Source organism: Anser cygnoides, chromosome 13 (genome assembly GCF_040182565.1).
Source record: "Anser cygnoides isolate HZ-2024a breed goose chromosome 13, Taihu_goose_T2T_genome, whole genome shotgun sequence".
NCBI lineage: Eukaryota > Metazoa > Chordata > Aves > Anseriformes > Anatidae > Anser > Anser cygnoides.
The window spans coordinates 19,840,105-20,107,881 of NC_089885.1; the positions used below are offsets into that span (position 1 = coordinate 19,840,105).

At 47.2% G+C, this 267,777-nt stretch overlaps 7 protein-coding genes and 7 long non-coding RNA genes across 28 annotated transcripts; 8 read left to right on the forward strand and 6 right to left on the reverse strand.

The window, feature by feature from the left end:
* Positions 1 to 4,643: 4,643 nt before the first annotated feature.
* LOC106042945 (TLR adapter interacting with SLC15A4 on the lysosome-like) lies at positions 4,644 to 9,001 on the reverse strand. The gene is made up of 2 exons (XM_013192175.3): positions 8,238 to 9,001; positions 4,644 to 6,674 (listed from the first exon to the last, which is right to left on the reverse strand). Exon 2 carries the CDS (start codon positions 6,625 to 6,627, stop codon positions 5,707 to 5,709), a length of 921 nt encoding a protein of 306 aa, XP_013047629.2. The 5' UTR covers positions 6,628 to 6,674; positions 8,238 to 9,001; the 3' UTR covers positions 4,644 to 5,706.
* A 1,100-nt stretch (positions 9,002 to 10,101) lies between these two features.
* LOC125184312 (uncharacterized) lies at positions 10,102 to 10,542 on the forward strand. The gene is made up of 2 exons (XR_007168130.2): positions 10,102 to 10,295; positions 10,387 to 10,542. It is a non-coding gene; the product is annotated as an uncharacterized lncRNA (long non-coding RNA).
* Positions 10,543 to 11,811: 1,269 nt separating this feature from the next.
* SH3BGRL (SH3 domain binding glutamate rich protein like) lies at positions 11,812 to 235,223 on the reverse strand. Of its 5 annotated transcripts, XM_067004768.1 has the most exons (5): positions 235,219 to 235,223; positions 38,633 to 38,681; positions 21,378 to 21,563; positions 18,333 to 18,413; positions 11,812 to 14,652 (listed from the first exon to the last, which is right to left on the reverse strand). In XM_067004768.1, the coding sequence occupies exons 2-5, from the start codon at positions 38,675 to 38,677 to the stop codon at positions 14,620 to 14,622; spliced, it is 345 nt and encodes a 114-aa protein (XP_066860869.1). In that variant the 5' UTR covers positions 38,678 to 38,681; positions 235,219 to 235,223; the 3' UTR covers positions 11,812 to 14,619. The 5 variants fall into 5 exon arrangements, with proteins under 5 accessions (XP_066860869.1, XP_047932138.1, XP_013047675.1 ...); XM_048076181.2 differs by lacking the exon at positions 235,219 to 235,223 and having other exon boundaries at positions 38,633 to 38,819; XM_013192221.3 differs by lacking the exons at positions 38,633 to 38,681; positions 235,219 to 235,223 and adding an exon at positions 38,042 to 38,092.
* LOC125184315 (uncharacterized) lies at positions 38,961 to 50,710 on the forward strand. Of its 3 annotated transcripts, none has more exons than XR_010834678.1 (3): positions 38,961 to 39,559; positions 43,360 to 43,672; positions 48,157 to 50,710. It is a non-coding gene; the product is annotated as an uncharacterized lncRNA (long non-coding RNA). The 3 variants fall into 3 exon arrangements; XR_010834679.1 differs by lacking the exon at positions 38,961 to 39,559 and adding an exon at positions 41,464 to 42,838; XR_007168144.2 differs by lacking the exon at positions 38,961 to 39,559 and adding an exon at positions 43,053 to 43,254.
* Positions 51,458 to 59,895, forward strand: HMGN5 (high mobility group nucleosome binding domain 5). Its single transcript, XM_067005384.1, has 6 exons — positions 51,458 to 51,801; positions 52,808 to 52,837; positions 53,585 to 53,614; positions 54,570 to 54,620; positions 57,796 to 57,939; positions 59,199 to 59,895. The coding sequence occupies exons 1-6, from the start codon at positions 51,787 to 51,789 to the stop codon at positions 59,244 to 59,246; spliced, it is 318 nt and encodes a 105-aa protein (XP_066861485.1). The 5' UTR covers positions 51,458 to 51,786; the 3' UTR covers positions 59,247 to 59,895.
* On the reverse strand, positions 59,746 to 80,053 carry LOC106042988 (uncharacterized). Of its 3 annotated transcripts, none has more exons than XR_010834900.1 (3): positions 79,859 to 80,053; positions 73,511 to 73,641; positions 59,746 to 62,970 (listed from the first exon to the last, which is right to left on the reverse strand). It is a non-coding gene; the product is annotated as an uncharacterized lncRNA (long non-coding RNA). The 3 variants fall into 3 exon arrangements; XR_010834901.1 differs by lacking the exon at positions 79,859 to 80,053 and adding an exon at positions 77,654 to 79,358; XR_001211412.3 differs by lacking the exon at positions 79,859 to 80,053 and adding an exon at positions 74,065 to 74,245.
* On the forward strand, positions 79,509 to 134,685 carry BRWD3 (bromodomain and WD repeat domain containing 3). Of its 2 annotated transcripts, none has more exons than XM_067005382.1 (40): positions 79,509 to 79,754; positions 79,848 to 79,906; positions 80,060 to 80,089; positions 80,350 to 80,409; positions 88,130 to 88,280; positions 90,755 to 90,853; positions 97,094 to 97,254; positions 97,533 to 97,754; positions 99,069 to 99,169; positions 99,835 to 99,905; positions 101,241 to 101,341; positions 103,188 to 103,228; positions 105,376 to 105,480; positions 106,761 to 106,914; positions 107,421 to 107,555; positions 108,366 to 108,494; positions 108,909 to 109,134; positions 109,809 to 109,979; positions 111,800 to 111,983; positions 112,453 to 112,546; positions 113,200 to 113,349; positions 114,042 to 114,118; positions 115,125 to 115,302; positions 115,657 to 115,773; positions 115,987 to 116,094; positions 116,932 to 117,056; positions 117,285 to 117,367; positions 117,898 to 118,009; positions 118,389 to 118,450; positions 118,541 to 118,696; positions 119,378 to 119,498; positions 120,278 to 120,403; positions 120,494 to 120,575; positions 122,439 to 122,495; positions 123,035 to 123,175; positions 123,460 to 123,612; positions 125,519 to 125,682; positions 126,280 to 126,377; positions 126,880 to 127,038; positions 127,646 to 134,685. In XM_067005382.1, exons 1-40 carry the CDS (start codon positions 79,718 to 79,720, stop codon positions 128,428 to 128,430), a joined length of 5,385 nt encoding a protein of 1,794 aa, XP_066861483.1. In that variant the 5' UTR covers positions 79,509 to 79,717; the 3' UTR covers positions 128,431 to 134,685. The 2 variants fall into 2 exon arrangements, with proteins under 2 accessions (XP_066861483.1, XP_066861484.1); XM_067005383.1 differs by having other exon boundaries at positions 126,886 to 127,038.
* Positions 147,131 to 157,983, forward strand: LOC136791861 (uncharacterized). The gene is made up of 3 exons (XR_010834758.1): positions 147,131 to 147,364; positions 155,579 to 155,739; positions 157,646 to 157,983. It is a non-coding gene; the product is annotated as an uncharacterized lncRNA (long non-coding RNA).
* On the reverse strand, positions 161,324 to 176,194 carry TENT5D (terminal nucleotidyltransferase 5D). Of its 5 annotated transcripts, none has more exons than XM_048075611.2 (3): positions 175,862 to 176,194; positions 168,840 to 168,961; positions 161,324 to 162,607 (listed from the first exon to the last, which is right to left on the reverse strand). In XM_048075611.2, exon 3 carries the CDS (start codon positions 162,586 to 162,588, stop codon positions 161,413 to 161,415), a length of 1,176 nt encoding a protein of 391 aa, XP_047931568.1. In that variant the 5' UTR covers positions 162,589 to 162,607; positions 168,840 to 168,961; positions 175,862 to 176,194; the 3' UTR covers positions 161,324 to 161,412. The 5 variants fall into 5 exon arrangements, with proteins under 5 accessions (XP_047931568.1, XP_047931534.1, XP_047931552.1 ...); XM_048075577.2 differs by lacking the exon at positions 175,862 to 176,194 and adding an exon at positions 175,385 to 175,533; XM_048075595.2 differs by lacking the exon at positions 175,862 to 176,194 and adding an exon at positions 175,124 to 175,270.
* LOC136791853 (uncharacterized) lies at positions 189,654 to 191,307 on the forward strand. Its single transcript, XR_010834735.1, has 3 exons — positions 189,654 to 190,238; positions 190,636 to 190,844; positions 191,099 to 191,307. It is a non-coding gene; the product is annotated as an uncharacterized lncRNA (long non-coding RNA).
* On the forward strand, positions 196,066 to 206,434 carry CHMP1B (charged multivesicular body protein 1B). Its single transcript, XM_048075617.2, has 8 exons — positions 196,066 to 196,225; positions 198,130 to 198,227; positions 198,890 to 199,036; positions 199,690 to 199,758; positions 200,173 to 200,280; positions 201,282 to 201,325; positions 202,057 to 202,129; positions 202,802 to 206,434. The coding sequence occupies exons 1-8, from the start codon at positions 196,219 to 196,221 to the stop codon at positions 202,844 to 202,846; spliced, it is 591 nt and encodes a 196-aa protein (XP_047931574.1). The 5' UTR covers positions 196,066 to 196,218; the 3' UTR covers positions 202,847 to 206,434.
* On the reverse strand, positions 222,613 to 228,584 carry TBX22 (T-box transcription factor 22). 2 transcript variants are annotated; one of them, XM_067005092.1, is made up of 8 exons: positions 228,248 to 228,584; positions 228,006 to 228,135; positions 227,626 to 227,727; positions 227,356 to 227,530; positions 227,115 to 227,225; positions 226,941 to 227,005; positions 226,761 to 226,846; positions 222,613 to 224,313 (listed from the first exon to the last, which is right to left on the reverse strand). In XM_067005092.1, the coding sequence occupies exons 1-8, from the start codon at positions 228,381 to 228,383 to the stop codon at positions 223,703 to 223,705; spliced, it is 1,416 nt and encodes a 471-aa protein (XP_066861193.1). In that variant the 5' UTR covers positions 228,384 to 228,584; the 3' UTR covers positions 222,613 to 223,702. The 2 variants fall into 2 exon arrangements, with proteins under 2 accessions (XP_066861193.1, XP_066861192.1); XM_067005091.1 differs by having other exon boundaries at positions 227,115 to 227,279; positions 228,248 to 228,583.
* A 3,715-nt stretch (positions 235,224 to 238,938) lies between the features above and the next one.
* On the forward strand, positions 238,939 to 247,748 carry LOC125184943 (uncharacterized). The gene is made up of 3 exons (XR_007169634.2): positions 238,939 to 239,904; positions 242,969 to 243,072; positions 244,205 to 247,748. It is a non-coding gene; the product is annotated as an uncharacterized lncRNA (long non-coding RNA).
* Positions 243,062 to 244,191, reverse strand: LOC136791833 (uncharacterized). Its single transcript, XR_010834680.1, has 2 exons — positions 243,952 to 244,191; positions 243,062 to 243,295 (listed from the first exon to the last, which is right to left on the reverse strand). It is a non-coding gene; the product is annotated as an uncharacterized lncRNA (long non-coding RNA).
* Positions 247,749 to 267,777: the final 20,029 nt, after the last annotated feature.

The following is a 267,777-nucleotide window of genomic DNA, read 5'->3' on the forward strand; positions in this document are numbered from 1 at the left end:
CACAGCAGATTAAGAAATTACATTATTGCACAAAACAAGAAATTTTTTGAGGACCACCAGGGGCCCCTAAAAAGAAGTCAGAGCTTACGCACCAGCAAGATTGCATGGGTGTATTTCCAAAGCATAGAGACACTTATCCTCTGACACCAAATATATTTGCATATATAACATCATCAATATAACCAACACAACCAGTTTTCTATTAAAAAAAGTAAAGTAAAAAACTTCAGCTTCAGCAAATAAAACCTCACATTCACAGCAAAGCTAGTGTTTCCAGGCCCATGCAAACACCAGAGGGAAATTAAAACCAGCAGCCCTCTCTGTGTGTAGTTCAACTGCACAAAAAAAAGAAGCACATCAGCCAGCTTTGGTACCTCGCCAGCACCGCTGACTGCTGGAGCACACGGAGCTCCGCAGAGCTCAGAGCGGCACATCAAAAAATCCACCCTTGCCTTGCCCCAGCAGCATCAGGTATTCCCCCAGTCTCATTGCTGGGGTTTTTGCACGAGGCTTATGTTGTGAGAGATCCCCTTCCTTGCAAAGAAAACCTCAGCAGCACCTGCCCCAGGAAGGAAAACAGCTGGTGAAGGGCAGAGACCCTCGCTTTTTTATCACAGGGGTAATATCTGCCATCCTTATAGGACACTGTGATGCTGGAAGAGTATCAAGGAGAATGGTCTTCAACCCTTTAGGATTCATAGGTCAATACCAAACACTTTTTTTTTTGCCACTTCAAAGCCTGCTGGCAGCCAGGACCCCATACGTGGCAGAGGCAGAGTGCATCAGCAGCTGGGCACTCATTTATCAAGCAGCTGCTGAGCTACACAGTTGATTTATATACCCAGTAGATTGATGGGGTTATCACAGATAAATTAACTCAAAGGAGACAGGCAGGAATTAGGTGACGAGGTTCTTTTGGTAAAGAAAAAGCAAATGAGATCAATTATAATCAAATATCTAAATTTTGGAAACCTATATCTAAAATGAGAGCACTGTGCAAAATAGACCAGAATTGCAATTTAATGTATAAGCTCGTGGTGAGAAAGCTGGATTACCATCTTTCCAGAAGTTAATCTGCAGAATATGAGAACATCAACTGATGCAAACCGTTACCTGCTCACCTGGGCATCCTCTCTGGGAAACAATCTTCCTTCTGTAGGGGCTCATTTCCCACCATGGGCAGCAGAGAACGGGCTGGGGAATAACACGCTAGCTGTGTGTCTCAGGTAATCGGGTGGGATTAACTCAAGGAACACAGCTTTCTTTGGGGTCCTGGTCCCAGGACTTGATGACTGTTTCCCTGGGGGAATGCAGAATGAGAACTGGAAATAAGAGCAGAAAATTCCCTGCCAGTATTTCGCCTTCGATTTCAGGTTTTCTGGCGTCTGCAGAAACAGAGCTGCCAGCCAGAATTTGGCCCCATATGTGTGACCTCTAAAGCATGGCACTGCTTTCATTTGTAATAAAATGCATCTGCTGTCCTGCACCAATCTGGGAAAGCACACCTTTTAAGTGATTTTCCTATGTAATTTGAGTTCACTGAGTCATTTTTCCTGCTAGAGAAAACAGGCACAGCTCCAGTGCAGCTGATGGAGTTTTCCTCAATTAAATCCAGAATGAGATTCGATATCTTTCAAACATTAAAAAAATAAAAAATAAATCAAAGCATGTCATGAATTGAAACGTATCAATGAAAATAAAATGGAACTAAATATGGTACCTAAGTGAATAAATCTGTATTTGTCTCATTCTTCTAGAAATTACCAGACTTTGCTCCTAAATGTATTCTGCAGCAACACCACAGATATCTTTCTTCCTATAATGAGAAGTGAATTTTAAGAAGTTATTTAAATTTCTAAATCCAAGTGACAAAAACTACACAGAGAATACTTTTTCATGGGCAAAATTGCATAACATCAATAACAAAATACAGTCCCTGGTACTATACATTAACAATGTGCATTTATCTACGACTTTACTTGTAATGCTAAAATGCGTTATTGTGCTAACAAAAATTAGCTGAAAATGCATTTTCCCTTTCCCTCCTCTAAACTGTGCATTTATTTGAGTCTTAAAAAACAAGCCATCTTATATTTTTCTATTAGAAAAACAAAACCCCAAAGCATATATGTTATAAAGTCATGTATGCTACACATGCCCTTGATTCCTCCGCATCCACAGTGGGGCCAGCTTCAGCGTAGCTGCTGCCATGAATTATATAACAGGCTCCTCGCCCCCATCAGGTTATAATAAAGGCTATAACTGTAGTAAAGGCTACAGATAACAAGCTTTTCTCATAACATTGCTTATTGTGTTGTGTTTTCATTGTAACATTTACAATATAGCTGAAATTGAAAAACAACTCAAGAAAGGGTTCTGAAAACAGTCCTGAAAAGGTCCGGGGCTGGCACAGCTTCATGGTAACCTTGGATTCTGCCAAATACAGAATATTCACTTCCATGTTCTCTTCCATCTCTTTGCGGTGATGGGAGAAGCGGGTCCATCGCGGTGTCTCCCACCGTAGCATTCCCAACACTCGGCAGCTCCTGCTGCTTCCATTAACCTCGGCGATCGGTCTGCAGCCGACCTGACTTTAGGATCTGGGGTTATGATTCTGGGGCTGGCAGGAGAGAAGTACACGTTTCCTCTAACTTGTCTCTCTAAGGCTAGGAAGAAGGACAGAAAAAAAAAAAAAACCTACCAGAATCTGGACCTTGGCTTTAAACTCTTGACTTCCAAATTTCCTGAGTAAAAACCTTGTGCAATTAACTTCTTTCAAGACGTTGGTTTGAACTATAAATGTGTCCCAGAGGAAGTAAAAGGCTAGGCCAAGGCAGCACAAATGCCACAGAGCACTTTTTTTCTATGGTTAATTGCAAACCCTTTGGTTACTGATGCCCTTGTGAATATTTTTCCTCTCACCTTCAGATAACTTATTCCCTGCACCTCTCCTGAGGAACAAGTTAGGGTGCTGCCCGTTCTGGACTCCTTCAGAATTTAATGAAGACATTTGGCCTCTTCCAAAGGACTTGACTCGATCCTGAGTGCTGAGAAGGTGATTAATGAGACACACAGAATTAGTGTGGTGCACAATAAAAGCAGAGCATCCTTTCCTATCGTCGTACAAGAAAACACGAACTAGTTTCAGCATTAGTTATACTTCTTGCATTGACTAAGGTCAATGAGAATTTTTGATCAGGCAAGGAATGGTCACTTACGTCTTCACAACAACACTGTTGTGGAAAAGTCTACCTCACATCGAAGACTACCTGCAAAAATGACATAAAAGACTGAAAGTTAGGCATTCGAGATGAGAAACAAGGAGAAGGAATGGGATTTTCAAATGAAATGAACGTCCAGCTTTGCAGGCAATTCAAGAGAAGAAAAATGCCAATTTTCTGTAATTCCAAGCTCGAAACACCTTAAAACCAGGGGTACTCGTGCCACTCAGGTCCTGGGCGGGCTTGATGCCTAGTCTTATTCAGACACAGACTGAGGAGCCGTGACTGCTGACGGTCACAGGTTTCATTTTGGAGCTTTGAGGTTTGGTCTTAAATTTGAATGCACAAGCCATATTAAATCCACGTGTTTCCATTTGAATGTGTATTAGATATTACATACATAAATTCACCAAGGCATACACGTCAGTTAAGTTCCACCAATCCCGAAAGAGACTGAAAGGCATCAGAAAGGGTTAAAATCTCGAGACACATGAAAGTTTTGCAGTTCCCTTTCCATAACACAGCCCGCTATATTTAGCAGACTGTTTGACATCATACACAATGACTGCACAGAGTGGCATTTGCATCTTCCTCCTACAAAAGAAGCCCCGTGCCATGAAAGTGCAGTCTTTATTTAGGTAGAGCTTATTAAGAGTCCAGTACATTATTATTTTTTTCCCTGCAAATGTCCTTCTTTGTATAGGCCAAAACAGGTACAATTTTAACTCTAAGCCCCGTCACACAGTTTCTATTACAGTAAATGCAACTGATCGAGCTAAATTACTTGAATTAAGAGCTTCAGGGTGAATCCCTTGTGAATTCAGATCTTCTCACTGTTCTGAGGCGTTCTTTCAAGCCTACTGATACTTCTGTTATAAATTCCAGCACTTGATGATGATTTTAAAGAAGCCCAACAACTGAAGATGCTGGATTAAAAAACAACTTTTATGTCTTCAAAGGGCTGATCGGATGTCAAGGGCCTTGATTTACAAGCATAAATACGTTTGCATTTGATGTATTATTACCTAGAGATCATAGATCCTTCGCGTTCTCTCAGAGGGTTGACAAAGATTTAAAAAAGGCATATTACGCATCAGAGTTTAAGAGGTGTGCCTCAAAGACAGAGAAGGTTTTGGTTTACATCCACGGTTTGATAGCAAGCCTCACTGAGAAGCTCTGCTTTATAACTCATCCCATAGCTGTCCACTGAGTGGCATCAGGATCTGGGTAAAGTGACTTAACTAGCACGTCAGCGTGCATTGTCGAAGCTTACAATTGTATAAGTGTAGTTTGTTGGTGTATTTTGGAATTGGACTTCAGGATTGCAAACCCAGAACTGCAGACGTGTGAAATCATACTTAGTCATTGTGCACATAAAGAGGTTCCCTTATTAAAAGAAAATTTCCGCAGACAAGTTAATAGCCTAATTCATTTATCATTTTATAACGGCGACACAGTGATTAATTTCCAGTTGATATACTTAGTGACGAGAAGTAATAAAAAAGGAAGAAAATAGGTTTGAAAGTTAAGTAGTGAAATTTCTGTATCAAAATCTGCATTTAAATTTCCAAATGAAGACAAAGAAAGCTTGCACTATCATTTCAGGAATGCTGCAATAGTCTTAGCTTGCTGAGGCTGCAGGAGCTTCATTTTCAAGGAAATAAAGCCAGAGTCTGCCTACTGAAAATGCAAATTGAACATATAATACAGTGGTGGAAAGCTAAGTGGATTTCATCATAGAGGTAAGGCTATATTTAAAAGGAAAACATTTTTATAGAAAATATTTTTACATTTGTGATCAACTATTTCACTTAGATTTTCATTGTAACATACTCTACCTACACAGTATAAACATATACATGCAATAAAAATGTGTCTTGATTGATGTTTCATGTTGATACACTTCCTGTGCTTGATACTATATACAAAATAATTCAGAGTCCTGAAATTCTCCATCAGCTAATGAGATTTTTCAAACCAAATAAATATTTTCTTAGCCACTGTGATCAAGCTTTGCAGAAGCAAAATTTGAACTTGAATGTCCAAAATGTAGGCTTCAACTATATAGCCTAATCCGAAGTCCAACAAAGACCATTTGATTTACTGGGTGGGTGGATCCGTCTCTTAGATCAAAGTTTTACCAGAAATTCTGCCTTGATTGATTATTCTTGCAGGAGTAGATTCAATGAAACACGAGTACAATTGCTCATACAGCCAGAGCCTTAGAAGGAGAATGTATAAATTTTAAAAACAGGGTCACGTAGCATTTTAGAGATTAATTCATTTCAAATTCTGCATTGGAAAAAAGAAAACAGTGACATTTACTTCCTGTGCTAATGAGTGCCATAGACAAAGTACGATTTAATCATTAAAACATTTATTTGAAAAAGTCTGTGGTGTCTAAATGTTTTCCTTTCCCAATTTAATCCTCAGAGTGAAATATTCATATCTGAACTGTATTCACCTCTTCAGCTGAGCACTTCAGTCATGATGTAAACTGCGTCCTGCAGCTCTTTTTCACACACGCTGGGTTTGAGATTTGTAAGTTTGGAGTACTGAACTCAGAGCTACTTCTGTTGGTAGTATTGCGCAAACTAAACAAAGCTAAAGACTGTAAGAGCACTTCTCTGGCTTTCGATGCTTCTATATTCTGCTCCTGGGATATCTGAACGCTGATCTGATTCAGGTTGTTCCTTATCAAACTGCAGGTGAGGAGGTTTCTTACAGAGCCACACCTGGTCAAGTTTTCTTCAAAAAACAGTTTATAGAACTCCGCCGCTTTTGTTTCCATGTAGTCGTTGAGCATGGAGTTTGACAGAGGCTCCTCGCAGAGCATCATGCTCCTTTCTCCAGCTTCGTCTCCAGGCAGGGACTTACTGCCTGGCTTGTCAGGGTGCTCACACGGAGGAGACTCACCGAGAGGAATGTCTATGGACAGTATAACAGGGCCATCAGGAGGTTCATCACACACGTGGTCCAAAACACATCCTGAATCACATGTATGGTCCCCCACGTGGTTTCCCCCAATATGTAAGTCAGGATAGTTTTGATATATGCTGTTGCATGACCAGGATCTATACAAATCCATCTGTTCATTATATTGTTCTCTTCTGGGGATGTGTAAAGCTGGTGATACGGTTCCTTCAACAAGTGTTTTCTGATCTCTTGCAGGAAACCCTAGTATGGGTCTCTGCTGAGGAACTCTCTTGCGCTCCATGTCGCTTTTAGCAGAGATCCTATCCTGCTTCTCACATCCATCAGCAAGTCCTGTAATTTTGGGGTCGTCTACAAGTTTCTCTCTCCAGTTTCCCTCTTCATCCTTTTTTGCTGCATGAGACTTGTGAGGCTTATCTTGATGACAGCTTTCTTTATATACGAGACTAGTTAAGATGCCTTCTGCCAGCATGATGACAAGTGCGAGTTGCAGTCTAATCACCACAGTTCCATGGAGTCCTGTGAGGGAAAAAAAGATGAGCAAAAGACCTCAAGCTTGCTTGGAAAAAGAGGTATAACAATAAAAAATGAACAGTGCATATTTCATAGAGACAGTCTGTGATTTTGCTTTGTCTCCAGAACATTTGTTTTTAGTAAAAAGCAAACTGTGTGCTTTTCTATGAGTTTAATCTCTATACTCAGGTCAACAAAATCATTCTGAAGATACGAAGGGGGCACTGACAGGATTCTTCATCTCTAATATCACATTTCCGTACCTAGGTATCTCTTCTGCATTGTGGCTAGTTGAGGTGGTGCATACTCGTGAGCTGCTACTGGGTAAGGATTAAAAAAAAAAAAAAAAAGCAAAGTGATTTCACTTGATTTCCATTTAGAGCCGAGACTGACCTAAATTCACCGAGGGAAAGATCATAACCATTCCTGTTGTGGAAAAATGGGAAAGACGAACACAAGAAAATCCCTCTGTGCTTCAAATATCTTTTTAATTTCTGCATATTTCAAGCACCTTCACACGTCTCTGGCACTCTCATGTTTTGAAATAGTGAAGGCAGGCAAGGGATGAGGCAGTTTTACTGGAGAGCACACACTAAAACTCCTGAAGAACAAGACTTTCTGGCATGCCCTTTCCTACGCTTTCAAGAAATACACCAAAACCTCGACTGATATTAAGGCAATTAAGGCTCACTACTTCTCACAGTGCTGCCACTTTACACCAGTAGTGATGCCACACAAGTCACCAGATAGCTCTCCACCCAAATGAAACCTCTGCAAATTTAACATGATATTTGATATATAACCGGAAAGATCCTCCGCAACTCCGCTCATTTGCTGCTAACTATCAGCAGCCAAACCATACTCTAACTCACTTGTTCTGCAGTGGAACTTGATAGGTTAGGTCTTTTTTTGTTTGTTTTTAATCCCAGTACTCCTTCCAGAGAGCTATTCTAAAACTCCAGTTACTTGATAGATGGAAGTTTTCTACTCCCTCTGTAAATTTATGCATTGTGACAGTACAAGCACTTGTTTTTTCCTTTCTCAGGGCTGTTTTTTAGCTTAAATTGCACTGCTCCTTCCCAGAAGTTGAATGTAACACTGGAATTTGGAAATGCTTGCAAGTCAGACCAAAGCAGGCAAGAAAGGCAGTACACCCTGCCTTCTCCTGGTTACATTAGCATAACTGTTTACTTTATCTACCGAATCATTTACATATGCAAAAAGCAGGGCAACATTTTCTTCAGCACTTCTGGGACTTAGGAAACTAAGTGCTGTTTTCAAAAGAAATAAGGGTATTTTGCAGTCTAAATCTTGCTGAATGTCAACAGTATTTGGAATACTGCATGCCTCATTCACTTCTGAAAAACAGGCTGCAGGTACCCAGATCCTTACATGCTCGAAAATTTTGCTATATTGCTTTGAAAATGCTCACAGTGCTAATATAAAAGCTAAAATATGGTAATTGCAGCAGAATTGCATTCTCTTTTAAATAAAGTAAATGGTGCCACCGTTCTGGCACAAAAAGGGGGTGGGGTATAACAAAAGAAAAGGACAAAAAGCCGGACTTACCAATTCTTAAGTAGGGTAAGAAAGGTAGATAATCACATAGCCCCGAAGTCTCCTACTTCGGCTGCTGTAAGAGACCAGACTCTCACATACTCTTTCTTCACTGCCGACTGTGTGGGCAATAACTGAAGCACACATGATTCAGTTCCCCATTTTGTTGTCCTTTTAAAACAGAAGTGATCCCACTGGAAAAAGTGTGCAGTTTTTGAGTACAGAGTGACAGCAAATCTAAAGGAGTATGTTAAAAAATGAATTGAGATGTTTCTGACTGGGGTGCAATGCCGATGAGCTGGTAGCTGCCAAAACACATCGTTTAAAAACAACAAAGATTATTAAACAATCAGGGTGTCTGTGCTTCATCAGGCTGTTCAAAAACTGAAACTGGATTCCAAGAAACAATTCCATCTATGCAAGTTTAGTTATTTAGACAAAAGCTCTTAAATAAGTACTGCTAGTGTAGTGATAGGAGTGAGACCCAAATGTAAAATAAAACTAGAGTGCAAAGATAACGTTATAGCAACATATTGATTGCAACCCATCATTCAACAAGTTTTGGCAGAAAAATAAGGATGTGCCTTAGAAATGAATTAATGTGCAGTTTGTAGTAACTATAACCCTCTATGTCCAGCGGAGTCTCTTTAAAATTATTCCTCTTCCCTCATTTTCACCTCCATTTCAGAAGTCTTTTGTTTTTATGGGAGGAGAATGCAAACCATTTTTATTCCCAGCGAATTTATATAAAACTGGTTTCATATTTAAAGGCTGTTTAAAATGACTTTTTTTTTTTTTTAAATCATCCTACGTGACTAATTTTTGCATGGTAGACCTGGCTGTGACTTCAACAGAGCGTTCCTGCCCCCCGCCTTGGAGGGGATCAGGCCTCACAGGAAACTGGCTGCCTCAAATTCCGCGCAGTTTAAACCTCGCCTCCTTCACCGAGCTCGTAATTAGTGCCAGCTGCACTCACGTTTTTTCGCTGAAGCAGCTTCAACAAAACAGCAAAGTAACGGAGAGATGGAGAGAAAGAAATCAAGTTAGGCAAGTTAGTTGTGAGTTACTAAAAACAAGTCACCTTTCATCTCAGTTCCACTCGGGTGTCAGATGCACCGATATCTGAGAAAATGAATATCTTTACTGCTAAGATCTTCTTAGAAAAAAAAAAAAATCCTTGTATTTACAGACATGAAATCAGCACGAGACGGAATTAAATTTATTTCAGAAGTTGAATACAGGTTGCAGTTAGAAGAAGCAGCGTCAATAAGGGAACAGTGTCTGAACCCCGAAGTTAAATTTAAATGTATAAAGGACAAAGAAATTTAACTACATCATTCACATATAGAAAAATAAATACTACAGCATTATGCATTATCATACACAATCATATTACATTATCATATTACACGAACAATAAGAATCACAACATGTAAACAAAGTCCTTTATTTCAGCTCCAACTATGCCTTTTATGTACACACAAATATGAAGCAGAAGCTAATTTTTCCTAAGTGCAGGTGGTTCAAGTCTTTTGTTTTCCATTGAAATGCATTTTGTTTTAACAACCGAGACTTCTTCAAGTTTTCAAGAGGGAAGAAGGGAAGGGAAGGGAAGGGAAGGGAAGGGAAGGGAAGGGAAGGAAGGAGGGCTGCCGCCATTTTCCTCAGCCCCGGTCCCCCCACGCCGCCATGCGGAGGGGGCGGGCCTCAGAGCTGATCGCCAAGAGGCGCGTCCAATGGGAAGGGCGGGGCGGGCTCGCCTCGCCCGCTGATTGGCGGTTGGTTGGCCGCGGCGACGGCAGGGGGCGGCGGCGGCGGGGCCATGGGCTCCATCCGGGTCTGCTACAGCAGCGTCACCGCCTCCAGGCAGGTACGGGCGGGGCGCGGCCCCGTCACGGCCCCGTCACGGCCCCGGTGCCCCCGCGCTGTCGCCCCGCCGGTGAGGCAGCGGCAGGCGGCCGTGAGGCGGATCCTGGCCGTGAGCGAGGGCCCGCTGCGGGAGGTGCGGGAGAAGGCGGCGACCCGCGGGCGCTGCGGCCGCAGATGCTGACCGGCGAGCGGTGCCGCGGGGTGAGCGCCGGCCGGCGGCGCTCCGCCAGCAGGGATCGCCGCGCAGGTCGCAGCGCGAGCATAACGATGCCCCTTTTCTCTTCTTTTTAAGGATTTCGAGCGCCAAGCGACTGAAAACGCAGTCTCCAAGCTCCTGAAGATGTCCTCGACAGACGAACCGGCGAGGGAAGGAATTACCGCATAAAGGGCTGGGCCCGGCACTTGATATTTCACGAACGCAGCTTACTAAATAAATGTGTTTTGTATACTTGGAATACCGAGGGTGCTCAGTACTCACCGGGACCCAGTGCTCACCCCCCCGTAGCTAATTCCTCCCCTTAAGGTGGCCTAAATGTTTAATGAGAAATGAAGAAAATCCCACGTTAGGTGGCAGAAAAGTTTATTATTATTACAGTGCAATAATTTCTGTAACCAGAAGCAGCAAGTTAGGTAAACGTAATGTGCACACGCAGTTAGTTTTCTAAACAGAATTTTGAAACTGATTTTTATCGAGCTTTACATTGATGAATAATTGTGTTTGATTTTAAGACTTTTTATAAACAGACGAGAAAATTAGATTTATCTTGGTTATGCAAGTGAAGTGTATATACAGGGAAAGTAAATGGGAATCATAATAATGAGAAATGCCATCAGAAGCCCTTTTCTCTACCTTTCATTATGCACCATTTTTTAAAATAAGGGCAAGTGTGACAGACAAGCAGCATACACTGTTCAAAGCCGTCAATGTAACTGTTAGCTCTCGGTTGTATTTTAGTTGCTCAGACAGAAGAAAAATGATCCTATAAATGGCAAGCAAGCAGCTTGCTCACAAGCCACCCTAGAAAGAATTAAGCCACTGGTTTCCTTCAGAGCGTGTGAATTGAAACCTGGGATTTGAGCAAATCCTAATACAGTTTAGGGGTTGAGAGTGCATCTCCTATAGTTTGACGGAAGGTCTTTATCTTCCGGTACAACACTTCAGTACACAAAGCTTAAAAGAATGCAATTGCTAGATCTGTGGGCACCACAGAAAAGGTAAAAATGAGTAATTTTAGTTTAAAAAATACATCCTGTATGTTGCCTCTGTGGCAACACAAACGAAAACTAACAGTACCTCTGTTGTGACCAGCATAAAGCTAATCAATTACACATTTGGGGAAAAAAAAACTGAAGCTGTTTGGCAAGCTTTACAGGCATGGGGTGCAGCTGATTTCCCCTGTCCGCTTTCAGTTTGTAACTGCCTTAGGGAAAGAAGAGGAAATCAGCAGCTTAATTAAAGTGTATTCAGTGCTCTCCTAAAACCCCCCAAACCTCCAAAGCCTTTGTTTTGTGTAGGTGTGTCCCAAGTAATTAAAACCCATTAGCTGCAAGAGGTGAGAGATCCAACAGCTTTAACGTGCGGCAGTGGATGCTTAACTTCCATTTTGTTGTACAGATCCCGTACTTTAAAACCAAATATTTTCATTTGAGGACTGCACTTCTTGAAACTCACAGGACCGCTTCAAACCATAAACAAAACGAGCAAGAAAGTCAATAGTGTGAGAAAGCATTTAAAACAATTTTATTGGAATGATACAGGAATGGTTAATATTACAAGTTAAATCCTCATTGCTGGCCATCTACATAGGAAAAAAAATAGAAACGAACAAATTCAGTTCTTGCGCCCATCATTAACCTAAGACAGGTATATGAACTAGAAAAATAGCAGATAGGCAACACATTCCTAGCACTCCTAAATTCAAGCAAGGTATCCGCATCGAAGTTAATGCGCATTTTACACACAGCCCCACAACAAAGAAATATTTCAGGTATTTTTCAGTTTGTGTTGGTGCCTTGTTCCCCAGACAAAGAAATAATTCAGTCTTTCTCAACAGAGCTTTCTTAGGAATGCTGATACAGTTTGAACGCTACCATATGGCAAGGATGGGGGACCCGACGAGGGAAGTGACTTTGCTTTCTTAACTTGGCAGTTTTCTTGACCATCAGAAACAGAGGCTGACCTTGTTTCAGCATGTTTGGGGTCGCTGAGCTGACACAATTTGGCAGCGACTTTCAGTTACAGCTTCTTGAAAATAATGCCTGTAGTTCACAAAACTCACTTTCTTTACACAGGAAACATAGCAAATCAGCATGGCTGTATAAGTGACTCGTGTCAAATTCCACTTTCTTCACAAGATTTCACGGAGTATTTATTCTTAAATACTTTCTCAAAAACTTGACCACTGATTTAGATAGAAAAAGATTACACCAGCGTTAAGAAAGAAAAATCACCTCAGTTTAAAAAGGCGAAATCACAGTGAACAACAAAAATCAGACACCGGGCTTAAAAAGCAACCCAACTTCCACAAGATCTTAGAAATAAGTTTCACAAAAATTCGGTAATCACCGATAAAGCCTGTTAATGAAAAAGCACAAGTGTGTGTGTAAATCTTGAAGGTAAGGCAACATTAATCTATCCATGTATATTTTGATGGTGTGCTTGCTTTTTTAAGCACAAGCTCCAAACCAACTCCCTGGCTCCCAAATCAGAACAGATAAAATGTGAAATAAATACGATTTTAACTAGCTTGGCTCTGCGCTTGATCCCGATCGCTCTGACATCTGTGGGAGTTTCCTCACGAACGCTCTAGAAGCCGAGCTGCGCTCCAACCAAAGCAAGAAGCTGCAGCTCTCTTTTAACAGATGTTGACAAAACGAGCGGTTTCCCTGCATGAACAAAAGCCCCAAAGAAATGCGAAGGAAGTATTTAATTACTGCACTTTAGACCGTCTTTGTAAACCCGAGTTTTTACTTTTACCCTGCTCCTAATTTCAGACTTTAAAGCTCTGAACTGTGAACCAGGCTATACCGTCTTCAAGAAGCACTGCGTACATCGTACAGCATAAGCGTAGATTAACCGCGTTGTCATGATACACTGCAGCCTTCTGCTGAACTGTGCCACCTGTTTCTCTTCCTTCATAAAGCCAAGAAAACCAAAATGTGTGTGTGCAGAGCAATTAGAAGGAGCCTCCAATTACAGCAAGGACTAATTACCTTTCTAACCGTTTTTTGATGCTTTTGGGGGATAAGTACATTATGTGGTGCATAATGCATTTTAAATTACCCACACATTTTTAAAACCTGTTTCTTATCCTTGAGGGCGCTTGTAATTATTTGTGTTTTCGCAGAACACGGCCAAGAAATCCAGGCTACCTCGCGAGCACTGGGAGGACAGACAGGTTGATATTGCACGTGGTAAATTCACCAATACAAGACACTTGAATAGGTTCGCGGCTCCTGTAATAGCCTCATGATATGGCAATAGCAATGGAAATAAGTTGTTAGACCTTAAAAAAAAATCTTGGATAATTACAATAGCTCTTGCTGTTCAACCATTTAACTTTACTAATTTGAAAAAATACTATTTTAATCTACTGACTACTTGAGCATGCATTACGATGCCTAGTACTATAAGCAGTGTGAATTGGTATTTTTGTAGAGAAATACATTAAAGGCGCTCACCCTTACACAGGTAAGGAAATGCCATTTCTGGCCATTTTGGCTTATTTGCAACATTGCCTGGGAATTAGGACATACTTCTTCGATGTGCACTGCCTCTTGCACGCAGACGTACTGAAGGCATGCTCAGGCAGCTAGCTGTCCTGATCAGCTTGCCAGTGGAAAGGCCGTCCAGTGCCCAAATCCCTTTTTCTTTGTCAAAAGAGCCCACATGGATCACTTAAATGAGAAATACATGGCATTTTTTTTGTTATCATCTGTACAGCGTGTTACAATACAAATCTTAAATACCCATCCTACAAAAGAACAAACGTAACTTCCAAAAGTGACTGCAATGGTTACACTACACAACACCACCTACAATTTCATCCGAAACCAGAATCTAAAGAGGCCGAAAATCACGGTGTATTTCCGTAACATTTTTGAGGCAACTCAGGCACTAGGTTAGTATCTGACCAGGTGTGAGCTACTGGTGCTTTTTTTCCCATATTTTAAATAGCTGGATCCCTAGGTATAACCACATCTGCATTATTAGTACAACGATAGTTTTTTGGAGTTTACACAAAAATAGACGAATTGCCAAGACAATTTAAACTACGTGAAAGTCATTCGTGTCCGATTGCTTCAGTTTCCTACGCGTACAACTCAGTAATAATACACCCTGTGCTTTCTACCTTTATGTTCACATTTTCGTATCGTGTTCAAATTTGCATTATATACGGTGAATGCTGCAAGCACCAATCAAATGTTAGAAATCACATCTATATTTCTTGAAGCAGAGACAATTTTACTATTTTATAAAAAGCTGTGGAAATTCCCTTTACAGAACATTTAAGGCAGTTGAAATTCATGCTTGCTGCTTCGCCAGCGCTTCAGCTTCCTGAAAGAGCAGAACAGAAATACATAAATTAGTACTTTGTGAACGATGGCAACTTACACACACCTGTGTTAGGCACCAACACATGACAAAAAAACTGCAGTAGTACACGATTAAGAAAAGAACAGCAGGGAACCCAACTCAGAGTCCCCACTGGCTACAATTACATTATAAACCAAGTCCCATATGGTACTGGATTAACCTCCAATTCTGACCTAGCTCGAGTAGGACTTGCAGGAGTGTGCTGGTTATTCGCCTTCCCCCTGCTTCCTGGCACGCACGCCCAGGGCCGGTTTTGACCACGAAAGTTTATAACAGAAGAACAGATAAAATGAGTTACGCCTCATTTCGTGTTACGACACGAGAACTATTTAGAGGTCAAAGACCTTCTGAAGAACTAGGGATAGATAAGAATATTACATATATAAGAAAAGAGTCTCCACATTGGGGAAAGAAAAAAAAAAAAAGGTATTGGGAGAGATATTTTTTATTTATTTTTAACTAAACACAACCAGACTACCAGCAGCAACCACTGAGCTTTTTGCCTTCCAGAGGGCTGATAAGCAGGGATGCCTTCCTTGGGAAGGGCTGCTGCTTGCCCCCTGCTCCTCGTGCCCAGGGCTCCCAGCCCGCAGCTCTTTGAGGGACCTGGTATGGAGCTGGTGCCCTTCAGCTATGTGAGAACGCTCCTATGAAGCCGCCGAGAGCAAGGGGGGCAGCTGAAGCAGGTTAGCAGACACACCAGAAGCCCCTAACATCTCTCAGTACATTTCAGAAGGATCATTAAAAAACAACGGCCTGCATTTTTGAGTGTTTGGTTTCCGTAAGGCGGTCACACAAATGGGAAAATAACATTACAGACGAGATGTAAAAGGAATTTCTTTTCCTGAAAACGGTTTCTACAAGCATCCTTCTGACTGAAGATCAATTTAATTACCTGTTAGCAGCAACGTGGCCTACAGAAGGATGAACAGAGTCACTGCGCTCTCACTGTGGCCCTTCAGGGTGGAGAGTGTGGTTTATTTTAAAGGAAATCTGCTAAACTTAGCTTTTACGTAATGAGGTTGTTTGCTTTGGTGACTGCACAGAAATACTGAAGATAACGGATTGACAACATCACTGTTAATGTGAGCCGGTATGGAAAACAAAAACATTTTAAGAAAAAGGGGGAGGACTAAGAAGGAGAGAGGACGCAGGCAGTGACCCCAGCCTGCGGGGCAGGAAGCCCCACGCATATCTCTGGTGTCTGTTCCTGGCTGCCTGCCCACGCGCGTCCCATCGCGCTGCCTCTCAGCGCAGGGGCGTGGGAAGGGCCTCGCTCGCTCGCTGGCACCGCTGGCCCAGGTCTGCCGAGCTCCCCGACCCCGCTCCGTGCCGCCGGCCGCACCGCGCGGGCCAGGAGCGCGGCCGGGACGTCGCCGCGTGCCCCCGCTGCTCGTGCCGGGGCACCCTGTCAGCTCCCAGCAGAAAAGGCAGGCGAAAAGGGAGAGAAGACGAGAGAAGACAACAAAGCCTGGGGAAAAAATAAAATAAAGAAGTGCTTCTTGAAACGGTAACAAAGAGGAGATGGTTCTCCTGGCTTCGTAGCAACTCCGTTAGCATAAGCAGTACGGAAGTGACACCTAGCCTCTTTCTTTTGTTTTCTTTTTTGCTTAGAAAATGCAGGATCAAATAAATATCTTCAAAACAGGCGCCGCTAAGCTGAAGAGGATTCCTGGCATTTCTCTCACTCCCAGGAACAAACCACCCGGGCTCAAAAACAGTTATTTGCATTTCCATGCTCGCTTTCGAGCCCTTCTCTTAATTTTCTTTAGCATTAATGCTGGAACTCTGCATTCGCAATCACCTTTCCAAATCAATGGAAATTGATGGAAATGGACCTTTAATGGAAGTTTGCTGCCAAGGCAATCCTCTCGTGCAGTCGCACACAGGTTGGTCCCCCGCTCCTCTCCCTTCCCCTAGCAACATGCACGATGGTGTTAACTACACCATTAGAGCCAGGCGGCAGGCGGCTCTGCTCGAAATGCCAATTTCAGCATCTACAAATCAGTTTCTCCTCCTTGGCAGCAGGCAATCAGCTTGATTTGCCTTTTACATCATGTAATTGTGGGGTGGATCCCGCAAGCCAGAGCAACTGCAGAACGCGCTGGGCGCAAGGGCACTCATGCAAAGGTTATCTTCACCGGCTCCAACGCGCCTCCCCGAGCTGCAGCAGGCAGTGAAAACACAGCAGAGAACAACTGCGTTCATGTTCCTCCTCCTTAGAACTCCTCTTTTTCCCTTAGGACAAATCAGGGCAACTAATAACCAAGCAGACCGTTTCTGCCAGAGCACCCATGTAGCGGGTTAGGAAAGGGGTGATGTTTATAGATGTTACAGAGACAGATGACCCGATTCGGTACGGCACCAGCTGCTCTCCGGTACCACTGCACTTCCCAAACCTCACACGTGAGGGTAAATGCGAGGGTTTTCCTGCCCCCCGTGGTCTCAGGGCCGCCTTCTCTCTCCTTGGCTCCATCCTGCTCTCTCTTTCGTGCAACACTGTGCAGATGTTCCGGGAGATTCAAACAGGATTGAAACAACTATCGCGCTGTGTGCAGCTGGGGCACACATCCCAGGGTTTGCTCTCTGCAACCCCGGACGAGGCAGAGTGTTTCCTCACTGCACCACTCACTAGTGGAGTTACCGCTAGAATTAGCTTGGCTCCCAAACTGTCTGTTTCAGTCTGACCTGCAGCTTCTAATGCTTAATACTAGCTGATCATCACCCACCTTTAAAATTAGGTCTCTGAGTGATGTGCACACTGTGACCTTCAGCTCTTACATGACTAAAGCTGAAAGGAAACAGCGTGTTTATCCATTGGAACAAGAAAACCGAAGTGACCTGGAGGATCCTGCTGCCCTCAAGTGAAATGTATAAAGCAGGCTTGTCCTATCCGATCAAAATCAAAAGGAGAATTCCAGCCCATTGCATCCGCAGAGCAGCAGCCCAGTTTGTAATTGGCAAGGAAAACAAGGCTTCAGATAACAAGCTGGAGGAAAAAATTACTCTGAAGTAAGACCATATTATTTCAAAACCAGTGACTCTGGTTTCAAGGTATTTTCTAGTACAAAAATCTCAACAGAGCTTCACATTAATCAAGTTTTTTTTCACTGTATTGAAATAATTTGTTTTTTTCATGGCAATATCTTTTCATCCAAATTTCTTGTGCATTCGTCAGTACAAATATTAACTGCTCTTTCTCTTGTTCCAGGAGTGTGCAATTGAAAAAAAAGAATAAAATCTAATGGTAAAACAGGTAATTAATACTAGTGAAGAACTCGAACCAGCTCTTTTTTTCCAAAGCGATGAAAGCTTTTCTGTTAACTTGGAAAACTGCAGGGTGGCTCCACAGTGAGGATACCAAAAGAACATCAGTACTGAACACGGAGTTTTTCTGGTAGAAGGAGGGGGAGGAAGATACCTCCAGGGAACGGCGCATCCTCCAAATAAACCAGCACATAACAACAGCGTGTTGCTGTGATGTGGAAGCCTAAAAGCTGGTCTCTGGAGACTGAGTATCAGGCCAGCAGGGAGATTCACTGGGACAACCACAGAAACCTGTGAAATATCCTGCCAGGAGCAGAAAAGAACAAAGTATAAAATGTAGGTTGTGGTTTACTGTGATGAACGTACACACCTACCTTTGAACCAGGCGGCGCAGTCAAGCCTAAAAACGCATACACCGCGTTATTCTCTCGAGCTTCGAAGAAGGCTTCGTAATCCTTCATGACGGGGTTGAGGGACAGGGGGAAGGAAACAAAAGACAGAAGTGTTAATTTTGAGAAATAATCGGAGCACAATTTGTTGTGTTACCCAACCCGCACCGAGCAAACTGCTTCCTGAGGCCTGATGCAAAATCGCTGAAACCGCAGGGTTTTACTGTCCGAAAAGCGGCGAGCTGGGAATTTCAGGATCTGCAGCAACAAGGTGCTGCTGTGAGGTGCTTCAGCCTCTCCCGAGGCGACAGCCTCTAGAGCAATCCCTGGGCTGCCCTCCTCCAGGACCAGGCTGAGCCCACACCTTGCCATCAGAAACTGATGCCAGGCACCGATGTCCGCAGCTGCCGTCACTCATTGGTAACAGCGACTGTGCAACCGTGGACAGTGACTCTTGGAAGTTAAATTCAAACTCGCAAACTAGGATTATACCTGTTCTCATCACGCTTTGCCCTTAATGATTAGCCTACACAAACGAATGAAATCAGGGCAGCCTGCTTGTTGTAAAACCGTCCTACTCACGTGCTGCAGACGTACAGCGGTTGCTGCAGCGTCAGCCCAGTCAGAGCATCAGCCTCGCGAAAAGGTGCACGGCTCTGCCTCTCGCTGTCTGGCACCGTGTTAACACAGGCATTGTGGCTGCTCTACATATGCACACGGCCACCTCCCAAGAAAATTAAGCTGAAAGCAATGAAAGAATAAGAAGTACCCTTCTCTGACTTTTTTGTATGTGAGAGAGAATGCAGTTGGGTATGGTTTACAAACAGCACAGCTTGGCTGTCTGCTAAGTGAGGAAACAGCAAGCAAAAAAAACCCCAGCGTGGCTCAGCAAGAGCAGTTGCCAAATACTGACCAAATGAGCCCAAAATGTTTGTGCAAGTCCACTTGCTGCCTGAGTTACCACATACTTCCCAAGCTCCAGTTTCCAAACTCAGCACATATTTGCCCTGTCTTCCCTTTTCTGCCCTTCTGACTGGAGCAGCAGCACGGGCTTTCCGCAGCTCTGCTGGGGAATGTTTTGCTGCAGGAGTCCTGGCAGAGAGATCCCCGGGGGAGGCAGCAGCTCGGAGCAGGCTCAGTCAGGGGCTGAAGTCGGGGAGGGAGCTGCCACTGAGGGCAGGGCGCTCTGCATGCCTGCTGCAAGCCTGAGCAACAGCAAGGGCTGCAGGAGCTGCGGCGTGTGCGGGGCTGGGGCGCCCCTCAGAAGGGGCCGGTGCGGCCGGAACAGAGGAAAGTAGAGAGAACCGAGCGCTGGAGCCCAGAGATCAGGGATGTCAAAGTCCTGCTCCGTTTGCACACCGAGCATTCGGGTGCCGGTTTGATACAAACGCGTACGACTGTGTTAAATCCTCCCGAAGCCCCTCTGGTGACAGCCCTTGCTATGCGCTGGGGCTGCTTGATAACAAAGGGGGTGTTTATCTCGCCGGCGCACAGTTCAGCAGGCCGCTTTGTAGCATCCAGCAGGAAAGGAATGCCTGTGACTACGGGGCAGGGTTTGTGCCAGCTCGCTGACACACGGCGCCTGCACTCACAGCCCTGCCGTGCGGCCACGCACAGCCCGGTGACGCTCAGCTCGCCCCCACCACTGCCAGTTCCACCGCATCCGATGAGACAAACAAGGAAGTCCATGCTTGAGGAGAAGCAAGCGAAGATGTAAAGAGGTTCAGAACAACTTCTGCCTTTCGGAAAGCTGAACCGTAGGAACTTGGACCCAGCTACGTCAATTCACCAAACTTCAAAAGGTCAAAGTGGCACCTGCCAAAACTGGGGGGATGAAATAAACACACGGCAGGAACCAGCCTGAAACATCTATACCCTTCTCCCTGAAATTACGGCATAAAGAACTCGCACGGGTTGCAGCCGGGGATCCGTTAGGAGCATCTCTGAAAAGCAAGCATCCAAACTTAGCAGCGTAAGGTTTTTCTCTCCCTGTCCCACACGGCTGCGCGGCAGCGCCCGGCTCTGCTGCACACCTGCAGCAATGCAGCAGAAATTTCGGCAACAGGAACAACTGCACAGTGATCGCTTGCATACCTACAGCTCTGGAGTACCAAGGGAGGAAGGTGATACCGTTGACAACTGGACTTCCTACCTGTACAGAAATTTCTGCCTTTTTAATTTTTTTTTCTTTTTCGATAGAGATAATTGAACAGAGCTTTTCAGCTCCTCATGACTCGCCCCTTCTCTGTTTTCGGTTGCAGACAGCCATTAATCGCTACATTTGTCACTCCACGCCAAGCTCTGTCCACGTCCAAGCCATCAGTACCAGTTTGCAAGCCAAGCGGTACATTAGCTCACTGTGGGCACTATTTCAAGTTCTGCTTTTCTTACAGACACACAGGAAACGGCAGTGCGTTACGAATCACTCCTGTCACTGGCCATGGAATCACCTCACAAAGGTTCAGAGCTGGCAGACTCCGAATTTCAGGCTCTGAGCTCAGGACCAGACTTAGAAACGACTTAGAAACAAAGCCACAGCACCAGAACAACGCACACTGTGAGCTCTCTCCAGAAGATATCAAGTTTTAAAAATAAAATTAACGGTTAATCTAATAACCATTCGAGCATGGCCTGCTGAGTACAAGTGCTGCAGGGCAGCATGCTTTCGATCAAGCATTAAAATAATTACAGGCAGGAACTGCATTCGCGACATGATTTTTAATCTTTTCAAAGCACTGCAGTAAGTGGACCGCAACGGGCTTCACTTTGCAAGCAGTACCCAAAGACTCATCCCAAGGATCAGAAAACTCATCTATTGCCGTGGGAGGCATCGCTTCATAGGAGCACATCTTTTGGGAGAGGAACAAGGGACCGGAGCGATCCGAAATCCCCGCGCGAAGCCCCGTGCAGGCAGAGCGGCTCTCTGAGCTTGCTGCAGGTTGCTGCAACGCTGCCAGATCTCTATAAAGTGCTGCAAAACGGCAGCACGAGGACAGGGGGAGGTGACAATCAGCCCGAGCCGAACCTTACCCCGAGGTACCGGCTGTCGTTGAAGAGCCGCGGCGGCAGCGGGTTGCCGCTGGCGGGCCGGCTGTCCTCCGGGACGTTCTCCCGCATCCATTTCCGATTCTCCTCGTTGGCGGCGATGTCCTTTTCCTCAAATTCAATTTTGTTGGCCTCCAAGAACCCTAAAACATCTTGTTGCTGCTTTTTAATCTGTCAGAAAGAAGAGAGGGAGAGAAACGAACAAAATCAGTCAAACCCTGCTGCCGGTTTTGCAATTCTGGGGTTCAGTGCAGAAACAGGGGGGTACAAAACCGGCTGAAAATGAAAACTCAAGAAAATTCTCAGAAAAAAAATAAGTATCTTCTAAAGAGCCCCACGCGAGGGGCTGCGGGTGATGTACACACACAGCACGGGCCTGAAGGAGGTGGCGAAGGCACAGCCCTACCAGCCGGGTGGGCTGGGGGCTCGGGGGAGGCAGAAGCCCTTTTCTTTGTATATCTCAAGAAGTCTGCAACCCCATGCAGGTGCTGAATGCAGAGTGATTTAACAACCCCTTCCCTAAATGAAGGGCCGGTCTCCAGCAAGGCTCACAGGGTGGGTTTCTTCACAGGAAACCCCCTGACCTGTCTCCAAAAGGATCGAACGGGCTGGGGTAGGGGCGCTGCCCCTGTACAGACGGCAGTGCTGTGAGCTTTAAGGGTCTGCACGGCCAAACCCGGGGCTTCCCGACACAGACCGCACCGAGTCTCGCCAGCAATCAGGTCCCAAAGCAATTTTGGGTCCTGTCTCTCTGGACAAGAACCCGCCGAGCTCTGCCCCCACGGCCTCACCTGCCTGCAGGAGAGCTCTCGGGCGAGATCCCACGCCGACACAGCTCGTCCCCCGCGTGCTCACGCGGCACCCGGGCGAGAAGCGGGACCTGTGAAACAAAGCCTGTGCTGGCCGTGGACAGGAAAGGTGGTTTTTATTACTGTCATACGTGAATTATTAACTTCCTGGTGCAGAGACGTTCTGCTTGTGCTCTGGTCTTCCTCTGCATGACTTTAGCGCCATAAGGGAAATTATAACCGTGCGCATGCAGGGAAACAAGGCAAACATGGGACTCCGTGGGAAACTTGTTCCCTTCAGAGAGGTCTGTGAGGAACCAGGGCAGGCAGATCCCTGTGAATCTATCGCAGTGCAGCACCAAGCGACCTCCCTCCAGCTCCCTTCGTGCAGGGTGCGGGAGCCGCGGCAATGAATCCCTGCTGGTGTGCTTGTCTCGGGTGCCCACCCTTCAGCAGAAGGATCCAACGGAGTGACGTTGCTGTACATTAGCAAATTTTTTTTTTTTTAATCATGGCCAAAAATAAATAAATCGGCCAGGTTAATCTCGCCCCGAGGAGGCCATTCGTGTTACAGGCTGTGCGCAAGAGCGTTTCTCAGCACGCTCGCATCCACCGGTAAGAGACTTCCTCGTTTGCCTTTAATAACACGGGTCATAGCAGGAGGGGAAAGTTTTCCTCCGTCGTGTTATAAAGGTCAAAGAGAAAGGAGGCAGCACTTCCTTCAGCAGCTATTCCGTAGGGCTGGCATACGGGAAAGGTTCCTGCAATTGTAAACTGCTCCGCCGGCAGCCGGCATTCAAGGCCACGGGCCCACCTGGGAATAAACGGAGGCTTCTTCCTCCCCACCTAATTACCCTTTAATTAACCGTTTCCCACCAGCTGCAAATTACAGATGAAGCCAGATCCCATTAGTCTCAGTTCTTTAACTTGCAAAAAAAAACCTCCCGGCTTGCCGGAGCTGTTTGTTCAGCGGCAGGTAGCGCGATGGGGTCCGCGCTTCGTGGCTGTGGCCGACAGCCCTCTTGGCTTGCCCGGCAGCAGCTGCTGGAGAGGGCCTTGTGCTTATCCTGCCAGAAAAGGCACCGTGCGGGAGGCAAATGCGGCATTTTGGTTCCTGCCTATGGTCAAGGGAGGTAATCCTCCCTCCGTGGTGGTGGGAATGCCCTGGAAGGAAAAGGAATGGGTGCCGGTACACGGGGAGCGTTGCTCTGAAACCGCAGGCTTTTGGCCAAAGAAAGAAATGAGTCGGAGGTTTCAGAGGCACCGCCTTCCTCCCGGTTCTTCGCACAGAGCATTAAAAGCTCCAGAAACATGGCCCCCGATGCTGGGTGGGACAGTCCACGGGGCTGCCAGACGGCCCTGCTCTACGCGATTTTGTTTAGAAAACCCGCGTTAATCTCAGGCGCTGGGAGGGAAGCGCCCGAAACAGAGCCGCAGACGCTGCTGCCGCCCCGGGGTGCTTTGTCTCGCCGGACAGGGCAGGCGCTGCCCCGAGGACAGGAGCCTGGGAGCTGGTTCCTGCCGCCTGAGGTTGGGAAGGAGCGAGGAGGGAGGACGGGCCCGACCTTCAGGGGGTGCTCACCGACAGGCAGCTCCCTCCGGCCTCCCAAAAAAGCCCTGGGAGCTCCTAACCGGGCACGGGCACCGCTCAGCGCGCTTCCAGACACTGCTCCTGGTGTTGCTCGAACAACTGCCGCATCTGCAGCCGTTCTGGCCCAACGCTGAAAGGAAACGTTCAGCCAAATTAATCTGTGTTCGCTCGGGTTTGGCTTCAGCGTCTGCTCCACGAAGAGAAACGGCTTTACGGAAAGCGACCGGAGGTTAAGCAAACTTGTACCCCAGACCTGCAATCTTCTGCATACAAAACCTTCACAAGCAAGATCGGAAGCTCGTGGTTCCAGCAGGTTTGTTTTTAAGAGAAATTCTCACGTTTCAAGGTTCTCTTCCTTTCCAGTTAGAAGGCAGCCATGAAACATCAGCCTTTCAACAGAGAACGTGCAGAAAATAACACCACGAGAGCAAGCAGCTAGGATCGTGAACGAGTATTGTCCCTCCTTCGAATCCACACCAGAAGTTAATTTTCTGTTCCAGGATGCAGCTGCACCCCTGGACGACAGCAGTAACATAGGAGAAACCACGTCAAAGCTGTCAGGAGCAGGGGTGGGTGATGCTGGGCAACAAATCGTATCCATCAAAAATGGAGCTTCAGCCCCACAATGGGCAGAGCACTTCCCACACAACGCTATGGCACTTCTGACTCAAAATGGTTTTTCTCCTTCAAATCTTTTCTAATAATAATAATATAAAAAAAAAAAAAAGAGCGCCAATATCTAGTGTTCTCTCACCAAGGCTAACCTACACGCGTATCGATTTGCAATCCAAGGCTCTCCGTTTGTTTTAGCAAACACTTCCAACTATAGTAAAAACCCGTCCCCGTTATTTGAGCTCACTTCCAAGGAAGCGATTCCACTCGAAGCAACTTGCCCCGAGCAGCAGGCATCTGACAGCGCTGGGTAAGGCGCCGATGCGCTGCCGGGACGAGCCCTTCGACCAGAGCAATCCCAGCACCTGCGGCAGTGCAAGAAAACGACGTCAAGCTGCCGGGATTGCCGAAACCTTCCCCGGAGCAGGTCCCGTAGGAGCAGGGCAGCTCGGTGGTTCAGGACCAGCTGGAGGGCAGGGGGTGCTGCTCGGGGTCCTGCGAGCTGCCCGTGCCCCAGCCCGCCTCCCTGCGCTGCCCCGCTGCAAGGAAACCCTTGTTTAAATGTGTTCCTGTAAAGGGCTTCAAAGACATTTCTTGTTTGGCGTACGTAGGCACAGGCGTAGAAAAGAATAGCCCAGTCTGCGCTGCTGGCCAAGAAGGGTTTTGTTTTTAGGCCTCGTTATTTCTTCAGTTTATAAATAAATTCCCCGTTGGACAAGAGATGTGTTTTGGAAGTCTATTTCTGGCCCCTGGAAGCCTCAGAGCCCGCAGCCTGAGCTCTGCAGCTGCACTCACCCGGCGGGCGGCTCTGGCACACGGCGTGGGGCATTCCCGGGGGCCCCGCATCCTCACTTTCATGCAGGGGAAAAACACGGATTTTGTTTTGCAAAGGTACAACTCGTCCCTCACACCGAACGTGTGCCTGATGTGCCCTCCTCCCAGCCCACAGGCGAGAGCTTCCCCGTTGTTTCATTTCGCTTTTCAAAGCAGCACCGGGAGAAGGGAGAACGGGGACAGCAGAGCGAACCCCGAGTTTAGCTTAAAGACAAAAACTGCTTTAAAAGCCTTCTGAAGGTGGCTCAGCTCCGATCTGAGCCCCGAACGGGGCGAGCCCAGCGCCAGACGATGCCGGCAAGCAGCGGCCAGCAGCGCATCCTTTCGCTCCCCGCAGCCCGGGCGGCGACCCCCCGAAGCGCCGTGCTTTTGGGGCGCGGGGCGGCCCCGGGAAGGCCGTGCCGGTGCCAAGGCACAGCAGCGAGCCGCAGGGAGCCCCGCCGGGCTGCCAGGGGCCGAGCTGCCCTGCCCCGGCCTCGCATTCCCAGCCCGCGGCGCAGACGGCAGGCTAAATATGTCCAGCGGCAGCGGCGGCTTCTCCCTCCTCGCGTGCCTGCGGTAACACAACTGCTATTCGCGGCCGCTTCTTGGGATTTTAAAAAAAAACACGTGTTCTTTGTTTTTTGCATGCTGTTTTTTTCACGTTTCTGACGATAACGCCCTCCTCATCCAGGCCGCTGGCGCAGAAGCTGATGCTTGGAAATCAGCTGCAGGCAGAGCGGGGATTTCAGCTCCCGGTACCTTGCAGGCAGCTCCCCGCAGCATTTTGAGGCCAGGGGCTCCTGCCGGCCCCACGAAGCTCGCACCCCACAGCCAGGGCACCACAGCACGACAGCACGCCTCTGAGCGGGCTCCTTCCTGGGCTCCATCAGAGCTTTCCGTGGTTCTGCTGTAACATTCAAGGACCCAGGTGTTTGTATACAAGCTGCGTGGTTTCCGTTCACACAAACAAGCCGGATTTTTTTCCCCTTACCACCTTAAACTTCAGAGGCGCCAGCTCTGGCGGTGCTGGCGGTCACCATCGCTGTAAGCTGAGGCCAAAGGGTAGAAGGCAGCTGCAGCACCGAAGGGCCTGTTCAGAGCTCTGCAGGACGTCCGTGGGTGCCTCTCTCACTTCCCTCTGCCTGGTAGGACATCCGCCTATTTTTAGGCCTGGGCAATTATCATCGCGAAGCTCCGACCACTTCTTTGTCTGACTATTTTAAGGCACGCGCGACACGCGGCAAGGCCATCGTTGGCTTTCGCAGCGCCGGGCTTCTGGTCTGCGAGGAACGACGAGGACAAACACCCTAAAACCACCACGAACTTACGTGACCCAAACCGAACACAAGGGGCTGGAAAAGCTCATACTGTACTCGTGCTTCTTTTTGTTTTGTTTGTTTTTTTCCCCTCCAGAAATGAGGCTGTGTCCAGACGGGCTCTCTCTGTACTCACTCTCTCCCTCCGGGACCGCACGTGGCACATCAGCACCCGTCCTGCACAGCTCCCCAGCGGCTTCGCCTTGCGCTGGGATGCCCCCAGCGGCTTTAAAAGCTGCTGGCGTGGGCACAGCTCTCACCCCCGGGTGTCCCCTGCCCCACAGGGCTCGGGCAGCAGCCAGGCTCCTGCTCCACGCCTGTGGACACTCAGGAAAAAGCCCAGGGCTGAAAGGACGCAAAGCCGCCGCTCAGGGTGGCGTTAGGGGAAGGATCCAGGCTGGCGAAAGCTTTTTGCAGCCCAGCCTGAAGGCTGCATCGCTTCGGGAAGCACACGGTCTGCTCGCGGCGCGGCGTGCCCCGGAGCCGCCCACCTGAGCGGAGGGCAAGGCCTGCGCCGCCCAAAAGCGGACCGCAACGTGCTCCAGAAGCTGTGGGAAGTTACATAAAGGGAAAAGCTGACTCACGAGAACAAAAATAAGAGCTGCTTTTAGGGATTACAATGCCATTTTGAGCGCACTCGTTCAATAACCCGAGGCCTGAAACTCTGCTCCATCCCACATCAAGGAACTCCGAGTGAAGAGGCCGCGGCGCTCTGACGCACAACAGCCCGTTGCACCGAGCTCTGCTGCGGTCAGGCTGGAAAAGTTACCGAAACGCCCTAAAGGCGTCACAACCCACCGGCTGCCCCACATCAGAGATCTGCTCGGCCGCTTTCCTCCCGCGGCGGCCAAAAGCAGATCCCTCTGCCCATCAGTCAAGCGCGAGGCCGAGCAACATTTCCTTATTTATATCCCCGCGGCTCCTGGCGAGCAGCTGCAGCCGCGCTGCCTAATGAAGGCCTGATTACTTTTTAATGTGTTTTAAGCTTACTTTCTGTGAAGGCACCTGAAGGATTAATGCTGCGTTACGTCCCAAGCCGAATTCGGCTCTTAACAAATAACATCCAGGCACCTGGGAGGGCAGGGCGAGAGTCCGTTCATCCCTTTACACCTGCTTCTCAAGGGGCTGTTGGGGTGCTCCTGCATTTCCAACACGCAGAACATCTCACCACCGCCAAGACCTGAAGATAATCTATAAAAGTCCCATTTAATCAACGTCAGATTCCGCTCCGGGGCATGGAAATGAGCTTCGTCAGGTGAAAACCAGACTCGGCTCCTGCTGAAGCCACCAAAATCAGAAGCAAATCTTTCTTCTCTTTCTTGGCCCCAGTGAAAAGCAGGGCGACATCGTGCACGCTCCTTCAACTCTCCCCCATACCTGCTGCCCCCCTGGTGGTTTTGGCTGCTTTTCTCACGTTCCCCAGACCACCAAAGCCCACGCACCACAGCAGCAGCTCCCGGTTGGTCTTGCCCAAGGGTCCAGCTCGCCACGAGCCCACCGGCCCGAGGCACAACCCGCACAGAAGCAGACAGTCTGGGTGGCCGAGCAGATGAGATGCAACCTCCTGGCTCCAACCCCCTCTCTTTAGTCAGGATCAGGATATCTGTTTCCTCACCAAAAAAAGGAAAAGCATCCCTCCGGCGTTTGCTTTAGAGGCCCCTGTTAATTCTGCTAAGTGCCAAATGGAAGCGGTGTGGAAGTCAGGATGCCAAACACCCCGCTCTGGGGCAGCCGCAGCCCGCTGGAGCACTCCGAGAAGAGAAGTAATGCAAAACGTTACTGCAAGGATTCACCACAAATACGAATTGGCTTACGGTGCTACAATTCGCACGCATTTCTCTCACGTGTTTCGCTTTTTTGAAGACGTTTTCCCTAGTTCAAGGCCGTGGAGCCCCAGGTAGGCTGTGCGGGGATCACCCTGGGGACAGGAGCTGCGGGGTTTGGAGAGGAGGGAGGATCACCTTACCCGTACCCTGCAGGCCTGAGCTTTGCTTCGGATGAGAGCCTGAAGAAGCGGGGACGAGCTGCAGAGGCACGGCCCTGCGCTGGCACCGTCCTCACACCACGAGGTGCCGTCCTCACGCTCACTCCAAGCTGCTATTGCAGCACGACATCAACTGACCTCTGGCAATTTTCTCAGCCGGTTTTGTGGCATTTGACTCTCCCGAGCCTGAAAGCTGCTCGCCTGCTCCAAAACCAACAGAGAGCGAGCCTCCTACCGCGGCAATACAGGCCCCATTATGCCGGCTGGCCATTAACGAGGCGGGAGCCGCGGCACGACCTCAGCCCCGCGGTTACGTGGACCCGTGAGGACTCGTGGCACGTCCTCAGCCAGGAGGAGGTTTGGCAGGGCGGAGGAGCTATAAAGCTCTTCAGGGTAGGCCACCCCTGCCACAGACTCCTCGGGTAACTGTGGGGGCACCTTTTGCACCTCGCAGCGTCCGCCCCTAAGCTGTTCGCAGTAATTTCACTTTTCCAAATCACTTGTTTGCTTCGGTATTTGCGTGAGGGATCATTTCTGGCTGTTCCTACCACCAGGACCAAACAAAGCCCAGCCCAGCCTCGCAGACAGGCTTTAAACGTTGACCACAAGGCAGCTTAACACACACACGACCGATCAGCCAGCCAGTCAGGCTGAGCACCACGCGAACAGCTGAAAACTCCCCAGAACACAACAAATACCGAGGTGCTTGAAAGTTCTCCCCGTGGCCAAGACAGAAGGGGGAAAAGGCATTGCGGGTGCCTTCGCAAACCCGACTGTCTGCTCCAGGAACTGTACAAAGAGCTCGAGCCCTGCAAAGCCGGATCTCCCCACCGCTGTCCGCCTCTGAGCCTGCTTCTTTCAGCCCACCTCGCTCCAGGCCAAGACGATTCCTCCTTTGTCTTCCTTGCCGTACAGGGGCTCCAGGACAGGCCGTAGGCGAGCATGAAGGGCAGCAATTAGAGCCGAAGAAAACCAGCGGTGGTCACACGTCATCCTGCCCCGAAGGCCGGGTCTCTTCTGCCTGCCAGCACCTGGCTGGTGGCTGCTGGGGAGGCAGCTGGGGGCAGCCCCAGGTCGCCCCGCACCACAGCGGCACGAGGCTGCAGGCTGGGGGTTGCTTTAGCACACGGAGAGACTAAATTAACTGACCAGGCCGAAGGTTTACAGCATTAATTGCCGTTTCGCTGCCTTTGTACTGCCAGGTATTCATTACCTTTAAATAAAACTTGCTTTGAGAAGAAATACGGTACGACCCGGGGATCCTGCTCGACACCCAGGTGCTCCTGCTCCGTATCACCTTCCGCCCTCGAAGAACTCACACACCAGAGGCGCCATTTAGCAGAAGTCTTTCGGATGACTGCGAGGCTAACACCAAACCAAATAAATTATCCGAAGAGAAGGAAGCTTTTTTTTTCCTAATCAAGAATACCCACCTACCATAACAGAAAGCTCCCAAGAGCTGCCCTCTGCCCGCCAGGAGCAGCAGCACTGCCCAGCCCCTGCTGCCTCGGCCCTGAAGGCTGGCGTGGGGCTTTGCTCTGCGGGGCACCCCTCGGGTGACATCCTGGAGTCGGGAATTCCAGGAACAGCACGTTTTTCCATTACAGTGAGGTCCTTCCCCACAGCTCTTCCCACCCACAGCCACCGGGAGCTGCCACCACCCACCCCACCCCACGGGCAGGGCATGGCGCTGCTCACACCACCACCGGGGCCACCCCACAGCCTCCCGCGACGTCCGGCGTCGTGTTGGGTTCACTCTCATCACCCTGCTGTCGTCTTCTCTTGCTTTTCAAAAACCACGGGCTTCCTCCTGCCTCCGTGCAAGCTAGCGTTCGCATACCACGACCGAGCCCTAAGACAAACACAAACTGCGTTTTATTTTCTGAAAGGCCGAGTCCCCCAGCTGCTGCATGCCGGAGGACGGAGCTCTCCACGCCCGGGCGAGCAGCCAAGCGAGCTGCATTCCCCTCGTGTTCAGCCTCATGCTGGGCTGCCGGCAGGACGACGGCTGTCCTAGCACCCTCCACGCTGCTAATCCTGGTCCCACAAAAGACCCAGCCGTGGATCCAGCTGCTCCTCGGTTCGTACAGGTGTCAATTCCTGCAGCGAGCATCCCCCAGCAGAGCTTTCAGGACCTCCTCTGAGCTTTTCACAGCGCGTGCAACTCAAACCTCGGTCCCCTGCAGGAGAAGCGGAGTCCTTCGGCCGCCTCCCGACACACTTTAACGCGGTGAAAGGAAACAGAAATTTAGAGGAAGGCTGCTCGAGTCCAGAGGTCTCACGGAGTTAGCCAGCAGAACCATGAGGTGCTTATCTGCGCTGCGGGGTGGGAAAGAATTGCAGTTCCTAATCGGAATTATCAGGTCGCTAACAAGCGAGTTTGCAAACCTGCCCCTTTTTATTTTGTGCCTCCTTTTTTACTTATAAATATTGTATTTCCTGCCTAGGGAAAAAAAACAAACCCTACACCTATTATCCATAAATCAGCTTCAGTGCAACTTCACTTCCATCCACGTCCCCCGAGAAAGCTTTGGGATGTATTTTGAGTTACCGAGAGTTACCTGTTCCTGGCCCTCTCCGCCAGCTGCTCTGGCCGAGCAGCCTCGCACCACGCACGCAGGAGCGATCTTAAACAAGCGGCATTAAGGATTTCCTCAGTAAAACCTTGCCCTGCTGCAGTCCGTGGCAAAGCTCCCAGCGACGTTCCCGCTGCCAAAGGTTCATCCCGCGAGGTGAACACAAGATGCGCTGTTTAAACCTGCCTGGAAACCACGAGTCTCATAAAACCGGGGCTTTATGTGAAAACCATTAGTGTTTTCCCTGGGGGCTGCCTGCTTGCTGTTTACACTGGGCTTCGCCAATTCCTTTCGACCTACGGCAGCAGGGGTTCTGATAAATCTGCCTTACTGTCCGGGCCTAAACGTGATGTGTATCAGCGTCTGCTGCTCGTGCTGCAAAGCCACGATGTTCAGGAGTCACCTGTCTGTGGCATCAATCCCTTCTGTTTCCTGCGTACCAAACACCCCAGCCCCGACCTGGAGCCCTCGGAGGACTTCATTACGATGTTAAATAGGAGACCTAACGACAAAGCTTCCCTGTGCAAAGTCTTTCAGTGCCCAAATGTTGACATTTCGGTGTCTGCCCGCTGCTACCGCGTAGCCAACAGCTTCCTGTGACACGTCTGACAGCCCTGCGCTGAACTGCAGCTGCTCAGAAGGAAAGCAAGAGGAGAATTATTATTAAACCTCTGCTATTTTCTTCCTGGTTTCTAAGATACAGGGGACAAATACAGTTAAAAGTTCCTCCCATGTCTGCAGCCTCTCAAAGCATCTGAGTCTGCGAAGCAGAGGTAAGATCCTAATCGCGTCGGTATGCCTGAATGCAAAACAGATCCGCAACCCGTTTACATTTCGAAGGAAACTTCTGGTTACAAAGCCTGCTAACGCTGCTAGAGCTGCAGGTATTTGTAGTAAACACCAAATTAAAAACAAACCAAAAAAATCCCCAACACACACACACGCTTTTCTTCTCCATCAAACATTTTTTCCCCCGGACAACACGGTCTCACATATTTTCAGTGCAAACTGCTAACATAATTTTGGGAGCAGAGCCAGGCTCGTCCAAGCGCAGAACAGCTCTGCTGGGTCAGATCCAGCGCTCGTCCTCCCCAGCGTCCTGCCTCCACCAGCCACAGGCTCCAGGGGGGAGCACGCCGAAGGAGTGAGCACGCAGCACTACCCCACGTTGCCCTCTCCCAGGCTCACCAACACGCAGCTCTGAGTCAGAGGTGCAGTCATGATCTTTAACCGCCCTAACAGCCCTTCACAGATTTGTTTTCCCCCTCCATTTGTCTCGCTGCTTCCTGAACCTGTGCGCTTTTCGCCACACGCAACGCCCTCTGGCACGGCGTTTCTCTGCCGAGCTGCACGCTGCCAAAGGAGGCACCCAGCTTCTCCCCGCTCTCCCCCCGTTGTTGTGCTGCGAGGAGTCACCGGCAACCGCTTCCTCTTCGTTCTCTCCACGCCGGACGTGGTTTTTCTCTCTTTCTGTGCTTTTTCAGCCCCCTCTCTCTGCCACGGAACTCCACCTTATTTGGCTGTCCTCGTGCAGCGCTCACTTCACGCTCCCCAGCATCTCTTCTGGCGTTGGCACACTGCTCGTGGCGATCGTCCCGGCCTAACAAAGACACAGACCCGCCACAGATCCGTACAGCGCTACTGTTTTAACTTTGCTCTCCCCGGTCCCAAGAATTCCCGACATTTCGCCTGCTGTTTATACCAGGATTTTGTAACCAGCTTCGAGCCCCGCACAGGTTGTTCCTTCCCACCGGTGCCTCCTTCGGTGGGCTGCTCACACCTCCGTCACCTTTCTCGTGTCTCTCCGGGTCGCCTGGGACTATGCCGACCCGCACAGACCTCCGTGAGATCCTCCTCGTAACTCCTGTGTGCTGCACGAGCTGCCTGCAAGTCACAAACTCTCAATCATTATCCGCTTTATATCACTGAAGTGTAATCGATCATGCAAGCCAAGAAAAGTCCTTCCCTCTTATCCCCCAGCAGCTGAGTTTCTCTCTGGAAATCCGGCTGCCTTTGGCTCCTCTCTTTGCCCTGGCTCCACCGCACCTCAAACAGCAAATCCCTTGACAGGTAATACTTACAATTTCACGCTTGAGCGCCTTCAGAATTTAAGGCATGGCAGTACTCACGCGTGCGAAAGGAGCCCAAATAAAATTATCCTTCAGATATCTAATTAAAGAAATCACCACATCCACTCCTCACGGGGAAATCCGAGCCCAACAACAAGCTGTAAGCGGGAACCAAAGACGGCCTCAGCTGCACTCAGACAGCATCAGCTCTGCCTCGGGCTGCAGCTTGACGCTGACCCTTCCTTTACGTTCTCTTCTGGTAGCTTGAACGTCCCCTTCCCACCTTCTGAAGCTGAGGCGTGACAGCCTCCTGCCGTGCTGCCCTGACGAGGATGTGCTCCTGGACCGAGGCTTCCTCCGGAGCAAACAAGAGCAGCATTACAATTAAAACTCTCTCAGGCTTGAGGAAGCATCTGATGAGCAAAGGTGCTTGACATTGAATCGCAGACTGAATGTGGCCGGGGCTACAGAAACGTAGCTGTGCTTTGCTGTGTGGGTAGGAGCGGCGTGGGGCACACGGAGCCCCTTCAGCTGCTCCAAACCGCAGAGCTCCCGTCCCTCTTGCCGAGATGGGAAGCCCCTCATCCTCAGCCCTTCTCTTTATCACAAAGGCACTATTTTAGTTCTGCCTTGAGCCTGAACAGCTGATACCTATCGATGTGCGCCTGGTTCCGTTTGTCTCCTCTTTCCCCGCTCCCTCTTTCCCTGGGAGGAACGAGCGTTAATAATAGCCTTGCAGAGGCTCTTGGTTTTGGCATCCTCCCCTCGTTACACGCGTGCCAGTTCTACAGGAATCTTCTGCACGTAACTTTAATGCCTCGAGACAGGAGGACTTCCTTGCTCGGCTCTGCAGACGCTGCAGAGGTGCTGAGCACGGACCTGGCGCTGCACGGATGCGCCTGGGGGGAGCCGGGCGCTGGGGCAAACGGTGCAAGGTGAGGGTGCTCAGCCTCCGTCCCGGGCCGGCCCTTCCTGCTCCAGCAGCACGGGGGGGACAAATCCTGACCCCCTGCCTGGGGATAAGCACCGGGGTGGCTGCAGACACAGCCGGCAGGCAGTCCTAACAAAACCCCTGCCAGGTGCAGCTGTGGGGCGTCATCCCAGGAACCGCCTGCATTTAAGCACGGTAGAACGTTTTTTTATTCCGATCCATTCAAACTTTGGCAACAACTGCAACCGATTTAATCTTTGGCTCTGCTAAGGGCTTGAAAGCTGTATTTTAAGAAAAAACATTCGACTTATCTAGAGTTGGGAACAATGATACAAAAAACGGGACAGCCACGAGACAGATGGAAGGCACCCCGGCCGTCTCGCTGGATTCATGTTACGTATCGTGTCTTCCACCCCGAGAGCTCGAGCTCAGAACAAGTCTCGTTCTGGAGAGAGAGCGGGAGAGAGGAAGTTTGGTTATCACTGGATATCCCCGAGGCTGCTTGCACGGAGCCAGCTCCGTTTGTCACTTTTGGGGGATTGCCGCAGAAGCAGGGAGCAGCCTCGCCAGCCCTTGCAAAGCCCCGAGCTGCTGCAGACAAGGAGGGAGAGAGCAGGTGGGCACAGACAGCCCCGCTCATTCCGCCTCCGAGCCGCTCTGCCTCAGTCCCAGCCCAAAGCGCTCTCGAAGGCGCTCGCTGCCAGCTGCACATCCATGGCACCACCAGAAGGTGCTTCTGGGGAGGGGAGAAGAAGAGTAGGCGTCACGGCTAGCAAGTGTCTGCACGGCAGAGCGCAGGCTGCCTTCCTCTGCGCTTCCTGGCGGGCGGGGAGGGGACCCAGACCCCTTCCCGAACAAGAAAACGGCACAAAAGAAACACCAAGCCCCAAACCCTCCCATCCCTGACTCTGCAAACGAAAAAATAAACTCAGACTTCCTCTCCTCTGTAAGCCACCCCCGACCAGCGGGAGCCTGAGATGTGCCAGGGGCCGGATCCGGAGCCGCACACCATCCAAACACGCGGGGGCTTCCCGCACGCCGCCGCGGCTCACACCGGGGCACCGGTGCTCTCAAATCCTCTGGTGGCAACTGGTGCAGTTGCTGGCAACAAATGAGGGCTCGCGGGCCCGAGAAGAATTTAAACAGCTGCCTCCTTCCCGCAGGGCATCGACAGAAGCGGCAGTCCGGCTGCCTTCGGCAAGGCGCGCGCAAGTTCTCCTGGTGCTGCAGGGAAGCCGGAGCAACGTCCTCCCCAAACAGAACGAAGTACCTAAATGCCAACGGAGTAAATCACAGACCAGAGCAATTCAGCCTCTTCACTCCCCGCATCCTTCTTCCCGGAGCAGGAGTGGCAATTACTCCCCGGCCTCTCCTCCTTTCGCCTCTTAGAGGATTTGAACAGAAGCCCGTAGCCAAATTCAGCCTCCCAGCCTGCGCAGTCCCCGCTCGAGTCAACGCTTGGGCGCCCCTGAATGTGGCATTTGCGGCTGCCATTTCGCGTTCGTGGCCTCCAACACCGCCTCGCACTGAGGAGCGCTGCTCACTTGGGCTGTGTGTCCCTCGGCGAGGCTCCCGGATGGCCCTGGACCCCCGCGGCCGGTGCCTGCAGCTCCTCGCCACAATTCCAGCCAGCCGTGCTGCTTCGCCCCGGCCTGGGGCTCACCGGCACAGAGTCCACACGGAGGAAGAGCGAAGGAAAAGGGCATCTGCTGCTTCGGGACTTCCAAATTCAGCCTTCAACTGAGCTGTAACCACGACGCTCTGATTTCCTGGGCGAAATCCAAACAGCAGGCCGGAGCAGGACTGCAGTTATAACATCTTGCCTGAGCCCTTAATGATAAACTTTCGGTACATTCGGTTATCTTTACCTCTGAGAAGCACAGCGACAAACCACACCACACACAGTCACCTTTACCTTCACCACCCGGGCTATAAAGCAAAACCCACGAGCAAACACAAACCCCGGGCTTTGCAGCCGGCGAAGCACAGCAGAGATAAGGCCGTGTACTTACTAACTCCTGGCGCTGGAAACCGGGCAGCTCAGTCACACTTCGCACAGCACCACCCGTGATGAGACGCCGCACAACACAGGCACAGAGGAATTAACGGCCAGGCGTGCTTCACCAGAAATCCCTTGAAATCTACTCTGAGGCGCCTTTGCTTAGACACGAACATCCTATAGCAAATTCCCCTCACAGATACATGCTATTGAATATAAACATTATGGAGAAGGGCGCCTCGGGGAAACATTTTATGCAATGTGATATGGAAAATTATCCTGCAGAACAAAGTATTCCTTTGCCAATAAAAGACCACAAAATTTGGGCACCCTCCAAGACTCACAGCCTGAGGCTGCAAGGTGCGAAGCAGCCGCAACGCCCTTCCCCTCCGGTGGGAGATAACGCTTCCCAGAGCCCCACGAAAGCTCCACCAACGTACAGAAACCACGCAGTCATTTTCTAGGAAGGAGGCGCTTTCATACTTATTGCCGGTTTGCTTTTACTCCAGCAATTTTACCTTTCCAAAAACCGAAGTAACCCCACGTCGGGTGCTGCTGGCGGTGCAGAGCCATCGTAGCAGGAGTGAGGGCCGCCTGGCAGGGCTGACGTTACCCAGTTCAGTCGCTGCGCTGGAAACGACTTTGACTCAGTTCCACCCCTCTGCAGCAAACTGATGAGGATTTTCCATTCCCCAAGTGGATTATTTCACGTTCAGCACCCGGTAAGGCTCCTCTGGCCTCCGGGCACAGCCCCTCTCACCAGCGGCTTGTTTTAAGGGGCAGGAAAACGACTGATTCCCATCGGGCACCTTTCAGGCGAACGCTCAAACTTTCCCTTCAGCGAGGTGCCTCTCTGTTCTGCTTTAAGTTGAAGCATCAATTAAAATTCTTATACCAGAAAGAAAACAGCCACCCGGTGAGGTACGCTCGAGCCCTGCCAACAGAAACACCCTTGGTGTGCTGAGTAAACCGAGAACGTGCAAGTCCTGCTCATTACCGCGACACCACTTCAGCTGTACTCGCCTTGGACCTGGCCTTGGGCACACATATGTAATAAAACACAATTACGCGTATGTTTTGCTTACATTTCATACAAACAGACCACGCCAATGCTAATATCCAAATTCCACCGGCAAGGATGCACGAGGGACCCTAAAAGGCAGGGAGGGGGATGTTAGCACTGAGTCTCGTGACACGCACAATCCACGCAGACAAAACACCATGGCAGATACCACTTAGCAAATAATTAAAGGCCTCATTTAAAACCAGGTAAATGTAGTCAAGATCAGTGGCTGTATCCCTGGAGCTTAGTGTCGCTACGCAAACCCAAAATCAATAACTGCCATTAAGAGGTCACCGATAAGAATCTACAGCAACAGAGTTCGTCAACTGGAAACCTATTAACAGCTGTATTAGAAAGGACGAATTACATTTCCAGTTTGCTAATGACTGCTTCTTTCCTTCTCGCTGATAATTTTGCGAGAAGCCAGCAGAAATTCCTTTCGATCCCCCCCTCATAAATGAGCCACTCAGGATTTCAAGGCACTTTCAAGACCGGCGTCGGACAATCATCAGCTTTCCGTCACCGGCGTCAGCGTGTCGATGTCAGGAGCAGCACCGAGGCCCCCAAAAATGACGGGGGGAGAGGGGCAGCGCGGGGACGCCCGAGGGACGCGTGTCTGCTCCTCTCCCCCAGCAGCGGAGCCCAACGCGGGCTCGCCCCCGTCACAGCCTCCAGCCGCACAGCTCACCGCCGGCTGCTTTTGCTGCTGAGGACTGGAGATCTGCAGCTGTGCTGACGGGGGAAGGAGAATTCAGTGCAAGGGGCAGGGTTTTTTCTTCCTCCTGGCTGTCACCGGCCTCTGGCAGCTGGGGACCCCGCACCTCCAGCAGGCTGACACGGAAGGGCACCACGAAGCCGGCGGCTTAGCCCCTACCTACGTGCAGCAGAAGTCTCCGACCACTACCTGTATTCTTTGGCATCCTGCACGTCTCTTCGACATTCACACTAAACGCGACAACCCCCCCCCCCCCCCCGGGATTTTAGGCTCGAAGCATCTTCCTCACAGAAATCTGGCAATCTTCAGGGCGCTGCCGCTGAGCCGGGTCCGGCCCCAGGCGCAGACTCGCACTTTTTTTGTTCGCCTTGCTCTGGGAGGGGACACACAGACACAGACACAGACACACAGACACACACAGACACACACACAGCCTTCTGGCCGAGCCCTGCCGGCAGCACAACCCGGTGCCGGCCCACCGGTGCCCGGCCCGGCTCCCGGCCGCGGTTCATCACCCGACACACGGCGGAGCGGCCACCGGAACCGAGCCGGGCGCCACAACTCGGCCATCAACTTCGGCAACACGGCAGGAGCGGCGGCGTGCTGCCCTCCCGCACCCGCTGAGGGGGGCAGGAGCCCCGGCGGACACGCGGGGCCGGCGGCTGCAAGCACGGCTCCCCCCCCGCCCCGGGGCTGGGCGCTCCGGGTCCCGCACCGCGCCCCCCTCCCCAGCCCCGCAGGGCCCCGGCCGCCTCACAAGTTCCCCGGCTCGCCCCTTACCGCCGTGGAGCCGGAGGAGGAGGCGATGTAGACCTTGATAACCATGCTGGGGGGGGGGGGGCGAGGCGGCGCCGGGCGGGTGGGTGTGTGAGGCGAGGTGAGGAGCCGAGCCGAGCCGAGCCGAGCCGAGCCGGAGGCAGGCAGGGAGGGAGGCAGGGAGGGGAAGGGAGGGAGGAGGCTGCGCCTCGCCCCGCCTCGCCCCGCCGCTCTCACTGGGCTGCCGCCGAGGCAGTCACCGCCAGCCGGCCCGGAAGAGGGGAAAACGGTTTCAAAAATAAAATAAATAAATAAATAAATAAAAAAGGAGGGGGGGGGAGAAAGAAAGGGGCGAGGCGAGTTCCCGACGAACCACGCGAGACGTGCGGGGACGGAGGGCGGGCAGGGGAAGGGGCTGCGCTGAGGCGGGAGGGCTCGGCCGGGGGGCGGCGGGCGAGGGCTGCCCGCGGTGGCTCCGTGTATGTGGGCAGCGGCCGAGGGGCTACCAGCCTCGAAGAGCACCGAGCCCCCGCTGAAACGGGCGGTTTCCAAGGAAGAATTGCGTCAGGGATCCCTTCCCTCAGGGGAGGCGAAATCCAAGTGTGCGCGGTGCGGGGCACCTCGGTACGCCGGGTGCTGCGCGGCTCCTCAGCCCTTCCGCAAAAGGGCGAGCAAACCTTCACAAACCGTGACGGGGTCTCAGACAAAGCTCCTGCCCCTGCCCCGTGAGGCCCATTTTCGGTTGAGTCAGATGCAAAATTCAGCCAGTTCTACAAAGATTGGGCTCCACAGCACCCTGCAGCACAAGGAGCAGGGAAGGCCTTCAGCAGCAGGTGACAGAGTTGTGCACCCGTACGCTCTAAAAGCAAAGGCAGACACTTAGATCTGATGAGATCTAACACTGGAAGGAATCAAAGGAGCTAAAGATAAGGCTGTGGAAAAGAAGAGGAGGTAGGAAGCTGCTGGTGTCAGAGACTTTATCTCTGGGGAGAGAAGCGAGGGCAGGACAGGGGCAGCTCAGGCATGGAGGAGTGGGTTAAGGTGCAGCTTTAGGTGATGGCCCCTAAGGAGCCTCCACCTAAATGTTAGAAACACTCCTTTGCCGTCGTTCTTGCAGGAGATGCTCTTCATTCTGCCTTTCTTTTCTGTCACTCGGTGTAAGTGCATTAGGCAGCTCCTCGGTGCCCAGGCAGGGCCGGAGCAGCCATTTCGCTTCCTGCTGATGGGCTCCATAAATGCTGTCTCGGTTGGATCCTCACTTGGAGAGGTGAGAAGAGACGGGTGGGATGGGCAGGTGTTAGTGCGCAGTAACAGTTAATTGACTTTTAAATGCGTTTCATTGTGAAAGTCACTCTCCGAGTGAAATGTTGGCCCATGCCAAAATACAGACCGCTTGGGCATTCGGCGCAATTCAAAGGCTCTGTCCTGTGGCCTCCCAGAACTCCTGCGGTGCATCTTCCACACAATAAGGCCTCAAAGAAACACATACCAGGACAGCTATCGCAGGTCCCGTTTGGATCTGCCCTCTTCTGTACTGGCCCCTCTGCTTCCCATCTCTCGCCCGCTCTTTGAGTTGTCTGTGCCGTGGATAAAGGAATTACTGCTTGGGTAATGCAGGGTACCGGGGCTGTGCAAAAGGCCCACTGGGAAGCCGGGAGCCATAACGTACTGCAATTTCACTGCATGCTATTTTATCATTTTTATTAATCGCGACTGCTTGATGAGACCTCAAAGAGTTGTTAATTATTACAGCCATAGTGGCACTTTATTTAGGGAAATTTATATTCAGCACCTGTCTCCGGCTTACCACTGCAGAAACGTACTCCAACTACTCCCTTACACGTTTTATTATACGTTCTGATAACAACATCACAGAAAATGGAAAATACTTAAAATAGACACAGCAAGCTGAAATGTTACTAGCTAAGATGAAAGAAAAGTGTTTTTTCTGCTCTTGGCAAAAAGGAGGAAGGTATTTCTGAAGTGATTTTTCCAAACAAAGTAACAAAACATGATTTTCTAAAAAAGACCGTTGAATTAAAAAGTCTATTAAATTAAATCGCCCGTATTTCTTTTATTAATTTCTCAGTAGTAAGAGAGCTATTTTGAAGATGACATCCCTAATTCTGGTATTGCTTATGATGCTTATCTGAGTCTTTGACAGTCTCATGAGGTTTATGCATGTTCTGAAAATGTAATGAGCCGAAATATTTATTTAGGATGATGGTACACCATAAAAGTTCCCCGGTTCAGGAAATTTCAAAATTTAATAGAAATAACTGGCGTGCTTTTAAAAACAAATAGATCTAAGTCCAGGAGATTAAAATTCTTCCAGGAATGTTTCTTCAGATGTGTTTGTACAGCTCCCTTCACGGCCGTTTGAGAAGTACACTGGTAATTCCCATCTCCTCTGAAGCACGATTCTCTCTGTCAGGATGTAATCTGATAAATAGCAAGGAGCAGCAGAGGCAGAAACCGAAGCTTATCAGACAGAATGAAATAAGCACAGGTGGAGAACTGGATAGACGCGTTCATTGGAACACGGTGTTTACCTGTCACTGTGCAGGCTGACCGCCTGCTTGCTGGCCAGCTCTCCTCCTCGCAACACCCCTTCAGCTTCTCAGAGCTGAAATTCTTCAGGAGTGAGCTGCTCCCTGTCTGGTCTCCCTACGAAAAGCGTGCCATAACCATTGCTCTCAATAGTGCACTTTAAAAGGCATTTTATCTTCATGAAAGAAGATTTATTACATTAAGAGCAATACATGAATTGGGTATTATTGAAACGACTACGTTTTCTTGACTCATAATAGTAAATTTCCTACTCTATTGGCAGAAAAGTGCCGTGTTTTCTATTCCCAGGCTGCTCACGGAAAATCCATGGTATTATTTTTGTTTTCACTAACAGCTATGAAGTGTTTAATTATCCTTCTCAAGGTAGACTAAAACCTCAAACAAAATGGATAAATTTGATATTATGCCTCTAAGAGGAAAATCTATGGTTCTTGTGCAGCCAACAAAATAGTACGTATATAATAGCGGTAATTGTTGTCTCCCCCATTCTTTTGTTCATCTGCTGTAGCGTGTGTTTGTACAAGGCCATTTTGTCAGGTTACATCTTTTATTCCCGTCTCTTTTGCTTAAAGGGAAATTTAACAGCTGAGTTTTGTTGTGGGTTACTTGACATATTATGAAGCGGCAGTACTGAGTGAGCGGCAGCCCTCCTGCTGTATGGGGGGAAGCAGGAGCGCGAGGAAGTGCTGCCCGATGCCTCGGCTGTGAGGCAGGATGCCCAGCGGATGGGCCATGAGGAGACATTTGGGCATTTAGGATAAAGATGTTGCAGGTAACGGCAAAGATCTCACTCTTTTCTTAAACTGCAGACAGGGATGGGAGCTTTTGAGTGTTGGCAAGTAAGCTACCTTTAGAGACAAATGTAGTAGAATCTGGCAATGAAAGATATTACAGTGATCAGCTGCAAAATCCCTTTTGTGCAAAAGGTCAGGAAGCACATGTGCTCCAAACGCTCCACAGCTTCTTTGCAACAACAGAGAGAAATAAATCCAGAATTCAGTTGCGAATACTTGGCAAGTAACATGAGAACGTGCCAGGTTTCCTTCTCTTATTTTGCTTTTAATATTGCTGGAGAAGATGCTCTCGATTTGTCTGAACTCCTGAAATGGAGGAACGTGTGGTCAGCCAGAAACGTCAGCTCAGCGCTCTCACTAGGAAATAAGGAATCTGTTCCTCGTTTCCCATCCCAGACTCCCCGGCCTGCCAATAACTCGAGCCAGAAGGCAAGCTGTGACTCAGAGTACGTCCTCTGACTTCGCCCCTGTCCCGCTATGGCATCCGCCAGCGTGCAGCTGATTTATTGCGGGTGGAAACTCCCCGCTCCAGCACGCCGGTGGAAGGGGGTGGGGTAGCCCCGGAGGCCTGCTGCTGCTCCTGCTTCTCTTTTGGAAGGCGAGGGGGGCTGCGGGTCCGTGTTTTCGTGTGCCGTTGCACGGGACGGCTTGCGGTCAGGCGCACGGGCAGTAAAACACCGCGTAGATCGCCTTGTGTGTGGTTCGTCTGCTTGTTGCAAAAACGGCAGAGCTGATGGAGTTCCGTTAAAACCCCTCGTAAGGAGCAGGAACGCGTCTTCGTGACACGCACCAGAAGGAAGGCACACGAAGGCCCGCTCAGGGAGCAGCGCTTGCACTGCTGCTCGGCTCCGGCGGGCTGTCCGCCGTACGGAACCCATCACTGGAAACGGGTTCCCAGCTGCTGGGACCCCCCCCCCCCCCCCGGAGCAGCTGCGGACCGCTCGCAGCAGCCTCGGGCCCTCCCCGCAGCGGGCCGGGGCCGGGCCCACCGGGGCCAGGCCGCGGGGAGGCCCGGGGAGGCCCGGGGAGGCGGCTCGCTGCCGCAGCGCGCCCCCTGCTGTCCCGGCCGGGCCGAGCGGGGCCCGCGGGGCGGCTCCCGGGGGGAAGCGGCCCGGGAAGGGCCGGGGAAGGGCCGCGGGGACCGCCCGGGGCCGTGCGGGCCCTGCCGGCCTTGGAGGCCCGTGGCAGGCCTCGGCCGGGCCGAGCGGGGCCCCGGGGAAGGGCGCAGGACTCGGGCTGGAGCCGGCCGCGGGGTTCTCGGCGTGCCGAGGGAGGGGAAGGGTCATTTTTTGAGCCGTGTTGCGTTGTTCAGGCGGTTCAGCATTTCTAGAGGCAAAGTCCTTTTTTTTTTTTTTTTTTTTAAGTAACGTTGTGTTGTTCTGATAGCTCAGCACCTCCAGGGCCACTCTCCGAGAGCACCTCTCCTCCATTTTGAGGAGCTGTGGAGCACCTGCGCCGGGGCCAGTTTGGATCGGCAGCGCACTTTGGGAGCGGGATCTGCCAACGTTACGTGCCGTGCTTTGGCGTGCTGGCGGCATGGAGCAGCCTCGCTCGCGGTTGGTGATGTTTGGATGACACCAAGCTGGCCCCAGGCATGCACACGTCGCCCTCCGGAGCTGTGAAATGCCGTGGGGCCCTCTGCAGCAGCTCTTCCACCGTCCTACAGGTGTGTTCCCCTCGCACCACGCTGCCTGCCAAGGTAGGCATAACCAGAATCGCTGCGGGCAGGTGTGCCAAGCCTTAGCCATGACAAATGCTGAGCAGCCCTGTCAAATATTTTTGGCAGACTACATCTCGTACATGAAAAAAAAAAAAAAAAGCAGCCTGTGCTGCGGCGTGCACAGGCTGTGACACGACTGTGTGCAGCAGCAGGGCCAGGGCTTGGCAGCAGCAGCCTGATGGGGATTCCCACTGCTTCTGCCCCTGAAACCTCCTGTCCCTCAGCTGACCTCCGTCCAGGGAGGGGCTGGCCGGTCGCAACGCCCTGTTTAGCGTTTTGTCTCTCATTTTCCTCGTACTCAGGACTGGCTGTCCATCCCACCAGCTCCAAATGACCACGCCAGTCCTAACTCCGGCCAGCTCTGTCTGTTTTATTCAAGTGCACTTAGTTATTCTGAAGTACTTCAGGGGAATACATGGAAGGACATACCACAGCTACCCAGACTTCAGCCAGAGTAACAGGAATATGCACTCTTTGAATGGTGTTTTAGGCCAGTTTATCCAAATGGACATTCACAGGACGTAGCTTGCCCTGAAAGGCAAAAGAAACAATCCCGAAGTCTGTCAACAGCCTCGCCAGGTGGCTGTCCCTGACTCAGGAATGGACTGCACAGAACATGTTTTTGTACTCTGAACACTAAATCCTCCCTTCACTGCGCCTGTCCAGTGAGAAACCTGCAGTTCCTGCTTGCTGTGAGTTCAGAGCAAGCTGAAAGAAGAGGAAGTGGAGCTTCAAATCACTGCACGATGCCTGCCATGCTAGTGGCTTACGTTGTTACAGACTTGGAGATAGCCCGTACATTCACAGCTGCAGAGGGCTTGCGGTTTCCTAGGATCAAGTCTCTTTTGGCTAAAGGGTCCATTCACACCCTCCCCCTTCCCTCCTGAATGCCCTCCGTGTGTTCAGGGCATGTAAAAACGGCTGCTGGAAAGGCTTGTTAAAAACAAGCGCTAAAGGTGGTGTGGCTCCGAAAACCTTCGCCATGCTCACCTGGTCACAGCCCGCCTAGTTGCTGGGTCTCCCCAGGAGCTGTTTATAAACACTTGCGCTGCATCGCTGTCTCCTCAGGCTGTGTGTGGAAGCAGTTTTAAAGGAGGGCTTGCACACTTCTGCGTGTGCAGCGGGGACCATCTGGCAACGGTTAGTTTGTTATTATTCACTTTGTCGATTTATTCTAACCCTTACCGATGCTTCAGCGCGAGACAGATCCTCAGACAAGCTTGTGAGTTCCTGTCTGGGAACTTCCCCAGCCTCCTCCACAGTAAACACAGATGCAAAAAGCTCGTTTGGGGTTTCTGCTCCAATTTTGTCTCTTCTACATATTCCTTGTGTACCTTGATAGCCGACTGGTTCTAGACAATGTTTCTCAGACTCTCTGCTCCTGATGAGACTGTAAAGCTTTTGAAGTCTTTTTGCAGGTTGTGTGTTAAACTCGGGTTTTTACATAGCTGTTTTTACATTTCCCTCACGATCTTTTCTATTTTCCTCCTTAGAACAGAAATCCGACTTTCTGAGGGATGCCTTTTTGCTCCCAATGACCCCTCAGGTCCCGCCTTTTAGCCATGCTTCATTTTTTACCCATTTTTTCAGCCATGTTTGATCCTTCTGTGTGCTTTGTTGGCAAACGATATGCATTTGGTCAGAGCTTCCAATGCGAAGTCTTTCAGTGGTCCCCACGCTGCATGAAAATCTTTTACTCTTTTAGCTACCTCTTCTAGCTTTTTTTCCAGGAAGCCTTCTCACTTTTACCATGCCCTCCTTTCTGAAATGAAGAGCAGTGACTTCTTCGGCTTCTGTTACTCTGATCAGAGCGGTGACTGGAGTGTGCAATGGTCACTGTTTCAGAGAATAATTACTTAGGTCCTGTATGTATTCCGTCCTTGTCCAGATCCAGAGTTGCTTCTCCTTTTGTGGTTTTCCTGAGCAGATGCTCTAGAAGAAGTCACTAACAGTGTCTGACCATTCACACTTAGACATAACAGCAACGCGGTCTACATACAGCCATGGGAAATTTCCCATTGCAGTTGTGTTTCCCACCCTTGCTGCCTCCCTGGTCCTTATCACAGCTGCTAAGTTTGGTGATGGAGTTGGTCCCGTGCTGTAATGGTAGCAGACATTTCCACTTATTTATTCTGTTGAGAAGTCACCAAACTTGTTAATAATTTTTCTTGTATTAGCTGAGGAAATAGATTTTGAGGTTTATAATTCCACGTGACTCTTGCCGCTCTTCAAAGCTGCCTTTGTCTTCTCGCGTGCACCCTCATATTTTTGGAGAGAATTGTTACTGTAACGGCAGTCAAGTGTCACATGCCTCAGGCCTGTCCAGCAGTGTACACCAGTGGGAATTGCAGAGAAAAAGGCAAATAAAAGACAGCGTTGGCAACCGATCAGCTGATGACGCTACTCATTTTTGCTTTGTGCTTTTTCTGGCTTCCTTGTAGTAGTAGTCTTAGTTTTGACTGCTTTTTTTTTTTTTTTTTTTTTTTGCGAATTACATCTCCTTTTAAAGAACCAAAATTGGAAGAAAGAACTAAGAGACAAACTTGCTGCTGACAGTCAGCTTACCTGACTGCAGTGCGTTGTGATTCCTTCCTGTCTGTAGTTTATGTTTAATAAAAGTCTGTGTTTGCTTTGGTGCTTGTGGTGGAGAACTAGGTAGGAAGCTGTAGCTAAGCCAAAAGGTTTCCCTGAAGTAAAGGTGAACAAATAGACCCAATGGGAATTCCAACCAGCCAGCAGAGGTACACCCTCATGCTCCCAGTTTAACAAGCACTAAATGTTTCATTGAAATCAATATCAAATTTGACACACAAGTCAATTTTTACCCAGGACAAACCATAAAATTACCCAGGACAAACAATAAAATTAACCAAGCACAAACATCTTCTGTAGATCAATAATCCACTCATCCCAAAAGTTACGTACGGTAAGGCCGACAGACACTTTAAATGCCAGGTACGCAACATGACAATGTGTTCTGTGACATTTTGCCACAAAAGAGCACGGAATAACATGGACTCCTTCCCGTATGTGCCGTAACTGTGAGCACAGAGAGAATCCTCACTTCCCCTGCCTCTGACTTCATGATGATGGGGTTGTTTCACAGTTAAATGAAGGAGGCTGAGAGTTTTGTGTCCAGAGCCTGTGTCACGCTCGCTTCTGGTGTGACAGAATCTGTCACGGCAGACTCCAGCCGGGCCGTGAGGGCAGCCTTGCCATGCCATCAGCACGCAGATGTATCTCATCCACCTTTCTGATTCCAGAGCTGGTGGTGCTGCAGAACGGCATAGTCACTGTACCTTCGGTAAAAGCAAGTCTTTGTGCAAAGGAATCGGAATAAAATGCCTCAGGTCTGAACAGCATGACCCAAGAGAGCTGCAAGACCACTGAGATCCCGTGGTGGGAATGAATCTCCTGACATTCAAAACTCACATGACTTTGAGCTCAAAGGAACGACAAAACAACATATATCTTACCGCCTATTGGGGGAAGGCTGGAAATCTATCAACCAGGAGCAATGCTGGGTCTATTTTGCCTTTGTTCAGAAATATCTTAATCTGCATCAGTGCAAGAACACGATCTAGGAAAACATTCGTCAAGTATTAGAGATCTCTCTGGTATCAGGAACAGGCTCTCCTCCTCTCTGCAGGAAATTCCTGCCTTGGGCAACAGCTGGGAAATCTACATGAACCAGCAAACATTCTGAAAACTTTCACGACTTGGGCAACAGCACCTTGGAGGATGTTGGAGAGACGTAGGTCCCCGAGGTGACTGATTAATAAACACAACAAACAGCAGTCGCACCACGGTGGCATCAAAGTTGGGCTGACCGAGTCTTGCCTGATTTGGCAAAGATCAAGGGGCAAAAACTGGGCCGAGCTGTGATAGTTTCAGTCTGAAACTATTTTCTTGCACTTCGGTTGTCTGTAATTTCCCCAAATTACAAACTCTAAAAATTAGTCAGCATTCGAGTACTGCTCTATAAGTTTAGTGTGGGCAGCTGACTGCTTGTTCAGGGCGCTGGCAGTGTTGGTTAGTTTTGTTTTGACATAGGCACGGTATGTTTCTGTTTGCAGATGGAATGTTTTTACCTCTGTGAGTCAACAGCCTGGTTCAAATAGCTCTGCAGAACTCAAATTGTAGCATGAAGTTTTCTCATGGAAGCAGCAGCAGATTAATTTCTGGCTTGTTGCTTTGATTTACTCTTGACATAGACCAGTGATACAACATAAATTCAGGCTTAGGCCTTTTTGTACCGAACCAAAACTACCAGTTTTAGCAAAAATGCCAGAAAGGGGTCACATGGCACAAATCAATGATCCAGAGTAAATTACCCTCCTGGATCTAATTTGTCAAAAGGGTTTAACTGGCTGATTCTGTACTGGCGACCCGTATGCCAGGTTAGCTGTATCACTGCACGGCTTTCTGACGTGTCTTATCAAATCCTTTTCGTCTTCCCACAGCCGACGTAAAGCTACTATACAGTCTTAAAGCCAATGTAAGCTCCGTGCTGTGTGCTGGGATTAATGCCAGGGAGCCTGTTCCCTGGCTGGTTCAGAGCTGTGCTGCTGCATTAACGCCCGTGGAACCACGGCCTGCTGTAAGGACGGTGATCAGCAAAGACTAAAGGTCCTCTGTGCGTGCCCGTGCACGCGAACGCCTCTCTTGCCCGCTGCTCGGTGATGATCACAGCGAAACGTACAGCTACTGCTGCGACTTAGAAGAGAATTCAGCCAGCCATGGCCCATTTATTTGACAGGTGACTTCCTATTCTTCCCAATTACATAAAGGAACATTTAATTACTCCTTCCACTTGGCCTGAAGGAAGGGTGTTTACAGTATCCGTAGGTATAGCCAGGTCTGTAATTTTCTATAGGTCTGCACAATAACAGCCATCTACACCCTCAGTGTCACAACATCTTGCCACAGTTAATCCTATCTGTTGAGAGGGAAGTGACCTTCTAACTGCTGATTTGTAGTTTACTGTTTGTAAAAATACAAAGGTGGAAAAGAAGGCAAAGCACTTGTAATGCAAAATTCCTAGCGAATTTTATATCCGTGCTTACTTCCCAGTGCCCATTTTGACCCGAGCTTTCAACCAAACTGCTGTCGCCCAAGTCGTTCTCCTCGGGAGAAAAGGCTGACAGACTCTTCAAAGAATTCCTGCTCCTCTTCCACAATCGTACAAAGACTTTTCACAGAATATGGAAAGAACGAAATAATAACTACAGGGAGCCAGGTGAAACTTTTCAAGGCAACTGACAAAAAGCAACTGAAGCATAAATCTTGTTGGCGATGGAGAACTTCTATTATTGGACACGGATTCTAGAAAGAAGACAAGGGCTCGTGAGATGTGTCTTAGACAATTTTTAGCTCAGAGGATGGAGAAAACTAGTGGAAACTATTTAAAATCTTGATTAATAAAAGAGAATGGCTGAAAATATAAAGCTGACATGGTTGGAAAGGAGAGAGTGAGCTGTTACTGAAAGAAACACGTCAACAGAACAGCAAAGCATCCTCACATGGAAGGCAGATAGGAGGTGTATTAAAAACCAACATAAAGATGAACAAGAGTATAATGGAGCCCTAACGGCAGCTTTAGAGATAAACACGCAGTCTTTCTAAATTGTGCAAGAAGTAGAAAAAAGCACACAATTCAGAACTGCTGTCACGGAATAGCACAGGCATGGAGGAACAAAAAGAGAGGCAAAGGTCCAAAATTAGTTACAGTGACGAAGGAACAGAGAAGGATATAGGAACTTGCTCTATATATACACACTGAAAGTAGGAGCAAAACAAAGGAAAACCTCGTTTATTGCTGACAGAAGAGGAAGGCACCAAAAAAAAAAAAAGACCCAAAACCCCACAGAACCGAAAAACTGTCTTAGTCGCTTCAGCCTTCAAGCGAACTGTAACCTGGTACTGAAACCAACCTTTTTAGGAAGGTGACAGCAACACACAGCAGCAGGAAAGAGTGTGCTAAATTGGATTTGGTTTTGTGGTTACACTGAGGTTGGCAGTGTCTGGAAAATGCACTCCAGAGCGTTTAGGAGGCCAGTCTTTGAATAATTGGTGAATAAAAATAAGTTTTTGAATAATTGGTGTGTATCTACAAAAAAAAAAAGTAGTGGAGTTTGAGGGCTCTCCGTTGACTGGAGGGAGAGGAAAGGTGAACTTGAATGGAAAACTGTTCGGCGTAACTCCAAGGTCCATGGAGAAAAACTATCGACAGGTATGCACCTTGAGAATGAGGTAATTTAAAAAGTGACAAGTCAGAAAGTCACTATGAATTTGTAAAGAATAGGGGGATCAGCTTTTCAGACAGCAGCATCGCTGGGAGGGATCTGGGGATTACAGGGCATCAGAAAAAGAATCTGAACCAACATTGTGATGCTATCGCAAAGTTGGCAAACGCCATAGAGATAGCTTACCTAATTAACCTGATTATTGGATATAAACGTAAGGAAAACCCAAGGTTGAAAAGAGTCTGGAGCAGACAAAGAATGATAAAAGGTTTAGAAAGTGCGAATTATGAGATTGTGAGACCTAGGAGAATCTGCTTAGTGTAGAAAAATTAAGTTTAAACAAAGGACGATAATTTTACGTGAAATGATAAAGTATCTAAAACGTTAACGTAAATTGATGCAGATTGTCTGTTTTGTACATGTGCTAGGCGCTGGGCAAAGAAACTTTATCTAATTCACCACCAGTTTAGGTGCTGGGGAAAACTTTGTAGTGGTAAGGACAGCTAAGCGCGGAAACAGGCTATCTTGGAGGATTGCAGAATCTGTTTTTTCCAAAGAGGTTCAACAGGTTTTCAGAAAGAAGTTCAGCTGGCTATTGCCAGGAATAAGGCCATGCCTCAGAGAGCAGCTCCCGCTTTAAGTCTTTGATGCGAAGTGTTCAGTCCTAAAGGTGCTTTAAGTACACGCCTTGTGTTTTCACTGAAGAAACCGGTGATACAGCCGTCAGAAACCCTGATGGGAATTGTTAGGACGGAACCAAGGGCAAATGTTGCTCCAGCGGCACAGAAACGTGGGACTTCACCACAGGGCCTACCCGAACTCGGAGGCCCAGCTCCAAAACCCCCTCACGCTTCAGGCCGAGCACACGGCAGCCGCCCGGCAGCGCCGCGACCCCCGGGGCCGGCCCGGGGAGCGCTGCCGGCGCCTTCCCCTTTCCCTGAGGCGCCCCCCGGCTCGGGCAGCGCCCCGCGGGCCGCAGGAGGCCGGGGCTGCGCGGACAAAGGCGGCGGCGGCGGCGGCTCCCTGGGCTGGCCCCTCAGGCGGCGGCGGGCCCGAGGCGGGCGGGCGGGCGGGGTGTGTGTGTGTGGGGGGGGGGGGGGGGGGGGCGGCCGCCATGTTGTCCTCCTGCGGCCTGCGCCAACTTTCGGGGAAGTTTCTTCCCCAGCCCGCGGGGGGACGCGGGGCGGGCGGAGGGCAGCGGGGGAGGCCGAGGGCGCCGAGCAGCCGGGGCCGGAGCCGGGGCCGCCCCCGCACAAACGACGCCCTCAGCGCGCCCCGCTCCCCTCAGGCCCGGCCCGCCGGCGCCGCCGCCCGCCTTCCCCCGCGCGCCCGAGGGCGGCCGGGCCGCGCGCACTGCGTAGCGCCGCCGGCCCCCGGCTGCCAGCGCCTCTCGCGCTACGGCCGCGGCGCCGCCCCCCGCCCCCGGCCCGCCCCCCGGGCCGCGTCCCGCGCGCCCATTGGCCGGCGCGGCCGTCACTCTGCGGCTGGGCCCATCTGGCGCTCCCCATTCATGCAGTTTGGTTGCGTGTTGGTGTATTTTACTGTTTGCAATAAAGAGGGGGGGATTTTTTTTTGTTCAGTTTCTGCTGCAATTAACTCTTGGGCCCTCGCGCGCCTTGCTTTTTTTTTTTTTTTTCCCTTCCCCCCCCCCCTTTTTTTTTTTTTTCCTCCCCCGGAGGGGGGCCAATTCCGCAGCGGGCTCCCGACAGTTTTTATTTTTTTTTTTAATTATTATTGTTATTATTTTTTTTTTAATTTTTTTTTATTTTTGTTATTTTCCGCCGGGCGCGTTGCTTGCCCAGAGCCGCCTCCGTCCGCCCGCTCCCCGCCAACTATTAAGGCGCAACTATGCCCAAAAGAAAGGTGAGTGCCGGGGGGAGCCGCGCCGGGGCACGGCCGGGGGGAGCGCTGCCGGGGAGCCCCGCCGCCGCCTCCCGGCGCCTCCCCGCCGCCGGCCTCGTCCCGGTTCGGGGCCGGGTTGCGGGGGGGGGGGGGGAGCCCCGCAGCCGGCCGCGGGCCGCCGGGGGAGGGCAGCGCGGCGGCTCCATGCCGGATCGCGGCCGGCCGCGGCGCCGCCGCTGCCGTGTGGCGGAGGCGGGCGGGCGGCGGCGGGGCCGGGCGGGCGGCGGGGGGGAGCGGAGCGGAGCGGGGCCGGGCCCCCGGCGGGCGGCCGCGGGGGTGCGAGCGGTGCCCGCGGGCGCTGCGTTTGCCTTTGTTCTCCTTCTTCTTCTTTTTTTTTTTTTTTTTTTTTTCCTCTCTCTCTCCCCTCTCTCTCTCTCTCTCCTCCTCTCCCACTTCTTGTCATACCAGATGGTTGTGCAATGGTAATTTGGGGCCATTAGGCGGCGCAGAATTTGAAACTGGCCTTGAAGGGAAGCGCCGAGCGCGGCCGCCACCATACCCGGCCGACACAACCGCCCGCCCCGCTCCCCCCGCCGCTCCCCCCCCCCGGCCCCCCGGCTCCCCTCACGGCCCCCCGGGGGGGGGGCTCCCGCTGCCCCCGGCCCGGCCCGGCCCGGCCCCGCGGGGCCCCGTGAGGCGTTGGCGAGGCGCGGCCGTGCCGGGGGCCGGGCGGGCGCGGGGAGGCGGGGGGGGGGGACGCTGAGGGGAGGGGGGGGGGGGGGGGGCATTGTCCTTGCGCGCCGCCGGCCCCGACCTTGCTGTGGCAGGTAATTTGGCGGGAACTTTTCAAACGCGGCACGCCGCGGCGCCGTGACGTCGCCTCGGCGGCCCCCCCGAGGCATGCCGGGAGTTGTAGGCAGGCGCTGCCCGCCGCCCCCTCCCCCTCGCCGTGGGGGGCCCCCGGCTCCCACCCGACCCTCACCCACCCCCCCCCTTTCTCTCTCTCTCTCTCTCGCTTCCCTTGCAGGCTCCAGCTGAAGGCGAGGCAAAGGAGGAGGTAGGACCTGCTGCTGCAGCCCCGCTGCCCTCAGGGCGTCCCACGGAATTCGCGGAGCCCCCAGCCTCGCACGTGGCCGCGGCCGCTCGGGGCTGCGGGGTCGGGTCCCTGGGCTGAGCCCGGTGCTGCCCGGCCGGAGCCTGGCCCTGCCCGGCGGCCTCTCACCGGAGGAACCCGTTAGGAAGTTGCTTGGGCCTCGCGGCTGCTGAGCCCTCCATCCCCAGGGCCTCCATCCCCTGGGCCTCCATCCCCTGGGCCTCCATCCCCAGGGCCTCCACCCCCATCCCCAGGGCCTCCACCCCCTGGGCCTCCACCCCCTGGGCCTCCACCCCCAGGGCCTCCACCCCCAGGGCCCACCAGGCGCCTTCCCGCGGCGCCTCGCTGAGCGGGGCTGCTCCAGAAGCCAGATCCCGGCGGCAGCGGCTGTGCCGCAGCCCCTCGGTATCGGAGGGAACGCGCCCTCCCTGGTCCCGCACCCTCGCCGTGGCCGGTCCGTCACGGCACCGTGCGGGGAAGGAGGGAGGCTTCGCCACTTAGCGCCTCAGCGGGTAAAGGGGCGGCTGCACAGAGTGAGAGCTGTTGGACAAAGCCACGCTTTTAGGAAGTCCCTCACCACCCTGGCTGTAATTTCGTAAATCCTACAGCTCGCAGGGGGCTTCGTGGCGGGGTCTGTGCACCGGGTTGTTCTGGGATACCGTTCTGGTGTTATATGCGCTGAACTTTACTGACACATCTTTCTTTACGCAGCCAAAGAGAAGGTCAGCTAGACTATCCGCTGTAAGTATCTTTATTTATTTACTCTTTTAACATTACACTTCACGGTATGTTAAGTTCTGGGGGACAGCTACGGAGGAACTACTTTTTTTTCCACTGGTCCTGTGAGAGGCCTGGTTAGAGTATTGCAATACGTAAGAGGGAAATTTCTACTTTATGTTTCCAAGCCTTGAGCGCCAACACGTTACAGGCTCGCTTTCAGACACCTCGTATGAGTTACGCAAGGCATCTCGTTCCTCCGTGTTAGGGAACGCACAAGCTGGACGCGTGAGTTAGGTACCTGGAGTCGAGGAGTATTGATTTCATGAAACATTTGTTCTCTGCAGGCCTTCTCCTTACAGCTGCCTGCTCGTAGCTGTATAAACTACCTGCGCTTTCCTTACACTTGTAATTTTCCCATTGATTTTGGTGGCCCAACTGTTGGGTAAACCGAGAGCTAGAGGGTGTAAATCTGTGTCACATGGTAGGATTCAGCCCGGAGTCACTCGCAGACTTACAGAGGCTCTTGGCACCCTTTTCTACTGCCTGTTGGTGCACCCAGCCCCTTTTTAAGCTGTCTTGGAAATGCCAAGGAGATAATGGTTGCTGTTTAAAAAAGAAAGTACGTAATTTAGTGAAATCTAAGATGTGTGTTCATTTATTATACAGTTACGGCCAAACGTTAATACATTTCATTTTTGGCAGATGCTTGCCCTCACAGCAGACAGTAACATCAGACCGAGCAGTGATCCAGTTACTCCTGCTAGCCAGCATCTGTGCATAGCCCCTGTAACACACATGAGGAAATGTGGGTTTGGACAACAAAACAGACTGATCTGTCCCTGGCGGTGCCCTTACTACTACTGACTGAGGCTGTCAGCTCAATATATTTTGAAGAGTTTTCCAAAGTTACCGATGTCGTGGTAAAACGTTTATGGGGTTCATCTGACTCTGTGTTTCTTGCATGTGTTTTGTACAGAAACCTGCTCCGCCTAAACCGGAGCCAAAGCCCAAAAAGGCAGCACCTAAGGTAAGTGTTCCAGAAAACTTGAAGTTACACTTCTCTTTTTCAGGGTGTTTACAGGGGAGGAAAGTCCACAGCTAATCATCTGGGGTTTTCATAGTTTTCTTTAAAGATTCCAGGTTGGCGTATGTGAGTTAAAACAATGTGAAAGATGTAAAGATGATGGTATCCAACTCCTGCTGACACCGACCAGCTCCTAAATCAGTTGTGGGGAGGCTTCACTGCTGCCTTGCAAGGCCCTTCTGTACTTTCATACAATGTATTGTCGGGAGAACGATGCTTTGAATAGAGATCAGAGATTCAATTAGAGAAGGCATTGAAAATTGTGCTTTTAATTTCAGTTTCATAGCATGTTTTCTTTCAAAGGCACTTCTTTCAGGTATCAGTTTATCGAGTTTTAGTCGCTGGAGGTAAAGTTCTGCACGCTCGTTCCCTGAAGCTGGATATTTTGGGAAATGCCAAAGATATTGGCATGTCTGACAGGAGAGTTAAACAGAAAACTATTTAAAGTTCCCTCTGCGCTTAGGAGCAACAGCTTGAGACATGAAAGGGGGCAGCTCTGCACTCCGTGAGGTGTTGCCCTGTACCCCCTTCCCGACACAAACGTTCCCAGTGGTCACAGTTTGCGGTGGGTTTTGGTGGTTTTTTTTTTGATCTATCTCTAAATGCTCAGTTTGCTACTGGGAAAGGAAACAAATCTTCCTCTCAACCTGTTCCCGTTGTACGTTTTCCCTCGTGGTTTTGGATGGTTGTGTGGGCAAAGCAGAGGTGCGGGAGTTGTTTTAGCTGCAGGAGGGGACGAGGGGCTGCGAACCCGGAGCCCGTTGGCGTGCGTGCACGTACACGGCCTCGTGGCGCCAGGGGCTTCCAGAGGATGGGAACTGCCTCCAAGCTGAGCTGCGTGCAGGGAGAGCCAAGGCGGCGCGAGACACGGACGAGAAAGAACCCCACGTGTCGTTCTGGGACCCCGCATCTCAGCTACCTCGTCCCAGCGGCGGCGTCCACAGCAAGTCTGTCACATCTGGCCGCGCAGCCCCGTCTCCAGATCCCATTCCAGAGCGGCGGGGAAGCGAGGAGCCCCGCAGCTCGGCATTCCTGTGGCGGGAGCTGCTGGCGCACTGGGAGCGGGTCTCCCTCTAGCGGCTGGTCCCCTGGAGGAGAGCCTCTGCTGGGCCTCGCTCCTGCAGCCCCAGGGGCGCAGAGCCGGCCCCCGGCTCTCCGAGCCCTGCCTTCGGCCTCTGCCGGTGACCCGCGCGGGGCTCGGCGCACAGCTGCCTGTGGTGCAGGCTGTTGGTTTGCTTTTCAGGTTTGCCTTTTTGTATTTTAATGGCAGCCTCTAAAGGTTTACGCGCGCGAAAGCTGCGTTAACGGAGTTTTAAAGTTGCAAAAATAAGCTTTCGAACTTTTAAGGACAGCGACTGTAAAAGCTCCTGGGCTGCCGGGGGCTGCCGGGAGTCGTCCTGCCCGCAGTGGGAAGGAGTTTGAAGCTGGGGTAGTCGAGGTGCATTTTTGGCTCTCTGAAGTTAGGTGACCTGGGATCGATACTATACAAAAGCGGGTGTAACAGGAGCTGCAGGATCCCAGGGTCCTCGGTCTCAGCTGCGTTCTGTGGGACGCCGTATCTCGGTGTGGAGCCCTGCCCTGGAAGCCAGTTTCTGAGGATTCTTCTCAAGCCTTTTCTTAAGAGAGAGGCTTTACCAACAAAGGGGTGAAAAAGCGGTGTTTGATTAATGGGGTGAGGGAAAAGATTTCCCTCTTCAAACAACCCCAAGCCCTTAAAGGTCCTTCATGGCTTATGTCGGGAGGGCAAGCGGCTTACACACCTGCGCTCGTGGGTCTGGAGATCGTGGTGCCGCTGGAGGAGCCCTTCACAGCGGGCTGCTTCTGCGCGCTTCGAAGGAAGCTCTGCCGAGAAAGAGAGCGGAGGCAGGCGGCTCCTTCCCCCCCTGTTTGGTGACGCTCTCACAAAGAGGCACCGCGTCTCTCTCAGAAGTCAGTCCCCAGGAAGGAGGAGAGGCTGGGGGAGAGCGGGTACAGCGCAGGGACGGGGACTGCCGACACTGCCACCGTGGTGTCCCAGGCTGGCCGAGTGCCTCGGGGAGGTCAGAGCGGGGAGTGGGAGGCTGGAGAGGAGAGAGAGCCAGCCCCACGTGGGGCTGCGAGCCTCCTGGCTGAGCCTTCTGCGTTACTGCACGACTCCGTGTTAATTTTGGTGAGTTTTTAATCAGCGTTATTGAATAACCAGGTGACTGCCCCGTGCCGTGTCCGTATTTGCCCTTAGCAAACTCATTTTTAATGCGAATTAATTTTGTGCACCGATAAGGTAGGGGCTGAAATAAGCACGCGTACGTTTAAGAACTTAGAGCCGCTAAGACAACCCCGTCTGCCGAGTAGATAAACAGACACATTAAATAATTATCTGTTGCTCTTCACTTCAGGTAGTCATTCTGCAGATAGTTACTGTTCGTCGCTGTAGCCGCGTTAACCAAGGAGCTAAGCTGCTTTGCTGGGCGCGGTTCCTGGCAGCGAGAGGCAGGTCCTCGGAAGCCAAACTCGTAAGGGTTTTGCTTGTCACCGGTCTGGGGTCAGGCTCGGACCTTGCTGTGTAGGAAACGGTTACTGCAGGAGCCGCGGCACCAATTTTTGTTTTGATTTAGCCTGATCGTCCTGACAAGAAGCTGCGGGTACTCAGTAACTGCGAAGTGCCCGTTGTTCCCGGGGTGATGCTGTTGGGCCCCCAACTTGTGCGTCGCGCAAACGGTTTGTTACAGAAAGGGTATTTCGGGCAGGCGAGGGGGAAAGTCCTTTGACTGCAGCTTTGTTACAGTTTTCTAAATAGGCCTCAGTGGCATATCTGAAGTATTCTGGCGTTCCCACTAGTTGCACATGTTCTTTTTGTTCTTTGGTATGCCTTTCAGCAGCGCAGCAGAAATACAGGCCGGTTCAACTCCAACATTTTTTAGCTAATTTAATTGAATGCCTATTTAAAATAGGAATTCTTTTAACCCCAGCCACGACTGCTTTTATATTATGCGTTTCCCAGTAGCACACTCAGGGCAGAGCAGAAGGGAAACGCTTCTCCCTAGAAACTTTCGTCTCCTCTTTGGAGCTGAGAATGTGCGAATGCAGACGTACGGGGTGGAATCAGCATTTACCGTATCGCGGTCTGTTTTCTTAACAGAAAGAAAAGGCAGCAAATGATAAAAAGGAGGACAAAAAGGCAGCAACAAAAGGGAAGAAAGGAGCCAAAGGCAAAGACGAAACTAAACAAGAGGATGCTAAAGAAGAAAACCACTCTGAAAATGGAGATACCAAAACTAACGAGGTACCTTAGCTACAGTAAACATGGGAATAAACACAGATGTATTGCTAATGCGTCTGCAGGATCTAATGATTGGGGCCTCCCTGTCGGAAGGTGGTGTGTGTCACTGCCGTCCTGTTAAGACAGACCAGCTGCCTCTCCCAGGGAGAGCCTGAAAGAATAGCGTTCTCCTTCCAACCCAGTCCTGCTCTGTGGCAGAGCCCTTCCACAGGTGGTCTGTGCTGCCCTAGTGGCCCGCTCTGTGTTGGCACAAGAGCAATGCAGAACGGTCGGGGAACAATAGAGCTCAGGAGGATTGCGATCCGACCCTGAGCTGCCTTTGCCTCTCCTCTCTGGACTGCTGGATTGCCTCTTCTGCTCAGCACGGGTTGGTACTGTGCCAGAAATCTGGTTTTAAGTTTTACACAATCCTTTAAAACAATTCTTCGCGTCAGAACAATTCAGCAAGAGTTCTGCAGAACAAACGTGGTCTTGTCTCTCGATCTGCAAGCCTCTTTCTTACAGGTTCTTACAGTCTCGGCTACTTACCTAAGCTGCCGTTTGCTAGGACTAGCTGCAAGCTTCAGCCGGCTCCCGATGGCTTTTTCCTAGAAATTTTCTTGCTGATAGTAGAAGTGCAACGTGTGCTACCTGTAGGCGTGGAATAGCCTGTTGTGTGCTCTGTCGCTTTCGATTTGCAGTGATCTCTTCGTGTGTCTGTGGAGTATCGCTGTGCAGTCAGTGGGTTGTTCAGTCTTTCTTCAAACTCATTCACAATCTTCTCTGCTCAAAATTAGTGTGGGGCTGTTGTACTTGACAAGAGCTTTGATAGGAGCTTTGCAATTTTAGCGTGTTGACTAAGTGCAGACATTTTGATAGAAATCAGGCGAGGACCACCTTCCCTGAAGTCTGGACAAGTACCGTGATTTTGTGTGTAATTCTTACGCTTCCTTGTGACTTACGGAGATGAGGACGTGAACTTTCCCTAGCATATGACTGATCCTTATCTTAAATATGCTCCAAATTCCTGCCTCTTTGGATTCTCTTAACGCTCCAGTATTAACTCCGTCACCAAATAATGCCCTTCTGCGTTTTAATTTTTAGAATTATCAGCCAACGTGGTGTTGCGTTGATATTTTTGGTAGTAGCCGTGCATTCTTGTCTACCTACCCAAAGTGTTGTCCGTGTGTGTACTAACAACTAGTCTCTCTTTGATGCTTGTTAGAACGGAATCCGATTAGCATTACAAATAATATTTTTATTCTTCCCAAACACTTTTATAGGCACCAGCTGCTGAAGCATCTGATGATAAGGAAGCCAAGTCCGAGTAATGTTAACCCTGCCCTATATCTCCATCATTTGGTATCCGTACCTCCATGCTGTATTGTTAACAGAGAGGAATATTTTTATCAACTATTTTATAAATGCAGGTTTTTTTAGCATGAATTTAATTATGGAACATCTTCATCTCGGTTACTTGGGAATTAAATCCCTAACAAACAAAGCAAAACGACAAAAAAAAAAATCATTGTTTTTAAATTTTGTGATTGTAATAGTTTGTATGGTACATGGAAAGAATAAGTGGTGGTAGCTTTTGACTTCTGTCAGTGTGTCCCTTTTTGTGTAAGTCATGCTTACAGACTTCAGATTTTAATTTTACCCTTGTATGTGTTGTATGGTTTCTTAAAGTGGGGAGGTCTCAAAACAAATAACTGTGTTAAACATTCCAGTGGTTCTGTGGGTTGCTTTTATAAAGAAGGTGAGCTATTTTCATGAAAAACCTAAGAGCTGGAAATCTGTTGTTTCCCAAATGTAATTTTATTTTGTCAGTTTTGAAAAAAAAAATAAATAAATAAAAGTGTAATCATGTTTTTAAATGAAATACAAACATTTCTTTTAAAAGGGCAGGTTGGTTGTATGTACCCACTGTTAGGAATTTTGCTGGATTTATCTTAATAAAAAAGACTCCTCAAAAGCTGACTGTGGTTTGTTGCTTGTGCTGCTGGGAAGCTACCAGAGTCCCGGGGAGGTGCAGGAGGACAGGAACTCAGGCCGAAGGAACCTCTGCAGCTAAAAGCGCTCGGTGCTCGCGCCCCTGTCTGCAGTGGTGTAAACAGAAACGACTTTGTGGGGCAGACCCTCAGCAGCTGAAAGGGGAATAGGCGATTGCATTTGAAGCACGCTGACTTATGCCCTCGGGAACTTCTTTCAGGTGAAGGCTTACCTTGTAAACTGTTGCTTACTCAAGTGAAAACGAGATATCGCTGTTGTCCCATACGCCTTAAGCTCTGCCAATGCTATGAATTCCGAAGGGTGTTGTCTCCTTTACGTTCCCGTGCCTGTTGGTTGTGATTTAAAGGGGTTCCCACCTCCTACAAACAGTGCGGAAGAGCAGGCGCTGCTGTACGGACAGCAAACCTTCGCAGTACAAAATGGTTTTGTGTCACGATGTTGAAACGTTCGTAGCACTTGTTCAAGTGCATACTTACGTAACTTTTGTTTATAGTTCTCTTCTTTAAAAATGTATTACTTGCAAAATGTTTTCCTGGACTCAGCTTCCCCCAGCACGGTGATGTGTGTGTGCAGAAAGTGGTTTCCGTGAGCGCAGGCTCATTCTGGGAGACGGCAGCTGGACTAGGCAGTACAGACTGGGCTTTAACACGGGTTTTACCTAATCTTATTTCGGTTGCTGCAACTATTCTCTGCAAGTTTTTCTAGGACACTTCAAATTTGCCTCTCGAAGCTGCCTTTTATATGAGGTCTCTTCACGTTGATGACCAACCGCATCGTGTATTTAATAGGAAGAAAAATGTCTGCAATGCAGAAACCTCGTGCTTTGCATAAGGTTGTTTTGCAGCTCAGAAATGTGAAATTAGGGTCGGACCAAATGCTGCTTGCAGGTGGTGAGAAATCCCGAAGGACCTGCACTGCCTTAAGGAGAAAATGCCGATTGGAATAACGCGTTTTTTAACTGCAATATTCCCCCCTCTCCAAATGGTTTCTCTAAAAGGGCATAAAACAGCAAATCGGGGACTGCGAGGAAGGTGAGCTCCTCCAAACCTCAGTAACACCGAGCCATTTCAGTTTTATCCCCCGGTCTCTCAGCGTCCCAGGCATTGTTATTTAAATAATAGCAGGCAGAACGAATATGGTCGGTGTTTTCTTCTGAGCGAAGGGCTGGTCCACGTGCCGAAGTGTAACAGCCCGTCTGCACGAAGCGAGGTCACCCTGCGTGTCCAGTCGTGCCTCTCCCTTTTAACGGGGGCTGTTCCCCAGAACCATACAATCGAGCGTTTGGTTTTGTTTAGTTCTCCCCCTGCCAGTGCCAGGGCGAGAGTTGTTCTTAATTCTACAGCTATTGTTATAATCAGATTCCTCTTTCCAATAAGTACAGCAGATTGCTTAAGGACTTTTCGGACCGACCTCTCCGCTCAAACCCCTAACTCCTCCGAGCACCGGGGTATTTGGGCGAGTGGCACAGCGGGACGCCCTGCCTGCCCTCTGCCAAGTCCTCAGCTGCCGGGCCTGCCGGCTGGACACTGCACCGAAGGGTAGCTCCACGGCAGCTCACCAGATGCACAGGATTGCTGGGCGGGCCAAATCGTCTATGAGGGTTTGATTAGCGTTATTAATTATACAATTAGAGACCTAAGGACGGACGTGGCGAGCGGATTCATGAGCATGCCTGGTGGTTCGGAGTGACGGTTCGGAAGTGGCACAGTGACGTTTTTGCGAGGGGAAGAGACTTCAGGCGAGGCTGGCAACGACGTGCAGTGGTAGGAGGCCAGTCCCACTCGCCAGTTCAGCCGGGTGAGGGACTTGGCCAGCAAGGGGACGGGAACGAGGAGCCCAGCGCGGTCCAGCTCGGGAGGGATGACGTTAACGCTGCAGCCCCATCTGATAGATGGGGAGGTTCAGCCTCACGACTTCGTTCAGCAGCAGGCGTTGGACAAGGCGAGGCTCTGCCCTGTGGTTTCTGATTTGTCCTCGCCAGGCTTGGGGCTCGCGGCGTCGCTTCGGGTGCAGGCTCGCTTCAGCAGCCCGAGCGGTTCGTCAGGAGGCGCCGCGACCCCGCTCCCCGCGGTAACGCTCGCTTTTATGGGATCTTCAGCAGGGCTTGGGGAAGGGTTGGCTTTACTGCGTTGTTAGCACAATGGAAAGCTTAGGAAAACACCGCTGACCGCTGGCCAGCGAGGTCTGAAATGAGAGGGAGCCCCCGCGGGTTCTTCCCCGTGCCCATGTGGGCAGCGTGCTGGAGCCCCACAGAGGGGACGGGGGAGAAGAGGCACAGCTTCCACGAACAAGCGGAAAAAGAATCGCAATGAGGTCCTGGTATTTGGAGAAAAAAGGGGGTAAATGACGTGTTTAAAATGGGAGGGAAGGAAAAATAACCAACTCCCCCCAAACCACGTACTAGGAGGGCTTCTGTAGGTACGTCCTACGCATCCTACGCCCACCTCTGCCCCTTTGATTGAAGGGACTGCGCGCAGAAGCCGGGAGACCTGGTGGCTCTGATTTTCAGCCGAAGAGCAACTCCCTGGTAGTTAATGGAGTTACACTGGTGTTAATCTGATGAAGCAGAAAGCAAATTGGATCCCCTGAATAGAAACGGATGGCTCCTCTTCCTAATTGTCCCAGCGGTGATGTTCCTCCTCCATGCAGCTGGCGCAGGAGCCCCGGCTCTGAAACCTGATTCCCGCGGCCGGGCTCCAGGGAGCCGAGAACACCCCTCGGGCTCCCGGACGCTGGCGGAGCCTCCCCGGAGCCTCCCCGGCTCCCAAAACCAGCCCTGGGCTGGGGAGAGGAGAGGGGCACGGGTTGGGGGCGGCTCGGGCAGCGACGTGGGGAGGGCAGCCTGCGGGCAGGGCCCCTGAGAAACAAAACGCTGCTTTTCGTTGAGGAAATGGCTCAAAACGCATCAAACGGCGACACCTGAGCGGCGTCCGAGGGCGTCAGGGTGAGCTTCAGAGCGAGGCAACGCCCGAAGGCAGGGAGGTGAAGGAGGCGCTCGCGGGGTGTCAAAGGAGCGACGGCGCAAAGGAGAAAGCTCTGCTCCTGAAAGAGTGGAAATCAAATCGGCACCATAAAGCTCTCGAAGGCATTTTAATACAATTGGACACGTCTTAAACAATTCCAGACGCTCTTAAAAAAAAAAAAGGGGGGGGGGGGAGCATAAATAACGCAGACAGCAACGCGGGATGGAAACCTAAGAACAGAACGGCCAGGGCAGACTCAAACCAGGTTCGGTCTCGCTGGAAGTCGCAGCACGGCCTCAGGACCGCATCGCTCCGGGGCCTGCTGGCGGGGCACGGAGACGGAGCCGGTGGGAGCAGGAGGCCGGGGGCGAGGGCTCTGCTCCGGGGGCACTGCTGCGGCACCTGGCCAGGAGCCCAGCAGAGGCTCCTCTGGCGGCAGCAGCTCCTCCGCTCGTGCCCGTGCTCGTGCCCGTGCCCCGTAGTCCTCCCAGCGCCCGCTGCCCAGCCCACGGTCGCCGCAGGCGAGGACGCGGGGGCTTTGCCATGCGAAGGCACCTCCCTGCCAGCCACGCGAGGTGCGTTGCTCGCAGTAGGGATCGGGGCGAGCGCAAACCTGGAATTCGCAGCGAAAGCTCCTTGTAAGTTATCCAGGCGCTGAAATCCAGGAAAATCACTGGGGTTTTGTTTGTTTAACGTTAACGATTCGGGGGGGGGGGTGGAAGTACACTTTTTGGAGCTGAAACCAGATGTGAGACGTCTTAGCCACAGAGCTTTCGGGTTCTCCTCCGTTTGTTTTTCCCCCCAGGAAGATAAAAGAAGCCGCGGAGAAGGTTTAGGTCGCAGCAGCTCTCTGATTTCACCCTCGCTCCGAGGATCCCGTCGCTGCCTCTCTCAGACCGCAGGAGATGTGTTTGGGTTTGGGGGGCTGGGGACCGCGGCTCCCCGAGGCACTGCTGCAGGTAGAGCTGGGGCAGCTGAGCCTGGGATGGAGCCACAGCTTCCCAGCCGGGGCCGAACGTTTGCTGGAGCAGATTTCTTCCAGCAGAGCCCCGTCTGCCTTTCCTGAGGTGCCAGCCGTAGCTCCGTGCCAGGTCACCGCTCCGTTTTGCACCAAAAGCAGCGTCTTTGCCACCGAGGGAAAGGCCGGAGTCCCCTCCCCACGCCTCGACTGCCAGCCAAAGGGGAAACCCTGCACGAGCTGCCGTCCCCTAAGGCCTCCTCCCAGAAACCTTCCCATGCTGCGAGCAGACAAGTGCAAATCTCTCCAATTTTTTTTTTCCCTACTCCCATTTTGCCCCCCGCGTTGTCACAGACCAGTTAATATGAGTTACAGAAACGCAGCTCTTTGGGGTAAACCCGGACTTCTCTGCACTGCCCGTGCCTGTGTAGCCCAGTGGGGTCCTCTTCTGTACCTGGACCGTTACCCTGGGAGTAATTAAAATAATTAACAAGTGTAATTAACTGTTGAAGGGTAAAGGAGAGTTTTAGCACATTATATCAGCAACGATTAAATAAATTACCCTTTTTGTCTCGCAAAGAATTGACAGACGAGGGGGAATAAGGAGGAGGGAGCTGTATGGGCTCACGCAGCGGCACGGGGGAAGTGAATAGGGGTCGGTGGCTCTTGTGCGGGAGACAAAGCAAACAAAGCCGTGCCACGCGAAATTACCAGGAGGCAGATGCAGCACGGCCACATTTCACACAATGTGCAATTACGCCGGGGAGCTCGTTGCCCAAATGGCTCCCCCAAATCGCCGTGGCTCGGCGAGCGATTGGGCGCCCAAAGACGGCTCAGGCAGGACGGCGAACGCGGAGACGCTCCCGAGGTGAGGCTGCAGCCCCCGGCCCCGCTCTCCCGCCTCCGTCACCTCGTTTTCTCGGCATAGCCGGCGGCGGGGCTGAGCGGGGTGCGGCTGAGCTGGAGCTCCGCTGGCTTGGAGAAATGGGCCCGGGTCCCCCGGCCCTCCTCCCGGCTCCGTTGGGGCCAGCGCAATGCCTCTGCGCCCCGTTTTGGCCCACCCGGGCTGGAATCCTCATGGCTTCATTCAGGGCTGTAGCTGTCACCGTGCCACTGGGGGGGGGGGGGGGGGGGGCTGCTCCCCACGTCCCTGCACGCCCAGCCTGGCCTCCAGCCTCTTCGCCGTGAAAATGTGGGGTCTGCGCGTCCCAGCCCTCTGCTCCCCACCGGCGGTGAGCGGGCAGCCGGGTGGCCGCAAGCCGGGGGTCTCCTGGCCAGCGGGAGGGAGCAGAACCCGCGCGGTGTCCCATGGGACGTGCGCCCTCCCCCTCCGCCCAGGTGGCAGGGGGGGGGCTTGTGTCCGTCCTGCAGGGCGCGAGAAGCGAGAAAACGCTCCGCTCCACTTCGCGCGTCTTCCTCAAATGCGCGTGCTCGAAGGGCAAGGAACAGCGGTGCCGTCGCAAACTCCACTGCAGCCCGCAGATGTTCCTCTGTCAGGCTGAACACGGTGAGGATTTCCTTCTTAAACCTTTGTATAAACCGCGCTGGATGAACAGCGGTGGCTGCAATTCAACGCCGCGCTCCTAAAAAGAACGGCGCCCCTCTCCTCTCCTGTAACCCTTCAGCCCCACACCTGGAACTTGCTGGACGTTCAAATCCAGGTAGCGTTGTCCAGCATCATCCTGTATCAACCCTTCCTGCTTCGAGCATGCCAGTTCGGCTCAGCTGCCTTCTCTGGTTGAAATGCGGTACCTTGCACGCTTCTCGTAACTAGATTCAGATCTGTGGTAACCTGGGACTTGCACAAGCTTTTTAGAAACACACGCGCACGGGTCTGGGGGCATTCGGTGCCGTAGCTGGAGCTGTGCGGCCTGGCTGCTGCGTGTGCGAGGCTGCAGCGAAGGACGGAGGAGCTGGGCCTCGCACCGAGAGCCCGACCTTCTGCAAAGCGGGCTGGAAACGATCCGCGCTGGGACACCCCGAGGAAAGGTCCCGCGAGAAGAGCCTGACGAAACGCAGCGCAGGAAGCACGGGGACTTTTAGCGCTCTTAGCTGTGAAAACCCAAACCCAAACACGCACCTTTCTTTCGTAACCCCGTGCGGGCGGGCAGCCGGAGCTGGGGAGGGCTCCGGGCAGGGGCCCGGCTGCCACAAGCGTCCCCCCTGGGCTAGGCAGGCCCAGCAGCGTTGGTGGCATTGGGACACACGTGCCGATGCCTTCAGGTCTTCGTATTTGCCCGTTTTATCTACGGGAAGCCTCGGCCCTAGCTCGGAGCACCAGGTTTCCGCGTTACCCGCGGGGCTCATCCCAGAGGCGCGGGCTCCCCGCTCTGCTTCTCACTCCTGGGGTGTCCCGACGCCGGCAGGCGAAGGGTGCGAGCCCCCGGCCTCTGCCTGGAGCCCCCTTGGAGTGTTTTAATCGCCTTACACCAAGATCTGCATGACAAAACCACCGGCTCGAGCCCATTTCGGTGATCACTTGCACCAGAAACCTTCTGAGTTTCATCAAAAGCTTGGATGATTTTAGGGGCTAGGTTTTTATTCATTACAGCATTGGCTGACAAAACCCATTACCTCATCTAGTTGGAAGAGAAATTCTCTGCAGCTGCTTGTGTGGCGCGGGGGGTTTTGTTTAAAAAAAAAAATCAGACAGATTTTTGTTTCATTCTTTCAGGGCAATTTTCCTTCAAATTGCTGCAAAACTGTATGCTAAAAGGCTTCAGAAGTGGAAAGGAAAAGGGCAGCGCGCAGCAGTTTTAACCGTTCTTTTTTTTTTTTTTTTTAATTTCCTTTCCAAAGACCTGGGGGGGGGGAAAATAGCCCCATTACCCGGCACATCCAGCGCCCAGCGAGGCGTGAGGAGCGCAGCCCCGTGCCGTGGCAGATGGCACCAGGCGGGCGGGAGGGCTCCTGCCCCGCCACCAGCCCGCGCCGCTAATTGCTGCCGGAGCCCGGCGGGACCGCGTGCGGAGGGAAGGCGAAGCAACGCTTCCCCTCCCTGCTTCGTGGGGGCCGGGGGACGTGGGGCCGGCGCTGGCCGTGGGGTGTCCCCGTGCCTGGTGCTCGCCCTGCCCCAAGGGGCTTGGCTGGCGCTGCGAAGCCGAGCTCGTTGCGGCCCCGCGAGGAAACGTGAGGGGAGAGGCAGCGCCTGGAGCCCGCTGCTGGCATCGCAACGCGACGCACCGCTCAGTTATTTACCGCTGCCACGGCGTCCAACCAGCCCGTGCCACCCCCTCACCTGGTGCTAGAGCCCCGTCTGCTCTTCCTGCCTCACCGGTTGCTTCCAGCGTTTTGTAACGTTAAATAATCGCACGTCTCGTAGTCCGGTTTCCTTGTTTCGGTACAAAACAAGTGGCTGGAAGTATGTGTTTCTGCTTTCTGTTGGAACGGGTGCCAACCCCACACAAAGCAAGATTTATGAAGTGCGCACGTAGTACCGTGAAAAAATATTCAAGTTCCTCATCCGCTGTGACAGAGAGGGAAAAATCCGTGCCCACGTGGCTGTGTGTCACAGGTGATTGCCGCTGCTTCTGTCCAGCGTCTCCAAACAGGGGAAAACCTGCCTGTTGCTCCCGGCTGGCTGACACGGGGGTCCCTGTCCGGGCAGAGGGAGCGGTGATGCTCTGCCCGGCCAGCGCGTAGGGGTTTCCAGCAAACAGAGGTGTCTGTTCCGGGCAGCAAACGGCTCCAGGCTGTGAGCGACCCTCAGAGCCCGCACGAGCCTACTCCTCGGTTGTGCTCCAGGTCCGGAAACCGCTTTTGTAGTGAACTCCCCAGATAACTTACATTTGCTCTCTTTCATTCTCTTGCTTATCGTGCCCCTCCGGAGAGTCGGTTTTGTGCAACGCGGGAGTAAAGCCAGCCTCTTCTGAGCCCCTCACACGCCGACACCAAATCGCTCGCACGTGCCGGGAACCAAAGCGCGCGGGCGCGAAGCTGCGCCGGATGCAAGGGGCCGGCTGCGAGCGGGCCCCCGGCGCGGCTCTCGGGGCGTTGGCAGAGCTGCAGCACCCCGCACAACGCGCAGCCCCGACGCCGCGCTGCCGGAATAACCGAGGTCTGTCCTGGGACACGAGTGCGGCCCAGCGTCGGCTGCTGCATCCGCTTCTGCTCTAGGAACAGGGTAAGTGATCGCAGGAGGCCAAACAGAAATCATTTCTTTTAACGGGAGAACTGCTTGGGTAGTGCAGCTTGAGAGGAAGCTGCACTAGGTTTTTGGGCGCTGCAGTGAATTAGCAGTAGGTACTACACCCGTTACCCACTCCCCAGCCACGGCAAGAGCAGCTCGGGGATGACCGCTGCGTTTCCCTGCCAGGTGAGCAGCACGGATGTGCCGAGTCTTGGCATCACACGAGTTTCACTGACCGGTTTTGAGACATTTTAACTGTATCCCAGAAAAAAATGGGTCCTAACTTTAGGAGAAGGCAGCACTCAGCCATAAAGCAGCCACGGGAGAGGGGCCCGGAGCTCAGCATCCTCGCTGCAGGGCAGCGGCATCTCCCCGTCCGGCCACCCAGCGAGAAGCGGCCTCTGGGCAGTGAGGACAAGGCGGCTGAGGTGTCGGGGGCTATGAACTAACCACCAGCTTGTGATGCCGACGCCATCACCTGGGGAGTTTCTTTCAGTGATGGAGATTTGGTTGGGTTTGGTTTATATTTTGTCTCAGAGAGAAATTGATTTTCTTAATAGGTCAAGAGTTTGGGCGGCTGAAATGAAGAGGACGGGCTCTTCCTTCCTGCTCCCTGAGGATGTAGGGCTGCTTTCCAATGCACATCTGATTTTAAGGTGAGTTACTTTGTTGCCATGGCAATATTATTCAGGTTTTTGAAACGCCACAGTTTTGGTTTCTTCTAGGCCACGCTTGTCACAAGCAGTCAGGATCCCGAGCCCCATCCCTTGGAGAGCTGCCCTACAGGGCGCTGCCAAACGCCCTGGGACTTCGGCTCGGATGTGCACGACGGAGCATCGCCCGCCTCTGCTAAAGCCCTGCGACACGGCACGGCCGGACGGACAAACGGACAAGGGGAGAGCCACGGGGGCGAGGGGGCTGGGGAGGGGGCAAAACGCAGCCTGAAAGCGGCTCCTCCGCTCGGCTCTTCCCCTGCCTGCCCAGGCTTTGCAGTTGGGCTGTGAGACAGCGCAAGGTCGAAGAAAACCCAGCGGCTTTACTAATTAACACTTATTAACGACGCTTATCTGGTCGTGTTGCGGTTGTGCTCCGTCTCCCTCCAGGCTCCGGTGCGCCGTGCAGCCGGCACGCGTCCAGTAACAAAACCCGCGTTTGCCCCAAAGAGCTTGAAATCGACACAAATCCTATTTGCGGCCACACAGGTGTCCCATTTCTTTACTCCGTGGCTCCCAGGCCTAATGAATTTATTTTCTCATTAGAAGAACTGCCCTAAAACGAAGACTTTAAATACTTCAGGACCCCTTTTAGAGGGGACGGTGTGTAATACTGTTAAGAAATGCACAGGGAAAAGGGATTCCCTGGTACGGAAACAGTCCTGTGGTCATTGGGTGAAACGTGTTCTGTGAATGTCCTGGAAATTAATATTTAATTCTAAATATTTACATATTAAATATTTAAACTAGTCGCATCATTAAGATATTAAAATATTTAAAGCTAAATCCAAAATGCTTTTTTTTTTTTTTTTTGCTATAGTTCTTTTAATTAAAGCAGGCACAGCGTGCCACGTACAAGCTTAAAACCTCTTACATGGGTGCCGTACCACGCATGTGTCTGCCTGCCTGGGCAGCGGTTCCACTGCACAGCCAAAAGCTACTCAAGGAAATCATTTTTTTTTTCTTGTTTGTTTGCTTTTTTGTTTGTTTGTTTGTTTTAAATTTTGAACAAACCCTGTTGAGATTAACGCGTCAAGGCTGCGTGCACGTAGGAGACCCGAGACCCACGCAAGCCTTCCCGAGATGCAGGCATCTGGCTAAGCCCAGCGGAGATTAAAGCTGCCTGACTGCAGCGCTGCCGTTGCACAAACTCTCACTGAAACGAGCGGGATGCTGGCGACGCCGCTCTCCCAGGAAAAGCTGCGCAGGCAGGAAGAGCGGGCAAGCAAACAACGGGTGCCCGGGTCGGGCGGCGCGATTTGGTGGCGGAGGTGTCGAGGTAATGGCCCTGAGCGCCCGCAGTTAGGTGACATTTCCTTTCTGCGGGGGGAATTACGCCGGCAGAGCCATGACGGTGGCGTTAGAGGCGCTGCTGCTGCTGCTGCTGCGGTTCGGCAGATTACCCACGCGCAGCTCTCCAGTTCCCCGACTGAAAACCGTATGAAGCGAAACGCTGTGCCCAAACACAATAGCAGTCTGGAAGAAAGCGACGGCCTTAACAATGAGTTTCTCTGCTTTTATAGGTTTTGGCAAAGCCCATTGTGTTGTCTTAACGCTCTGTTTTGTATTTGGATTCCTAATATCTTTGACGGGGGGAAGGGTGGAGGGGGCAACCAATTTAATTCGATAATCCCCCTAAGCCTTGCTTAATGCAGTCACTCTATTTTGTGCCTGTGAATTTTATGATGGTATTTTGGGTGGTTGCAGCGCTGCACTGGAAAATGTCCCATCATTTATTTCGCAGCCATCGGAGGGAAATGGCTTGCAGTGCTAAGCAGCCTATTCATTACATTCACATTGTCAAATCCAACAAACTCTGTCGCCCCAGATGTGGCTCTGTGGATCTCGGGGCCGCGGCAGCGATTCATGGAGGAGGTAGCTCGGGGTCTGTGTACAAATTGCCAAAAGGAATACTAAACCTTAAAAGGAACATCAAACCTTAAACAGGAGCTTTCCTCGCTCTGCCAAAAACCTCATTTGGAGCTGGACGGCCGCGGTGAGGGGGGGCTGAGGGGCACAAGGAAAGTTCCCTGGCTGGGAAGGGTTCTCCTTCCCCAGCTCCTGCGTCCCCACCGGGATGGCGCGGATGCAGCAGGATGGGTCCCCGTAGCTCCCACACCATGACTGCGTCTCGGGCTGTTTGCTCTCGGGACGGACTGGGTGAAACTGCTGCAAGGCGAAAGTTCCAGCTGGGGCTTTTCTCCTGTTGCTTTCCTCTCCCGACAGGGAGGGAGTGTTGGTACGAAACACAAGACCAGACTTTCTCAAAGCATCTCACGAGCCTCTGTTCTGCCTAAATTCCTTTGCTCAGCTCCCAGCACTCTGATGTTCGCTCCGGCCTGACGTTTGATCCAGCTGCGTTCAGGGATTAGTGAATAAACCCCCACCAGGAGGCTGGCACTGCCACCCATGGGATTTCTCAATGCCCCTTTTGGGGGTACGTGGGTGAATGTTCCTTGGCCATCCTGGAAGCATCTCAGGAAGGGCTGCAGCAGAGACACGCAGCGCAAATACAAGGGGAGTGGCTGGTACAGCTGATACGCAGCAGCACCAAAGCCAAGCGGGAAGGAGGATTCGTAGGAGAGGTCAAGGTCTGAAAGAGCTGCCGGACTGCCAGAGGAACAGAAGAAAGCAGGGTGTCCACGGAGACATCCCAGAGAGCAGAGGAGACCCTCAACAGGAACACGGCAGGACTCCTTTAGGCTTAAGGAACTGCCCAGGAATGTGGAGAATAAAAAGATGTTTGTGGTTTTTTTTTGCCTATACAGTCTGTGCAATTGTCTTCTATGCTTATTATTATCCAGCAGTAAGAACGCAACACCTTGTGAAATAAAGACTGGTGTCTGGAATTCTGTCTGTAAGGCTCCCATTTGTCTTTTGCATCTTCACCTCACATACGCTGGTTCCCCACGTTAGTTTTCGTCTAGAAACTCATGGACTTCATAAACCCGAAAGAAAAGCTTTCTTTACTGGTGTAGAGGAGAGGAAAGGGAACAGCCAAAAGGGTAAGTACTTGCAGGTGTTGAATAACACTTTACCAGAGATTAAATTAAATTATTCTTTTCTATCAAGAAAAGCTTTAAGGGAGCTCCCGTAACTGTGAGTCATCTTCAGATGGAGACGGCAGAGAAAACAGAGATTCTAGCAAGCTGTAACTAGAGCCCTAATTGTTTAAGGCAAAAAAAAAAAAAAAAAAAGAAGATTTGTTACCAAAGATCAGAAGCTGGAAGGCTGTTGGAGAACATATACATCCACTAAACGATGGAAGTTCAAGATCTAAGGGAAACACGTAGGTCGCTGTTTTCTGCAGAGGAATTGATGGCGGTTTCCATGTCAAAGCCTTTCTTTACAAGGGGTAAGATGGAGAAAACGCCTCAAACTGAAGATCTGTAGACAAGGCTTTAAGCCAAATAAATAAAATCAAGGGCAGCAAAATTCCAGTATGGAATAGCACTTACCAAGAGCTCTAGAGAAGCACTCAAATACAGATTTAGATCTGGCCGTTTAACTCTGGTTTGCAGCCCATCGTCTAGATCAGGCTTGATATTAAGGGAATAGAAGGAGAAATGAAACTGAGCTGTGATAAATGCAAAATAATGCCAATGGGAGGGTGGGAGCCTTAACTACAAAGATGCAGAAATGGGCTCTGACCTAACACAACTCAGTGAGGAGATCTTGGCATCGCTGCGCTGACATTTTCATAGCGCTACGCACAGCGCTCAGAGGCAGTCAAAGGCAAACAGACCATAAAGAATTATTAGGGAGGAAATGGAGAACAAATAAAAACAAGCGTTGTTGTGCCAGCATACGGCCCTGTGGCATACCCGCCTCGACACTTGGTGCAGCTTCGGACCTCTCATCTCCAAATGGCCTCAACGGCACTAGAAAAGGTGGGGAAAGACAACGGGAGGGAGCAGTGCTTTGTGAGAGCTGCCTTACGGGGTGGGGTTAAATAGGGTAGGACTTTCTTATTTGGAAGAGCAGCGTGAAAGGGAATGTGGTCCAGGTGCCTGAACAGCACGGTGAAGGGGGAACGGCTGCTCCTGGCCGCACAGACTCCAGGAGGCGCTGAAGGAAGTTAGGGGGTACAGAGCTGAAGCACCCCAAGGAAGCACTTCCCAAAGCCAGGCACAACCCAGTTTGGGAGCTTACCCTGGGCACCTGCACTGGACCCCGCTGACACGCAGCCAGGACGGAGGGTGCTGTGGGTCCTCTCTGGTTTATTCACACGTGGCTGATGGCGAGCGGTTAGGGGTGCAGGTACACCCCTTGCCTTCCTTCCTCCGCACCTCCAAATATTTAATTTGGTTTGGGTTTCATTGTGTTGGTGCTATTAAGTGACTCACAGAACCCATTTCATTTTCCTCCTCATCAGACTGCAGCATTAGTTTTATTGGTGACTGAATTTTTTTTATAAACTTGGACTCCTGTGGGCAAACTTGTAAAGGACAGTTTTCTAATTCGTCACCTCATGCGGTAATTTATATTTAATTTCTATTTGTTATAAGACTCTATTATAAAGGTATTAATGAGCTTATTTGCAATATTTACACCTTATGGCTACCAATAAATAGATAAAAAACAATTCGAAGACTTTATACTTCTTTTTTTTCAATAGAAAACCCCAGCGCTTTTAAAAACTCTTACGAACTTTGTTGACCCCTTCACAAAAATACCTGTTACTTCTGTAAAACTGAGAAACAGAATTAAAACACAAACATCCTGACAACTTAGCAGAGAAAGGGGACGGGGTACATGGAGGCATCATTCTATGTAAGTTATCTGCCTGGCTGACGGAGTGACAGTGCCATTTGCATACCCAGCTACGCAGGGACAGCCGTGATGAATCCCCAGCCGCACAGGCAGACGCCGTGTGCCCAGACTGCAAAGCTATGGAGTGCCTCCGCTCCTCGGCGCTTGCAGGAAAAGCCGAAAATGCAGGATCAGGCCCTGAAAAAAAAAAAAGAAAAAAAGAATTCTTTAAAAAATATCCAGCGGGATTTGGATTTGGTGAGTTAGGCAGGAAACGCGGGGCAGCATTTCTGGGGGAGAGCCCTTTGTGCAGCGCTCGCCCCCAGAAGCGAGCAGGGCAGTAGCCATTTGCATGAGAAGGACGGCGCTGAGCAGCTGGAGCGCTGGGCACCACGGGCATCGAGTCAAAGCCGAGCTCCTGGCCAAAGAGGGTCAGAATCGGGCCCTTAGACACAGCTGTAGGCGACTGCAATTGCAATAACAGCGGTGACGAAAGCTACGTTGTCGCTTGCAAATATTAGTAATTTTCCTGCTAAGAAAACTTGCCGAGTTCCAGGCACTTTGGGGTTTGAGGTCGAGCTCCAGTGGTGCAGATCTGACCGGGGTGCTGGCGTTATTTACCTGCCCTTCCGTTCACGGAGCACGGAGCTCCACGGGCGGCTGTCGCCCGTTTTCACACGCGCTCCATCCGTATTCGCAATTTCACATTTCTTTGTACGTAAAATAAAGGCAGCAGCGTTTACGTAACATTCAGAGAGGGCGAATTTCTCGGGGAGCTACGCAAAGCAAAGCCACCCCAACGGCAGCAGGGGTGTCCACACCGCCCCGCAGATCAGCAGCCAACACCAGCTAATGGCTGCCGTAAGAAATCTGCGCTGCGCATCGCTCGCGGGGCGACGGGGGAGACCCCCCTCCAGGCAAGGTGGCATTTTGGGGTCTGGCGAAGGGGATTCGAGATTGGCGAGCGGAAGAACCAGCACATTTACACCACGAGGAACGAGTAAGCCGTGAACTCGGAGGAACTGTTGTAAGGCAGAATTTAGGAACAAAGGAGCGTCCTCCTGGCTGCTCCTCCAGAGCCCTTCCCCTGGGATGGTGCTGGGGGCGCCTCTTGGTGCGGAGCACCATCTAGAGGGCACGCCGGGATGATGCAAAAACCGGAATATTTAAAAATAGAAAAAAAAAAAACCCTCCTAGAGCATATCTTATATAATATCTAACAGGTATTTAGGTATTATTTAACAGCTGTAGTCTGGCGAAAAACTGTACGAAGGTGTGGAAATTCGGAGGTTTTCTCCAGCAAGACAGGGTGGTGAGTGGCACACAGCACCTCTGCGCTCAAGCAAATGTGCCTATTTTGGTGATTATTTTGCACCTGTATTTCGTTTGAATAAACAAGCTATGATACCAAAATTTAATTTTGAGGTTATTGCATTTGGAAATTGTCTTAAAGTAAGCCTTGACTTTTCAACGCCTGTATGTCGTTACCCCTGCGGAGTTCAAAGCGCCGACTCTTAAATTGCTTCTAACCAGCGCTTATTTTCCTATCGGTTACAGAAAACCTCGGATTTCATCTCTGGAACAATTAGCATCCTCGTGTCCCACCTGGCTGCACATGAAAGGCCCTAGAGGAACAGAACGCACACCAAAAAGTTGGGCAAAAAATACTCAAAAAAAGCCCCAAATGTTTAACTTCCTGCAGCCCTTAAATCCAAACGGGTTCAGAGGCACGCATCCCCATCCACGTTTCCTGAAGAGGACGGGTTCAGTCCGGGTAGGATCCAGCACACCTGCGTGACTCTAATCTCAGCTGCCCTCTCTGATCTGCAGCCGCGCTGCATTTCTGTCCGGTTCGGGCAAAACTGCATCAGGTACGTTTTTACACCCTGTTGAGGCTATAAAGCAGCAGGCTGGCTTTGACTCATCAGGAAAGGATAACGATAAATAAAAGAAAGACTCACTCACTCGGTGCTACAGGCCGACCAAGGGGAAGATAATTTACTGGTTAAATTAAAGAGAGCTAAACTCTGTTTACTTGCATTTGCTCACAACTACAGCGTTAAGACGAGAGGCAACAGAGCCAAGCTGGAGCATGGGAAATTCAGATAAGGAAATGATTTTGTGGCGTGAGGGTGGCCAAAGACTGGGACTGGAACTGGCTGGGTTGCCTGGGCAGGTTGTGCAATCCTTCCTCCTTGGGCAAGGCCCCGAGCAGCCGATAGGATCAGAGCTGCTCTGCGCAGGAGGGCGAGTGGATGACCTTCGAGGTCTCCTCCAACCTAAATTATTCCGTAATTCCGTGAAACAGCCCAGCGAAGCACTGTGAGCCGACTGTGCTGCAAACTCATTTAATGGAGAGTGTTGGAAAATAAAGGGAGATGTCTCGTTTCTGGTAAAGAAGGGTACCTTAATCAAAAGGCATAAACATCTTGAATCTGTAATCTTTACGTGGAGTGACATGCATATAGAGAGATGCTATGCTGGGGAACCAGGGTCCTCACTAGTAACAAGAAATGTCAGTAAGAAGGCAGAAAGGCAGAGCTAAGTGAGGCTGTGGAAGTATGAAACAGGCATCTGCACGCATGAAATGAAAATCTCCTAAACCAAATTAACTTATGACCCGCACCTTGAACCTCAGCACAATCTCTTTCACAGTGATAGTCTCCATGATACTCTCCCAGTACACATCCAGCACTTGTTGTCCATCCTTCAGGCTTTCCACAGATATCAGTTTGTGATAATCTACGCCCTGTCTTGCCAGGAGGCATGGGAGAGAGGCAGCTAGCCCTGCAGTGTTTGACAAGTTTGGCCATGGCAGCGCAGGACTGCTTTTACTCTGTGGGTCAGCTGTGAACTGAGGGTTTATCCAAAGGTTTCCACTCTCAAAATCCTTCAATGGCTTTCCTTTTTATTTTTTTTCCAGGAAAATGAATAAATAAAGTAAATAAATAAATAAATAAATAAAAGAGGAAGCACGGAAAGAAATTGTTACAATCCTGCTTCTTCCCTACAGCATCTCTGGTTTTGGATACCCCTGTGGTACACCTGCAAGAGCACCGTGTCGGTATGCTCCTCCCCACCCCTCAGCGCTGCTGTTGGCATTCACGTAACAGCATTCTGCTCTGGAGAAACACGAATAAGCACTAGCATAAAATCTGGCTTTCAGGAGGAGATTTACTATCACTCCCCAGCACGCTGCCTCTTGGACGCGGCGGCTCCAGAAAGAGATGAGTCACGGAGATCTGCAGGGTGCTGTGGAAGTGGAGCTCCCAGGGAACGAAGGCTACGCTCGGAGCTGGGCACTGCTCACCAGAAAGGTGACTCCTCGAGGGAAGAACCCAGGGGAAGCGGGAAGAGTTACCTGCCACAGAGCTCACAGCAACCCTAGGGAATAAGAGAGCAACTGGGAGAACGTTAACACCACGAAGCTGTGGTGCCACAGGACCGGCAGTGAGGATGGAGGTCACTGCAGAGCCGGAAAGCACAGCCGGAATCGCTGCGAAGGAGCCTGGGGTTGCACAACGGCTGCTGCGGGCATGACTAATGCGCTGTTGGGACCTGACCTGAATGCAGGCCGCTGGGCTGCGCACCCGCACCCGGCAACGAACACCTACCACATAGCTGCGGGATTACTAACGTGCGCCCTTCCTGTTGATGCACGAAGCGCAGCACTTGCACCACCGAGCACCTCGGAGTCCCGGGTGTAAAAGCGCCTCGGCCAACAGCGAGAATTCTGGTCTGAAGTGTGGGAAGGACGCAAGGGACAGACAAGCTTACTTCGGGAATATTTTCTATCACAGGCTTTCAATTTGAGAGCCATTTTATTTACTGTAGAAGTTCCCATTGGCTTTAGACGGCCCTAAGAGAATAATCGGGCCCGTTGCGGTGGTACGGCTTTATTTGCTGCTGCCTCCGAGCTTAAATAACAGCAAATTGCGAGGAGAGAGGCTCAGTAAGGTGCCAAAGAAACGCGCCACGTTCATAAAGAAATACCCTAGGTAACTGTTACCACTGGAACACACTAGGACGGGGTGCTGTAGAGTATTCATGGTGCTGCGTTTCCTCTTGATGTAGAACAACATTTAGCTCAGAAAGACTGAAATGTACTTTCAGGGCACATTGCACTACATTTTCTGTGTTTTTCCTTTGCATTCCTGGCACACAAAGCAAGATGAGCTTGCAATCATCAGATAGGAGGGAGAAACATTACCTCTACAGATACGGAACATCCGAGGGTTCTTTTCCTCCCTGGCACTGTTTCCAGAACTGCTGTTTTACACTGTAACTCTCACAGGAACTGCAGGGCACGCTTCAAAGCCTCCCGTGTAACGCTGGAAGAGTTGTTACTACCAAAAAGCCCCCAGAACTGAGGTTTGCAGCTTGGTGAGGTGGCACCTCACATCTCTGTAAGTGACAATCATGAATCTGCCTTAAAAAAGATTCCAAGAGCTACGATGATAAGCAGGGAGGCTCTCTTTCCTTTTCTTTCTTTCCTTTTTCTTTTTCTGGCTATTTAAACTCTCATTAGCAACTTGAGAACTTCAGAGGATGAAGAAAACAAGGTCTATGCATCATCCAGTTAATCTGAGCTCCTGCTGCAATTTCCACACCCGTATTAAGGTGCAGGCGAATTACGCAGAGCAGCTGAATGTCAAACACCTGACTCGTTCTCGAGAGGGCTCCTGGCACTTGGTCTGGTGCCTTGAAACATCCTGAGCAGGCTGCCAGCAGGAAGGACTGCGTCCTCGCGGTAATAGCAGGAAGAACTCTGAAACAGCACTTCACAGAAAGCCTAGTCATGCATATAGGCTATAAATATATGCAAAAATGAATTTATTCTTAATGTTTCAACTGCATTGATTTGCTATGATTCAGCTCTTGGTATTCAAAGCATGAAGATGAGTTGTCTTTTTTATTTATTTTTTCAGTTATGACAATGATTGTTACACTGCCAAGGCTCAGGAAACTGTTGAATGCCAGGTCTTTATGGCAGCAAAAAACAATTTGACACTAAGGAACTGTCCTTTCACTTAAGTGTTTTAGCAACTTATCTCGGAAATGGAACACATTTCTGAAGTTTTGACAGGATGCTTCCCATGGAAAAATGACTTGTTTCCCTTAGGAATATCTACAGGGATCAATATTGCACCTTTTTTTCTTTGTAGAGAGCACGTGCCACACCAGCCACGTCTTTATTTCCCGGACAGTGGGAGGAAACAACTGTGATTTGGCTCCTAAAGCCACCCCACGTCCCGTAACCTTGGCAGGGCTGCGTCCTCTGGGTGTTTATCCCTGACTTTGCGTGCTGAGGCGATGACGCCCTGATAACAGCGGGTGCCACGTACCGATGGCTAGCAGTTCCTATTCATGTTCCAGTCGGGCACAGAAGGGCAATTCCTGGGCACCCACAACGCATCGATTTGTCTCGAGCACCTTTGCGTTTGTTGGAGGCGCTCCCCTTTGGTTTGTGCCAGGTGCACAGGAGCACTTGGGGGGGGGGGGGCCCTGTCCTCCAACGTTCTGTCTTGAGCATACTTGCGTTTATGGTGGATGCAACGGAGAAAAACAACTTCAGAGAAAAAGACTTCGTGAGCCTAACTGGGGAAGGTTATTTGCTTTAGTTGTGGCGCGTCACCCCGCGCTGCGCACCCAGCACAACGCCCCCTCGGCCCTTGCTGCTGCAGCCGGGGCTTCCCAAAGGGCAGCCCGCGGTGCTGGGGGGCTGGGGCCTGCTCCCTGCCAGCCGCAGCCCCCCGCTGCCTCGCACCGGCACCCCGAGGCGCACCCCGGCTGCCCGGGGGCTCTCGTTCCGGGCCGGGCCCGTGCGGGGAGGCCCCGGGGCGCGGCCTAGGCCCGGCGGGGAGGCCCCAGGGCGGCGGGGCGGAACCAGGCCTTGCCCGGGCCTCCCCCAGCGGGCCCCGGCCTCGCCCCGCTCCCTCCCCGGGCCCGGCCCGGCCCTGCCCGGCCCTTCCGGCGCGGCGCTCCCCGGCTGCGGGAGGTTCCCGGCAGCTCCCCCGTGCGGCGGGCGGGGCGCCCTGCAGGCCGCTCGGCGCTGCCCGCTGCGGGCCGGGAGAGCCGCGGGGCCGGCGGCGATGCCATGAAGCCGGCGGGGAGCCGCGGCGGGGCGAGCGGCTCCAACACGCACCGGGGCTCGGCCGCGGGGGCTGGGCCGCTGTAGGAGCGGCGACTCCGCGGGGCGCCACCCGCCGCCCCTGCCCCCCCCCCCCACCACCACCACCACCACCACCACCCCCAGGGCCTCCTCCGTCGGAGGATGGCGGCAGCGGCCGCCCCGACGCAGCTGGAAGCCGGTGGGTAGCGCTGGCGGCGGGGGCTCGGCGGTCGCCCGGCCGCTTTGTAACCGCGTCCCCTTTTCCTCCCTACCCCCCCCCCCCCCCCCGCAGAGCTTTACTACCTGATCGCCAGGTTCCTGCAGTCCGGGCCCTGCAAGAAATCCGCCCAGGTGAGCGCGGCTGCGGCGGGGCGGCCGGGCCGGGCGGGGACGGGACGGGACGGGACGGGACGGGGCAGGAGGGCGGCGGGCGGGCCGGGGGGGAGCCGCGGCGTTGCGGGTGCCGGCCTCACGCCCTTTGTGTGCCGCTGCGTGTCTCCGCAGGTGCTGGTGGAGGAGCTGGAGGAGCACCAGGTAAGGGGCAGCCGGGGGCTGCGCTGCCCCGGCACGGCACAGCCCGGCACGGCACAGCCCGGGGCAGCCCGGCCGCGGGGGCCCGGCGGGCGGCACGGTGCCCGTGCTGGGGAGGGGGGTTGCGGGGGGGGGGTCACGGCCGGCGGGGCCGGGCCTTGGGGGGCCGCCCGGGCCGGGGAGGGGGGGGGGGGCTCGGAGCTGGCCCCCCCCCCCGGAGGGGTCTGACCGCCGCCCCCGTCCCTCCCCGTCTCACCCCGCAGCTGATTCCCCGGCGCCTGGACTGGCAGGGCAAGGAGCACCGGCGGAGCTTCGAGGACCTGGTGAGCCCACAGCCTCTAAACCCCCCCTAAACTCCCCCCCCCCCGGTACCGGCTCCGCGCCCCCCGCCCTCACCGGGACCCCCCTGCCCCGCTGCTCTGCGCCTCACGGGGCCGCGGCTTCACCGGGCCGGGGGCACGGCGGGGAACAGGGCCGGGGCGGGCGTGTGCGAGTGTATGGGGGGGGTAACGGGGGGGTATCGGGGGGCACTTGGGGGGGGGGAACCGGGGCCGGGGCTGCCCGCGCTGCGCTATTGTGGGGCCGGGCGGGTTATCTGAGGGCACGTACCGGAGCCCTGCCCGGCGAATGGCGCCGCGCCTTACAAGCCGGAGCGCGGCTGGCGGCGATGTAACGAGGCGGCTGATTGGTTGCGGGGCCGCGGAGGAACTGGTTGGGGGGGGTGAGGCCGGGCCGGCGGCGCGGGGCTGCGGCCGAGCCGGGCTGGGCCGGGCAGGGCCGGGGGGGGCCGGGGGTGCCCCGGGGGTGCCGCCTCCAGCCGGGCCCTGCGAGCTCTGCGGGGCCCGGCCCGGGCACAGTCGCCGGTGCCAGGCCCGTGGTCGCGGCCTGCGTGGAAAATGTGGAGAAAAAGCCAAAAACGTGCGAAAAGCCCGGCGGAGCCGTGCCCGGCCCGGCCCGGCATCGCCTCACCGGGGAGCTGGGGGTCTGCTCCCGGCCTCTCCCGCCCGCAGGCTGCGGGTCCTGGTGCGAGAGGTGCTGGCGCTGCCCCGCAGCCTGCTCGGGGGCCGTTGTCCCCCTTCAGCGATGTTAGAGCTGCTCGGGCGCAGGCTGGAGATGAGCCCCTTGCACCGCCTGCGGCCCCTTCCCAAAGCACGCCGAGAACACCGGGCGAACGCGGTGCCTCAGCGTCCCTCGTGCGGGTAACGCCAGCGCTCCGTGAGCAAACAGCAAGGGAGTAAGTACCGCGTCCAACACCTGCTCAATGCCGTACGTTTCTCCTAGAGAACCCGAGGCCCAGCGACACGCGGGCTGTGTCAGCCTTAGCGGCTGCCTGCACCCGGTGCCCGTGCGGGCTGCCGGCAGCGGCAGCAGGAGGTCTGCGTTCAGGCACGCCAGTTTTTGCTTCATCAGTTGCGTTGCGTCTGTGTTTTTTTCCTCTCGTTCCGTGGGGCGTGGCTAGGGAAGCCCTCGGAGCTCTTCTGGCGTGCGAGGTGTCGTCGCTGCAGCCACGTACTGCTCTGTAAAATTTCGGAAACAGGGAACGCACGGGCGTGAGGTGGGGCTTGGGATTCATGGGAAGTTGCTTTTTGGTATACAGCATTATCAAAATTCAGTGTAAGGTTTTTGCTTCTGTCTAAAGCTAACCGACGATAATCCTTCCTGACCGCCTCTTTCCTAGTTTGGTTTAACTGTTAACAAGACTTACGGCAAGGGACGGGACCGCTACGTGAGTCCTTGCAGCAAGACTGGTGTAGATGCTAGGTGGGATGAACCGAGCTTCCTTCTGTTAATCCTCAGACTGAAGCTTTTACTGTCAAGGATGTTGAAGGAAAGCCTTTTCCTCCCTTTTCTTTGGGCTTGATGTATTTGGAATTTGGACCTTTGAGTGCATATGATGGTATATTAACCTAAGCTGCTTGATTTCAGGGCTAGCTAGATGTATGGATGTAATGTTTAGGACAAGGCCTGGGCTGTGAAGAATGAATAACTCTGAGCTTCGTTTTAATGATCTCACTCACCCAGTGAACAAAAAATATAATTACTGACGCTAGCATTTGGGGATGAAGCTTTTTTCTACCCATTTCTCCTGTTCGACTACCTAGAAGCAGGCAAACAAATTCAGTTCCAGTCTTTGCCGAGTGTTGCAACTGTGCTGGGCAGGCGGGCCTGAGATAATTGCATGGGAGTTCACAAACCCAGACAAGTCGGATTTCTTGTTTGTTTGTTTGCCCGATATTCTGCTCCTGCAAATCTGACAAAGGACTTATTGTTCTAATTGCTGATGTTTCAGCTTTGTTTTCCATTCTCAGTTTGGCTGTTTAGGCTGGCGTTGGTACTTCTGGGGGGATATGCTGATACTCCTGCTGTTGAGGGTGTTGGTACTGCTCTTAGGGCTTTTGGAAACGATAAAGATGTAACAACCAAATCGCCTACCAGGCGGCTTTTATCTAGGAAATGTTTACTCCTCCATCCCTCAAGCTTTTGGTCAAGAACTGAGATTTCTCTGTTGAGATTTTTTTTCTTTTTTATTTGAACTTGCTCTCTTACTTTAAATGTCAGGTACCGCAAGCCACAAGAACGCTAAGATACACCAGTAAGAACTGTGTCCTGCGAGGAAAAGCGTGCAGAGAACCTGAGCTTGTTGTGCGTTTGGGTTCCCTTTCTCCTTCTGCTTATTTCCACCTCGGAGTGCTTTTATGTGCAACATGTGGCTGCCTGTTAAGGTAATCGCCCAGGTGTACTCCAAAGGTCTGCGTGCTTGAAGCGCTTTTCACTTTGTTACCGACTGCTGGTGGTCGTGGGACATGAAACGTGCTCGTAAAGGGGAGGGTCCTCGCCCTCATTAGGAAGGTCTGAGGTATGTCAGACTTGCACGCAATTAGTACTCCTATTTTAAATTAACCACAGCAGTTTAATGTGTAGCCAGCTGCTGGGCAGACAAGTCGAGCTGAGCTGCCTTAGATTATCACAACAGTCTCCCCTGGACTGCTGCTCGAAGTTATCTTTGTTTATTCCCGATAAAAACGACTGACCCTCGTCTGGCTTTTACGAACTTTTTGAAGGACTGTCTATTCTGTCTAAGTCCGTTTTGTTCTCCGTGCTGGAGATAGGCCCGATTTCAGGGCACGCAGAAAATCAGCTGTTGTTGGACAGCGTATTTGAGCGGGGCATTTGCATCCGTGAGAGGCTGGTGTGGAACAGCTTATGGGATTTGGCTTCGAGGTTCTGCCTAGTCCGTCTGCACCGATTTAAAGCGAGCTGCGAGGCCGAGGTGCTGTTATTTATAGGTATTGCCAATCCCAGCATTAGCAGCAGAGAGATGTTAGGGTTTTGTCACCTCAGGAAAATGTCAGCTGGTGGCGTGGTGGTTCCAAGCCACCCTCTCAAGGGAAGCTGAGTGGATAATGGCTTTTTAAATTTGTGCGTATGTGCGTGTTGTTGACATCTTGTGCAAGTCCGGTGTCGGAGCTTCCTTCTGCTGAGATTCCATATTTGAGGTCTTGAGGAATTTCCTGCTTGCTCAGCTCTCTTGGTCTCCTCTGCTGCTTTTTGATACGTTTGTCAGTTGATTCCTAACTGATCGGTATTTTGGCGAACGGGACGAGTGTCGGACGGCTGTCCGGAGGTTACAAATCTGCTGCTGCTGCACAACTGCCTGCCCAGGGAGGCCCTGCTGCGAAGGAGCCCGTGCAGGTCCACCTTGCTCTCGGGGTTGCTTCCATCGGGCAGCGTTTCCATCGGATGTAGCTCCAGCTTCACGGCAGTGTTTCGCGGGGCTTCCCAAAAGAGATGTTTCAGAGCTACCCGGTGCCAGCCCCTGGGAAGACGGGCATCTTCCTACAAGTAGAAATTGCAAAGAGTTGTTGGTTTATTTGTTTGTTTGTTTCCTGTTTATCCAAATGTTCCTAGGAGGAGAAACTGTCAACGCTAATACCAGGGGATTTGGTTTGTTGAGCCCTGCCACAAACAAGCCTCTTGCCTGTCTTCTTAGCTGGCCAGTGAGGACCCTTTTCTTAGGAGCCTTTGAGATTACGTTGTAGTGGTGCCAACAGCGGGAGCACAGGCAGGTTTAGGGCCGTGACTTTCCCCTAACCCTGCCGTGACTTCAGTAACAGTGCTTTATTTGCTGCTGCTTGGCACTGCAGCATCTTATCTGCTTTCTGGTTCCACAAGGGCGTATCCACTTTACCCAGTCTGAAAGTTTTTAGGTCCGTAAGATCTGTGTCCTGTGCAGTTGCTCCCAGGGTGCTGTGGCGTTCTTGTGCTCTGAGGTTTTAACCCGTCTTTCCCATCATAAGGCAACAGAACATGGTTTTCTGTACAATTTATCCCGGTCTATGGGACTGGCTCTCACGTAGCCTGTTCAGTTCTTCCGAGTTATTTTAAAAGCTCTTTGTTTAACACGTTTTTTGACTTGTATTACTTGTTTGGTTCTTATTTTTTTCTCAGTTTCTAATAATTTTTTTCTAAACTAGTTTTTAATATTCTGGAGATAGTTGCTAATACATTTGGGGAGGTGATAATATCCTTACCGGCGTTTAATTTTGCCTCGTGGGGTTTGGACTACGAGGTGTGGCTATGACTGATGTTAAGCTTTGCTTTTTTCCGTCCTTTTAACAAGAATCTGAGCTGGGAGACTTCATTTCTCTCGGTCATATGTTTGCAGCCTCGTGTTTTGGAAAGATTCTCAAAACCCACTTAGGGCTACCTCATGCAGAGGTGAAGGGGGAGTATTTGTTTCAAGTTCTTTCGGGAACCTGCAAATAGAATTGCTCGTTTGGCTCGGGGCTGCAGTTTAAGCATTTTATTTGGAAGTTACTATGGAAAAAAATCTCCGGGAGAACTGACTGCTCGTGCTGCCCGCCCGTGAAGCTGCTTGGTAGCAGCAGCGGCGTGAACGTACAGCTCAGGGGCCGCTTCCTGGGGCTGCTCTGCTCTGTGCAAACACGTAAATGATGGAGAGAAGAGCCGTACAGCTTTTCTTCTTTATCCAGGTATGGTTCTGCTGGCAGGTGGCTCGTCTGATGAGTAGGGCTGGTTAATAAAGCCAGCGGTCACGTTGAGAGGCGCGTGCCACTGAAAAGTTTGCAATCCAGTAAAAGCGAGCACTGAAATCTCGCTGCTTCGGCAGCTCCCTCGCGCTGATTGAACTCTGGCTCCACGCTGGATTTGCCAACTTTCCTGGCGTGGGCAGCGAGCAGCCAGATGTCTAGGAGCCTGAGCCACTTCGCGTCTGGGTCGCCCAGACAAATCGCCCCCGGGCGCCCGCAGACAACTGCCGCGTGCTCGGCGAGCCCGGCGCGTCCATCTCTGATCTCGGAGCGTCGGCAGGTCTGCAGACGTGGTGGTGCTTGCTCCCTTGGCTGCTCTGTAAAGAGCTGCCCGAATGTCGAGGTCTTCGTGCGGCGAAGCGCCTTTCCCTTTCTGAGTCGGTGCAGGGAGCTGGGCCGGGCTGCTTGCTGAACGCCCCGTGCTTTCGTGTGAGTAGCGCCGTGCCCCGTCTCCGCAGCAGGGCGTTTGCTGCCAGGTTTCATTCGGCACCTCGCGCTGGGCACAGGGTAGTGGCGATGCTTCAAAACCAGCGTGCTCCTGAGCGAAAGGGGAGGTGTTTCCCTGCAGCACACCGAGAGAATGGTGTGGGCCTTCTGAAATTGCGTATTAGTGGTGGTTTCTTTCTACCCTAAAAGTAAAATGTAAGTTTTCTCTGCTCCTGGATTGGTTACTGTTTTTCTTTTTGTCTTGTGAGCTTGAATCATTGCTCGAATTGACAGTTGTTGACTGAGAAACACGTTACTGATTATCACAGATGTAAAAGAGCGTTTCATACTCTGAATTTAGAAAATTGCAGATTTTCTCTTTAGGATTGCCTTTGTTTCAGACCCTCCCCTTACATACTGAAGGGAGGCTAGCACAGGATAACAAAGTTTTGTGTTTTTTTACCATTCAGACATTTCTAGTATTTCAGAAATGGCCTAGAGTGATAGATGAATACAGAAGCTCAGGTAATCCTTTCATCTCATTTTGCTTGCTGTTATATCATGCACCTTACGACTAAAGACAGCTCATGCTCCCATACTGAACGTCACCAGCTGGTCGGTTGGGTAGGTGCTGATACCGTTTTGGAACTGTATGGTTTTGGAAACTGGAACTGTATGGTTATGGAAAAACCATACAGTTTACATAGATAACTGTATGGTTTTTGGAAACTTGGAACTGTATGGTTATGGAAAAAAAGTTAGAATGGCGGGAGAAACCGGTCACTGCAAGACAGCATTCGTGGGATAGGGTGTTCAACCGTCGTTTCACTGCATGGAAATCCATGGAATGGGGCTGTGTTAGTGCAGTTATCAGGTTTATTTTTCCTGCAGAGGTACGATTCTTCCATTTCCATCAAGCCCGGAGCTTCGGAGGAGCTCAGCTTCCCCGTGGATTGTTACGGACCTGCAGAGCTTTACCAGGCAGCGACCGAGAGGCAGCGCGGCAGAGCCCGACCCGCTGCTCTGAGAGTTTCCATTCAGACTGGAGGAGTTCGGTTTGGTTTAGTTAAACGATGCCTCGCGTGTGCCATTAGGAAAGACTCGGCTTTTTTTGGTTAAAATCTTCTTGGCGGCTCGGTGTTTGCGATGCAGGTGGCTGCATTCCAACACACCTGACTCACCCTCGGTAGCACCACCGACGCTGCCCAGCTGCCCACCTGGAGCGAGGGATTTCCCAACGGCCTGCAGCAATCATTTGCGCGATGGCACGGCTCGGTGAGCAGCGTTTTGGCAGCGCCCCCCAGTGAAGCAGTTTCCTTTTCCTCCTTCCTGCCGCGTGCTGTTCCCCCGGTGTGCTGGGGGCTGGCGTTCCCTCGGGGACGCAGGTGACCAGGATAGCTGGGCCAGGCTGGTGGCGCTGTGCAGTGGTCCTCTTCCTTCCTTTCCGCCAGCTCTGACCCTTCTGTGAATCAGGCAGCTTTGCTGAACCCGGCAGAAAACCTTTCCCTTCTGTTGGCGTGCGACTGGATGCATCCGGAGTGGTCGTGTAGGAGAGAGGGGTGCGCGCAGGCACGCGCCTGCTTTTTCTTTACAATAAACACAGTTCTGGCCCTATCAGGTAGTATTTAGTATTGCTTGGCATTAGCTTGTGCCTTGGGAAAACAAAAATCTGTGTTAGTATCGTCGTATCCTTTGTAATGCTGCAACAGGTACAGCAATTATAAATAGTTCAAGTGAGACTTTTTTCTCAGTCTTCACTCGCGGGTACCTGAGAGCTGGGTTCCTGTTGGTCCTTGTGAAGGAGACGGCCGTGGCTCTGTGTCCTGCGCTGAAGGAGCTCAGTGGGCCCTGACACGGAGTTTTTGCTGCCAGCTAGTAAAAGTGGCAGAAGTCGGGCAGATGCGGGGCGTTCTGGTTAACGGGGCACGGTTTGTTTGCCGTTTGAACAGCCTGGCAGGAAAAGCTATTGTCTGTGTGCAGAAAGCAGCCTTTGTCTAAAGGGGAAAAGGACGAATGTTTTCCCGCGATGACAAACGGGAAGCTGACACGTGGGGGTGTTACAGATACCTATTCCTAGTTGCTAAAACTGGGGACCGGGAATCGCTCTAAGGACACTGTTTAGGGTGTTCAGGCCGTGGTGCTGTGCTTCTTACGGGGATGTGACTGTCTGGCAAGGGCGTTTCAGCTGAGCAAGGCATACCGCATGTGAAAAGAAGGCATTAAAGCGTAAAACAGACTTCAGGAAAAGTCCCCAGGCAAGACTTTGTTAGCTCAGAGTACTGCCCTGAGAATGCTGAGTTTTGGGGATTTTTTGTTTGTTATTGAAGGTTGTCTTAAGTTATGACCGGCTATTACTACCTTGATTGTCTAGTCTGACTTTTTCAGCGCTCTGTGGCACTTTGAAAGACATCTTAGGTATAATTAATTTGGAGAGCTTTTTCACCGCTTTCATTTTAGACTTGATTTCAACAAGTAGCTTTAATGTTTGAGTACGAACTGGGAGGAAAATACCAGCAGAAGCAAGAATAAACCGAATTTCACACATCTGTGTCATTTGTATGTTTAGGTGGCTGTCAATGCACACATCCCTCCGGATTATCTTCTTCGGATCTGTGAGAGACTTGGACCGCTTTTAGACAAGGAAATCCCCCAGAGCGTCCTAGGTGTGCAGACTTTGCTAGGCGTTGGGCGGCAGTCTCTGTTACGGGCAGCAAAAGGTAAGGTTTTCAGTGCACGCGTGGCTGCGTTTTGTTTTGATGAGTAACCCCCTTTTGTTTCAATTCATGTCGCACTATCTGTGCTTGTTTGCATGAACCGTGGTTTATCTCATTTGCCTGTCAGCTCCTGCTTTCCTGTTGCAGTCCTGCCAAAATACAGCTGGTGCTGGTCCTGTTGCACATACCTGCTTTTGGCTGGCAACGCCACCTGAAGCAGCTCGTCTGTTATTGCCTGATCTTGTTACTTGCTTCTCCTCCCCACCCTCCCCGGCACGTTGGGCCAGGGATTGTGTAAATGATGTGGTGAACTGGATTAGAGATTCGATCCATCTGAAATAGCCGTTTTCTTCATATGCACGAGCGTGTGTGTGTGTCCGAAATAAGCCGGCGGAGTTTATGTTTTGCTGGGCTGTTTTTCACGCTGATACGTTCCATTTTTTGGCTCCCTGGCCGTGCAGATGGGTACGTCAGGTTGAAGGACAGGGTAGCATTTGGGGCAGCATTTAGGGGGTGGGAGAAGGTGAGACCGGTTCTCTGGTGATAATTCCTGCTTGCCCTTGCTTAAAGTTAATTTGACCGAAAGCCCCTGTTACCTTCATGAATAGAACACCAGGCCAGTCCTTTTGAAAAACCGCTCTGCTTGAGATAATGATCCTGAAAGCAGACTTTTTGTGTCAGAACTAAGTGGATCTGAGAGCCATCTGCTATTGAAAGGAGCGGTTCCTCCCGTCCCTCCTCGCTCCGTGCCCCCGCCACTTCTCCCCTGTAGGAGCCAGAACTTATGGGATCCTATGATGGGCTGATTCGGAGAGCTAAACTGTTGCAAAATTTATTACTGCTATTGTAGTGAATTAAATTAGCTCGTGGAAGGGTCAGGGTGCCGGAGGTGACAAGAGGCAGCAGGAGCAACGTCCTGGGAGCGGGGCAGGGATGGAGAGCAGGACCTTGCAGTCGGAGTGGCAGCTGAGCACTTAATTTGCTGCGTCCTCTGAAGTCACACTCTGATGCCGGTCAGGGCTGCAGCATTTTGCTAATCAACTTGATACCACCTGAAGGATGTGCTGTCTGCAGTTGCTTACCCAAAGGCTTGGGGATGAGTCTATGTTTTGTTATAATTGGCTGGAGAGTTTCAGGTTTGCAGGGAGGCCCACTTCAAAACATTTCTTTGTTCCACATCAGTTTGCATCTTAGGAGAAAGCAGCAACAAAAACATAAAGAGAGAATAAACATATTTGTGCTGGGAGACAAAAGCGTCTCGGGTGAGTTAGGGGACAGAGGCTAGGTGAGTTGCTGAGGTGTGTAGTGCTTGCTAAGCCAAGTGACAGACTTACTGCAAAGAGATTTCTACTAGATTTATGGTGGGATTTTTTTCCTTCAGAAAAAAAGGTGCTGTGGCATCGAGCACTTTGGTGCGCGCTCACTGACGTAGAACAGTGTACCTTTTTCAATTGACACGTGGATTTTTTTACCCCCAGTTGTGCTTCGGTAGGAAGCTTCCATTTCCCATTAGCAGTTAGGGTTATTTCGATCAATTTCAGGACGTAAGTGCTGCTGTTAAGGCGTATCACTGTAATACCCTGGGGTACAGTTCGGGCTGTAATCAGAAGGAGCTCTCAGGGGTCTCTCTGAGGCACATAAACTTGCCGACATCACAGTCACAGATCTAAATGGTGATGCGCAGATCCACCAATCTGTGGCACTGTCCTTCTGTTTCAGTTCTTATTCACTGTGGGAGCTCGTTTCTCTCCTTCCAGATGGCCAGAAATGGAAGAAGTCCAGGTCTAATTTCTGAGGCACTCTGAACAGTCTCAGAAAAATCACTATTGTTCTAGAAAGAAGGCTCTCTAAGGCCAGTTGGCAGCAGATAGCTGGAGAGCCTTTAAAGAAAACAGTCGTCGTTTTAAAAACAGTGTTTTTGGAGGGTGCTGGGGTGCAGAGGAGAGTCTGAAAGTAGGGCATATTGCCACCGATTGCAAAAAAACAGATGTTTTGGAAAAAAATTCCCTTCTCCCCTTTTCCAGGAGAAAACATTTGTATATGTGTGTGTATTCTCAAATGTACAGCTCATAAAGAGAGGTCCTGCACGTGTTGGGATTCCAGAAGGACTAAAAACACATCAGAGCTCAGTTTCATACCAAGCGCACCTACGTTTTGCATTCTCTTTTTTTTTTTTGCAGCATATCAGACGCTCTTACTCACCAAAGTGAAGCAAAACCAAGCTGAAGACACTTGCAGTCACATTGCTTAGGAACTAGAAGTCAGGGTAGCAACTTCCTCTAACTGTTCAATTCCTGACAAACTGTTTAAAGAGATTAATCCTATTTTTCCAAGAGAACAGTTGAACGTGGAGGCTGAGGCATGACACACAAGATGCTGGGAATGGTGCTTGATGCTGTTGATTCTAGGGAGAAAGGGCAGTTGGACCCAGCTGGGCTGTTCGTTTCACTTACCTGCTGTTAATCTTGCCTATGCAGACTTCAGACACACGCTATGGAAAGGATCTGCATTTGCAGCTCTTCACAGAGGCCGGCCTCCCGAACTACCTGTAAATTACGGGAAACCACCAAACGTGGGTGAGTCTTGACGCATAAACAAGGTGTTTTTTCCTTCTCTGTAGTTTTATTAATGTTCCAACTTAAAGCTACTGTCTGAAACACTAATAGGGGTTTTCCTTAGTGGCTTTTTTGATATGTCACCATGAATTACTCTAAAAAAGGGTTCTCACTGACGATAGAATAACCCTTTTTGCACTGTTCTGGCTTGATTCTTCTATAATGCATGCACACATGTTAAAATGTTGTGGTCATGTTCAAAAGCTTTGCGTGTCACAGTCCTGTTCGGAGGGGAAAAAAGCTCAAATCTTTTCTTTATGATATGCCTACATAATATGTATGTATGCCTACAGGATTGAGTAGGCACGGTCATGGGCATGGAGGCAATCTTATTCGGGAACCTCAGCCAGAACAAAGCGCCTGGCTCCCAGAGAACTTTCTTGTCTCAAGAATTCATTTCAGTTCAGTTATGACAGAGAACAGACTGCTTGCAACATCCCTCTCCAAAAAGGAAATAATCACCAAACCAACATTTGTGTTACTTCAGCTTCAGTTGTCCACCCAGTTAAAGAACTTGTATAAAACTCAGATGTGTGTTAGGCATTCAGCTTACATATCACCAAGAGCTCTATTTTGCTTAAACTGGAAAGTATTTTCCTTGCACGGTCTAAACTTTCATGAACCGTTTTTATAGCAAAGAAATTTGATTCTTGCAGGCATAAATGTAAGTGCTGTCTGTCATGATTTGTTGTCTTATTAGGGTATTTTATCTGTGTTTGCCATCTAAGTGTTTGTGCAGATGCGTAGGCTCCCCCTGGTGTGTTAGGGGGTCCGTTCACGTAGGTTTCTCTTTTCTGTTAAATGGAAATCTCTGAAAGGAAGTCTTTCTATTGAACTTCATCCAAGTATCACTATTAATTTAACTTAAAAATCAGAATATTGAAAGTACCTAGGATGGTTTTCTTTCTGATTACAATTCCTATTTTATCTGTGGAAATAATTTCTCTTTTTAAGGAGATTCCATCAGCGGTTCCTCCTTTGGAGACGCAGGGATCAGTCTCTGCTTCTGCCGTGTCTGTCCCTCTGTGCTTCTGCACTTTCTCACTGCCTCTCATTACTAAAAATTAACCTTTGTCTGACATGAAAGGGACAAAGTAGAGGCTGCTTACGGTTGAAATTGATAGTACAGTTTGCGTAAGGTCTGTGGTGTTTTGGCAACGGTGTGACAGGATACCAAAGTTAATATGGGTCTTGTGGTTGAAAGAGAAATGGATATTTGCCTAGAACTAACTCATATTTAACTACTACATTAGTAATTTTCCTGCACTGTCAAACAATTTGAGTTATATCATGGAAATTAAAAAAGAAATAACTATTTCCACATATTAGTAAGGTTACTTCTATACATATCTCTGCATTTATCCTTTTAAACTGGTTCTGAAGTTACTGTATAATTAGCAGTTGGGTCGGTCGGTTGCTAATAAGCTGGATTTAGATTTACTGCACAGACTCAATTTCTGGAGAAGTTGTATTTCTGTAAGTACTCCTGGATCAGCTCTTTCATAAGGGGAAACTCAGACCATGTTTTTGGAATATGCTTTCTTATTGGTGATCAATAGTGACGGACTGGACTTCAGCATTGTCGTGCTGCCATGACAAAGGTCTCTGCTGCTTGGCTGGTGACTGTTTAGTGAACGGAATTGCTCAGAATTTAGTTTAGAGAACAGAATGTGTTGTTGGTTTTGAAGTTTTTCCGTGAATTGCTATTAAGAAACACAAAAGTGTTGTTTGGAAATCTTTCTTTTGTAGCCTGAAATTCATTTTTGTAAACACTGGTTTCTAGAAGAATACAGTCCTCCTTGGTCTAGGTACGTAAACTACCAGTAAGAGAGGAAGATACAGATAAAGGTTAAAATACAGCAGTTTGCTGTACCCGTGCTGTTCAGGAGGCAGAAACTTGGTTGCGGCATTCCCAACGGCTATTCCTGAAGTGGAAGCCTAAAAATTCCTCTGTGCATATTTGTGCAAAAAGGGTGGGTTTTGGGGCGAGTAGTGGCAGCCGCAGATGCTGCAGTGCGTGTGTGTCGTTTTAAAATACAAAACGAAGGAGTGTGCCCAACGCCCTTAATATTTCAACATGATTGTGGATTCCTGTACTCTGCTGGCTTGGCCAGATCGGGACAGCCTTGAGCTTTCTGGAATTACGGGGTGAATCCTGTCCTGTAGAGTCTCTGAGAAAGGGCCAGCCTTTTCCATGGAGGTCGCTCTCAGGATCGTCTTGTCTGTGTGTCCAGTCTTACAGAGATGTGGAGAGGAAGGGGAAATGCTGCTGGCAGGACATCACGGTGAACGCAGCGAGGTAGGCCTTGCAGGCAGTTTCTTTGCAGGTTTTGCTCTAGTGCTGCGTTTGGGACTCCTGTTGTGCTCTTCCAGTCAGAAAACGAAAAGATTGGTCGTAGAGAAGCTCAGAAATGTGGTTATTCATGAATGATAAACCTGGGTTTGAATACTGCGTGCGGTTTGTTGGAGGCTTTTTCTTTTTGCAGGCTACGCCAAGCAGATTAGAAAGAAGGCTGGTTTCCCTCTGTAGCTGATTACCAGAAGCATTTTAACCCGCGTATGAGCACGTTTACGCGCGTAGCTGGACTCGGTGGAAGCAGCACCCCCAAAATTCTGGCCCAGAGACTTCGTTGCATAACGGCCGTGCCCAAGAAATCGGGCTGTGCGGAGGCTTACGCGGGTGGCAGCCGGTTCTCCGCGTGCCCTGGCAGCGTGAAACGTGGTGGCCGTGTTGTGTGGTTGTGGTGCTTGTTCCGAAAGGCAAAATACAACGATGTGGAATCATCGCCCTTAATACCGGGGGAAAATTTCGGAGACTCATGTTTGTACCAATGTTCTGTTCTCAATTTTGGCTTGAAAAAATGGAGCGAGTCGAGGGTTTGCAGAGGGAGGAGGGATGAAAGCAGCTGCAGTTAGGTGACTTTGTCCACACCGACATGTTTTCATTTTTTCTGTGGTTGTGGCTTAACTTTGAAACTTGTGATGTTTGTTTTCTTTATTTTTTCCATGGCAGGGTTATTGTGGTTTTTGTTTTATCCAACCTATGCGAGCATTCTCGTAAGGGTTTTTACATTTGTGTTGTTACCTCTACCAGCATGGATTGCAATTTAAGAATTACTGATTTATGGTGCATTTGACTCCCCTACATCCCTGCGATGATGCTTCTGCAAGTCAGGGCTTTCTCCAGCCTGAGAAGCAGGCCCAGAAAAAAAAATTGCTTCATTTCTTAAAAACAAGACTAGATATCCTCGCTTTTAATGTCAAATAACATCAATACAGTTCGGGAAGGATTTCTTAGCAGTAAATAGTGAGGGGAAGGGGGTAGACTTGGCAGCTGCTGTGCCCAGTATGGCACGAAGTACAGCAGCTAATCAGATAGGTTGCTAAAAGAGTTTAGGGCTATTTGGCTAATTCTGTGTGGGGTTCGGTAGAATTTTTTTTAATGGTTTTAGGCTTTGAATACAATAATGTAATTGTACTAAAGAAAGCAAACTTTACAGGGCTTTTCATCCTGTATGTGCAATTCCCTATTTAGATATTATGCCCGTTAATCTTCTGCCAAAATTGTGAGAACTGGAAGCTGGATTTTTGTATTTTGTGTATTTTTTTTTTATTTGGGGGGAGGAAGGCGGCGTTACTTGCAGTTCCTTTGAAGGCAGTGATGATTCACCGCGTGTGGGAAGGAAAAGCTCTCAATCGGAGCCTTGTGTGTGCTACATGTTGCTGGTACTCGAAGCATTTTTACAGGGAGGATCCCATACATTGAATACTTCCTACTTTTGGTCGAAGGTGCTCTTGCTTTGATAAAGATGACAGCCCTTACAGCACAACTAGAAGTCTGCATTTCTGTGAAACAGTCGATTGAAGCATTCCGTGAACAGTGTTTTTATTTTTTAATAATCCATTGAAGACTGAGCAATGGGGAAATGGACGCACACAAAAATGAGATGACTTTCCCGTGCTCTGAGGCTGAGCTGATTGCAAGTCTAGGAATTGACTGGAGAACACGGGTGAATGGCTGCGCGAGTTAGGTGCCAGACTGTTTGTTACACCTTGTTGGGAATCCCGTGAAGGAAAACCTAAAACGGGCAGTGGTAAATTTTCAGCAGGATCGCCTGGGAACATTGTAGTGCACGCAAGGTGTTGTGATTACTGGGAATACTTTGAAATGCGAGTGCACCGTTTTGATTCACAATTTTTTGTGCGATTTAAAAATGTTCAGAGCCACGTGAAATTGTCCAAAGGCAGCTACGCTCTTACTATGTATTTACACGATTTAAGCACTGCAAAGCACCGCAGAATGACCAGCTTGCCAAGTGGCTACCTCTCTGCATTGGCTCCGCACTGAGGGGGGAAAGAGAGATTTAATGTTTTTTAAAAGTTAGGTTTTAAGCTGGCATACTTAAGCAATGTGTAAAAATAATGCGTAGGCAATCCTGAAGGTACCTTTGTACAGCATTTATCACAACAGGATCTCCGTTTCCTCCTGTAAGAGGTGGGAAAAAAAGTTAAGGATTTCAGTTCTGTTCTGCTAGGGGAGGCAGTTCCCATTTAACAGTTCCTGTATAGTACGAGATATAGGCTGAATAGCAGCTAGATAGTAAATTAATTTGGTTTAGTGCATTTTGCTTCATTAGTACTGCTGAATATGTATGTTTACATGAAAAACAAATATTGACTGAGGGTAAGGACGTGGCAGCAGCCTGATGAGTTTTGCAAACATGTACATCTTTCATGCAACTTTTTTTTCCTAATATGTGGCATTTTAGTTGCATTGAGGGATTAAAAATGGGCCAAACTGCAGAGCATAAAAGTGAGAAACAAAAACACTTTCTGTAAATCTGGATCAATTCACTTTTCTTCCCCATTTATCTGTCTGCTTGTGTATAAATGCTTCAATCTTACAAATGTGCAGAAGCGTGTTACCAGTGAATAACCCTTTGAAATTATGCTTCTTGACTTGGTAATTTTTTCTAATACCTTCCACAATCTTATTTTTATTTTTTTTTTTTTGGAGGCAGGCAACGATACGATGATACAATTAAGAAAATGGGTCAAGTTGTTCACGCTGCTACTAAACTAAAGGCACTAGGCTATTAAACTAAAGGGTTGAAAGGCACGAGAGCTTCGTGCGGTTCCTGTGAAGCCCTGCCTAGTGCAATGTGCAGGAGGCAAGATAAGGGGCTTCTGCAGGGAGCCTCCTATCGCAAGTACTCAGCAAAACCACCAGTATAGCAGTGTTAGATCTTTAAGTACCGGGGGGGGGGGGGGGGGGGGGGGGACACTCTTAAAACATTGAAATCAAAAGTTGAAGTGGTGTGAATTAGGATAGGTAAAACTAAGCACCAAAAGTGATCTCAAACTATACGTCGGCTCGAAGGTTAGAATTAGGATCTCTCCGTATTCTGCAGCTATGGTGAGCTGCGTTCAGTGGTGTGTCCCAGCAGAGTCACGTACATATCTATTTTCTCCCCTCCTTGTCTAGTGGAAAGATTCATAGCTATCATCAGTGAGCCTGCTAACAGTGCTTGTTGTAAAGACTCCTAGGTACTGCTACCAATATGATATAATTTGTTGTTGTTATATTTTTTTTTCTTGTGGCTGCCACTCTTTACTGGAGCTTCTTCCATTGTTGCTGCATATTTCTTGTTCTTAAATTATGTTGTGATAAAAATGAAATGGTATTGCTGCTACTGCTAATAATGAGAGAGGTTTTGTGGGGAACCTGTAGAAGACCGTTGACCCTTACATATGATCTGGGATCCATTACAAAGAAAACTATTTTTATTACAAAAAAAAACAAAGCATTTAGAATAACCTTTAATTGTTGTCATCCAAAAATTATAAGGAAATTATATATTACTAATACCAAGTTTTCCAAATCCACAGAGAATAAGTATTTCTGTTGTCTGTTCGTGATTTGAATACTTGGAATGACTTCTGGTAGTGATGCAAACACTTTATTTTGCTTTAATATTTGTTAATAAACCAGATGTAGTGGTGTTGTGGTGGGTATGGAAAGCATCCATCAGGAGTGGGCTTACTTTTTGGCAGACTGTGCATACTTTTGTGAGAAGGTGGCAGAGGTTCAGATTTATAGAAGTTGTTACCAAATATTATATCAATATAACACTTGTTTACTTTGAGTTCCGGACAAAATCCGTGTCTTAGCTTTCTTTTTGTTTTGTTTTTCTCTTCCAGTAAATATAATTTCTGCCAGGCAATTAACTGGATGCGGACGTTTCAGCCACTTGTTCCCAACATCCACCTACCAACAGATGAAGATGCATAAGAGGATTTTGGGGCATCTATCATCTGTTTACTGCATAGCCTTTGATCGCAGTGGGAGAAGAATTTTTACAGTAAGTTTTAAAACGTTACTTTTCTTTGAAGATTGCTTTGCTGTAGTTTGATTCCTGTCTTTTTTTGAGTCCCTCAACAGCCTCTTAGTTGCTGCTTGAGATGCAGATACAGCCTCCAGAAACAGAAGGGAATAAAAGTTTTGAAATGTTTCACAGCTGTCTAAATCCCTGACCCCTCAAATACCTTTAGATACTTGTTCATCAGCAGCGTACATGAGCATTATGGACACACAGCGTGTATTATTTTATCTAATCTTTGGAAATTTTTGTGGCTTTAGGGGTCAGATGATTGCTTGGTCAAAATCTGGGCTACAGACGATGGGCGCCTGCTCTCAACGTTGCGAGGACACTCGGCTGAAATCTCTGACATGGCTGTTAACTACGAAAACACGCTGCTTGCTGCAGGCAGCTGTGATAAAATTGTCAGAGTATGGTGTCTTCGAACCTGTGCCCCGGTCGCAGTGCTGCAGGGCCATTCAGCTTCCATTACTTCCATACAGGTAAGGAATAACGTTTTTTCATAAACTGTTGAATTAAAATGGTACTAACGAATGTGGACTAGGAACTGGGGATAAAACTTCTCTTTCTGTCTGTGTTTGGCAGCGTAGATTTGCCCCAGCTTGAGGGCAAATCAAGATTTGTCCTCATCATCAGATGAACTAGCTGTGCTAGAGACAAATGGCAGGCATCTGTGGTGGCAGTCCTTACGCAGCCACTGAACCAACATTCCAGCATTCCTAGAGAATATTTGTTTTTTAGAGGAATTACTGTCAGCAAAAAATCCCTATTCCACATTAATTGTTTGCTCGTTATTTTAGCCTGTACCCCAAGGAGCTGTTCCCAGTATTGTAGCATACAGCAGCCACAGTACAGGTGAGGGTTTGTAGATAACCTGCGCTTGTGCCCTTGCGGTTTCAGTTGTGGCAACTGCCAGTAAACAACAGTGGGGCTGAAAAAAATGACTAAACTTCCTGCACTGAATTCTGTAGAGATGGCACGGTCAGTAATGGCTGGCAATTGGCAGTTTATTTACTTTAAAAAAAAAAAAAAAAGGCTAGACAGACACCTCGAACAAAAGAAAATTCCAGGATAAAAAAGACAATCCCTGCAATTTGGCAGGTTGTGCACATCGAGGTGGGGATTGAGTGAGGATATTTAGCTCAGAATACCTTTCTGCTGGAACTTTGCTGCCGTTGATTCATCATAGCCTTCTCTTACATGCCAGTGGTTCTGTGGATCTCATTTCTCCCCCTCTTGCCTGTACTGCTAGTTTTCTCTGATTTTTAACTCCGTCACAAGTGGCTTACTTTAAGGTGGTTTTTTGGAGATATTTTGTAATTTGGATTTGTGTTTTATGTATTTACTTAAATTAAAAAAATGTTTACATATACATACATCCCTCACAAGGTTTTTGGAAAACTCTGGTTATTTAGAAAATAATCATAATTATTTATGGCTTTTTGAGGAAACAATGATTGATTCCTTTATCAAATACCAGGCAGACAGAGGAATAAAGAGGTATTCCTTCATCTTGTTGCCCCATTCAGAGCGTCTAAGCTTGTTTCGTGTCTCCAGTTTAAGCTTTGTGTGGTAAAAACAGACTCGCTAGTCAAAAAGTGGGTATTTTCCATTTCCTTGTCATTATTTTTATGTAAGTTCAGATTCAGTGGTTGTCCCTGGTAAGTGCTCTCTGTACTCCTGGGGAGAAAGCGAAGGTGCTAATGAAAAAAATTCTTGTCAATGTCCATTTGCAAGTTTGTAGCATGTAAGGGGAGAATAAAATTAGCTGATTGAACTTAAAACTTTATTTTTAGTTCTCTCCAGCAAGAAAAGGCACAACACGATACCTCACTTCTACTGGTGCTGACGGAACAATCTGTTTCTGGCAGTGGCATGCTAACACCATGAAGTTTAAGTAAGCCTGTTCAGATAATTATAATTATTTTAAAACAAAGACAAGTTTATTCCGAATTTTAGAGCGTAGAGGAATGCTGAGATAATTAAGGGAATGTTTCTTCTCAATGAACAAGTTTCTTGGGGATATGTTCTGCGGTAGACTTGCTGCTGGACCACTGTGGTGCGACTGCAGAGAGTGCTTTCTTACGTGTTTTGCAGAGCCTGTGGCATTAAAATCCGGAGGGGAAGCTATTACTTCGCGTTGTTGTGCTTTGGTAGGCAGTGCAGTGGAAGAACTTAATTAATGCTTTTATGTTTAGGACCAAGTCCTTGTCTAAAATGTACAAGCAAAGTTATTTCCTTGTTTTCAACCTGAAGAACAAATATCTGTGGGTGTCATCAAACCCACACTTAATAGGAAGTAAATGCTGTTAGGGTAATGGCTTGCCAGGCTCAGTTTTAAATAGATTTAAGTTGGTGAGTATCATGATAAATAACTTTAAATAGCATTTTCTATTTAGAAAATGATGGTTTTCTTACTAAACAAAGGAAAAGTAAGCTGTAGCAAAATTAGGTGTGAATTCTGAAATAAAGGGTTTTATGATGGATTAGTGACCTTACCTGTTAAGTTGCAGTGAAGGAATAAAGCAATGAAAAATAAAAATGTTGTCTTGTTGCATGTAGGGATCGCCCTGTAAAATTTGCAGAGAGGTCCAGGCCTGGTGTTCAGATCTCTTGTTCATCTTTCAGTTCAGGTATGTATGCATTGGTAGGTAGCTGAAAGTATTCTGTGAACTGCAATTCCTTTGGTGACAAGGCTTCTTTTTGCTACTTTTAAATGCAAATGATATCAAACCTTTTTTTCAGTTAATCACAGCACTGTCAAACTGTGATTGTTTGAAACTTCCCGTGCTGTCTGCCTCAAGCTGCCCTCTCGTTCCTTCCGTCTTTCCTTCCTTCCTTTCCTTCCGAGCTAACGTGTCTCGACCACCTCAGAGGAAGACAGCTTTCAGCCTGTAAAGTTCTGCAGTGGAAAGTTCTTGCAAATCTGGCAGGCAGGTGGCCTCTGTTTAGAGATTACACTTCTGCCAATCCCAGATTTGGCTGTGCGGTAGGAGAATCAGTTCTCCTTAGAGACTTCTTTGGCCTTCAGTACTTCCCAGTGTTTCCCTTGGGACACTTTTGTCATCCGTCTTTTGCTCCTGCTACCCAGGCTGCACATGCTGCTGCTTGGCGGAATAGGGCCTGTACCAGCCTGGGAGTGCAGGAGCGAGACTGGGTTAGTGAGCAGCTATTCACTACTCTACTTAGTACGTCGTGCTGAACAATGAAGTATAAAATCATCTACTGAATCATCTGTAAGTGACCAGGTCCCTATGGTCCATTGTATGTGTTTGGAAATACCAGCTTGACTGGCATCCTTTGTTGCAGCACTGAATTCTCAAAACCAGTGTTTTTTACAAGTAACATTATGTAATATCTCATTGTCGTCATCTGAAATTGAGTGCTATTCTAGAGCCATGTGACCCTTATCCATGTTCCTTTCTTAAAACCATGGTTCCTAAACAGCTAAAACTATTTCAAGGCCATAAACTACACATTACAATATTGCACAAAAAAAAGAATACTAAACAGAATAAAAAGCTCCTGATTCAGCAATAATTTCTGATACACTTCAACTAGATGTGCTTACACATTTTGTTTGATATTGACCAGTGAGGATATTAAATTGTTCCCCTTCTATTTTCCTACATAGGCTGACTGAGAGCACTGTGGTACTTTCTGAGGGACAGCAGAATAGTTTGTTGGGGGAATGGTGTAACTAGCATTTGTAAACCCTTGTGACCGAAGGAAGATGAAGCTGAAAATGTTGTACGCTTCATTGTTATGTTAAAGTTGATATGGTCTGAGAAAGCAGAGATTAAAGCAGAAGTTGTCAGAGTTAACTTCTTTTTTCAGGACATCTGTTTTTATTACATTGGAACTTTCAGTTTAAAACTGTAGTATACTTCTTTGACAATAAAGCAGTAATTAAAATCAGTTGTTACTTGGATGGCTTTTCTTCTCACAGAAAACACTGTCTTTCTCAGGTGGCATGTTCATTGCAACAGGTAGTACTGACCACGTGATAAGAATTTATTATTTGGGCTCGGAATCTCCAGAGAAAATGGCCGAGTTAGAATCTCACACGGTAAGAGACGAACCAGAAAGCAAAACTTTCCCCCCCTGCTCTGCCTTATTTCAGGAACCTAGGTTTTGTGCACCCTATTCAACTTCTATTTTTTTTTTTATGTCTCTAGAGTTTGTTTGGCTCTCAACACTGCATGTTTTTTTTTAATACCTTGAAATTTGTAGTAACTTATTTTTAAATTCCTCTGAGGCAGGAGATGTGTGCAAAACATTTGATGTGCATTATTCTCTCAGGAAAACCTATATTCTTCCAGGAACCTGAGGGACTGGGTGTTTTCCTGTATTCTGGAAGAAAGTCTGTGAGGGAATGGGGGGATTAAAGCAGTTTTCATGCAAGGTGTCATTTTTCCTGTTAATTTTACTTTTGATTATTTAATTATAGTTGTGACATAAATCCATATAACAGAAAAACAAAATAATTCTGGTTTTAGAGTATACAGTCAAACTTTGGGTCATGACAGTAATTTCATTTAGAAAGTCAAGAAACCTTGAGAGCATTCTTTCTGAGGCAATGCAGAAGGATTCTCATTAAAATCAAAAAGTATTAAATATCTTTATAATGTCCTTCAGCGTTAGGTTTCAGGTTTCTGAGTCTTGATGGTTTCTATTAAAACCATTGAATGTCTCAATTTTACTGAAAGCTGATAAAGAAGAGCCACTAACGTAGTGTCAAACCTTTCTTCATTTATTTGTTACTGACAGCAGATGATAATAGTATTATTTATTACATGCGTGGTTAACAATATATCAGAAAGGCCAGCTTATAGCAACACTGATAAGGCTCTCACTGATGAGGAGTTTGGAGCATTTATCTTTGAACCTTAATAGCCCAGCTGCCCACTTTAACAATATTTTATGGATTATGGCTGACGCCTAAACTGATTCATTGAACTTCAGTGGGAGCCATGAGTCTCTCATTTAAGTCTCAGCTAGAGCTTCAGGTCAGGAAATCCAGCAAGTGTTTTGCTTGCAAAGAGAACTTATTTTCTATATTCAGCAGTTCAGCTTTGGAATGAACTGAAATTCCTTTAATTTTTTGAAAGTCTACTCAGTACTGCAGACCGCTGTCAGCCTGCCCCTGAAAAAAATCCTGAGCTGGACGCTTGGCTATCAACAGCTGGAGACACCAGTGGGAGTAAAGAACAGCGAGTGCGTGTAGCCAACACAAGCATTTAGCAAAATAAAAAAGGCAAATCCACGTCTAAAGCTCAGTATTTGATTCTCAACAATTAAAAAGTGCAAATAAAGCCAAAATTTGCTTTTTATTTTAATTTTTTTTGGACAACGTATTTCAAAGTGCTTTAATGTTATGTCTAAAAATTGCAAGCCTCCTGTGATCGTTTATTTGGTTAAGTTGTTCTTACTCCATCATGTCGAGTGCCGTACCTACAAGGCTTTGGGAGCTCTGGAAGTATTCTTATTCCTGTTAACAGGGGAGTGTGAAAGGTGCGGGGTTCCCAGGCAGAGCTTACCCCAGGTTTCGTGTGCTCCTGTGGCGCTGTGCAGGAGGACCGCCCGGGCAAGAGCAGAGCTGCTGCAGCTTCTGCCTCCTGAACATGTGTCGGGGAGGCTGAGTCAGAAATCATTTGCATCTCTGAGCTGCTTCTGGAGTGACGTGAATTCATTGCCTCTCTGAAGCCGTCTGTTTCAAATGTCTCACACGATATGCCTGCTGAGGAAATTTTAACTTGAAATGTGACTTTTCTGCTCTTGAATTTGTAAGACAATATGTTATAGGAGATGTATAGAAGATGCAATTTGCTAACTAGAAGCTCATTATTAAGTTTTTTTTGGACGAGTGTTTCATCTTACAAAGCACTTACTGCTATTTTTTCCCCCTTGTTTAGGACAAAGTAGTTGCAGTCCAGTTCTGTAACAATGGTGACAGGTGAGTGGCTGTCCTGGCATTTTCCCGTGAGAAGTACGGTGTTCAATGTTCAAAATCACTTTTCAGAGAAAACTTGGTGCAACAGGAAGACTGCAAATGGGCTTTGATTAATCTTAGATGAATTATTTAAAACGTATTGGAAGATGTGTGCCGCATCCACAAACTTAGTCTTGCTGACTTCTGCTGTAGCAACAAAAGCCCTCTCTGACTGTGCTTTTGCTTTGCTTTTTTTTTTTTTTTAAACTGAGCAAATTGGAAACCATATTTTGCATCTTTTCTCTGTAAGAGTGTCGTACTTCACAGCTAGCCACGTTAAGTAGAGAATGGGTTACTTCTGGAGTATAAATATAAAATAAATAGAGTTGTGAGCAAAAGCTAGAACTGTTGCATATACACAGATTAATTAGTTTAGGTGAATACAGTAATTCTGCAGTCTTAAAATTTATGGAATGAACCATTCCTGCCTCCAGAGCTTTTGTTTTTTAAAACTATGCGAAGTCAGGATGCCGTTATGTAGGAATTCCACTCAGGATGCTGATGGTGAAAGGTGCCTGTAGGCATGTGTGTGTGTCAAGTTTCTGCAGCACAGCTGTGTTGGAGTGCAGTTTGACAAGCTTTGATTAGCGATCAACATCCTAATGTAAATGTTTTTATGCCAGAATTTGCTCATTTTTCTTATTTTGCTTGGCAGAAGGCGTAAGGGATGTGTGCGGGCAGGAGCCATCCAAGCAAAACTGTACCTTTGCCAGTGCAACTGCACCTGTGCTCAGAGATCTTTGTCATGGAAAATTATATGGGAACGTACTGGCGTAATTGTACTAACAGTTCCTTCCAGATAACGTTGAGAACGCTAGTCTCAATGAGGGTATTCAGTCATGTAGTCACTGAAAATTAGTCTTTTATGCTATCATGATTCTTTTAATGAAAAAGTTATAACCTCCTTTTTATCTTAATATAAAGGAATAGAAATAGAGTAAACGAGGAAAACTTGTTGCAGGCATTTTAGAACTTTTTCATCATGATGAAAAATTCAGTAAAACTGAAAAGATGAAACAACCATTTATTAAGATAAAATTGTATAGGCTTGCATTGTTTTTACATGTGATTCCACACGTAAATGGAATGTATTCGTAAAGGTGCTGGCTATCCAGTGAAAGCATATTACTTGAGAAGCTTTTTTTTAAATTCTTAACAAAAATGACTTCTAGACACGATGGCCAAAGCATTATGATGTAGTTAAATGCATCTGCCAGATGCTTGATTTTTATTTTTATTTTTTTTTAACAAGAAGGACTTTAAAAATGAAAATACTTGTGTAATACTAGTATTCAACAGACAGGGCTACCTACTTTTATTCAGCTTGGATGTTTCCCTTCTCTGTCTTCACCCTTAGTGAAAACTTCCATAAGTTAATGTATTATAATTTGTGCTAGACTCCTGGCATGTAATTTCTTCTTCTTTGCTGCCACTATGAACTGCTCAAGGGATTTGCTGATGTCATTAAAAAGGGAATGTGCAGCTTGTATGAATTACGACATTGAAGTCATTCCAAGGCCATCTGCTAGCTGTAACCAAATGTAATTAATGTTGTGGGATATAAACTGTTTTGTACTGTACAAAATCTGATATGAAAATTGTAACCTCACTGTCTTTTAATTATATTCCCTAGATCAGAGATGCACAAACAATGTAAAGAATAAGTGTTGAAAAAAATATTAAAGACATTCTAGCTTCTGTGCTGACTTGAATGGGTGTGCTCTGGGCTTGCCAAATTTCGTAGCTGCCTTTTTTTCTGTGGCAGTAGTTCATGGAGCTTTTATGACTAGTTAAACACACCAGTGTGGGGGAATATATTGAGTAAGAATATATATATTAGTATGCGTTTCCAAGTACATGTATATGTGTGTGTGTGTGCAGAGTGAATGACAGTCCTCTGCCAAACTCCTAAATATTCTTGGCACAGGATTTAGCATGCCCTCAGCACACTGCTGCTGAAGATGGACAACTCCATAGGGAAGCTACTGAATAGAGAGATCATAAGATCCTAAGACAGGCATTTGGGTATTAGAACAAAAGCAGCAGTGGCTTATGCTTATTCAGAATTTCATGATTTGTTTTTGTTTGGTTGTTTTGTTCCCCCTCCGTAGCTTAAGATTTGTCAGTGGAAGCAGAGATGGAACAGCAAGAATATGGCATTACCATCAGCAAGAATGGAAGAGTATAGTCCTGGATATGGCTACTAAAATGACAGGGTAAAACAAACTCAAACAATGCACACTTCATAACATTGCTTACACACAAAACGAAATCTTCCATCGTATTTAAAACTATTTACCTACATTTTGAGCTAATTTCAGTACACGTTCTTTGTATATTGAAAATGCCATGGCCCTATCTGTTAAGTTACACAGTTGATTAGCTTCAAAACGATAATATTAATACACTTGAAATTCCTGACTCTAGTGGTTGGGGAACACTTAGTGTTTTATTTGTTGGTTTCTGCCATTTCTCGGAGAAGTTCTAGTAGTGACTGCCATAATCAATTTCCTCAGGTCACTAGTGTTTATTTTATGCCAAATGCTGTGCTGTTTTATTTGCTTTGCTATGGAATAGTTAAAATTGTAATGAATGCTAAAGGTAAAACAGAGAAAAAGGAGCACAATATTTGATATGCAGGCAAACAGGGACATGTTCAGCAGTTTCCATTCCAGTAAACAAATGCAGTAAAATAAATAAATTGGCCATTAAGGCTTATTTTACTCACCTGAGGACAAATGGCAGGATGCAGAAGGTTTCTAAGAGATCTGACACAGATTCTTTTTTGTAACAACCTTCCTTTATAAACACATTTTTTGATTTCTTTTTTCATTCCAAGGCAGAATTTCTTGTAATACATAAGTATACATCCGGAATGATCCTTAACACTGTATTTTTTCCCTAAGCTTTTAGGTAAGAGATGAGATGTGTTGATTTGGTTCTCAGGTTCAATTAGCATTTTGAGTTTTTCTTCTTGAGGTCCTCAGGTGTTGTCTGTAAGTGGACTTGTAATTGAGTACACACAATAATAGAAAGCAGAGATGGATAAATCCATTAGGCAAAATTCCTCTTTGCAGAATTATTTGTATTTCATGTGGTTATGTTTATAATAATCCAACTGGTGAAGTATGATTTGGATTTCTTTAGCAAGTTTTTGCTACAGAGTTTACTCCTATTGATGACTGGTAAGAAAAATGTCCTGTAGGAAAAGACTAAATTGAACTGAATAGCATGAACAAAAGAGTTGTGGTAGGTGAGGATGATCGATTAAAACGTGTGCTTTTTAAGGAAAGAAAACTGTAAATCTTAGTGGTACTGAGTGTTTTGTCTTTCTGGATTTTACCCCTGCAGAAGCTATCCTTCATTCTCCTGCATTAGCCAGTAGTCACAGCGGTGGCAGCCATGCTCTCCCTAACTTCATTCTGAGTCAGTGCTGTTAAATGTTTCTGTATGTAGTTACTGATTTATTTCTTCTTTAAATTATGAATTTCCTTAGAAACAATGTAGCATCTGGGGAGGACAAGGTGACTAAGCTGAAGGTTACTATGGTGGCTTGGGATAGATATGATGCCACTGTCATCACTGCAGTCAACAATTTCCTTCTCAAAGTGTGGAACTCATCCACAGGGCAGCTTCTTCATAGCTTATCTGTGAGTAAAGTTCAAGTGAATAATCCCAAATTGTTATACATGAGCTCTGAACATGATTTGAGGCTAAACTGCGTCCTCATTCCTCCTGCTAAGCAAAGTTTTATCCTGAAGTTTGCCATCTGTCTTGCGTTTTTTGGGAGGAGTATGTATCACGGGGAAAGGAGCTGATGACCAAAACGCTGCTAGACCCTGCTGATTGCTGGCTGACAAGGGAGCCTTTTGGAGGCCACTGCTTCTGCCCAGATTGGAGGGCTGCAGCTGTTGTGGCTGCTGCTCTCTACTTCCTCTCCCCTCTCCTCCATCTCCACTGTGTCTGAGGTACTTACCAAGCGGGCAGGATAATAATGCCAAGCCTCTGACAGAAGTGTCAGCTTAGTACAGACACAGTTCTAGTCTAAGATCTACTAAACTGAGCTGGGTTAGATATCCTCACGCTTAATACTAGCGTGTTTGGAGAGGTTACCTGGAGAAACGTGACTTTCTTTTTTACCCTGCTTTCATTGCAGGGTCATGATGATGAAGTTTTTGTTCTGGAGGCTCATCCGTTCGACCAAAGGATCGTACTTTCTGCAGGCCACGATGGAAATATTTTTGTTTGGGATATAGACAAAGGAACGAAAATTCGCAATTACTTTAACATGGTAAGAATGGTCAGGGAAGTGTGTTTTTTATTTTCACATTTGTCTAAAACTGGACTTGAGGCAAAAGCAGATTTCATTATACACTGCCTGTGACCAGTGTTACAGCAGGATTAGGGGAAAAACTCCTACATATTAGCAAGAAAACACTGTACTCTTCAGTAAGCAATACCAAAGTATATTTTCGCATATTTAAATGTAGCAGCAGGTCTTTTGTGGGATCTATTACATCAGAATATTATTCATGTGTATGGTTATACCATAGTGATAGTGATTCCCAGGATAGAGCAATGAAAACCAGTAAGCCTGTGTGTTGTAACACAACGCTGTGGTCTGGGAAATGGTATGGTTGCCTTTGTGCTGCATCTGTCTTAATACGCCCAGCATCAGGTCTGTTGGTTTGATTCCAGTGCTGAGCAAATGCAGCTGTGCTGCTTCAGGACCTGAGCTAGCTTCCTGGCACTTGTGGCTGCGAAATCTGCTGGTGAGGAGCTAATATGTGTCTGAGTTCTTTCATGCAGGCTTCATGCTGTATCTTCTATTAAATAAAATTTAGACTTCTAGGTAGTTGTTTCAGAGCATGCATTGAAAGTTGCCCTGAAATTTCAGTGCAACTGAAGAAAGAAAAAAAATGACTCCATTGGTCAGTGGGCTCTAATAATGAAATGGAAAAATATAAGCGAGTCTTGAGTGAAATGAGAATTCTCACAGAATTGGGATCTAATATTTTATGGAACACAGATGAAATGTTCTTAATACTCCTTGTATAGAGAATACATGATTGTGAAAGGGATGCTCTATGCTTGTACACAGATTGAGGGCCAAGGCCATGGAGCTGTTTTTGATTGCAAGTTCTCACCAGATGGACAGCATTTTGCCTGCACAGACTCTCATGGACATCTGCTACTATTTGGTTTTGGATGCAGTAAATATTATGAAAAGGTGGGTTGAATGAATTTTAAACTCATCTGTGTCTTGACCTGATTTTGTCGTAGGAGCAGTTGTGTTACAGTTTATTCCTTCCCCCTGCACCAGACTAAATAGTAATTAAATCATGGAGCAGTTGCTGTTTATCTAAATCAAAAAAATTTAGACAGGAGAGTCTCTAGACAAGGGAGCAAGGCATTAACTTCAATGTATTCACCTCCATTGGCATATTTTACTACTGAATTTTTGCATCAGGCCTTGATAATAGAAGGCGTTTGCAGTAGGAGTCTGTTCTCTGTCATAACATTTCTTCTGCTGATCTTAAGTGTAGGAGTTGTGGTATGTGGGTGTGGGTATGGGAGCCATTCCAAAATTGCAAGACAGCTGCAAATGGCCATTTATTTATTTACTAAATTGCTTTTCTTGCAGATTCCAGATCAGATGTTCTTCCATACAGACTACCGACCACTGATCCGTGATGCAAATAACTATGTGTTGGATGAACAGACTCAACAGGCTCCACATCTTATGCCTCCCCCATTTCTGGTGGATGTTGATGGAAATCCTCATCCCACGAGATTCCAGCGGCTGGTACCGGGGAGAGAAAATTGCAAGGATGAACAGCTTATTCCTCAGCTGGGATATGTAGCTAATGGTATGCTGTCTGAAGTTTATGCATAATACATGTATTGCACAGTATTGAGTACTACTTCACTAGGATGGTACTATAAGAACTTATTTATTTCAGTTGTCTTCTGAAACTGGTGGTTTAAAATAAGTCCAGAGGTAGGAGAAATGGGGTGGCTTTACGGCATAAAGGAAGTGTATGCAATTAACTTGAGGCAAGACAAAGAGGCTGCAGTGTTCTAAAATCCTTACACTTCTACATATTTGTATGGCAGCATGCTTAATTGTCCCATTAATCTTGGGGTTACTATATATGTGGGTAAGGAAGGGAAGCAGGAAGTTGAAAAAGATCTTGAAAAACTACTTTTATTTTTTAAACATTTTTTTTCTTGTAGGTAGAAACTTTTCCATAATGCTGATATCCAGTAGAGATCTTCCATTGTTACCTACTGAAGCATAAATTCTTTCTGCTGTTTCTCAGTGCTTGCGTTTATAGTTAACATTTAGTCTGTAATTTTAGATTTTTATTTTAATGTCTCTTGTAAACTTTACCTCTATTTATTACATGAGAGCAAAAGGATAGCTTGTGATCAGATGTTTTGCAGGGCAGACAGATAACTGTGCACAACTTGAAATTTGATTGTTTCTATAGTATCAGAAATTGATCATATGGTAAGCAATCGTGGCTTTGTTCTTGTCAAGGCGATGGTGAAGTAGTTGAACAAGTCATTGGGCAGCAAACTAATGACCAAGATGAGAGTATCCTTGATGGCATGATCAGAGAGCTGCAAAGGGAACAAGATCTAAGACTAATTAATGAAGGAGAAACTCTTCCAAACCCTCCACTCAATAGATCCCACTCTGTTAATGGAGGTAAGCATCCCCTCTTTATACATTATTTCTTTTAGTAAAGCACAGCAAGGTACTAATGGAAACGTGTTCAAGTTGGTGTGTATTCTGGGAGTATGTCTTTGAGGATGCTATCTCTCTTGTTCTTATGCGTATTTTTAACTTGTGTGGAGCGCTTGGATGTTGCTAATGATGTCCGAGGAATTAAAAGTTTAAGGTGCAGCTGATCACCTTACTAACTGGGCTGTGAGTATAATGAATTCTATTGTGAACTTTTTCTAAAAATACATTTGAAGTTCTCTGTATTGTCTTGATGTTACTTGATCGCTACGGAGATGATACTTTCTAACTGAATAATGTCAAGTTAACAGTATATAATTAGAGAATGTCAATGGAATACAATGTTGTGACAGACTAATGGCTTCCTTGTGCAGCCCAAATGCTAAAGCTGAGCATCAGATCAGCGTTTATAAAATAAACATGTCTGCTCTTAGTGTTTCCTTAGAAAGCTTGAGATTATTCTGTTGGTAAGTGTTCTGCTACTGTGACTTTATTTTTAATATGCAAAGCGATTAAAAATTTAAAACCATCTCAATCAGATATGAACAGCTGACTGTGAAGCAGCTGACTGAGTGCAGTTATTGTAACAGAGCAGATGCTGTGGACTTGTGCTGCAAGTCATCCCAAGCTTTTAAAAAAAATGTACATCTGCTAATAAATTAGTTCTAAGTTAAATGACCGATTACACCTTTGAATCAGATTTTCCTGGCAAAACTCGTTAGGATTGGTAGACTTAGAGTTTAAATTTGAGAAGGAATAAGAAAAAATATTAGTGAAAAATGCTGAAAGTACACTTTGATTTAAATTGGTGTTGTCAAGAAAGTGGCCTGGCAGCTAGTTTCAGTTCACAAGAAGTCTTTTCTGCTTCTTGTGATAGGCTGATGTGCTGTGCAATTCCTCAACTGTATTGTAAAATAAATAGAAACGCCCCTGTATTTGCGTGAGAGGGAACTTCCAGATATAGTGGTTTAGAAATTAATGTAGTTACATTCCAGAACTTGCACTGATCAGTGACTTTGCCACATGAACTGCCCCATTTGTCTGAGTTAATTAATGTATGAACTGTCTGGTATTTTAATAGCTGAATACTTTTATATAAGTTTGTGCAACTGTGAATTCATTTTTTTTTCCATGTTGTTAGCCATATTTAAGCATGTAGAAATCGTTTTGATGCATTCCCAAATGACAAGATGAATTAAAGCAACAGTAGCAGTGATTCTGATATTACCAACTTTTTCGCTTTTTTTTGTCTACCTGAAATTTTAGTCTGTTTTCTTCTGAGTATGTAGCACTGCGTTGTTGTGCCACCCGGTGAAAAGGGCAGAGAAGGAGCAGTGCCTGTGGTACAGTAGATAAACATTACAAATACAGAACAAGTGGAGGTACAAGAGAAATGTTAAACCTTGAAGCAGTCTGTTATTTTAGGTGACAATCTTCTCTTTTCCTCTACCATAGAATTTTAGATTCAGAGCCTCTAAACAGTTGACAGGACATTGATTTGAGTCACTTAAGTGCCTTTTGAATTTTTCTCATAGCTTATATTCTCTGCTTGCAACAGACATCTCTAAGATACTGCAAGCCACAATGATATTATAGTAGTCTATGCGTCTCCAGTAGTCCAAGGCCAATGTGTAAAACCCTTGAATTGAAGTAAAAGACAAAGCTACTTGACAGAGAATAAGTGTTATTTGTTGCCAAAAGGAAGCCCTTTGTAATCCTTAAGCTTTAAATTCCATTTGTATTGATGGGTCATAGAAGTGAAGAAGAATCTTTTTCTTCCTCAGCTCTTCGAAGTCCAAGTTTGGAGATTGCATCTCCACCAAACGTTGGTCTCCGGAGAAGTGGTCAGATTGAAGGGGTCCGGCAAATGCATCACAACGCTCCCCGAAGTCAGATGGCAACAGAGAGAGATCTCATGGCGTGGAGCAGAAGAGTGGTGGTGAATGAGCTTCCTCCAGGCATCAGCAAGTAAGTGAGATAGGAAAAGAAAATTAAATTGCATAACGTTTAGTATTCTTCTATGGTTTTTTTGGTGGTTTTAAAAAATGATTTTCCAGAAATAAGTTTGCTTTTTTGCTGTTTGTTTGGAAATGCAGGTAGTAGGATTAGAGTGGTAGCTGCTGCTGAAGGGTTAAGAATAATAATTCCTTCTCCTCTCAATTACATCTTTCTTCAGTGGTTCAGAAAACACATTTTTCATTTTTGATGTGAGACTTTTAATTCTTCCATCTTCCCAAAGTTTTATTAAAACAAACAAACAAAACACAAATTTTTAATACATTTCAATTTCTTTGGGTTGACGTATGCTCTTAGCAGGACCTGTGGAGAGATTTCTTATGGAAAGGGAACTAGAAGTATTTTAATGTGTGTATTAGTGAGACTGTCAAGTTATATGATGATTTAATGTATAAAATGGATGTTTCCTATGTATAATTAGGGTGCAGGAAGAATGTAGAGCTGCCAAAGGTGAAATTGAAATTGGTTTATACAGCGTTGAAAAGAAGAGAAAGCCATCCCACACCTTACAACGGGTGAGTTAATTCTCGGGGAGAGAGAATCTGGGTGTCAAACAGTTCTGAGCACTCAACTAAAAAAAACAATAACGAAATTCTATCTGTTAAATGCTTTAGAAGGTCAATAGTGCTAACTGTTACTCTGGCTCTCTTACTCTGCTCTGTAACCGTAACTTGTCTGTTTTTATACTGTAAGTAACAACGGTAAATCTCTGTCCATGAGGCTTCAGTTGTAGGAAGATGCTGGGAAAGGGAGAGAGCAGAGTCAAGGGGAATGCTCAGTTTCATTTGCGGAAATTAGGAGAAAGATTACAGGTGCCACACTTGGAGTGGCTATCTTTTATCTTACCCAGAGGGTACAGGTATTTTTTTTTTTTTTTAAGAAAAAATGTATTTCTTCATAGCCTTCTTATTAATAAGGATTGCTACTTAAAAAAATAGTATTGATATTGAACCAAAAAAAAAAAAAAAGCAAAACCACGTGCTTGTTCACTGAAATGAACCACAGGTCTGTAAAAGATGTCTTTTCAGTTCTAATTCTAGATTTCCTAGTTAGCATTTGTAGATGGGTTACAATGTACAATTACTTTAATGAGGCATCTTTTAAATCCATAATTCATTATGGACTACGTAATCTCTTTCTATTTGTCCCTCCTGTCCTGTGATAAAAGAATGATTACCAACCAGGAAGCGGAAGGTCTTTGAGAAGAAACCAACGCAAACGCCAGCACGCCTATCAAACACGCTCCACGATAGAACACAGTCAGCAAGGAGCAAGTCAAAACGCACGTGCACGGGAAGAGTCTGACAGCTCCTCAGAGGTCTGACACATCAAGTGATTCTTTAGATAAGGTCCCTGCTCACAAATATTGTGGTTTGACAACAGATGTGCTGAGAGCACTGTTGCTTTCAGAGCTTTGAGTTTCTCCACCTAGGAAGAAACAATCAAATCACTAAGCCTTTTGGATGTGTGGTGTTACTGTAGCATGTTGATCTTGGACAGAGAAGGATCATTTACCTCAATGCCAATACAGTATTCAAAACTAGCTTAAAACAGGATGTGTATTTTTGGAAATCAGAAATGTTTTCAAGTAAATTTAATTGAGTTGCATTAAACCACTTACTTTTTTGGCCATTCACATGCAGTAGAGTTCATATTGTACATATATTCTAGGTCAGATTCAGTACTTTGATTTCATTTGCATCTGTAGGTTGTTGAAAGAGATCGTGTGTTGGTATTAAGCAATGATATCGTCAAGGGAAGAACTTGAAGCATACCAAATTAAATATAACTTGTTCTTGTTAGCGAAGCATGCAAATTAAAAAGAGACCGAACACTGTAATTTTCTAAATGCATTGAATGTACAGAATAGCTATAAAGCTTATTTGTATTTAAGGACTGGTTTAACTTTAAAGCTTTCCTCAAGTGAGACAAACTATGTAACTTGCTTGCAAATAAAAATGATAGATGTTAAGCTTTGACCCAAAATGAAACCTTTTGTTTTTAATACAGGAAGATGAGACGGTTGGCACAAGTGATGCATCTGTGGATGATCCTGTGGCAGCGTGGCAAAGTGAAAGCAGTTCCAGGTAGATTTAGTAGTCGTTTATTTGTTGTATTAGGTGATTATATAATTTAAGTAAGACATTTTATATTATGATACTATGACAGCAAGTTCAGGAAGAAGTGTTAATGACTGGCCTCATAAACATACAAATTTGTTACACCCTATGACAGATTGAACAAATTGCTTAGTACACTTAGGTAGTTTAAAATGGTAACCAACAACATTTGGGGTCTTAGGAACAGACAAATACTTCTATGTATTTGAGTGATTAAGTAATTTTGGAAGCTTTGGTAACAGTACTTAAATACAGCATGAAAAAGTCATACTTTTTGAAGACTGACTGTTTTTCCACTCCTGCTTGAAGCATTTCCATTTTATTTTCCAAAATGAAGAATAATTTTGAAAGACCATTTTATGAAAAAGTCTTTTTTTTTTTTTTTTTTTTTGGCTAATAACTGCTTGAAAAATTGATGCCACTTAGTCATATCTAATAGAAATATTGATAGAAATTCATACATACCTTTTGTTCATGTTTTGGTAGGTCTTAATTTTTCTATTGTCAATATGTATTTGTGTACAAGTTCTACAGTCTCTTTTCTTAATGCTGTGCTTTTATGGATCCAAGGGACGTGAGCTAATGGAAATACTGTTTGTGTTATTTGGTTATTAAAGAAGTTAGAAATGTATTTTTAAGAATATCCTGCTTTACTGATTTTTTCATGCGTTCCATGCAGTTCAGTCAGTTCTTATAAAGTCTGTCTATGAGTTGGTGAGATATATAATATTAAAAATAGGTGTCAGCCATAATCCTAGTTTTACCAAGAATTTGCGAAAGATAAAATAACCTGCTGAAATAAAGAAATTACATAGCACTTAGGTATTCTTTAAATTCACAAGAGAATGAAATTTTGCCCTAATCCTGACATCTGTTTCACATAACCAGAAAAGCAGGTTGAAGGACTGGTCCTTTCATTCCGTTGTGTGAAACTGAAGTGCTGTTTTTTCTTACAACTTTATATTATTTGCAGTGATTCATCAAGTGAATATTCAGACTGGACAGCAGATGCTGGAATTAATCTCCAACCTCCAAAGAGACAAACCAGGCAGGCAGCTCGGAAAATCTGTAGTAGTTCTGAAGATGAAAATATGAAGGGAACAAAAGGAGTGGAGCAAAAACGAAGGAAACTTAAGCAGCCTAGAAAAAAGGTTGGCATTTTTAATTTTCGAGGGTCTTTTTGACTTCATAAGTTCCCCCCTCCCCCCCCCCCTTTTTTGGAAGTTCTCGTATTTTTCCTAATAATTGTTAAAGAAGACACATAGAATATTTCTATGGAAAGAAACATAATCTCTTTATTTTTGATCTTTTTGATGTTCTGCTATATTGATAATGAACACTTCTCACCACCTGTGATTTAGCTGAGGTTTTTGGAAGGTTTACATTCCAGCACTTGCTTTGCCCTTATATCTAGTTATTTTAGTTTGTGGTGTATAATTAGTCATTTATATACTCTGCCATAGTAACGGCAGCTTGTACTCTAAATATAATGTAATATATTTTAGAAACCAAGCGGGCTGCTTTCGATGGAAGGTGAACCCAGTGAAGAATGGCTTGCCCCCCAGTGGATCTTGGATACTATACCCCGCCGCTCACCTTTTGTCCCACAAATGGGAGATGAGGTAATAATGACTGTAGCAATATTTAAATTCCCACCTTAGCTGATGAGCTTTTAAAATTATTATTATTATTTATTAGGACAATTAAATGTAACAGTACTTTCAGTGAATCATGCTCAAGATAGGCTGAATTGGGATTTTTTTGGGGGGGGCGGGGGGAACAGAACTATCACTAAAATAAAAAAGCTTATTTTTTATAATTTTTTTTTTTTTAAGATCATATACTTTAGGCAAGGCCATGAAGCTTATGTACGGGCAGTAAGGAAAGCAAAAATTTACAGTATTAACATGCAAAAACAACCATGGAACAAAATGGAACTCAGGGTGAGTTAAACGGATACTTCGAAGTGCTGAATGTCTTTGTAGACATTATCTTACATCATGTTTTTTACGAAATAAGAGTATTCTAGATCGTTTGGGCACATGTTAGGTTTACAAAGTTCTGTTGTTCTGTTTGAATCACTGAGTCCCATAACGCTGAATGCACGGTGTTTCCCTGTTTTGTGCTTCTTTACTCAGATTCCGTATCAAGCATAGAGCAAATGTGTGCTAATATTCATATACATATATGCCAGTGGTTCTATTATTGAAAATAATTGCTTTACTGGAAATATACCCAGTTACTAGTGCTAGATATTGAGTGATTCCAGCTGTAGTCTTCAAAGGCATCCGCAGAATGCCTTTCAAAGGAAAAGGAAATGTTATTTCATGTAGGATAGAGATCTTAACACCTGCTCATGCGGACAGGATGTGATTGTACAAGGCTGTTATTGAATTTCCACTTTAAAAGGAAGAGTTTCCTTTTAGTTCCCCGTATGTTGCTATGCAAGGGTGAGAGGCTCTGGGTTTCCTCAGGCATAACCTTTGGTGCTGTTAGTGTGATTGAAAGCATAAAGTGATGTGTTCCTTAGAATCTTCTTAAAAAGTTAAATAGGTTGTGGGTATGGTGTATGCAAACGTACCAAGGGAATAAGCATCATTTTCCTTTTTAAGGAGACGGATTTATTTTTAGTTTGGGGTAAAGAAAAATTTTACGGGTGAAATTACCTGGGCTGCAAAGTGGAAACAAATGTTTTTTATTTATAGGTTTGGTACTTTAACGTGCATGTTTCCATTGTTCGCATGTTAAAATAATACTGTTCCATGCTTGTCGATACATAGGAACAAGAATTTGTAAAGACTGTAGGAATCAAATACGAAGTTGGGCCTCCTACACTCTGTTGCTTGAAGCTTGCATTCCTAGATCCGATCACAGGCAAAATGACAGGAGAATCATTTTCCATAAAGTGAGTAACTGAAATTCTGATGATGTTCTTCAAGACATTTTCTTGTGGTTTAGCAGCTTCCCCCTTTTTCTTTTTTCTCTTTCAAGGCATGGTGATGGTGTTAATTCATCATTATGCCAAACCTGAAAAGAAAATGCATGAAATTTTATGTCTGGAGACTGTTTGTATTGTACTTGTGGAACTATGCTTGTGGGTAATAGAAGCAATTTTTTTTTCTGTTTCATGAAGATACCATGATATGCCAGATGTTATTGACTTCCTTGTGCTGCATCAGTTTTATAATGAAGCCAAAGAAAGGAACTGGCAAATAGGTAACTACTTTTTTTTTTTTTTTCTGTTTCATGTTTTGCAACATTTCTACAACTATTTAATAGGCTAAAATTTGATGGTTGTGGTTTGAGTTTGTGTGGACAGCATATATTTTAGACTTGCTGGAATGGGGAAGAGGTTCTTACAACAAATACTGACATTTAGTTATACAATTCTCTTTCAAACATTTATTTCTTAATGTAAAAGAATTTCATGATACTGCATTGTTTTACTTCATGCTAAAGATTATAGAAGATTATAATTATTTCGTAATCAACATAAGAATCTTATATTTATTACTCTCTGATACTCCTTTAATGCTGCTGCAGTCCGACTTTGCAGTCAGACTGTGTATTTGTGATTTGTGATGATACTTGTAAGATGATGTACATTGTATTCATAACATGATGCAAAAGCGCTGCCACACGTTATCATGGTGATCACTGGAAACTTTATTTGATGTTTGCTACAAGTCCTACAGCAGAAAAAGCGAAATGAGAAATTTTGCTCAGTGCAGTCTTTTTCATTACAGGGGATAGATTTCGCAGTATAATAGATGACGCTTGGTGGTTTGGAACTGTGGAGAGTCAGCAGCCTTTCCAGGCGGAATATCCTGATAGTTCCTTCCAGTGCTACAGTGTTCAGTAAGTAGTTACATAGCTGCAATGTTTCGGGCGTGTTGACATATTCAGGGTCTCCTAGGTGTTTACACACAACTCGAAAGCATACCTCGAGAACAAGGGTCCTTTTTTCCATTTAAAAATATAATAAGACTTTATTTATTTATTTATGACCTTATTCCTAAAACAACACCTTTAGCCTAAACAGCCGTACAGTGAATGCATAGAAGATAGAAGAGAAAAATGAGTTTGAATCCAGCTAGTGATATGTCTTTTTTTCTAATAGATGTGACCTTTTTGTTTTAAGACCCTTAGAGGAAAAATACGTATCATTATATTTAGCCAGATGAAAAAGTGTTTCGAATTTATGTATTTGAATGGATTATATTTTTATTTTTAAAAGCTGGGACAACAACGAAAGAGAGAGGATGAGCCCATGGGACATGGAGCCAATTCCAGAAGGAAGTAAGTGTGTTTTGAATTCATGTCAATACATAAAGTAAATAGTATTGGATCACTGCTAGTACTTACTGTTGTTGAATTCTTCATATTTAGCTGCTTATCCAGAGGAGGTTGGTGCTGGAGTCCCTGTGACTCCAGATGAGCTGACAGCTCTTCTCTACAAACCCCAGGAAGGAGAATGGGGGGCCCATTCCAGAGATGAAGAATGTGAACGAGTAATTCGGGGGATTGAGCAACTTCTTTCCCTTGGTATGTTTGGAGAGAAAAGGTGGAAGTATTAAGAATATCGGCACGGTGGCACATGACTGAGGGGTAGATAGGGTGGAGTATTGGGAGGTTGTTGAAAATTACACAACTAAATAATTGAAAAGAGCCTTTTAAATTTCATGTGGTGCCCTTTTCAGTTGTGCTTTCCTGTTTCTGGGGCTTCACCTGTTCCTTTCAAGCTGATGGGGATTCTGGGTGGCTTGCATATAAATATACATGAGTAAAACAGAATTAATCTGCCAAAAAATCAACTGACAAATTCTTACCAACAAATACCTTGTAACTAGTTTCAGAATGTAGTTGTTTAATAGCACAGATGATCTAAATTCTGTCCCATACATAAGACACTTCTGCATTCTTAGTTTATGTTGCTTGTTGTAGTATTCCTGTTTTACATGCATAAGCCATGTTACTTTTCAGCAATACGGTTGGCTGCTGGCATGGAAGTCTCAGATGTGATACTTACACTTGAAAAAACATTTTTTGTTTAATTAACAGACGGTACAAGAGGTACAATCCTATCCATTGGGTAATGATGTATCCAGCCGTAGACCTGTATTGCTTTTGCTGAATTCTTAGAAAGGAAACACGGAAACTATTATAATTATAACTTTCGTTCTGGTATCATCTGAGGCATCTGAATTTTGGTCTTTTGTCTTTCAGACATTTCTAATCCCTTTGCTGTTCCAGTGGACCTTAGTGCCTATCCCATGTATTGCACTGTAGTTGCTTATCCAACGGACCTCACCACAATCAGGAGGAGACTTGAAAACAGGTTTTATAGGTTGGTTTGGTTTTTATGTGTTTGTAATGTATATTTACTGTAGTCTGTTTGAGGAAAATGTTTAGCTGAATAACATGTAATGCCACTTAGGCAACATATTTCTTTGGTTAACCAAGAGCGTAAGGTGAGATTCTATTTGGCTTTGTACGAAACAAGTCTTGCAATATAATAAGGTCTTTTGTGCACATAATTAAGGCAAAAGCTGGTATATCTGGATCTGGAGGGTTGTGTTTTTTTTTTTTTTTTTTTTTTGTTTGTTTGTTTTTTTTTGTTTGTTTAACATACAGAGTCTTAGTCCCTGGATGGCACTGTAGGCAGAGTGTGTTTGATTTGTATCTCTGCTGCCTTTGAACCAGATACTTCGGTTGTACTGTAGCTGTTAGACATGGGCTAAATAGTGCTGTAAACTGGAAGTTTCAGTTTTTCAGGTTAACTTGGGGATAAATAATATCTTTTCCTATCCTGCTCTTTTTTCCCTCTGGGGATCACTTTATCTGTAAGGCTTTCTTTGAGTGGGAAGAGCCAGCAGTTGTCTTCTATAGGTTTATTTTCTCTTCTTTCTATTCATTGCTGATTTGAAGAGGGACTTTTTTCCTCCACAAAGCTATGGCACACTGGGGTAGTAAGCAGTGTGTGGACAGAAACCACTTACCTCTGCCCCTGGCAACCTATTCCCCACGTACTTGGGTTACCTAATTCCTTTTTTTTACTTTTAAACTCAGAAGGCAAATAATGTACACTTTCTTCTCCATCCCTTCCTTTTTTTTTTTTTTTTTTAGGAGAATCTCTGCACTGATGTGGGAGGTACGCTACATTGAACATAATGCCAGGACTTTCAATGAGCCAGACAGTCCTATAGTCAAAGCAGCCAAAATCGTAACAGATGTCTTACTTCGCTTCATTGGGTAGGCACGGTTTTCTTACTTCATAGATCTGACATCTTGAGTCTCTGAGAAATTTGGTTATGTGTTTTGACTTTTGTTACTGCTCTGCAGGGATCAGAGTTGTACGGATATATTAGAAATATATAATAAGGTGAAAGCAGAAGACCTGAGCAGTACTGATGAAGAGGAGGAGGTAAGACCATTGAGTGTGACCATGAGAACTTGCCTTTTTAAATTCAGTACCCAGAAGAAGTTTGAGAAGTTTTTTGCTGAGTTTTTATTTTATGGGTAGTTGCTTTATATTTTTGAGATAAGCCTGTTTAGGCCATTTGATCGCTCACCTAGGGCAAAAAGCTCCCTTCAGTAGGTAGGAATGATTCTTGGAGCTTCCTGTCTTTAATCTTCTCTCAGTACGTGATATTTTGTTGTGTGAGGAAGTATTAGTAAGCGGGGGGAGTATGAGCTGGAGCTATTATTCAGTCTGATGAACTAGAAGGACGAGTTCTCCTGTTGTCAGGGAAGAAGCAGACCTGGTTTTCTTATGTAATTCTCTATCATTTTCCATTGGTTGTACAGAGGAGTGAAATAACAGGTAGAAAACAGGTTAGATATCACTTCCCCTTAACTTCTTCTCTCTCCTTACTCTTAATCCCCTTAAATATAGTTTGTAAAGACGTTGAAGTGTGATGTAGTTTCTGTTGCAAAGCAGTGATCTCTTATAACCCAAATTGCTTAGGTGTTTTTTATTGTTTTTTTTTTTTCAATGTTGCTTTCTAATACATGAACTAGTGTAAGATGTAGTTATGAGGTTTCTTTGCTCCTCCAGTCTTCTGACATTTTCCATTATTGCAGTTTTGAAATATTAAAGTTAAGTCTGATGCTGGTCGAATACCGACATGCTTGTGACCAGTGCTATTACCTTGGATTTGTACTGAAACTTAAAATCTTGAGTATAATGCTTGGTGTCAGTGAGCAGTCCTTAGATGTTCCTGGATACTGTGCTGCACACTGACCACCAGATTTAGGATCAAGAGGAAACTTTAGCCTTAGCCAGACTGGCTGAAACCATTGAAATTTTTTTTTTCTGGACTGGTAGGGAGCTTCACTGGGCAGTTGCTTGGAACGCGTAGTTATTAAATACCCTTATATGCAAAGGCATAATATCAGTGCCTCTGGTATCTTTAGCTCTTTCTGAGATGCATCGTTATGGTAGCTTTTGCATTTTACAGAAGTCTTAAATGTACTTCAGATGGTTTGCGATGGTTTAAGTGGCAGAGTAACTGCTGGCTCTGAAATAGGCCTGTATGGCTTGGTGTCTGGATTTTGGCAGCATAGGAATGGCATCGTCATGTTGGGATCCAGTGCATTTATCTTCTTTCCTGTTCTTTCTGATGTACTGTGTACTGTGAAGTAAGTTGTTTTCTTTTTTTTATTTTCTACTTATGCTTCCTTCTTCTTTGTTCTGTTATAAAACTTATCCTTTGTGTGGCCAAATGTAAGGAAATGTGTTTTAAAAGAAGAAACTACTGTGAGATTCCTCTGTAGGAGCTCTTAAGCAACTGATTCTCCCCTCAGAATAATTAATTTTTAATTAGTGGTAGAAAGTTGTGTACAAAGGAGTTGTTTCATTTCTGGATCCAGATTCTGAAAAGAATATTATATACGCTTAATGTAAGTCAGAGACTACCTGAAGTCTGAATAAACTCAGTACAGTTGCTCATGGCATGAACATTTAGGAAGAGGTATACAGCTGTGCGTGGCTGGGAATTAACTGATTCTCAAGGACTGAAAATAAGCCATTAATATTTCTCAGATGCTTGTATGTAATTTCTGTGGAAGCAAACTTAGAAAAGAGATGGAGCAGCTTATCTATCTTTTTTTTTCCCTGAAGTTATGTAAATTTGAGTTTGAAACTAGTTTCTGTTTTGCTCGAAATATTCTTTTAACTTGAGTAGTTTATAATTGTGCTTGCTGTTGTTGTTTTTAAGACTGTTTCCATTGCTGTGTGTGTATACAGGCATGCATGCGTGTGTGTAATCATTACCTTTTCCTTTAGGTGGCAGAAGTAGATGTAGATTCAGATGCTCCAGGAACTTCCTCTGGGAAAAGACGAGTGAGTAAATATTTCTGGTTGGTTTAGCTTATGAGACAGAGAGACTGGGTACTGAAACACTCATTTGGGTCTGGAACATGTTAAATTTGTCATAGCCTATAGTCTGCAGTGTTAACCATGTGAATTCAGTTGTGTATATGTGTAAGTGTTGGCAGACTAAGGATGCTGCTGTGCAGGTGAATTTAATTGCTGAAGAATCTTTTTGTTTTATTGATTTGAAAGATATCAAGAACAAATCTGATTTGCTGTCAAATTTGGGGGGAAAACTGACAAAAATAGCTAGCCTGGATCTGAAATATTGCATACTTCATGTGGGTTTGAGTAATTATATATTACCAGAAAAGGCATATTTCTGCAGTTTGCATGCTGCATATCATTGTGCCTTCAGCTGTTTTAACCTTATTGCAGTTCTGTTTTTAGTTGTGGAAATCTGCTTCAAATCAGAACACTAGTAAATTTACACTAGTAAATTAATATGAACTTAAAGTGAAAAATCTGAATATTCTGAAAGATGATGAAATACATCTGTTTCCTTGCAGGTAAGACGACGAATAAAAAGACAGCCCACGAAAGCAAGTCCTGATGCTTGGAAAGAGCAATGCAAACAGTTGTTAAACTTGATTTATGAAAGAGAGGACTCTGAGCCATTTAGACAGCCGGTTGATCTCTTCTCCTATCCTGTGAGTACAACTTCTGTACTCACAATTTTAAAATCTAATGTTCATCCTTTGACAAAGTTCTGTGCTGGACATATTTCTAACCTTCCCATTTCTGAACTGGAATGGACCATGTTCAGTGCAATGATGTTTTCAGAGAATTATCTACAGTAACTCTCGAATCTCTGTCCTAGATGGAAATAATTAGTTAAGAGCTGCTGTTGTGGATGATATCATAGACGTTTTCATGATCAGCCTCAGGTGTTCTTATCATCAGTCTTTATTATTTTTTTTGCATGCTCTTACAGGATTATCGAGATATTGTTGACACTCCTATGGATTTCAGCACTGTGAAAGAAACCTTGGAAGCAGGAAACTACACTAGTCCGTTGGAATTTTACAAAGATATTCGCTTAATATTCTGCAACTCTAAAGCTTACACTCCCAATAAAAAGTCTCGAGTAAGTCGTACATTTTAATTTCTTCTTTATAAAGACCATGGCCCTGTGTATTAAATCAGATGCTTTAGTGGTAACAAAATCACATCTCCAAAAGACACCATCTAGCGTAGATAAGAATGTTGTTTAAAAAATTGCCTGTAATTTTTATGTAGAAATAGAAGCATTTATGAACTATTACGAATAAAATACATACCAATTGGGATTAGATTGCGCTGCCTTTACTTAGAGCTTAAATTTCACAGACACGTTAAATCCTATGTGTTATTATATGTGGCACCTAACATGGTGATACAAAATGTTTTATTCTAGCCACTGTCTATCAGCAGAAAGAGCAGAGTGTGGTGGGGAGAGCTTTCAGTGCAAGTGTAAATGGCGCTAGATGGAGGCAATGGGAGGTAGCGCGGCATTTTTCATCTCGTGAGGAGCAGTACTCCTTGCTCACCAGCAGAATAATAGCTACTGTGCCCTGTGAAAGCAGGGTGATGACAGTAAGCTTGAAGTAGGGTGATGCTCTGGGAGAGGGGAGCTCCAGATAAGTGTGAGCGGGTCTGAGAGAAAGCACAAAGCTGCTGTTACCAAAGGTGGGTTCAACTGTTCTGGTGTTGTATAAAGGACAAAAGGTGGGCTGGGGTAAGCTCTGAGGATGAAGACCAATAACTTTTGCTTGCTTTAACAGAGAGAAAGGTAGTAGAGCATTGCAAGAAGACAGGTGATTTGAGAGTGGGTTTTGTATGCCTGACATCCGAGTATACTTGGTAGTGAGTTATTTACTGCTGTGCGCTCCCTGGGAACTTCCCTGTGTATTTATAACTGAACAGCTGATGAGTCAACTCGCAAATTACTTTAATAGAGTGGCCCGTCAATATCCATTTGCTTAAATACTGCGAAGAGCCTCAGTGGGATGATCTTTGCGGGAGGGCTGGGGCACACAGCTGGGCCTTCTGCCACAGTGGGTTCATCTACTGCCAAATGCCTGTCCGCATCCTGAGGTTTTCTAGCCTTGTTTACCACCTTTGCAACAACATCCCAAATGGAGGCAAGAAGGGCAGAATACCACATACCAAAGCTAAAGAGTCATTGCTGCAACGTAAGGGTGAGGGAACAGGAATTAAGATGTATGCATGGAAAGAAAACCGTTATCAAAGAGGTTTTGTATTCAGAAGGACTGCAAGAAATGGGAAGAGGTCTAAGGTGGTGATAATGTCTTCTTGATCTTGATGGTGTTTACACAACTTCCTAAGACTGGATGCAGCAGAAGGGTATGGATGTGAGGAAGAAATTAAAAACTCTGTTTTATATATGCTGAGTTTAAACTATTAGTTTGTCATAAGCATAAAACATTTGAAGTAAAATCTTGAACAGAATAGTCCAAAATACAGAGAGAGCCATAAGTGCATTTGTGAATGAGGGTAGTCGGAGGTGAGGCCCAGAAAGAGGGCGAGGAAATGGCTTAAGGACATCTGGCTTCTAGAAAGCGGGACATTTCAGCTGTTGTCTCCGTGCAGCTCTATAGGGATGAGTGTAAGGACTCATCACTAGGGAATTATAGCAAAAAACAAAGATGAGTTGACAGTGAAGTTCAATTGTTCTTTCCCTTGGTACTTCAACTTAACTTGTGAAGTGCCTCCGTGCTTTGTGGAGATTAAAAAAGGAGGGATATTTCAGTAATCAAAATATCAATTTTCCTTTAACCTTGTAAATATTTTGTACTGTAAATAATTAACACACTTTCTGTCATAAGAATGAACATGCATTTTGAAAGGAAGTTATCTGTAAAGAGTTGAATGTCACCATGAATTTTTCTTCTGCACTACAAAGATTAAGTCTCTGCAGTTTTGTGATGGTTTTCTGCTGATCTTCCAGATAGCCAAGCTTTAATAATTGTGGCCATGCTTTCTCGTTCCAGATATACAGCATGACACTTCGACTATCTGCCTTATTTGAAAATCATATGAAAAATATCATCTCTGAGTACAAGTCAGCAATGCAATGTCAGAAGAGGAAAAGGCCACGGTACCGAAAACGGCTAAGAAGCAGTAGCAGTTCACCATCAACTAGCAGAGCATCTAGGTAACATAATGATAGTAAAATGTGCCATCGGTGTCATTTGAGATATGTCAAGACAGTGGTAGGCAGACCTTTGCGAATAAGCAGTCAGTTAATGGTATTGCTCATTTCCTGACACTGTTGCTCTTTTGGGTGGTAAATGTATGAGCTCAAATCCCATCAAAACTCACTTTGTAGTTTGGGCTTAATTCTGGTAAGTGAAAGGCTGTATAATTAGAAGTATTCCCTCCGGATAAAATGAAAAAGCAAGTTTCTTTTGCCTTTGTTTAGTAATGGTTGAAAAAGTGCTGTGTAACACTTTTCTGAATTCTGTATGATACGTTATCTGTGTAAACTGAGTAGTTCAGCTTTAAAAGGTGAGGTTAAAAGACCTCACATGCCTTGTTCTTGAAAACTCAAATGCCTTTATCAAACAAAATGATATTGTCACTGTTTTTAGTGTTACTACTTCAGTACAGGCACTGAGGAAACAGAAATCATTTGTGTTACAAGTCTGCTGCAAAAAAAAAAACCACCAAGGCACTGCAGGGGAAAATGTTTTTGTGTTTGGGTCCTTCGGTACTAACAGTTTTATCTTTCTGGGATGTTTTGTGTCGTCAGTCCAAAAGGGAAACAGAAGCAAATGAAGATTCAACCTAAAACCAACCAGAATACCTCACTGCCTTTGACTAGGACTAGCTCTTCAGTTTCATCTCACGGTGAGGAGGAATTTTCTAATATGCATCCTTTCTTTTGTAGCAACTTCTCTGTGCAGAGTGACAAAAAAGCTGGTGCATATTTAATGTTCAGTTTAAATCTTATAAGACACATGCAAAACCTACTCATTGAACAAGCCAGATCATGTAAATATGTGGTCTGTAGCTCCTGTTAGCAGAACACGGCCCTCCATCTGTTGATAAGTTATTGGTAGGGTGCAGAAAATAGGGAAACTTGCTAAGAATTAACCTAATGGCAAGAGTCTGGAATTCCTGCACACGGGCTTCCCTCATACAGCAACTACAAATACGTTAAGTTTACTTTGGATTACACCCTGGATGAGTCTGTCTCTTCATGACTGGAGAGGCAACTTGGTGAAACTAACCTCCTGACTTTCAGGCCACTGACTCAGGTGATACCAAACCTCCCCAAAATGCCTTTCATTTCAAAGTACAAATAGAGAACAAAAGATACTCTGTCGAGTTAGTGGTGTCCCATCTTAAGTTTCAGATACAACAGAGGAGCCTTTGGGTTCAGCCACCGGTGAAGAGTTGGAAGGTCAGCCATCCTCCTCGGGCTCAAATGCACAGAACCGAAGTGGAAATACCATCGATCCAGGGAAAAGTAGACCAATCAGAAGTAAATTGACACCAGTGAAACAAGGTGGGAAATAAGTATTCTGTTCTTTGGATGACTGGTTTCACTAGAAATGGAAGGTGCTGCTTCTGGCTGATTCTTATGTTTTTCTTGCCAGGGTCTAACGTTATACTATAGCCCCAAGCCACACTGAAACTGTTTGCCACAGATTCCACAGAAATTCCCTGGCCTTTTGACAACGCATGTTTGTTAGGAAATAAGCACTACTTGCAGTGTGTTGTTTTAATGTGCATTTTTGGGTTTGAAGTAGATTTTGGAGGTGTTTGTCTTGACACGCTTGGTAGGATTTGTCTGGCTAAATGTTAGATGTCTGTGTCTAAGCAAATCACTCTGGTCTCCTGTTTTTGGATGGATTTGCATTGGACTATTAGTCAAGAGAGTCAAGCAGTCCATGCTTCAGGATAAGATGAACAGTGTTTACTTCTGTTCTGATAAATTTTCATCTTAGAGTAGCCGTTTGCCTCCACAGAACATAAAGGTTGCCTCTGATGACTAGCTCAGAGTTGGATCGTCCCCAGAGCACATCACAAAGGCGTGAGGCGAATCCCACTTTTTGTGGCCCAGTTTGGTTCAGACGTGATGATGATAACTGGATTATTTTGTGTTTGCTTAGATCACTCTCCTGATGGACCACTTACAAATGGTGATGGCAGAGAACCTCGGACAGGAGTCAAGAGGAAGCTAGTAAGTGCATCAGAAGATGAGCATCTGGAAGAGGCAGACGAAGAGGAAAAGAAGAAAAGAGACTTGAAGGAAAAGTCTGGTTTATCTTCATCAGAAAGTGGGGAATCAGCATCCAGTTCAAGTTCTGAAAGCAGAAGTGGCTCTGATTCAGACTCTGAATCAACATCCAGAACAGATCAGGATTACATTGATGGAGACCATGACTACAGCAAAGTTGTGCAATCCAAAAAACCCAAGAGAAAAATCAAAAGAAAAGTCACCAGTGGGAAGAGGAATTGGCAGGGCAGAGGGACAGGGAGGAGGGGTAGGTGGGGGAGGTGGGGCAGATGGAGTAGAGGGGGAAGAGGTGGAAGAGGTGGACGAGGTTGTGGCAGAGGAAGAGGTGGTGGCAGGGGAGGAAGAAGAGGCCGGGGAGGCAGAGGAGCCTCGCGAGGAGCCACCAGAGCGAAACGTGCCCGAATTACAGATGATGAATTTGAAAATCTGTTTGGAGGACAATTTGGTGAGAACGTGTTTGGAGGCCGATTCAGTAGGCCGCCTCGAATCAAAACAAGGAATGAGGGCAGGAGAACTGTCCTGTATAACGACGATTCTGATAATGACAATTTTGTGCACACCGAGGATCCTTTGAACCTTGGTACTTCCAGGTCAGGCAGGGTGCGGAAAATGACAGAAAAAGCCAGGGTCAGCCATCTCATGGGATGGAATTATTGACAGATGAAAAACTTTGGAACAATTTTAAAAGAACTTCAATGGCCTTCTACTGCAGGGATTTTACCAGAAAATCTACCAAGCAAGTTGTGCGGGGACTCCACTCATGTCTCACAGTGGTGCTTTTCCATTATGTCAATTTACGTTTGTTTTAAAACTTCAGATCGCCACACTTCATTGGTCAAAACAAGCCTTATTCATTAGGCCTTAAATTACAGAAATTCTTCCCCACACACTACGAGTTCATCGCATTAAAGAGGCTTCCAGCTTCTCAATAAGAACATGATATTTTAAATCATGATTATGACTTCTCTCCCTTGTTTTGTTTTTGTATTATAGAAATAGCACCTTCTTACAGAGTTTTTATGTGGTTTCTGCCATAAATCCTTATACACAGTAATAATTATAACTTTTGCACAATACACCAATCCTAAAGGCAGCTATAAAATGTTTACAGTTTCTATATTGTAAGAAGGATCTGGATTATTTTAATCTTCCCAGGCCAAACAGTCATGAATTGTGCTGAACTGAAGTATGTCTATACTACAGTTACGGGGGTCCTGATGTGCTTTCTATCGGTTCTTTATTCGTGTAAAAAGTGACAAAGGGTTGGTGCCTTGTAAATATGTAGCAAACCTTTGATGTGGTGTGTCCTATGTGTGCATTAACTTTATTAAAAAGAGAATACTTGAGAAGTATGAATATCTAGACAAAAGGTGCCAAATGCAAAAGTTACTTGCATCTATTTTCTTTTTGTCCTCTCATATTTTTATAGTATTAATAGAGATTGTGCAGCTAAGGGGTGACTTCAACATTTGAAAGGTTCCTCCTCTTCAAAGCATAACGTGATTTTTAATAGTAGCTTGGCTACCTCTATTTACAACTACTGGAAACTTAAAAGAAAATAGATGCTATTATTCAGTATGTGTTGAAGAAGAGGCAAGCAGGAGCGTAGAGGGATGGAATTGCTCGCTGAGTTGTACAGTAACTATATCTCCATTATATCGACACAATGAAAACAAATCCAAGCAATGATCAGAGTTTTCAGAAGCGTGATGTTTTCAGCAGGTGGTAGTTTGTGCAGATAGGCCAACTGGCTCCCACGCAGTTCTGCCGCGACTTGCTCGGTGCAAATCTGTGTTTAGTTTAATTTGTCCCCTGGAGCTGATGGGGAAGCTGAACTGAGCTCTGTGCCTCTGGTGGCTAGTGGTCCCGATAACTTTCTGTTCTCGTCCTCCAGACAGACTCTTGTGTCTCAAGCTTCCAGAAGAGAATTGTTGTTGCACTGTACTTGTTATACTGAAAACTGCGAACTTGAAAACAGAACTCATTTTGGTAGTGATAGTACAGTTTGTGACAGTGCGAGGGAAGTCGGTAGTGTCTTTCCCCAGCGAAAGGCAGCGGCCTCAGTGAGCAGGAACAGGGGATTTGTCGTGGGGTGAGCTGGAGCTGGGCAGCCTCTTTGCTTAGTAGGGTCTGGTTGAAATATATATGGGACTTCGGTTTTCTCGTGTTGTTTAAAATAATCTGACAGTTCCAGCTTGGTTATGAGAGTACGTTGGTTTACACAGAGAGAACAAACGAAAAAAAAAGAGGTTAGAAATTTTTAGTGGAGTTTTTCAAGATTTCTTTTTTTTAAATTTTCATCCAGTATCCTTAAGTTCATCTGTGCACGGCTTGGTCAATAATTCTGGAAAACCTCAGGCAGCAAAGAGTGACCCATGTATATTCTCAGATGCAGAAGGAATTTAATTTTTGACTTTCTATATTAAGCACTAGCTATTTTATCTCGCTTTCCAAAAATTCTACTTAGATGCAAAATGACTTGAAAAAAAAATGCAAAGGTTTAGTTTTGTGATGGAGGAGAGTATATCCTAAATTGCTCAGAGCATTAATATGAGTTTATGGTACAGTAGAAGAATCACACTTTTTTAATAACTGTTTTGAATCAGCCATAATCCATTTCTGGACTTAATTCAGTTGTGTTTTGATGGAAATACAGCGCAGAGGCTCTCCTAGTTCTGTATTGGGCTTTAAAATATAAACACCCGTCCTATCATCTCTCTCTCATATATATATATATATATATATATACATACATATATATTTATAAAAAAAAATGTGTTATTTCTTTGATTGGTCCTCCTACATACGGTAACCAGGAATAGCATGTATGCATCAGCTCATAGTCAGAATCATACCCATTTTAGATCAGTCCTCTTGAGCTAACGTAAACACTATGGTTTCTGTTCTAAAGCCTGAAAATCTTGAAATGCAAAAGAAATGCTTTTCATATATTTCTGACTGGCCGAAGATCCACTTACTTATTTATTTTGTGTAAGGGTTGGGGGGAGATAAACACGCGGATTCCAGAGAAATCCTTTTATAATTTGTGTATTTTAGCAGCAATTAGAATAATATTAAATATGTTCTCAAATGTATCTTTTCTATGTAATGAAGTACTGTGAAGATAACAGTGAAGCATCACTTTACTGTGGCGTAAGTATTAATCATATGTGTTACATGATTAAGAGCTAGACAGCAGGGTGTGCTAGAACAACAGAACTATTGCTTATTGTAGAAGAAAATGTGTTTTTTGTTTTTTTTTTTGTGCATGAGAACCTTTTTATAAGCATGAAAAACTAACTTGTTTTTAGCTATGTTCTTTTCACTTGGTTTGGTACCTGGGTTCTTTCTCCGAGTTGGGCAGTTGATTTCTCACGGCCTCGGTCTGTGGCAGAACGATAACTCTGTAGTAACTCGGGCGCTTTCTCTCAAACCCCAGATCCTGCTAGGAGCCGCTTACGGTTGCAGAAAGCCTGATCCCAGCCCAGCGGGCGCATCGGAAGCAGTAAGCCGATGTAAGCCGTGCGCTGGCACGGTCCCCGACCCCAAAGCCGCGTGCTCGTGACCTCGCTGAGGCGCCAGCAGGCCGCAGCCTCTCCTTGCACCTTTACCGAAAGACTCCCCGGCTGGGCCTCGGGAAAGGGTTTGAAGGTCTGGGGATTCGTCAGCTCCCCGAGGCTGGCGAGGTGCGTGGGCAGGCCATGGCTTCCTTCCTGCCCTAGGGGTAGTTGTTGGGCGCCAGCGCTTCGAGGTTTCCGCTAACCCTGAAACCTCGCGTGGGCCTTCCTGCGAGCGTCGGGGTCCTGGGGGCGTTTGGAGGCACCCTGGAAAACGGGGCTTCTGCCCCCAGGGGTACCCGCGGCACGCTGCCGGCCCCTGCTTCATCCCCTGAGGAGATGGGGCTGAAAACCCCGCGTGCCTCCTTGTTCTCAGCTGTCTCCTGCCCCCAAGTCTGCTCTCTCTGTAGCACTCCCGTTTTTCCTGGACCAGGGCATCCATGACCAAGCTCGTTTTGCGGTTCCGCTGTGCCGTCGCATCAGTTTGGCCCACACTTGGCCCGCCTTTAGCTTTCTGTCATCCTTTGGTTTCCTGTTTGCCTGTTCCACCCCCGTTCTCTAGCCTCCCGTTCCTGCCCCCGCAGTTTACCTGTGAGACTCTTGGCATTTGATGATACCTTGATGAACTTTGTTTCGGCTAAACTGTTAGGGTGTAAGACTTAATTCGTTGCCTGTTGTTTGTCAAGGAGCTGAACTGTCCCGTGACATCTTTTATGTCTGCCTTACCTTGTTCTTAGCCCCCTTCCCCAGCGGCTGGAGGTGGATTAATTACAAAGGAAAGTTTGTTCTCTTGCTTCTCGGCCACCCCTCGCCCCGATGGGGCACTGTGCCCACCGTGCCGTGTCTACTGAATTATTACTCTTTTTTTTTTTTCCCCTTTGCTGCATGAATTTAATGTCAAATTTGCAAAAGTCGTGGGCTTCCTGCCTCCCGGGGTATCTCTGTTGGAACTGCCCGTGGAGCTTCTCCGTTGGTGCTTGTGCTGGGGTTGGGTCTGTGCCGTTTTATCGCTCCTTTGTCCTTGTTTTCTTCAAGCCGTGTCGTAGCTGTTGTGTGTGCGCTCCGCGTTCCCGGTGCCACATCCCTCTTCTCTCTCATCTTTCTTTTTTTGCCACCGTTATCCCACCCGTGCTCCCCTCGGAAGCTCCCTGGGGCAGCGGTGGCCTCAGGGACAGCTTCCCGAGGTTCTCCGTCACCTCCCCAGCACTTCGTAATGCGCTTCTTGGCCAGGTTCCCCAGCCATCCGGGGTGGATGTGCCGAGTGCTGTGGGAGGAAGCTGTCCTCTTTTCCTAGCTCTTCTTCTATCTCATCCCAAGTAGGAATGCCTTCTTCGCTTTCAAACTTCCGTTCCTTAACTGCAGATCACCAGTTGGAGTAAAGAGAGAGCCTGGTGGGCTCAATGTAGCATCGAAAATCTTGGGTTGCTCCTCCTAGTAACAGAAGCTGGCATAGACGTAAGCAGAGGCCGCCCCCGTCAAGTCCCCCCTGCAGGTGAACAAGCTAAATGTAGTCATTAAGAAATAACAACTTGCGAAATGATTTTTGGTTGCCTAAAATCTTGTATCCTTTGCGTATTTTGATTCTCCCTGACCGTGTTTTTAAATGCACAGCTCAGGTGCTTCTGCGTGCGGGCTGCCGGGTTCACAGAGCACTGAAAAGAGCCGACATTGGGCGCGTAGTAAAAATCGTTCTGGAGTAATTTATAAAATATGGAAAAAGGAACTAAAATGTATTGCTTTTGTCAGTGTTGGAGGCTCTGCTGACCTCAGAAAGCAAGATAACCTTGGCAGGCGTTTAAGATGCTGCTCCTAGATGGCTCTGAGTGTCTCTGACAACCGTTCAAAATCACACAGTACTAACAGGAGAAAATAAGTTTAAATCACTAATTCCTGATAAGGACCCAAGATTGCTGTTCTGTCTTTAACCTGGGTGGTCAAGGACAGGGAAAACCAAATTGCTGCAGGCGTCGGGATGTCTTGTCAGCCCTGACTGGGGTGTCCTGCTGCCGCTGGTCTGTGTCAGTTCAGTGTTTTAGAAACGCATTTGTGAGTTTACATTTCTTGATTTTTTTTTTTTTTAAATCATCATGCAAAGATTTAGAAAATGCTAATTATTTACACGATAGACTGAAGGGGCAGTTAACAATCCAAGGCTAAATCTCTATTTAGTATTGTAGGGAGCTGTCATTGTGTTCTTTCAAGTATGTATTATAGAAAATTACTGCGCATGTGCGATAGATAATTTTCAATATTAGTATATCAGAGGTTTACACATTTGAAAAAAAAACAAAGACAAAAAAAACTCCTTTATGTACAGTAAGTAACAGCCTGCAAAACTTAGTCTGAAAGTTGTCTTTTTTAGTATTAGAAACGCAAAGACCTGTTGGAAGCTTGTACATTTTTACTGTGTCATGTTCAGCCCACAGCAAACGTACACAACTGTGCTCTGAGTCCCTGAAAACGTTCCGGTGGAATTGCTGTCACAGCCTTAACTCTAGTGTTATAAAAATGGTGCTTAAATACATTTACGTGCATGGATGTGGGTACCTGACCAGGGTTTGTGCGAATTTCAAGTAAAACAAGCTGCGCTTATAACACTCCTGGCAAAGAACGGCGGCCGCATGTGTGAATTTAGTGAATTTACAGTGAATTTACAGTGAATTTACAGCCTGTGGCTGTCCGGCAAGCGTTTGAGCTCGTGGGCAACCAAGAGCACTTTGGGTTCTTGGTGTGCTTTTTGGGCCCGGCCACCCTGCTGGCTGCGGGGGTCTGGCAGCCGGGGGGGGCTCGGGCTTCCTCGCCCCGCCGGGAAACCCGAAGGCGCCGATCCTCTTCTTCAAACGGCCTCCTGAGAGAGTGGGGGCTGCCCAGATCCGCCCCGAGCCCCCGGGCTGGTCCGCGTGTTCTCCGTAGCGATACTGACATAGAGCTCCTCGTTCCTCCCCGAGTCCTTAGAGCAGACGTCATTTAGAAATAGTTGGTGTTGGAGCAGCGACATTCACGTGATTTTAGGCTCTACGGTTCATGCTCTGGATGATTTAAAATACTCCAAAAATGCACAAAGCTATTAGAATTCTGTACTTTATTGATTTATTTTTTTTTTCAGGTGATATTTATGCCCATATCTTCACATCCGCTATCTCAGGTCCCTTTAAATGAATACTTCAGGGATTTTGATGCCACTCGTTGGCAGACCAAATGTAATATTTATATGCAATGAGCTGTTAGTTTTTGTATTGTACAAATGTAAATTTGTAAAGATTTTTTTCTAGAGTTTTTTTGAAGTCACTTATGTAATCTAGGATGTTTCATTTTCCAGCTGTGGGATTGTCTTAATAAAAAAGATAAACTCTTACTTTGGTTTTGCATTGCTTACTCAGGGGTTTAGAATTAAAAAGACAAAATAAAAAGAACAATCGGCTTTCAACACGAAAGTACTTTTTGTTTTAGCTGGATAATTCCACACTTACAAACAAGGACACCTGTGTGAGCTGGATACACTGGGAGAATTTCTGGAAATTTGGCTTGCCGAGGCCTTGGGGCTAGGAAAGGAGGAGCTGGGAGGTGACAGGGATGCAGCAGAGCTCGAGGGGGACGGGATGGAGACCCCCAGTGGGGTGGCCGCAGGCTGTCTGCTGGCATTCTGGTGCCAGCAGGGCCCAAGGGGGGCCTGGGCTGCCCATGGAGGAGTCCCCCGGAGCATCTCGCTGTTTTACTCCTGGTTTAATCACAGTTTTATACGCTTAGAGCCGCAATGCGTTAATTCCTTTGCACCGTGGGAAAAATCCAATACTGTGATACAGAACCGCGCTGTTTTCCCTCTGCTGCTGAACAGAGACGGACAGATACTGCCCAAGGAGATTTTAAGCAAACGCCGTTTCTGGTTTCGGCGGAGCTTGTTCCTGCTGGGCGTGGATGCCCCATCGGTCGTTGTGCTGTGGTTTTGTGCTCTGCTGCCACTGGGCTCCAGGAAAATACTTAGATCTCTCTTTGCAGTGATGGGAAGATGGATTTTTGGCTCCTCTGACTTTTATTTTATTTTATTATTATTTTATTTTATTATTTTATTTTTTATTTTATTATTATTTTATTTTTTTTATTTTTTATTTTATTATTATTTTATTATTATTTTACTTTATTTTTCCCCAGAGCCGATGCTGCGTACTTGCTGAGCTCCCCAATGCAATCCAGTCATTGCCTGCTGCAAAGTCCGAGCAGGAGCATTTTACTTTACTCTCATTCTCTGCTGCGTTGAACATTTCCCTTCATTTTGTGTGTCAATCTTGGCATGCGAAGCATGCTCTTTTTTTATTGTTTTCTTGAAGGAGGTTGTGGTACGCATACATATTTTCATAATTTTTAAGGACTCCTGTGCTCGGCGGGCAAGGTGTGGGGCTCAGCAGAGCCGGGTCCTTCACCCTTCCCTGCCCTTTCGCTTCCAAACAGGAGGCTTCAAAGGTTGGATATTTCTGCATTTAAACCTGGCCTGGTGCAAAAGGGAAGAGAAGTTAGGGGTGAAGGCGACCTGCGGCTGGCCCTGGTCTCCGGCAGCGAGAGCAGCAGGCTGGGGCTTCCCGTGCCCTTCCACACCAGGCTAGGGTAACCGGGCAGTGAAATAACTTTTTTCCTCGCTGTTTCACACTCAGCTCAGCCTTAAAAGGGCTACTTTTAAAAACATTTGCCCAATCTTTTATGCAGAGCCTGGCAGACGGAATAACTGGGGTGAAGAATAGCAAGAACGGAGGAGCAGGGAAGATAAACAGGCTTGATAGCGCAGCACATAAGCTGCTTGTTTTGTGCTGAAACGGGAACATGCAGGCATTTTTTCCAAAAGAAGCAATTAACACTTTTTAAATAGCTATATTATGCAGTCAAAAAAAAATAAAAATGCTGTGTTTACTGCAGTTGGGAATGTATTAGGTTTATTCACTGTAACAAAATGGGTTTTGTTTAAGACAGGGAACTGATAAAAGACTCTAAAACCAAACTTCTGATGAAAGTTCCTGAATGTATGAATCCGAGTGAAGAAGGAAAACAGATTTGTTAGCACGGACAGCAGCTATTAGCAAGCTCGCTACGTAAATGCTCTCTGATTCTTAAAGATATTAGTTATTAGGAGCGTTTTGTGATTTCAGGGACAAGAGGCTTCTTGTTTGCACCAAAGTTTCCCTAGTTCTTGTTGCGGCATCTTCAGGGCAGCTGGGATCCACTTGGTTCTGCTCCTGCCTTGCCCCCAGCACCCCGAATCCCAGCACCCCCGTGTAGGTGCCCCTTACCTCCCCTCTTCTTCTTCCCATCCTCCCTCACCGTGCCCTGCTTTACTTTTGCTTGCAATCAATTTCTTTCCCGATCATCTCTCTTCCAAATTCTTTTCCCCAAAAACTACGCTTGTTTTTCCATCGCTAAAGGAAATTCTGCCGCGGATACAAAGAAAGGTGCGAAAGCACCGCAGTGTGCTGCGCCTCCCGGTGGGGGTGGGATTGGGTCCACTCCAACCGTGGGCAGAGCACAAAGACCTGCGAGGACAGAGGCGGGTGGCTGCTGGAGAAACTCAGGTGCAAGCTGGCCACAGAGGGGGCCTCGAGATGTTTCCTCTCTTTTTGCCCCGTTTTCCTGCGTTTTAACCGCGCCTACTTAAAGTTTAAAAAATGTAAATGGCGAATGCAGCAGATGTGCATCAATACCCCGCGTGACAGAGAACTACGGGATTTTTCCCTTTTGTCTCAGGGCTGCTGAAAAAGCGCTGGAGGAAGATGTTGAAATGGGCGCCCCATATAGATACCGCCGCACGAGAAAGCATGCCCGCTCCCTTGTGCTGCCACATAATAGAGTTAAAAAGAAATAAGTCTGATTTCCATACTGACTCACTGCTCGCACTTTGTTTAGCGACTGTTGAATCCCATTTCGCTTCAGCTGGTTGCGAGGCAGTGACAGGTGCAGAATCTCCTCTTTTTGTTCTCACGGCAGATGCAAGCAGGGGAGAGAGCGATGTGTTTCTAGCCCATAAAGCATCAATAGAATAACGTTAAATTAAGACTAAAACATTTCTGATGAATGAAAGCAGAAGCATAAATTTCCAGGAAGAAAATATGTTCTACAAGAAACCCAAGTTTTCAAACTTGCAAAATGGGGGTTTGTTTTAACACCAGACGTTTATAATTTATTTTAATGTTCTTGTAGCTCGAGTGGCAACAGCACCGCAAGTGGGGAAGGGGCAGGTTCCCTTCTGGGGCCGTTCCTGCCCCTCTATCCCCCGACCTGGGCAGCCGGGTGGCAGGGACACGGCATGTGCATTTTGGAGGAGCAGGAGGAGGATGCTCCTCTGCCAGCACGGCTGTATGAGGTTCACTCCCAGCAATGCTGCAGATCCCTTCCCAAACCCAAGGGCTTCAGCACGCCTAGCGCACGGAGAGGGGGCAGGCACGGACCCAGCACGTTGGCCACAGCCCGTATGCTCCTCACTGTAGCCCGCTCTTCCAGACGCCAGCATCACAAGGTGCCTGGGCAGGAGCTGTTTTTTTTCCCTCCAAGAACGTTCCTGAGGTCTTGGCGTGTCCCTGGCCTACATCAGAAAGTTCAAAAAATTCGGTTTCTTTCAAGGGTTTTCCTCATAACGTGGTATCTCATGCGTATGCCGTTCCTAAACGGGGGGAGGGTAGCGTTGGGTTTGGTTTTGCTTTTTTCTTTAAACGGCTAACTCGCATTTAGGAAAGGCTAAAATAAAGGGAGTAGCTTCACTTGAGTTTGACCACTTCGCTGCTTTTTCAGCTGGGGGCATGCAGCGGGGGCAGGAGCGGCCGTGTTAGAGGCGAGTTCTGCTCCGGGCTCCGACGGGACCCCCTCTCATCCAGCACCAGCCCTCCGTGGAGGCAATCAAGATGAGACCGGGAACGTCCCCTTCCACCAACAAAATCCCTGAGAAAACAGAAACTGGAGCAACTTCAGCGTGTCACGGAGCGGCGAGAGGAGGCACCGAAGGCAGCAGCCGATCTCAGTGCACTGACGGGAGCGGGGCCTGCCGACCAGCCTCACCCCAAACTGGCGTATTTCCACCAGCCTGCAGTGTAATTAAAGCCCTTTATGCATAGTAATGGTTGCGCTAATTAAATGTTGCTGTTTATTATTAAATAATGGAGCTCATTAGCATGTGCTGTGCTGCGGAGATGCTCGCAGCTCAGCGCCGGTGCCTGGCTCGACCCAGCCAACCCGGGGATACGCTGACCCCAAATCGCCCCCGTTTTGTCAAGTTTGTGCTGACAGCGTCGAAGCATTTGGACTTGTCTGGGCAGAGGTATTTTAAATTGGGAACATTTTAATAGGCTGTGCAGTGAAACATCCATATGCATGCTGCTTGGGGTCACTTTTGATCCCTTTACAGCGTTCCATAGGCACTGGAAAAATCGGATATCCAGCACATTCCCACGGGGAACATTTTTGCATTTGTACAAAGCTAAATTGATTGCAAGCACGCAGCCAGTACTATGGCAAATTTAAGCTTGTTGTTTTGCTGGTACATCGTATAACAATGTTTTTATGAAAGCTGTGTAGTCGCTACACAGATAATTTTCAAATTTCCTGAGCTAAGCTGAGCAGTGGTGTATTAAAGATTCATATATGTTGAAATATTCACAGTATAAAGTCTTAACGCACACAACGGTAATTCAAAACACTCCAGCCTTTGGGTCAAAATAGAAGCCAAGAAAATAAAAAAAAAAAAAAAAAAAAACACAACAAGGCAGTGCTGAAACCCGACTTGTTTTTACCACTCTGTTGCCCACAGCCCCGGTGAATCAGAGTCCTGTTTGCTCCTCGTTTCGTGTGATTTATTATCAGAGGGGCCAGCTGGGACCGCTGTGGTTAACGGACTGTCAGCATTTCCATTACCGGCGCTTTATAGCTCAGCCATAAACGTTTGCTCAGATCTGCGATGTTCCAAACCCTGGGCTTAGGAAGGCTTCTTCTTTTTCCCCCAGAACTTTACTTTCAAGTGATTTATTTAAATAAAAGCTAATGAAAATAAGAATCTCTGAAGTTAGAGGCTCGTGATGGCTTCTTTGTCTCTGGAGAGAGGCAGGGAGCTCTCAGAGGCATCTTCATTACCTATAGCTGCAAAGCACGTGTATGCTCACCAAAATAGCTTCGCGTGAGTTTAGCAACATATGGTGGAAACTGCAATTATTTGAAAGCTAGGTTGATAATTTACATTTTCGTGTACAGTCTAAAGTGCAGAAATCCACACCAAGCTGTAGAAGCCTTGTTCCTTATGTGACACGAGAGCAGACGTCATCGCCACGAGCAGTGTAAAGTCCCGGGGGAGCCGATCTCTTATCTCTTATCAAGCAGCCATGAATAGTTTTGGATCAGTGAAGGACTCAGGACCTTGCGCTGCCCGGCCTTCGCACACGCTGGAGGCTGGGGGTTTTCTCCTCTTTATGGCTGGTGGTGAAAAGATCCCATTAAGGTAAAGTTACGCTCAGGATTTAATGCGGGCCCATTCCCTATTGCCATTATACAGTAGCCATCGTCAATAAAAACCGTCTGCTTCCAGTTAATGTGTTTTTCAAAAGACTTGGCAAAAAATGAGTTTTTAAGAGATTTTCTGCACATTGTGGTTCTGGGCGCTGATAAAAGCTAAGCCACGCGCTGTGAGCTGTTGGGCTGTGGGTTGGTGATGCACCCAGACCTAACGGGCACCTGTAGGAACATAAGCAAGAAACGCCAGTTTGACAGAAAACCAAAGCCAAAATTCCTTTTGCCAATATTAGCAGAGCTACCTGGAGGGCTCAGGGAACGAGGGAACTTCCAGGAAAGCTTTGGGAAAGCATTGCTGCAGCACTGCTGAGCTGGTCACTCCTTTGCTTTAGCCCTGCTTCATACTTTACAGCACACAAATAATACCCATGAATGCATTATTTCCATCATTATTTCCCCAAGGAGCTGGCAAGAAACTTAATTCTTTTTTCTATTTAGGTGCACAAGCAATGTGTTGCTTCCAGCAGCCGAGCCTGGCCGCGCTGATGCCAGGAGCAAGCTCCGTGCTCAAAGCCCAGCACCCAACGATGAGTGTCTCGATCGCTCACCATTACTGCACAACAGATTTACAAAGTATTGCTTTGTAGTAATGCATTAAAAATGGGCTATGGGGATATGAATTGTGAAACGGGATCCTAATCTCTTTTCTGTCCCCAGGTTTCACACCTGTGTGCGCTTCTCTCTGTGTTGAGGTCCTCAATGCAAGAATTGGGTGAAAAGCAGGCACTAAGGGGAGCGAACTGAGTGTTCGGAAGGTGAAACTGCAGCTCCGGGTGGCTTGGGAGAAGCAACAAAGAGGCTGTTAATTGGGGAAATCCCAATTAGAGGATCTCGGGGTCAGGAAACAGACTGCAATTGCAGAGCTGATGCTGCAGTGGACCTCAGGAGCAACCCTCAGCCCTGTGGCAGGCAGGAGGGTGCCCTGCTGGAAAAGCAGCCGCTTGTCCCCAAGGGTTAGGGGCAGGGCCAGGAGGGGCAGGTCATTAAAATCCAGCGCTAGCTGGATTGTCCTCCAGAGGCAGGGAAAACTGTAGGCAGAACAAAAGACGCAGCTCATGAAGGTGGCTTATAAATAATTACCATTACAAGCTTTAAATAGCCTTGTGTTTCTCAGAAGGACGAGGCTCAGGGGCAGGGCTGGGCCCTTCCCATCAATGCCAGCACGGGCTGGTGGCCCCACCGCTGCCGACAGCGGAGCAAGAAATTGTAGGCGATGCCCGTGCTTGGAAAAGCGCAGGGAAACCTCGGGGCAGGCTGGCTGCTCCTGCACGCCGGGCTCAATTCCTGCCCGGCCCGGCTGGAATTTCTCATCCCCCATCCGATCCGTCATGGTTTTGTTCCTGTAAACTTAAAAGGAGTCGGATTACTTCTGAACCGATCCCCAATGAATTACCCCTGGTGAACATCGTGCGAAGCAGCGATTTTTTATCTCGTTCCCGCTCGTGTGAGCGGTACCCTGCTGATGGAAACCTTTGCCTACAGGCAGTGTATTTCAGCGGTGATGGTGGATGAGTCTTCTGCTGCCCATAAAAGCCAGAGAAACGCAGAGATATTGCTTGTGTTTTCCCATTTTCTTTCTTTTTATAGTTGTCTGCATCCGATCTATCATAACAGATGTCTTCTCCAAGTTCCTTCTACGTTTTTTAAAGGTCTGACTGGTGAAACACCTTAAAGAAGGCAACAGGAACATGACTGTAAACTGGCAATTAGTGGGAAGAAACACTCACTTATGATTTTTTAATAATTTCTATGAAACATTAAGGGTCATATTGCTGAAACCCGCTTATTTGTCTTGCACTGAGAGCTCATCAGAAGCACTTATATCGCTAAATTGACCAGCAAGCCACATTTAGAGAAGTAATTTAAAATGAAAAATATCAAGTGACTTACAAAATGCAGATCCTGGGGCAGAGGCTTTTACATCTGTTAGGTTCTGATCTTCCTGCCACTGTTAAAACCAACAGCCCTAATGGCAGCAAAGCGGATCCCTGCAGCTTGCAAGCTTACAGCAGGCAGACCCGGTCAGTCAGAAGTGTTTGTGGTATTTTGAGGGACAAAAATAGGATTTGGCCACCACCAGCCCCTGGAGAACCAAGGGTCAAAAGTGGTCCTCAAGGAGCACTCCAATTATTTGGTGTAGTTTGGGCCTTTTGACCTCTCTTGATTCAATTAAGCCTGCGTCAAACCAGGGTACGGCCGCCATCTTCAGAGGGTTTTGAGGCTTAATTAAAGGTCTTTGAAACACTTGGAAAAAAAGATGTCGAAGAGCAAACCACTGATGAAAGCAGATTATTTAAGGATTAGTGAACACATCAGGTTCTGGAAGACCAGCCGATCCTGGGACCCCCTGGGAGAGGAGATTTTTCAGAGGCGGGTTTGCAGCTGCTGGACGTGGGCACTGGAAACCAGCCAGCAGCACCCTGCTGCTCACCAGGAGCCTCTGCTGGGAGGGGGAGGGCAGGGCTTCACCCACCAGGTCACTTCTTGTCCCTCCCTTGTGGCTTCTGCCGTCCGGACAGGACTTCTGACACCCTGTTGGGGCAGTACTGCGGTGTCTCCATTTTTTTTAGAATCCAGTTGTACGAAAAATTCAAGATTTATCTATGTATTCTTATAGATGCTCTATTCTCCACTGGAAAGAAAAAGGAGGAAAAAAAAAAAGAATGCACAGTTCACAGTTTAACCGCATTTCCATTTTTCCATTTTATTATTTCTCTACTGTTTATAGTATAAATAAGGAAGGCTGAGATTTTGGAACAGACTCCTGAAGATCTCAGTTTAAAAAGCTGTTACTTTATAAGCAATGTTTGTGAATTCAGGTCCCCAGCAATGTGGTTATTTTGCTTAGCTGCTATAAATACTTTATGAAAATGTCTACCCTGTCAAAGAGAATATGAGTTTGCTGAGTGTTGAACAGAGCTGCAGAAATGCATATTAAAGATTCACAAGCCAGACCACAGGCTTCATTCAGGAGAGCCTTTCTCGTGACTTTTTCAGCTGGTGGTGTGCTTCACGGACACGAGAATGTTTGTATCATCCTTTGCCTAAAAAAGCTGATTTAAGGCACAGCTTAATGGCCTTATTGAAAGAAACATGACTTTCAAAGCTGGCAATTAAGAACTGAGGATTCTGGCAAAGGCACCACATCCCCACTGCTGAAATCGTCCGCGCTTTGTGCTCGCACTGGGGTCTGCCTGGCTTGCAGGGAGCGAGCCCTGGATGTAGCTCCTAACCCGGGATGCAACACGATGGGGGCTGAGCACAACGGAACGCATCCATATTCCAATTACATCCTGAATGGCATTTGTTTATTAAATACTAAGCTATAGCTATCAGATTTTAACTTGCCTAATTTTTTTCTCTAACAAAGCACAATTTATTTGAATGGGTGCAGCAATCAATTACTCAGGGCAGCGTAGCGCGCTGCAGTCATCTGGGCTCTCCTCTGTCTTACTGCACTTACTTTTTTTTTTTCTTTTCTTTCTTTTTTTTTCCAAGGAAATGTAATCTTCCACATGTATTAGCATAATTTCTTGTGAAAGTGACTGTGCTAAAGTCATTGACAAATGCAGTTTGCAAACCAGAATATTTTTCAGGGAGATTACTTCCTTCTGGGGAGATATGCAAATACAGCCTTATTTTTATTCAAATATCTTATGAATTATCAGTGGGAAATTAGTTTGTGATTGTTCCTCAATCATTACACAAGGCACCTGTACACCGACTGCCTATTAGGAGTAGCTATTTATAACGCTTAATGAGTCAACTCCACCAAGGTCAGATGATATAAATGGTGCTGCTGGATTCACACAGGCACCGTTCATTAAGGATTAGCATCTGCTGTCTAGTAGCAGAAAAACATTGAAGTAGTTGCTTTGCCTTCACTTGTTGCTCTAAGATGAACATCCCTTGGGGTTTTGCTTTGTGATATTTCACGTGTTTGTGCAATGCAGACACAGGAGATAGCAAGCAGCAACTGGGATCTCGTAAGGTCAAGCCTCCGGCTTTCAGGGGGCGCCAGGGGCTGAACGGTGACGAAGTGCGAGCCCTCAGCCCTCCGGCTCTGCACAGGCTGGCAGCTGGTGGAAACCCAGGGCTGGGTGCTTCAGGACTATGAGCTCCTCGGATGGGTTTCCGGGCTCTACAGCACAGCAGGACAGAGCTGGGAGGGACCGCTGCAGAGCTAGGGGTTGTGAGTCCAAAAAGCAAACCCCAGCGTCCTGCTGAGCACCGACCATTTATTTCTATGCGGTTGCTTGGGGTTAAAATCCCCTGCAGAGATGTTAGGAGTATGATTATGGCGGCACAAGACCGTATCACCTGCAATACGTATTTCTATGCCACGAGGGCCCCACTGAACGTTCAAATCAACAATTTGTTACCACAGCCGTAAAGTTAAACATTGTCCGGCTGTACCCCTGTCAGCACGGGGCCTCGCTCCCTCAGCAGCAGCCGGGGCACCAAGGGCGAGCCCTGGACACCGGGACTGGAGGAGCTGGGGGCAGCTCTCGGGGCCCCTGTGAGCCCTCGCACCATGCCCCCGCCACACTGACGTCCCCAGGCCTTCCTACCAAGTGCAGACGGAGCCACCCAGGAGCTGGCTTTATTCCCCTGGCCGCCTGCCGGCCTGCACCCGCTGCCTGCCAGCAAGCTTCAGCAGCAGCAGCGCTTTCGGGAGGTGCCGAAAGCCTGCGCGGCTGTAAAGGCAGCAAACGCTCCCTTTGGAGCGATCCCGGTCCCCGTCCATCACTTCTTTCATGAAGGTTCAGCAGAGCAAAGCCTCGGCTGTGGGGACGGTCTGGGATTGCTGCCGAGCCCGCGTTGAGGCGCAGGAGGAGCAGCAGGCCGGGGCTGCAGCGCCGCTCAGCGCAGCAGCACTCGGGCACCTCACCTTTTGTCTTTTACTCATTAAGAAAGAGAACCGTGAGTTTTGGATCCTCGTGGTTAAGCAAACAATTCTGTTTTAGAAACGTTTTGCCGTTTTTTTCAACACTTCTCTCCTTGTGGGCACGGCAAAACCCCACGGTAAGCATCAGCCCCTCAACCTGCCCGGCCTCCGAGCAGGGGAGCCCAGCCCCGGCCCCGTGGCAACGTGACTGCACAGGACAGCAAGAGCAAATCCTCCAGCAACCCCTGGAGCTTAATGGGAGCCCAGGTAATTATCACCCGGACTTGTCCTGTCTCCGGGGACAACTGCGAGGAGCGGGGTGCCGCACGGCCTGACGTCAGAGCTGAGCCCCAGTGAAGCCACCGGAGGAATTCTCCGGCACCTCGGTGTCACGCCGTGAATAGGAACGAGCAGGGGAAAGGTTTGCTCTGCGCTGGGACCCGGAGTGCTGATGAATGTTAACAGCTCGTAAAAGAGCCTGTGCTCCTCCATATTAATAATGCATCCGGAGCAGTAAGGAGTGATTGTGCAATAGAAACAATAATTGCAACGTTTAAGGGAAAATAAGCAGATGAGCCGATGTGAAAGTTCACTTCATTTGCACAGCATAATTTTGCTTTTTATCCTAGCCTGCGAGATGACTAAATGCTGGATGACAGGGGAATCGAGGAGGTCATCTGTCTTTTGCAAGTATTAGTGCTCTGGGTATTTGGATGTTAACATTTCAATGGCTTTTCTTTGAGAGGGGGCACAAGGCGAGCGCCAGAAGGAGCGTGCTATTTCCCCGATCTCTACAGATGTTCCCTGCGCCTGGTCCTTCTCCTTTCATTTGCAGAGCGCATCTGCCTGACGGCACGGGAAATGATTCATCAGGCGCTGAGAGGTGCTGCGCATCAGTCTTCTCCGCGTTGTTGTATTTTTCTCTAATTCAGACTTTGGATTTTAAGAGCGGAACGCTTTCTGTTCCCAGCAATGGCTGCAGGCACGAGGTCTCGCTGCGGTGGCTGTGAGCATCTCTGTAAGGATTCCTTTCCAAAGATTATCAGAGGTTTGTTTGTGTAACGAGTCCGTGCAGCATTTTGGAGTCCCCACAGCGGTTCCAGGTGGGAGCAGGCACTGCTCAGGGGCTGTCGATGTCTCCGGCAGGACACGCTGATCCCGACCTCGCTGGGCCACCACCAGGCCCTCAGCCACAACTCCTGCTCTGCTGGCAAAGGGGCTGGTGGGCATCTGCAGCATGGCAATGCTGCGTGTCGCTTTCCTGGGGCAGGCACATCTGGGAGAATCCCAGAGCGGAGCAGGGAGCGTTTTGCCTGCGGGAGCCGCCTCCTTGCCCAGCCTGAGCCAAGGGATTTCAGCAGCTACTCCAGCATCGGCTGCGTCTTTTTTTTCCTGAGCAAGCAGAAGGCAGAGGTTGCTCCCTGCACACTTCATAACGCTCAGCTGGGAAATCCCAAGGACAGGGAGCAGAAATAATTGGATAGAAAATGACAAAGTGGCATTATTACATATTATAGACTTTCTGCTGGATCGATACATGTCAGAATGTGTTTTGTAGCCTGGAGCTATCAGCTACAGAAGTTCTCCACGGCGCTCCTCGAAGTTCAGTGCTTTGGTTTTCCTCTGCACAGGCTGAGCCCACACCCCATCATTACCTGGGTATTTTCCAAGCAGGAACACGGGAAAACACCGCTGCTTATGCACAGGTCTCCTCAGTAAATTTCCACCCTGATTAACAAAAGGCTTTACTTAAAATAGCCTTCTTCCTCCCTGCTCCTCTCTGCACCACTATTGCATCTAAGCACTCAATTAACCAGGGAAGCGGAGCTAATAGCTACAAGGGGCAGCACAGCCCACAACACGCTCGGCGTGGCGGCCTCATCCTGCCAGCACCCCCCTTTGGCTGAGTGCTGCAGCAGAGCAGGAAAATGGGCTCTAGTTACTGCTGGGGCAGGACAGCGGGTGCAGGAAGGCTGCTGCGAGCACCCACGAGCTGATAAAACAGCTAGAGCGGGCATCGGGATTGTCCCACAACCCTCCAAACGTTTTTTTCCCCTCTCCTCTGTGTGCTTTTCATGGCACCAGCCCTCTCCTAACTTCTGGGGGTGCAGTTTGCAGTGCAGCCCGTGTTTCTCAGCTGGAGCAGAGCAGCCCTGATTCATCGCTCGCAGCCGCCTCCCGGAGAGGGGTCACGCCTCAGCGAGCCTCATTACCAGCAGGTAATGAAATGCTGCAGCCCTGTCAGTGCTACAAGAAATAAACTTTCCTCGCTGCCAGCTACTGCACCAAACATCACCCCGGCTCTTGCAAGCAAAGGTTGCTGGGCTGGACCAGGAGGGAGGGGTGCTAGATGCGCAGATGCTGGGCAGGTGCTGAGCATCCAACGCCTACTGTTCAATAGCAACAGGTGACAAATGACCTGACTGCTAATTATAAGCTGCTTATCTTCTGCCAGAAATTGCTACCAGGTGTTCTGGGCTAGCTAAAAGGAGAGGCTGGGGGTGCTACCCTTCTCTGGAGAGCTGTGGGGCAAAGGCTGTTCCTGTTCCCCACCTGGGAGGTGCAGGGGAAACCCTGCTTGGGCCTGGGGCAGCAAAGCTGCTCCCTGCTGCAGGTAAGGTTAAAAGCTGCCTTTCTGCTCTTGTTAGAGATCTGCAGGCTGCAAAACCCATCCCTGCTTCCCATCCTCTGAGCAGTCAGGGCCCCACAACCTGGGCGAGGAAGGATTTTTTGGGGGTGAGCTCAGCCCTAGGGCTTTGGGGTACAGGCAGGCAGCCCCAGGCCCCCCAGCAGCAGGACAGCCCCAGGTGTCCTTGCTGGCAGGACCTTGGCTGGCAGAGGTGGTTCTGTTATCTCAGTAACGGGTGCATGGAGATTGTGCAAACACTGCCCCGAGCATGTGCGTGTTTAATTTTGTAAATAGAAAAAGCCAAAACTAAGGCTATTGGGCAGAAAAGTCAACTTTCTCTCTGGAGAAAGCAAACAGGTCTGCTACTTTCTATGGAGTTTATTCATTCATTTTATTTTCCCCTCGTCACAAGTAACTATTTTTATGGTGAGTGTAGATGTCAGCTTGTATTATTTATTTGTAACTTCAGATGCCTTTCTGCAAGAACAAAATAACTTAATTCTTCATTGTTCTGACTTAAAAAACTAATCTTTTCCTTCTCTTGATTCTGGAAGCCAGAATTTATTTGCTTTTAAAATTCCGTGCATGCGGATGGTTTTTTCAGAGTGTCTGTACTTGGTGACTGAGTACCCCCAATATTTACTGAATCACAGATGATGAGGTTGGAAAGGCCAACTTCATTTATTTAGCCTAAATCCCTGGGCAATACACATGATGGGCTGCTCTGCTGCCATTTAAATATTTATAGAGTTATTGGCTGCTTGACCCGTTTCGGTCTGTATGAAGTATATCCTACTTCCTAAATGATCATGGCTTCTTCCATGTGTTGCAATTTAGAGCTAAATCAAGTAAGTGTTAAATTCTGTGTTTTATCATGCTATTTTATTGCTGCATGCAAACTTCCAGTTCCAAACTTTTCTCACCATCTGATATGCCATTATTTTAACAAGTGGTGCCTTTTTTGAGTTTGAATCCATACTCTGCTTTCTTTGCCTTGCTTTATCAGCCTTATAGGGAAGCCTGTATGGGAAGATGAAAGCTGTAATAATCTGAATTTCTTAGCCTTAATTTTAATTTATTTTTTTAGTTTTTCTGTTTGGTTTTGTGTTGCTTCTTTGCATGTTCCTTCTGTCATGTTTTACCCTGGGCTCAGCAGAGGCAGAAATGTTGTGAGTGGGGAGCAGGAGGGGCTGTAGGGCTGGAGGTTGCTGTGGGTAGCCTGGCTTCATGTGTAGCTGCCCTTAATGCCATGAGCTGCAGCTGGGATGCTGTGCTGGGTTTGGGGCTTCCAAACCTGCTTCAGCCTCTGCTTGCCTTGGCCCCCTGCCTCTGTGTTTTCTGCAGTGTTGAGACCTAATGCCCAGTGAGTTGTTAGGTTATGCTTTCAGTAATCCACCAGGAAAAACTGTCCCTGGCTCTGAATGTTTGGGTTGTAAAGCCTTTGGTTCTGCTGGCCAGAAATTGGGCGGAAATACAGAAGCTTTTGGTGTGCTCATGGATTTTTGTTTCATTATGCAAAGGGTTGCAAAGTGTGCATCCTGGGTGATAGCTGCTGTGCTGGGCACAAATATTTCAGTGTGCATTGGCAGGGGCCTGCAGAGACTGGGCACCTGTGGGCATCGCTCTGCCATCTGTTTTCTAACCTGTTACCTGCCTGCCTTGTGATGATATGGGGATGTATGAGGTGGTGAAGTTGAGGCACTGATGCAGATATAATACTCCTGACAAATTAGTGGAGCTTCATTAATTTGGGGGGGTTAGGTTAGCTTACACTGAAGAGCTTGATCCCTGCTTCTCTGACTCTAGCCTGAAAATAAGAAGAAAATTGGTAAGTGCACAGACCTATGTTCATTACACAACCATTAACTAAAAATAACCACTTTGTAACCTTCCTAATTGGACCTTGTCTGCAAAGAAATGGTAACACATACCTGTAATAAAACTGCATCGCACTGGGCTGCCACTCAGCTATGGCATGACTAGAGGAAACAGTTATATTTTATCTCTTTTGCAGAAAATGTATGGTAGCCTGTGCCTAATGAATACTAATTCAACCTTTAAAGCTCATTTACCAAATACGTACAATTAAAGGACAATGAAAGGCATTACTTACAGAGCACATTCAAGCATTACTGAAATATCCCATTTGTTTATCACAATAATTGTAAAATAAAATACATCAATTGCAACATATTTATAAATTCAAGAGCTATTTGGGTCTGCATGCATTCTTCCTAATGTGTAATGAAGGTTATAAAAGGAACAAGCATCTTAATGTCAAATACAAGGAAAACTCCCAAACTGCATGAAATTTGAGAAATAAGGCATTGTGACTCAGTCGTTTATTCATGTTCTTTCCCACCAAAGTACACCAGTGATGATGCAAACAGGATGTGGGTGGATTTGTGGATATTTATGAGCAGGTGCTCTTCAGCTGGATTCAATTTCAAAATAATTGACACCTGGGGGCAGAGTCTGGTGGTGGTGGGCATGGGAGAGGCTTCTGCAAAGTCTCTTTGGATTTACACTGCCTTCAGGATCAAATTTATCTTCTAGCTTTTTTTAAAGGATTTGAGGAAAGGTGCTGGCTGTATTGCACATGTACCAGCATCACTCTGGCTTGCTTAGGGCATGTTACATGGAGAACAGCAACAGCCAGGCTCTGACAGTGTGTTTGAGACCTGCAGTCCATCCTTCCCTCAAGGCTTCATTGTGGGAAGCTGGAGGAGTTGCCACAATGCCATCCTGCCAGATGGGGTCATGGTGCCAGACATTCCTGCCTCCTGCTGTTTTCAGCTGGGGTGGAAAGGGATGGGACCAATACAGGAACAAGTGTCCTCAAGCCCAAGCCTTGCAGCAAGAGACTTCCAGAAAGAGAGGGAGAGCCTGCTGCTGCTTTTTATTGGTAGGCTGGACTAGTTTTGACACCTTAATCTACAAAAGGAAAAGATGTCATCATGTGGTGTGTATATATATTGCTTTAGACCAAGCAACAGCTGCAGCACAGAGCATCTAAGGAGTCTTGAGTACTTGCAGGGTTGTAAAGCAGGTGGCAGAGGTGGCTGTGTCCATGGGAGCTCATCCTGCTCCTGCAGAGTGGTGTGGGGACCACTGGACACTGAGGGTAAACATGAGCATCAAAAGACTAAATGCCATTACATCTAAAGCATGTAGCTGAAACCCTAAACCCCAGAAGACTGATTCCTTACTGCCTTCTTTAAAATTACACTATTTGTTTTCTGTTGAAAAACATCCAGAAGGCACTTGGATTTATTCTTGGTGTTTTGGGCTCAAATCCACAGCATCTGTCTCCCTACTAGTTTACATATTCTCCCCTAAAGCTTTGCTCCTGTACCAGGCCAGCCCCCAGCTGGGCTGGATATAAAGGTGATCATCTGCTAGCAAAGCAATTCATCTTTCCCATGCAAGGGGAAACAGGGAAAGCTAATTCCCATGCTTCTGGAAAAGTGTTCTTGGTGGCCATGTGGAGCTCTCCTGGCACAGCCCGCCCACCCATCCCTGTGTCTATTTTCCTGTGTTGCCCAGGGCTGCAGAGTGCTGCAGGCATCGTGCTGGCTGCCAAGATGGGCTGGCAGCTCCCGTTTCACCCGTGGTCCCTTCTTGCTTTCTGCCCCAGCCCCAGAGAGATATTGAGATGAAATCAGTTTTCCATTTCTATGGAAGTGATCCCTGTGCTTCACCACGGAAAGGTGCCACCTGCCTGCGTTGAGGATCAGCCTGTTGAAATATGTGCATCGCCCCGAAACCTCTGTGTGGCTGCGGTGATGGCATCCCTGTGTGGTTATGATGCTGTTAGACTTCGTGAAGCCCCATCAACAACAAGTTGGCTCTGGGTATGTAGAACTGAGAAGGAAATAAGAGGCATTATTATGAGCCCAGAAGAACAAAGGCACAACTTTTGCTGTGAGTACGCAGCCCTGATCTGTGCCCACTGGGGCAAAGGGCATGGAGTGGAATTAAATGCAGAGGAGGTCATTATAGCTCTCCTCATTAGTGCCTGCAAGGGCTCCCTGCATGCAGCTGGAGGTCTCCCACACCATGGTGTGGTGTGGCATGGCTTGGAGACAGAACATCGCCATGGCTTTTCACTTTGCTCTTGGTGGTTTTTTTTGCTTGTGTTTTTTGTTGTTTGTTTTTCCCCATTTAATCACTTGTTTTGCTTCAGTAAGCTTGGAGTTGAGAGCCTCCTTTGGAAAGGAAAGGCTGAAGTACTGCACGCAGGAGTGTTGGTGGGAAATGTTTTGGGGCAGGGTGTTTACAAAATCCAACTGAACTCATGAGTGGTTTCTTGTCCCCCAAACAGTATTTTTTAGCAAATGCATAACTTACTAGGGAAACTTTTTTAAAAAAAAAATCCAAATGTTCTATGAAATGTCTTTCATTATAATTGTAACAGCTAGCTAACGAAATATATTCTGCCCATAAATTTAATTATAATAATTAAAGATGGCCCCCAAAAGAGTTGAGGTAAGTTAAGGAGGGGGCCTGGACTTTCTTAGCTGGAGGAGAAGGAGAGCCAAGCCTCCTGCTCACATGGAAATGCCCCCATGGAGCTGCAGAGCTATTGGAATAGCAGCTGGGATGAGCCTGTGCAATGGGTTCCCCAAAAAGTGAGCCCCTGGTGGCACAGCATGGCCAGCCACCAGGCCACACCACGGTGCTGGAGCACCCTGCGCGTGTCCCCACTGCGGCACGGAGCGGGGTCATCCCCATGGAGATGCCGCCAGCGTTGTCCCGGGAAGGTATATGCCAGTTGTTAAGTGGCACTGACACTAATGACATAATTAGCTGTGTTAAAAGTCATGTCTGGTAGCATCTACTTTGTTTCCAGGGTGACTAAAGCACCATAAATAATGATGTCCAGCGGTGTTTCCATAGAGCTGCTGTCCCCAGCGGGAGCGGGGCGGACCTTTTTCGTGGTCAATGGGCAGAAGACGTAAATGTCAAAAGTTTCCACTCTGCCTCCCAAATCCGTGATGCTGAGATTGCCCAATCTTGCTCTGATAAACAGTGTGCTGGTAGTTCTTCATCTATGGAAACCCAACACAGAGGCTGTGGGGAGATGCCCGGGGCTGTGGAGGAGTAGGAGCAGCACACGCAGTGCAGGCCTGGCCGGGTGCCTTCGGTGGAGCCGGAGCTCGCAGCAGGGCTCTGTGACCAAGTTCAGCTCCGTAGAAACATGAATTTGGCCCTGGTTCCAGGCTGCAGTCCTTCTTCGCTGGCTTTCTGCAGATACACAGTGAAAGTGTGTCAAGAGCTTGTCACCAGCCTTTTCTCTCCTCAGGCTGGAGCCCGAACCTCAGCTCTTGCCTACTGCCCTGCCCAGAGCTGACTGGGAGGAGGGCGAGACTTTCTTGTGGAAATCACTGGTTTGTCCTAACAGGGAATGTCGTGGCTGTCACCTTCAGCCAAATGTGAGCAGGTGTCTGGTGGAGAGCAGCCCTTTTGGCAGCTCTTGCGGGGTGATGGATTTCGTGTGGCACACCTCAGGGCCACTTCAGGAAGGTCCCTGGTCTGTGGGGTCAGCAGCACAGGCCCCTGTTCACTGCCAGCAACATGGCTGTGGCTCCCAGCTCCTTGTACCTCTGTGATGTGCTCTCCCCTGGCCTAGTTTCCATTTTAAACTGCAGCTTTGTCTCAGGAGGCTGTGGATCAGCGGTTCTGATCCCTGATCGTCCTGTTGTGGTGGATGGCTGCATGTTAAACAAGCGTGGGTTTGGGAAGGAACCCGTCCACCAGCAAACAGTGCTCACACCCGCTAATTCTGCAATGTCTTGGAGAAGCTGTCATTTGCAATTTCAATTATTTTGGTTTTCTACTGAAGCAGAGGGCTCACTTTGGTTCAGCTGCTTCGCTGCATTCATTAGCGCGGTGTCATTGGTTTTCAGGCTGATGGAGCATTCGCCTCTCCATTCTCATTTAGTTGCACACCAAGCATGTTTGCACAAGGAGGAAAAAGCAAGGGACTGACAGCACCCTGCTGCAGAGGGATGGGATGGGACAGGCCCTGCCTGCGGGGCTGGCACAGGGCTGAGCTGCTGCTGGGGTCGTCAGTGCAGGCCCTAATGAACACCCTGAGGGAGGCTTCTAATGGGAGGATGGGGGGAAGGCAGGAGGAGCAGAACATGCATTTTTGAATGAAATGAAGTCTTGAAATCTTCTGTTCATGTTAAATCAGAAGCAAAAGCCCATGTGCATAGGGCTGAGCCAGATCCAGGCCTCATCGGTACAGAAGGGAGGATTTCTAATGACTTCTAGTGACTTAAAAACTGGCTTTTACAGCATCTAAGATGCAACTGTGACTGGAAAAAAAAAATCCAAGCCTGAATCTGTACTTTCCTCTTGTTTTCTTGAGTTGTCTTACATATTTTTGAGATCTACAACTTAATTGGAGAAAAGTGATCTGAAAGCACCATACTATAAATTCGTAGTCAAGCACTGCTGGCCCAAGCTCCACAAAATCCACGTGTGCCCAGCCTACAGCCCTGCGCCTCTGGCAGTGCTCACAACTCCCAAAGGCAGCCTGAGCTCTCCATGTGCCCGCAGGGAGCCCTTGGGCTGTGGGGGAGCGCCTGCACCCCCCTTTTTCATCTGGCAAATAGGTGCTTGTGCACAGCAGCTTTGCTCTTCCACTTTAGCTGGAGCCATTTGGCAGGAGAACTGCTGCTTTGGGGAGAGCCAATGCTGGGATACTTCGACAGATCCCGGGATGTGGCATTCCAGGGGATGTGCTTCTATTTTCCTGCTGCTGTTGCACGAAGCATAAGCACATCATGAAGGAAGTTAGCTGCACAATTATTAAATAAGGGCTGAATAACAAAATAATAAATTAAAAGCAGCCACCTGACTTGGGTATCGGTGGTTGCACAGCAGTAAGGAAGCAGTTAAATTCATCACATCCCTCCGGCCCAGCTGTGCCTGTCTGTGCTGGGTGCCCGCGTGGGTTTGGCAGAACACAGCACGAGCCCCAGGGCAGGCTCCCCCCCTTTGCTGCATGCACCCAGCTGCCAAAGTGACATTTCGTTTGTCAGCCTTACTCTATAAGACAAGCTGTTACCCTTTGGTTGTTTAACACAAACACGTATTGACTCATACACTGTTATGCAAATCCAAATCACCGTGAAAGCCAAAATACACAGGATATTTGCACTCTGCTCTTTATCAGTAATGGAAGAGATTGGCAAGTTTTTTAAATTTCCCAAACGTCGAATTGCCCTGTGTGTGATGTGGTTCCCTGTAGCGTTGTCACTGCACTACTGCTCGTTGTTTTAAGCCATGATGATATCCCAGCACAAACGGGAACCCAGGAGGGTGGGCAAAAGGGAAGAAGTGTGGGGAGCAAACCAAGTGAGATGCAACCAAAAAATATTTAAAAATTATTTTTAATTTAAAGATATTAAAAGCAAGTTTTAATAAAGGCAAATCACTTGGTTTTGAAAACCTGAAGAACAAAACCACTTCTAATTTCATAATGTTTCTGTTTTTATTACAATTTGCCGTAGCTCTGTTTTATAGTCCAATTTAATAAACTTATTCACTTAGGAGCCAAACTTTTACCTAAAACTTGCTGCTCCCACACATTTTCTGTGGCTTTTGTTCTGCGATCTCTTTTCCTGTGAAGACTCAAAAGTGATGGGAAGCTTTTCCCATTCCGGGTCGGATGGGCACGTTCTTGTACGCCCCGATGCTCTCGTGTGTGGTGTCAGCGAGAGCCACATCAAGCATGTTCAGGCTGCCGCGCTGGGTGGGAAAGCATCCGATGATCTTGTTTCCTATAATAAGAGTTGGGAAATTCATTGATTCATTGACATAATATGTTATTTAATGAAAGGGGTAATCGGTGGATAATTTAGAGGTTAGCACTACATGGACTCTGCTGCACGCTGTTGAATCCTGCAACAGCTCTTTTGACTGAAAATATGACTGTGTTGGGCCTGTAACTTGCAGTTTAATCGACTTCTAAAGAGGTGTAATGAGTTGCTGGAGAAAAGAGTTGCTGGTACTTTAATAGGAGAAGTTCACAGCTCTTTGTACCAACCTGATGGGGTTTATAAACTGTTCAAGGCAGGTAATGAATCCAGACCGTTACTGGAAGATTTCATTAGTTGGGAACTGCCAGGGATAAGCAGGCAATATAATAAAAAGAGATATACTTCAACATCAGTTTTTATCTTTTAGGCAAAACTACAAGCTGCAGCTTCAGCCTATGGTGTGGAAAATGTCCAGAGCTGGTACAACACCAGGGGAAGAAGTGATGGGCATCGATGGCAAGGGCGCTGCAGCAGCACCCAGCAGACCCAGCTGGCTTGGTGGGCTGTGGTGAGCCATGGAGACTCAAGGTGAGAATGTCTGCAGAGAAATCAAGCAGAGGATGGAGAAAATGGGCTCATAGTAGAGGGCAGTGTTTGCAAGGGACTGGGGCTGCATCTTGGTTGGGGTTCCTATTCTGTGCAGTTCTCACATATCCAGGATACTAGGAAGATACAGTAAAAAATTACATTTACGTGTATGCCTGTAAGCACACACTTGCCCATAAACATATATGCATGTGATCTGGATCCAGTTTTCTGGAGGATATATATTTTTTTATTTTTTAATACGTAGCTGAGTGAGCGGCCTCCGAGTGTATTTATTACGCTGTTGAATTGCTTTCCATGGTAACTAATTGTGATTTCAGAAGCACAGGTTCTGCAATGGCACAAGATGAAATGGAGCTGAATATGGAAGCAGCTGGTAAAAAGAAAATCACTTGCTTATGAAACAGTAGTTAATGATGGAGGCTGATGGGGAAAAAACATGGGGGGAGGCTGAGATTAGAAAATAAAACAGCCCTCCATTTCCTTCGTGTATTACTTTAGATTTTGAACTTTTCTGAGGAAGAGAAAATCCCCTATGTGGGCTGCCTTCCCATTTCCCCACTTACCTTTTTATTAAGAGGCAGACCATTAAAAATCTGGCTGCATAAAAGAAAACAAATGCTCAGGAAATGAAATTATGATTAAATGTCTATTTCTGGCTGAAAAATGGGAAGGCAGAGACATTACAAAAGTTTCTCCATTCCCCTATGAAAAAAGAGGGGACAGAGCATGTTTTGAACAATATAAAAAAGAAAAAGCTTTCCCAGACTTCCCAAGTACATTGCATTCCTGCAGCGATGTTTGATAGCAAAGGGGCTTTGGGGGCACAGCTCGATGCCTGCGAAGCCCCTCTGGGCATCCTCAGGCTGCCAGGGCACACGAATTCCAGCTGCTTCTGCTCCCCTTTTCCACCAAACAGCCGCACCTTTACTACACGTTAACCAAAGCAGCATCTTTTGTTACTGCCCAGTCCGTGCTCACGCTCGATGGCAATTCCAGAGCCTGGATAAATACATGTTCAGATTGATGTGAATGTGCATTCAGAGTAGGTAAATTGTATTCTTATGCATATGTAGAGTCAAATAATTTGTCAAGTTAAGTATTCATTTTATTTACCCAGCAGACAGTCATGGTTTTATTACATAAATATATAACTAGGCACTTAAAATGTGAATATTTGACAGAAGCCTGTTTGGCAAACTAGTGTAGAAGCATTGAAATGTATCATAGATGTTCACAAGCATCTGATCGTTCTGTAGCCTTAAATGTCTGACAGTGGGTCGGTGCTAAATTTGAGTTTGTGGTTTATTGACCCAACAAGCCATAACCGAATCTTTCACACTGCTGCAGTTATGATACTCCAGTTTGGCTGCTAGACATCCCCAGAAAGAAGTCTGCACGCTCGAACTGACGTCCAGCCAGAATAACAAATGCATTACAAGCAAACCATATATTAAACAAGAAAGTTATTTTAATGATTGCTCCCCAAATACCCAAAGGCACTAGTCAACACTGTGGACTAATGACCTACAAATCTGTGTGATTAGTACACATTTTTAGCATTACAATATTTTTTTCAACAGCTTCAGATGGCACATTAAGTGAAATACTTCCTTCATCTGTAACAGCTTTGTTCCTGAACACCCTTGCACTTCTTTAGTTTCACAGGCAAACTTATTGAACAAAACCTGATCTGTAAGAATCCTGGTCATTGCGACCTGTCTAACCTCTCTGTGCTGGCCTTTCTCCAGATACTTCTAAAAGTCATATTGAATAGACACCTGTGTAACTCCAGATTCGCACTGAAATCACTCCTCTAACGTCAGTCAAATTACACAGCTAGAAAACTGAAGGGACGCGGTGGTAAATCAGATCCGTTATTTTACAGGATCAGTGTAACACAACAGACAACGTAACATCTTGACTGAGGACGATTTTACATTTCTTTTATCCATTGCAAAAACCTTTGTAACGTGTGGAGTAAAAAGCTCACAAATTGCATTGTAAAGGAACTACCATAAAGTATATGCTTCCAATGGACCTTTTACAACATAACACAAAATTCAAATGACATTTTTTAGGTAAGCACTTTAAACTTTCACACTTATGTCCTGACAACATTAGAGTACTGTAAGCTGTAAACTGTAAGAAGTTTTATGTGATTAAATAAAATCAGCATTACAATTTCCAGGTATTGTAATTATTAAACAGATCATAACAAGATATAATTATAACATAAACGTGAAGCTCAGGATACTGGTACTGAGAAAACCCGATAAAATTCTTTGTAGATTTATATTTGCACATATTAAAATAGATAACAACTGGAGAAGAGGTTACAGTATTTCATCGTACATATTGATATCAGTGTTTTGCAAGCAGCAGTCTATACAACATCATCCTCATTTTATTATTATTTTACAGAATCAATTCTACTTTAAAAACCATCTCCCCGTCAAATACTGCTGCCAGGTCTCAAGACAACATATGGAAGGAAATATTTAAAAATATCAGATTTTGCTAATTGTGTATGTGTGGACATGTGAGATTTTATATATATAAATATATATAAAATCATAAACCCCACTGAACCTTCAAAATGGAACTACCTCTAGGTAAGAAATACAAGACCTTTTTAATACACGTAAAGGGTTTATTTATACCTGAGACATTTTTGCATATTGATGTCTTTGTACCTTTACCTGTAGGTACTCACAAAAGTCCTTTACTCTTTTCTGGGATCTCACACAAAACCCACCAGAGTTAGGTGGGTTCTCCCCTCTAACTCAGTGGAGTTTGGCTGAGCCCTTCCTTATCTAACCTGGATGTATAAACAGAGATGTAAGAGAGTGAAATATATATATTTAAATGAACAGTTGCTGTACAAGTGGACAGGCTGGTTTATATAAATCCAGAGCTAGTTCATCATTTTCACAATGTCTGGTTCAAAAAAGAATTATAGTCCTTCATGCAGGGTGATTCACATTTCTACTTCTTGGTTCAAACAAACAAAACCACAACAACTTCTTGAAGTATTTCTCCAGGTCACTGGATATACACGGTACGTTGCAAATGCCCCTTTGTGGACGTTTCCTGGTTCTGGAGATCAACCCATTTCTCCACCGAGTGAGCAAGGGAACCAGGAGTGGAGGAGTAATAAGTTGATGTAGCTACATTACATTAAGGTCACAGGTCAATGCTGATGGACTAAGGTATTCAAGCAAATTTAGGGAGCCCAGGAGCCCAATTTCTTCTGAAAATGAAGGCGTGTGGATGCCTAACTCCTGCAGATTCATCTAAAACTCCCAGCTGTGCACAATCCAGCTTGCAGCTCTTCAGCCCTGCCTGTCACTTGTGCTGAGTGTTGAAGCACAAGCGATAGCAGGGCCACAACCTAAGCAAGGCTCTTACAGAATTTCACAGTGCTATTTATTTTGGTAAATATAAACTAAAGGTAAAGGTACCTTCTGAATTATAAACGGCTCAACTGAAAAAAACAATAAAAAATCCACTGTGTTTCACTCCATTTTGCTTCTGACAGGGTCTCTCCTAGAACTGCTTACATGCAAGTATCATGCTATCATATAACACCGCGATTAGAATTGCTTATTTTAGTAAATATAGTTTAATCAATGGAAAAATACTAGTGAAAGTGAAATAAAATGTGCTTTTAGACGTGGAATTGGACACACCTGAGAAATCAGGAAAAATAATAGTAATGATGTCTTCATGAAGACATCACAAAATGAATCGGCTTCCAAGTAGATCAGTACACCCTCCTAATACTGCACAAGCATTTCTCACACGTTAATCTGCACTATGGTTTTTGCACTGTATTTTACAGAAAAGGCTTAACTTTAGGGATGACGGTCAACAAATTTGTCTTTAAACAGCTCTTTGTTGTACTGCGCAGGCATATAATGGGAAAAAGGAAAGCTACATCTCACTGCAAGTAGAACATCATAGACCTTAAGACATTTTAGAAATGTTTGATTTAAAATAGTGATATGTAGCATATTTCTGTGTAAAATAAATCAAACACTCTTTTCCAAGTAGCAGAAATTTCTAAGACCTGACACTTGTTGTAAACAGATAAAATGTAGTCAATGCTTTCAGAAACGAGGAGGAGGACGTGAACTAAACCAGCAGTGAAGGCTCAGCATGACACAGTGACATGTTAAGCATCAGATGTAAGAAACTCTACTGCTTACATTTCCAGTTGACTGTTTTGATTTTACAGCCACATCCCTTCTGTCTCCTTTTCCTTGCTATTCCTTGCTGTAACCACATTCAGCATCTAAACTGGAGGCGTTTCAGGGAGAACAACCTCAGATCTGTCTGTTCCAAACCTGCTCAAACCGAAGTCAGTGGTGCAAACCTCTCTGACTTCAGAACTGCCAGCGCCTTGTAACCCATCGATGGAGTACCAAGGGCATACGTTTCACTTCCCCTTTTTGTAATTCAGGAGCTCTCTAGCGTGATTGCAGACAGCATTACAACTTTCATGGAGCAACTGGCACAGGGAGGCACTTATGTGACTTTTAAAACTTATCTTTGGTAAACACGCACAAATTTGTATCTAATGTTTTACTTCCTGATCATAAGACAAATCTTCATTTGCTACCAGTGTATGTGTGCAAGTAACAAAGCTTACACAGGACATTGCTATTATAAAACAGATTTTTCAAATGCCACTGCCAAGGATTTGTTTTAATTCACTTAAAAACAACATGGTCTTGGGCTTTTTTTTTTTTTTCCTGACTCCACTTATTATGCATTGAAGCATCTCTGATCAATAACAAATTAGCAATAAAAAGCAAGCCCTATGTGCTCAATTTTCACCTTCTTTCTCGTTCTATTACCTTATTGTTCAGGACTACTATAATCAGAATAGTTGTATCTCTTTCATTATCTGTGAGTCAGATCCTGGGGTTCAACACTGCACTACTTAAGCAGCCAAATCTCTCTCTAAGGTCAGCGGAAATTTTGGATTCACAAAAAGGCTGATTCTGCTCTTGGTAGAGATGTTTCCTGCTAACCCCTACTGACGAGCACTCTGGTGAGGGGAGGGACCTCATGTCTCTGATGGGAGTTGAGAGTGACCAGACATGAGCCTACAAAGAGGAGCTCAGTCCACCGAGAGGCAGACCATCAATGCGTATTTTCAAAAGGTGCTGCAAATAAATGCTGCTGGAACCGCGTGGGTATAACTGGTGGATGCTTTAGTTTAATGTGCCCAGAACACTAGCATTTCTAGAATTAGGTATTTCTACTGAGAGGCATCTCAATAGAAGGCTTAATTTTTCATTTCCACTGTTTAAATTTTGCTTAAGAATTTATTAGAACCCAGACCTTAGAGCATTTTGTCTTATAAAATTAGAATAATTTATATCCTTCTCTTTTCATCCAAAAGAAAAGTACAGCCCAAACACACATGGGGGTATAAATACATCATGAATAACAATAACCATTTTACTCATTTTATGATCTGCGTAAAGGTGTTTGAGACATTGACCAACCAAACAACTTTGGCAACTTGCACAAAATTATGTCCTGAAATCAAAAGTGATGATAAAACTTGGTTTAATGATGCGTTTATTACGGAGAGAACTGGAAAGAGAGAGGGGTCTAAGTGCTGAGGAGGTTACCGTGTTCCTAAACCATGCCGCTTTGCATTTGTATGTGAAATGGGTATGGCTGGTAGATGATAGGCGGTTGTCCGTGAGCAATGTAGTAATTGCTGAAGTTTCTGTCACTGATATATGGAGCAGGCTGATAATAGCATGTTACATTAGCTGCATTTGGGATGATATTTTGTTCTCCAAGCACTTTTAAAGCCAGAATTGTAATCATATTCAGAGTTTGTCTTCGTTCGTGTCCCATGAGACAGACTGTGCTCTCATTTACAACTCCACGCAGAGTCATCAAGTAGTCATACTTGCTTTTTTCTTCCCCAATGAAGTGGTTGCGCAGATATGACTCAATTTTCCTTTGCTGCTCAGCAACATCTGGAAAATCAATGAAGAATCTGGAGCACATGTAACGTTCCAGAGATTTAATTTCAGCCTCATCTGCTGGCTTGAAGTCACGAACCAGGAGATTGCTGTACTTCAGAAGGCCGCCGCCTCTGATCTCCTCAGGGTTCCTCGTGGAGATCAGTTTGTACTTTAAATGGTCCATTGCTTCATTGAAGTCTCCATACATACTCTCTGCAATAACAGTGGGGTGAGAGTCCTCTGCTAGTTTGCAGTCTGTTTCTCTGTAAACATTTAGTATGGAGTCCAGTATGATTTGGAAGGAGTCCACACTGAACTCGAACTGCCGTCTGAGCGAGTTGACAAACTTTAACTCTACATTCTTGCCGCTGTTGTTTGACAGCGAGATGAGACTCCAGCGATCGTGGTCGGTAGAGACTTTGACCATTTTCTGCACGTAGGCATCTTTCATGGTCTGGGCAGTGATTTTTTCCTTATTAACACATTTCGGCAAAAAGTCCAATAGGCAATTAAGAACTGCTTCCTTAACAACCTGGAACTCGAGCTCACTTGGAAGTTCCACCCCAAAAATGATATCTAGGTCCTTATAACTAGTTCCGTTCTGCTTCACTAGGATGTGGCTAGCTGTTGAACCGTTCAGGCGGATATCTCGAACAGTGATTTGCTTTTCGATGAGCTGTTCTTTCACCACACGAATTATATCCTTGGGTTTTACTTCCAGTGTTGGAAAATTCCCTCTCCCGTGAATAGGTATTATCTCCGCTAAGACTTGATCCAGGATTTTAATCTGATCCCAGGTGAGACTACTGAATCTGTGGTCTAAGTCCTCAGTCATCGTGATGTCAGTTGGCTAACTATGGAGAAACAGAAATTAGAAGAAAAATGTTAGAATTTGCTCAAATAAAGACAGCCTGACATTTCACTGTTATGACAAACATATATCTTACTTCCTTGGTGCAGTGATAAAGCAGTTAATTTTACACTGAGACACAATCCGAATTAACTCTCTGAGTCAACCACCACACTTCTCGCAGGCTTTTAATTGAATTTTAATGTAGTCAGGTTTTAATCCTGCTGAGAAACCATTGTGTTATTGTATAATCCGTGACTCAAAGTCAATGCAGTAAAGCATACAGATTTAAAACTACATTTAAAACTACTCAAAGGTTAATAACATGGAATACTTTGTAGTTATAATGAAACTCCAAACAAATTTCACTGAGCTAAAATCAACAAAACGAGCAAATTTGATTCTTTCTGTCCTGTCTAGACATCTCCTTTTATTTTCAGTGATTCACACAATGAAAATACCGAAAGACTAAGTAGTTTTTTTGAAAAAGCACAAACACTGCAACACACTCGTTGTTTACCTAGCCATATGCCTTGAATGTACTTCTGTTTCTGTGGGTAATTTGTATGCAAGCGTCCTTCAATACCACTTCTTACGGTTTACGAACTGCATATCCGATAACTGTGCACCTATTTCCACTATATTTCTAAGGCAAAATCTTTTCCTTCTATCCCGTTAACCATCTGACAGCAAGGATCCAATGCTGCAAGTTCGGGTTTGCAGAACTGGTAAGAGAATCCCTTCCAGTCTGCACTGATACCCTAAACCCTCTCAAGAAAGCACGCAAAGAAGCCCTTGTAGAAGACATGGGATAAAACTCCAGCTCTGGAGTTTTAAAATTAAAATTTTCTCACCTTCATATCATCATATTAAGCAAGCAGATAGAGCTTAGTATAGATTATTTACTTACATTTTATAATGAGCAAACAAATGTTGCAAACCCTGGAATATTGTTTTTAAAATGATTCTAATTGATCATATGGAAACTTTATTTTAATTAAATTTGTGTAATGGGAATTTAAAAGCTTTAAGTTTCTAATTTGATTTATGTATGCTGAGAATACAAACACAATCATGCAATTATATAATTAGGTGTGATTACAGTAAGGAAGAAGTGCTTTTAACAAACTCCCAAAAAGGAAAATATTGCTGAGCATTAGGTGTCTAACACACAATAAAAGACGCCTGTCCTAATCTTACTGCCTCCTGATGCTGCTGTCAGCACTGCAGAACGAAAACTGTCCAGAGGGCTTTTTGAACTTCCTGACTCCACGGGCATCATTCCCTTCTTCTAGCTAAGCTTCCGCGCTTCTTTTGGGGTAGTTTGCTCAGATAGTGAATCAAAACGTTTTGCTGCTGAATCCTATTATGCTGTTTTTCAATGCTCTTTCATAACTCACGTGACAGCTCAGGGGGAGATACCGTGATCTCCTGACACCTTCTCAGCCAGCCCCCGTTCTTGGCTGCTGCGACTCAGCGTGCTCAGCCTGCAGCCGGGTTTGCTGCTCTGCACAGCAGGTGAAGCAAGAGAAAACTTAGGGAGGCAGTGGGACCTTTCTTCACCGCTCGAAAGAGAAAAAAAATCTTCAGTTCACACAGCTATTTGGGGCGTTTATCAGCCATTGACATCAGCCATTGATAACTCGTGGTTTTCACGTGTGAGCTGAAACAGCTCCATGGTTCACGAGCCACGTGAAAGAAGTGATTTTCAGGTACCTGACAACACTGCAACTGTACTGCCGAAGCATGGAGAAACGCTTCAGCTGACAGATGGCTAAAATGTGTTTTTTTTAGCTAAAGCTCAAGAATAGCAAATAAAGTCAAATCACATTGAGTAATAACACAACCGAAAAGTGTACAGTGTTGTTTCTTAGTCAGTAGTGGCTGTATGCGTACGTGGTCATATATTTCCTGCCTTCAGATTCCACGTACTGTACTGCAGTAACCTCAAGTAATTTGTGGACTGATAAATGGTTTGGGAACAATACTGAGCGAGATCTCACATATTTCTAGTATTGTTTCAGCTCCAAAGAAAGCTAATGAAGAACATACGTAATTTGAGGCACCTTTCTGGCCTCATTAGAAAGAACAGAACTGACCATATGCTTGATGTTAAACACATGGTTAAAAAGTTTGCTAAATCGGGACTATTTATTGCTAAATAATAGGAGTTTAATTGCCACTGAATTGTAGGTGTGAAGGTCTTGGATCAAATCCTGTAATTCTGGCACAGCTGTATTGCTCCTGACATTGTTGATGTATTAACTCCATGTACAAAGCATATAAATACATATATATATTTGTTTACATACAAACGTTCCTGCAGGCATTTAGAAGATACGGCATTAGAACTGGAAGGGAGAGAAATCGCCATCCACTGCAGTAGCTACTTTACACAACATACTTATTCCTTCATTACCATCAGCTATTTCTTATTATGATTGCACGCTTGCTCCTTTATTACCGCAAACAATTATTAAGAAAAACTTCTATCCATCTTTCATAGCCCTTATGACATCCCAGTGCATTTTTATCACGTTTTTTATCGTCAAAAATAGCTGTTGCAGAAAGACACTGAATTTTTGAAGCAGTACAACTGTGGGTGAGTGAGAAGGTTGGGAGGAGAGGGTTCTGCATAAACTCTTTTGCTGCCAAGTTTGTCGTCTGTGGTATTGACAAGTCAGGTTATGGCAGACCAGCTCTAATGATCTACTGGCAAACTGGCCGTTGTCGGCACTGCTGTGTAAGCTGTACGTGTATGTTGTGGGACTTGTCTGATACTGCAACACTTTGAAAGAGCTCTTCAAGGTTGATGCTGTGACGTGAAGTAACAGGCTTTGAGAAGGGAATGTTCAATCCCCTCTTTAGCAGAGGAACCCACCTGAAACACCTTCTGAATGTTGGAAGATGGAATCCCTAAGCTTAGAAATCCATTCAAATCCATTCTTTTTCTCTCTTTTTTTTTTTTTTACACATTATCAATTATTTTCAGTTTCATTGCAATATATTAAGATTTTAAAATGGAAAGAAAAGGTAATGTCATTAGGTATTTCTTTTGCATTGAAGGGAAACCAGATAACTTCTGCTCCTTCATTAAGAGTAGCACTTCAAAATTTTATTCCTCTAAAGTGATTTCTGGAGAATCTGGCGATGCTCTGTGAGTTCAGAGCCTCAACATTAATGTCTGAGAAATTTCTTATGACAAATACCACAAATTCTGTGCTGAAATGATGCCTTCAGTTTTAACAAGTAAGGAAAATTTCCTAGGAAAAAAAAAGCAATTAAGTTGTAAAGAATATAGTTAATTTACAGATAGACGTAGATAAGCGTGTTGTCTTTTTTTTTTAATTTACTAATTTTCCTTCAGTTTGTAACCCAGTACATAACTCTGCACCTTCTTAGAAGGACTTTCTCTTGTTCTTTTCCTTAATCTTGTTAGGCAACAAGAACAATTTCCAGGCAATTTTATAGTCATTAGGAACCTTGTTTCTTAAGCAGTGGCAAATTTATTTACCGAGGTGTTCAGGCTAATGTCAGGAGTTATTAATGCACGTAGGCCTCAGTGACAATAAATCAGCAGTAGTCCTGAGGCTATAATTAGTCACAGCGTTGTGCAAAACGGGAGATCACGGGATGAAGGGAAGGAGCTCACTGCAAGTGCCCCGTGTATGGACGAGGCTGAAGGCGAAGGAGCACTGCGTCCATGGGAAAACAGGCTGAATGGTGGCTTCCTTCTCAGCACCGCACTGGGATTGCACGCACACATGCTAAAAGCATTTCATATACTTTACATTTGATGGTTTCCTATTTTAAAGTCCGTACATGGACAATTGGAAGGCTGCTCTCGCACTGTGGCAGTGAAAAGAACAAATAACCTTTGAAACTGTATACTGAAAATTGGTGGGTTTTTGTTGTCTTTTCTTTTTTTTTTTTTTTTCCCTACACTTTATCAGTATTTGGAACTTATTGAAACTCTCTCCTAAAGATTTTTTCAGTTTTTTGTTTATGGGATTTAAAATGTTACTATGTGCTGCAATGGCCCCTGAATTCTGCCTGATTTAAGATCTTTGCCAGATAAAGGGATGAGGAAAAATAGCTTTCCAGGTGTTTAGTTTTACTTATACTGGCTAGAGAAGCACAGAATAAGAAGAATCATATCTAGTCATGTGTTGTGATATATTAACCTTATTATAAGGTTAGAAGAATATGACCCTGGTTCAAGTTCCAGTTTGTCCTCGAATTGTCACCGATGAAGTGGTTGCAATGTGGAAAAATGTTTGGGTGGTGGGAGATCATTAAACACGTTTGCTAGTGATACATTGAAATTAGGGTCTCTTAACGTTCTTCAGCAGGGTTTGGACCAAACAACTATGAGTTTGGTTTTACAATAAAAGATTTAATTAACCAACTCTTAACATAATGCCATATACCAGCTTCATCAAAAAAAAATAAGACTAGATCTGGCTTTACAACTGAATCAAGAGAATCTGCCAGGCAAATGACAGCTTTAATGTTCCACGCAACTTTCATAGAAACAGATACTTACAGTCTAGAGGACAGTCTCATCAAATTTAGCTCATATTTTACCAATAAACCGTTTAAGATTCTTTTTTTATATACTCTACAATGTTGCTTCAGTGTACTTTCAAAGCATTTGCAACATATTGGCACTGTCAAGCAGAATACATCTGAAATAGTTTTTGTGCAGCTGTGTTAGCTCCGGTCTCTTTCCTTTGCTTTTATCTAGTACCCAGTTTTTCTACTTTACAACAATTATATGGAATACTTTAACGCTCCAATTTTCTTTACCTTTGTCTGCACCTGAAATCAGTTGCTAGGGGACCTTTCAGAGATCAAGTAAAGTGTCTTGCAGCTGCTGTAGGAGCCCTGCCTTCTACCATTTGGGGATTTACCCTAGACCTGCTCCAAGTAGGTATTGCAATTCTCCCCCTAGAGCTCCGTATTGCTTTTGCTACATACACATTAGATGCACCACTACTGATTTCTACGTTGTCTTGGTAAAGTTTTATATTAATTCAAAGATACATTTCTCTATTAAGCTGGATATTTTCAAGTGTTTTGCCTACTCGCTGACTTAAGGACTGCAGCTGGCTTTAGCTCTGAAGGCAAGAAAGTCGAATGTGGAATGAGTCCTGGTTATAATTTAAATGCACATGAGAGAAGCATCTGGGGCACCCTAAAAGGAAACATATTTAAACTAGATTGACAATGTTTTTCATGAGTTTTTCCTTCCATTACTGTTAATGCATGCAGTGAAGATACTGTTTATTTATCCTGTTATTGTGAGATAACGCATGATTTGCCATAAGTTTTCAGTACAGTTACCATCTAGTTACCCTGAAATAACAAATAATAACTCAAAGCCATATGCTCTTCTCTGATGAGATAAGGCTGGATGGTGTGCAAAACAGGCTTAAACAGAAAGTGGTTTGCTTGGACTGTGCCACGGAATATCACCTTCAAGGGCAAAACAAGCACGTAGAAGAGAAGCAGAGGCATTATGAACTAAAATGTTTCCTACCTTTTCTCCAACCCAACCCAAGGAACAAGAAAAAACAACACAGTTGTGTACCAGCCTGCATCGTCCCTCCTCCCAGACTGAATCGAGTTGCAGAACAGTATAGCACAAGGGCAGCCATACTCTCCTACAGCGCAACGCTGCGAAAAGGAACTGAGCAGTCTAGACTTCTACTGAAATCTTGCAGGATATTGGCTCAATAGCGTGGGAGTTCTCAGGAGGGACCATATAAATAGGAAGGTTACTTTGGGCAACCGATACTAATACATAATCCATGTTATGTTATCCTGGAGATTGGGGTTTTTTTTGGACGTTGAAGTTTTCCATCATGACTCACAGTACCTTCATTCTCAGCTGCACGTGGATCTCGCAGGGTAGTATTTTCAAGGCCAGACATATTGTGCTTTTTTATCACTTCTCACAACACATGAGGGTGCTTCTTACATGGCCTTCAGGTTCAGACCATGCCCTTGTAAATGGCATGGTATGAGGTATAGTCAATCTTCTCATTTGCGCTAACCTTCTTTAAGAACTTAAACAAAATAGCTGTGATATCCAATATTTAGACTATTTTGGGCTGTGGACATCACTGAGAAGTTACATCTTTAGGTAAGTATTATTTGTACTTCCGAATGAATGCTGTGGACTAATTCCTGAATAATGTTTCCAGAGAAAATGCAAAATCCCATGGACTTACCGTGGCAGGACAATTGGTAAGCACGTATTCCAGCAGTTTAATAGGATGAGTCACGGGATCCTTTGGTAAAAATATGAATTGTCATCTTGTCACTGATAAAAACGTGAACCTCCCAGGGAAAGCTGCAGGGAAAAAAACAACAACAAAAAAAAAAACAATAACATCCTTTTTGAGATAAATGTTAACTACCAGTCACCTGCTGTACATAATAAATCATGCATTATGACTTGGCAGTCCCGCAGTTATAACAATAGCCTTTTAGGTCAGAAATGATAAGGTAAAAGCAGTGGCAAGGCACAGAAGTGCTCATAAAGACTCTGGGTTTCAGGTCATACTTAATCCTCTGCAAGGATGTTAACAACTTGCTATTTTCTCTAAGGGATTTAAAATAAGAAGTTAATATTATTAATAGACATGCAAATTAGCAAGGACAGAGGGGAATTATACAAAAAATTAGACCTAGTAACAACTCAGCAAAACTGAATATTATAAATTGTGAAATGGTTTCTCATGCCTCCTAAAAATATGTACAGATGACAGGAAGGTCTATTTCTTGGCAGACTGGGTTGTTGGTTCATTTACAGTAAGCCCAGGATTCAGCCTGTTGCTGGAATTTCCATGCACCAAATGGCCCTTTGACAAGCTAAGCAGGAACTGTAAAAAAATCAGATGCTTCTGATTATACAGGCACTTCTGAATATTTCTTCTCTCAAGGATGTGCTGACAGCCTGGCAGTCTTGGTAGGCTTTCCTTCAAAGACCCCCTTTCCAGTGCCCCATCCCACGAAGTCCTAACACCTACAGGAGGCTTTAAAGTACCCCGAGGATCACCCTGTCTGGTGTATGACTTGATGCGGATGTGAACTTACTCCCTGCTGCAGAGCTGTGCTCCACAAGCTCGTCTTTTAGGCCGAAGTATATATGCTTCTGAGTAAATACAATTCTGAAAGTATGACTTGAGTGTAACCATAAGCACAATCTGCAGGAAAAACTGAAGTAATAGCCTAGCGTGGTATGGACCGTAATATTAATTTTATTAAGAATATTATGTGTTTTTTTCTGCCATGCTACAGCAATCATTGTTGTCACTGAATATGTTTTTGCTGCTGCCAAAAGCCCAATATTTGGCTTCCTCACACTGTCCTTGCTGTGGCAGGACCTGTCTGCAGCTCTCAGCTGCTTTCCGGCCCACGATGGGCTGCTGACTGAATGAACGGATGTTCCCTGACTTGCTCCCCAAATCCATGCGGCGACGGCTCCCGTCTGCAGCTGGGAACCCGGGGCTTAGGGTGGCAAGGGCTGAAGTTAGGCTGCGAGTGAGAAGGCAGTCATTTCTTCAGCGCAAGGAAAAGCTCCCAGGCTGCTCAGGTAAAAGAGTCCCAGCATGTAGTCTGGCCTTCTGGAGGGAACGTCAGACAAATATATAGGCGGTTACTTTAAAAAAATACATCGTTTGGGCTTTTTAACAATGAACTATTGTTATTTCTTTCTGTGCGATGGCGGAAGGTTTAATGGATATATGATAACCATTAATGGATATATCATCATGATAGAATAGATTAACACTAGAGTAGAATTAATGGCTTCCCTCGTGATATTTAGGGGAAGGAAAGAGAGACCTTTGTATTTTTTTTTTTTGTGAACACCCATTATTACATAATATGTTCATAAAAGCAGCAGCTGAGATTGAAGAAGTGCTTTGGCTGTTGGGACTTTATTCTCAATGGCTGCCTTTTATTGACTCAGTCATTACAGGAAAAAGTGTATCATTTTATTGTTCCCTGCTCGTGGCTTCCAGGATTTTTTCTAACTGGAGTAAAAATAAAAACAAAAACGACTACATCAACAATTACATTTGATCTCAAAGATAATATTCTTCTGTTCTCGAATTCCAAATGTGATTTGTGATGATGCGCACCGACAAACTCATCTCAAAGCCTCTCACCCTCGCGGTTCTGTGCACAATGAGCAAAGGAACACGATGACAGCACACGAACCTGTCCGTGGGCTTCCCTGCAGCACTGCTTGGGAGCCCGGGCCCAGCCGGCCGCTGCCTTTGGGCGCTGCCCAGCCCCACGAAGGGGAGTCCTGCCCCCAAACCTGCTGGGTGCCCACATCCCCCCCGGGCTTCAGCACCTGTGAGGGTTGCTCGGGCACTCTCAGCTCTCCCCCCTTCCCCATGCAGTGCACGATTGCTCTCCGCAGCCCTCCAGACTAATACCAAAACCTATTTACTCGCTCGAGATACCAGTGACTCAACCTGAAGCTCACTTACCAAAAACTCTATTATTATGACTAAACTGCAGCGAAAGCCGGCAAGGTAAGGAATGAAACAAACCCTCCTTGGCCATCTACTAGCCATCCTCACAGTTGTCTCTCCTCTTCGAACGCCAGAGGAGGAAGGATGAGCTGTGCAGAGTGCCACAGGCTGTTTTCTGAAGATGGAGAGCATCACGAAGTCAAGGCTCTCCCCATAAACTCTCCGGAGGCTTCCTCTCCTCTTCTACACCAAGGGAGACCCAGCGAGGTGGCAGAGCAGCCCAAGAGCAGCCTGGTGGGACGGCCCTGGTCAGGAAAGCATCAGAGGAAACCACCAGGCTTGTGGTTGTGTCCCTTGGAGGGGGTTCCAACGCAACGTGCGCAGAAGGTTGAATGGATCTCTTCTTTTACTGAACATCCCAAACAGCGCTGCGCCTCGCTGGAAGGTGTACTTCGTCGATTCAATCAATGAAATGCATTTTTTTTTTCTGAATCAGTACAGAGCCACTGACGTACGGAGGCTGAATTTTGGTAGTACGTACTGTAGTACAGTGCACTCGGAGAGGCTTCCTTGGGGTGAGCCAGCGAGCTGAAGACAAACGGCATCACGTCCCGTAAAGACCTCTCGGTATCACTCCTGCTCTGCTCCGCATATTTTATAAAGGATCTGCTGCTAAGCAATTACCCTGCCTCACTCCAGAAGTATTTTCATTTTATGGCCGAAGACCTGAACTCCGCGCAGTCTCCAGGCCGATTTGTTAAGCAGCTTAGGATCCCTTGGAATAAAGGCTCTTCACGACCACTACAGTGCATGGCGAGTTGAAATCGAGCTGGAAGAAACTCCCGTATCCTGGACCGGGTTTTGCTGGCACCCTCCCCCGAATCTGTCTCACGTAACTGATAATACAGGGAATTTGGGTCCTATTCCAAGATCACTCTGTCCCCAACTGTTTGGTTTTATTGCTATTTGTGCTTGCAATGTTAATATATAAATATAATTCATGTATTTTTGAATTCATTTCCATACTTATATTAGAAACTTGTTCTCTGACTGCACAGTACAGTAGCGGGATTTCTTTTTAATGCTCTTTTCCCAGGTTCGTGAGTTACATTGTAAAATTGGGGAAAATACATGAATTATTTATTAACTTCAAGCACTTGCTGTACAGGAGTTTATTCTTAATGCTGCATCAGTAAGAGCCAACATTCTCCTAGAAAATAGCTTTTTGGTAACTGAAATGTTTTCCAGAGTTCTGTGATAAAGTAAAAACTGCAAAACTCCATCCAAACTACATCAAGCAAAGGATTACGGCTGCAGCACCAGCATCAGGGTACTGCAGGGAGAATGAAATGCCTCTGTTGACACCAGTACTAAAATGCAGCGAGAAGATAAAGCAACGATAAACCAAAGAAAAAGGCTAGAGCCCTGCAGCAAAGATGCGTGTATTCATGACTTTTCCATCACTATCAATAATGCATAATGACCATCATGTGGATGACGACACCAAGTTTTGAGACAGACTGAGTCAAGCTTTCTATCACCAAATGTGAAAAAGCATTCGACATGACACTGGATGTCAAAAAGGCAGGACCTGCTAGATAAGCAAAGATCCAGCAGAAAGGGTAATGGAGAAGAAAATCAGCTGATGCTGACATAAATTGACATCTGCTGTGCCAGTTTATAGCGTTTCACGGAAGAAAACATTTTTTTTTGTTAACATGTACTGAAAGAAATGTTTTTTTAGAGCCACAAAAATATCTTGCTTAGGAAAAAAAGGAAATGTTAATTTATCCATGAACACTCCTGCAACATGAAGAAGCTGTGTTCAATATTAAGCTCAAATTTTACAGTTACCTACATTATTCCTTTATAGACTGCACTCTAATTCTGCATGGCAGTGGATGGTAGGTAGACTGCCAATTCCCTACGGTATCTCAGAGCCTGTACTGGTGCTTTGAATAACTTTTTGCGTATAGATCATGATGGCAAAGGGAGAAAGCCAGACTGTGACTTACAAAAGAGACAGACAGGTAGATGGACAGGTAGGCAGGTAGGTACATAGACAGATAGATAAATATATAGATAATATTTGAACCCCAATGGTACTAATTCAATTATCACAGCAGAAATTCCCTCGGTGTAAATGGGAGCAGAACTGGCCCAGTATGTGCATGGCTGGGCATTTGGCTTGAGGTAAGGTAAAGTCTGAGCTCTCTCCTACTCTTCTCTACGTTTGCATGTCATATATGTGTCTTACATCCATAAGACAAATACTTTCCCCCTATAAAGACGGCTATCATGCTACTGGGAATTCAACAAACGCTGCTGATAATCTCAGGGTGATCTGCCATGGGGTAACGCAGCATTAATGCAAGAGGCAAAGCAGAGCCCAAACTACTGACATTTTCACCCCTCCCCGTGGCGAAGCGCTGATGGCACAGACCAAACCTGTCCCGGGTCCCACATGCAGGATACCCACAGCCACAGCTCCGGATCATCGGAGCTGAGGACCAGGAAGAATGTGACACCGATCTGGATTAGAAGCATTTTGAAAATAAGGCTAGAATTTCATTCCTTCGAGCAGTGTTAATTAAAGAATTAATTTCCACTGCCAGCCTAAACGCTGTGTAATTTACTCTCCAAAATAACTCAACTGAATGTGATTTCAATGTGATCTTTCAAGGAGTTTCATCCACTTATCTGATTTATAGTGGATTCATAAATTATCGGAGCCTACTGTGTCAGCAGTTACTTCTGAACTTGAGCAGGAGCTGTTTCCACGCTCTGCAGGGCAGGAAGTTAAGTTCAGGTCTTTGCTCACAAGGGTCAGCGTTAGACGTCTCTCTTTCTGGCAGCTGAATCATTACAGGTCACATAGTTCTTAATACAGTGCTGTATGTCTGATGCCTAATGAGGCAACGAAACTGAATTTACTGTGAAGTTATGCCTTTAATGCATAGCTGGGCAGGGGCGGCGTGCAAGAAACACTACCACGAGGCCAAAGGTCTGCAGCAACAGCAAATTAGAAGAATTGTTACCGTTCACTTTAAACTCAGCTGTGGGAATGCAAGAAAGCTGAGATATGAAGGAGGAGGAGAAGCTACAACCCTGGCCCTGCAGTGCTCCCCTGTGCACGTCCAGCCCTCGCTCCCTGCTCCTGGCTGCTGCAGCCCCAGCACACAGGAGGACAACAGGGCAGGGGGGGTGTTTTTACGTGTCTGAGAGGGACAGACACGAGCCACATCTGACTCTAAGGAGAACAAGAGCAGAAAGTGGGGGAGAGAGTCCCTGCTCCCGATTCACTTTCATTTATTATTCATTTCTTGGCCTTTAACAGCGATCCAAATCATTATTCATACCTACCTTGTTGCTTTTTATGGGAGCCATGAAAAAAACTATTACTGTTAATGCAGCACACGGAAGACAACGTGTATGCCTGCGCAGCCAACCATGCTCTTTGTGACGGAATAATAAACATGCCTAAAGATTTGCGGTGCCTTAACAGATGTACCAGCGAGACGTGCCTGTGGCTCCGAGCAGGCAGCCGGCACTGAAGACGCATTTCTGTGTTGGGAAGGCAGAATTACAAACCGCTCTTGCCGACCCGGGTCGCTGTAAGGCAGCTCTGTTTGGCACGGAGCAGCAACACCCATTCGCAGCGCGCTTCTTGGAGTTGAGCTCGGAGGATCCCATCCGGCCGGGACCTCGGCTCCGACCTCCTGCCGGCCGCGACCCCGGAGGGCCCTCGCTGGACGCGGCGGGAGGCCCGGGGCAGGGCACGGCACCCGTGGGTGCTGGGGGTGCCGAGCGGGTGCCGGGGGACGCCTGGACCTCAGCACCCTGCTGCCAGCTGGGCGCGAGGGCGTGAGCGGCACCCTGCTGCGAGCGCGGCGATCCCACCCCAAAACTCAACAAGTTTTTTTTTTTAGGCTTCGTGCAAAACGAACACCGACGTTCAGACGAGACCCCCCCCCCCCCAATTAAATAAATAAATAAATAAATAAATAACAGCAGATTTACCGCACCGCTCTTTCCGAAAGCCGACCAAACTTGCCGGAGCCGGCTCCGTCAGGCAGCTCCTCACCGAGGCCCCACCGCTCCGGGCTTCCCAAAGTTTCCCGGGGCGGCCCGCCCGGTACCGCCTGGAGGAGCCCCCCCCCAACCCCCCCGGGGCCGCCGCCGCTCCGCCCGGCAGCGCCCGGTACCGCCCTGCCGCTGCGGCGGGGCCGTGCTCCGGGGCCGTGCTCCCGGCCGGGGTCGGCGAGGGGGGACGGGGACGGACTCACCGCGAGGGTTCCCCCGGAGCCGGGTGGCGCAGGGCCCCGGCGCCGCAGCCGCGCAGCCCGCACCGGGAGAGGCGCCGCCGAGCCGGGGCCGCCGCCGCTGCTGTCCGCGGCCGCCCTGGTGCTGAAGCGGCCCCGCCCGCCGCCCGCCCCCGCCGGGCCTTGTAGCGTAAACGGGTGGCCATGGCAACCCGCGTCACGCAGCCCGAGGTGGGGCCGCCGGGGCTCCCCCCTTGCTCTCTCGCCCTCCTTCCTTCCCCCCTTCCCTGCCCGTGCCTCGGGAGGGCCCGGCCGGGCATCCCCTGCGCCCCGCAGCCCCTCCGCCCGCCGCCCCCCCCCCCGCGAGGCCTGAGGCGAGGAAGGCCCCGGGGCACCGCGGGGAGGCTGAGCCTTGGTGCTCAGCGCGGTCCCGGGGGTGTCTCGGCGTGCCCGGGGATGTACCGACCCCACAGGGGCTGCCCCCTGCGCCTTGGCGCTCACCTCCCGTGCCGCGGGGCCCAGCTCCGGCCCCGCTGCCCTGCCTGGTGGCTCCAGGGAGGAGAAACTCCCATAGCGCGGAGCTCCTGCTGCCCGCTTCTTGCCTCCTACTCCCCGAGCGGTGTCAAAACAAAACTGCCTTGTTTTCGAGATAACTTCCTGCGTGAGCAGGCGGCGGTCTTGCCTTCAGTCTGTGTGTTGCGGGAGCGCGAAGAAGACTCAGTTGAGGCCAGCCCCTTGTCTGGTGGTTACCCGGTACCTGTGTGCCCATCAAGAGGTCACAGAGCTGCCCAGGGAATCCGAGAAAGGACACCTGGAGCCTCAGGGCTGCAAAGTAGAGGGGTTGTGGTTTTCTAGCTGACTCGCGCAAGAAATCCCCAAGGTAAGCACAAGGACCTGCAGATCGGCCACTCAAAACCCTACCTCGCGACTTAGCTGCAACGAGAACAGCGCTCGTTTTCTGTGTAGCCTTCAGCTCTTGGGAGAGGATCTGACCCCACGGTGGCTTTGCCGGGAGAAGGTCCCTCTCTACAGACACCTCACTGTCGCTAACTCAGTTCTGGTTTATTTCTAGTATATTTAGAAAACCAGTCTTTCCATCCGTAGGCTTCTAAAACTGGAATGGAATAAATCACCTCGTGGAATTAGCTTATGGCATTTGTGTCTTTTTTCGTCATTTCTATTCTGCTGTAGTACTAAATGCCTTCTATTTGCTGTGCAGCGTCTAAGTTTGCTTTTGCCACTACACATAAGTACAATGAAAGATAATTTACTTTAATGTTCTGAGAAATTATGCCAAATGGGTAAGCCATGATTATTTTTGAAAAAGTGCAGATTTAGTACTACGGTGACTCATAACAGTGAGCATACCTTGACCAAAAAAAAAAAAGGCTATGTAAGTATTTTAAGCTAAATTTCTTTCATAGGCAAATATATTTAATAATCTTAAAGATGCACATTTTTACTTTAACGTACAGTACCCGGATACTTCTAGGTTGGCTCTTGGGTATTACACAAAATCAAGATTTTTAGCCTTTTATCTCAAAAGAACCCAGCGCAATGCAATCTGACCCTTGTTAAACATAAAAATCCCCAAACCAGCTGTTATTCTTTAGGGCCCTTAAAAACATCTTCAGTGTCTCTTTCCTCCTGAGGACAGCTTTACGAATGCAGCGATAAAGCACGGCTGCAGCAATTACACAGCACTTAGTAATTAAAAAAACCTGCTCATGAACCGACTTCATTTTATGCCATAAACGCCAAGCGCTCCGCATTACTTTATATTCCTAGCTGTCAAAGTAGAAACAAATCAGGGATGAGATTTTCAGAACTTGCAAGCCCTCGGAAACGCAAAACGCAAACCAATTCTCAGCTCCAACAACTTCATTTCCTGGCACGCCGGCTCCCAGCCCAGCCGGCAACCAGGAGCCCTCCAGGCAGCGTGCTGCAGGACAGAGGAACTTGCCTGCGTGCACTCCGACGGTGCCAGGATGAAGCCCACGGCTGTGCCCAACACTTGTATGTAGCTATTGAGTGATTGATTGGGTAAATTAATTAGCTCATGGATCTACTGCACTATGAAAACAGTAAGAGCTAACTATTTCCTTTTTTTTTTTTTTTTTCAGTCAATATCCCCAGATAATTTTCATCTTACACCATACCTGGGGAAGAGAATAGTGTTTAACATACAGAGAAAAGCTTATGCTCAATGGCTGATGAACCTAATTTAATGCCAGGCAGGGAGAGCTGGATTTTCTTGGAACTTTGCCTTTACCTCTTTGCGCATTTTTGGGGAGGTGGATGTAAATCTGTGCCACTGTGATGTCACCATGCTTGTATGAATGGCCATAGGCAGTCAGGCCAGAGAAATGCTCACAGAGCTTGCAGCAATATGTTTTTCAGCAAGAAGAAAAGTGACAGGAGGTGTTGAATGAAGGAGAAGGGCATCTGCACGATGAACTCCTGGGTCCACTGAGGTTGATGGGACTCTTGCTACTGAGTTCAGTGACGCTGGGATTTCACCCGGAGCACTTTGTTTTGGAAATGAGGATTTTAAAAGTAACATCCAAGGCCAGGTCTCCTCTGCTGATGTGATGTACAAGAACGGCTCTCTAAAGCCTGGGCTCTTGCTGCCTCCTCCTACTTTGGCCCTAATTCAAGAAGGCACTTAACACATACATAAATACATTTCTCATCAGCAAAGCTTTTCAGCAAACACCTAGTTTAAGGATTTTCTTATCTCTAATTCGTTGCTTAAGAAGTAAGGTATTACTCAATAGGAGTAAAAGTGGGATAATCTAGCTGTAAATCCTTATCATTTATATCATTTATTACCAGAGCTTAGTCATCTTTTGACCAATGACGCACAGCACTGATTTCTTGCTGAATAAAATTTTAGAAGCACAGCCAATTTTTCACAGAGGCTTGGAACTGTGCCCTTTATCTGTTTTTATGAATGTACAGCTCCAAGTCCGTAGCATGCAGTAGAAAACCTAATGCAAGGTCATGTTTTGCTAGAATAACAGCACCGAAATCCTCAACTGCAACCATGGGGTCCAGCCCTACCTTCACATTTTATCAAATTTCATAGGGATTTTGGTGTGCAGAGTAAGTTCAAACTGTGATAACAATAAAGGCAGTTTCAAAATGATGAAGATTACCCAGCTTGGAATTGTAAAGGTCAGATCCTGATCTACACTTCCCCAATTCTCACGTGTATTTAGATCTGAGATAGCCTGTGCATTTAGCTCTCCACTCTGCAGCTCAATAGAGGGGAAGAAAATAATTTTTACCTTTGGAAAATTCCATCACAGTACTACATTTTCACTCCAAAACTACCGAATTTCATGTCATGAATGATGCATATTCTGTCTCAAAGGGAATCATCTGAGAAAAAAAAATTAAAATCCCTGTGGCCTTAATTTTAAGGCTTTGTTTCTCAGACAATTTTGGGGGGGGGGAAGGGGGGGAAGAAGTGCACTTTCCAGGTTAACTAGGCATTCACTTTGCACACAAAAAAGAAACAACTGCAAGAAATTTTCCCTTCCAGACTGCCAGAGTGAAAGCAGCAGCCTGCACACATGACTGTCAGAGCAGCGCAAGCTCTTCCTCTTGTCACAGGGCGCCTTGCACTGAGCGCTCGGCCAGATTTCAGGAAGGAATTTATACTGCCCGTGTCTGTTTTTTCAATCCAGTAGCCGTGGCGTGCCAATCAGGACTTACTGAATAAAAGAGGCTTCTCGAGAACTACTTGATGTGCAAATTTCTCTTAAGGGAAGCGGAAGGAGAAAAGACGGAGTTTTTATAGCTCCTCCTGCCGTTTATGGAGTTTTACTCTAAAATATGAAGAGCCTTGTTGCGTTTATTTATTGCACGAGCCTAGAAGTGGAGAATGTTTTCATTCACCCAGAGCAGGTCTCTTTGAAGGCAGAATGCAATTCCTGTTTTCTTCTGCCATTGATGCTTGGAATGAAAGCAAATCAAAACAATCAAAACCATGAGATTAGTCAGAATTAGCTCTTTTCCTGTACTGATGCTCAAGCTCTGCTCTGTATGAAATAATTTTCCGACCTTTGGCCAGAGAGGAAAAAATTGAAAAGCTCAAAATAAGCCATAAAAATAACCATTTAAAATTTCCTCAGGAAATCTGTTGAAATACTGATGCGATTTTCTGCAGTAACTACTTCAATTTGAAATAGCTTCTTTAACTGTGGGAGACTAGAAAGGCGCTGCCAGGATCGTACGGAGATCAAAGCTCGCCGATAGGGTGGCAGACAGACTGCGAGACAAATGAAAGGGATAATGCAGGAGCTAGGTGCCACGTGAAAGAGATGTGAACCAGGTCTAGCAGGAGGAAGGCTGCTCCAAGATGAACGAACCACCCGAGAAGAGAGGTGTCTCTGTACTCTGCCATTTGAGCGAGGCTCCTGGAACATTCAGCAAACTTTGCTCTAGCTGTCAGATTTCGGAGAAGCCCACGTACGCACTGATCTCAAATGGAGATTTAATGGTCCAGCAGGTGAGAAGCTGCAGAAAATCCACTTCGCATCATGACTACGTAATAGAGTGAAGAAGAGCCTTCTAATTCCAGACACAGAGTGGTGAGTGTTAGTTTGTTGGGAAGCCAGGGGAAACGGGAGAAAATGTGGCCTCGTAAATCCAGTTATGCTTCCAGAAATATACCATAGGAACATTAGATGCTACTGGGAACACACATAGTAGAGCTAAGTGCTCACCAAAGCATGCTAACCTAATTTCGTGATTACATGAAAGGAGAAAATCCTGACTCATATTTTATTAAAATTGTTATGGTGAATCAGCAAATTACTCTGTTTATCTCCTTCAACGTCAGCACAGTGAAGTCTGGAGCAAGCTGAACTAATCTCACTGCCCTTGTAAATAGAATATATTCAGACCAGCTGAAGCTGGGCTAAATGGAAACAAGCAGTAATTCGTCATTGACGGACAGCTGGGGAGCTCAGAAAAATGCTATTTCCTGACTGTCCTGCCAGAAGGAAAGACACGCTCTGCCTGTGCCTTTCATCTCTGACTCCTTTATCATGCCAGATCCCAAATAAAAACATTTACACTCAAAAACGTTGCGGTCGTTATCGCAAGATCTCCCCATATGGCAAATGCCGGTCTTTTATACATATGCCCTTTTATATATATTCCTGTGGTGGCAGGGAAGAAAATAAAACTGCACAGAAATGTATAACTTGATCTGGCTTGTTTAGCCGCTAATCCAATCTTCTCTCTCTTAGTAAAGCTCAAATAATCTGATTTATTTTTTTTTTGTGGGGGGCATTCTGGAGCACCTGAGGGAAGAGAATGAAATTCTGCCTTCCTATTGTAGACTATCAGCGAAGCTTCTGAGATGCCGCCCCGCACTGGTTCTCAGACTATGCAGAGAAATTTCCACCCGTCACCCTCTCACCCCTGCGATGTCCCGTTGCAGAGCTTTTCCAGCCATCCTGGAAGCTTTTCTAATTAGGCAATGATGTGGGCACGTGCACATCTGCAAATATGCATCTGCACCTGAATACGTGCGCACCTGCATGTGCTCCAAGGGCTGCATCTCCAGGGACAACTCCTGCTAATTACATGATGAAATCCCACATGAATTGATCACACTGAATGAATGTGAATGAGCGCATCGTTTGGGTGAAAATACCTAAGTGTATAGCATGGTTATTCTGTGTGTTTTTGTTTTTGTTTTTTGTTTTTTGTTTTTTTTTTTTTAAAAAAAAGATTAATCAAACCTGCTTGGAAACCATAGAACTATGAAGGCGGGTACAATTTTGGCAGGTCAGTCCTAGTCCGCAATCTTTTAAAGATGTAACCTTCCTCTGCCACCTGCTATTGTCTCTTGCCTGATGGAGAAGTCGGCCTGGACTTTTCTCTTGCTTCTAATGAATTGATAGCGCGTTTATTTTCTTTCTCTCTTTTTATATCCCCTGTCAGTTGTACAGCAACTCCCTTTGTGCCTCAGCTTTCACAATAGGGCTGGTGGGATTTCTTAGGTAACCGCTCACTGCGTTCCTCACAAAGGAAGCTCCTGTGCACATATTGCAAATCCAAGCTCTCCTGCAGCCTGGTGGGAACTCACGACTCTGCGGTCAAGCACCCTCCTAAACTTCTCCTTCCACAGGAGGGACAGAGAGGGAGAACCTGTGCAAAGAGGCAGCAGTAGGAGCAGGCAGGGAATACAGAAAGGTACGAAAAGAAGTTAGGGGGAGTGAGCGATGAGCAAGGAGGGATCTGCTGGTTTAGAGGACGACCTGGAGCAACATCTGCTGCTATCTGAATAATGCACGTGCTAGCTGCCGCTCTGCACGGAAAGTGGAAGAAGAGTGGAGGCAGTCCTTCCCAACAGATGCTGGGGACAAGCCCGTGCCCTGGCTCCGGCCCCAGCCCCGGCGCAGAGGCCGTGGGTGACAACGGCACCCGCGGTGGCACTGCACCCGCGTGGCTGCGCCGTGCTGGAGCCGGCGGCCGAGCGGAGGTGACAGGCACGCACCGCGCTGCACCCTCACACCTCGCTGCTCCTCTGCCACTGCGGCAGCAGTGCGAGGAACGGCGCTCGTGGTCCCCACGTTTCCAAAGGGGAAAAGGCTTACGTCGGATTTCATGGTATTTTTAACAGAGAAATGGCTTAGGGAAGCAGCAAGGCTCCTTAGTGTTATTCATGTGCTACACAGAAGCATTTCATGAGCTTTGAATGAAAAGAGCTATAGCGGAGCTTGATATTATTATTACTATGTTGTGTAATCAAAATGAATGATGAATACAGAGCAAAAGAGATTCCTTCAGAGAATAAACCGTTCTGACAAATGCTGTACAGAACGTAAAGATTTGTTCTGATTTTCATTCTGAGTACATCCTTTAAATGCTCAGTAAGGCACAGGCTGGCCTGGTAGCAAAACTCTTTTAATTCCTGGAGCAAGGGAGCAGTCACGCAGGCTTCTTGGTGGTACCCTGCCACTCGTCCTTACCTGGGAGCTGCCACTGGAGCTGCCGTGCCTCTGCTGCAGGACCAGCGCCAGCTGCGGGACTCCTGTGGGGCTTCCTACTCACCAAGGCCTCCAAACTGGAAATGAATCTCTCCATTGCCTCGCCGCTCCAAAACTCAGAAGGGAACCCAACAGGCTGCTGACGGCACCTGAGCGGCCCAGCTGTCCCTCGGAAGAGCAGGAAGCAGCCCTAGGCAGTTCAGCATTTCTCTGCTCCGAGAGTGAACAAAGAGCCCAGGTGCTGTGTCACTTCACTGGAAGAATTCCTGTGTGGTTCCTGAGTGGGATCACCCAGCGATTGCTTTATGGGGAGCTGGCACGTTGTTTTAGGATGTCTTCATTTAATTCAGCCGTAAAGATTCATGCTTTCCATCGATCCCCACCAGTGGCTGTCTGCACATCAGACACATTTGCAGCTCCCTTTAACGAGCAGAAGGATCCTTTGGAGAGGCGGCAGCAGGATTCTGGGACCAGCCAAAAAAATGCTTCAATGGCTGTTAAGCATCAGTGCTTGGTTCTAGTTGAAAGGCTGATCATAAAAACGAAGTTGTAACACCATCTGTGAGGTGCTGGCACATGGCAGGTTGGCCTGGGCAGTTCCACCACACGCAGGTTGTGTGCAGCACCGCTGATCGGACGGAGCCGTGCGCTGCTGCGCGCCCCGAGCGGTTCCTGAGTGATGCTTTGTGTTCTGGCGGGCTCAAAGGCATATTCATTTGTTCTTCTATTGCTTTCGTGCCTATGTTTTCAGAAACCGTTGTGAAAAAACAAATGCCTTTGGAGAAAAATTGCTTCCAGCAAAGGAGCTGATGGTAGTTGCTGTTTGACTTCTCAAAATAGCAGTTTTAGTAGCTCGGGGACTCCAAACAACCTCCCAGAGCTCAGGAGGCACAGTTGTAGCACAAGCTTTCTAATAATACAACAACATATTGCTCAGACCCCTGAGAAACGGTGTGATCGTGTTTTCTTAGTTACGCTTGCTCGCGAGCTTGCATCAGAGGACTCCTACCTTTCTAACGCCTGTTCTTGCATTTACCTCACCAGTCACAACCACGCAACATCTCCGTGATATCCACCAGAGGAGGCAAAGTAATAATCTACTGAACACATTTTTTACCTTTTGATACAGCCTTCCAGCTAGAAACCAGATTACCACCAGCAAATGCTTCACGGACAGCTGAAGTCCTTGTATTGTTTAGGAACCAGTTGAAATTAAGGTCCTAAAAGCTGTTCTTCAAAACTAGCAGTAAGCAGCATCTGGTGCATACCTTTATGCATAGACATAAGGTATTGGGTTTTATTACCACCAGGTACTGCTTTTCACCTGTGGAGCAAGCAAACAGAAAATGTGCTTACGAAAATCCAAAAGACTCCAACTAAGTGGTGCTGTTTATCACAAACCTGCAAAAAGGCTTGGGGTTACCGGCTTACGTATGGTGAGAAATCTCCGGCATGTTTTTCCAACCACTCAGCATGTGATTATGCAGGGATGAAGCACTAATGTTAACACCGGTTGCTCTGACATTGTCACAGTACACTCTGTTTTTTCATACAGATGTTTTCTTCCATCAGGGAGCTGAAAACGGAAAGGCTGATGAAAGCGAGGATCAAAAGCTTATGCAAGCCGGATCGTGTTGGTTTGTTCTTTCCATTACCGTGACATCAAGGATGCCCGAGGGATGGAGAGGCACTGAGCACAGCTGTGATCAGAGGTCTCTAGCCCCATGGTTACCACCCAGATTTGTGATGGTGAAGTCGGGGAGAGTGCCTGACAAACAGACTACAAATGGTGCTCTCCATCCCATGCTCAGGTGGTCACATCTACTGAGCAGGGATCGAGAGGCATCTCATCCCACCTGGGTCACCGCGCAGGGGATGTGCCCAGGCAGGGCCGGCCCTGGATGTGCAGCAGGTCCTGTAGCACACCTGGCTTGCACGTAAAAAATACGCTATTTCAGATAAAAATGTGTGCCTCCTGCAGTCTCCGGGAGCCTTGGCAGGTCCTTGTCCTCCTCTAAGGCAGAGGACTTAACCCCAGCTACACAGCCTGTTCAGGTGGCATGGCCATTCCTGTGCCTACACACCACCTTTGGATTAATTTATTAAAGAAAAGGGCATTCAGTTTTTAAAAATAAATTAATATATGTATTTATTTGTTTGCAGGTTCTCTTAACTGGCATGCAACTCCTCTAGCCCTTTTCCAGGAGAAAAATCACTTCCCTGTCACATTAATTGAGTTTCATTTTCTTCTTAAATCTATCCCAAGCCTCTCATCTGCTCAGTGGCTGACAGAGTATTTTCAAAGTCTGAATATTAATCTCTTTAAGAAAAGAAATAAGGCATTTTGTGAAAAAAAAAAAAAACTTTCAGATCTTCTTCAGCATGAACAGTCTATTTTCTTCAAACTGTTTTTGGTTTGGGTGAAATTCCATATCCTTATTTTAAATTGACTACCAACATCCCATTACAGAACATGACCATTACAGCTCAGTAGCTGGCTGTGTCAGTCTTTCTGGGAGAGATAAGCTGGAAATGTACATCAGTAAATTAATGGCAATTGATCATGCGCAACGTTTACCAAAAATTCACCCTAGTGATGTGGGGTCCCTTGGTTTTTACTGTACCATTGACTATCAAGAAGGTCTAGCTTAAACCGGCACCATTTTTTTCTCAAAATGACACAATCTGGGATCATGAAAAGTCTTGACGGCCGTTATGGTGAGAACACACACACACGTCCTGTGTGGAATCACGGCTTCTTTTGTCGTGTCTCTGCGACCCACAGGCAAAGTCCTGCGGCCGGGAGGAGCCGTGGCTCCAGCAGGCACCTCTGGGGACCTGCGAAAGGCTCCCAAGGGGCTGAGCATCCTTCTCCAGTGCTAGCACGGGTGCTGTTCCCCGATAAGCCCATCTTCCATTCTATTTTGCCTTATTTGTTACTTAAAAAGACTGACCCGTTTTCATTTTAAAATCAAGTGTATTGCTCTGGTGGACCTCAGAGGTACAGAATCAGATAATTAATGACAGTACTGGAGAGTTAAATGGCTTTATTGAACTGATGCTTTTATGCCCTCCAGCTGCCTGCTTTTCAGATCCCGGCAGGTTGGGTCTGAGTACCTAGACAGCGCGTCCAGCTAAGGAGGTTTCACATGCCTGCTTCCCTTCCTTGCTCTCCAAAGAGATGGGAGAAATCCCTGTGCTGCTTCATATAAATAATGCCCATATTGTTGGTTTTGCGTAAATTACAGGTCAGAACATGAAGGTATTTACAGCATGGCATGTATAAGAAAAGCTATTTGTTGTCATCACACCGGTCAACAGCACCCTGGTCTTCTAGCAGAACTATTAAATAGCAGTTCTGCTCTGTCTCCCTCTTCATCCATGCATGGCTGAAGGAAGGAAGCCAGCTGGATGCCGGCACTTTCCTTCAAGTTGCGTTTGGTGTTCTTTGTGTTCTCCTCAACACAAAAGCCTACAGTGTGTTAAGAGCATGAAGAATAACAGAAAATTAGGCTTTTTAAAGAAAAAAAAACAACCATGAATTGTTGGACTCTTCTGTCCACAGAAAATTTCACAATATCTGGTACTCATTGCAAATGGGAGCAATTTTTGCTGAATTTTCTATGGAACTGAAACTCTTAGTTTTGACCACTTCAATGGCATCTGTTAAGCCGAAATATTGCAGAAGTATCTTTATGAAAGAAGAACCAGTAGTAACGCTTCAGTACTGAATGAATCAATGCTCGCATTAAATCACCAGCTCTAGCGATCAGCCCGTCTCCTCCTGTTGCCGTATGCTAGCGGTGATTGTATTGAGTGATGGAAATGCTCATGTTGTGATTTACAATCACACAGTCTGTGGTGCAAAAATTTGCCTCCAGTTACAAGCCTTGTGACGTCCACTGGTACATGCTCCCTATAGCCAGAGCATCCACCTTTACCTGAGTACGAACGTGGGTAGACCTATCTATATTTTTTTATATTTTATATTTATTTATATTTTGCCATCATCTTTCCACGTTGAACTGGTTCTAACTGCACCTCATCGTTAACGCTTTGAACTCGACTTGCTGCGGCTGCCAACCATTTGCAGTGGGAATCTGGTGTGTCACCGACGTTTCTGGCCTTTAGCAAACCTCACTTGCAACAGAAACTGTTTCAGAGTCCATCTGCCGTAATGAATATTGCTGCGAGTAAAGAGCAAAGTAGGAAGTGGGCAAAGGTTGCGGGCTCCTGTGCCAGGGCTCCTCCATTAGGAAAGCCTGGGGAGGCCAAGCTGCCTGGCTCGCTCCAAGGGCTAACACAATTCAGCTTTCCATAGCCAATTGGTTTTGCTTCAGAGACGCAGAGAGGTATTGGTTAGCAAATATCCCATATACCCTAACATCTTGATCACTTTAATTTCTTTATGCTATAAATACAGACTTTAAATACAATGTGGATCAAATCCTTATATTGCTTTTACTTGGCATCCTGTAAGAAAATTGCATTTTAGTTATAGCAGTGTTCTCCACAACTTTAAAGTTTTCAGTAGCGTTTGTGGGATTCCTACATTTACGTCTAATGTTCTGTCCCCTGAACTTCTTTTCAACAGTTACTTTCTTTTGCACACCATGCGTGACTGGTGCTATGAATGACTAATTGTACAGATCAATTACTGTGATTAAAATCGATCCTCCCTGCAATGTCCTCCTGGCGTCACAGTTCACAAACCAACGCACATGAGCTCACTTGGCTTGGTCTTGCACCGATTACACATTGTGAGAATTTCACCGAATATAGTAGGGCTATTTCTGTGTCCAAATTACGGCATTGGATCATCAGGAGAATAAAGTGCATGCTGTGTTTATGTACTTTATACCTAATTGTAAAGTCGTATTTGGTTTTGAATGCATTCTAGAAACGAGCCATTTTATAGCAAGAGCCAGCCTGGAGGTTTTATGCAATATGGGACCTCAGGTATCATGGAAGTAAAATGTGCCTTTGCTTCTCCTTATAAAACATGAACAATAACACAGGTTTCTACAGGCTTAGCTGAAAGGCATCAAACAAATACTATTTGTAACACTTTGTTGGGCACGGATAAGCCCACCATAAATAACCAACCTGTGACAAGAATTATATTTGTCTATGTCTGCAGGTAATGTTAAAGCATGTAGGAAAGGGGAGGAAGAGACGGAAAAAGTGGCTGATGAAGGAAGAATAAGAGCAAGAGAGTCTGAGCTGAAATACCACAGACGGAGGAGGAGAATTTTATTTCCTTAATGAATGCTTTAAACCTCACTGCCTCATTCCTGTCCTAAAAGCCATCACCACCTCTAAGTGTATGCGTTAAAATGGCAAATCCATACACCTCCATCATGTGTGGAAATTGAATTCTACTGTACTTCTTCAGCACTCTCATTTAATAATTCTGGTGTTTTTTTTTCCTTATTTTCAGTTCACTTCTTTCTTCTAGCTCATCCCCTCGTGCAGCCGAGTTTGTCAGTTTTATTTCTCCAAAGTGCTACCGAGGGCGCAACGTGTAATTCACAACTCAATAAAATTTGAAGAAAAATAAATGTTTGCTGCATCAAAGATGAGATGGAGATTGTGTAGGAGGGAAGGTGAGGGGAGGAAGTAGGAGGCAGACTTAAACTAAATTGCTTCTTTTGGAAGAGGTTTGAGAATTGAGGGTAGGTAACTCGGCAGAGCACAAATGTTCTAAAATGGATTTATCAGGAATTAAAATGCAAACAGTGGAGGAAAGCATTCAGAAATAGTGGCTGTGCAGGGTGATTTCAGCCTAATGAGAAGTTAGCAGTTGGTACTGGAAATCTAAATCATGATTGGTTTGAAGTAAGGATTAAATTGTTTAAAATTGCATTGGCTGGAAAAAGTCAACAACTGCATCTTCATCTTTCGGAAAGACGGGACACGGCACGCTCCTCCTCGTTTCAGAGAGGCAGGAAGGCTGTACCGATAGTTCAGAGACTGGTCAACAGCTTTATTCATTTCAGAGAGGAAGTCGTTCAGATAGCAAATAACAGTGACTCAGATGTCAAAATTACCAACACTCCTTTTCCTAGATGAGACGTGATGGAGGGTCTTAGCACGGCCCGAGTTGCCGTAAGTGACGCCTCATTCTGCCCCAAAATACAGCTTCTGGCCAGCTGAGGAGATACTACCCTGCCAAAACGGAGTTCTTACTGGAGGAGGGACGAGGCAGCACGAGTTAACTGTCGTAGAAAGCAATGAAGAGCCGTGCTGCCCTCCTGGAAATTCCTGCATTTGGGCCTTCTGAGTGCAGAACTGCAGCGGTTCAAACCCTGTCTCTTCCACGGCCGCTTTGTAGCCTCCTGCAGGAGCGCTGGCTGGGGCTGGGGCTGTAATTAGCCCCACGCTCCATCTCCGTGAAGGCAATTTGCCCTGGCAGATTTATTCCCTTCTCTGTGAAGTAGTAAATTTCAAATGAAAACTTGCGGAGAATGTGCGATTTATGTATTTTAATGTACTTTCAGTATGTTACTCTAATGAAAATGCTTACAAATATATGAAATGTGTAAGCTTCTTTGCTATTTACTAACTTCTTGGTGTGTCTATAACTTCACCCACAGTAGGCAAGATATTTAATTCAGGTTGCTGAAGAGAAGTGCCAGGTAATATGAATCTTCAAAAATTTTTATGTTCTTTTTAGTCATTAAAATTCGATGATTTATGTCTGTTAAAAACCTGAAATTATAAACTGTATTTCCCTAGTAATGCTGCTCGCCTCTTAATCACTGCAGCACTGATAGGATTTGATCATTAACTGGTCAATAGTCCTTACAATCTTCTCTACAGGTTAATCTTCTTAAAGGTGACAGGACTGCAGAGAATAAGCCATGCCATCTGCAGATAAGCTCGAGAACGGTAGGTTTATGGGAGGGTGGAGACCACTCGGTGTCCACTTCTGTGGTTGAATGCTGCACTCAGGCACAGCTCTCCTTAAACAACCTGCTGCTTGGGGTGAAATCCATCTCCCATCGAGCCGACAGAAATCCTAGTGCTTCACATCCTCAATACCGATATTAGCCTTCCAAGTAATTGCAAGGCAATAAAATCCCTTTTTCTTGTGGTACAACTGCAACCACAACGTTGCCATGGCAATGATTAAGATTCATTGGCAATATTTCCCTTACAATCTTCCAGCCATTTAAAGGTGTGCAGGGTTCCCTCCCACCCCCCAAAAACCAACCAACCAACCAACCAAACAAAAACATAATAAATGACTGTGTGAGTCAAAAAAAAAAAAAAGGATAATTTATCTAGGTTTTTACTAATGTGAAATTAGAAAGCAATAATTAACAAGTTTTCACGGGTGTCATACGTGGTTAAGCTTACTGTTCAAACAGTTCAACTGCCCTTTGTGCTGTTAAGTTTCAGTTTAACTAACACGGCTTTTAAAGAACATCTTCTCTACCAGTGGTGCCATGGTACTAACTTCTTGTTCAATCTCATGGAATTCCTAGCTTGCTTCGGGGTTTCTGAATCGAGTAGATTCTGGCTCTCCGTGAGCTGAGAGGCACACGGAGTGGTTCCTTGGGGCCCCATAACCCTTCCCTGATGCCCGTTGACCCCACTGGTAGCCACGTAGGTGGGGGAACGGAGTCCAAGAGCAGCTGCCAGGCGTGGCGTTGGGAACGCTCAGCCCTGCAGGAGGTTCGTGTTCGCCAGAAAATGGGAAGGGACCCCGAGGAGCCCATCACCAGGAGGGTATTTCTTCACAGGCCACAGGGGAAGAGGGATGTAGGCTGGAGCTCTGGTGGCATATGCCCTGATCAGCCTGGTTGGCTCCCTCCCGTGTCAGCTGTGTGAAGCTGATCAACCCTTTTTCAGGTTTGACTGAGGTAAACTCCTATTTCTGAGCAGTTCTTCCTTCTTTGTTCTCTCATATTGTTGTGTATAATTAGGCCATCTTTACTTCTCTTTGACATCACTGAAATGAATCATTTTTTTCCAAGTAGATGATCACTCGAATAGTTCCTATCTAACGTTGCTGTCACTTCCAAACCATGTCCTAATTAATGAGTTCCAGTAATAATATGAAAAAAAAAAAAAGAGTGGATATTCAGTGATCTAGTGTCTGTTTCTGACCCTGGAAAACCTTACTCGTTTAAGTAACTATTATAGATGAGATTGTGCAAGTTTCTAGGAGGTTGATTATAGTTGGGCTGTTCACTCCCGAGTAGTCTGCTCGCAGTTAGTTCTCCATTAAATGTGTTCTCTATTAAATCACTCCTACAGCTCTCCGAAGAATTGGTTTTAAAACCACAGACAATAATACCTGCTTCTGTGAAAGTGATATTGAGAATTATCTACCAATGCGAATTGGATCCAGAAAATCGTACACCATAATTGTGTCTTTTCCCATCTCCTGAAAAGGTACTTTATATACACGTCTCCTGCTAAAACAGAGAGCAGTGCAGCTGCTGGTCACCGCATGTCTGTCACAGGTAGGCATTACAAAGCTTTTACAGTCAGGATTCAGCAATCTTTATCATTATGAATTCAGACTCCCGAGACACAAGCTAGAATAATTACTGTTACTAGCTTTGCTCAAAAGTGCCTGCTGCCATGCTTATTATGGCTCATTTGCTATAAGTACTCCTACATTATTACCATATCTACAAGCTATTCATATATGAATTTCGGATAGTGGAGGCAAATGAGGAAGCCGTCGGTTCAGATGCATCACTTCTCCTGGCAGGTTTTTGCCGGAGATGCTTCAGCAGCACCCGACGCCAGCCACGCAGCCAGCAAGCTCCCGGCCCTACTGCTGCTCAGCCTGAGAGCAGCCCGAGGGCTCCTTGCTCCTGCACCGCCCCCGGACGGGAGGGCAGGTAGCTCCTCGGGACTGCTCGAGCCAACCTCACACTTCCAGAGAAGCTGGAGAAGTCCCATGCACTATATTGGGAATTTAAAAGGCCAATACTAATATAAATACTTTATACTAATAAAAACTTTATACTAATAAATACAGACTTGAATTACCATAAAGCAGCATTAATCTCCTGTTCCAACACCTTTTTCTGAACACCTTATTTATGAAGAACATAGATTTATAGGGCCGTGAGATAAGTTTATTCATGTAAAAAGAAAACATGAACTCGTGTTCGAAAGCTTAGCTAGCTAAAAACAATAACTCAGCACTTTTTTTTTCCTAAAAATTCTGCTGTCTGAAGGAAACCTCCTGTGATGAAAGACAAGCAGTGAGGATGAATGTTTTCTCCCAAATTAGCCTTGACCGATTTCCTCTGCTTCCCACAGCTTTCAGCTACCAGCCAGAATGCATTACCAGACTACAGTCAGTTTGGTCTTATCCATCACGTATTTGAAGAGAAAATCAAAGTCTTACTATTTATTAGCGCAACAAACAGCTGACTTAAAAAGACTACTGTAGAGTATGAAGAGTATGAAGTCTAGTTATGTTTACAGCAAGCTAGAAAAATTTGTTAAAGAAAAAAAAAAGCCTTAACGTGATAGTTTATTTCATCTAAAGTAAATGACGAATGAAAACTAAAACCCTCCACGGAAGACTGGGTCTTCAGTATCTCATCCTAAGCCTAACTGCAAATTATACTCCTCTAAAATACGGTGCAATTAACTCTTAAAACCATTGTTACATTTACCTTGTAGCAAGGAAAGTCTGACCGAGAAAAAGTTAGGGCTTGAAGTCACGGAGCAGAACATGTTCTGTATGTGTGACAAAACTTCTGCCTTTCAGATTGAGTAGCTGTCAGTTCTGCATTAACAGTCGAGTGCTATCAGAAATTAAGCTTATGACACTTCTCAGATGGGGGATGTCACGGCTGTATCACTGCGGATCACCAGATGGCTGATTTTCTCCCATTCGCTACTGCCAAACTAGATGAGAGTCAAACAGTGGAGATGGCAACTGTGCTTTGGGGAATGACACCGAGAGGTTTCTTAATTCCCCCGAGTTCTTCTGGGGTGGTGACAGACAGGCAGATTTACTTTATGGTTAGCTGCAAGTCAATAAATTAGTGACAAGAGGACTTTTAGCATCAGAACAGATTAGAGCCAAAATGTTGGTTGCTGTATATGGCTCCTATGCTGCTTGCAACTTCATCAGGTGACGCCTTAGCCATAGTTATCAAAGGAATGAGGATTAAAGGGAAATTAAATAAAAATATTACATTTACTTCTCATTATGTACTTTGTATTTAACTAGGATGTATAACTTTTTATCAGGCACTTCAATCACTTCATCCTGCAAAAAATATGTATTTAATTAAAAGCTGGAGCACACTCTCTTCAAGTGATTTAAAGGGTGAAAAAAGTCCTTCAGCTGATGACATGCTTGTGAACTTTATTTCAGAAAGTTCTGTTCCAAAATCTGTGTTCCGTCTCACAGTAAATTCAATGGCATAAGTTCTTATTTTTTGCACTCTTTTCTAGGTGTTGAATGGTTTATTAGATATGATGCAGGCTACTGTCATTTTGTTATTTCTTTTTTTGGATAGGCTGGGTTTGGGTGGGGGTCTTTGTCTTAGAAGAGGTCTCTGCAAATAGTTATGCTCTTGTTAACATACAGTGCAAGAAATGAGAGTCCTCCTTGGTTGTTTCAAAGTTATTGGTTCAGGCTCTCAGCCTTTTAATAATTAGACACCAGAGCACTTACTTTAACAGCTTCTGTCTGAAAGATATAATATGAGGAAAAAAAACTTGCATCTCAAGCTATCAGAGTGACTCAGCAAGGTGACTCAAGAAAATAATTTAACTTTCTGGAGGAATTACCACTTAATAAGGCAGACTGTCACGACTTATAAAATGACACCTCCAGCAACTCAACAGTGAACACAGCTCACGTTTGCTCTTTGTGTTCAGGTTGATCTAAAGAGAAATGCTGCACACTTAGTCGAGTATCTTTGACTTACGCATACTGAAATACGTGCGATAAATGGCAGAATTTGGGAACATGATAAAAATACTGTTTGGTATCAAATGCTTGTACTACTGGCTGCTTGGTGCTATGAAGATTAAGGTCTCTGTTCTTCAGAACATTGTGCATGTGAATATTTGTACTAAATAAAAGTCAGTGAAAGTTGTTCTAGTTATGTAAGTGGGCGTTAAATCTGTATTTTTTTTTCCCCAGTTTATTTGTCTTTTTCACAACATACTCAAATTCTGCCATACAGTCAAATTCTATTCTTTTCAGTCTCAGAGGGAAGACCGGAGATGGCACTATCCCAGAATAGCCTACACCTACAGGTAGGACATGCTGCAGGGAATTCAGGTGAGGGACACAAAATTTATAAAAAAAGAATTGAGTAGGAGTCACAGATCATTTAATTAGCTCTGTGCAATAACATTCTGCTCCATTTGAAAAGCAGCTCCACTAGTTTCCGTAGATATTGGAGGACAACAAACAATAGCAATAGAAACATCTGATATTACAGTTTTTCAACGTTTTTCCCAGTGTATCATAATTTTATGTTATTTGCCTGTCAAATTAAAAATGTATTATTACTAAAAAAAGTATTACAGTGTATTAATATTACATTTCAATATTTCCCAAGTGAAACGCCATATCCTGAGAGGGGATACTATTAAAAAGGAAACAGTTTTTTTTATGAAAGCATAAATAAATTATAGGTAACATAAATATGCAGTCTGTTACCCTTGTCCTACATGTATAAAGCTCTCACGTATGTGTGTGCATGTACATATACAAATATATACATATTATATACTCTCCAATAATCTAGCTTCAGCCAGAAGTATGATAATTAACATGAGCTATAGCACTAAAAAACAACCGAGCACATATGTGTCTTTAAACTCATGAATTAGTCCCATCATTCTTTTGGTTTGTTTGTAGCTTGTTTGCAGAAGTTTAAATATGCTGTAAGGTTTGGTGAGCCAGAGATATATACGCAGCAACAGACAGAAAAAAATATTGGTATAATGTGCTTCCCTGTCTTCTTGGTATGGTAGCATACCTTGTTTCTTTTATATTTCTGTAGTCAAAACAAATCCGTTTTATGTTCATACCTTTTAATGTAAATATAAATATTCTGATCTATTCTGAAACCTGGCACAAAGCATTTTTGTATCAGAATCAAATAAACATCAAATCAGCACATTTTAGCTATTTTATTTTTATTTTTTTTTCAGGCAGAAATAAAGAATACAAATCTAGTCAACATTTTCATACTTTACGGAAAAAAATTAGTATAATCCTGAGGTTTTTTTACAAATATTTATTTGATATTTTAGAATCTTGATGTTAAATTCTCACTAGGAAAAGTCCTCTCTCCTTAATTATTATTGTTACATGCTTAAATTAACATCTAATAAGTTGGCTTATGAGCACCAACAGGACAACACAGAGTGCCCACCATTAAGCCTGCACATAAGGCCCTTCAGGCCTGAGGGTTTACGTTGCATCTCCTCAGAACAGGGATCCTGTTATGTTTTAGTTTAGGCCCTGTTTAGCGAGGCTGCTATTTAAACTGAGGCAGCAAACTTTGCTCAGGTTGGTACGTTCTTGGTGGGAGGATGAGAGGTGGTCGTGAAGAACTGCGGGTAGCCAGTTTTGACTGGCCAAAAAATGACAGATGAAATTCAGTGCAGATATATGTAAAGCAATGCACTGGGAGGAAAAAAGAAAATTATAAAATTTTTCAAATATAATGACAGTTCTGAGCTGACTTTTACTATTCAAGGATACGTGCTGGGTTGTGATAAAACTAAACAGACTGTTGGGAACCTCTACAAAGGAATGGGGAGGAGAAAATAAAATTACTATTATCAACAATTTTATATGAAAACAGTTCTTTGCAAGAAGTGAAGTTCAAAAAATGCTTGAAATGAAGCAAGACTGAAAAAAATGGCTATCTTTTTTTTTTTTTTTTAATTTCTACGGAACTGTGTCAAGGAGTGCCAAGGGAATGACTGTTTACTGCCCCTTGCGATCGCGCTGTGATGTCGTAATAAAACAAGCCAAGAGGAAGTTGAGAACCGAGGTACTTCACGGAATGCACTGCAAGTATTTCAGGGAGGACATTTAGGATGCTGGAACTTTTCATGAATCCGGGGTCCTCAGGTGCGAAATGCAGCTGGACCTCTGCTGCTGGCTGCCTGGAGAGACCTGGGGCCAACGCTGCTGGTGCTGCCCAGGCCTCGTACCACACTCAAAGCGCCTGCTGCCAGCCCTGGGCCTTGCTTTGCCTTTGTGTACTGGTTCTGACGCTCCTATGACACAAATCGCCACACAAATGTACGTGTAAGCTGTTGAAACTTATTTAATAAGCGTCCTGGTCTCAGACCCGCAGCAGCTGCCACCAAACGCGCCGTGCCGTTTTCCCCCAGCCTGCTGTCTCGTCGCGTTCAGCACGACCCGCTTCGGTCCCTACGGCTGCCCCGGGAGCAGCCCGCAGGTGCCGCGCAGCACAGCTCGGTGCTCTCGGCTCTTTTTTTAAGCGGACAGAGAGGGGCCGAGACAGCAGCTGGAGGAAATCCCAAGCGCTCCATCCGCCGGGGCCCAGCAGCCCAGGCCAGCCCCGCTGCCACCCCGGGCTTCACCCGGCCCACACCGGGACCGGGACCGGGACCGGGACAGGGGCAGGGACCGGGGCCAACGGGGCCCCACGGGGCCCTCTAAAAGGGGCCGGGCGGAGCCGGGCCGGGCCCAGGAGGCCGGCAGAGGCCCGCAGCCATGCGCGGTCCCGCCCCGGCGCGGCTGCGCGGAGGGGAGCGGAGCGGGGCCCGGAGCCACCAGCGCAGCGCCGGCCGAGGGGAAGGGGACGAGAGGAGAGGCCGCAGCCAGCCCGCCCTGCCCTGCGCCGGGCCGCCGAGTCCGGCATGGAGAGTATCCGAGGGGAGGCCGCGGCCCGGGGGCTGCGGGGGGAACGGGAGGGAAGGAAGGAAGGGGAGGAAGGGCCGGGCGGCCGGGCCCGGCATGCGGGCGGAGCGGGGTCGGGGCGGCGGCGGTGCGGGGCTGCCCCCGCTGCCGGCCGGGCGCAGAGGGGTGGGGGGCCCGGGCTTTCCTGCCGCGTGAAGCCGACTTGATACACAGACACAAAAGAGGCGTAAAAGTTGACGGAGGCGATAGTAGTTGAGGGGTGCAGCTGGCGCTCGGCCCTGCCGGTTGTTGTGGTAGGGGCTGGGAGGATGGGGCGCTGGAGCGGCTGGCCGTGAGTCGGGGCTGGCCGTGGAGGTGGCAGCTCCCCCCCGGGGCTGTGGGGGCAGTGAGGGGATGAGGGGACGCTTTTCCAAAGCAGCCGGGCACCGGGATCCCAGGAGGTCAAAGTTAAATGCCCACGCAAGTAACCAAGGAAGTTGTTCCAGAAGAAGCTGCGCCGAACGCGCCTTCCCCGTGCGATGGGTGTGAGCGGGTGAGCTCATGCTGTGCCCGGCTGTTCTGGTCTCTGACCTGGCGTGTGCCTGAGTGAACACCCCAAAGGTATTTTGCTGCTCGGGAAATCATCCAGGCAGTGACTCAGTGCAATACACGTATTGCTGCGGAAAGGGGTGCCGGCCTAGGTTTGAAAACAAAAAAATACAAATACACGCAGAGATTTTAGTTTTACTGCTGTAGTTACCTTGGTAGGTACACTATGGGTATAGGCACAGCTGTCACTTTTTTTGTAACGTACTTGTGATGATTGGGCAAGGTAACAAACATGAACAGACTTCATAACCTCTTCAAGTTGCTGGCAGAGCTCTAAGATATGTGAGTGGACTGGAGGAAAAAATGGCTCTAGAATAACTTACATATTAGAAATACTAAAGAAACATCATAATGATTAGTCTTGTACTTTCAATTAACTGTTACTCATCGTAGTATTTGCTGCATCTTTCTCTGGGTGCGTCAAAATGTGGCATGACAGAAATATAAAATATCTGTAAACCTTTATGCTGCTTTTTTATTTGAGAAAGCTCCCAAACAACATCAGTCTTTCATCAACAGTACTTTAAAAACGCGTTATTTTCTTGTAAAAAAAATTTTTGCAACACATACTTTATTGTCCTATGCTAACAGTTTAATGTGAATCATTTAAGTCCCTGTGAAAGCCTGTTCTGCTGTCTTAGAGCTTTCGTCTTAAGCAGAAGTTGAAAAATTAAGAAAGTTTCTCTTGCAGACTTAAGCGTTCTTCCCCAAACTGTCAGGTGACAACCACCAGGACCCAAGAAGTGCTCACATGACCCAAGGATGCGGGACTGCATGAGCAATTCCAACCCGAGATCATGTTGTGGCTGGGAAGGACAGCCCTGCCTCCTGCCTTGCACCTGGGTGTGGTCAGCCAAGCCAGTTTGCCCTTACCCTGTAAATTATTCTGTTGTGCTGGGGCGGATCCAGGCGGGCCAGTAAACGGCACTTCCATTTGCTGTGCTCTTCCGTTTCACTGAGAGCCAACGAGTCTGGGTGCGTGAGCGAAAGCTGGCAGAGTAAGGCTTTCGATTTCGCTTGGAGGATGTTTTGTTTTGCATATCTGTCAGAACGAGGTTTGCTGTGAAATGGAGCTAGTTGGGATCTGAGCTTGGTCCTTACGGCCTGTGATTTTAAAACCCGTATGATGTGTCCATATAATTTAAAAACAGCTTGATAGGTCTCCTTATCTTGTGAATTTCATGGGCTTAGTTAAATTACACTCTTCAGGTTTTAATATCATTAACAGTATAATGCTGGGTTGGTAGCACTTTAAACAGGAGAGCAAAAATACTACAGTGTAAGGATTGATTCTGTTCTTGGACCCTTAACTTACGCTGCAGAACATCTGTTTAATTTGAAGTTTGCTGCAAAGGAACTCAATAGAAACTCAAAAAAATGCGACAAAGAAGAAAAGGCTGAGAAAGCAAAAATTAAGAAGGTAAGCACTGACTCTGAAACATGCTCTTTAGATCTTTCGTTCACATACTATAGCTGAAAAACTTGTAGTGGTTTGTTCCTGTTTTCTTGGTGTGCATGCTGATAATACTGATAAAGGCTTGTGATTTAAATTGTACAATTATAAATCTTCCCATGCTAATAAGTGTAAGGATTCATTTATTAAGAACTTGTGGCATTTACTTACTAAGAAAATTGTCTTAAATGTATTACCCCAGAGACTTATTCTCAAAATTAAAAATGTATAATCTTTTTCAGCTTGTATTAAAAGGGTTTACGAAGAGGTACTTGAAACTAGTTGTGAGTCCTTAAAATAGTAAAGAGAGACCCTAAATTCATTTGACTATATTTTTGTCATGAGATACAGCCATACCAACTGTATCTGCATTTGGGTCTTAAGACTGAAAAACAGTCTTAGGAAAGAGGAACTTTTTGTAGTTCTGTAAAACCTTCCATGGGAAAGTTAGAGGGTTCACATCTTGAAAAAGTTCTCAAACTATCGGGGGTATTTTCTGTTTTTAGAAACAAGAAAAAAGGTATTGTGATGAATTGATGCTTACTTCAAAAATGAAATAGGATATTTGGAAATTGTCTTCACAAAGATCAAGGAAAGCTAAAATGCCTTTTTTTCCCCTTTTTGAATAGGCAATCCAGAAGGGTAACATGGAAGTTGCACGAATACATGCAGAAAATGCAATCCGACAGAAGAATCAAGCAATTAATTTCTTGCGCATGAGTGCCAGAGTGGATGCTGTAGCAGCAAGAGTTCAGACTGCAGTGACGATGGGCAAAGTAAGTCAATTTTAACAAATATGTTGAAAGAATGAAACCTCTGATCCTCTTAGAAATGACTTAATTCTACCTATAATGAGTTGAAAAGTTTGAGTTTTTCAGACGTAGCCTTTAGTAAATCAGGTACTGGAATTCTCCTGGCAGTTGCCCTTTAGAAATAGGTTGCTATCCTCCATGTTTTTAGCTTGTAACTCCTTTTGCTTGTTGTTACTCATGCTCCAAAGGAGATTCTGTTCCCCTTGCAAATACATAAAATCCTACACGTGTAGAACTAGTGATTCCTGAAATATTTTTAGCTCAGGTAGTCTGTTAAGGTACCCTGCTGTACTGCTCTGCAGCCAGAGAGGCTGTTCTGCCATATGATCTGTGTACCAATTATATCCCTTACCATATGACAGGTTTTGGGACCCTCAAAAGTTAATGCCATGTAGATCTTAGTTTTTAGTGAGTTTCTGTTCAGAATGCATATTTCAAGCAAATGAGTGAATTTATAGAACTTCAAATGGTAGGAGCCTTTACAAAGTGGTATGTGAGATGGCAGTAACATGTGCCCTGCTATTTGATACTGTAGAAGCTGGACAGAAATAAGAGAACTTGGTAAGAAACTATTTATTTTTCTTTCTGTGTAATACATTTCTTTTGCCTCATTTCAGGTAACGAAGTCAATGGCGGGGGTAGTTAAGTCTATGGATGCCACTTTGAAGAGCATGAACTTGGAAAAGGTAAATAGAAACCCTTCATGGAGACGCGCATCAAAAGCGGAAAGGGAAACGTGCACAAGTTTTTAAAAGGGGGAATTTCAAATTAAAGAGAAAATGTTTTGCAGTGGGTGTGGTAGATCTGGGTACAGGTTGCCCATGACAGTGTGGTTGTCAAGCCCTGGTAAGAGGAGGTAATTGGAACATGACTGGATAGGGCTCTTACCAGCCTGCTTGAACTTCAGGGGTAGGTCAGCTTCAGAGTCCCCCCTGTGTGAGGGGTGGGCAGAGCTGGGGGGGGTGAAGTGGCACAAATTGATCTCCAAAACCTGCTTGCAGCCTTATAGTGTGCTTCTAGTTTTACCAGTTGAGATGTATTTCTTTTCTGTTAATCTGCAGATCAGTGATTTAGTTCATGTTTTGTTGTGGTTTTTTTAGATATCTGCACTAATGGATAAATTTGAGCATCAGTTTGAAACACTAGATGTTCAGACACAGCAGATGGAAGACACAATGAGCAACACTACTACGCTAACAACGCCACAAGTAAGAAGAATAATTTTTTTTAAAAAAGTGATCTTAAAAATTCCAATTGTCTAAACTGTCTGCTTCTGTTCATTCTGCCTGTTTTGAGGCAACAGGAACTGGAGCATTTTCACTTTGTGTTTATGATGAAGAGACGAGTTCAAGTTACAGTCCCAAGTGTGGATGATCACACGTATTTTACTCAATTTCACTTTTATCAGGCTTTATTTTATATTATGTATTGAAATCTTTAACCCTGCTATTGAACAAACAGCATTTCAATGTGTTCTTAGTAAACCTCTTACCCAGAAGATGCTTTAGCATTATTTAAGAAAAGCAAAATATACTGCAAGAAAATCAAGTTCTAATTCACTGATAGTAACAAAATGACATTAGTAACCACCAAATTAGTAGTAGCATGTGTAGTGAAAATGTTGATAATTACCTTTATATATGTTTACTAAAATTCTTAAACAATTCTTAAGATAGTTAAGAATACCGGGATAGTTAATAATGGGATAGTTAGCACCCGTCCTCTTGTGCTGTTCTGCAAGATGCTAAATGTGCTATTTTATCAGAAATTGTCAGAACTTTTTTGGAGATAATGCTTTGTAAATAAAAAAGTAAATAAGCCTAAACCCAAATGTATTAAAGATAGGCTTTATTCCATGTTGTGCAAAGCAGTGTTTTAGCAATTCATAATCAGCAGTTGATAGCACTTACTGTGTTCAGGTGTATGTTTAATTTTTTACAGGTAAGTTTAATTATTTGGAAATGGTTATTTTTTGTTACGCTTTTTTTTTCAGAAGCTAAAGTTCAATGGGCTTTTAACAGGCTTAGCTCTGCTGCTCCTTTTGAGTTCATACAGGGCCCTCTGGTGGTTAAAAGCACAAATAGGTTCTGTAAAGGTCTTTTCCCTTTAAATCAGTTTTGTTAAAAATTTGTTCTCTCAAGATTGAACAGACGAGCTTGTTATAAACTACAGTGATGCAACTGAATCGATTTTGTTTTCCTTTCTCTAGAACCAAGTGGATATGCTTCTACAGGAAATGGCAGATGAAGCAGGGTAGGTAAAATGTTTGAATGACTATTTCTTGCGTAGGTCTGTTGGTTCCACCAGCCCTCCCAGGTAAACATGAAGATCAGATACCGATGCTTTAAATGTGTCTGTCTCAGAAGCAGACAAGGATCACTATTTTCCTTTCACCTCTGGGCATCGCCAATTTATTGTTTTGTTGCCAGTATTTCATTCTTTTTTCACTCAAAGCTACTGTGAATGCTGATAACGCATTGACATTGGGCAAAAGCCTAAAATCAAATTGTCACTTGTCATGTCACGATTGCTTTAGCATTAGCAATCCTTGCATTGTTTCTCCACACTTTTTCCCTTTTTTTCCCCTGTTATCACCTTAAAACTTCCTGTAGTTCTGTTCTCACTAGTTACAGAAATATTTCAGAGAATTTTGCTTTCCTTCTTGGTGACACTTAAGCTGGAAGTGCTGCTCTGTTGTCTTAAGGACTCATTTTTAGTAAAAGCCTTCTAGGCTTTCTACCTTTACATCACTTGCACGTATATTGTCTGATGCACCTTTGTTAGACTGAAATCTTGCTCAGTCCTGATTGCTGGTTCTTATATATGACTTGGGTTCTTTGTGATGAAGCTAGTTTCCTGGTCAAGCTGTCTTAATGAGCAGAATTGCAGTGTTGTGGGATACTAGTGACCTCACACTATCCCACTATTGCTCAACTTGGTGACTATTGTACTTACTCCTTTGTTTTTTTTCCCTTTAACTATAGTCTTGATCTGAACATGGAACTACCTCAAGGACAGACAGGTTCTGTTGGTACAAGTGTTGCCTCAGCAGAACAGGTAAGTTAATTTCAATAGAAATCAATGTTTTCTAGAGAAGTGTGGGATGAGAATTAATGCTTCATTTAGTCAAAACAAGCTTGCTGAATTGTATTTAGATGTTAGCTGTCTAAAAGCAATAGTGTGTAGTTAAAGAAGTCATATAAGCAAAACAATTTTAACAATGTTCGTCTGTTTAGTGTATCCAGTAAGTTCAGGTGGTTTTGGATGGTTATTTCAGACTTCCAAAAAGCTGACTCTGTTAACATATGCAAGGCAGGGAGCCTCCTGTTGGCTGATTTATGTAAGAGAAGCTGCAAATATTCCCAATTATTTTTAGGTTCAGTTTCACCTTGCATGTGACCCTCCAGAAAAGTTAGGCCTATGACTTAGTCAGTCAAGGCTGCATCCAAGAATGCAGTTCTGTAAAAGCTGACTTAAACTTGCAAAGATCTTACATAAAAATTTATCTGTGTGCGCTATGTTCTGAAACTCCTTTCTCTGCTAGAGATCAGAGCGCTATACTGATCTCTGGTCTAATCTGGTATAGCTGTTCTTAAGCAAATCTTGTTCAGATGGTATGAAATTATCTCATGTAAAGTTATAACAAGAGATTACTTGACCATTGCAGAACTTCCCAAAAGTTAATTTTCATATTGCTGATAGTTGGTTTCTATGTTTCACACTTTTCAGGATGAGCTGTCACAGAGACTGGCCCGCCTTCGTGATCAAGTTTAAGTTAAACAAAGCTGCAGTCTGTGTACATGCTTTCAAAATGCCCTTTCTGTGACTAACCCTTCACTACAAACGTGGCTTAGGTGTTTAATATTTGTAATATAGGGTACTTCACTCCAAGCTTGCTCTTCTTTCTAAATACATTGAGTAATCCAAAAGTATCAGCTCTCTGATGTCTTTTTCTGTACATTTTGAAGTTGATATATTTTTTGCAAGCTTTTTTCACAAAATCAAGTTGATATTCTAAGTCAGCTAGTAATGTTGGCACATTCTAGCTAAAAGAAAAGCAGAGTGTCATTGATATATATTTTAAATTATGAAGTGATTTTTTTTAAATTATGAGAACTGTTTATGGTTGGAAAACTGATGTATTCAGTTCTGATGATTGTACTAGCCAACTTTCTTACACAGCCAAACTCCTGGAACACGGAGGTGGACAGTGTGGACTTCATGAAAATACGCTTGTTAAAAAATGAGTGGACTTCAGTCTGTGGTGGTTTTAGTATTTTAAAGATAAGGTAACTGTTCTGAAATTAATGGTTCAGTTCAAAAGTGAGTTTCCAAAAGCTGTTTTAATATAATTGGGAACTTGTACGGTTTCATCACTTTAGTACAGGAGGAATAAAATGTATTTTTCAACTCTTTGTCAGTTCTGTTGAATGCTTTAGCATACTTGTTTAAGGTTGAGTGCCGTAGCTTCTCCTTTTTGCTTTCTTCTCAGTGTCCTGAGGTGCAGCCAGTAATGCCACTCTCACCTCTATTTTGACCAACGTAGTATCTTGCTCCTGCTGATAGGGAGCTCATGCTATCCATTCTTTTTAGGTTCAAGCTGAGAAACCTTATATGTAGCTGAAGCCTGCTTTTCTTCATTCCTTGTCATGCTGGCTTTTCATCTGGTCACTTTTTAATATGCAAGAAAAAAATCTGGTGATTGTAACGTGGCAGAAGGCTGAAGTATGGAATAAGAAATACAAAAGTGCTTTTCGTCAGGCTCACATCTTCAGAGTCCTTCATGAGTCACGGTCCCAACTCTGTCTGCTGTAACCAGGGCACTCACCCAGATCAGCCTTTTTCTCCTCTGCCCATCGCAGCTGGTCTGGTGCTGGGGGGAGAGGTGAGAAGTGGAAGGGTAAGGTGGGCCAGCTCTGCCTCAAAGGGGCAGGCTGCTGGATGGGCGCATCAGTTACGTTGGATTAGGAGCAGCTACTTCATTTTGTAAGGTGCAGTATTGCTGTCTGCAGGTGGAGTAATGTGACTTGGAATATTGCAGTCACGTCTGGAGAGGCTAGTTTGTTTTAGTTATCCCTTCACATTTCTGCACAGGAAGAGAATCTGCTTTCAGTAGCTTCAAACTCTTGCTGCAGTTGTGAAGTAAAGAAATGGTTGTAGACATTTGTAGCAGAAACTACTTGTGATGTGTTGTGATAAGCAGTGATGTTAAAAATCTGTTCCTGACTCTTTGGGCTCAGTTTGTTTTATATTTGTAGGGGTGAGAAAGGTGTATAGCACTAGACTTAGAGTTAGTTCTTAATTCACTGTTTTCAGGACCACATGGGTTTTTCAGTGTTGGGGAAATATGAGTTAAAAAAGCAACTCAGCTTTTTTAGTCAAGCAGGATTTTTTCAGTGAAAACATGCAAAAATGAGGAAACATTTCAGAGCTGTTTCAAACTGTTTTTGATGCATTACTCCAGTTACTTTGCAGGTCTAGCAGGATGCTACATACTAAGGTATTCAAGGGTACTGTAAAAATAAGATACGGAAAGTTAAATAACACAATTCCACAACATTTCAGATTGTTTTCTCTCTTGGACCAGCAGCCTAAATTAAAATGATTTGTTTAAAATGTTTACACTTCTTTTCAATGCAGCATTATTTTAAACACCCTTGAGTGTTCCTCCTGTAATTAGGGGAAACTGGAAGGTGTTTTAGAAACCACGTACTCACAACTGTAGTCTAGGTACAATCCTGTAAAACAATTAGTAAACATCTTAAGAAAGAGGCCATGTAGTACACTCTTCTTGCTAGCTACTCCTGAACAGTGTGACAAAAACATAATGGTGTATCTATGCAACCAAGTTACCCACGGTTGTGGAAACTGCTTGTGTGTGCCTTTGCCTTAGTGAACTTTTTTGACGTTTGCTTACTGTACATCTTATGACAGGTCTGGAAAGTTACTATTGTGTAATAATTCCCCATCTGAATTTACTTTGCAGTTGCTTGTTGTTAGAACTGTACCATAAACTACTGAGGTTTTCATTATCTGGTAATTAGACAACTCCAGATATCTTCTCTGGTTTATTTTGTTTTTTTATGTTAAACAATATGCTGCTTCGGGACTATTCTTGGTCTTTATTTGAGGGGGTAGACCGCTATTCTCAGGCCTCATGTATTTGATTTTCTGAGTATGTTGCCTTGCCTTGAACCTTGGAGGAATTTCAAAACAGAAGGAGATGAGCCTGATTAAGTTGCTGCAAGACAAATACTAAATAAGCTTCATTATCTTACTGGCTATATGCAGCCTGTTTCATAGTTTTGATCTCCCAGAGGTCCCAAGCTTGTTAGCTCTGGTAGCAGAGTAGTTTTCTGGATCTTGTTAGGGATTAACAAATAACCTAGTGGCTTGATTGACATACTCAGTGTAACCTCTGCAGGACTAGGATGCAAAGAAGTAGGCACACTTAGCTGACTCGAGGAAAAAATGTTGGAAACAAAATTTTTGCCCTGCTGCTTTCACTCAGTGTTGCTGTGCATTTGAATGTTGCCAGGATTTTGTACCACTCACTTCTGCATGGAGATCTGCCCTCTCCTGGGGAAGGAGCGCTTGTGTATGAGAGCTGGTGTTCACAGAGATTTAACACTTGCATTTTTAATGTATATATCTTTCTCCAGTCTTTTGGAAATGCTTAAAACTGGAAGTTACTCTTAAAGCAATATTTGACTTTTGTATCGTTCTTCCATTCAGGTTCTCCTTGAAACATCTGCTCTTTTCTGAACAACTCTGGCTCCTCACTATTTTTCTAGTGTTTCTTGGAAGTTGACTGTGTATGTTTGTAGAAGCCCATCTCATGTTAAATAAATTGTACAACTCTTATGTAACCTCATTACCAAGTAATAGCTCAATATTTGTATTTATGAGCAGACACATCTAAAGTGAAACATTGCTTGAAATGCTTCAGGATGTTTTTTCTTGACAGTTTTTTCTATTTTGCTGAAAAACAGCGGTATCTTTGAATTATATTTCCATCTGCTAGTGTAATGGTAGCCTTCATTCTTTTGAATTTGAAAACTGAAAGCCATGAAAAGCTTCAGATGAGAAGAGAAAAAAGTAATTTATCTTTCTCAATTGTGTTGGGATAAAATCATCACCTTGCCTTTGTGGAGATCCTCAGAGCCAAAAAAAAAAACAGTGAAATTTTGTCACATATGGTCACCAACTATGTACAGAAATAAATTCTGAAGTTGGTGACGTGTATAGAGAAGAGTAATTTTTGTAGCTCTGATAGTGTTCATCTGGAAAACTGCATAACTTGTATGGGACAATTTGTAAATGTAACTGCGAATGGTAAATAAAAATTGCACAGCCAAATGATTTCAGGTGTCTTCCTAGGTTGTGTGGCTACCTAGTGGCACGTCTCAGTACATGGATAGACAAGTGGATGCCGTCAAGGTTTTCCTGGGAGAAAATAACCAGAAAATTAGAAATAAGGAGAAAGTGAAGTGGGTGCTATCGAGAAAGGCTTGGGACAATGGTTTGGGAAGTAGTTATAATCAAGTATAAGAACATAAAATATAATCTAAGTAATTTAAATTTTATAATACTTATAAATATTTAGTCTGGTCTGGAAGCCAAAGCATTTCCCTCGGGGTTAAGCGTCTGAGGGGCTTTTCTTTCCTTAACCTACACAAGAAGGGAAAAAGGGCAGGAGCTGGTGGGTGTTTGAGTTTGTCCTCCACAGAGCTAAAAATAAATAAACAATTTCGACTTCTATTTTCCCCTTCTGTTGTTGTTTAGTAACCAGCAGAGGGAGCCTCAAGCTTTGTTTTTGCAGAGGTTTTGTAGCAATGATCTTTGAGCCCTTAAAACAAAGGGGCCTTCCCAGTCACCACCAACTTGTTTAAGCCACTGTTTGTCTCTGGTGGCCCCTCTGTTTCTGGGTGGTGTCCAGCCTCGCTGGGAAGCGCCTGTGGCAGGGCTTTCATCCTTGCCTGGCCGCTGCCCTGTTTGTTGCCCAAAGTGCAAACTGGAAAGGAGTCTGGTAGAGCCATCAGCCAGTTCGTGTTAACATCCAGCCATCACTGCTGAACATGCCAGGGCTTTTCTTTGCTGTTCCTCGGGCATTAATTTGGGTCTTGGAGATCCACTGCTAGGGGTGTAATAGCGTACAATTTTGTTTAAAATTGTTTCAAGTTCCTTAATTTTTAGTTCTTTCTTTTGACTGTTGTGTGGTTCCGGTTTTGTCCTACGATAATTATATTTTATATGGAAGAAAACACTGTATGCAGATGAAAAATAGATTTTAACAGAAACTTTCATTTTCTCATTACAAGTGCTGTCTATGTCAGGTCTTTATTTGATGAAGCATGTGCTTACTTTGGTTTCAGGACTTTCTGTGTAGTGTATTGTATTTTATTTTATTTTTTTTGGTTTTAGTATTGGCACTTACTCTGTTGCAAAGGCCTGGTTTGAAGTGACTGCAGCATAGTGCTCGGCGCTTTCCTTTTTGTCAAACAATATTTTTTCAACGAAATCACAAGAAGGGTCAGTGGCCTTGCTTGTATCGGAAGCAGCTCTCTTCATTACCGTTCGGATAAGGGAAAAGACCGATGTGAACAATCTGCAACTAATTTCGAGTGCCAATTGAGCCTTTTTAACTTGGAAGAAGATGCAGTAAGTGAGCCTTACAGGCTTTCGCTTGACCTTTACTACCCTTTATTAAGAAAGTCACGCTGAATCAGCTGCGATACACAGTTCGAGATAGGAAATCGATGGGCTGTAGGATCTGAGCGCTTCCCCAGCTCTTCGGAAACCTTTGCGGTGTCTTCTAGCAGCACGGGGCTTAAAGGCAGGCTGCTTTCAAGCCGTTACTTACAGAGGGCTGACTTCAGAGTGTAACAGAGCCTAAGCCTCACGTTTTTAAACCAAAATGTTTTACTGTTCAGACAGGCTGTGCGTATTGGTGAGAATGGTCTAAAATAGTTAACTCCAAATGAAGCAATCATTTCACAAAAGTCCGAAGTAATAAATGTTGCACAGTAATAAACACATATCTGAGGAGATAATAATCAGCTTAGTTTAATTTCCCTACTATCTGATTCGTAATACTTTATTATAATCAATTTCTGTCAAAAAGAGCTGTCAGGGATAGGAAAACATTTCAAAACTTCATTTAAAGATATTCAATATTCTTTTTTGTGCTTTTTACTGTTCGCTTTTCAGAACTGTCCTTTCTTTTTTTCAAAGATGACTTCAAAAAGCTTTAACGTAGCTTTGTAGTTTTTATAGGAGAGGTTTCGCTTGGTGCTTAGAAAAGTCAGGACTTAATTTTTTGTCTCTCGCTGGGAAAGGGGCTAACGCCAGAGCCATTCAGCGCTCTTACCGGTGATTTTGCAGTTCCAGGTGCCCGCGCGGAGCCCCAGCGTGGGACCTGAAACTTGCCGGCATGGCAGGCAGCCCCGCTCCGAGTGTTGTAAATTAGTTCCAGTCTCCGCGAGACTGCTGTAACTAATCGATATGACCTGGAAGTGGATAAAGTCCATAACAGTAAGATCGACTTTTCCTCCAGTAATTTGACAAACAGAATCTTTTTTTTTTTTTTAAAGTCCTGCGTAGATGCCATCCCCCATTTGTTCACTGGTGATGGACGTTGTTTCCGCATGGAAGTGATAATGATTTTCCAGATTTCTGCTGATTTGTATAGCAGGTGCCTTAATTTATTAATGCCAGAAGAAGGGAAGGATTCAATAGCAACAACAAAAAACGGATTCCTGGCAGTGACCGTATATCAAAGCCTTTGCTGCTCCAGTTACGTTGCTGCAAGCATTTCGCTGCTTAAAAGCTTGATATCTCTGTACAAAGTGTGTGGTTGTAGCAATTTCTTCTGCAGAGATATGTCTATTTGTAAAGATAGGATTATTAACGTACATTACCTAGTGGTAATTATTACATTTAACTATGTCATTGCTTTTTTAAACAAATATTTAAATATGTATTATTATATTTTTTTAATTACACGTTATTGGACAGGCTAATACTGGAAGGTTTATTGTGATGCTTGGGAAATCTGGATGCTTTCTCAGGACACTATTTGCAGAACAGCACAAGTATTCTGCCTCCTGCTCTACAAAAAGCCACGTAGGAAGGCTGCCGGGCTGTGGCTGGAGCTCACTGATCATCTTTAGCTCGTGGAAATTGGGAAACCTCAGCGTTTGTACGGGGTTGGACTCGCAGGGCGCAAGCTGATGGAACGGGACCCGTGTAATGGAAGCTATTAGGTGCTCAGCATTTCAGTGCCTCATTCATTTAAAAATGAATAACTTTAGGACGTCACTGCAGGAAAGCACACGCAGGTTTTTGCACACAGGTTTCTGCATTTGGGGAATCTCTCGGCGTGCCCGCAGCCCCCCCGGCAGCGCCGGCCGCCCCTTCACCAGGGCTGGTGGGACGTGAACCCTGCTCTCCAGGGGTGAAAGGTTAGGGGACGTGTGTCTTGTTTACCTGCGCTTTTCAGATAGTGTTTTCCTCTAATCTGTTAAGCAGACGCACCATTTTGTCCCATGGCGTACAACGGGATCACTAACGATGCGCTTAATTACTACCAAACCCCAAATGAGTGACCGATGCCAACAGACAAGTGTCAAAACAGTTTGTCAGCCCGGAGGAATTCGGCGAGGCTTTTCTCCCCCCTCTCCCCCGTCTTTAATAGAAACATCTTTAGACAAGCGCTCTAATGTCTGCCTGATTTACAAACAGCTTCAGCAGTGGGATTAAATCCTGTCGGGTGGCTTTCGTAGGAACCTCGACTAATGACGAAGGGAGAAAATAGGTATTTCAAAGTAGGAATGAAAAAGAGAATGAATTTGATTCTTGTGGAGGTTATTTAAAAAAACAACACCCCCCCCCCCCAAAACTACAGATGCACGGATTTAATCCAACCATTTTATCCACTGCTGACTTTCAGCACTTTTGAGGCTTTTTTCTTTGCTGGAACTATGACGTTTAGACATTTGCATGTCGTTGCATACTGAAGAAGGCATTTGGACTTAATTTTTGGCACTGCTGCCAAGCTGTTGTGTACTTTAATCAGCCAAGGTATGGCTCGGTCACATGCTGCGCCTGGGCTGCTCTGCAGACACAATAGGATGGAGAAGATACAGCAACACAGCTGCTAAGCATATTTAGCGTCGAATAGTTAGTCACACTTCTGGGTTTTAATTGAATTACCTTTGACAGTGAACAGCAAACCTGGTGGGTGATCTACTAAATTAAACTGATGAATGGGCTCCCTAAAATCAATTAGCATAGAGGGCTGCGAGCATGAGCACATCCTGCTGCTCTGCAGGGACCCGCGCGGGGTTAGAATGACAGCAGCAAATGTGAGACAAAGTGAAAGCATGCATCTCCTCCCGCTGCTGACCTCTGCTACCGACATGAAAGCAAAACAGGGGGCTAACAGGAGCTGAAAGAATCTGCCAGTAAATCATTTAAGCTCTGCTTTGCAGAGCTGATACAGGATGCTTCCAAACCGTTTGATTAATGCCGGGCAGTATATTAAAAGCAAGACGTGGTGGAGCAGGGAGGGTGCTGCGAAGCACCAGCCCCGGTGCACCGAGCCGCAAGAAAGAGCAGCTGGCTGCCCCGTGTGCTTCAGGTGCTCAAGGCAGTGGGTAGCCAGGAGGAACTGGCTACCTTCCTTTATTTTGCCGGAGTGAGAGGGTCCTGGCGGTAGGCACGGAGCAGCGTTTGCTCTCTTGGCTGGCTGGAGTTGCCGCCTCGTGGCACAGCCGGGCTGGAGGCTGCTCTGACCTCTGCCTCCGCGCAACCTGACTCCGCGCACTGCTCAGCCCGAGCATGTAATGAGCTACAGATGCTGCAGATAGGATAATTAAATACACCAAAATATTCGAGGGGCTCTCGGGTTGTGACAAAGCGACAGAGGCAGCGAACTTGCTGGGGGATGCTGTCCTCCGTTCTGGGGGGGAGGCGATGGAGCAAGCAGCTCCTTGGCCCTGGTGGCCAGGCGAGCTCTGCCGTGGCACAGAGCCCGTGCAAATGCTCGATTTATTCGGTTTGAGTGTTGTCTTAAGTGAAGAAGACTCACTTTGGACTGTAAGCTGGTGAATCCCCCTTCCCTGCAGGTTCCCGCCCCACATCCCCCTCCCCATGGGTACCACCTCATGGGGTGTCCTCAGGGCCGTGGAGGGCGCAGCAGGGCTTTGCTCCTCACCGTTGTGAGAGGCGAGCACGGCAATGCCTCGTCCAAATTTTTTTTTTCTAGGCAAAATGTTATAAAATAGTGCTTCCTAAGGAAAATTTCTCAGGGAAGCCCCTCTCGGGAGCTCTGAGGGGAGCACGACGTGGCGAACACCAGGCAGTGCTGCCCTTTCCCTCCAGGCTGGCATCGCCTCGCAGCACCGGCACGCTGCTCCAGGACAGGGCGAAGCCGCGAGGTGTCACTTCGTGCTTCCCATGGACGTGCCACCAGGAGGACGCAGTTGTGGCTGGAAGCCATCCCCGACAGCCCCGGGTCTGGGTTTCAAGCTGGCTGCGGTGGTGTGGGAAGAGCTGGAGGAACCTCACTCAGGAGGCGAGAGGAGCCGGGACGAGCAGCCTTCCCCTTCAAACGCAGCAGCCCGGGGCCCGTCCGAGTATTTGGCTTAAAAGGGATAAATGGGAGCACGGAGCCGAGCAGCGGGATCAGCCCCTCAATAGGATTTCATGCGTTTTTCAAGTGATATCTGTCTTGATTCGAAAAACAAAAAACAACGAAAAGACAACAACCGAAAACCTTCGCAGTGCACAAAGTGAGAAATGTGGCTTTAATTTGGGCAACTAATCGCTTCCAGCTGAACCAGCCATTAAAAACAGTTGAAGAATTACAATGTAAATAGATTAATGCAGACAAAGCAACATGTGCACTATTCCATGTCTTCTTGTTACCTACAAAATACTTCAGCAGTGACACACTGTTAGTCTAAGCCACTTGTTAGGTTCTGTGCTAATCAGCTAAAATTAAATAAACATGACTGATAAAAACGAATGTTGTGTTTGAAAATTGATGCACCAACAGAATTTACTCCAGGAGATAATTACAGATGATTAAGTAACAAAGAAATAATTCCCCCAGCAAAGGGGAGAACCCCGCGGTGCAGCCAAGGGCCACGTCCGCGTGCGCCTTTCCTTTTTTCCGAGGGATGACCCCGCGCAGGAAGCCCTGCGGGCAGGCAGTGGGATGTGGGACATCAATTTCCAAAGCAAAGCCACAGCCAAACCCTTTGGATGCTCTTCGCTGGATTCTTGACCATCACTTGTTTTGCTTATTGCTGCCTCATTGACGTGCTGGAGCTTTGTAGACCTTGGTGTTCACCTGCATACGGCTTGCTTGCAACCTGTTCATTAAATTTCATCCCTTTAAATTCTTGGTGTTGCATGGAAGTGAGCGCAGGTGAATCACACAGGTGAGAAATATGGTATGTTTCTAAATAACAGCATTAATTTCAAAAACAAAGCCAATTTCCTTTGTCTTCAGAAGGAGAGCAGATTAAGGTTGGTCTTCCAAAAGGGAAAATATTCTTCGGGCATTTTTTTTAAGCATTCATTCTTAAAGCAATTTATTTTTAACACAATAATATTGACTGGATATTTAAGAAAGGGCATATTTTCCAAGTTAAGGAATAAATGTTTTTTTTCTTTTCTTTTCTTCTTTTTCCTCCCCACAAGGCGCCTTGGCAGTAGCTCGGTGGTGACAGAGACATCCAAACGGTTGTCAGGCTGACGGAAATAAATAAATGAAAGTCGTCATTTGCAAAGCACGGGCCCTTAATTAATTGAACGAAAAGGCCCTCGTTAGTCACAAGTGAACTTTATCATCGCCTCCCAGACGAGCAGCTCGTCCCGGGAGCGGTAACAAGACACCCACCCAGGCTCGGGTTTGTAGGGGCGGCGCGATGTGACCGAATTGATGGCAGCTGCACGCTTTGCTCTCCCCCTGTCCCTCACGAGGGGGCCGGGGGTCAGCTCCTCTCCCAGCGGCGAGGGTGGGATGCTTACGTTCGCCTCTGCATGCAACGTCTCTGATCTGCGCACGTTTGGGTTGGGCCCAGCCCAGCGGGGACACCGAGGAGCTCTGGTCACTCGGAGCAACCTCGATGTCTTCTCAAAGGCTTGGCTCCTACCACGTGCTAACAATTCTGCTCAGGCTGCACATAAAAATTAACGTTATTTGCTGCTGTAGTGCCCTAACACGTGTGAAGAAGATAAAAACCCTATTATCATTTTTTTTTTGGGTGTATTTTAGCTATTGACCCCACTGAGGAGCCCCTCGAGATGCCCCCAGGCACATGTCCAGGAGAGGTGCTGGGGACCCGAGCCCCTGGCAGGCGAGGGAGAAGTGAGCTGGGCACGTGCTGAGCACGTCAGTATTTGCAGGCATGGTGCAGCCGAACACGTGCTGGGTCCGGGGGCAGGGAGCGGTTCCAGCTGCCGTGAGAGCCGCAGACACCAAGTCGGGATTTTCACACATTTCACTGTGTTAAGTGTGATGTTTTGTCACAGCTCCCTGCTGCATTAAATCGACTCCTTCGCAGAGCTTAACGCAGGCATTTCTGTGTCACTTCTCTGCTGTATTTTCTCTAGCACCTTCATATCCTTTAGTGCAGCTCCAAAACTCACGTCCACGTTGAGCTCAGCCCCCGTGAAATGAAAATCGCTTGGGGTGCAGAGGGGGAAGTGGAATATTGTTCTTCACCCTGAATGGAAATGCTAGAAGCTGACTTCTGAGCTATACTTCGGGTTACGGAGATATAAATGAGATTGAAACTGGCCTGCTATTTGGGGAGCAGCCCGGAAAGCTGCAGGACCCGTCCGTGCCGGTGCCGAGGAACTCCCCGGCCATCCCGGATCCCTCCCTGCCCCTGTAGGGCTGCGGGCAGGGAGCGGGGCCGGGCGGTGGGAGCAGCACGAGGGGCTCTCCCCTGATTGACGTGCGGGGTCAGGATGTGGAAAGCATTTGTCGGACCCTGTCAGATCCCAGGGAGCTGCTGACAGCTCGCGCCGCCGCTCGCTTCCTTCCCTCGCCGGCGAGATTTACGCCGCGATCGGCGGGCGCTAATTAAGCTCTGCTTTGCAGGGACAACCAAGCCCCCCCACACACCCACAACGCGCACATTTAACTCTGGCCTTTTATTCTGCAGGGGCTGGACAGTCGGACTTCTCTGGGGGAGCACTGCTCTGCAGTGCTTTGAAATATTAAAGCAAATCCAACGTGACGTGCTGCGAGCGTGCGCTCCTCGAGCCAGCGTCGTGTAGCAGCGCACAGCGCTCTTCTGCGGACCATTAGCAATTAGCAATCAGCCCGGGACGCCGCAGATCGCCCACGACAGGCGATATTAGGGGACATCCGATGCGAGGTGGGTCTCGTGCAGCTCCCGGGCTGGCCGAGGCAGAGCCGCGGGGAGAGGTTTTCGTGGTTTCTTGTCCAAGTGCAATTCAGAGCGTGCCAAAAACCCGTCAGCCGTGCCTGCGGACAGCGGGATGCCTGTGTGCTGCGGTGGGAAGGACGGGAGAGCTGCCCAAAACAGTGGGTTCACGGCTAATTTGGGCTGCTCCCTTTTCACTTGATCGCGGCTGAGCTTAAAAACCATTTGGGGAGGTGGTGGTGGTGCCTGGTAGGTTGGGGAGGGGGGGTGCTGCTGCTGCTGCTGCTGCTCCGGCTCATCTGGAGGCACCCGAGCTGCAAACTCGTCCCATGGCACGGGGATATTTTGTCCTGGCGTGTGCTTTGGGCCCGTGCAACAGCACCCATGGGTGCACTGACAGCGGTGTTAGCCAAATGCTGCAGTCCCAAAAGCTATGGTGCAATGCAGAGTGTGGCAGGAGGCGTTTCCCATGGCAGGATCAGGCCTTTCCCTTTGCCAAGAGCTTGGGGCCGGGCACGGTGGGCAGCCAAAAGCAGGCTCAGGTCCGCCCTGGCTGCCTCTTGCCCTCACCTCTATGCTGGGACTGCTGCTTGTCTTGCAGAATGCCTCCAAATCTGCAGATGCCTCAAACTCTGCAGCTCTAAATCAGAGAAGCGTTCACCTCTGTGTTTCTGTGCCAGGGAAGGTAAAGATCCTCTACGAAAAATCAATACTGAAAGCTAGAACTGATATACTCCAAGCCTGTATTTCAAAGTTACTCCTGCTTTAACAAAGAATTTGATTTTATCTTTCGTTTGCTAGCGCTGTGGATAGCTGTATTTTAACAAAATCGGTGCAAAAGAGCCTCTTAATAACAAAACTGCTGCTGTTATCTCAGTGGACAGCGGCGTTAATGCGCAGCGTGCCGGGGGAGAGGGAGTCGGGCACAGAGCTGCCGACAGAAGTGCTGGGGGCAGGCAGGACTTACAGACATCATTCCTCACGCTTCCAATGTCCCGGCACCACTAGACTGCGCCGCAGGGATGCGGGAAATTCATTCCCAGATTGTGGCTCCCAGCTCCTTCCTTTCCCCGTGGCTTCAGCCCGCAGCAGCTCCGCATCCCAAAGGGGACAGGGCTGGCGTCTGCCTGCTGCGGGGGGGGGCACAGTGCCAGGCAGACGGGGGGCAGGTGCACACCCTGGGAGAATTACCAGCCTTAAATAATTTGTTATGTATCGATTGGTGCAAACAAGGAAAAAGTGTGTTGGGCTGAGATGATTGAACTCGATGGGGTCCTTTTTTTTTTTTTTTTGAAAGCGGTGAAAAATACCAAAGGCATGACCAACGAATTAATATGCAGCTTATAAACACGCTGCGGGGAAAAGCCAAGGGGAAGCAAACAAAAACCGAAATAGATTTATCTAAAAATGTTCCACGAGGCCAAGGAATCTGCTGATGTAAACACAGTAATTGAAACTGGCCACATGAAACAAAGCCTCGCTTTCAGTGGCACCTGGGAATGGTGAGATGGAAGTAATTCCTCTTTAATGAAGATATTGTTATGTGTTTGAGGCTTTCGACAGAGCAGCAATCTCCGCTGCCTGGGAAAAGCGTGGATTAAGTTACAGCGCGGTCCTGCTGGAGGAGGAACTCGCTGCTTTAAGCAAAACCTTAGCCTGCATTATCTGTTTAATGTGTTGCACGCCATTTGTGGCATAAACATTTCCAGTTCATTTTAATTTCATATCATAGGAGAATAATAAAGACAGCGGAGTTATTGGTCACAGCTGCGTGAATGTGGCAAATGTAACTTGAAGAATTGTTCTGTCAAAGAGACAGAGCCAGATATTATTGTTTTTTTCCCTTACAGTCTTGCCAGCAGTTAAATGTGGGATTTTATTAAAAATATTTATGTAATTAAAATCTATATTCTTGAAAGTCTTTATAGCAACTGGAGTTAAACCAAAATAACACATTTACATTCAGATGTTGTCGGCTTGTAACAATATGACTCTGGTTTCGGTTTAGAAAGCAAAAAAAAGAACTTTTTAGCTGGAGTCTGAAGGTTAATATATAGGTAGCTTTGAAACGTGCAGAAATGCGAGCAGCTTGGAAGGATGACTTTTCTAGGAAATGCTGAGTTTGGTTACAGAAACCTGTGTCACTTGTGGTCCGGGGCACGGTGTGTTCTGAGACTGAGAAATGAGTTTTATTCAGTGCCCATGGAGCTTAAAATCAAACGACCAAGATCTCATCCGCTGTCTGTCAGCACGATGCGTCGCCCCTTGAGCAGCCTGGCCCTTTCCTTCCCTTCCCTACCTCCAATTTCTTCTTTTACCTCCTCTAATTTTGGGGAAGGCGGCAGCCGGACCCTCCCCGCCATCACCACTCCAGCAATGAAGCCGAAACAGGGAATTTTGTGCCGTTTCCAAAACTGAAGGAAATTCCCCTGGCAAAAAAGCAGACTCAACAGCAACCCAGAGCCACGTTCTTCTTTTTCTTTTCTTTTCTTCTTCTTCTTCTTTTTTTTTTTTTTTTTTATTGAAGCTTTGTCCAGTAATAAACAACTGTTTCAATCTGCTGCTCTGATCAAAAGAAATGTTTTAATCAGTCCCAGGCAAAATATCATGCTATTATGCTATCACTGGAGCAAATCATCAAAAATACAAAACAAAAATATCAGTTTAATACGCTCCAGATCAGGAATGTCTTGAAGAAACTCGCCTTCCTCGCAGGTGTGTCCTATTTTAAGAAAAAAGACAGCAGAATTAGAGCGTGCGGGCCGGCTTTGGGGCGAGCGTGGCTGTCAAAGCAGAAACTGCGAGATCAAAACTGACCAAGCACAATTACTGGAAATAAAGCGCTCAGAGTGCTTCCCCCTGTCCCGTGTATGTTTTGATTATTTTTTTAAGCTGACAAATTGTCTTAAAATCACCCATCCATGTTTTCACCTGCTGCACAGCAAATCCTCCTCGTGGCGAGGCCTCTAATTTTCTTTCCTGCCATTAGACAACGAATTGCTATTCCTGGGCTTGTTCAGCCTGTCAAGGGGAAAACGTTTCCGTGCTCTTTGGCGTTTAATCCTCCTGCCGATGCGCTACCAGGGGGTTCCCGATGCCAGCGGGAGGGAGGGGAAGGCTGCGGGCGAGCACCGGCTCCATGCTGCCGGTATTGGGGTCGGTTTCGCCCCAAAAGGGGCAAACCCATCCCCGCTTGTGGGAGCCACCCCTGCCACCGAGCTCGAGCAGAGCTGCAGCTCGTTTTCCTTTACGGGCTGTTCTGCGTCCAGGAGACCTACCCGGTGAAATTCCTCCTTTTTATGGCCCATGACTCCAGCTGCACGGGCGATACTCGAAAACAATTTAGAAGTACGTTGTATTTCTATCACGGGGGGAGCGCTGGCTTGGAGCAGCCTTTCGCATGTGTCTCCACGGCCAGGGAGCTGGCAAGGCCCGTCTTTGGGATCGGCAGCTAACGGGAAGGCTTTCGGGTGCTTGCATCGTGCTGAAGGGCTCCTGACTCCTCTTGGCTCTTCCCCACACGGGGAGGCGCAGCCCTCCAGCGCCACACAACAGGGCTCGACCCAAAACCACTTTAGAAAGTTGGAATATCAGCCAGGGGAGGAGAAACCGCCGAGGCGACGGAGCTGTAGCCAAACCAACCCTTCCCCAGCCTCTTTCTGAAATACCTCGTGGCGACGCCTTCTCCTCCGCAGTTCTGCCGCAGAAAACGCCCAAGCCAAGCCAACACGAGGAGCGTCGGCACTTCAGAGCGTGAAGGCCCTGGAGATGTTGGGTTTCGGGTTGAGATGAAGTCTCGGGGCTCCTCTTCGCTTTGCTTTGTTCTAATCTGGAAAATCTTCAGCAAATAGAGCTCAGTTTCTCCTAGCAGCCCGTCATTCACCTAAATACTGGTAGTGCTGAGCACTGAAGCAGGAGGGGGCTGATGTTATCCGTCCGAATAGCCCCGATAGAGACATTAGCCTGTTTTTATGAAAGCCAAAGGCCAAATTCATATTTATCTGAGCTGCAGCAAAACCTGGCTTATATCCTGGACATTACAACATACTGTTTCAATCTATGTTTTTATTAGCGATATTGATAACACTGGAAGAAATACGATACAGGAAATGGCTTATCAACTTCAATTAATTTTACGGTTAAGACTTTTAATGAAGATAAAGGAAGAATTTGGTAAAGCTCTGAATCTAAAAGTGTTGTCAGTGCACAGAGGAGAGGGATGCTGAGAGCAATGCTAAGCGGTACCTGCACGTCCTGGAGCAGGCAGCTGAATATTCATGACAGTTTTTACCTGGTGGAATAAAATTGGTTGGTGGTCAATACTTATAAGACCATTAGTTATCCACTTCAAGATTGCGAAGGTTTTACTAGGGGTGTACGCAATGGTTTACTGGAAGACTGTGGAAATCAAGGTGTTTGTGTGAGCCTGAATAAAATCTGAGTGGTGTGCAGGGGCATTTGTGCCTGTGGTTCGTGCCTGTGCCTGTAAAGCCCTGGGGAAATGCTCACAGGGGAGCATTTTTTCATTCCCTCACAAGGTAATTTTTTTATTTGTATTTATGAATGATTTATACTTTTTTTTTTTTTTTTTAGAGCCTGCATGGAGGGTTTGTGGTGCCGGTGGCGGATAAATCAGCCCAGCCACCTGGATTGCTCCCTTTTGTCCTGCTATCAAAAACACCCACAAAACACAATCCCACCCTCAAATTTAGCAAACCGCCATAAATCCGCGGGGCCTTTTCTGCAGCGCATTTAACATCTGTCAAGGGCAGGGCCTCCGAGGCATTTAAAGTAACATATGATGGAAGATGATGGTTCCAGCTGCTGAGCGTTTGGGGCGAGGTGGGTACGGCCAGGGCAGCATCCAGCCACCCTAACAGGTATCGTGGTCCCTCCCTCAGCAACACTTCTGGCGTTTGATGTCACGTCCCTTCGACGGTATTTCAAACCTTCCTGGTGAGCGCAAAACCGGCAAGCATGTCTTTCTAAACCTAAATCAAAAAGTGAATTTCTGCCGGCTTTAGGTCACAGGTCCGTGGTGAAGGGGTAGGGCAGCGAGCGTCCCCAGAGCATCGGCTGAGCACCAGCATGGGCAGCCGCAAGCAAACCCCACCGCTCCGTTGCTCTTTCCTCCCCTTTGGAGCCGAGGCCCCCGTTTTGTTCGCAGCCTGACTGGAAGCAGATGGAGCTGTCGGGGATCGCTCAGGCAGGTGAGCCGAATTGGGCTGATTAGCTGCTAAGTGCTCCCAGCTGCCCGCCGCGCACGGAGGAAATTGTTGGAGCTGGGACCCTGCTCCGAGAGGAGATCTGGAGCCAACGCCAAGAAGGAAAAAGTGGATTTCACCGAAAAGGTGCTCTCTCAAAATCTGAAGGAGCGAAGCTTTTACGATAACAGAAAATGTCTGAAAACCTCTTTAGTGCATCCAATATATCTTCAGACTTCAGAGAGGCAGAAACCATCCCCAACCCCTGCCCCTGTCTCTGGCTTTGTTCAGGAACTGCCTCCTCAGGCAGCAAATATTACTTTTACCTGGGGTTTTCCCTTAATGTCGGTGTTTTCCTCTCCAGAAAGGTCTTGAATTTTACTTTCTGGTTTGTGTCATTTGATTTATAAGCTCAAAGGGTCCCTCGCGAAACCTGGAATACTTCTTCTGCTTAATTGCCGCAATAAACTCAAAGCTCGGTGCTTTCGGAGAAGCAATCTGCTTCGTGCGGAAGGAAACCGTTTGATGTAAGGAAGCAGACGGTAGGTTCTTCTCATGAATGTCACCGGAGGGACACAGAGGAGAAGTGGATTTATAAATAACCATAAAATTCAGAAACTACACAAGCTCAGAGAAAGCGAAGCTCTAGTAAGCGTGAGCGGCTTGCGGCGTAATGCCCAACATCTGCGAGCGCCCTTGCAGCCAGGATCGTTCCCAGCAGCTCCGAGGGCTGCATCCAGGCTGCCCGGCACTGCTGGACCTCCTCCGGGGCCAGGAGGCTGCGAGTTGCAAGGACCCAGCCACGTATGGGACAGGGTGCCTGGGGCCTGCGCCCTAAATCACAAATCGTGGGGTGGCAAAAGTTGGCTAACGTGTCACGGTCTCGTGTACGGATTGCAAGGGAGGTGTTTTTCCTCGTCTGCTGCAAAAGGACTTCACACAAACTAGCTGCCGGGCTGGTGATTTCAAAATGACGTGGTCGGACGCAGCGCCTCCCGTTCAGCTTTGTTATCCCCGTTTTACAGAGTCGCTGCGCGTTTTGTGCGTTCAGTGCACACAGATCTAAGAAGAAAGGACGCATAAATACTGCAGAGTCATCTGTTTCCTATAGTGTGTGTTTACATATTAATGTGCAATACAAATTTGTAAACATGAACATTTGAAACTTTCGTAGGAACCGATACTGGCCTTTTCCCTTTCTGTAACTTTATTGGAACAACATGTCCAATGTGGCCTGAGCCACACATGTAAATAGTTTTAATACTGGATACATTTCAAATGTTCCGTGTGCTTATTTGTTCTGGTCTACATTGCTAGCCAATCCTCGTTTGTTTTGCATAATTGTGATACAAATTATCATCTAATTACAGAGCAAACCTCAAAAGATCAAATGTAAACTAAGGCACTTCTATCAGTGCAGCTCCATCCAGTGCTCCCTCTGCACGTTTGGCCAACTTTAAACTTCTCCGGTGAGTCCATGAGACTTTGGTGAGGCTGGACAGTAAACTGCCCGTTGATTAAAAACATTTATTGTTGTTTTTTTTGTCTCCGTGTTTTTTAAATCAGCCTCTTGTTGTTTGAACACCAAGCCCATCCCACGTCCCAGCGCGGAGGACAAACGCGGCGCCTCTAGCGCTGCCGGTTTCATTTGCCGAGTGCTGTAAATGTGATCAGCTATTTGTGAGTAACTTCAGGCTTCTCTTGGGAAAGGTCAGGCGGCTAATAGCTGAGGTTGTTGAGCAAGTTCAGTCTTTCCGAAAAAAACTTTGCTTCTTTTCTCCCCGTTCCCATTAAAAGCATAGCACAGTAATACTGGGTTTATGTTCTTATTCACCCCCTACGTCCAGACAACTGAGAACTTTTGCAATTGTCACAGTTCTCCAAATCATATTAGAGGGAGGAAGCACAAAGCAGCACGTAACGCATGTGCATTTACAGGCACGTGGCCTCACCTGAAATGCTGACCTCGATTTCCCCGCTTTCACATTTAATAAATAGCGACTTATTATACCGATGGTGATGGCAACACGCCCAACTTCCCCGCTAGAAAGTTCCCCACTAGAAAATGCCATGCAGGCTACTTTGGGCAAGGTTTGTCTCACATAAGCAGAATCGTTAAGGCATGGTATGAACAAATCCAGCGAATGAATTTCCACTGTGAGCATCGCCACCACCTCCCGAAGCCTCCCCAGGTCCCCGGGCTCCTGCAGGACCTGCCCTGAGCGGCGCCACCGTGGGTTCCACCGAGTGGGAATTTGCTCAGCTGCAGTAGATGGGATTTATCTGATCTGAATTCAAACAGCTATTGTTATAAGTTTGTCTGTCCCGAAAATAGCTATCCATCATCGGTCGAGTCTTCGGCTAGACAAACACTGGTTTGTTGGATCAGCAGCTCGTGGCCAGCAGCTCTGGAATATTTTACGCAACTGCAGCTATTTGGAAAATTGGACATTGCCCCCCGGCATCCACCCGCAAATCCGTGACTGATCGGGAAGAGCCTCGCAGAAAGCACGACCGCGAGCAGAGCACCCAGCCCCGGGGATCGCCCCGCATTTCGCAGGACTCGTCCCAGCCTCCGCTGTGGGCTCGTCCACCGGTGGTGAGCGATGGCTTGGAAACAAGGACTCCCAGAGGAAAAAAACATTTCATTTTTTTAATAAAAACAGTGAGATAAACTGCTAAGGAACAGCACGGGAAAGCAGGTTTGCACAGGCTGTTTAGCAGGGCTGGCGTGGCTTACCGCTGCATACTGCTATCACCCGGGGCTCTGGCTGCTCTAAGGACGTCGGGGAAAGCAGTGCTGGCTGATTTTTAGCAAAGTCTCGTGAAAGTAAAAGTGTGATTTTTTTTTTTTTTATTTGAACCACTTGTTCTGTTCTTAATTTGATGTCTGCCGTGGATGAAAATAAAACCAGGACTCTGATACCGGTTTTGATTCTTAAACCTACATTTAATCCCTATATATTGCTGTGTTATGTTTGTAAATACAGGATTCTTTTATCTTAATCCCAAAATATGGCAGGCCCCACTCAAGCACTTTTTTCCAATCTCTGTCACATACTGAGTGATAAAACTGGCTCCAGGTATGGACTGAGCACTGATCAAACAAAAAACATAATCTATGCCCCGATTTATTGCGAGTTACTTTGCGCCCCTGGGACTAGAGATTATTTACAGGAATAACAAGAATATCCACAGGTTATAATAAAACAAACAGGACTTTTGGAAGGGATTTCCAGTCTCGTGCTTCAGGGCTTGTCGAGCTGCAGCCCTCCAGAAATGACCCACGTTCTCCAGCAGTTTCAGGAGGCGTTTTTCCCTGCCGAGGTCTCTGAGCCAAGCCCCCCGGTGTGGATCCGACCCGGTGCCTTGCTCCTGGCAGCACACAGCAGAGGGGCTCCGGGCTCTGTGCCGCAGCCCCTGGTCACTTTTCCCGTCCTCCTTCACCTTGGCAGCAGGGCCTTGGCTTCATGTTCCTGCTCTGAGAGCCGAGTCACCCCGGTCCTGGAGCATCGAGGCACTTCCACGTGGTTATTCGGGACTCAAGGCAGCGGCAGAGCACGCCCGAGCTCCTGGCCACGCACAGGACCTCGAGGCCTCAGACAGCCCCTCTGGGTTTAGTGGAAAATCTCCAGCGGGATGAGCTCACAGGGCTTTGAGCTAACTAAAGGAAAGCTAGATAGTTTCAGGAAAACATACTTGTGGAAGTGTATACGGCTACGTTCCCGCTTCAGAGTGCAAATATGAAAAAGGTGACTGTACAGCTCGCTCTTAACCTACAACCATGACATAAATACCACCAACAGGTATCACCTTGCTGCGGATCATCGCAAATCCTCGCTCCCAGATCCTCCGCACTCCCGGCAATACGACACGTTTGCCCACCAAAAATGAACCGCCTCGACAGAGCGCTCCTGCCCCATGCAGTATTTCGTACTCGGAAATTAGCAAGCCCCTGGGTATGGCTGAAGAACAGGCTTGCTTTACACGCCAATGCTTAGAGATATGACAAAATCCATCTAAAGGCAATGGTTAATTGCCGAGTGCCAGTTGGAGTGATTACATCTGCCATCTCTAAAAGAAGCTGGAATGCTGTCACTCACTTTGAAATGGCTTGCTGCATTCATCAGTCTAGATGGCACAGAGAAGTTATAACCGTACAAGCCATATGGAGGATGTAAAGAACAATTAAGCGCTTCCCGAGCAATGGGACTTGATGGGAAAATGTTTCCAGATGCATGTAATCCATACAGCATTTGACTAGCAGAACTGGGCACTTGAAGGCACTGCCCGTTTAAGTCTTCAGATTTACCATTTTTCAGGCTTGTTACGCCGAGGGCAGAGAGTTTGGGCATATCCACCACGAAGTGGGGCAAGGCCGGCGGGCTGGCGCCTCCCAGTTTCTCGTGGCTTGGGAAGATGAGGGACTGCTGCCTCAGGAAGCTCGCGGGGCAGATCTTGTAGTAGAGGGGCAGGCTGAGGCTGTGCAGGTAGGTCTCAGGGCACGGCACGCCGATGTTGGTCGCTGACAGATGGAAGGCAGGAGGGGAGCACGACGGGGAAAGCAGGGGGTTGAGAGGAGAGGGCGTCCCACCGCTGGAGGTCACTGGAGAAGAGCTGGAGCTCCCACCTGAAAACAGGAACAGAAATCACCCACAGTGACGGCCGCAGACACGGAGCCCTCGGTGGACTCCTGCTCCCGCTGCATCTCCCTGCTGCTGCGCTCCATCCCAACGCAAAGCAGCCCCAAAAGTCAGCTCCCGGAAAATGGGAAGACCTCTCCGTAAGTTCCATGTTGCTGTTACTCGGTGCTTGTCTAAGAAATATTCAGACCTGTCCAACGCCATTAATTTGACTGGGATAATGATGAGGTTCCGTTCCACGCCAACAGATATCTGCTGGGTCCGCACCTCGCTGTACAACTGATAACCTTCTCCTGTTACACGCATACCGTTGCCATTTTCAGTTCCCTATTTTTCGTGCAAATTACAGGCAGCTTTTCCCCCACGTATATAAGAACAAAAAAATGTATTCAGCCTGATGGAGAATTTTTTGTACCTTCCTGCTCACAGGAATTGACTAATTTTGCTTGGCTTCCCATGCAATTTGAAACACACACTCGACTCCTCTAGGTGTCTGCCGGAGCCTTAAACGCACATGTCATTTTGACATTCTCTTCTCCGAAACGAATCAATGGACACTTTCATAATTTGGTCGAAAAGCGACACCGGCTTACTTCACACGTGCGAGCGCTCTTGAGGCTGCTCGTGTGTGTAACAGCACTGTTGGGCACCGCGCCTCCGAGCAGCACCTGGAGGAGCAGCTTCACGTTCATCACCGTGCTCTTTTAGAGGCTTTTTCCCCCCACTTCTTTTCGTTTCTTACCAAAGTCAGCTAGTACATGAAATCTAACAAACAAACAAAAAAAAAAAGTAAAAAAATACCCACCAACAACAGAAAAAAAAAAAAAAAAAAAAAAACGCAGATTGTAGACTCGGTGCAAATTAATTTTGCAAGCTCCCAGCTCGCAGAGGATCCCCCAGGTTGGGTAAGCACCGGCAGCACCTCTTCGCAATAGCCCTGGAATGCTTTATTTTAGTGTCTCGCCCCTTCGCCACTGATGTCAGCGGCTGCTTGCGGACTGACATCGGTGGGAGAGGACGCAGGGAGCTGGGCTCCTCCTGGTGCGCACATCCTGACAGCCTCCCAGGATTTGTGGGCTTTCAGACACGTAAAAGGGTGCAATGAAGCCAATAGTTGTGAGCACGAGACAGCAAACGAGTCCTTGTGCAGACAGCTAGAGCATGCATTCTTGCTCTAGGCAGTACTGACTTCAAGGTATCCCAAGCTGTAGCATCACACAGCTTCCAGTACCAGTCTGGGACTGGGGATAATGGTGGAAAGCACAGAGCAGCTCAAATAGCTGGCCCTTACTGCCATTTCTACGAGCCTTAAAAATCCCAAATTTGTTGCCAATTTTTTCTTCAGTATATTATTCATGCTTCCTTTAAATTTGTCTTCTGGCTTTGGGGATTCAGGATTTCTATTTCAGCTTTTTTTTTATTTCTTTTTTCTTTTTTTTTTCCTTTCTTTTTTCTTTCTTTTTTTTTTTTCTTTTCTTTTCTTTTTTTTTTTTTTTTTTCAGAAATGCAGTTTTCTTACTAGTGGAAATGGGAATGTTGTTATATTTACATCATTCCAGAAAATTGACGCGTAGGAAAAATACGTTACACACAATTATGGTACGATTAGCAAAAAAAAAAATATTAGGGCTTCCTGGGATTTCAGCATCTGTATGATAATAACTGCAAAAGCTGTGCTGGTTTTCTCATTCCTCACCGCAACCCGTCCATCAGCTCCTCTCCCTGGTACCACAGCCTGCCCAGTAAGTTCAAAAGGAGCTTTTTGCTTTAGAAATGTCTTTTCTATTAAAAAAAAAAAAAAAAGGTAGCTCTCTTTACAATCTGGTAAACCTCTTAATTTCTCCAGAGCCCGATCCTTTATGTCCCTGCATTTTTATGCCCGTACAGCGTGATTTTTTTGCTGTGTTTTTTGCAGCATTTCCCTGCAGAGACCGGGACGATTCGGTGCGCACCGATACAAATCTGAAGAGCTGGCGACATAAAGGAGCGTAAAAGCGGCAACTTCAACCCCAAACCGGAGCGCTCCAGGGTGCAAAAGCTCTGTAGGTTTTTCCTCCGGCGCTATCAAAAACCACTTTACAGGAACACCTCCAGAGGCCGCCGGGGGCTCGGAGGGGGCTGTAGGAGCCCCCCGCGGGTGCCAGCCGGGGCAGTTTGTGCTCGGTGCCCGACTGCCCCCTCCTCGCCCCGCGTTAAGGGGCTGCGGGAGTGCGGCACCGAAGCGGGCGGCCGCTTTCCCTCCTGCGGGAAGCGCATTTTTTTGGGGGAAAAAAAAAAAAAAAAGGGACTGCCCGTGTCCCCCCTGTGCCCCCTGTGCCCCTTTTGTCCCCCCCCCCCCGCCCCGCGTCCCCTTCCCACGGGCGCTCCCCGAGCATCGCCCGGAGCCTGCGGCCGTCGGGGGCCGTCGGGGGGTGTCGGGAGCCCCGGGACTCACCGTGGCTGTCGGCGCCGAAAGCCTTGAAGTCCAGGGCGAGCGGGGGCCGCCACGGGTAGGGCTCCAGGAGCCCGTCCAGAACTCCCCTGCGGGCGACACGGGGCTGAGCGCCGCGGCGGGGCCGGGACCGCGACGGGGCGGCGGGGGGCGGGGGGGGTGCGGGCGGGCGGCGGCCGTTACCTGTTCCTGCCGGGGTCCCGAAAGCCTTTGGCGAAGGGGTTCCTGTCGATCTTCAGCTTCGTGATCTGCGGGGGAAGGGGAACGAGAGGGGCCGTTCGTTAGGGCGTTTTGGGAGGGGGGGGGGGGACGGGGAGCGGGCCCGTCCGCCGCGCCCGTCGGGGCGGCCGCCGGTACCTGCTGGTTCTGGTAGGCGGTCACCGTGGTGAACTCGGTCTCCGGGAAGGAGAAGGTGTGCACCCCCTCGGCCGGCAGCGACTGGATCTGCGCCAGGTCGAAGCGGGAGTCCTGGGCGATAACGTGCACGCGGGGCTTGTACTTGTGCATGGACTGCAGGATGATCTGCGCGGCAGGGAGGGCGCGCTCAGCCCCGACGGCCCCGGCGGGACGAGGCCGCCGCGCCCTGCCCCGCACCTACGTGCCCCTTGTCGTCCAGCTCGTTGTTGGTCAGCTTCACCCGGTCGAAGCTGACGATCTGCCTCATCCACGTCTCCCCCGAGCAGGGCGAGTCGGGGTGGACGTAGAGCCGCGGCGTGATGCACGAGTGGTCCGTGTTCCCCGCCACCATCCACTGCGAGCTGTGGTAGACGTACCTGGGCCGCCGGGGCCGCCGTCAGGCCCCGCAGCCCCGCCGCCACCCCCCCCCCCCTCCCGACCCCGTGCCCGCCCCGTCGGTGCCCGCCCGTACCTGTAGCGCTTGGAGTCCACGGGCACCACGTCGATGGCGATGTAGTACTGCTGCAGCGGCTGCAGCCCCTTCACCTTCACCCTGACCGACGGGAACATCCTCCTGCGGGCACGGGGAGGCCGTCAGCCTCCACGGGGGGGGGGGGGACACCCGGGGAGTGGCCGTTTGAAACGGCGACAAGGGGTTGAAAAATTAAACGAGGACCGGAGGGGGGTAAAAAAATAAATATATATATATATATCGAACGAAAAATATCGAACGAAAAATACCGGAGGAAAGCGGCAAAGATAAAAGGGGGAAAGCCCCAGGGAAGGCGAAGCGGAGCAGGGAATGGGGGGGGGGGGGGGGCTGCGGAGCTGCTGGGGGGGCCCCGCCGCTACCTGCCGGCCTTGGTGATGATCATCTCGGTGCCGATCTCGTGGAACCTCCTCCAGAGCTCGGAGCCCTGCAGCTCCACCTGCACCTCGTCCCTCGCCTCCCGGCTCTCGGCGCCGGCCTTGGGCCGCTTCTCTGCGGGGGGAACACAAAGCGGAGGGGGCGCCGGGGCGGCTGCCGAGCCTGCCCCCCCTCCCTCCTCGGTCCCCCCCCCCCCCGGCCCCCCGACGGCCCCGCCGCTACCAACCCGGCTCCGGGGCTCTGCGGCTCTGCCTGCAGCCGGCCCCGGCCTCCTCGTCTCGCCCGTCGGGCACCTTCCTCTTGGCCGAGCGCCCCACCAGGGCTTCCACCGAGAAGGCGTGAGCCCGGGAGCTCAGCGCCATGCCCCCCTCCCCCGGGCCGGGGTCCCCCCCCCGGGCCGCCGCGGGGCTCAGCGGGGCGGCGGGGCTCCCGGCGGCCGCTCCATGCGGGGCCCCGGCCCGTGCCGTCGGGGGGCAGCGGGCGCGGCGGGGTCCTCCCGCATCCGAGCGAGGCGAGAGGCGGCTGCGGCTCCCGCTGTTTGTTTTGGGAAGTGGTGGGAGCAGGAGAAAGCCGGAGTGGCATTTCGTGGGGCTGGGGCGGGGGAGGGGGAGGGAGGGAGGGGAAAGCGGGCGGCGGAGGGGAAGAGCGGGGGAAGAGGAGCCGGCCCCGTCTAGGATCAATAAAAGAGTTACTGTTCTCCATTAAATTGTAAAACTCAAAGAAATTTGACATAATTGCACACCAGGGGCCACTTTTCCAACAAAAGTGCAAATAACGTTTAACCAGAACCAGCACAAAAAAAAAAAAAAAAGAAGGGGGGGGGTGGACGGAATGAGAGGGGCGAGGGACGGCCGCGCCCCCCCCCCCCCCCCCCCCCCCCCCCGCCGTCGGGTTATTTCTTGTTTGTTTTTTAAAGACAGAAAATCCGCCCCAGCCCTGCCCGCTCTGGCATGACCCCCGGGATGTTTCCACGGCCCCGCTTCAAAGCGGCGGCAGCTGCACCGCATTAGGGGCACGAAGGCGGCTTCTCCACCCCAGGCCCCCCCCCCCCCCCCGAAGCCCTCCCCGCGCCCCGCAGCGCCCGAAGCCCTCGGGGGGACGGCCCCGGGGCAGGGGGACGGGGGGCAACAGGCGGGACCCCCCCCCCCCGCCGCCCTCGGGGCTGCTACCCGGGCTGGGAGGCACCAAGCCGACCCCAAAAGGAAGGGTAGGTCTGCGGGAGGCGTTGGCACAGCACCGGGCAGGGCAGGCGAGCCTTCACCTGAGACCGAGGAGGAGGAAAAATGGGCAGGGGGCAGGCTGGGACGGGGCCGGGGGAGCGCCGGGTGCCCGACAGCCACCCTCTGATGAGGGTCTTGCCACAAGTGTGCCCCAAACCCCGTGCCATGTCCCCAAATGCCCGTCCGAAGGATGCTCGTTGCTCCGCTTATGGTGGGTTTTTCACACCGATGCCCACGTACACCCGTTTATTCCCACCCATACATTTCCCCGCACATTGACACACCAAACTCCGGCTGTTTCTTGCTGGGGCTGAAGGCCAGAGCTCGGCGCCCAGCTCGGCAGCCCGACCCGGGAGCTGCCAGCGAGCAGCCAGGTCTGACAGCGAGGCACAGAAAGATCCAGCGGAGCTCACACTGAGCTCATTTGGGAAAACTGACAGCACTGCTTCTAATGCCCATCCCTGTCCCTGTCCCCATCCCTGTCCCTGTCCCCGTCCCCATCCCCATCCCTGTCCCCATCTGTGGGGCAGAGGATGGCGGAGGACAGGGTGGGGAGGAGGCTGGGACTCATGGCGAGGTTGGCTGCACCTACGCAGATCTTTTTTTTCTTCCTACAAAGAAAAACGAAGCATTTCATAAACATCGTGGTAACGAGGACGGCATCAGCTCGTGGTTTAAAGCCAGGTGAAGCTCTGGCCCTGCCCGCAGCACGGCCACGCTGGCTGCGCTCCTCGCGGCGCTGATAGAAGCCAGCTGAGGGCACCGGGTGTGAACTTTTATCTCTGCTGACATGACATATTATTAAAAAGTATTTCAAGTAATCTTTTATTTCCTCAGCATTGCAACACATTTCAAGAACTTGGACGAGGATCAACCGACCCTTTTTTAATTTCCTACAATGAAAAATAAAACAAAAATAAAGCACAACCGAGATGATATAATCAGGAACATTTTGGAGGTTTAGGTCAAATTAATATGTCAGGGAAGTGTTTTCAGGGGCCTTGGAGAGCTTTAATCCGTCAAGGACTGACTCAGACCGTTCTTGGGCTTTGTAATCTTATTGTCTTTACCAAATTATGTGGTGGTATGTAATATATTACCGTCATCAGAAAATCGAGCAAATAATCATTTGGCATAAAGTTCAGATTAACTAACTTAATTTTAAAGCAAGCGTTATACAATACTCCAGAAATGTTTGCTTAACTTTAAAATGATCTTTTAATACTGACCGTTAATCTGTTAGAGCACACAGGTAAATGCCAAACGCAGACTTTTCTGGTTGTTTCTTGGGCAGATTTTGGGACATTTAATTGTGTCCAAGCAGTGCTTGGCTCTGCCAAGATTAACTTTGCATTTAACAAAGCAAAACAAACAAACAAACACCAAACCGAACTTGACTCGTGGCTTAGGGGCAATATGTGACATGTAAAAGCCACGTGCTCTGCGTTACACGTCTGATGCTTTAATCTGTTGTATCCACACCTGATACGTCGTAGGTTTATGTAAAGCTGCGTTTATAAATCTGGTGCTGAAACTTCTTCAGGTCTAACAGAAAAACTGGAAGGACTGGGAAGGGCGGTTTGGTCTCTGTGTCAAGAACTGTGAGCAAGAAAATCTTTCCTTTTATATTTTGAAAAACAAAAACCCTTTTTCTGATCTTGCAAACCTGTACGTTCCTGATGATGCTAATAGGAAAGGTGCTCTCAGCTAATGGCAGAATGACAGAATAGAAAACCTCTAAACTGGACTCAAAAGCATAGACTAACAAATATTTTGACTATGAAAAGAGAGCCGGTAGCGTTATATCATTCATCTGGGTCAAACCCCTTCAAAACCGCTCACTCTACCTGTACCTAACTGAGACCTTTAGCGGTCAAAGACGAACATGGTACGTCCAGGGGTCAGGTTTTTTTTGGCAGCCCTTTTGCAGCTGGTGCTGCCCTCCAGGCGGTTCCTGACCAGGGAGGCACAGCTCCACGTCGCCCTGTGCCTCCACAAACCCCTGCTGCGCCTGCTTGCCGAGCCTGGGTCTTCTGATCCTGGTGTATTTTCCTCTCGTGTAAATATAAAGGAGCATGCTTCCTCTAATCTCACAGGGGCAAACCCGACACGGAAGAAATGCAAGCGAAAATCTAATATTCCAGAGAGCAAACGAAGGCATTTTCTCGAAAGGAAAAAACCTTACGAGCGGCAGCGTGCTGCCGTCGGCTGCCGCTATCTGCAGCGGAGGGGAACGTGAAGTTTGCCATGGGGCAGCTTCGTGGCTGTCACAGGACCAGCTTCTGAGTGCCCTGGCTGACCGGGACCAGCTTCCGAACGCGCTGGCTGGCCCTCAGGCTGCAGCCGGAGCAGAGGTGGAGCTGAGCTGCAGCATCTCCATCCTGACTTCGGCGACGCTCGGCTTTGCAAGCGCCACACAGTAATTTTTCCGAGTGTGGCTGCCACTTCATCTGAGTCATTAAGCGATTACTTATTAACAGATTAACAAATATTCCTAGCAAGAAATCACTGAAAAAGGCGCTCCCAAGGACGGAGTAAATCACGGCAGGAAACACCCGTAGTAGCTCAGAGCGGCGCTTATGAGATTGTTTCCCCTCAAGTTCTCGAATGTCAGGTCCCACAGCATAGCTTTAATTTCACTCTCGCTCTAATTTGGCCCCTGATGAACTCTGACGAACCCTGGCCTGGGATCCAGGCGAGGTGCGAGGAGCGAACCGAGGCGTCGCAGAGCCCAGGTGTGAGGGGGTGAGGAGCGGTGCTGAGCAGCAGCGTGCGACCACGCGCTGATGCACGCCGTGAGCACGGCCAGGACTGGGGGTTTTCCCCGTTGATTTGGGGAATTGGGACGTGGCACCCTCTTAGGATGGCCTTCTCCTTCCCCTCCTGCCACAAGCGCTGCGTTAGCTAAAGGCGCATTAAAATCAACCTCTGTTATGTTATTTTATACATAAGAATAAAATAAAAGGTTGTAGAGGGAATAGGATTAAGCTCTAAGGAAATGATTCAGTGAAGTAAAAACAATATACGCAGTATTTGGGGAAAGTTAAACCGAATTAGGTGCCTCGGATCACTTTGTGGTGAGAGGAGGGCGGGGGGTGTTCCCCACCTCGCCCCGGGAGGCCGAACGCTCACCTGCCGCCTGAGACCTTCCCGAGACCACCACCACGGTGGGGCAGAGTGTGGGGGGGGCTTCTGCCCCACACCCCACTGCAAACGCAGCACATTTTCTGGAAAAGCAAGGTTTCTTGGCTCTGCTCTGCGAGGAGCACGTGTAGCAGCACCTTTCCTACCCAGCTCCTGCCTTCTGGCTGGCGTTGGTGACCTCTTCCAAGCCCTGCCATGCGTCCAGGCGTATTTATGGGGCTGGGGGAGGCGTTTCTGCCCGGTGGGAATGGGGGCTCATGCGGGGTGCTGGTGGGCATCCCCATGGGAGAAGGATGGGAGGAAGGTGGAGCATCTCCCCTGGGAAGCCCCCACCAGCCCTGCCCCTGTGCCCGGCTCTCCCAGCCCCGTGTCTTCCCCAGGGGTTCTCCAGAGCACCGAAACACATCCCAGAAACAGCCCCTTCCCCCTGCCAAGGCAAGGGGAACATTCCTGCCGTCTTGAACTTCTCCCGTAATACTTAAAGAAAATACTTCAAGAATGTGTAATAATCGGGGATTTGGAGAGAGCAAAATTAACCACATGGACGAAGCGGAAAACCTCCAGAATGGCACCAAAATGTATCCTGTCCCACTTCACCGCGGGGAGGAGTTCTGGGGAGAAGGACGGGGCTGGGGGACGTGGGGGACCCCCCCTCCGCCCCACGCTTCTCTGAGCACAGCAGGGACCAGCGAGCGCTCTCCATTTAACTGCCGGGGGAACCACACCGGAGAAGGGAAATTAAAAATAGTGCTGGGGAAGCTGATTTGGGGTTATCCTATATCCCTGCGCAGGAGAAGATTGCTGGGGCCGCGTTTCCTGCCCCTTGCATCCCGGGGTCCAGCCGGCCCCGACGGGGCGTTACGAGCAGCCAGTCCCTCCACGGAAAGGCACCTGAAGGCAGAAAAGCCTTTTCAAGGAGGAAAGTGAGGTTATTTTCTTTTTTTTTTATGAAATGCAGCCTACATCCTGGTTTGCTTCACTGTAAATCCTAACGGGGTGCCTTGGGAGAAAGGTTCTTTGACGGTCTGCACCGCGTTGCCTGCGCTGAAAGCAGAACTGGACAAAGTCTCCTGCAACGGCCAAGGTTTGGGGCTGGGGAGGATGGCTGGATTTGTTACCGAGTGGGTCCACAACACACATCCCAGCCGGGACTGGGCACCTGAATCGATGCTCATTGCTGTTGGGACCAGTGGTTGTACCTCCTTTAATAGGATTTACTAAAACCAGGCCCCTTTAATAGGCTGCAATAGCCGCCTCTCCCTTACTGTTGCTGCCCCAGAGGCATCCCAGGGCCGCCTGTTCCTGCACTGGCTGCCAAAATCCCTCTTGGGGCTGTGGCTGAGTCCCTGGCCTGCCGGGACGACTGTCCCCAGCGTCCCCACCTGGGGTCCCCGGCTCTCATGCCTTTCTGGGACAGCCGTGAGCCTGGAGGTAGGCTTAGAAAAGCCTTCCTGCCGGGATGCTCACAGTTATTTATTGCTCATGCAGCCACCACAGGTTAGCACAGCTCTATCACACCAAATCCTGGCGGCTGCAATAGGTTTTGCTCCTCAGTCCTTCGCTGGGCTTGCTGAAGGTGGGTCTGAACACGACGCGATGATTTATCCCTGATCCCACTAGCTCTGCTGCACGGCGCTTTGCCAGCGGGTTATTTCTGACCCATTTCTTCCCACCGTGCACTGACCGAGCGCTTTGCAGCAGCCGGTTTGAAGGCAGGTTGGAGACGTGGTGGCAGCGATGAATTTTCATTCCTCAGCTTTGTTTCGCTATTTTCTCCTCGGTTATTGCAGCTAATTACTGCTGCAAATGCAAACAATACTGGGAAGAGAATAAAAGCTTGGAAAAGGGATTGCGTTCGGGAGGACAATAAATCAGAAAGTTTGCAAGGAAGCTTTCACTCGTCTTCTGAGCACTGATGTGCTTTTGAATTGTTCGCTTGCACTTTGGTTAGGAAGTGACTTTTGAAATTAAACAGAAAAGATACGATCTTAATATTTCATGAGACCTGCCAATACAAATATCTGTCAGCAGATGTGTAAAAGAACAGCTTTAAAAAAAAAAAGGAAAAAGAATCACACGACATCTTCTAAAGAGGGTGATGTCACCCCCCGACCAAGCTATATATTCTTTGTATCTGAAATTAAAACCTCATGAACTCTCAATGCGAAGCTGGGTGAAACCCTGTTTTTTCCGAGTTTCCCCTTAGGGATGAAGGATATTATTTTCTGCTTTTAATTTGAAGTAATAAATAAGCGAGATTGGCTTGCCACCCGACGGCACCATCTGAGCTGTGCTCAAGCAGGAAATGCAGCCCGCGCGTGTTAACGTGCAGGTAGCTGCCATGCAAAGGCTGCCAAAGAAGTCCATGTGTGGCTGATAGTGCTGTAGTAAAAGAAAACCAGCGTTAGCTGAACTGGGCAACAAGCTTCGTGAGGGATTTCAGATCAGAGAACAGGAAAATCTGTCTCCGTGGTATTATCCGCGCTTCCAAAATTTCCTTCTGGCTGCACTGGGTCACAGACCGCCGACTGTAAATTATACAGCAAGAAATCGAACGATCTTTTTCAATAAGGAAAGAAGAAAAACATGCAATGATTTAATATACGAAGCAGTTCAACGTATGGGTTCCTTTTGCTCGCAAATGCGGACAGTTCTGTTGAGATCCAAAAACCACTCCAAACCTTCCAAATTAGCAAATAACCATCTGGCCCGGTGGCTCAACACCTTCCGTAGCCATAAATCCAAATCCCAGCCACATTATCAGGGGATTTGCTCTGAAAAACCAGCTCGGGCCTTGGGTAATGTGAAAACAAGGTGGGACGGGGAAGGGCGCAGGGGGAGCCGCGGCTGGGGCGGCGCAGGGTCCGTGGAGCACCGCTGGGTGCCTGGGGCGAGCTGGGACACCCCGCTGAGCCTCCTCCCGTCCCAACACTGTGGGTTGCTCCACGTGTGCTAGCTCTGAGCCTCAGAGCACGCTCCTGGGGTTTGCCGTAGCCAATATGGACATGGAGCAGTGCTCACCAGGTGTGCTTTCTTCTCTAAGGTCTAAGGTTTTAGATAAGATGCAATTTAACAAGCATTAAAGAGGTAATATCCCTGAAAAGACTCATCTGCAGGCAGAAGAGCCGCCAAATCCTCAAAATGGCGGTGTTTCTGGACACCATGCCCCAGGAACTCAAATCAGCCCTCGATCTATCGCATCTGCCTTTATTCATCCTCTGCCCTGCCAGTCTTGGCCAGGAGTCCGAGTTACGATTGTAGCTCACGCACAAAAAATTTGCCTCTTCCTCACCCTCAAGACCTGGAATAAGCAGCTGAGCCTGATTTTGGATCTGCAGCAAGTTTCAGCCATCAGAAAAGTTGTGTATTCGTTGCACATCTGGTTGCATTTGTGGTCGATATTCCCTTTCAGTGCTGCTCAAGCCTGTCCGTGCCCATTAGTTACCAGAGCAAAGAGCCCCTCCGCGTGCAGAAGTCCACTGTGGGCGACTTGGAGGACATTTTGCATTTAAATATTATTGGTAATTCATTACTAATTGTATTCTAGGAGCAAGTGTGGCATTAAACCAGACAGGGAGCAGAGCTGGCATCAGTATCTCGATGTGGGCACCTTCCAGCTGGCGCCTGCAGACCCATGCAGGCAGCTCGTGGTAGGGCAGGGGGGTTCCTTTAAGCTGCACGGCAAAGGACTGTTTATGTTATTTGGATTTCTTCCTACGTTTTCGCATCTGCTCGGTTTTATTATCCCATATCCCACAGACTTCAAGCGCTTCCACATATAAGGGAATTAATCCAGCGCAATGAAAACCAACGCGAAGTTCAGCAGCCATGCTCACAAACGCGTGCGGCCCCACTTTCCGCTCCTCACTTCTTCTAACTCGGGATCTTTGGGACCTCCCCAAGAAACTGCAAATGCAGTGAATCACGGAGGAGTCAGGAAAGCTTCAATTACAGCTCCGCTTTGCTGTTGGAGGGCAGGGAACAACTCCGTCCTTTATTTAACGTGCTCCCACCACCACTTTCCCAGCTCGGCGGCAGCACGTGCCGTGGCACTGCATTGCCCAGCCCAGTGTGTTTTGTGTTACCTGGTCCGTGCAGCTGGAGGCTGGAGGTAAGAGGACTGAAAAATGCGTTATCCTCTGATTGCGAGAATGCAGGGCATAGCCATGGTATCCGGAGTGAATCCGCACTCCACCAGCTAGAGAGAAATAAATACTCAGATGACAGCACGGTGATTTATTTTCCTGTAATTTATATCAATAAAGCACAAGTAGGAAGGTTTGTAGGAAACTAATAGGAGAAATTTTGCCATTTAATCTCCGCTGCTGGCAGATATAGCTGACTGCCAGAAAAGTGGGTCGGAGACCTGGGGCCGAGCTGCGCGGGGCTGAGCACAGGGCTCGCTGCCTGCTCCTGCTGCTGGCGTGGCAAACAGGCTCGCGCGCTTCTGGGGCGGCTGCTGTGTGAACGGACCCGAGTTTGAAAACTGTCTTCCTTTGTTGACCTGCCCAAAAATCAAGAACACGCTGAGAATAATTTGTAAGACAAAAAGAAAAGCCTTAATTCAGCAAGCGCCCGGTTCAACAGCTAATATTAACTGCACTGCGCTACCAGGAAAGCCTCCTGCCGGGGTTTCGCACGTGCAGGAGATGCTGCTGCTGCTGCAGGGAGCTCCCGGGCAGCTTCTCAGTCGTGAAGTTACAGAAAAGTTCTCGGTTTAAAGGAAGAAAGTCAAATTAAAAACATGTAATGCGTTCTGTCTTGCCCTCCGTGCCTACAAATTGCAGCTCAAATCACTGTAATCAAGTGCAGTCGAAGGAAAACAGTATTTGTTACTTTCTGCAGCTTGTTTCCCTTCGCCCTCCTGTCGGGGGGTTCTCAGGTTTTCCTCTGCTTGGTGACCAGGGCCTCCTCTCGTCTTGCTGGAAGTTTAAAAGCAAGGAGGGGAAACAATAGTAAATATTGTTATTTGTTATTAAAGGCACAATAAATCCAGGGTCAGCTACAACAACTGAAACCTTTTCAGCTAAGATTTTTATCTGTGTTAGGTTTTTTGATTAAAATAGGTGCCTTGAATTAAGTTTTCCTTTGAGGCTGCTGAGTCGGTGTCGTTGGGGTGCTCAGAGCAATAGCTTAGGAAAACATTCGACAGAACTGCAGTTAGTGATAATCCTGATATTCAGAATTTGTTAAATTATTTGTCTTTCTTTGTTTCCATTCTGTTTGTAGTTTGTGCCTAACCTGCACTTGTAGAAGGCTTTTATGCTTTGATTTCTCCAGCTACTGAAGGATTGGTGTAACAAGGACCAACAACGGGTTGTTACAAATTCAGTGATTGCTTTCGTGAGGAAGTGATGGGATTTACCTGTGATGGCATTTACCTGGGCTGTGGCAGTTAAGAGAAAGTTGTGGTTCTCTTGGTCCAGCCGCATCATGTTGTGTCTTGAACGTTTCTGCAAATAATTCAGGGAAGAGATTTATGAAATTTTTTTTTAAAGTAAATTAATAATAATAATAATAATGATAATAATGATGGTGAAAATAATAATAATAATAATAATAATAATAAACAACTTGTACTAAAATAACCTAGTTGCTGGGGGAAAACCCCAAACAAACAGGCTTTTAGCTCCCATATTCAACTCTAAAATAGTTCTGCGTACGGCTCCTGGGCAGCACTTGCCTGTGGCTGGCACGAAGCCGGCGTCATTCAGACTCCGGCCTGAGGACGAGGGTTTCGGCAGCCGGAGGAAAGCTGCCTTATTTTCTCTCTTCCAGTGTGAAATCTCTGGCTGCTGCCCGACCCGACCCAGCAGTGAGATTTGGGAAGGGTTTGGGGGCAGGGGTTAGGGTTTGGGCAGGACACCCAGCCCCTCGGGGCTGCGGCACACAAACCGAGGGAGGAACCCCCCCGAATTCAGCATCGCTTCTGGGGCCGCTGAGCTCTGAGCCGGGCTTGTTTGGATTTAGGGAGCCAGGAGCGTGAGGAAAGCAGGTGAGCCCAAGGTCCTGGCACGTCATGTAGTGCTGTGGGTTGTATCACGCTGCGCGGCACGCAGCGTGTTCACGACAGCCTTACAAGCAGGGCCTGAGGAAACCTGCTCCCTGCCTCGCGCCAGGTGGAAGCTTTCCCTCTGGAATCCAGGGGATGAGTCCGGAAGCAAACCTAAACTATCCGCAGTGTCCCCGACCTTTGAAATCCCTGGGGGCTTTGGCCAGGCTTTCTGGGCAGGCGGGATTTTGCATGAGGAGAAGGCAGGCATCAAAACCTGGCTCGTACGCAGAGCCGGTAGTGATTTGTTTGGGTAGGAAATACTTCTTATCCCCCTCGCAAAAAGCCCTGCAGCAACCGAACGGGAGGAAGAAAGCCTTCGCAATTAACCCCAGCCCATAAAGCCTGCTCCAAACGAAGAAGGATTTTTAAATTCTATTTAGATTCTTTTTTTTTTTTTTTTAAAAAAAAGGCATATCAGTTTACATTTATAATGTTGGTATCATCCAGTATTTTAAATCAAATTATAGCTGTATCAGCCTGCTTAACAATGTTTCTTTTTAATTAGGTTTACTAGTCCCACATGCATTTTTTTGAAAAATAAATTAAACAAACTTAATTAAATTACATGACAGGGGTTAGGTAAGACTGTAAAAAGCCCGGCAAGAATACAAGGGTTGAGAAATGCTTTAGGATACACTCACATTTTACACTTTTCCTAAAAACTGTCTCCTTTAGGCCGATTTCCAGAGGTTGTGTTCCCTCCTCGTGCACCCACCACCTGCAGTGCCTTATGTCCACGGCATTGTCCGAGCTGTCTCTTTTTTGGTAATTTCCCTTAAACATGTTTTAAACGCTGCCTTTGCCGATAGATTGAACAGGGAGCTCCTCAGAAAGCTGAGAATCGACGAATTTGCTTTAATTTCCCTGCTCTGTACAGACTTTCTCAATGAGCAGTGCGTTGTGCTTACAGGAAGGCTTGCGTGCCTTCGGCAGAAACCTGCGCCGGGCATCCCCAGGGTCCCGGCTTTGTAACCACCTGCCCCAAAGTCAGAGTCTGTCCTCAGGGTTTCCTCCTCATTTGATTGCAGGAACCCTATCAAGATCGGGATTTCTGTGGTTTCTGCAGCATTTTTCGCTTCGTGGAAGCCCCCCGTTTTCACAGAAAGCGAAAGCATTTGTGCTACGCCGCCACTACCAAGAAAACGGCCTGTTTGCTTTCATACTGGAAAAACGTGGATAGAAACGTATGGGGTGAAGGGAAGGGAAACCCCCAGGGCTGGGCAGCGGGCTGCAGGGTGCGGAGCCGAACCCACTGCTGCTGGCTGCGGCTCAGCGAGCGCGGGGTGGGCGCTGCAGCCGGGCATCACAGGGCGCACGTGGTCCTCTGCAGCGCCACGGAGCACGAACATTTCGGTCATTTCCCTATTTAAAAGCAGTCTCAGGGACTGCCGCAGCAGGGGAAAGCACCTTGCTGAGGAAGCACTCAATACAGCAGATAGCATCGGGATGGATTCACAGTTCACGGTAAGATTACCGCGGGTGTTTAAGTGGGGGGGCAAATTGAATAATCCCATTGAGGAAGAGGAAAGCAGCAAACCCGCCTGCCTCCAGCCACACGGGGAGGTAAAGCACGGCGACGGCAGCCACACGGGGCTGCGATCATCCCTCAGAGCAATGGGGCATCTCCCCCGACGGAGACAGACAGCTGTCACCGCGCCGCGAGCAGCGCTTCGGTCGTGCCGGTAATTCCCCCGGCTCCGAGGGCTCTGCATCTGGGTCTGCAAGGATGAAGTCAGCCCCGGAGCCGCTACGGGCTGGAAGTGATTTCACCGAGCTGCAATGCAGATGGATTAATTCCAGTACTGTAAAGTCAACATGGTCGAACACTGGCTACATCACAGTCTTCATTACTGTGGTCTGGATCGGGTTTTGATGAAGTAATTTCCCTTGAGTTTAGCACTTAGAAAACATATAGGGCGTCCTTCTCGGATTTGTCTGGAGAGCGGTCCCCCCCCCCCCGGCCCCCCCCAAATTGGCCTTTATCAGTTGCACATGGACCCCTGCGATTTGGAGGGCTTTCAAACGAGGCCCATATGGCCTGTGGCACACGATGCCCAAACAGTCGGCTGCATGAAATGGGCCGCGCTCTCGGTGCGGACCGTGGATGTTATTAATAACAAATGATATAACACTCCGAGCCGGCGTCCCCAGATGAGGGCGGATTAGCGATTCCTCCGTCCTCGCCGAGGGCCCTGGCTCCCAAGCTGCTGCCGAGGAGCACGGAGGGGACCCACAGCACCACGGCACGGCGACCAGGGGGGACAGCGGGTCCCACGCGGCCGGGCTCAGCCACAGTGAGCGGCACCAGGAAGCCCGTGCTAATCATCCCGCCCAATTTGCAGTTCCCAAGACTTGAAGAGAGCCCTTCATGCAGAGTAGATGTTTATTTTGTATTTTTTTTTTCTTGGCTATAAACTGTAACTGAATACTTGTCACGTGCAATTTGCTTCCTCGGGAGAAACTCCTGGAAACGTGACCCGGCTCTGGGCACCAGGCTCCCACTGCCACCAACCACTCCAGGAGCCTTCCTGCAGGAGCTGCCTCCCGAAAAGTAGCTCCAGCTCCTCCACTTGGCACCAGGGCCTGAGCAAAAACTGCTCTGAAGGGTCAATAACGGGGTGCCCCCAGTACCAGCTCCTTCATCTTCAGAGACCTCTTCCCACCACTGCTTGATGCTGGATGTCAGCACCCAGGTCCTGCTCTCCTGGACGAGGGCATGAGGGCTGAAAGACAGGGAGGGCTGGATGTCAGCTGGAATTACGGCTGTGCTTTGCTGAAAATCCTCTCAGAAATGCCAGCAGGCATCCCACTTCTCATCTGACTTGCAGCAGGGGTTGCACTGAGCCCGTCCCCCCCCACGTTCTCCTCAGACACGAGGACCAAATACCTCATGGCCAAAAGCATCGGGAGCTGTTCCCTCCCTCCCCACCCTTGTTTTCCGTTTTGCCTTTTTTATGAGTATGAACCCATGAAAATAAATTTAAAAAGGTCTATAAAAGCCTGCAACGGGCTGGCAACAACAAGCAAACCCAGGCAAACACTGAGGTGGCAACAAAACGCTAAAAAAAGGACATGAAGAGACACCAAAACCTGGCCAGCACTGAGCTAAAATCCATGTGTCTAAACGAGGCTGAGCCAAGCAACTTGTACAGGGTGAAATGCCGGCGTTTGAGCAGTCAGTGCCATTCCTGAGGTCCCTACAGCCCCCACCCTGCTGGCTGCAGCCCCCCGCACCCCGGGGCCCTCCTGGCCGGGGTCCTGCGGAGCCGATCCCCATCGCCCAGCCACGACGGGGGGGAAAGGTTGCTCCTCTCTCTGCTTCCTCCCTGTTTTCTTTTGCGGGTGCTCTCTGGAGTGATAACGTGGAATTTCCTCCGAAACTCAAGCTGAAGGAAGGAAATTAATTTTCCCTTTTTTTTTTTTTTTTTTTTTTTTCCCCTGTAAAGAAATTATCTCATATGCCTGAGACGAAGTGCCTTAATAAGCAGACCTGCGAGGTTTAAATTCAAACAAAGCCATTCTCGGTAGTGCCATTTCCATTGCTCGCCTGCAGGCCTGCAGGGGAAGAAAAGCTTTCCTGGGGCAGGCAGTAAGGCCGGACTGGGGGCTGTGTGCGGCTCGTTGCCTTTATCCAGGGTCAGGCATTTACGAGGCTGAGGCAATTGCTGCACCCCCCCAGATAGGCTTCTGTCCTGGAGTTAACAGGTCCTGTGCTGAAATGTTTTATGGGAAATACAGAAAATTCATTAATATTCCTGAAGCATGGATGCAAAATGTTTACCTCTGAGAGCTGTTGAATACCCAGGCCTGTTTTATTCAGGTTAAAATTTATTTACGTTTTATAAATCAGTCAGTAGTAGGATACTATTATATAGGATACTAGGATAATATATAGGATATATTAGGATAATAGGATACTATTATTAAATCTTTTTTTTTTTAACATATTATAAAAAATCACAGGGAAAAAAATGTTCCCGGCTGCCGTGATTTCCAAAGGGAGTGTTTTAGTGCCTCTGCAAGCAGGGAGAGCCCGTGGAAGGGGCTGCAGATTTACCAGGAGAACGACAGTAAATGGGAGCAGGAGTTCAATCGCGCCGCCGGAAAGCACCGCTCTCCCTGGAGCCTCTCCCTGGTCAGGGCATGATTTACACCGCCCCTCTCTCTGTACATTAAAGCATTCCCAAACATTATTTCCCATTCGGTGCTATTTACTCTATTTGGTTTAATTTAAGACAAGGGGAGGAAATGTGTGTCCGGGTCAGTGGCCAAGGGCCTGATCTGGAACTGGCAGCAGCAACTTTTGTTATTTTTTTTTTGGTGTTAATCTTCAACTTTTGGATAAAACGACTTGTCCATCAAATCCTATCAACGCTCAGTTTTGGGTTATATCAGCCCATAACCAGCCACCCGTCCTTACATTACGTTTCGAGGCTGCGACAGAGGTGGCTGCTGCCGGTAAACCCCGTCGCCCCCCTCTCCGATAGCTTTGCTTTTCTAACCCAACGCATTTATTTTATTTTCCAAGCGCCGTGGCCCGCTCCCTTCCTGCCCTCGCCGACTGGAAAAACGCTTTAACCTCGATTGGAGCGGCGCAAAGAAAACCGATACAAGGGCCACGGATTTGTAAAGGTATAGCTTCCTCTTCTTGTTTTCCTTGTCAATCAGCGTCCCCGCGAGCCCGCAGCGCGGGGCGGCAGCCGGGAACTCGCCCCACGCTGGGCCGGCAGCACTCGCTATTGCCACGCGCTGTCACGATTCACGCTCTCCCTGTTAGGTGTTTGCTTCCAGAAGCTGGCTCTGGTTTCATAAAGTGAGCACTCCCAAGTTAGTTTGAATAATTTACATTTTTCTCCTGCATTAAAAAAAAAAAAAGGAACATAAAATGTTGCAATTTATCAAAACACCTGACGAAGCAGCCCAATTTTTAGGATTTCTTTCTACCATTTGTTTATATAGCATACTATTTATTTATTTTACCAATGCTATTTATTTACTCAACACCCCCGTGCACCCTGACGGTGGCAAGGGCACAGGCAGATAATTTTCTAAAGCAGCCCCTGGGATTTTCCTGCGGGATTCGGATGCCGGAATTGCTCGGATCCCCTCCGGGGCTCAACCATCAGCCCTGCAGCGCGGGACCTCCAGCTCTGAACTCGCACATTTGCATCTCCGGAGCTGCGGAGCAGAAACGGCCAGGGCACAGGCAGCTTAATAGCTTAAGTAGAGAGAAAATTGTCAGGATGTGCAGGATTCAGAGCCTGCTCACTTGCCTTGGCTCTATGCCCCGCTAAAAAGGTTTTTCCTTTCATGGCCTTTCACAATACCACATTTCTTTTTTCTTTTTTTTTTTTTCTCTTTTTTTTTTTGACTGACTTGAGCCCTGAAAGGAGTAACCCTAGACAGAGTGAAATTTTCCAATCACAGATCCCCCGGCTGCCCTAGAACAGCTTCGCTGTTATTTTTGCCCGACAATGAAATATTTTGGACTGATGAGAACAGAACACCCACCTTTTGCCGGCATCCGAAAAAATATCATTTCTCGGAGCGAAACAGACCCCAGTATTTGAATTATGGCCCCAAAACCGCAGCCTCGTCCCTGCAGCTCTGAGGTGGTGATACGAATCCATCTGCGGAGAGCAAGGCTCGCACCACGGGCCGCTGATAAAGAAAGGGCCAGGGCTTTTCTGAGCAGAAGCGGTTGTTTCAGATCTCTGCTATGTGAGTTATTTTACACTTTGCCGATACGTGTTTTTGGCAACAGGAAAACAGGAAACCAGCTTGGAAAATATTAACTAGATGGAAACCAAGATCGTGAAGTATTTTGGTCTGGCCCGCTTTCGTTCTTGCAATCTGTGAGCGCGGCAGAAGCAGAACTGTAAACCAATTAAAGGCAATCTCATTAAAGAGGCTTCTCACGGAGGGAAGAGCTCTGGCGTGTCTGTGGCGGGGCGGCAAGCAGCGAGGACACCACCAAGCCCAGCACCTGTGGGGATATTGCTAACAGAGACGGGGCTGGGGCAGGGCGGGATGCGATGCAGATGTTCCCAGCACCGGCGTCCCTCCCGCTAGCTGCAGACACCAGACATGGGCCGCTCGGGTCAGATTCTCCCTCAATTATTAAGGGAATCCGACGCCGTTTTTTTAATACCACCAGCATGTATTTTGGACAGGTTTGGGCAATTTGAGAAGTAATGGAAATTTAGCACCGCATGGCCCTGGGGAAGAGCAGACTCAAAAAAAAAAAAAAAGGCCAGGGGCGAGGGGGAGCGCGGTGCAGGGAGCGCGCTGGCTCTGCCGTGTCCCTGCTCACCCCCGCCGTCACTGCTCGGGAGCCTTCCCCCGGCGGCATTTTGCCCCTTCTCTCAGAAATTCCTCGGCTGCAGCGCTATCCAGGGTGCCACGTCCTGCTCCTGAGCAGTTTTTCCCACAAGAGCCCTTGCCGCCGGAGGCCACGGGCTCGTTTTTCCCCTCGGCACCCAAGCCGGCGAGCACTTACAGCCCACTTTGCATCCTGAGAACTCACCAACAAATTGCTTCCACACTACACCACAGCTTCAGAAATTGTGCAGTACAAGGGTTAACCAACTTAAACGTTTAAAGAGTCATGAAATGGACTGTTTCCGCTTTCCATCTGGCTTTTATCAATTTTAAGTCGGTTTCAGAAGTACTGCTACACAATCAAAACACACAATCTCCCTAGTCAGATAATTCAATTTTATAAATGAATTACTTATGTGCCTATAAGTAAATACATTCCTATGCGGGGAGATATTGACTGCTGTCAATGAAATAATGAGGTCCAGGGGATGCGGCCGCGGCTGCGAGCACCGGCCCCTCGGAGATGTCCTCCTGCGGTGCCGTGGGACCGACGGAGCCCCCGGCACACGGGGACGTGGTCGGACAGGAGGGGCTGCCCCGTGGGAGGGGACACCTCGAGCCTCCTCTGAGGACCTCGGTGTGGACCACAAGCAACGTCATGGGAGCGAAAGGGGATGGACTTGGCCATGAGTTTGAGATGCATGGTAAGTAGGGGGAAAATATGTTGGAAGGGATGGTTGGAAGGTACAGAGACCCTACGCAGGGGTTGTAGGAGGTCCCAGCCTTCCCATGCAGACACATCTCCTCCCCGCAAGCTCTTTCAGCCCCCCCTTGTCCCACAAGGTGCTAAAACCCACCCTTATACCTATCAAACTGCATGCAAGGAGACCTGATGCCGCAGGAGATGACTTGTCAGCTATCGCGTTTTGCTGCGTGGGGTCTTTATCCAACAGGGGCTTTGAGTGTGGGCACAGACACAGACGTGCACCCGCATTCAGCAGGGCACAGCCTGCTGGCACCCCCTCGGGTGGTGCACAGCAAAATGCTGCACACGGGACCGTGAAGACTCCTGCTATTGCGTCTCTGGAGCAAGGAAATCTGCAAAATCTGCTGGCCACACATGGCGGGTATGATTTCAGCCTGGGGATGTGGCCCAGGGATTTTTGCTTCCTTCTGTTTTCATTGCTTCGTTTAACAAGAAGCTAAAAGTACCTCAAGGCCTGTATCAGGCTGGTGCTGGCAAAGGAAGGATTCAAGCGGGGAGCTGAACCTGCCCTGGCTGCCAGGACACAGGATCAGTCCCTGTGCAAACCCTTTCGAACGCAAATATTTTGTGATTGACAAGGAAAGTGTGACTCTTTGGGGGCAGTGTAACTGCTAAAGAGTGTTGTTCTGTGTTTTTTTTTTATTTCCCCCTGCTATCTAACAGCGTCAGACTGACGTCTGGCAGGGCTGCCCGTCTCCAGCCAGCAGCTTTTCCCACTAAACCTCTGCCAGCGGGGGCTCGGCCCACGCTTTCGACCAGCTCAACACTTTCAGATGCTGAGATTCCAGCAAGGCTTTCCATCAACACTTCAACATTATTTTCCAGCACTTTCCTGAGTAGCATTTCCCATTTTCTGCTCAGTTTTGGTGAGCACGAACACCACGAGCTGTGTCCTCACTCAGACCTCCCAGCCCAACCTGGGGGCAGCGGCTTTGCCCATCGCCCAGCCCCGGCAGCAGCACCCAAGGGTGCTCTTTTGGGTCTCTCTGTTCCTCCATGCTCACCGAAAAAGCTCCCATGGGCGAACAGCCCGGCCCGTGGCGCTGCGAGATGCGGAGCTGAACGAGGAGGTACAACAGGAATCGCATCGGGTAGGCAGCCGTTGGGTTTTATCTTGTCTTTTTGACGCCTGTTTAATAGGAGCCAAGTCAAAAAGTCAAATTTTGGATAAAATAGCACTGAGTCGCCTGAGGAGGGGCTGCCAGGAGCGTGAGCTGGTACGGAGAGCTGCCAAGAGCATGTGCAGCGTTTCCCACCCTGGACCAACGCCTCCTTGGGCTAATCTCTCACTTTTTCAGTTATTTCCTTTTTCTGTAGCAGGGATTTGGCAGAATTTGAGCAGCCCTGGCTGACGGGGCCGTTTTGGTGGGAGCTTTGCGGGGTTTGCTGCTGGGGTTTTGTCCGCATCACACGGGGTTTTGAAAGCGGTACCAAGCAACCTGTAATAAAAAACGGATATTGCAGATTTGAAGTGAAAATCAGAACCCTTTCCGCGATGAGTGAAGCAACAAAATCCCGCTTGTTACATCTTAAACCATCACTGAGGCTCTTAGGAAAGAATGCAAAAAAAAAAATAATAAAATACCCTGCTTTGAACAGAAATGACGAGGATTTGCTGCTAAATAAATGTGATCCTTGCAGGCCTCCTGCAGTGTCTTTTGTCTCACTGTCTCCATTTGGAAGCACTCAGAGAAACACCTCTAACCCCCACAAAAGCAGACGTCCCTGCCTTTGGGGTTGGTGCGGGACTGGTGGCCTTGGGGAGACCGAGAGCCGGTGGCACATCCGCACCCTGCCTCGTGGCCAAAGCCCATCCCAGGCAGACCAGCATCACCCACGGGGCGGTCCCGGTGATGGAAGTGGTCTCCTGGCGCCTGCTCCAGCCCGGCTCCCTCCGAGCAAATCCGGCACGTTTCTGCATAATCACCCTGCAGCTCTTCCCCGCTGAAGGGGACGCAGAGCAAGGGTAGCGCTCGCTCTCTTCGGCGGCGAGTCGATTGCTAAATAAATACAGTGCTGAAAGCCCGGAGAAATTCGGAGACAACTCTTCAAAAGGACAATTTCTGGGGGGGGTACAAATTGTAACCGCAAAATCTGCATTTACATCTGCGTCTGCGGGTAATTGTAAGCATGTGTAGGGCTGAGTGAGTGGGGATGGGGAAGGCACATCCCCGCGTTCAATAAAATAAAATAAAATCCTCACATTTAATAAAATGAAATGAGATGATGAAATGAAATGATGAAATGAAATGAAATGAAATGAATAAAATAAAATAAAATAAAATAAAATAAAATAAAATAAAATAAAATAAAATAAAATAAAATAAAATAAAATACCCAGTTCGGTCTTAAATGTAAAGTCCAGGTGTGCTTAAATGCCTATGAACAAGCCTCATAGCATTTCCCATCTGAGTCCTCTCTTGTCTCAGAGGGAATCAACCTGCCAGACCCTGCCGAAGTCCCTGCTACACCGAGCTTTTGAAAGTGACTTCTGCACCCTTGCCTTAGAAAAGCCAAAGGAGCAGGGTCTGCTCCCTCTTCTGCTCCTTCTTTTTGTGCGGGCCAAAAATCTTTGATGCTCAAGTCTTATTTTTTCATGTGAGAAATTGTATGGGTGCTGGCAGCCGGAAGGCATTTCACAGCCGCTGTGGCTTGGGAGGGTAACACGCGTATTTTGGCACCTCGAGTAAGAAGGGAACTGAAGCAAGTTCTTGCCAATATCGCCCTAAATTGCACCTTTACAGACTTAGTGCTTTTTGCCTTGTGGAGGTTGGACTCTTCCGTACGCGTCGCTGGACGAGCCGTAGCACCAGTACAGTTGGATGCTGCCCGAAGAGCAGCTTCTGAGTAATCAGCTCTTTGCAAAGTTCAGGAGGTCCTTACTTTCATGGGGGAAGTGCTTTAATCAAGATTAATTTTTTCCAGTTTTCAGTAATCGGAGCTCTTCCTGAGTTTTCCTCAGCTCTCCTTTAGGATGAAATTATCAAATTTCCATGGCAATTAAAGGAGAAAGCTGGAGCACGCGGCTCACTCCGCACAATGCACGAAGGGAACAAGTGGAAGGAGGCTGGAAGGAAAGCAGAGCAGCGACCTGCGGGGAGCGTTTTGGTGGCTGTGCTGCGTCCTCTGCTTGCCACCCCTGCTGCAGCTGCTGCACTGCTCGAGCTTCGATGCTGGCCAGTCCCGAACCGAGCAGGTGCTTGGCAATGGGTGCGTGGGTGCTCGTGTTTGAAGCAGCTGATCCTGCATCACTGCCCACTGGTCTGAAGGAAGGATTTCCCCATTCGGTGGTGTGCAGTTCCTGGGTCCCATTACTGTTTGCAAAAACACAGCCAGTCCCTAGGGGTCGTGAAACAGCTTAGGAATCCCAGGAAGCTGGTGAGCCATCTGGAAATGGGATCCTCAAAGCGTTACTGACTACGCACCCCATTTTTAAAAGGTTTGGTCGCTCTGAGGAGGCAGAAGCAACGTCACAGTGCAGCTGATGGCTATAGCATGCGGAGCAATCTATCCCAGTGACAAAAGTACGGGGTGGGCCGAGCAGATGGGGTTGCTTGGTGCTTACAGTGGCCACTCGTGCCCCAGGAAAGCAGCCCCGAACGCCGCCCCCCAGCCCAACCCTGCCCACGGCAGGCAGGGACGGGCTGTAAAACATCCAAAGCCTGGGGAAACACACTCTAATTCTGTTATATGGCTCAGTTCCTCATTTCTGAAGCTGAAGAATAAACACTACTGAGAGCTTAGCAGCGGCAGCTGGAGGAGCTGGTGTTTGCAAAACACGTGCTGCTCTCAGCTGACATCTTTTCCTGGGCTCAGCAAGGACCAGCAAGAGCCAGAAGAGGCAGTGCCACCCTGGAGAACTTCCTCCCGTTGCTCTCAGGCATTGCCCCATGCCTCCACCCCTTGTTCTCCTTCCCCTTGCCTTGAAGGAAGCCAGTTCCCTGCAGGGACATGGGGCCCTTCCCCGTGCTGCAGCCCCAGCCCCAGCCCTGCTGCGGGCTCTCCCCAGCCATATGAAAGATATCATCCCTGCTCCGCAGGGTTGGGTTACCCTGCAGTAATTCACTTACAGTTAGCAAACGATAAATCCTTGCACAGTTGGTTGAGAAATCTGGGCTAAGAAGGTATGGAAGTGTATTATTAAATCCAAATGGCTCTACAGCCCGTGCTTGTCCTGCTCACTTCGCAGTGAAATTAACAGTATCACGGGGCATGATAAACTGCAGCGCTGAAATAGCTGCTCCCCGAGTACACCTGAATTAAAGTGATAGCTTTTTCAGTGAGGCTTTTAGGCTGATGCTAACTGAATTTTAGAGACGGCTTTAAAAATATAAATCTTCAGCATTTTTCTTCTATTTCAGTGCAATTCCGTAACCTCCTGTCCTTTCTTGATCCTGGTGGCAAGACCTTGGCTTAGAGCAAGCCTCGGCTGCTCCTGACACTGCTGTGAGCCAGAGCTTTGCAGAGCAAGGCGGAGCAGGAGGCAGCAATCTCTACTGCCAAAAAATCCTTTCAAGGTGAATTTTGGCCAACAGCACAGAGCTCACACCCTGCTTTCTGCTCTCCTCCCCGGTGGGAGCCCCCTCGCTCCCAGGCACCCCAAACCAGACCTCTCTGGCTTGGCTGGGACAGGCTTCAGCACCAAGTTTCTCGTGGCCTCCAGCTGCTCTCATTTGTCTGCCTTTTAAAATTTTGTGCAGACTTGAATCGAAATTCTCCCTTGAGACCCGAGAGCTTTTTCAGTGCCTTTCCGACCGCAACAAGGCGAGGAGCAGCTGCTCCCCAGGGCCAGCTTCACCCCGGGCAGCTCAGAGCTTCGTGCAGGAGGTTTGGGACATTCTGGAGGCCTGGATGCAGGACGCACCGAGATGCCTCCTCCATTTTCCACGGCCAGAAACACGATGTGAGCCCTGATGTGTGGGCTCCACGCTGCCTGCGTCATACCCGAGTGATCTGCTTCCATCAGGGATTTACAAAATGTAGCGGAAAGGAGCAGAAAGCCACTAAATCCTGACATTTGCCCCTTATCATCAGACATTTGCACTGGCTTAGGACTTTGTGTTTATCTCCCAGCAGAGCTGCTGGCTGCGTTACCAAACAGTAACATTATCCATTCAGGCTTTCCAAAAATAGTCCGGGTTCTGCTCAGCAGGAGGACAATCGTGTTTTGGCCTCGGCTTTGGGCAGAGGTGAAGACTGAAGGAGGAAATCTCAGAGGCTGCGCTGGCCCTGATTTGCTGTCAGCAGTGCGATGCTATTTGTCCGACCTCACCCCTCCTGTGCCATGGCCACGTTTAATTCATACGTGTGCTCCTTTTTCCACGCATGCATTCATTTCCCCACACATCTATTTACTCCATCCTTAGGGCTTTCTGCTCCCTGCTTGCCTCCTTGCTCCCAGGCCGGGTGCTGGTTTCTGGGTGCGCGCTTTAAGGAGCAGCAGCAGCACTTGGTTGCTTGGCCCCATGTCCTGGAGCTCCATGAGAAACCTCTCGAGCCATTTCATAGAAACTCGGACGAAATCATGGAAAATCCGGGAGCACTACTTCACACCAAGCCACGCAGTTTTTTTTCACAATTTGCCCTTCGGCTGCTGCGCCGGTTTGGTGATCCCACGGTTCCCTCGGCAGGAGGAACCCACATCCCACGCCAGCGGGGCGCTCAGCACCTTGCCCAGGGACTGGGAAGTGCAGCCACCCCGCCACCCACCCTGTTCAAAGCTGGTTTGGAGAGGGCACAGGACACCACCTCCCGGGGCCACCAAGCAGGGTGGCTTGAACAAAGCCCAGCTCTTTTTGCGGGTAAGGCACTGCTTTGTGCAGCCCCCTTCTGCAGAGCCGCGGGCGCACGTGCCCCTGGGCATGGCATTTATTTGTAACTCATGGCAAAGTCTGTCTGTGCACAGCAAAACACGTAAATCCTTACTTAATTTCTAGCTTACAACCGCAGAGCTGTACCTTAAATCAGTGGGACATCCGATCAGTGGGACCTTGTCCTTCACAAGGACTGCAGGACCAGAACTTTACCATGGGAAGTCACGGTTTGTTTTTTTCCTGAAGACTAAGTTTATAAAAATGAATATTGCAGCGTTGCTTTCAAGCTTATTAGCTGTGTCATACTGTTATTGCCTCCAGTCTTTTTTTTAGAAAACAAATAAACAGCGAGTATTTGTCAATCTCAGCAATAAACTATAGTGGCAGCAAACTTAATCTGGTGTTAATTAGGCTTGTGGAAAACTAAATCAAGCATCAGAAACCACAGATTATTTTAGGCTTCCTCTAGCATAAACACAAAGGCTTGAGGATCCATAACATATTATTTTTGTTGACAGTTTTCCACTTTTCCCCCAATTTATTTCATGTATCCGATAGGCTGCTCCTTGATTGCTTTTAGCTCTGTCTTCTTTTGGCCTCAGCGTGGCAGTTTGTTAATCCTTCCTATTTTTGTGTATTTAAGCAGGATTACAAACTTCAAATACATTGTAAAAGGAACCTGTATACAATCTTTCAAAATCACTTAAGTGGGCCAATGACAGAAGTACCAGCCTTGCAAGTAAATACAGAACATTTCGGAAATCATCCCCAGTGTTTATTTATAAGCCATTTTTAATTACTCAGTGGGAATGAATGAAAGAACTAGAAAATAGAAGACGACAGAGGGTTTTGCATTAAGTTACAGCTCACAGAGAACAAGGGAGTGATCACAGCGCTTTCAAGTCGGGATGGTTTGAGTGTATAATTACACCCTGCTGGTTTATTGACAACCTAATAAAATTAAACTGCAAACTATTTTTCAAATAGCATGAGGAGGATCTCTTGAAACGCTCCACGCAGCACAGAGGAATAGCAGATGTCTTCCCTGGGGGAGCAGCAGGTAAGGAAGGCAGGGAAATAGTAGGGCAGAACACTTGCCCAGGACCGGGACAGTGACTTTAGCACCACCAAGGGGGAGAGAAGCAGGCCCCAGCTTTTGGTCCCATCTGGGATGCGACAGCAAGGGGCAGCCGGGCAAGGAACCTGCAGGAGGTGGAAACTGCACGCAGAGCTCCCTGGCCTGCATGGAATGGGAACACGGTGCTTCGGAGCGGGGCTGCACGCAAAGCGAAGCTGTCGGTGACTTTGTCACTGAGCCACGACGAGGTCGAGGACTTCTTCAAACTGTTTGCCATGGTGCAGCCTCCACAGCAGTCCCTGCACCCGGGGCTGTAACTCCTTGCAGGTGTCACTCACAGCAGGGTGAGTTTTCTTCTGGGAAGTGTCGCGAGTGTGGCACTTCAAAATAAAAGCAAAATAAATAGAATTATTCAGGGCATCTGCAGCTCCCAGGCTCTAGCTACAGGCTCGCCAGCAATTTGGTGATGCTGTGAGACCAAACCGGAGGTGTGGACAGCTTTGGAGGACAGCTCCAGGGAGGCTGGGCGCTGCGGTGGGGGCAAGGGAAAACGTTCTTCTGGAAATACTCTGCCCAACCCCAGCACCAAACCAGAGCGCTTTCTGGATTGGTCTCAGGGCCGAAATAATGAAGTGGGCTTGCAAAATGTTGGCATTTGCCTGAGCGATGCTGTGGGGAGTCCCTGGAGCCTGCACAGCTCCAGCACGGCTCAGCAACAAGCAGAGCACGGTACGCTGCACCACAGGAATGCAGGGATCTGGAAACGGGCAGCGTGCGCATGCAGCTCCAGTTTACACGGGACTGAGGAATAATTAATCGGCAACAAATAAAGGAGAAAAAAACACGTGAAGGAGACAATCTCATTTCTGAAAAGCCTGTCTCAGGGGATGAGCAGAAAAAGCAGCGCGCTGCGGCCAAGCTCGAGAAAACCCTGCGAAAAGTCGCCCTGACCGTTAAGGCACAGGGATGGGAAATCTCTTACAGATGATGGCAGTTTAGTCAACAGCTTGAACACATTCCTTGTCTCATTATTCAGCTGAGAAGCTGGAGGTCAACTTGTCTCAGACGAGCAGACGTGTTACGGAGACAAAAGGAGCAAAGTTCTCTGCGAGCCCCTGCGACTCGCTGGGAGAGCTCAAGCACGCTGGCTGCACACCAAAATCCAGCACTTGCTGTCACTGCACAACTCCTCCTTGGATATTTAACTGCATTTTTATTGATTGCTTATAAATAAGCGTGCTGGTGTAGCTGTGAAGCGTCACTTAAAGCTGGCTAGTAAAGAGTCAGTGCTGGGACTGCCTGCCAGAAGAGCTTTCCACAGCGCAGAGGGAAATAGCAGCAGTACCCGAGAAGCACTGCCAGGAATCCAGGTGATGGAGGCAGGTGGCAATTTAGCATCTTTGAAAGTTTTTAAACTATTTATTTTATGGTCTGGGAAAGGTGAGAGGTCCCCACCCTTCCCCAGCCAGCTGATTGTGACCCTGTGGCCTTCCTAAAATCTCCCTTAGAGATTTTAGATTCTTAAAGTAGAGAGATTTCCTTAGAGATTAGGGTGCACCAGAAGGGTGCATCCTTCCGAGCAGCCCCTCGGGGAGGTAAGCAGCTGCTGTGACTACCTAAAAGCTGCAAAAAAATGATGCAAGCAGTAATTTCGGAAGTGTAGGTGCACGAGTGTGGTGTGCTCATCTGTCTTTAGGGCAGTCGCACGGAAAATACTTTGAGTTGTGTAAGGCATGTCCTTAGGGAACAAATCCGCGAGTGCAGGAGGCAGTGCTAAGGGAAGGAGAGATGCTGTGATGCCATTGATTTAGCTAAAAATTTTTTTATCTGCATTTCCCACAAGAAAGCCCAAGGCAGGGCAGGCTGGCTTCCCAGGCAGCTCGTGCTCACAGCGGAAGCACAGGGCCACGCCGATGGCTTTGTCCCTCTTGTCCTTTCCCGTCACATGGCTCAGCCCCACACTTACAGAAAAAAAAAGGGATTTTCCTCATGCTGCTGAAAAACTTCCTTGCTGTATGCTGCATGTACACTGCACAGCAACACCTGCGTTCAGACACTACCAGCACCACCTTTACAGACCTCACTTTTCCCAGTGTTCATTCCTCCTCGAGTTTCTCTTCCAACAAAAGTTAGTACTAGATGGCCTGAGAAAGAACAGCGTGTTCATTTATCGGGACAAGATGATTTTCAAGCTGATTTGTATTAATTTTGAAAGTAAGATTTTTTGTTCCCATCTCTTTCCAGGAAAAACTGAAGTCATAAGAGAGCAGACCATGCATTGCCTGGTTTTGATCACTTGGCATACTCCGAACCAAACTCCTCAAAGTAAATATTTCCTATGAAGATCATTAAGGGTGCGACCAACATGTAAGGAACAGCAACAGGAAAATACTGCTTTAAACCTAATACCACATCATGTTGCATTCATTAGTTACTTGACATTGTAGCTGGAACAGGAAAAAATAAAAAGGCACGGAGCAGAAAGATACTTCAGTTCATTAAACGCTTCTGAATCAGTACAATTACCCCCAAAATTGCGGTAATTCCCCACATGTTGAACAAATGCAGCAGCCACTGCTGCCTGTGCGCTGCCTTTCCCAGTGGGCACGGGAGGAAGGAGGTGTGGGAGCTCCGGCTCCGCTCAGGACCACGCCACAGCCTGTCGCCAGAGGGACATCCAGCATCCCCGAGGCATGATCCGGGAGATGACACCGTGCTCCCTGCATCGCCACAGAGCAATAATCATTTCACCAGGACACGGCCCCCAGCCGGGACAGCCCAACCATGGCCCCCCGGTGGCCCGGCCTGGAGGTCCCAGGACAGCCGGCCGGCGTGCTCGTGGGCCGAGAGCCCCATCCAGCCCTGGCCATGCTCCTGGGAGCTCTCCAGCTTGCAAACCAGCCTTACTTTACATTAGTTTATATTTAGCAAGAAAAAAAAGCTGACGCACTCCGGCGAGGTTCTGGCGGAAGGAAGATAAGGCAGCGGTTCTCCTTCCTCCCCGGCTGCCCAAGGGAAAGCCCGTGTGTTATCTGGTGGAGGCAGGGCTGCCCAGCGCCTGCTCCCGAGCATGGGGCACGGTGTCGGGGAAGGGGTTGTAAGACACACTGCAACACTTTGGTAGCTGAGAGTGGCCAATGGCCCTGATGGCCATGGCTCGTGCCGTGCTGCTCCCCACGGGGACCTGGCTGCCCTCGTGGGTTTCGGAAACAACTCCCAAGCTCTCTTCCCTTTAGTCACCGTCCCTTCCTGCCATGTTGTGAATAAATACACTAAGAAGGAAGAAACAACCCCCTGCAAAGTGGAGGGAAGGAGACGTGGTCTGAAAATATGCAAGAAAACAGAGTGAACGGGAGCGGCTTCCCCATGGCATCAGCTGCAGGCCTGGTGCCCAAAGGCCCAGGCCGCACGGGGCCGGCGCCTCAGTCCTGCGGCCACCAGCAGGGAGGGGATGGCCCCACAGCCACCAGCACGGTGCTGGGCAAAGAGGACGACAGGCATGAGCGGGATCTTCCAGCGTTTCATTTCTGCCTTCCAGAACATCGGCCATTTGGGCATTTCGGGGACGCTACGGCCCCGCCTGCCGCTCTGGGGCTCGCGCTGGCGTTACACTGAACTTACCCTGCACATCAGTGAGCAACCCCTTTCATCGCCTTCGATTTTTATTTCACAATAACTGAATTTGCTTTACTTTGCCACAAGATGGAGCCTTGAGATTAAACTCGATGTTTGAGGGTTGATTGTTACTTAAGAAAATTAAGCCACATTTAGAGATGCATGTGTTTAATTTTCTTAGATGACTATCTGTGGTGTTTTGTTTTTTTTTTTTATGAATCATATTTTTCATCATCTCCTATTAGTCAGATATGAGGAAACGACGAAGGCACTGCCGAAATAGGTGCCACTCTGGCATAGCTCAGTTAGGGGAAGATGCTGAACAATGCAGCTTTTCTTCCTCAAGAAGAAATCAAACAGACACCACGCAATATTCGGGATGCTGCTGCAGGGACAGTGGGCAAAAGAAGGAGCACGATGAGGAAACGCTGGGGCATGAATGAGGGATAAGAAAGAGATTTGGATGTCTTTTCTTCTCTCATATTTATCTTCTGGTTCAATTTTACATCTGAAAAATCCCCTAGTTAGATACCCTACGGTGATTTCTGAAGGGCAATAGAGAAGTAGAGCTGAGAGGATTTTTCTGTGTGCTAGCATTCGCTATGAGCAGAACTGCAAGGGCGCAGCCGTGCCGGCAGCACGCAGCGCTCCCGCTCGCTGTTTGTCCATCTGTCTGTGTCACGTTCCTCCCTGACCTTTGCCAACAGTTGCTTCCCTAAAATACAAAGCTTGTCTGTAGAAATTGTATTTCTCTTTTGATTTCACTTCCTTTCAGCCTGGAGGGATTGAACTTTTTGTTTTGCACTGTGCTTTTTTTTTTTTTTTTTTTTTCTTTCTTAAAGCTATTGTGGAAAAACTGGGAAAAGAAACGAGGTCTGGATTTTTCTCTGACGGCACTAGGTCTCTAGAAAAGTCTCTGAAGCTGATGGGAGTGGGTTTTACAGCTGCCTCTTGGCTTCCCAGGAAAGAACCGTCTCCTGTGTTTGGGCGGCAGTCCCGAGAGCAGCAGCTGCACGGCTCCAGCGCACCCCACCCCTGCTGGGACCTGCGCCAGAAGGAGAAGGTTTGGAGGAGAAAGACCAAAAGTTCGAATTTGATTCAGTGTTTGCCAGAAGGCAGGGGCTGATAAGGCTTTCTGGGCCCTTGGCGTCCCCCCTTCGGACTCAGCAGTGACATGGAAATGGCTGAATTCAGCCAGGGGAAGGCAGATCGGCCAATGCTGTGAGCAGATAACAAGCTGATGAATGAACCTCCTCTCTCTGGTCTCCAATAAGCCCCAGCCCATCTGGCTCCCCGCAACACAGCAGGGCAACCTCTCTTGTCCTCCTCCATAGGGTGAGCAGGATCAGGGCACGGCTGCCCACAGCCTCAGAGAGCTTATCCACCGGGCCCAGGCAGCAGAGGACTTGGGTGGAGGGTGTGGGTGATCCTCTGCATGGATCCCAAAGGAACGGTCCGGCTCACGGACCAACAGTCTCCCGCTGTTCCACTCTTAGCATCACATCTCTAGACCACAGAGGAGCAGTGAAGGCCTGAACCCCAGCCACTTGCTATGGTCTGAGCAGAGAGAAGAAGGTGCCATGGATAACCACGGCCATGGCCACCCCAACGCCGTGTTTCGCTCTTCCAAACTTTCCCCTGCTCTGTAACTCAGCCTGCTGCCATCCTTTCAGACAGAGCTTAGCACAACGGTTGGACGGCTGCTGCTTGTCCTGCCGAGCAGCCAGCAAGTTCCATGCTCCACACCAACATGCCCATCGCAGGCTGACAGCACAAGCCCAGCAGCGTGGTTGTGCTGCAAGAGGCGGGGATGGGAGCGGGATGCTGGCAGCAGCCGCCTCTCCTGCCTGCGGCACGTCCAGGTGTTGGGCAACCCTCCCTGGGAGCTCCACCCTTGGAGAGCCCTTGGTCTTTTTAGATAGAAGCCAACGCCCTTTCACATGGCTTCTTGTACCAGCTGCATTTTACAATACATACTATATATAATGTATTATTAATTATAAATGTATTATAAATTATATATATATATATATACACAACAAATGCAGAGCTGAGAGCACATGATCCCTGAAATATGTCTGTTGAAGAGTTAAATACACACTGTGCTTCTGTTACATATGGGGTCTTAGCATGCTGATTTATAGCATCTTTTGTAATCTACGACTGTCTACTTTGTGGTTTCCTGTTCAGAAAATACAGCTAGGTAGGCAGGAGACACCACAGGCAGAACCCGACTGCAGGAACACGTGCGGTGGAGGACAGCAGCACCTTGCTGGGCCACGGCTTCTCCTGGGGACGAGGCAGGGGAGGGTGGGCTGGGGGGGCTGAGCACAGCTGGGGAGCGCTTGGCCACGGGGCTGCACGGCCCAGGGGAGGGATGGCCAGGCAGAAAGCAGCATGGCAGGAGAGAGAAGCATCGGGGCAGCAGCCATGGGTCTGTGACACGTTTGTAACACGTGGCTCCCAGGAGCAAACACACACACGCACGTTTATTGCTGCTGAGTTTGCAGCAGATCCTCTCATACCGGTACCAAACCTTCAGAGTCAGGCGTTGTAAATAATTTCTTTATCTGTTTTCTGATTGCAAATGACAGTGCTCTCTCAGTAAGACATAGACTCAAGGAGACAGCGATGTGCTCAAGCACTGAGGCCATACTTCCTCAGCATAAGTAGGGCTCCAAATCCACCCTCAGTGCAATGCTGCCTGATGGCTGCAATGCTTTGCACAGAGGATCAGAATGGGTATGTGAAGTGTAAAATATTTTTAAACAGCACCGGATTTTACATTTTAGCAAGCCCTTCCTTCCCCTTTCCTCCAGTGCTGCTCTGCACCACTTTCCTACCCATGCCACTTGTTCTTTCCTCTCCAGCTCTTTGCCCTGCACAGCGCTGTTCCAGCACCTCCTTTCTTGCTGATCAGACTGATGAAAGCACAGTGAGCAATGTCGTTATGAAAACAACAATCTGTGCTCTATCGTCAGTGGAATGACCATTTCTAATGTCCGCATGATGGAAAACAGGACTGAAGCTGCATGCACCTTATCCTTCTGGTACAGTAATTGAACAGAAACTGCCCCCAGTTAATATTATTTCTAATAGGTCTTGAAATGAACCAGACACAGTTCTGCTAATTAAGGTGAAAAAGAAGCTCATCCAAATAATTGAAGCAATGTTCTCACAAAGCAATTCCAAAGACACTTCTATTTGTTATATTCTGTCTACTTAATATTCTCAGTAGGTTATACAGGATGTAAGTGGAAGAATTCTAACATTCTCATTAATTTCCGTGACATCGTTTTGTATCACAGAACACCATCCAACTCTACCTAATGAAAGTAGCTAAATTTCAGGAGAGTGGCGATGCACGCTTGACACAGGGTTAAATTTGGATTCAAGATAGCTCCATCTCCAGGCCTCCGGCAAATGACAGACAGTAAGCAGGACACAGCAGGGGAGATCATGTCCTTCACTAATGGAAATATTCACTTGGGAAGAAGGAGGAGAAAATAACCTAGAAATAAGGTCATCGTTCTCCAGACAACCCCCTGGGAAACCCGCGGAGTGCTGAGACTGAACTAATTTTCCTGCTGAGCATGGCGGGCGTGTGGACGCCACTTCAGCGGGCAGCAAGAGCAGCAGGCTGTGAGCAGCAGAAGCAGCCCTAATGTAGGCTTTGGGAAATATCAAAACCCCAAGAGACTGTGAAGAGTCGTTAGCCCTTAGGGCAAATGATCCCATGTGAATTTCCAGCATATGAATTTCAAGATTATCGTTGCATGAAGCTGGGACATAATTTGGTTCCGTGTGTGTGTGAGCGTTACCAAAGGATGCAGCATTGCAACATAACTGTCGAGAACTGTATTTTTCTGTGAGGCAATCCTTAAAGAAGTGGAAGTAAACACACTGCTGCCTCTGCATGGCTCTTCCTGCAGGGCGACTGCATTGCCGTCTCCAGGAAATGAAGCGCCGACACAATTCACACCAGAAAGGCTACCGAAATTCTAAGGAATTCAAAACTGCAGAAGAACAGAGATGGGTTTGCCAGGGCAGAACATTCACATTCCTGGAAACCCTCCGTCCTATACGCTCAGTTGCATGACAGGAGAACAGCCGAGGGTCAGAAACAGGGCAGCAGGAACAAGACATCCTCCACACCACTGGAGCTGACCCCCTGGGCTCTGGCTGAGCACTGCCTCCTACCAGTATCACTCTGCCCCTGCCCCAGCACGAAAGGAAAGCCCTGCTGGAAAGCACCTGGGGATTACAGCAGATGCCAGGCTGAGCGTGAGCCAACAGCGTGCTCATGTCTTGAACAAGGCAAGCCACATGCTGGGCTACATTAGGATGAGGGAAACTATTATTCCCTTCTACTGAGTGAGGCCTGGAGGCTGCATTTAGCTTTACGGCTGCTCAAGGACGCAGAGACACCAGAGAGGGCCCAGAGCCAAACGATGGAGGCCCAGGGCACCTGAGCTGCAGCCAGAGGCTGCTGAGAGGAGGCCGGGGGTGGCCCTAAGAGCTGCCCACAGCTATCTGAAGGGCATTTGCAGAGATGCCAGAAGCAAACTCCTGCCAGCGGTGCCAGAAGGCAAAAGCTAGGTGCAATGGCCACAGGTTGTGGCTTGGGAGACACAGGTTGAATATTAGGAAGCCAAAACTCAGTCGGAAGGCAGTGTGGTACGGGAACAGGTTACTAAGGCAAGCTGGAAAGTCTTCATCCTTTGTGTTTTTCACAATTCAGCTACACAAAACCCCACCTAATGTTGGTGGTAGTACTTATCTGAGTCAGAGTTTGAACTAAATAACCAACCAAATTCCCCTCCAACAAACATTTCCATGTTTCTATGGTCTTAAATCTAGGCCAATACACATGCCCTTAACATTAGTTTTGTGAGATTTCAGTATATCCCAAATTGGGGATACATTCAGTATATATTCTGAACTGGGGAGCTTCATACAAAAGTGCCATACAAGAAAGCGCCGTATTTATTTATTTATTTGTTTGTTTGTTTGTTTGTTTGTTTTTTGGGATTTCTTAGTCCCACTCCTTCAAACCCAGAATGCTATTCACTCTGCTGTCTGCTGGAGATTCAACACGTTCAAAAATAGCATTGCATTGGGTCCCATCAAAGACTGCCAACATCACCAGGTGTCTCCTCAGCATGAAAACAAATTCTTTGAAGAGATTTCTTGGAACAGGAAAATAAAGTACCACAAGTTATTTCCTGTATCGTGATGTGGTATCATACGAACAGAAAACACCTTCTGCAGTAAAACCCGTAGTCTGCAAAAATGCTGTAGACAGTAGATTTCCTTTCCATTAGAATCAAAAGCCACCTTCTCAAAACTAATAAGAAATAGTAATGCTATTAGGATTTGTTCTGACAACATAATATTTCATATATGCATCAAACTTAGCACGTGTAAGTGTGCGCTTGTGTATAAGTGTGTGTGTGCATGTGATCATGTTTCTTCCTCTCTTAATGCTTCTTCCTCTCTGCACTGCAAAGAGGAAACTCAAGCTGGGCTTCGTAGCCTGCGTCTTACAGAATGAGCTTTCATCTTCACCCCGGAACAGACACCGCAACCTTGTTGAGGCTTTGCCTCTCAGTGCTGTAAGTCCCTTTGCTCAGAGATAAAGACCGTGACAGGATACCACTATCACCTGTTCTGCTCCTTAACAGAAAATCTCCAGCCCATTGCACAACTTTGCCTACAATCTGCAGGAAAAAAAGAGCAACAAATCTCTTTAACTGACAAGATTTGCACTCCAAGCTGCTGTTGGGACAGGTGTTCTGCGGTATTTCTATTTTTGACAGTATAGGCTTCACACAGATGAAAAGGGACACCTGTACGCTAAAAAAATGCCCGGAGGAGTAGATGAGAGTGAAGACAGGTTCACTTGCCATAAGTGCATCTTTTCTGAAAATTCGTATTATATCATTAGTTGAAAGAAAGTAAAACTGCAGAGCAACTGGCTGCAAAATTAGCAATGCATTTTTACTCAAAGGCAAGTACAATGGCAATTTTTGTCAGCATTAATGGACAGCAGGTTGGTAAGTAAGGTGACACAAAATATTTTGTTAAGTTCTTACAAATTAGTTATATTGCTATAACATCTAAAATATATACTTGCTCTTCTTCAGATAGACAAGTAACAGCAAACAGGGTGTATTGGAGGAAAGGTGTCTCTTTAACTGTAGTATAGCTTTTTTTACTAACTATATGCTATCAGCTCCAATTTTCATATACCTCTGCATGATTAATGAAACTCTGCTAAAGCCCATGAAAGATCCACCTACGAGTTTTCACCCCGGCTCCGAAACCTCCTATAGTCTCTTAGTGCAGTGCTCAGACTGGTGCCTGATTATATCATCTTGTAAATAAGCAGAGTCTCCAGCTGGAATGTTGTCTAGCTATAAATCCTTTATTAATACCATATTAACAGATAGAGCTGTTCAATATGCAAGCGGTACGCATGGAACACGTACGGATGTAAACAATCAGACCAAACCCCGGCTTCTTTCAGAACTGCCTCCTCACTGAAAACCTGAATCGGTGTTAAGCTGATCACACAGCGATCATTCACACCGTTTAGGAGCGTCCCATCTCTGCAGGCAGTATTTTCATTATGCCAGACAAGAGCTGTGTGCAGAGCTCTATCGACACGTCCCGAAGTACAACCGCACGTAACGAGTCCAACAAGCTGCACCGGGCATTGCACAGTTCTGACAGTGCACTGACATTAGGGATCTCTGCCAACACAGCGCTGCTGATTTGGGAAGATGATCACACGGCCGCAACATACGCATGGCTCTAGCTTAACTGCACTTGTAGGCAAGCACGCCGAGCTCGGCACAGCTTCGTAAAACATAGCCAAACAAGCTGCGCCTGTGTCCGTGCTTGCACCAGAGCTAAGTTCAACCTAAGCCTGTGTTCACAAGCACAGTCAACGCGTGGTTGTTTTGCTGCTGTTGATAAGCGAGGCTGGACATTGCAGCAATGCCTGCCAGGCCCCGGCTGGGGGGCGGAGGTGTGGGCCGTGCTGCTGCTGCGCTGCATTCCTGCACAGGGGCTCTGCCACCGCCCCACCGCCACTGCGAGCAGGCGGGGGGGGGTAGGACACAGAGAAAATGCCAAGGATGGAGGGGTGGGGTTAACCCCAGCACTTTCCCATTTAGGGTGCCTAATAAGTAACAGCCCCATGGTTCTCGCCTAGGCTGGGGTCCCTCGCCCGAAGCAGCCCGCAGGCAGGTGGACTCGCAGCATGGTGCCATCGAGCGGCAGAGCAAACTGAGCCTCAGCAAGCCCACCTCGGCCAGAGGGAGAATTGCTGGGGGCATACAGTCCGTCTGGGTGGTTCTGGGGGAAAGCAAAAAGGGGGGACCTGAGATGACACCCCTCAATGCCCAGGTAAACAATAATCTCTGTCCAAAAATGCCTATTCGGTCAGTTCGGTAGAAGATAGCTAGAGCTTTGAGTGTTTATTGCTTTTCCTCTAATACCAGAGTTTAGCAACGCTTTTTCAGACCTGCCAAGATGCTGGGGCCCTCACATCCCTCTGGTGTAATTCTGCTTGCTTCACTGCAGTTACACCAGAGGTGAATCCGGCCCTTTAGTCACTGGGGTTGCTGATCACTCTGGGCGTGCTGCTTGCTTTGCAGATTTTCTGGAGGACTGGAATTTCTTGCAGAATTCTGCTCTGTGAGGCATCTGCTGTGTGGGCAGCCGGGTCCTCTGCGCTGCTCAGTCTGGGCACAGTCATTAGAGGATATGCTGTTGACGTTGCTGCTTGGTCGGTAATCACCTCTCCGTCTCTGTCTCCCTGAGGCTCACTTTTCTGCTCATCACTTCCGCAGTTTGTCACTACAGAGAAAATGGGCTCCTGACTTTCTCCTGAATGCAAATAGGCTACTTTGCATTTAGCTAATATCCCTGTTATAGTATTTGGTAATGAGGTGATCAGTAGAAATGAGTAATGTTTGCTGGCTTTGCCTCAGATATTAATCTAATGCTGCTGTAACAAAGAAAAGCACTCCGGGAAGTCAGTGGAGCAAACACGGTAATCTCTGTCCAGAAACTGGTATCTTCAGTCACAGCCCCAAATTCATCACAACCCAGGGGGAAAACCTTTCCCCTGTGAAAGTTTGTACTGGCAGCTGGCAGCGTGGCAGTTTTGTAGCCTGAAGTGCTGATAGGTTCCTTATCAACAGCCTTATAAACACGAGTGAGGTAGAAATGCAGGGACCAAAAGAGGAAAGAACCACGATCTCTGATTTGAGAAGCAGTGAAGACAGCGAATATCAGAGCTAGGGAGTGAAGGAAAAGAGGCTGAGGAGATGAGGAAGGAGGAAGTCTTACAAAGAGGGATGAAAAGGACCAGAGTTTAAAAACAGGACTTCAAGTATCTGGGTAACTATAAACAGCCAAAATTAGGGAAGGTTTCCTTTTGTAAACGTTAGCACCCTTGTAGCTTCTCTTTCATTTTTAATGGTCTTATGTGATGTACTCATTATTTACCTTTTGTTGCCCTTCTTTCAGTGACTATGCTACTCATAAAAAAAAATCATTTGATAGATATAGTGTATATTTTAAACTGTTATCAATTACTTGTATTAATTATTGTTTCTCTGTGTGCTACCTTGCTTCCAGGCTGGGGCTCAGCAGTGCAATGCTCCTGTATGTGTATTGAATAAGGGCCAGTCACTGTACATGTGAATTTGTGTAAAGGGCAGGAACAGTACCAAGTCCCTGCTGCCTGAATGTGCACTTCAGTACTTAGCTATGTACATGGTTTTCAGTCTAACAAAAAACTTAAACACATGCTTAATATTAAGCTGTGAGTGACCATTGAAATGTAAAGCGTGTGCTTACATGTCTTGCCAGACTGCAGCCCTCTTGATCATACTTTTGTTTGAACTAGAACAATGCACATGACTGAAGACTGTGCACACACGTAGTGCCTTCTACTTCAAAGCCTGAGAATACGAGCTATGACAAATGTAATACCATATTGTTCCCAAAAGGTAAAAAAGCATTCTGCTGGCATACATGAGAAGGAGATAGAATAAACATGAACACGCTTTGAAGCTTGTGGTTTTTAAAAAGTACATCAGAATAGTTTAAAAACTCCTACACATTGAAAATTAGTTTTAGTGCTACAGCAGGGTTGCTCAAAAAGATGGTTCAAGTGACGTTATCTGCTGAATCAATGATTGGCTCAATAAAACATACTGCTGCACATTATAATTAATATTCTTAGACTGTCTGGTCTACTTATGTCATCACTACCACTACAATGAGAGGTGTCCGTGTTTAATATCACTTTTAAGAGACGTGGTTCACAGCAATTCATGAGCAGGCTTAAAGGCAAGAGAATCATAGCCAATACGGCACACCCGTTCACCCTTCTTCTTTTGGCCGAATTCCTCCAGTCTCTAAGACAATCCGATCTGTACATTTGTTACATTTTAGAGCGGTATTGCTTTAACGTTACAAATCCAGAAGAATTAAAAAGATAATTAAGGATGAGGGGATTACCTCTTGCCTTTCAAGGTGATTAAGATGATCACCTGAATAAATACCTAAATAAATAAATAAATAAGCAAGCCCAGGATGCTTTAGTAGAAGGAAAATCAAAGATATTACTAAATTCAAAAGAATAAATGATGCTACTTGTTTAGATGTCTTGGAATTTCCAAGCCTAAACTAGAGCCAACATGTGGGAAAAGTCTGAAAGAAAACTGGGCCAGTACTAAGAGGCTAATACAAAAGCATTTTACAGACAAAACGATGAAGTCACCCATGGAGATCTCTAATATTTATTCGGTAGAACAGCCTGATGATTTCAGGATGGCAAAAAAATTGAATTGCCTTATGTCTGTGCATCTCAGGGTGGAATTTGTCTTCCCAGGCCTGTTACTTCGCATTACAGCTGGTCTACAAAATACAATCAGAATGTTGTACAATGATTTTACATGGAAGGAAAAGTTACTGACTAAATTGACAGCTATTATCAGTGCATAAGGATAGGAAAAAATTGTCTGATGATACTGGAATAACTTTTTCCTGGACATTGCACATTTTAAAGAAGTTTTGAACATATTAAGATTTTTTTTTTTCACATGTGGGTTGTCACAGATGCTACAAACAGAAATGAAAAAAAAAAAAAAAAGATGAATCTTATGACAGTTCCAGTTTTGCAAATTCAGTGAATTCAGGTTAAAAAAAAAAATGTATTTGAATTGTTATCTGAGCACAGTCTTTCAAGGTGCATCCATCCCTTGCAGTGCATCACAGGATGTAGACAGTGAAGCAAGCAGGATGTACAGACACTAGCCTTGATAAATAGCAAGGGTCTATTCCAGCTTCATTTCTGTGTCATTTTTTTAAGTAAAGGTGTTGGGTAATTGGAAAATAAAGTCAATTTGTTTAAGCACTAAATAATTAGCCTAGACTGAGATACCGAAAATTTCTCATATAATAGATAAACTGTCAGCTTATAGAGCACAGATATTGCATTGGCCACACAGGAAATTTCTCTAATCTCTTTTTAAATCTGTGTTTTAAGGACTATGCTAATAGTATGCTTTAACTCATTCTTAACATGCTAAGGCTATGAAGTACGAAAATTAAATTTTAGCTGGTTTCTTGGCAAAATGAGGTAAAAGTGTTTTCTGTTACTAGACAAAGTCAGGTTAAATAAACATAAAAGCCTGTTCTTCTCTGAACGAAGTCAAAGTCAAAAGTCTTACTAACATGAAAGGCGGCAATATCAAACCTATGATCTTGAAAGGAAATAACAGTGATATTGCATCTGTAGAATAACAGGAACATGCTTTGAATGCTGGAATACACACTGCATTTTGTTTACACTTAGAAGAATTACTTATTGCAATATTTGCATAGGGTTCAGTTCTGTTTAATTACAGCTGTCTGCGGGGAAGAGTTCAATGGGATAGGCACCAGATTCAAAACTGATTTCTTTCAAGAGCCGTAAAGTCAAATTCCAACGAGGCTGACACAGACTTTCATCATATGAAGGAGAAGATGGTTTCAGACATTCTAACATATGAAGCCTTTTCTTCTTCTCCCCCTTTGGAGACATTAATGAATGGTGATGTTTTGTCTGTCTTCTAGCCTCCTTAGGCCATATTTTGTAGGAGACAGGAGGTGGGTGGCTGTTGGTGCACTTGACTAAAAATATCCTACCCCAGTGCCATGCTGAGTATGGCCCCGAGACGCCTCCTTTTCACTGGTGACGTGCTCTGGGGGCAAACACATAATATTAATCATTTATGGGATTACCCACTTGAGCAGCGTGCAGAGAGGGGCCCAGATAAAAGGAAGGAGGCTGGAGGATCGTGCAGCGGGTGCCATCTCCCTGCTACTGTCCCCTCACCGCGTGCTACCACGTCACTGGTGGCCTCTCCCAGATTTGAGGCCATTGTTAGGATGCAGGTGTTTTAAGGCAGCGGTGAGGTCTGTACCCTTGCCTGCAAGGCTCCAGGTGCGGCTGTGGAGCTGTACGAACCCCAGTGGGGAGAAACCGTGGTGCTTCTGGAAGGTTCCCTGACAGCACGGGTTGCTCGCTGAGGCCCGTGCTGAGGGCTGGGGAGGCAGATCGACCTTGGCACGGGGGACAGGTGAGATGCTGTGCCCATCTCACCACCCAGGTGCCCCGGTGACTGGTTTATCCCCCGCAGGGTGCCCGCAGGGTGCCATCCTGCCGCGTGTTCCCCCAG

What these genes read in the sequence shown, in the direction of transcription:
- CHMP1B (XM_048075617.2), top strand. An exon ending in AGAAAGCAAAAATTAAGAAG is followed by an intron (nt 198,228 to 198,889) that starts GTAAGCACTGAC and finishes CTTTTTGAATAG; the next exon opens with GCAATCCAGAAGGGTAACAT. An exon ending in GTGTTGCCTCAGCAGAACAG is followed by an intron (nt 202,130 to 202,801) that starts GTAAGTTAATTT and finishes CACACTTTTCAG; the next exon opens with GATGAGCTGTCACAGAGACT.
- HMGN5 (XM_067005384.1), top strand. An exon ending in AAGGCGAGGCAAAGGAGGAG is followed by an intron (nt 52,838 to 53,584) that starts GTAGGACCTGCT and finishes TTCTTTACGCAG; the next exon opens with CCAAAGAGAAGGTCAGCTAG. An exon ending in GGTCAGCTAGACTATCCGCT is followed by an intron (nt 53,615 to 54,569) that starts GTAAGTATCTTT and finishes TGTTTTGTACAG; the next exon opens with AAACCTGCTCCGCCTAAACC.
- TENT5D (XM_048075611.2), bottom strand. Translation starts at nt 162,588, where the DNA reads ATGACTGAGGACTTAGACCACAGATTCAGTAGTCTCACCTGGGATCAG.
- SH3BGRL (XM_067004767.1), bottom strand. Translation starts at nt 33,523, where the DNA reads ATGCTGCTCTTGTTTGCTCCGGAGGAAGCCTCGGTCCAGGAGCACATC. An exon ending in TCACGCCTCAGCTTCAGAAG is followed by an intron (nt 21,564 to 33,427) that starts GTGGGAAGGGGA and finishes TCTTTCTGACAG; the next exon opens with ATTAAAAAGCAGCAACAAGA. An exon ending in CTGCGCCGCCTGGTTCAAAG is followed by an intron (nt 14,653 to 18,332) that starts GTAGGTGTGTAC and finishes CTGCTCTTTCAG; the next exon opens with GAAGCTGAAGCGCTGGCGAA.
- TBX22 (XM_067005091.1), bottom strand. Translation starts at nt 228,383, where the DNA reads ATGGCGCTGAGCTCCCGGGCTCACGCCTTCTCGGTGGAAGCCCTGGTG. An exon ending in CCGCAGAGCCCCGGAGCCGG is followed by an intron (nt 228,136 to 228,247) that starts GTTGGTAGCGGC and finishes TTCCCCCCGCAG; the next exon opens with AGAAGCGGCCCAAGGCCGGC. An exon ending in TTTCGGCGCCGACAGCCACG is followed by an intron (nt 224,314 to 226,760) that starts GTGAGTCCCGGG and finishes TCCTGTTTTCAG; the next exon opens with GTGGGAGCTCCAGCTCTTCT.
- BRWD3 (XM_067005382.1), top strand. Translation starts at nt 79,718, where the DNA reads ATGGCGGCAGCGGCCGCCCCGACGCAGCTGGAAGCCG. An exon ending in TTAAGCAGCCTAGAAAAAAG is followed by an intron (nt 115,303 to 115,656) that starts GTTGGCATTTTT and finishes AATATATTTTAG; the next exon opens with AAACCAAGCGGGCTGCTTTC. An exon ending in AGAAAGGAACTGGCAAATAG is followed by an intron (nt 117,368 to 117,897) that starts GTAACTACTTTT and finishes TTTTCATTACAG; the next exon opens with GGGATAGATTTCGCAGTATA.
- LOC106042945 (XM_013192175.3), bottom strand. Translation starts at nt 6,627, where the DNA reads ATGCTGGCAGAAGGCATCTTAACTAGTCTCGTATATAAAGAAAGCTGT.